The 262,757-nt window shown below is 44.9% G+C and overlaps 2 protein-coding genes across 2 annotated transcripts in view; both read left to right on the top strand.

Annotated features, from left to right (window-relative positions):
* The first annotated feature begins 25,489 nt into the window (after positions 1-25,489).
* LOC141047218 (rod cGMP-specific 3',5'-cyclic phosphodiesterase subunit beta-like) lies at positions 25,490-137,223 on the top strand. The gene is made up of 22 exons (XM_073542172.1): positions 25,490-25,960; positions 30,645-30,797; positions 36,086-36,175; positions 36,337-36,477; positions 63,774-63,848; positions 64,882-64,946; positions 77,595-77,661; positions 87,556-87,603; positions 88,564-88,713; positions 88,927-89,070; positions 89,720-89,785; positions 108,126-108,272; positions 109,249-109,356; positions 109,564-109,673; positions 114,766-114,853; positions 117,408-117,508; positions 118,507-118,614; positions 120,039-120,102; positions 123,769-123,843; positions 127,626-127,709; positions 136,417-136,573; positions 137,130-137,223. The coding sequence occupies exons 1-22, from the start codon at positions 25,490-25,492 to the stop codon at positions 137,189-137,191; spliced, it is 2,574 nt and encodes an 857-aa protein (XP_073398273.1). The 3' UTR covers positions 137,192-137,223.
* A 90,002-nt stretch (positions 137,224-227,225) lies between these two features.
* Positions 227,226-262,757, top strand: part of LOC141047209 (neuronal acetylcholine receptor subunit alpha-7-like) — a 373,011-nt gene continuing 337,479 nt past the window's right edge. The window contains exon 1 of the mRNA XM_073542164.1: positions 227,226-228,375. Within this exon, the coding sequence (XP_073398265.1) occupies positions 228,297-228,375 (79 nt within the window). The 5' untranslated portion in view covers positions 227,226-228,296. The remainder of the gene's footprint in view (positions 228,376-262,757) is intronic.

Here is a 262,757-nt window from a genome sequence, read left to right as displayed (position 1 = left end):
TACTGTTGTTAGCAGCACTTAGGGTGAGATTGTGCTGAAGGGATCGTGCAGGACAGGATATGGTTAATTGCACGTTTTTCTGCTGCAACACATACCAAAAGCCCTCAAGGTTAATAATATTCTTTTTGCTCTTAATCCTGCAAATTGTCCTGAGCAGGGAACTATTATACGCAATTTATACTTCGGCAGTTGTGCATCAAAAGCATACAGCCAGACTTAGTTGGTTGCAATAGCATCACCATATTGCTCCTGCAGTGTAACAAGTCTATCTAAGGTGTGCAAATTTTCTTGAGATACTAGTCCTGCAAAGTTTTTTCAGCAGGGAAATATCATGCCTAGTTTAAAATGGGCAAGGGACAGGGAAGTGGACGTGATGCTGAGGCCCAGGCTGTGGGCAAGGTGAAACTATGCCTGCTGCGGGAGCACAACAAACACACACATCATGTCACCCTAACTTCCTGTCCCACTTTGTAGGGGGGGCGTGGAGCAACACTCTTGAAGTCAGACCAGTGTGAAAAGGTTGTTGGATGGATAGCAGATAATGCTTCCAGTCAGTTGCAAGAACCACCCTGTCTTCCACACGGTCCAGTCTCAGTAGCCAAGATTCTGGATCACGTAATCCTCACCCTGATCCTCCTTCCTCCCACCATGACAAGTGCCTGGAGACAAGTGATCCCACACTTTGACACTCCAAAGAGCTGTTCATATTTCTATTTATAGATTCTGGCCTATTGCCCTGCCCATTTCAAGGGGGACATGAGAAGATTGCAGATAGCGATTCCCAAATATTTGAGCAGCCATGGTGACAAGAAGGCGACGGTGGGGAAATGCAATTACTGTCGCAAGAGTTGGATGATGATGAGACACAATTGCGAACAAGTGATGTTGTTAAGTCAGCAAGGCAGGACCAGGGTGTTCAAGTGAAAGACGAAGTGGTTCCCCAGAGCACCAACACGGGTGAAGTTGCCAGGTAAAGGGTTAGGTGTTCCAGAGTCTGGCGCTTTTTTAAAGACAGCCTAGTTTTCCTAAAACAGGCCATTTGAAGCATCTGCCATGTCAGCATCAGCAGGGGCAGCATAACTACCAGCCTGACCATGACCAGCATGCTCAGGCACTTGACAGCAAAGCACCTGACTAGTTGGGCCAAATGGCAGGGTCCAGAAACAGTGTCTGCGGGTGACACCACTGCCTCTTCCCCTGTTCTACAGGCACACCAATTCCCTGTCCATGACGTAGGCGAAGATGCCTATCACCCTGCACCTATCGTTGCACACTTGCAACTATTGTCAGCAAACATGTCCATATCCACATCCTTGTTCCAGCGCAGCGTTCAGTTGTCCCTACCCCAGTCCCTGGAACACAACTATAAATACACAGCCACTCAATCACAGACCATAATACTAAAAAGCCACATTTCCAGACTCCTTGCTTGTGAAATATTGCATTTTAGGTTTGTGAAGAAGGAAGCTTTCCGCAACCTCATGGTGGTGTTTATCCCTCAGTACTCAGTCGCCAGCTGCCACTATTTCTACCTGTGTGCCAACTCTGCCTTAAGTAAGAACATGTCCCATAACATTAGCAGTGTCCTGACCAACGCTGTTATTGGGACGGTCCAATTAATCACGGACACGTGGACAAGTGCTTGTGGCCAGGGATGCTACATTTCCCTGACAGCACACATGGTGAACATTGTGGAAGCCGAAACCAAGTCGGACCCTGGGATGCAACTTGTGCTACCGACACCGATGATTGCAGGCCCTGGTTCAATCAGAGTTTCCCCCACCTTCTTCAGCAGTTCCTGTAACTCCTCCTCCTCACACTGGTGACCACTGTACAGTTTTTGAAAGGTCTAACAGACCAGACTGATCTGTGGCTCTCACCCTTGAACCTCCAACCAGGCATCGTCATGTGTGACAATGGCCATAACCTGGTGGTGACTCTGAAGATTGACAACCTCGCACACGTACCATGCCTGGCCAGTTCAGCGGTTTCTCGAAACCTACCCGGATCTGCCTTAGCTTGTCTTGTCTGCCTGAACTTGAGAAAATACATCACGCGTGTGCCTATTTCCGCAAGTGGCTAAAGATTCCACTGCCTCAGCAATATCTAGCTCACCAACTGGTGTGCGATGTCACCATGCGTTGAAACTCAATGTTACATATGTTGACAAAGCTTTGTGAGCAGCAGCGGGCAGTAGTTGAATACTGTTATGGAAATATATATGTATTTCATATAGATCTCACTTGCCTGCTATAGGCTATATATTCATGTACTCTTATATGGGCTATATACTGCTATATACTCATATATACTGCACACAGATACATATTCACAGTTTGAACCTTGTAACTAGTTGGTGGAAATAACCTTCTACCCAGTCATCTCATTGTCTTGTGATTTGAGAAATATCTAGCAGACATACCCCCCACGTTGGGGGCCCTCCCGCATGAAAAACAATACCCGCAGCACACGCCCTCCTGACAAGGCTGCTCACAATACCTGCAGCACACGTCCTCCTATTTCAAATACTTCCTCCACCCTTCCCTCTCTCTCTTTACCTCTCCCACCTCTCAGTTCATCGTCACCCGTTGGCCCAGTGCCAGATCCAGACAATGAAGTGTCCCTAGTTCCACAGGACACTCTCTCTAAAGAGACGGTTATAACAGCGGGAGAAGAAAGTGAATCACCCCCCCCCCCACACACATGACAACACAGGTGCCCTCTCAATACAACAGATAGCAGGAGGGAGGAGTGGGCCATCAGACACTGCACTTGCTGAGACTGAAGATCCTATGTGCCACACGGAGCTCCAGTCTCGGGGGGGGGGAAGTACACACACACAGAAAGACAAATCACACAGTGGCACAGTTCCTCCTCTGATGAACATGAAGAGATTATGCTGCATAGTAGGCAGGGGCAGATAGAGCCAGAACTCTTACACTATGTGCCCTTCACCCCTAGTCAGGTGTTCAGTATTCTAAGAAATCTGCCAGACCCAATTATGGACCCCATGCCATTTTACCGAAGAATGCAGCAGAGCTGGCAGACATATGCTGCAACCTGGAGTGATCTCTGGTCCATAATGGAGATTAAAGCAGGTGAAACACTCTGGCCAATCATGAAGGAACATTTCAAGCTTCCATCAGAATTAGATGTGTATTCCTGGGAATCAGGATCAAAGCTAATTGAACAGCTTAGAGAGTGGGCCAACGCCAGACAAGCACTCAGCCTGCATAACATGAGACAAGCCGAGACAGAGTCTCTAGACAGGTTTCATGGCAGAGTGAGGCAAGTATTCCAAGGTTTAGGCTTCACCATTCATGATCAGATACACGGATAGATGTTGGCACAGGCCTTTGTGCATGGACTAAGAGAACCTGTCAAGAGACTGCTGATAGTGGCCAGGCCTGAGTACAGGACAATAGCAGTAGATGTCCTGCTTACAGTAGCCAGAAGAATTGAGTCCCTCCCAGGAGTACGGAGGACAGGCCCTCCCATGATGGCCACTGACGTGGAGGAGCAACCACCTTGCAGAGACAGAATACCTGTCAGGTGTTTCAACTGTGGCAACCTTGGCCATTTCTGGAACCGGTGCACAGCACTGCGGCAACCCAGGTCATCACGCAGAGGAATAGGCCAAGAAAGAAACACAGAAGACAATGAAGAACCCTGTCCATAGGACAGAGGCAAACAAGGTCCGCCAGACGTCACGCCCCTGACATGTGAAACCCCATCAGCGGACCCAATACCTCAAATCACTGGGGGCTGTCATATCTTTCCTTGTGGACACTGGTGCAGTCTGAAGTGAAAATCCCGACACTACCAGTCTATCAGAACACTCTGTGTCTTGTATGGGAATTAAAGGTCAAGACAGACGTTCCCCAGCTCGCAAGCCCCTGAGCATGTGGACACAGCCAAGACACTCCATCCTGTTCCAGTTTACGGTGGAGACCTGCCCACCCCAACTGAGGAGCGCAGACACACTGCAGGAACTGAAGGTGACTAAAGTTTCCCATAAAGATGTGACCTTGACCTCTTCTCCACCTCAGACCCAAGAAGAATCAATCATGCCCATGCTGGAGGTCCTACAAGAGCCTCGCTCGAATAACCGGTGCAAGCCTACCCAAGGAGGTGCTGGACATAGCACCCAGAAGCCTATGGCCCAAGGGAGACTTCAAGTTGCGCCAGTGCGGGTGTCACTCAAGTCTACAACCCCGGACGCTCCGATGGCCCAGCATCCGCAGCTCATCACCCAGAGCTAAACTGCCTCTGACCAACTGGAGGTCTAAGTGGAACTGCTGTTCAAGAAACGGCCTAAGAACTTTGGTATGGGCCAGGAAAACTCTCAACCCAGAGAGACCACACCCGCTCCGTGAAATGGCTGCACTGCTTCCGGCTCCAGCGTCAGAGGATCATCTTGGACAAGATTCTGAAGGTGCTCCCTGAAGTTAATCCAGGCCTTGGACCAGAAAGCAGCCACTCAGCTCCTCAAACTGATTAACAAATGCTGACCTGAGATCAAGCTGGGTGAAAGGAACTGCTGCTGGCTGGTAAAGAAGACGCCCCAGCAAAAAGACCCCCTGTGAGAGCAAGAAAGCTCAGCAAGATGTCATCTCTGATGAGGAAGACCCCAGCAAACGGCTTGCTTCCCTGCTGACCCTGTGCCAGAAGATGGAAGTCCCTCACGGCACTGTGAAGAGCAAGGCCAGATTGAGCCACCTCACCCACGGGAATCATCATGCGGTCCCAGCCTCTCTCGATCAAGAGGAAGACTGTGAAAGGAGAACCAGACCAGATTGAATGGTGCATAACCTGAGGACTGTGAGCAAAGCAACCGTGTTTGATCCGTGTTGGATCCCTGGTGCTCCAGGCTTAATGCAGCCTCTGTACAATTGCATCAACGCATTGCAACCTTCATCTCGTACAGGAAACTGAAAGACTTCATAGTCTCTGCGCCAACTCTAGGCCTCACTGAGTACGAGAAGCCATCCCGTCCTGACCAATCGGAAAAAGAAGGACCAAGATGGAGAAGGTCATGCTACTGGCCAGGCTTGAAAACAGAACCTCTCAGCCGGCCTGGATCCAGTTGCAAGGGGGGGCCCTCCTGCATGAAAAACAATACCCGCAGCACACGCCCTCCTGACAAGGCTGCTCACAATACCCGCAGCACACGCCCTCCTGACAAGCCTGCTCTCCACCACTCTTCAGTGCTCTCAGCCGTTACCTGTCTCTACTCCCACTCCCAAGGGGGATGCGGATACGGACCCTCAGATGAAAAATCTGCAAGATTCCGTAGGTGGCTCCAGTTTTGCAAATGATGAAGGAAGGTTCCACACGGGATGTGCAGCGACCAGCAATCAAGACATTCTATGGTCCAGAAGGTTGTCAGCCGAAGAAGCGGAGCTGATAGAGCAGACGAAAGACCTGTCAGATTGCGAAGAACAAAAACTTCCAGGTACTCGCATGTCATGGCACCCGACTTCGGACCCATCTGGGCTGCAAGAAACTTCATCACAGCAAGCGTATCGACCGTGAAGCACCGTGGAGCTATCAGAGACCTGCTGGACACTCTTCAACTACTAAAAGAGGTGGCAGTGTTGAAGGTCAAGGCACACGGAAAACTGAACACAGTAGAGACACGGGGCATCAACATGGCAGACGTGGCAGCCAAAGAAGCAGCCGGAGGAAGACAATATGGAAAATAGGAGAGGTCGTAGAGCCGGACGGCTACTACATGACGACTGAAGACGAGAAAACCTGGCAAACAGAAGTCAATGGGAAAACCATTGAAGATGCCATCTCTGAATTGGACAGAAGTGCTGCCTCCTCCTCCACCAGCCAACAAGCTGAATCACTTCCAGGATGAAGACTCTGACGTGGATATGAATTCTGAGGCAGAAGAATGGTGCCCACCTTTACCAGAAAGGACGTATTTGATGGAGAACATTTCAGAAGATTGTCCTCCACCACCCTCTCGTGGGGAAGCTTCTTCTCCAGCACAGTCCTACGATTGGCAGTCCACGGCAACACTCTCCGAGACGAGCTGCATGAGTCCGAAGGCATCCCAAGGCTACAACAGTTTGACCTTCCCCCTCATCCCCGGAGAATGACGACTGGATCGGTACCAATGCAGAGTCCCAAGTCCTCCTCTGACACAGTCTAACCTGAGTCTTCATACAGAGGGAGGCGCGGACAGAGACGAAACCTCAGCTAAAATCCCACAATCAGCTCAGAGAATGTCAGTTACCACAACCCAGTCACTAAACCTGACAAAATGACTTCCTGAAACCTGTACAAGAAGTAACAGGATCAGACTCGGAAGGAGGAGAAGGAAAGCTGGATGCGAAGGCCAAAAGCACTGGGCTCCAATAAACCGTCTACATCAAAACGTCTACCTCAAGACAGACCTAGTCTACCTCAAACCGTCTACCTCAAACCGTCTACCTCAAGACAGACCCAGTCTACCTCAAAGTGTGTACTCTACGGTGGTTCAATGGGCACATGGCCCACACACAGAAATGAAGACACAGATAAATGACCTGATTGGACTCAACTCCCACCTTAACAGCAAAGATTCCCTGCAGCTGTTTGGCCTCCGACAAAATTCAACATCGGACAAGCGGGAAAAGTTCCCCCACATCGTCTGGCCTGAAGATTTCCCAGTAAGGAACCGGTTGGCGAAGACTACTGCAAAGAAGCTACTCTCAAAAATAGTGTGCAGATATGGGGTTTCAAGAAGCAATAGCAAGTGATCAGGGACCCGCATACACAGCAAACCTGACACAAAGGATCTGATCAGCAGTAGGGTCAGACTTAGGCCTACACACTACTCACCATCCCACACCATAGACTAGGTGGGACACTTAAGAGCAGCATGCTAAAAAATTTTGCCCAAGAGACAGACAAACCCTGGCATTAGACACTCCCATAGGATCAGAAAAAGCTGTCACCAATATGAAACTTTATTTGTGTCCAAACCCATTTTAGGGGTATTCTTCGCTTAGCAGTTGACTATGCAATATGATACTTTGTCTGCATGTGTAATTGAATTTATCAAGAATTTTGCTAATGTCCATTCTCGAGTTTTTCTCCCTCATTGCCAGGTCCAGATTCGGTGCCTGGTATGCACGCCCTTAAGTCAGGAGACTGCTGAGTGTTGGTGGAAAAAGTCTGTAAAAAGAAACACTCGATCCCAGATCTGATGGCCCTTCACCAAGTGCTGACGCCACCAACCTGGAGGGAGAACCCCCACCTGGATCCACGCATCGCATTGCACGAAAAGGCCTTCATACCAGAAGATACACCTGAGCTGGAATGATGCTGTGGATGACCTCACTGACTGAATAAATTACCTACCTGACGGAGAATACATATGCACTGACTGCATAGACTGCTAACTAAGAGACTTTGATTACATTGCACCACACCCCCAGATCTCCTGACTGCCCATTTGCGAAAAGTATGTACAGAGGAGGATGCATGCACTAGGCATATGTCAGTCCATTGGCAGCATAAAAGAGTTGCAGCGCTTTGGGCCAGGAGCAGGATTTTAGGGCAAGTGTTATCTAAGGGAGGATTGTTATGGAAATATATATGTATTTCATATAGATCTCACTTACCTGCTATAGGCTATATACTCATGTACTCTTATATGGGCTATATACTGTACTGCTATATACTCATATATACTGCACACAGATACATATTCACAGTTTGAACCTTGTAACTAGTTTGTGGAAATAACCTGCTATCCAGTCATCTCATTGTCTTGTGATTTGAGAAAAATCTAGCAGACATAGGGAATGAGGAACTTAGGCCAGGTGGTCCGGCCGATATTGGAGACTTGCTGACAAGTGCAAGACTCCGGACAGTAAATCACGTGGTGTTTAAATAACCCCAGGTCGGACACCCATATATGTTCATGCATTTAAACTGACCAGTTAGCTAAGAAGTAAAGCCTTTATGTTAATGAGTAACCACTCCTTTCTGTACAACTGATAAAACCAAGTATATTCAATAAACTTCCAGAGTTTTTGCTGGAAGGTATTGCTGCTAACCATTGTGTGGCGTCTTTCCTTCTTTGAGCGCTCAATAAGACTCTGTCTAATCAGGATAGGCCACAGTACACACAGGGGTAAATCTACCCAAATCAAAAATAAATCCACATCAATACCAGTTACAACATGCCTGTCGGTATTCCATTCAGCCTCCGCATATGAGAGCTGATGAGTGGGCATGAATGTATGACATCTGTTCAGTTCTACAAAACTTTGAGGACTCGACCAATATGGTGAGTGGCGATGACGCCATAATCAGAGAAACCCTCCTGCTCCTCTGTTTACTGAAACTCTCGCTGCTCACAATTAAAGAGGCGGTTTTACAGTTGAAGCTAGTTAAGATGGAGTAAGAAACTATACAGAGTGATGCTACATAGCCCAGCCTCATTTCATCTTGTAAATGCGGATTAGGTGATAATGAGGAGGAGGAACAGGAACCGGTTGCCTGCGCTACAGACTGTACTATCCACACAACTTTCATCCCATCTGTTCCACGTGGATGGCCTGAAGATGAGGAGGAGAGGGAGGATGAGGAGGAGGATGAGAATATAGACAGTAGTCCTCTTGGTGGGGACAGGGAAGTCTTGGCTTTTGGCAGTCTGACACACTTGGCTGAGTTTATGTTCTGCTGCCTTTCCCGTGACCCTCGCTTTGTATGCATTTTGGCAAATACTAGTTACTGGTTGGTCACCCTTCTAGACCCATGCTACAAGGAGAACTTTCCATCTCTCATTCCCATTGGCAGACAGGTCTAATAAGATGCTGCAGTATCAGAAGGCCCTAGTTGAAGAATTATTTAAAAAAAAAATCACAACTGACAACTCTGGCGGCAGAGGTCACAGTTCCTTGGACAACCAAGGAGTAGAGATGAGGGAGACACACAACAGATGCAGCAGATGCAGGGGAATACTATCAAAGATCTTGGACAGTTTTCACAGATCCTCCCATTGCCCAGGCCCTATGGCGCAGGGTACTCTGACAAGGAGGGAAAAGTTTTCGAAGATGCTGAAGGATTCCTCTGTGCCTTACAACTATTAGGTATTAAAGATAGACATGTGGTGTGGTAGGGGCTGGATTGAGGGGTGGACCACTGCTTACCCTGTCCGGATGACACAGACACCAGGCGATGCAAGGACGAGGCGGAGAAAGATTTCAGTTGTAACAGTTCCGGATTTATTTGTCGTCCTCCTGACGACCACAACCACTCACCGCAGCCTCTTTACAGTTCTCTGTCTCCAGGCCCGGGTACCTGCACCTTTGCTCCAGTCGAAGTAACGTCCCTCACGGATCTTTCGCTGGGGCTGTCCTAGACCAATCTACCACCAGCGCTTCACCTGCCCGAGGTCGTCGTCCAATCGGTACCCCCGGGGCCTCATCTGTCCTGCGGTCCGTCGGGTCAGTGCCACTCCCTTGACTGTCTCTTTCCTGTCAGTCCCCTAGTTGAGCTCTTCACTGGTCTCCGTCTTCTGTCGAGCTCCTCCCGGTACTAACCTGCCTGGAACCCCAACCAGTCCTATTTATCCATTCTCTCACCGGGAATTCCCCTCCTGGGTTCCTATCTACCCGCCCCCCAAGACTAAGCGTTTCTCAAGCCCTAAGCTGCTGATGAGTCCTGAACTACTCCCCCCTGCCATCTTGTGGTCATTTCTAGGTACTGCACTCTCTTGTCTGTCCTTCTCAGCTATCACCCTGCTGTCCTTGCCAATCTCTGTCCCTAGTGCACAAACCGTCCCCTCCTACTACCAGTCATGTCTGTCCGTCAAGTCACCGTCCCCACACTCCCCTTCCCTTTGTACATTGTCACCCCGACAATCGTACTCCCTACCTACGTCGTTCTGAAGCTTGTCCACAGTCTGTTGTCGGACCAGTCGTTGGGCCATACTAAACCGGGAGCACCATGCTACGAGCAGCCTACTGCTACTCGCCAGCGCGCACGCCACGTGACAACTTCTTTAAGGTTGGCGAGGTCCACCCGGACTACTCTACGGCGTGTACCTCCCACTGCTCTCCCCTTCTACTACCTTCAGCTGTCCGGAACGCCAGGACCGAGGCCTGTTGCCTACCAGGTCATCACTGGCGCCCGCCCGTCCTTTTGGGGTGTCCGTGGTGTTGGGGACCTGATTGACGGACCACTCTCTGGTTCGATATCTCTCCTCTCTTCGTCCTTCACTTAAAAGAGTCATGGTCGGCGTCTTCGTCACATCTACCCCATACCCGGAACCTGTTACATACATTTTTTTTGTTATACACACTACTCACAAAATCAACTCTTAACATACTATTACTTTTACTTTAATAACCATAGGAGTTACTCAACCGGAGTAACCCCTTTTTCTCTCTTTTTTTTTTTTTGCTTTTCTCCTTTTTTTTTCAAACACGTTAACATTGTTTCCAACACAATATTTTCCGCACAGCATCTTTAAACAAATACTCCCCCTCCCTTTAGCACTAGTACTCCCTTCCCCGCATCCCCATTACATCAGGAGAAAAAGATCAAACAATATAAAAACATTCTTTGTAACCTGGACGGAAAACTGTCTTCGTGGCCTGCACAATGGTGCAGCGAAGTCCCGACAGTCCGGGCCATCTCCTGATAGCCGGCAACAAGGGGCCCCACAGCCGTGGAGCTCCCGGGATGCAGGGAGTGTCTCTAGGGGTCCTTTTTACAGGGATTCGTGTCCTTCGGGTTTAGTAATTACTGCTACCGCATAGTAGCCGCGGGGACAGTACTCTTTGTAGTACGATACCAAGTCCCCCTCTCGCAACGCCCTGCCATGACGGATGGAGGTCACGTTGATGTACACCTTCTGTCCAGTTGCGAGGTCCCGAATGAACTCGTATCCCATCTCCAGGTTGGTGTACAAAAGCCGCCCCGTAGATCGTGAAGCCGCCATGCCAGGCTCCCCTCCCTCTCACCTGCCCGAGGTCATCGTCCAATCGGTACCCCCGGGGCCTCGTCTGTCCTGCGGTCCGTCGGGTCAGGGCCACGACCCTGACTGTCTCTTTCCTGTCAGTCCCCTAGTCAAGCTCTTCACTGTTCTCCGTCTTCTGCCAAGCTCCTCCCGGGACTAACCTGCCTGGAACCCCAACCAGTCCTATTTATCCCCTCTCTCACCGGGAATTCCCCTCCTGGGTTCCTATCTCCCCGCCCCCCATGACTAAGCATTTCTCAAACCTTAAGCTGCTGTTGAGTCCTGAACTACTCCCCCCTGCCATCTTGTGGTCATTTCTAGGTACTGCACTCTCTTGTCTGTCCATCCCAGCTATCACCCTGCTGTCCTTGTCAATCTCCGTCCCTAGTGCACAAACCGTCCCCTCCTACTACCAGTCACGTCTGTCTGTCAAGTCACCTTCCCCACACTGGCATGAACTGTCTCTCTACACCTTGGAGGTGCTGGCCTGCACTGCTGCTAGCATTTTGTCAGTGCAGGTTTTTAGTGCCGCCAGGGGTATTATAACTGAGACATGCATCCGCCTGTCAACTGAAAATGTTGACAGGCTGACTTTCTCGATTAGCTCAGACTTCTCAACACCACCGAATCACAGCAGCAAAACATAAACTCAAATTCAGTGTTTTTGCTTTTTTTCTGGTCTATTCCCATTCACCCCTTCCTAGCAAAATATGGGTATATGCTTCAGGATTTCATCTTTTTTGTGCTGTCCTCCTCCTCCTCCACCACCATATGAACAGGGTGGTCATTCCACCATCGCTAATCATTTTTTAAGGGTGTTTATGATGCTCGCATTAAGAATTTTTCAGAGGCCTACCTCTAACATTCTTTGATATACGAGAGTCGTTCATTAAAGATTTCCCCTGACGCACTTCTATTTATCACAGGACACAGAAACTGCACTTGTATAATGATATAAATCTCTACAGGTTATGTGCCAATTTGCAACTCAGAAACGATAACGGTCTTGATTTTACAGGTGCTGAAGTGGTGTGAGGTTTGATAATGGACTCAGTGGAATAAAGAGCAGTCATCAAGTTTACTTGAAAGGCCACATCCCAAAGGAGACATTCAAGGAGATGAAAGAGGTTTATGGTGATGATTCCCCATCATATGATGTAGTCAAGAACTTGCATTGTCAATTCAAATGTGGTCGAACTTCGGTGCAAACAGCCCCAATTCCAGAGCAACACCACTCTGCTTTTGATGAATACACCATCCAGCAAGTGGAGGTCGCCATTTTGGAACCATTCGCCACCTAGCCCAAAATGTCAAGACTAGTGTGGGGTCTGTGGAAAAAAATCATCCAAGGCCATATTCACATAGATAAGGTATCCCAGCTGCTCACCTTTCCAGAAGCAGGAATGAGTCAAATGCTCTCAGGCTCTATTGACGATGTGCCATGGAAACCAGGAGGACTTTTTCAATATACTAATCACACAGGATGAAAGCTGGGTCCGTCACTATGATCCTGAGACTAAAGTTCAGTCACTGCAATAGAAGTATCACGACTCACCACCTCCAAAGAAGGCACGTGCCCAACCCTCGGCAGGCAAGGTCTTACTCACAGTATTTTGAGATCAGCACGAAGTAGTATTGATGGATTTCCTAGCAAACAGTACCATGATCACTGGGGCATACTGTGCTTCACTGCTGCGGAAATTGCAGGAGGCCATTAAAACCAAGAGACGTGGCATGCTCACCAAAGGCGTCCGCCTTCTGCAAAACAATGCACCAGTTTACAACTCACATATTGTCCAAATGGAAGCATGCTCCTGTGGCTTTGAAATTCTACTGCATCCCCCTTATTCACCTGACCTCACACCACTGGACTTCCGCCTCTTTCCAACAATGAAGTAATTTTCAAAGGGAAAGCATTTTCTAGATGATAAGACTCTGTTTTCCGAAGTCACAACATGGCTTTTAGAGCAACCTGTCAACTTCTACAAGCAAGGTGTTTACAGTTGCTTAAAGAGATGGGAGAAGTGTGTGTCCCTAGGTGGTAGCTATGTAGAGAAGGACTAATAACTGCCAAGTTTCACTGCTCTCAGTCCACGGGAAGTGGGTCAGGAGAAACCTTTGATGAACGCCCCTCGTATATATTTTTCATCCCATCCAACAGGATGTGTCTGATCATGTCTCACACGCACCATATGGCCAGATAAGGTTGTAAAATGTTAAAATTATGTTTCATGGTGAATGTTTTTTTCACTATTGAAAGCAATGCAAATGTGCAAAACTGCAGCAAAAACAGTAAGAGTAAACATAACCCAAGGTGTGGAGGAGAATTTTTTGTTCTCTTATTTATTTTGCCTTATGTACAAGTTTCTGGAAAGAATGTTTCTTAACTTTTTTCTAGTAAAATTAACTTTCTCTTTGGTTTTGAAAGTTTAGCGTAAGTGGCGTAATACTCTGACAACATTGTTCCCAGCAGCGACCTGGGATTCAGAGATGCTTACAGAGGTCCTCCCATGCTGTTTCCATGCCTTTTTAGTGCTGTTTTAATCGATTTGAGCAATTTTTCGACCCCTCCAGACCTCTTGGTGAGGGGGGGGGGCGCGGCTGGAAAAATGCTTGTTTCCCATTAACTTTCATTATACTCGTTTCTCAGGTCGAGCATCAAAGCATTATGATTTGCATGAGTTGTGTAATGAGTACCTGAGCATTTTAGTGCACACTCATCACTAGTGAAGAAATATGTTTTAACCCATATTGTGCTTGCGATGAGATCTCCTGCTTCATCCTCCTCCTTTGTCAGTCTTTATAGCAATGCAAAAAAACGGACTGGACCCAAGTGGAAAACTGACGTGAAGCTGGAGATAACCCTTGTTGTGCTTAGCAAAGAATAGATATATTTCTTCACACATGACAGCTGTGCTCCCAGCTGCCGACTGAGTTATGTGTGATACAGGTCTTTTCAGCTGAGACGCAGGCCAGGGAAACTGTTGCTATGAATGTAACACACACTCACTCATAAGTGTGAGGGGCCTCGCAATGCTCGGAGTGGCCGGTCCTCACAGCCCCAGTGCTATGAGGGCGAGGAGCTGGGCCACTTCGCACGAGAGTGTCCACGGTGTGGGAGGCACCCACCCTGGCCGCCGTTAAACTAGAGGGCTCCGGGCTGGGGGGGACATCGCTTGGAGCCAGAAGCCATGACATGGCATGGTGGAAGTCCCGAAGATCTGGTCTCAAAGTGTCCGGTGGTATGGGCAGAAGTCGAGGGCCATGCCGTACGGTGCCTAGTGGACTCGGGGTCGCAAGTAATGACCATGCCTGCAACTTACTTTCGGCAGCATATCCCTGAGGCAGTGAGACCCCAGTGGTGACCCATGATAAAACTGGTAGCCGCCAATCAATTACCGGTCCCTGTCGCCGGGGTGGTTTGGGTGCAGATGACGCTGTGTGGCAAATCCCTCGGACACCGGAGAGTGGTCCTGACTAATGGAGAAACCAATGACAAACATCCAGCTATCCTGGGCATGAACATCCTGCAGGAGTTTGGCAATTTACTCCTCAATGACCCCACTCAAGAGACTCTAAACCAGTGGGGTTCCTGCACGGCCCAAGGGCAAGTCTTCCAGCAGTTGTTGTGGGAGGCACGAGTTCTCCAGGACTGCCAGGAGGGTGAGGCACTGGGCAAAGTCATTGCGCCAGTGGCTCAGCCGCTCATACTGCCCCCCGGGCAGACAGTGGAAGCCCTGCCCATCTTGGCCCCGGTGCCTTTGGAGGGCGTGGAGATGCAGGTCGAGCCATGCTTCTCGGAACGTCTGCCTCCTGGCATACTGGTGGCCCGCTCCCTGGCCACTGTGCGGAGAGGGACCGTCCTGGTGCACTGTGTCAACCTAGAAGACCAAGGCATCGTCTTAAGGCCCCGGGTCGAGATGGCCAAGCTGGTGAGGCTGTTGGAAGAGGTGCTGCTAGCCCCTACGGTCCAATTGAAGGTGCAACCCGAGGACCCTTGGGCAGTGACTATTCGAACTCTGCAGGCTGCCGAGTCCTCAACTCAGGAAAAGGGCTGAAACATCCTGGAAAGAATGTGGGCTGAACTCTCTCGCCAGGCTCCCTCCCAACTTCTCCAGGTAGAAACACTACTAGAACAGTATCACGGGGTATTCGCTAGCCACGAGGATGATTTTGGATGCACCACAGCCATCACGCACGGAATTCCCACAGCAGGAATGGCCCCCATACGGGAACGATACAGACAAATTCCCCCACAACTATACCAGGAGGTAAAAACTACTGGCCCAAATGCTGCAGAAGGGGGTCATACTAGAGAGCCAGAGCCCCTGGGCGGCTCCCATCGTGTTGGTCCGCAAAAAGGATGGCACCCTGCAGTTCTGCGTGGACTATAGAAGGCTGAATGCCTGTACCATCAAAGACTCGTACCCATTGCCTCATATAGAAGAATCCCTGTCCGCCTTGGAGAAGGCGAAGTACTTTTCAACGTTATATCTGGCCAGCCAGTATTGGCAGGTGCCCATGTCGGAAGAAGACAGGGCTAAGCTGGCGTTCTCTCTTCCTATGGGACTGTTCGAGTTCAATCGAACGCCGTTCGGGCTGGCCAATGCCCCGGGGACCTTTCCAGCGGCTGATGGAGCAGTGTCTGGGGGATCTCAACTTCGAGGCCACGCTGATATACCTGGACGACATAATCATCTATGCCGCCACGTTTGAGGACCAACTGCGGCGGTTGGGGCAGGTGCTCGGCCGGCTGCAGAAGTATGGGTTGAAGGTGAAGCCCCAGAAATGCCACCTGTTTTGCACCCAGATTGAATATCTGGGGCATGTCGTCTTTGCCGAGGGTGTTAGATCATCCCTGGAAAAGGTTGCTGCCATTCAGGGATGGCCTACGCCTCGATAAAAGACGTGCGGGCCTTCCTGGGGCTGGCTGGATACTATCGTCATTTCGTAAAGAATTTTGCACGCTGGGCCCAAGCCCTGCAGGACCTGCTAAAGGGGGCTCCTGCCGGGGTGAATGGACGGAAAATCCAGTGGCAACAACCGCAAGAAGAGGCCTTCCAAGACCTTAAGGCTGCGCTCTTGGGTGCTCCAGTGTTAGCTTATGCGGATTTATCGCAACCGTTCATACTACACACCGACGGGAGCCTCCATGGGCTAGGGGCTGTATTGTCTTGTCATAAGTTCAGGATGGCCGGGAGAGAGTGATCACGTATGGTAGCCCATGACTCAGAGCGAAACCATGACAATTACAGCTCCTTTAAGCACGAGCTCCTCGCGGTAGTGTGGGCCATGACGGAGCGGTTCGCAGAGTACTTGGCGGGCTCCGATGTGGTGGTGCGGACCGACAACAACCCGCTGGCCCACCTGGAAAATGCCAAATTGGGGGCTCTGGAGCAGCGATGGGTGGCCCAGATGGTAAAGTTCAACTACAAGATCATCTACAAAAGAGGAGCAGAAAATGTGCACGTGGATGCCCTCTCCAGGATCCTGCACACAACGCCAGGGAAAAGTCGAGACCACGAATTGAAAGGAGAAGAGACACCATATGCCCTCACCGCCGCCGTGCTCATGGCTGCCAAGCAAGAAGGACCCCCAAGGGGTGTGCTGGAGCAATCCCGTGACAGATGGATCCAACAGCAGCAAGAAGATGAAGAAATTGGGCACCTACGCAGATGGGTGACCACCGGCAGACTACCCACCGACGCCCAGAGACAGACTTTGTCTCAGGAAATGTTGCTGATCCTACGCCAGTGGGAGAAACTAGTCATCAAGAAAGAACTGTTGTATCTTAAGACAGTATCACGGGCGACGTCTGCAACAACTTGGCAGGTAGTCATGCCCAGAGCCCAACTCAGTGAACTGGCACGGGAAGCCCACGAAAAGGGGACTCAGTTCGGAGTCCAGAAAACCTTGCAATGGCTGCTGCAAATAGTTTACCATCCGCGCTTGCACGCTGCTGTGGAAGAAACTTACCGGGCCTGCCGCCTATGTGAACTAGCTAAACCACCCGCACAACGGGCCCAGGTGCAAACGATAGTGACATCAGCACCCCTCGAGCTCTTGACGGTGGAATATGTGACCATTGGCACTGCATACCAGGGGTATGAGCATTGTCTCGTCATGGTGGATCACTTCACCAAATTTGCCATGGTAACCCCCACCCGAGATCAAACTGCGGAGTCAGCCACCTATGCTATCTGCAAGAACTTTATCCAAGTGTACGGCTGCCCTCAATGGATACATTCAGATCAGGGAGCATGCTTCCTGGGGAAGGTCATGGAGGAGCTACATCATCTCTATGGTATCAATAAATCTCAGACCACACCATACCACCCACAGGGAAACGGGGCCTGCGAGCGCTTTAATCGGACACTAATTCAAATGTTGTGTACCCTGGAGACTGACCGGAAGGCCCGCTGGCCTGAGTATCTCCCTGAACTAGTGTTGGGTCTAAAACAACCGGGTGCACCGAGTTACCGGCTATACCCCCCTATTCACTGCTATTTGGGCGAGAAGGCAAAGGGATCACAGAGGTAGAACTAAACCTGGAGGAACCCCAACCCTGGTCTGGAGTGTCATCATGGGTCCGAAACCACCGACATCGGCTACAGACCCTTCACCGCATCGTCCAGACAAAACTCCAGGACCTAGAGCACCCAGGGGGGACTCTACCTCCACCCACTGACTTTCAGACTGGGGATCGAGTACTCGTACTAGACCAGCGCCCCCAGAACAAGCTAGAACCCCGGTGAGAAGAGAGACCTTACCGAGTATTGCGCCGAATAAGCCCCGATGAGCCTGTGTACGAGATACGACCTGAAAGGGATGGGGCACTTCCCACTCGTACTGTGCACCATAATATGTTGCGGCCCTGTACATCCTTCGATCTTGTGCAACCTGAACCCACTCCTTAGGCCCCGAACCAATGCCCACAGTCTGGGACCTAGATGAGGAAGAAGATAGCCGAACGGTACAAGCGGGCCATCCAAGGAACAATATCTCAACAAGTCATGCCAGCCCACCAGAATTGGCCAGTCCACCATCGGCCACCACCCCAGAAAGCTCCACCACAGTTGAACTAAGACGCTCCGAGCGGTCAACAGCCGGCAAACCCCCCGAAAAAAATGAACAGGATCAGTTCATATGGCAAGAGGAACTTTTGCCTCAAAAGGCCAACCCGAGCCTACCAAGACCCTCGCCCAAGGACTGGCGAGCATACAGGATGGGGGAGTGTAGAAGGAGAGGCCTCCGCCGAGTACCCGGGCCGGAACCGAGGGGACCGTCTTCCAGGTTCCTGGGGTATCTGTTTCCAGGGAGCAGAGCTAGAGGATGGACTGTTGAGACTGACATGGAAGTTGAGGGAGGAGTCCAGAGAAGAGGGGCGGAGAGGGCCAGACTGTGTGAGTCAGCAGAACGAGGGAGGAGGAGGTGGAGACTTGGGGAGGGCCAGAGAGCGAGAGCCACAAGCAGCTTCCGGGGAGGAGGACAGCGACAGGAGGGAGACTCTTGGTGGACCGCAGGGAGACGGCGCCAAGCTTACCGACAAAAGAAGACTGCTGCCTCACTCCAGCTCTCGGCTGCGGCCTACTTGCAGCCGTCCGCAGCCGACACCGCCTCACTTCAGCACGCGGCTGTGGCCTCCTCGCTGCTGCCCGCAGCCACCGCCGCTTCACTCCTGACCACGGCGGTGACTCCTCCTGTGCTGCCCACAGCTGCTACCGCCCTGCTCCAGTCCACGGTAGGGACTGGGCCTGTGCCCGCAGCGGATCCTCCAGTGCGACCTCAGACTGCGCCTGTGGCCTATCAACCGCCACTTATCACCGCCACTGCCAGTCCCTGTCAGGGAGTTGCGGACTCCACTCTCCCACTCCCAGATGGTATCCCGCTACCTCCACTGGGGGACATCCTGCCAAAGAACTCTCCGCGGGCCTGTTGTACCCCTACTCCTCCTGGGTGTCGGAACGCCCGAAGACTACGCCAGATCTTCAGCGGCTGGGTCCAGTGGCCACGACGCAGACACACCGTGGAACAGAAAACAGAACGCCGAGGGACGTCAGGACGGATAAGTGATACATAGTGACTAAGGTCCCGTAGTCTGCCATTCCGCGGCCATATAGTGACCGGTCTTTGCCGGATTAGTCGTGTTCTCCCAATCCTTGCTTATGTGTATTGGCTCCCTGCGAGGACAACTACTGTTATTCTGTTGGTTGCGTAACAATAACCCTAATGGTATTTATCTATAAAAGTTAACGTTTAAAGTCATTTCTGTCTCGCGTCTCGTCACTGCATCCTGCGTACCTGCTATTACCACATTGGTTTACCAAGCTTGACCTCAGGGGGACGTATAATCTTATTCGCATCAAGCACGGGGATGAATGGAAGACGGCATTTAATACTCCGGAGGGACATTTTGAGTACCTGGTGATGCCTGTTGGGCTCACTAATGCCCCTTCTGTCTTCCAGTCTCTTATGAACGATATTTTCCGCGACTTTGTGGATAAGTTTTTGATCATTTATCTGGATGATATTTTGATCTTTTCCAGTGATTGGGATTCTCATGTGGAACATGTCCGGACTGTGTTCCTGATTTTGAGGGAAAATTCTCTGCATGTTAAGGGCTCGAAGTGACTCTTTGGTGTACAGAGGATTTCATTTTTGGGATTCATTTTGTCCCCCGTCTACTATTTGAAGGCTCTCCAGAAGTTTTTGGGTTTTGCTCATTTCTACCGTAAATTTATAAGTAATTTTTCTGGTATTTTTAAACCACTGACTGATTTGACTAAAAAGGGCACTGATGTTTGGAATTGGTCTCCAGAAGCAGTTTTGGCATTTCAGGAGCTTAAGCGGAGATTCACTTCTGCTCCGGTTCTACGGCAACCTGATGCCTCACTCCCATTTCAGGGGGAGGTAGATGCTTCTGAGATTGGCGCAGAAGCCGTTTTGTCTCAAAGAGATCCGGTGACTTCTAAGATGAATCCCTGTGCCTTCTTTTCTCGAACATTCTCCCCATCTGAGCGTAATTATGACGTGGGGAATCAGGAATTGTTGGCCATGAAATGGGCATTTGAAGAGTGGAGACATTGGTTGGAGGGAGCTAGACATCAAGTTGTGGTCCTCACCGACTACAAGAATTTGATTTATCTTGAATCAGCCAAACGCTTGAATCCTAGACAGGCTAGGTAGGCCTTGCCTTTCACACATTTTAAGTTTGTGGTCTCTTTTCTTCCGGGCACTAAGAATGTTAAAGGGGTTGTCCGGACTTTTCACATAATCTCAGTACATATCTGGGCTGCAGAATTATGACAATAAGTAACATAGTTTTGAAGGAATTTACTTTCTGTCACTAGTTTGCACGGTTTTCTAGATATTCTGAACAGAACGTCCAAGGGGGGTGTGCTATGGCATTGAAATGAGAACTAGTCATAACCTCCTACTCTACTCCAAACATGCCCTCTATAGCAACAACCCCACCCTCCATAGCTACAGGCCCTCCCCGTCCACATGAAGAAGCCCTCATCACACAGTAACAAATCCTCCCCCTCTAGCAGCCTCACTGCAGAGAGCAGCTGCTCTTCCCCCAGACACACGCTGAACAGTGTTCTATGGAAAGTGAAACTAGTGAGGAGGGAAAATCGTTTCTTGCGGATTCTCTTGATGTGACCGAGCCTACTACCATTCTAAATGAGGGTGTAGTTCTTTCTGCCATCTCATCCGATTTGAGACGTGCCCTGGAGATATTTCAGGAGGACAAACCTGAACGTTGCCCTATGGGAAAATTGTATGTCCCTGACCAGTGGAGTAAAAGAGTAATGTTTGAAATTCATTGCTCCGTGTTGGCTGGTCATCCAGGTATTTTTGGTACCAGAGATTTGGTGAGTCGGTCTTTTTGGTGGCCTGCCTTATCTCGTGATGTCAGGAATTTTATGCAGTCCTGTGGGACTTGTTCTCGATCCAAGCCCTGTTCTCGATCTAGTGGGTTGTTGATGCCCCTGTCGGTGCCCAGGAGGCCATGGACTCATATCTCAATGGATTTTATTTCTGATCTTCCTGTCCCTCAGAGGATGACTGTTATCTGGGTGATCTGTGATAGATTTTCTAAGATGGTCCATCTTGTAAAACTCCCAAAGTTGCCATCTTCTTCTGAGTTGTTGCCCTTGTTTTTACAACAGGTGGTTCTGTTGCACGGGATTCCTGAGAACATTGTGTCGGACAGAGGAGTCCAGTTTGTTTCCAGATTTAGGAGAGCTTTTTGTTCCAAACTGGGAATTCAGTTATATTTCTCCTCTGCATTTCATTCTCAGACCAATGGGCAGACTGAGAGAACAAACAAGACTTTGGAATCCTATTTCAGATGTTTCATATCTGCTGATCAGGATGACTGGGTCTCATTTTTGCCCTTGGCCGAATTTGCGCTAAACAATAGGGCTAGTTCTGCCTCTTTGATGTCGCTCTTTTTCTGGAACTTTGGGTTTCATCCTTGATTTTCTTCAGGGCAGGTGGAATCTTCAGCCTGCCCAAGTGTGGATTCTGTGGTAGAGAGAATGCAGCAGATTTGGGACCAAGTGGTGGATAAGTTGTCCCACTCTCAGGAAAAAGCCCAATGGTTTTCCAACCGGCATAGGACCATTGGTCCCTGGTTTAAAGTGGGTGATATGGTTTGGTTGTCTTCAAAGATTATTCCTATGAAGGTTGCATCTCCAAAATTCAAGCCAAGATTCATTGGACCTTATAAGATTTTGGAAATCCTTAATCCCGTTTCTTTCCATTTCGCTCTTCCAGTTACGTCTATGATTCATAACGTGTTCCATAAATCCTTGTTGAAGAGGTTTGTAGAGCCAGTAGTTCCCATGGCGGCACCTCCTGACCCTGTATTGGTTAAAGGTAATTTGGAGTATGAGGTAAAGAAAATTTTGGATTCTCGTTTGGCTAGACGGAGACTCCAGTACTTGGTCAAATGGAAGGGATATGGCCAGGAGGATAATTCTTGGGTCTCTGCTTCTGACATTCATGCTGAAAGATTGGTACGTGCTTTTCATCGGGCCCATCCTGACCGGCCTGGTTGCGTGGATGAGGGTTCGGTGACCCCTCCTCAAGGGGGGGTACTGCTGTGAATTCTCTCTCTGGCTTCCCTCTGCTGATTACTTAAGGTAGTGGAGCTGGTCAGATTGACAGAGGGGTTGTGAGTTCTCTTTCTGGGCTCCCTCTGGTGGTTACTGGAGGTAGTGGAGCTGATCTGATTGACAGAGGCTTGCCACCTGATAATGAGGAAGACGATTGGAGATCGGGGGTTTCAGATTGGGATTTAAGACAGCCGACTCCCTCTATCCCTGCTGGTGATTTTCTTCCTGTGCCTCCTGAGGTCTGATGTCTCCTGCTCTGTCCCTGCATGTTCAGCTAAGTGGTTCATTTGCTACTCTGTTTGCATTTGATCTGGTTTTGTCTATCTCTGCTTTGTGCGGGTCAGCCAGCTCCAGCTGGGGCTGTGCTGAATCACCGCCCATATGTTACTGCTTGGGCCAGTTTGTTTTGTCCCCTGTTATATTGGTCTCTTTTTGCTTTGCTTTCAGAATATACCAGAGTGCTGATATAGTGGGGGCAAAGTCGTGCGACTTCAGTGTTTTTTTGTACATCAGACGTATTGGACTTTTGCAGGGTTTTTTGCGTGATTGCAGACAGTGTCTTTCCTTTCCTGTCCTGTCTAGTCAGTGTGGGCCCCATCATTTGCTCAGTCTATTTTTCTGCCTGTGTTTGTGTTTTCATCTTGTCTCACCGACAATATATGTGTAGGGGCTATCTTTTCCTTTGGGGTCTGCTCCGAGGCAGTTTAGATTTCCAAGGCATCTAGGATCATCGTAGGTACGCTCCACGGCTACTGCTAGTTGTGTGGACAGGATCAGGGGTCTGCAATCCGCTTAGTTACCAACCTCTCTGGTTTTCTGTGGCTTAGCCTGGGCCTGTTATCCTCAGTGACCCATTCATAACAGGTATAGCCAGCAAGGAAGTGCAGTGAAGGGGGAACATATAAAACCAAACCCAGAATGTGATAAGGCAGACCAAACAGGAAAATTTAATCAAGATGGGGGAACAAAGACAATTGGAGCCATCAGCATTTGGACAGGTAAGAATAGGTAATAGCTCAGCAGACAGGAGAATCGACCACAGAGCAAGAGGTCAGCGGATCTTATTCCTAAACTGAGCCATGACAGCCACATGTCTTCAGGCTGCAATTATATCAGAGACACCATTTTATCTTATACTTGGAGCTCCTCTTTAAGGTAATCACTGGCCGTAGCAGCTGAGCGGGGATATTCTGTCTATAATGGCTGAGTTGCTGAGCTCAAGATTGGCTGCTTCACTATGGTTATGATATTGACGTTGCAGCCAATGATACACTAATGCTTTTCAGCTTTGCCCGCAGTTTGGCAAAGCATACTGCGCACAGGCGTGAGGCAATTTGAATGCGCAAGCGCGGGACTTGTACGCGAACAACGCTATTCACAGAACGGAATGTGTGCAGCACGCCAATTTTGGGTGGAGAGAGGTACCAGAAACAACGCCCATCGGACCGGACCGAGGATATTTACATACAGCGTGGGAGCAATATAAAAGGTTTTTATGGGGGGTTCATGGGGTGTCAGGGGGTTTCCCAAGTAGTTGGGGAATGTATACCTCACACTCTATTAGATGCTATTTTTAGTTGATAGGCCAAAAAACGTGACAGATTCCCTTTAATTGGGTCCATTGGTCACTTGGTCACATGGGTAGACCACACATCACTGCTAATGATAACTAACTAAAAACCGTCTGGAGCACAGGAGCGATGATGGTGTAATGGCAATATGTATGGCTAGTTGAGTATAGGTTACTTATTTTCTGACTTATTATATTGCCTCCCTTTGGTCAGCATTTTTATAATCTCACAAAAGTCTTTTAAAAGTGTTGTGCCGTTACAGGAAATATTAGTCCGTGTGTACAATTTGGTATAAAAGACAAACTGCACTACACTCACTATCCCTGGGTCTAACTGGTGAGCCTCTGCCTCCGCTAGCCTTGGCTGCAGTGCTGATATCACTTCGACAGCGTGGCGGCCAAACAGGGAGCTTAGCGGTTCTGAGTGGGGGTAGTGTTGATGGTGAGTAAAACATCTTTTTTTTCGCAAACAGCCAGGGGGCAGCCCTTTTAATGTCAAGTTTAGGTGTACACTAAAAAAAATATACAACAATTTGGGTCTTATTAACAGCACAGATTTGCGCAATTTTTATGAGTTTTCAGCCAAAATGAACGAAGTAGGATAATGTATACCTGCATCAAAACTTCATTGTGTGAACATAGCCTTTTGTTTAGAGGTTACTGATATTTCCCTCCCATTCTACAAACTGGTATATTTTATCACGAGAATGCTTAAATGGTGCAGGATATGTTGGCTGAATCATAGCCGACCAGCACTTTCTCTTCAGTAAATGGTGTTTTGTAAAAAGTATGTAAAATTATACATGTATAGATACATTGTATATAATTAGGGTGGTTTCACATTAGCGCTTTTTAAACGCACGCACGGCCGGGGGTAGCTCCGCCCCCGAGCCGGCTCTCTGCCCGGCATGCCTGCCCCTTGCTTGTAGCGCCGCCTCCTAGCGCACAGCGCCGCCTGCGATCGGCGCACCCTATCTTTAGCATAGGGTGCTCAGATCGTGCGCAGGCCGTGCGCTAGTTGCGCTTTGACCTGCGCACTTTTGACGGTGCGCCGTGCGCTCCTAAATCAAACTTTTCAGATTTTGGCGCGCACGGCGCACCGTCAAAAGTGCGCAGCGCAGGTCAAAGCGCAACTAGCGCACGGCCTGCGCACGATCTGCGCACCCTATGCTAAAGATAGGGTGCGCCGATCGCAGGCGGCACTGTGCGCTAGGAGGCGGCGCTACAAGCAAGGGGCGGGCATGCCGGGCAGAGAGCCGGCTCGGGGGCGGAGCTACCCCCGGCCGTGCGTGCGCTTAAAAAGCGCTAATGTGAAACCACCCTAACTGTGATTTTAATACTTGAAACTAGAAATATTAGCAGCATTGAATGCCACAGATAATACCATTTGAGTATCTGTTTAATTAAATCCTAAGTAGCTTGGTTTAAGATGCATAGCACAAACACAGCTAATTAATCCAAGTGTCTGTAGGTACAGTATTCATTGCTGAAACCACACCAAAACCGAAAACTAATCCATACTTTGCTACATTTGGTTACGTTTTGTATCAAAATAAATAAAGGAATTTATAGAATATGGCAGGCGATTGAAAGATTTAGTGTGAGTCACCGGATCTATTTGGCTTGAGCAAATCTGTCCTCCTAAGGTGTCACCTTCAGCATTATTAAGGATATGCTTTCCCGACCACAGTGAGATTAATACAGACCTGACACCTTCCTATGTCACTAACACAGCACCAGTCTGGATCTCATCGCATAAACCACTATATTGGATACAAGAAAAATTACCTTTTAAATTAATATATACGTTCGGAGACATCTTTTAAGATGAGTCTTAAACAGGAGGATGTGGTGGCATTTTTGGAAAACAATCCAGTGTTTACTGAAAAATACTTCAAAAAGAAGCTCAAACCAGAGACAATAGCAAATGCCTTTGGCCGAAAAGATATGACTGTTGACTTTGCTACTTTCCGGGAACTCGCTCAGGTAGAGGAGAGTGAAATTCTCTTTGAACTTATTAAAGACATGCAAGAAAGTATAAATATGGAAAAAGTTGTATTTAAGACCCTTAGGAGAATCAATAGTCTTATTCATGCAGACCGGTGCAGTCTCTTCATGTACAGGCAAAGAAATGGGACTCCTGAATTAGCCACAAGGCTTTTCAATATCCAGGAAAATAGTAAATTGGAGGATTGCCTTGTACCACCCGACAGTGAAATTGTGTTTCCTTTGGATATTGGCATTGTAGGACATGTTGCACACACAAAAAAGACCATCAATGTCACAAACGTTTCGGAGGTAGGTGGAAAGCTGTTCCTGATGACTAGATTCTATTATGTGAATAGATTTGTTCAAATAAAGCATCAAAACTACAAAAAAAGAATTAAAGTTGCTTCAACATAATCCACAGCACCTTACAGACATTGTTATCATCACTATCTCCAGTAGAACTCACAATCTAAATTCCCTATCAGTACTTGACAGCCCATTTTTGTCCAGTTTTTGGTGTTTCTTACTTATTTTCCAGGTGTGCCTTATTCTTCTTTTGATTTGTCCCCTTTGTAATGTCTATTTCATATGCTTGTCTATTTTTTTTTATGTTCACCTTTGTGGGCGAGGTTTTGGGTTTCCAAAGTTCATCAATTATGACTCTTTTTCTACAAATGTACTCAAGTTTCATTTAATGTGCACCTTAATTTTTGCCCCAAATGTGCTGCATTTTTGCGGATCATATAAATTTACACTGTAAAATGATGCAAAAAGGATAAATAAAAACAATAAAGAACATTTTTGATTTTGAACAAATTCATGAGTCATCATGTGCACTGGTATAAAAAAAAAAACATATTACCACAAAAAATAATACAAAGCAAAAAAAAGAAAAAAAAAAGTGACTTAAAAATTACAAATGATGAATCAGGCCCAATGCCTTAGGGGTGTTGTACAAAACCCAAAAAACACAGGGGGAGTATGTAAACTCCTTGCAGGCATGGTCTTTGGTTAGATTTATTTCCATACGTAAAAGTGTTAACCACTGAGCCACTGTTTATATATCTTGGGAACATGTTCTAATTGGTCTAATTGGTTTTATTTGAAGTAATGAGATTGTTGGATATTTAAATCAGATTAGTATACAATTAAAGGGTTACTCCCATCTTCATAAATGGATATTGTTGAACTTTTACATTTTACTACTTAATAAAATTTTGAGTCATTCTTGAGATATTAACAGTTTTCTTTTATTTACCATTTTTATAAAAAATACCATACTTATGTTGTATATTCCTGCCTCAATTCACACACATCCTCGTTACCACAATATCGTGAGGCATTGATGTTTTAATACACTATCTTGATACACTATGCATTTAAACTCGAATGTAATAAACTTGCACACTCATTCATCTCTAATGCCAAGTCAAAAGAACTCGTGTTGTAGATGGCCCAAGGCCTTTGACAAATGGATGGACTAATTAGCTAGATTTTGTTGCTGAATTATACCTTAACAATTATTTATTAACTTTTTAAAGGGGTTTTCCATTATGACACTGTTGGACACTGTTGGACACTCATAACCCCCACCAATCAGCTCCTGCAGTGTCTAGATATAAAATGTGTATGGAGTGGAACATCACCATTCATTTGACTTGGAGCTAATCTGCAGTACCTAGGAGCAGCCACTAGCAGTGCTGTGGAGCTGTGGTTTTCCACTCCATACACTGTTTACATCTGGCTGTTGGCGCAGCTGGTAACAGCTGATTGGTTGAGATGATGGGGTTTGCAACCCTATAATCTTATTACGATGACCCCTCCTATGGACAGGTCATGAATTGTTGTTTCCTGCATGATATCTTTACTTTCAAAAGTAGTAAAACAGTGTGCTAAAATACATTCCTCACACTGGAATTGCAACACCCAGAAGGAAAAGTAGCACAATTAAGGAAGTCACAGGAGGGATAGGCATGTTACTGATAGGAAATTGATGAGATCCAGGGCCTTGTTCACATTGATTTCAATTAGCTTCACTTGGCCCATATCTGCTATTAACTTGCTGTGCTTATTAGGTGAAACATCAATCTCGCTCTCCTCTTTAGTATGTACAGAGCTGAAGGACCCATTCAGTTATTCTGCCTTCTCTTGATCAGACCATTTGAATATTTATGCCATCCTTTGGGGGCCATGCAAATTGCACGCTAACTCCACCCATAAAGTCCATCCTGACACTGGCGCTGGTGTCCGGACGTGATCAATCATTGCACGCGCCTCATCCTTCAGGAGTGAACATTGCAAGAAAAAAATCAAGGGCCGTCAAAATACAGCTCAAGCACTGCGGTCCCCGGGAATTTGCCCAGGGGCAGGATAAAAGGTCATCGAGGTTGGGCCCAAGGTTCTCCACCGCTGATTTAGGGGATCTGCCAATGTAGACTATGTGCTTTGTTTGATTTATATATTTAGAGAATTTGTCACCAGTTTTTGATAACTTACCTGAGAGCAGCACAATGTAGAGAAAGAGACCCTATTTCCAGCAATATACAATATCACTTACTTTACTGGTTGCAGCAGTTATGATACAATCAGAGTTTTATCAGCTTTGGATATAGCAGTGCTCAGAAAGCTGAGCCCTCAGCCCTGATTAGCAGCTTTCTGTATACATTGTACAGTGACATAGACCTGCTTATCAGCACTCGGGGTATGGTTGGACTAGGAGGCACACCGCAGAAAACACCGTGAGCACAACTAATAGATGGTGCTAAGGTTAGGTCCCCAAACCATGTAGTAATAAGCATAAAACCTAGCGCTCAACTTAATGACGTGGAAAGAAAATTTATTGTAGTACAAGAAAGACGTTTCGGTCTGATGCAACGTTCTTCAGTTACGTGCTCTACTGAACATGCAGAGAGTATAGATAGACCTGATAAGTTATATGGTAGATCTTTTAGTATTTACTACAGAAGTCGGTATTCAAGCCTATGGTGCAGATATGAGGCTTTGTTATGCATGTAGATAGGGCATCTGTGCCACTGGACTAGAGGTGTCCAGTGGCACAGATGCCCTATCTACATGCATCAGACCGAAACGTCTTTCTTGTATTACAATAAATTTTCTTTCCACGTCATTAAGTTGAGTGCTAGGTTTTATGCTTATCGCAGCTTGTTCTATAGTGATAATCTCTTGCTGATAAAACACTGATTGTATTAAAACAGGAGCATACAAGCCAGTAAGGAACACATTGCCGAAATCAGTGTCTCTGCCCCTACCTCCTGCTGCCCTCAGTTTAGAAAGCAAAAATGAGAGAGAGAGAGAAAGTTCAAGCTCTCCCATTAACACTTGAAGTTGGACATTTGGCTCGTAACCCAATGTTGTGATAATGCATTCTGTTGGCTTATGTAGAGACTGTTAGGCGGTGTTCACACACAGCATTTTTTTAGCTGTATTTTTAGCGTTTTTTCCAATAAAACCGCTAAAAATAAGCTTCCCATTCATTTCTATGCATTTTGTGCATATTGATGCGTTTTTTATCGTGAAAAAAACGCATCGCGGTAAAAAACGCAGCATGCTCATTAATTTCGCTGATTTTTCCGCGTTTCTGGCTAGTTCTATGTATTTTGAAAACGCACGGAAAAAAAACACATAAAAAGCACGCGTTTTCTGCGCAAAAACCGTGCAGAAAAAAACGCTCGGAAAACGTGCAGAAAAAAAGCGCGGTTTCTGGGAAGAGAGTTAGGTTTTTCAGCAGAAATTTTCTGCTACGTGTGCACTTAGCCTTAGGCTTCAAAAGTGACACCCAATTTCACCTGCAGTATATAATGAATCAATGCTGTAACCGGAGGTACGGCCATTTCTCCAGTGTCCTTGGAGACATTTTTCAATATGCCAATGCCAGGCTGCCTTTCTCTCATGGTAATGTGAGCTATCTGCATGGCCTAAACATACTGCCATGGCCTGCAGAGACTGGGATATCATTGGTCAGCAATTACAAAGGGAGCTGCCAGCATTGGATATTGATCAGTTGGGTACCCAAGGGCATTCAACATGGCGGAACATTCTTCCTACAATCATTAATAGTCTCATTAATAGCAACCAAGGTGTATTTATACTCAATATTGAACCTTTTTTATCATATGCATATCATTATCTTTTACATCCATCCTGTGACTTGGGTAAAAGTCATGACTAATGATGGTCGATGAGCATTGTTGCTCGGGTGTCCTCCGAGTATTTTGGCGTGCTCGGAGATTTAGTTTTGGTCGTCTCAGCTGCATGATTTGCGGCTGCTAGACAGCCCGAATACATGTGGAGATTCCCTAACAAACAGGCATTCCTCTCATGTATTCAGTCTGTCCAGCAGCCGCAAATCACACAGCTGAGACGACGAAAACTAAATCTCAGAGCACGCCAAAATACTCGGAGGACACCTGAGCATGCTCGGGGAAAACCGAGCAACGAGAATACTCGTTCATCACTAGTCATGACATAAGACAGAACATTCGCACAGCAATGTTGTTCTTACATTGCTGTGCACTGTGACCATATTATGGGGCGCTTTTGGACCACTTTTTCAGGGGGACATAGATGTCATGTTGAGTGAGATGTCTTTCCATGAAGTCTTTCCTTTCTCTAGTATTAGCTAAAAAAATCACATAAAAAACGACAAACTGTGCTGTGTAAGGCTTAAAAGTCCTACATATTTGCTACATGAATTTAGATGGCAATTCTTGGCAATTTTATATCAAGATATTATGCATTTCGTAATGTTACGGTTTGTGATTTTTAGCAGAAGAAATGTCCCAACGTTTTCTTTGTAACGCTCTGGCTTCCCGCAACATAATACTGGTTGAAAGTGCAGCTTTGGCATGAACAAGGCGTGAGAATGATTGACTTATACCTTTGTCTGCTATTACCAATCTGGGTAGAACAGCATAGCTGGTGTGGCCTTATTTATTAATGCAGTAAATCATATGTGTATTTCACTTCCACACAGAGTACATTGTACAGCAAATTTGCAGATGAGCTTACAGAATACAAAACAAAGAATATACTCGCTACACCGATTATGAATGGAAAAGATGTGGTGGCGGTTATTATGGCAGTCAACAAAACCGATGGTCCATTCTTTACTAAAAATGACGAAGATGTAAGTATATATTCATTGAAATGTATTCTACTTTCTGTCTTTTGCCCAGGAAGGGTGACACTAGTTACATTTGTAATATGTGGTGTCTAGTGCTTTACCGGCCATATTGTCTGGTTATTCTAGTGCTAGGTGGCTACTCTATCCAAACATTCCACAGCAGTCCAGCTAGAAGTGACTAGTAGTACTATTTCCCACATCTTGATTGCTAAAAATGTTAAAACATCCAATGGTTAAGGGGACTGCATCATAAAAAGCCAATAAATTCATTCTATTGACATTCTAAAGCAAGTTCTACTGAAATGATAATTACAGTTCTCCATACAACTTTATAAGCACCAACTGCCACTGTCATCTCTATCTCAGAAAGGGGGAAAGCTGTATTCACTGAAAACTGATTTTATTTATGGATTGGGAATAATGAGAATGAACGATCAGTCCTGGAGGAGAAAGAAGCAGATTTCTCTAATAAGATATAGTACACAGTCTCCTATTCTCCCATTTACTATTGCTTTATGAAATAAAATGTAACTCTATAAAAGCAGTCTGGTACCCCAAACACTGAAATTGAATTATTTAGACCTTCATATAGTGTACTAACCCTTATAAAAATCATACATGTTCTATAGATTTTTTGAAACCATGTTTTGGTGAAAAAGCTAGCCAATGGCTCAGTGCACCTTCCCGATCCCTCAGTTATAATAATCCGCCCCTCACATCATGGTGAATGATCAAACTCCCCACTCTTGCACATAATTATAATGGAGCAACCAGTTTCTTGCACACATAGTGTGTCAGTGTTTGCAGGGGCAGAGATCTCATACCCCTCTCCTGTGGGATGTTGCCGCTGGGTGATCCTGTGTACAGAGTGCAGGTGTGCGCCAGTACTAACCTGCAGGGAGCAGGAACGTGCACCCAGTGTCCATATGTGCATGTTCTCATCTCCATTTTCTTAGCATAGTAACCTTTCGCTGTACACAGGACTACACAGCAGTGGCTGCAGCTACGCACAGGAGAGATGAGAATGCTCATACACTGACATTGTGTGCCTTCTTGTCCTTCTGTCAGCATCGGCCGCCGCTGCTTTGCATCCTGTGTGTGTATGATGCCCAAGCGAGGAAGTCATGGGCGAGCTCTGGTCCCCACTCGCTCTGGCATCCTACAGACAAGGTATGTCTCAGTCCTGGTGTGCTGCTGTGTATGTGGTGCTTCCCACTTACTTCTGGCCTGCAGGCCTCTTCTGACTCAAGGAATCCTGGAACCAGGGCAGCAAATAATCCAGGAGACACGAGGTTCATAAAAAACAAACTTTTACTTTGCGAATGGCAGTCTGTACAGTATTTACAAGCAGATGCAAAGGATAATGCCCATCGGGTTGTCATCTTTCCCTCAGATACCAGATACAACTTCAGCCCTGGTTCTCGGGCTAGGTTGCATATCCCCCTCTCTGGCTTTCCTAAGTCCTAACCCTTGTGGATCCTCCTCACCTCTAGCAGTATATCTGGATTGCGATACCTTCCACCACATGTAGTCTGAGTCCATCTTTTCCTGTAGCTTCACAAGGTGCGTGTGCCCTTGGCCCCCGACGTCCATCTCGAGGTTTCCCCTGGCCATTAGATGGAAGTATACGGAAGAGTACGGCAATCCACTGCCACAAATACTCGACTCACGTTGTCCCTAGCAGCCCAAGTTCCGCTGCTTAGTCACGGCTGCCATAGCATTAACTGCCTGTCACTTCCTGCCCATGTCACTAGCACTCAGTGCCCCCCTCAACTGGGTTGGCCAATTCAGTTAACCCTGTCCTAGCTAACTGCAGCCCCAGTGGGTGTAATACCTTTATCACATACATGGGGATCAAATATATTTAACCTTTGAGTGTCAGGGAGCAATCTATCAGCTCCCACCACTGTTTCATGTGCAGGGAGCTGCTGCTATAGATTGGAAAGAGGGAGAATTACTCCTGCACATACTGACACTATATGTGAAGGAGCTCGGCCGCACTAGTGTCAGTCTGTGCAGCGCAAGATCAAGCAGCTGCAAATTACCATAAGGGCACAGTTTTGTTATTAAAGGGGCGGAAAGATGCACTGAGCCTTTGGCCATGCCAAACGTGCGCAAAGCCCTTGGCCACGCCAAATGTGCACCGAGCCTTTGGCCACGCCAAGGTTGCACAGAAGCCCACTGATTTATATATGTCATAAAACTGTTTTTCGCTAATAAAATATTTACTAAAACCTACAGTATAATTAGGATTTCGTATAGGGTCTGCATCCCCTATATGAGGTATAAATAGTTTGATTTCAGTTCTAGGAGGTGACAGATTCCCTTTAAGCTTAGTGATAACTTGGTCAGAGGCAACATGTCTCTCTATGTAGTTATCACTTTATGGGTAGGTTCACATGAGCGTATGAAAAAAATCATTGAGCTTTTCAACCAGAAAAGTGGAACAATTTTTTTCTCACTTGCCATCCGTGTGCTGTCCTTGTACAATGTGTTTTTTTTACAGCAGCTATTAATCATTTACAAAACCATTTATAGTTTCCTATATTACAAAACTGCAATGTTTCTGTAAAAGTGACAGGGGGCGGTAGCCGTGGACGAGTTGCTGCTCCATAACGCCCTGGCACGTTACAGGAAAATCGTGTCCCAGTCTCAGTGTGTTACCAGGTATGGGGTTCACGACCCTCACTTGTAGGCTTTCTCCAGGCTTGCATCTTCAGGAGCCACTGCACATAACTCAGGGGACACCCAGTTCATTTCAACAAGCAAAAGTTTATTGGACAGTTCAAGTTCATCAGATTGTAACATGCAATAGTGGGCACAACATTTCTTAGTTCTTGTTTCCGTAGTACGGTATTTCTCCAGCATTACTATCTGTTCCTCTTGGACTATCCCTATATTTACTGGTCCTGTCAGCCCCAGAGAATTCCCATCCAGTCCCGCAGGGCACCCGGGATCCATTAGCTTCCCTTCACATGGTTCCATGTCCATCATCCCCTGTACACCAGATGATAAGGCACTCTTTGTAGTGCCTGACCAAGCCTTGAGCTCTGGATGTTGCAGGAATATCCGCAAAGGTTTCCAGTAAGGCTTCCCATGGCACACAACGATAGTTGCTTGCCCATTGCAACTTGAACGTGACCTTGGTTACAGTACTTCCCTAACTGATCTGCTATGAGGAAGAAGTCCCTTTATACTGGGGCTTGCCTTTCCCACTATGGGCTAGTCCTGAACTTCAACTATGTCTGTCCCTATGTTTGGACCTGACAGATATACGTTTACAAACACTATTCATTGCATTTGTATATACTAAACATATTACATTCCTATGGTCCCTACCTTATGTCCTAAAACCTAATTACTGTATGTATTATGTCAATTATCTTATACTTTACACTTCCTGTATTCCTACTGCACCATATGCCTATTATACCAACAATACTTTTTCACCATGATACATTAACAAGGTTACACTTATAATGCTTATCACACTCTATACATTATACTTTACAGAATATATCTAAAACTGCATGACACTATTCACGCCTGATTAGTGTCTTCAGGGGCAGGAACACAATAGTACAGTCCGTCACTGTTACATATGAGCAAAAAACAGATGCTATACTGTGTCTCTGCATGGCATACAATTTTATTTTGTACATCCATACACTTGAATGGGTGAGTGCCATGATTTATGGAAGAAACTAGTGCATGCTGTGGTTTTTTCCACACTTAGATTTAGTCAATTAAAGGACTTGGTCATTTGTACTGCCTCATTGAATAACATTGGCTCGAGTAATGTGAATGAGCCTTTTAACTTCTTGGTAGACAAGCCATTTACACCAATTACTTAATTAAGACAGAGTCAATTTGCTAGCAGAGTGGTCAAGAACATAGAGGACAGATACAGTATGTATCTGGGTTATACTGATTAGGAAGAATCAGTTATAATTAGGTATACATGAAGTGCACCGGCTGATCAGCTGATCGGCGCCACAGTTGCATGTGGCGCGGCTGTGCGACAGTCACAGCATGTGCAAGGAGAGCATGTGTGTTGGGCTCTCTATGTATGTGTTGTGACCGTCACACAGCCGCGAAGCATGCAACTGTGGCGCCGATCAGCTGATCAGCTGGCATGCTCCATGTATCCGAGTTCCCTCTGCAGCTTACTCGGAATGTGCAATGGCTTGCTGAATAAGCAGGGACCCAATAAAATTCGCTCAACTCTAGTGAAGCATTCACAATGTATCAGGCCACAAGGAGCTAAAAGTTATTAGGCCGCCCTAAGCTGTGATATTGAGGAGGCAGAGGCCCCTCTCAGACAGCAGACAGAAGGTGGACAGGGCTCAGGAATGCCTTCCCTGATGAGCAGAGCATTGAATACATCTTTATTCTGATCTTTATTATCTTGGTGTCCGCGTTTTCACAGTAACATAGTGACAGAGATGATAGTGAGCATTAAGAAATATTGAGTGCTCTCCAGAAGGATGCACTAATATGGGCTAATATGCCCTCCATGTGCGTGAGACATACTCCTCCTTCTTCCCTGCTAGCTACTAAAGATATGCGAATCTAAATTTGAAAAATTATCAGAATTTTTCCCTAAAAATTGATTTTCAGTGAATTGCAAGTACCACAAAGTCATCAATTGCTCTGAAAAGACAAGAATAAGACTCTGAGGTCTCCTAGGAATGTATTTAACCCCTTTCAAACACAGCCTTAGTAATGTCAAAATGATCTCAACAGCTATGGCTATGGGTAAATAGATTTTAACTGTTCTTCACTGCTGTTCTGTAAAACACACTATCTGTACTGTTTCTTCACTGTTTTATGTCTATTTCCCTATCTCTATTTCTAAGCTATGATCTGTGATATCCTCTCACTATCCAGATTCATCACAAAATTGCTACTGCATTCCCTGTTTCTACTTTTATACAGGCTATGATAGTCCTTGCTGATTGGCTGTACTATACCTCATGATGTTATTGCTGCTAGGCATTATGGGGAACACCTGCCTAGCTGTACCCGAGGTCATGTGAGCCTTCTATGGCTGAAGCAATCTTCTGCGTTGTGTAAAATAGCAGCTGTCATTTTTGGTGATTCGCACCAAGAGAATCTCAAATTGTTTGAATTCATGTGGATCCAGTACATTTTCAAAATTTGATACAAATTAGATTTACATGAAATAGATTTGGTCATTTCTACTAGCTGTGCCTTTGATTAGAAGTAAAATGTGTGTACAATTTGCTCTATAGAGATACTCACTTCTTTTTTTATTCATATACTTGCAGGTATTTTTGAAATATTTAAATTTTGCCTCGTTAAATCTGAAAATTTATCACTTGAGCTATCTACATAATTGTGAAACACGACGAGGACAGGTAAATCTTTATATCTCATCTATCTATCTATCTATCTATCTATCTATCTATCTATCTATCTATCTATCTATCTATCTATCTATCTATCTATCTATTATGAAGCCTTAGTGCAAAAATGTGAAGCAATTCCATTATAAGGAACTTATTTCCATATTGTCCAGGTACTGCTGTGGTCAGCGAACAAAGTGTTTGAAGAGCTCACAGATATTGAGAGACAATTCCACAAGGCTTTCTATACTGTGAGAGCATACCTAAACTGTGATAGATATTCAGTTGGCCTTCTGGATATGACAAAAGAAAAGGTACTGTATCAGTCACAAACATTTAGTTGTAATTCCTTCCCAGATTTTAGGATTTCACTCACATGTGTTCACAGGACGTCTTTTAACCCCTTAACCCCCAAGGGTGGTTTGCACGTTCATGACCGGGCCAATTTTTACAATTCTGACCACTGTCCTTTTATTATTTAATAACTCTTAAACGCTTCCATGGATCCCGGTGATTCTGACTTTGTTTTCTCTTCACATATTATACTTCATGACAGTGGTAAAATTTCATTCATATAACTTGCGTTTATTTGTGAAAAAACGGAAATTTGGCGAAAATTTTGAAAATTTTGCAATTTTCCAACTTTGAATTTTTATGCCCTTAAATCACAGAGATACGGCACACAAAAAACTTAATAAGCAACATTTCCCACATGTTTACTTTACATTAGCACAATTTTGGAACCAAAATTTTTTTTGTTAGGAAGTTATAAGGGTTAAAAGTTGACCAGCGATTTCTCATTTTTGCAACACCATTTTATTTTTACGGACCACATCACATTCGAAGCCACTTTGAGGGGTCTATATGATAGAAAATACCCAAAAGTGGCACCATTCTAAAAACTGCACCCCTTAAGGTGCTCAAAACCACATTCAAGAAGTTTATTAACCATTCAGGTGCTTCACAGGAATTTTTTGAATATTTTAAAAAAAATGAACATTTAACTTTTTTTCACAAAAAAAATACTTCAGGTTCAATTTTTTTTATTTTACCAAGGATAAAAGGAGAAATTGGACTGGAAAAGTTATTGTGCAATTTGTCCTGAGTACGCTGATACCTGATATGTGGGGGGGGGCGGGAACCACTGTTTGGGCGCATGGCAGAGCTTGGAAGGGAAGGAGCACCATTTTACTTTTTCTACACAGAATTGGCTGGAATTGAGGTCAGACGCCATGTTGCGTTTAGAGAGCACCTGATGTGCCCAAACAGTGGAAAACACCCCAATTCTAACTCCAACCCTAACCCTAACACACCCCTAACCCTAATCTCAGCCCTAACCCTAGCCCTAGCCCTAACCCTAGCCCTAGCCCTAGCCCTAAGCCTAGCCCTTACCCTAACCCTAACCCTAATGGGAAAATGGAAATAAATACATTTTTTTAAATGTTATTATTTTTCCCTAACAAAGGGGGTGATAACGGGGGGTTTGATTTACTATTTATGGCGGTTTTAATATTTGGCAGCTGTCACACGCTAAAAGACGCTTTTCATTGTAAAAATAGTTTTTGCATCACCATATATTGAGAGCTATAATTTTTTCATATTTTGACCCACTGAGTCATGTGAGGTCTTATTTTTTGCGGAACGAGTTGGCGCTTGTATTGGTTTAATGTTCGGGCATGTGAGATTTTTTGATCGCTTTTTATTCCGATTTTTGGGACGCAGAATGAACAAAAACCAGCGTTTCATGAGTTTCTTTTGGGTGGTGCGTTTACACCGCTCCGCGTGCGGTAAAATTGATAAAGCGGTTTTATTCTTCGGGTCAGTATCGTTACAGCGATACCTCATTTATGTCTTTTTTTATGTTTTGGCGCTTTTATGCAATAAAAACAATTTTATATAAAAAATTATTATTTTTGCATCGCTTTATTGTGCGAGCTATAACTTTTATATTTTTTCTCTGATGATGCTGTGTTGTGGCTCGTTTTTTGCGGGACAAGATGATGTTTTCAGCAGTACCATGGATATTTATATGCGTCCTTTTGATCGCACATTATTGCACTTTTTGTTCAGCGGTATGATAACAAAACATTTTTTGCTTAGTTTTTTATTTTTATTTTTTAAGGGGTTCACTAAAGGGGTTAACTAATGGGACAGTTTTATAGGGCAGGTCGTTACAGATGCGGCGATACCAAATATGTGTACTTTTATTTATTTTTTTTTTATTTCCAAAAGATGAATTTATTAGGGAATATTTTTTTTTTTTAAGCGATTTTTTTAAAAATTATTTTTACACTTTTTTTTAAACTTTATTAGGTTGTCCCAGGGGGGACATCACTGTCCTGTGACAGATCGTTGATCTATCAGCGATCTGTCACAGGCATTGAAGCAGACTTCCTCTTGCCTGCGCTTTGCAGGCACTGAGGAAGTCAGCTCCCTGCAGGCCCCCAAAGGTCCCCGTCGCCATCTTGGATCCGGGGACCTGCAGGGAAGGAGCCCCCTGCAGCGCTGTACATTGCGCTGCTGTGGGGGGCTCAGGGAAGCACGTGTTTGATCGCGGTGTGCAAGGGGTTAACGTGTTGGGGGCGGTCCGTGACCGCCCCTGACACATTGTGCCAGGTGTCAGCTGTGATAATCAGCTGACACCCGGCTGCGATCAGCGGCGCTCACCACATTGGCGCCTCTGATCGCTGTGACGTACTATCCCGTCCCTGGGAATTAAGTCCCAGGGCACATGGACGGGATAGTACGTCACATGGCAGAAAGGGGTTAAAGATCACTTGTCACCACTCCTTAGCATTTCGATAATTAACCACAGCACTTATGGTTGCAATTAGGGTCAATTTATTAAATAGGATGGTAGACACATCTCACTTAAATAATTATGTTAAAACACAGAATACTTGTATGTTTTGATCCTCCTGGTCACTGATCTTGTTCACATTGGTATTCTGCAATAATGGTCTTCCAACAGTCTTGAAGGAGTTCCCAGAGATGCTTAGCACTTGTTGGCCCTTTTGCCTTCACTCTGCGGTCCAGCTCACCCCAAACCATCTCGATTGGGTTCAGGTCTGGTGACTGTGGAGGCCAGGTCATCTGGCGTAGCACCCCATCACTCTCCTTCTTGGTCAAATAGCCCTTACACAGCCTGGAGGTGTGTTTGGGGTCATTGTCCTGTTGAAAAAGAAATTATGGTCCAACTAAATGCAAACCAGATGGAATAGCATGCCGCTGCAAGATGCTGTGGTAGCCATGCTGGTTCAGTATGCCTTCAATTTGGAATAAATCCCCAACAGTGTCACCAGCAAAGCACCCCCACACCATCACACCTCCTCCTCCATGCTTCACGGTGGGAACCAGGCATGTAGAGTCCACCCGTTCACCTTTTCTGCATCGCACAATCAAAGATCTCAAATTTGGACTCATCAGACCAAAGCACAGATTTCCACTGGTATAATGTCCATTGCTTGTGTTCTTTAGCCCAAACAAGTCTCTTCTGCTTGTTGCCTGACCTTAGCAGTGATTTCCTAGCAGCTATTTTACCATGAAGGCCTGCTGCACAAAGTCTCCTCTTAACAGTTGTTGTAGAGATGTGTCTGCTGCTAGAACTTTGTGTGGCATTGACCTGGTCTCTAATCTGAGCTGCTGTTAACCTGCGATTTCTGAGGCTGGTGACCCGTATGAACTTATCCTCCGCAGCAGAGGTGACTCTTGGTCTTCCTTTCCTGGGGCGGTCCTCATGTGAGACGGTTTCTTTGTAGCGCTTGATGGTTTTTGCCACTGCACTAGGGGACACTTTCAAAGTTTTCCCAATTTTTCGGACTGACTGACCTTCATTTCTTAAAGTAATGATGGCCACTCGTTTTTCTTTATTTAGCTGCTTTTTTCTTGCCATAATACAAATTCTAACAGTCTCTTCAGTAGGACTATCAGCTGTGTATCCACCAGACTTCTGCACAACACAACTGATAGTCCCAACCCCATTTGTAAGGCAAGAAATCCCACTTATTGAACCTGACAGGGCACACCTGTGAAGTGAAAACCATTTCCGGTGACTACCTCTTGAAGCTCATCAAGAGAATGCCAAGAGTGTGCAAAGCAGTAATCAAAGCAAAAGGTGGCTACTTTGAAGAACCTAGAATATAAGACATATTTTCAGTTGTTTCACACTTTTTTGTTAATTATATAATTCTACATGTGTTAATTCATAGTTTTGATGCCTTCAGAGTGAATCTACAATTTTCATAGTCATGAAAATAAAGAAAACTCTTTGAGGGTCCTGGGCGAAAGAGTCTCAGTGGGCCCCCCCCTTTAACACATACCACGATTCATGATGCACAGATGCAGCAGAGAAATATAGGTATAGTACAATGCCAGATTTCACTTCTTACATGAGTGATAGCTATTGTAAATTCTATAATACCATACAGCAGAGGGGCTTTATATATGCCATTTTTTTGTGACCTACTGCCTATTCCTCAGTTACCAGTAAGCATTTTATTGTTAGCTGAACTTGCTGCAAAGAAAAAACTGCATACATTGAATATGACAATTTTTTAATGGAAAACTTTAAAGCAAACATTAGAAAGTATTAACGTAGAACATTTGTAAAAGTGCAAAATGGGTTGCAGCATCACAACTAGAGTTGAGTGAAACGGGTCGAAAAAATTCTAAAGTCGGCGACTTTCGCCAAAGTCGGCTTTTATGAAGCAAAACCCGACTTTAGCGTGAGGTCGGCCACGAGGTCGGCGACTTTAGCGCCAAAGTCGCGTTTCAAAAGATGCTTTAGCGCCCTTTTTCAGCCTATCAGGAAGAACGGACACTGTGGGCAACGTGATGACGTAGGCAGCGGTCACCACCATCTTGGAGAAGGGCATGCAAGTGATTAGCTTGCTTTGTGTGGCATCACAGGGGGTATAAAAGGGCGGTGACGCCGACCGCCATGTTACTCATGCTGATCTCAGAGTAGGAAGAGGTGCTGCAGCTGCTGATTCTGTAGGGAGAGCGATAGGAAGGCAAAAAGAGAAAAAAAAAACTGCTTCTGCTGCTAGCGCTTTTCACTGTAGTTACTGTGCAGTGAAAGGTGAAGATTTTTGCTTTTGTGCAGCAGCGCTGGTGGTGATTAGCCTGCCTTTTAAGGCTAGCTGCATTGCTGTGTGCACACTGGTGTTCAAACTGCTTTTTTAAAAGCAATCCAAATTGTATTGTATTGTCCTGGTGAGGTAGTGAGCGTTCATTTTTTCACACACCGTACAGCGGTGTACACTCCTCACACAGTACCGTGTAATGGCTGTTATCACGACCAAATTGAAGCTATCTACGTGTGTGACTCTGTAAGGAAAAGTCGAGGAGTTTGTCCGTTCTTACAGACCTACACCTTATAGTTTTGTCCGTTTTTCAAACAGTTTAGTATATTTGCTGTTTGATTACATTCAAAACTAGAGAGAGAGAGCGTGTGTCAGTCCGTATACAAAAACACGGAGCTTGACAATTTTACATACACCGTACAGCGGTGTACGTGCACGCTCCTCTCTCAGTACCATGTAACGGCTGTTATCACGGCCAAATTGAAGCTATCTACGTGTGTGACTCTGTAAGGAAAAGTCAAGGAGTTTGTCCGTTCTTACAGACCTACACCTTATAGTTTTGTCCATTTTTCAAACAGTTTAGTATATTTGCTGTTTGATTACATTCAAAACTAGAGCGAGACAGCGTGTGTCAGTCCGTATACAAAAACACGAAGCTTGACAATTTTACATACACTGTACAGCGGTGTACGTGCACGCTCCTCTCTCAGTACCGTGTAACGGCTGTTATCATGGCCAAATTGAAGCTAATTAAGTGTGTGTCTCTGTAAGGAAAAGCCGAGGAGTTTGTCCGTTCTTACAGACCTACACTCTAGGGAGATTCCAATTCTGCCCAATTCTATATACACCTTGTAGTTTGTCATACACTAGGCAATTTCTGCCGGTCACATTGCGGTTTTATAGACACAGGGCCTGACAGAATCCAACTGTGTCCTGAAGTGTAGAGAGATTCCAATTCTCCACAGTCCTCTATCCACCTTTCTTACAACATCCAGAATCTGCCTGTCACATTGCGGTGTAAAATAAACAGGGCCTGACAGAATCCAACTGTGTCCTGAAGTCTACAGAGATTCCAATTCTCCACAGTCCTCTATCCACATTTATTACACCATCCAGAATCTGCCTGTCACATTGCGGTGTAAAATAAACAAGGCCTGACAGAATCCAACTGTGTCCTGAAGTCTACAGAGATTCAAATTCTCCCCACTACTATATACACCTTGTACCTTGTTTTACAGTACGATATAGTTGGTGGTTTTTTGGGTACATTTTCCCCAAAAATGAGGAAGTGTGGTGGGAGAGTCCGTGGAAGTGGGCGGGGGTTGTCAGCTGGTAATGATGGTGCTGGTGTTGGTGGTGGATCTGCTGGTAGTGGCAAAAGCAAAATAGCACCTAATGCAGGAGGTGTTGAGCCTGCGTCATCATCTGGCTCCACAAGGCCTCGAAGGCTCCCTTTTCTGGGAGTAGGTAAACCGCTTTTAAAGCCGGAGCTTCAAGAACAAGTTTTGGCTTACATTGCTGACTCAGCCTCCAGCTCTATCACCTCCTCTTCTGAAGTTTTAAAAAATAAAAGCACTGAGTCATCATTGGAGGCTCATGTTCATGAACCACACCTTTCCTTGTGTCCTTCACCCCAACCAAAATTGAAGGATGCGGCAGGCCACACTACAGATTACTCCATGGAGCTGTTTTCACATACCATGCCTGGGTTATCAAGTCAAATCGTGAATTACCCAGGCAAAGATGAATCTGACATGGAGTGCGCTGATGCAGAGCCACTGATAGATGATTCTGCTGGTACATTCACTCAGAGCACTACATTGTCCTCGCAGTGTACTGAGCCAGAATCTGACCCAGATGAAACTCAGGTGCCCCTTCCCGCATACTATACCACCAGACACGGTGACACAGAGGAAGGTGCACATGACATTGAAGAGGAGGTGATGGATGACCCAGTTGTTGACCCAGATTGGCATCCATTGGGGGTAGAGGGTGCTGCTGCCAATAGCTCAGAAGAGGAGGAGGAGCATCCGCAGCGGGCATCGACATCGCAACAGCTGTTATCTGGCAGGCCCGGAGCAGTCCAAAAACGGGTTACAAAAACCAAAAGAGTTGCAGGACAGCTTGGCCAGACGGTCAAAATAGCACAGCGTGCAAGGCCTCAAAATGTCTTCCATAGTAGGAAGAGTGCAGTGTGGCACTTTTTTGAACAAAATCCTAATGATCAGGCAAAGGTTATCTGTAAGAAGTGCGCAAAGACCTTTAGCTGAGGGAAAGATCTGAGAAATTTGAATACCAGTTGCCTGCTGAGACATTTAACCACCATGCACTTGCAAGCATGGACGGACTACCAAAACTCACATACCACATGTGCTACTGCTCCCAAAGAAGGTAGTCAGCAATGCTGCATTGTTTCCCCCACTGTAAGCCCACCGGTTAGCACACCACCAGCAGCAAATGTTGAGTTGTCGTCGCAAGGGCAAATTAGTCAGGGAATCACACTGTTATTGCAACCAAAGACTGAATCTAGGCCATCAGAAAGAACACCAACTCCATCACCATCATCACCCCTCTCTCAGTCCGCCATGTCCACCGCTAGTTCCACCATATGCAGCTCTCAAGTCCAGCTCACCCTACCAGAGACTATGAGTAGGACAAGAAAGTACTCATCCTCTCATCCGCGTACACTCGGTTTGAACGCCCACATTGCCAAACTTATCTTGTTAGAGATGATGCCCTATTGGTTGGTTGAAAGCGCAGCTTTCCGCGAACTCATGGCCTACGCAGTACCACGCTATGACCTACTCAGTTGCCACTTCTTTTCTCGCAAAGCCATCCCAGCCCTCCACCTTCATGTGAAAGACCGCAATCAGTGAGTGGAAAGGTGCACCTCACAACTGATGCATGGTCCAGTAGGCATGGCCAGGGCCGTTACGTGTCCATCACTGAGCACTGGGTTAATGTGGTGGATGCAGGGTCCACAGGGGACAGCTGTGATGGCACAGTGCTGCCTAGCCCACGGTATAGGAAACAGTTGGCTGTAGGCGTTCGACTCTCCTCCTCCTCCTCCAAAAGCGAAAGCTCATCCACAGAGCGCAGTCGCACGAGCACTGCATCCGCAGCTGACAGTGGTGCACACGATATGTCCCACTATCGCTCAGCTAGTGGAAAGCGACAGCAGGCTGTGTTGCAGATGATGTGTTTGGGCGACAGACACAAGGCGGAGGTACTGGCCGACTACTTTCAGCGACAAACTGAGTCATGGCTGGGCAGTCTACATCTTGAGGCAGGCAAGGTAGTTAGTGATAACGGCCGGAATTTTGAGGCAGCCATAGCCCTTTCAAAACTCAGACACATACCTTGCTTGGCTCACACCTTGCACCTGGTGGTGCAGTGCTTCCTCACTAATTATCCGGAGTTAACAGGCCTGCTCCATAAGGTTCGAAGACTGTGCTCACACATCCGCCGGTTGCCGGTACACTCCAGTCGTATGCAGAAGCTGCAGCGATTAGCTCCACCTTCCCAAGCACCCCCTAATTAACGACGTTGCAACAAGGTGGAACTCAACCCAGCACATGGTTGAGCGGCTGTGCGAACAGAGGCAGGCCATAATGCATTTGTGGGTGGATACACGGGCAGGCACTTTGAGGGCAGACATGGAGTTGACAAGTGTGCAGTAGTCGAAGCTGAAAGACCTCTGTAAAGTCCTTCAATGTTTTGAGGAATGCACACGGCTGGTAAGCGCAGACGACGCCATCATAAGCATGAGCATCCCACTTATGAGTCTGCTCATGCAAACTTTGACGCACATCAAGGAGCAGGCGTCTGCAGCCGAGGATGATGAGGAAGAGGAGGAGGGAAGCCTTGATGACAGTCAGCCATTGTCTGTTCAGGGAACTGTTGTGGACGAGGTGGAGGAAGAAAAGGAGGAGGAGGATGATGATGGGGATGATTATTTAGGGGAGGAGGATACTTCTTGTGGGGCAAGAGAAAATGTTGGCGTGGCATGGTCTGGTACTGGGTTTGTGCGTGACTGGAGGGATGTGGATTTGCCTGAAAGTGCTCCTCCACCCAGCACTCGCAGTGCATCATTAACACCGGGAACATTGGCCCACATGTCAGATTGTGCCTTGCAGATCCTAAAAAGGGACCCCGCATTGCCAAAATGATGAACGATGATGACTACTGGTTGGCCAGCATCCTGGATCCACGCTATAAAGGCAAATTCCAAAACATCATGCCACAGGAGAACCTTGACCTAATATTGGCTAACAAACAAGCAACTCTGGTAAACCGGTTGGTTGAGGCATTCCCAGCACACAGCAGCGGTGATGGTTGTCACACAAGCCGTAGGGGCCGGGGGCAACTTGGAAGAGGTGTTGGTGGTGCACACATCAGAAGTGGTGTTGGAGACAGGGGTTTCATGACCATGTTGTGGACTGATTTTTCAAGTCCCGCTCACACGACTGGTAATACTGCATCAATTGAAAGTGACAGGAGACAGCACTTGTCAACTACGGTTACAAACTACTTTTCCTCCCATATCGATGTTCTCCCTCACAGGTCATTCCCATTTGACTATTGGACAGCTAAACTGGACACCTGGCCTGAATTGGCCCAATATGCCTTACAGGAGCTCGCTTGCCCAGCTGCAAGTGTGCTAGCTGAAAAAGTCTTCAGTGCTGCTGGATCAATCCTGACAGAAAAAAGGACCCGTCTGTCGACCCAAAATGTGGATGATCTAACCTTCATTAAAATGAACCATGCATGGGTTTCCAATGATTTTGTCACACCTTACCCTGATGGCACATAGGTTGACAGAAAAATGGCTTTCTTTGGTCCGCCTCTTCCTGGGACTTGACCAATTTCGCCTTTAGCAGCAGGTGAATGTCCCACATCAACATATGCCATTTTGTAAAACTCCCTAACTGGGCTGCCTCCTCCCCCCATGGCCACGGTCACCACCTAGCGCACGCAACCGTGCGAGTGCCGTTGCCCTGGACAGGTGGGTGGGCCGACTCTTGAGTGCGGGCACTGGCACAGGGTCCCTCATAGTGCAATCAAGTGTCTCTGATGGTGGGGGTGCACACCCGCCGTCAGACACACCGCCGTACTATGAGGGCCCCAGTGCCAGTACCGACGCCCACGAGTGGGCCCCCCTTGCTTGGGCAGGGCCCCAGCATTTGCAATGTTTACCTCTCCCTGCTCCTCCGCTGTGTAGTCTGGGCTGTCAAATCCTTCACTGGGACTGCCACTACAAATTTGGTGAACTGATAGAAGATGATGGTTAAGATGTAGCTATGCCCTGTCCCGCTGGTCGGGATCTAGCTTCAGATGATCAATGGCTTCCATTTCTTATGGACGTCGACTCACAATGAGATGCAGTGGTGGTTTCTCATCAGCTTTCACAGTTTTCCTACCCACAGACGTGTGACATTCCAGCGCACATTTTTAAATGTGCCCTCTCATGCCAATCCAAATGAATCGTCTACGGCCTATGGTTTCTGTCTTTTACACTCCAAAGTTACGTGACAGAGCATGATAGGCAATGAGCACCATGTTTACATCTCTCCCTGTGATCAAAATTATATGGATATGAGTAATGGCGATGGGATCAACGGTACTGCGATACAGCAATCCTTTCTTCACAAAGAAAGGTTTTCGCTGTCTCCACACACTAATTAATTGAGGGTCTGCATAGCCTCTGAGAATTGTGACGGAAGTTTATCCTGTGAATAGGAATTCCTAGATTTCTGCAATCACTAGAAATTATTTCAGTAATTGTATGCATCTCATTTCCTATTGCGGAGAGTTTGGACTGTCTTACTGAGACAGAAATATATATGAAGATTTAAAAATACCACCAAAAGTGTATACTGGTGTACACTTCAAATACATTTCCTTTTTTCTACTTTTTAGATTGTTGTCTAATCCATACTGAGAACATGGAGATTTTAAATATTTAAACTATGCTATATATTCCTGCTATCCAGTGATAATGTACCCTTTCTCAACTTTGTACAAGCTGGTCAAATCCATACTGGGCCTGAGACCGTCTGAGCCTGCCTCCTGATCTATAGACATAGGTTTTTAATGTGCAAGCTATGCTATACATACCTGTTATCCTGTGATACGGTACCCTTTCTCACCTTTCTCCAATCACATCTAATCCATACAGGGCCTGAGACCGTCTGAGCCTGCCTCCTGTTATATAGACATAGGTTTTTAATGTGTAAACTATGCTACATATATACGTGTTACCCGGTGAAACTGTACCCTTTATCAACATTCTAGAATCTTATCGAATCCATACTGGGCCTGAGAGCGGCTGCCGAGCTGTTAAGCAAGCTACAGCAACTGTGGTTTGGACACGTAATTTTTTGCATTTTTTCAGGATTGCCGGTTAGGCCTAATTCAGGAATTGCGGTTGACCTGCACTTACTGCGAAATCATCGTTCGCGGGGAATAATTGGAATCACAGATCCCCATCACTAATGGTGTTCTGCTGGTTATCTGCACCTGTAAGCGACAAAAGCTGGTCCTTTCAGTGTAGCGCGCATGCAGCCCTGGACATGTAACGCCATGATAGACCATGATAGTGCCAGAGCCTCACGTATCCCTCTAGTAAGCTTGACGCATACCGCGAGGGCATGCCGGAGACTCGTTCATTAACGGAATAAAGCTGACAAATTGCTAGCACAACTACAAACGGACATACCACACCACACACAATCGACAAAGCTTTCAATATGTACATCTTTTCTTGAGGTGGCATGGTTGTGGTTTCCCGGGTGGAGTCCAATTAAGCCGCAGGCTCCACTCCTGGTGGTGCCCTTTTGGACATTCCTTTAAGGTTCAGCTTTGCAATCATACTGCCCCCGGAAAGCAAACACTTTGCCTTCATGGACGCTGTTTGGAGGTTCTTGGGAATAACGCCGCCCGATCGCCAGTTGGCATAATTTATTGGTGGGAAGTTCGACGGTATATGATCGTGTTCGATTTCAGAATTTTTTTTTTTTGGTTGGTATTTTACATTTTTTTTCCAGCCTTTCTTGACTTCATAAGGGAATGACAAGCCTATATCTGTGTCTCCTCCACCTCCTCCTTTTACTCCTCGACCTCTTTTCTAAATGTAGTTGCTCTTTTCCATATGTAATTTTTGTCTTCTGAGCATTTTCTCTGCTTTGGGACACCTTTTAAGGTGTTTTGTAATTGTTTTCTATGTGTTTGTATGTGTTTGCCTGCCATTGTTTTCAATGGGGTTCGACGAACATTCGACGAACTTGCCTCCTGTGTGACGAACCAAAACACTAGCGTGGTGGCTCAACACTACTCCTGATATATAGACATACATTGTTAATGTTTAAACTATGCTATATATACCTGCTATCTGATGATACTGTACACTTTGTCTACTTTTTATATTCTTGTCTAATCCATACTGAGCCTGTGAGCATCTCTGTGTGACTGATGGAATATATATGGAGATTGACAATTATCCTTTGACTGAATAGAGCTGTACATTTCTGATACAGTGCCATATATCTGATGTTATTTTGTGTCTATTTTGTGCAAAATTTTGAAGTTTGGTGGAAGAGGCCGTGAACGTGGGCGCGGGGGGGGGGGCAGCTGGTGGTGATGGTGGTGGTGCATCTGCTGGTAGTGGCAAAAGCACAATAGCAGCTAAGGCAGGAGGTGTTGAGCCTGCGTCATGGCCTGGCTCCGGAATGCCTGGAATGATACTTTTTCTGGGAGTAGGTTAACCGCTTTTAAAGGCAGAGCATGAGGAACTGGTTTTGGCTTACATTGCCGAAACAGACTCCATCAAATATGCCCGCCTCTTCTGAAGTTTCAAAGATGCATGCACTGAGTGGTCAATTGCTGGCTCCTGGTCAGGAAGAACCCCTTTCCTTGTGTCATGCACCCCCACCCAAACTGAATGAGGCAGCAGGCCACACTTCACATTAGTCCATGTAGCTCTTTCTATCATACCATGCCTGGGTTATCAAGTGATATCGTGAATTCCCCAGTCCAAGATGAATCTGACATGGAATGTGGGTGGCCAGCCAGGGCAGTGGGGTTAATCGGTACTGGGCCAGTGAAACAGGGATGTGTCACGGTGGTGGTGACCCGTTCCGTGGCCCTTGGCGTACATGCAAAGGGGTGAATTACGCTTATAGGTGAATGATACGTGACGCCACCTCTGGTTTCTGAGTAGATTGACCAGCGCTGCAGTGTCGCTTCTGTGGGACAGATGTTGTGGTGCAGCTAAGATGTAGAAGACCTGCACAGGTAGGGCCGTAGTTGCAGGGCAGATGAAAGAGTTGGGAGATGGTGTGCAGTGCAGGATGTAGCTGAGTCATGCACCAGGCGCAGGAGAAAGATGACAGACACAGTAGTGCAGTTCCTTTACCTGTACTTGGTAGGTGCTGTCCAGGAGTAGAGTGGGAAATGTGTTGTGTGTTGGTTTAACTGCTAGAGAGATCCTTCGTTGCTCCCAAGCATGACATCACACTCCCTAGGAGGAAGGTAATGCCACTGTGGCGACCGTACTCCTGGGGACGCCACAAGTGCACTGATGCCCAGCAACTGCTAGATGATTCTGCTGGTACATTGACCCAGACCACTACATTCCTCTCACACTCTACACAGCCAGAATCTGACCCAGAGGAAACTCAGGTTCCCTTTCCCGCATACTATACCACCTTACACGGTGACAAAGAGGAAGGTGCAGATGAAAGTGCAGGTTCCTTGAGCTGGTGGGGGGGCATACTCATGGGCGACGGCACTGGCACAGGGCCCCTCATAGTACGCAAAAGTGTCTCTGCCGGTGGGAGGGGGAGGGCCAACCCACCCCTCCCCCACCCGCCATCAGACACACTGCCACACACCACCGTACTATTAAAGGGGCCCTGTGCCACTGCCGTCGCCAACGAGTGGGCCCCCCTGCTTGCTCAGGATCACAGCACTTGCAAAGTTGAAATACTTACCTCTCCCTGCTCCACCGCCATGACGTCTTCCGCGTTTCCTGACAGTGATAGTCTGATCAGAGAGCACAATGACATCACGTATGTACGCCCTCTGCCTAAACAGCCAAGTGCAGTGAGATGGAAGATGGGGACGACGAGGAGTCCAAACTAGTACAGGGATTCCCTAGCGAGGAGACTTATTTAATTGTTTTCAATGTTGGGACACCAATTTTTGGGGAGCACTATACTCTGGAGAATGATATATGGGGCCCACCATACACTGGAGCATTCCAAAGGTGGACATCAGACACTGGAGCAGCATTTACAGGGCCCATTATACACTAGAGCATTAGAAATGGGGCCCACTATGTATAGAGCATTATTTGGGCCCATAAAACAGTGGAGCTTCATCCATGGGGACCAACATATACTGTAGCATTATATGGAGCTCATCATATACTGTTTCAAACATTATATGGGACCAATGATTCTGTATGGAGAAATATATGGGCCTCATTACCCTGTATAGCGCACTATGCGGTGGCCATAATACTGTATGGAGTAATATACTGTCCGCTTTTGGAGCTATTAAAAACAGATATCAGTCATGAGATGTAAAAAGCGAAGTATTTTTCATTGTACTATGCCGCTATTTCTCTGAGGTATCGGAGCATCATGAGTTGTGGTTTGTGTTAAAGGGGCGCTCTTTGGCCCAGGGCACATGAAAACCTGGAGCCAGCCTTACCCCGCCACAAATTTAGCCAAATAACCCCCATTTTTCAGTGCGTAACTAGTATTATGAAGTAAATTAAGGTTGAAAAGCTTCAGTAATCAGAATTGATGTTTTTGGCATTCAAAAGGGCACTGTAGGTGTGTTTCCTGTCATCCACTCCCTGCCGACTTTGCTTCCCCATTAACTTGCATTGGGTTTCGTGCTTCAGTCGGCCTTCGACTTTTCACAATAATCGGCCGATTTCGTTTGACCCGACTTTTGCGAAAGTCGGGTTTCATGAAACCCGACTCGACCAGAAAAAAGGCAAAGTCACTCATCTCTAATCACAACACATCAGTATTCGTTGTCCCATTGTTTTGAATTCACTGTCGATTTGTAATTCTGATGACTGACCCCAATAATAATAATAATAATAATAATCTTTATTTATATAGCACCAACATATTCCACAGCGCTTTACAGTTTAATAGTTTCAAAACACAAGTCATAAGTAACAACGTTTACAATACAATAATTGAATCAAAATAAGACGACCCTGCTCGTGAGAGCTTACAATCTACAATGAGGTGGGGGAGATACAAAGTACAGGTGTATATCTAACAATGATGTATTTACAATGATGGTCAAGCCATCTTGAGGGAGTGAGGGGTGGATGGAGATAGTGACTCATGCACACTTACACATAGAATCATTTTAATTAGTGAACGTGATAGGCCGCTCTGAACAAATGTGTTTTGAGGGAGCGCCTAAAACTATGCAAATTGTGGATAGTCCTAATTTTCTGGGGTAGAGCATTCCAGACGATTGGCGCAGCGCAGGAGAAATCTTGGAGTCGGGAGTGGGAGGTACGGATTAGTGCAGAGATTAGTCAAAAGTCGTTTGCAGAGCGCAGCGGTCGGTTGGGCCGATAGCCAGAAATGAGGGAGGAGATATAGAGGGGTGCTGCACTGTTGAGAGCTTTGTGGGTGAGAACAAGTACTTTGAATTGGATCCTATAAGTGACATGTGCAAAAATGCAGCTTAAGAGCTATAAAAACAAGAAAACAAAAAAAATAAACCAGTAGTGCAATTCAGTGGCAAACCAAAGATTTGATTTGAAAATTGTTAAAATGCTTTTCTCCTGGTTTTTTCAGCAAAACAACATATAACTTGATTAAAATCTACACATTCTGTTTCTTGTGACTCAATTGAAAGAAATGCCAATGCATTTAACCTTTCTTGAGACATCTGGGACCTGAGGAAGTTTTTAATAAGTTTCAGTTTACTGAAGCTTCTTTCAGCTGACGCAACTGAAACGGGCTCTGTTAGCAGGAGCTTCAATGCCAATACCAGATTTGGGAATGCCAGGTTCAGTGAGTTAGAAAACAGATATTGCAGTGTTTCCTGTGGAATTAGATGATCAGGCAGCATCCTAGCCAGTGTCTTCAATTCCTCCAGCAGAATCTCTCCATCAACTGCTGGATCAGCAAAGTTTAAATATTGCTGTTCTAATGTCGGCAAGTCAGTGGCTGCTTTGTTTATGTCATTGAGAAATCCAAACTTGGCCATGAATTTTTTTAAGAAAACAAGTCTTGTTTTGATTTCATCAAGCACAGTTTTAAGTAAAGGCTTGAAGAATGTTTCTTAAAATTCTTCTCTTGGATTTAAATATATCGTTCCACTTGCTTGCTGGCATGCTGGCTCTTGGCAATCTTTATCATTGCATTGCTGAGTTTTTTTTCCAAATTCTGTTTGCTGGGTATATCAAGCTTCTTACATACTGTATATAGGCAGCTTTACTTTCTGCTTGTTTGAACCCCAATGTGAAATACTCTGTGAATGCAGTAGTTTTATGGGCGCAAAACTGAGCTTACTACAGAGATATGATAGCAGAACTGAGCTTACTACAGCGGCATGGGAGCAGAGCCGAGCTTACTACAGAGATTTGGAGCAGAACTGAGCTTACTCCAGAGACTCTTTCGGCTGGGCCCTACTCTGCTCTAAACTATTAAAAATAAATATATATTTATGTATTTTTCTCGCGACGTGACAGGCGGTGGAAGCTGCGTCCTGCGTGCCCATACCCACGAATCACCAATGTATTACAGGGGCCTTATATATATATATATTAGCACACCAACCTAACATTGGCAGGGACCGGATATATAGCAACAAAGCCTATTCAAGACTGAGGAAGGCCATATAGGCCGAAACGTTGTACAGACTGCATTAATAAAAATTTGTCTTCTGATTAAGGACATCTTAAGTTGAGTGCCAAGTTATTTTCACTATTATACACAGGAGCTCTGTATATAGTGTCAGTGTTCAGGTAATACAGTGATCACCACTGCCAGTGACATTATACACAGGAGCTCTGTATATAGTATACAGTGTATAGTGTCAGTGTACAGGTAACACACTGACTCACCAGTGACATCTCTAGCTGAAGTCCTTCATCTTTGCTTTTCTTTTTCATCCAGCACAGACCACCATCACTTCTTCCAGCCAAGACTGGTCTCTGCATAAAATAACACAGTTAGCAAGAGCACCACTTCCAGAGCACATTCCCCACTTTTTCTCTTTCTTCTACACTACACCTCTGAATACAGAGGTCCACACATAATCAATACATAATTGGTTATTATGCAACCCACCATTCCAAATATAAATTATAATCCACCAACTAAGTACAAATTCCACTTTCCCCATTTAATAAATAAATTAATTAGCACCTGCACTCTTTCCCCCAATTCATTACCAGGCACTTCATTCTCAACGTCCCCCACTATGTACCTCCCGCTCTAACCCTAACCCCGATTCATTATATTTACATGCCCCTCCCACCTCAATTCATTGTCATGTCTTTCTCTCCCACCCTCTATTCATTATCAACTGCTCTACCCCACATTCAATACATCACTTACTCCCCCACACTAAAAATTCTTTATTTGTTCTCCAGATAGATCATTTGCTCTCCCCAGCCCCCACCTTCAATTCATCATTTGCTCTCCTCACTCCCCACCTTTTGCAGTCCCCGTCCTCTCCCCCACTTCATCATTTTCAGTCCCCCCACATTAATTTGAAGTCCCCTTACTTCATTCATTGCAGTCCTCTATCACTCCTCACTTCATCTGCAGTGCCCTTTCATCATTTGCAGCCCCCTATCCCCTTCCATTTCATCATGTGCAGTCCCCCCTCAGACACACTTCATCATGTGCAGTCCCCTTCCCCCCACTTCATCATGTGCAGTCCCCCTTACCCCCCACTTCATCATGTGCAGTCCCCCTTACCCCCCAATTTATCATGTGCAGTTCCCCTTACCCCCCATTTCATCATGTGCAGTCCTACTTACCCCCAATTCATCCTGTGCAGTCCCCTTACCCCCCACTTCATGTGCAGTCCCCCTTACCCCCCACTTCATCATGTGCAGCCCCACTCCTCCCACTTCATCATGTGCAATCCCCCTTACCCCATCATCAAGTGCAGCCCCACGCCATCATGTGCAGCCCCACTCACCCCCCTTCATCATGTGCAGCCCCACTCCCCCCACTCCATCATGTACAGCCCCACTCCCTCCCTTCATCATGCACAGCCCCTCCCCCTTCATCATGTGCAATCCTCCTTACCCCATCATCAAGTGCAGCCCCACTCCATCATGTACAGCCCCATTCACACCCTTCATCATGTGCAGCCCCACTTCCCCCACTCCATCATGTACAGCCCCACTCCCTCCCTTCAGCATGTACAGCCCCACTCCCCCTTCATCATGTGCAGCCCCACTCCCCCCACTCCATCATGTACAGCCCCACTCACCACCTTCATCATGTGCAGCCCTACTCTCCCCCTCCATCATGTACAGCCCCATTCACCCCCTTCATGTGCAGCCCCCGCATCCCTTCCTTCATGTACAGCCCCATTCACCCCCTTCATCATGTGCAGCCCCCACACCCTCCTCCATTATGTGCAGCCCCCACACCCCCTGCATCATGTTCTTCACAAAGAAAGGTTTTCGCTGTCTCCACACACTAATTAATTGAGGGTCTGCATAGCCTCTGAGAATTGTGACGGAAGTTTATCCTGTGAATAGGAATTCCTAGATTTCTGCAATCACTAGAAATTATTTCAGTAATTGTATGCATCTCATTTCCTATTGCGGAGAGTTTGGACTGTCTTACTGAGACAGAAATATATATGAAGATTTAAAAATACCACCAAAAGTGTATACTGGTGTACACTTCAAATACATTTCCTTTTTTCTACTTTTTAGATTGTTGTCTAATCCATACTGAGAACATGGAGATTTTAAATATTTAAACTATGCTATATATTCCTGCTATCCAGTGATAATGTACCCTTTCTCAACTTTGTACAAGCTGGTCAAATCCATACTGGGCCTGAGACCGTCTGAGCCTGCCTCCTGATCTATAGACATAGGTTTTTAATGTGCAAGCTATGCTATACATACCTGTTATCCTGTGATACGGTACCCTTTCTCACCTTTCTCCAATCACATCTAATCCATACAGGGCCTGAGACCGTCTGAGCCTGCCTCCTGTTATATAGACATAGGTTTTTAATGTGTAAACTATGCTACATATATACGTGTTACCCGGTGAAACTGTACCCTTTATCAACATTCTAGAATCTTATCGAATCCATACTGGGCCTGAGAGCGGCTGCCGAGCTGTTAAGCAAGCTACAGCAACTGTGGTTTGGACACGTAATTTTTTGCATTTTTTCAGGATTGCCGGTTAGGCCTAATTCAGGAATTGCGGTTGACCTGCACTTACTGCGAAATCATCGTTCGCGGGGAATAATTGGAATCACAGATCCCCATCACTAATGGTGTTCTGCTGGTTATCTGCACCTGTAAGCGACAAAAGCTGGTCCTTTCAGTGTAGCGCGCATGCAGCCCTGGACATGTAACGCCATGATAGACCATGATAGTGCCAGAGCCTCACGTATCCCTCTAGTAAGCTTGACGCATACCGCGAGGGCATGCCGGAGACTCGTTCATTAACGGAATAAAGCTGACAAATTGCTAGCACAACTACAAACGGACATACCACACCACACACAATCGACAAAGCTTTCAATATGTACATCTTTTCTTGAGGTGGCATGGTTGTGGTTTCCCGGGTGGAGTCCAATTAAGCCGCAGGCTCCACTCCTGGTGGTGCCCTTTTGGACATTCCTTTAAGGTTCAGCTTTGCAATCATACTGCCCCCGGAAAGCAAACACTTTGCCTTCATGGACGCTGTTTGGAGGTTCTTGGGAATAACGCCGCCCGATCGCCAGTTGGCATAATTTATTGGTGGGAAGTTCGACGGTATATGATCGTGTTCGATTTCAGAATTTTTTTTTTTTGGTTGGTATTTTACATTTTTTTTCCAGCCTTTCTTGACTTCATAAGGGAATGACAAGCCTATATCTGTGTCTCCTCCACCTCCTCCTTTTACTCCTCGACCTCTTTTCTAAATGTAGTTGCTCTTTTCCATATGTAATTTTTGTCTTCTGAGCATTTTCTCTGCTTTGGGACACCTTTTAAGGTGTTTTGTAATTGTTTTCTATGTGTTTGTATGTGTTTGCCTGCCATTGTTTTCAATGGGGTTCGACGAACATTCGACGAACTTGCCTCCTGTGTGACGAACCAAAACACTAGCGTGGTGGCTCAACACTACTCCTGATATATAGACATACATTGTTAATGTTTAAACTATGCTATATATACCTGCTATCTGATGATACTGTACACTTTGTCTACTTTTTATATTCTTGTCTAATCCATACTGAGCCTGTGAGCATCTCTGTGTGACTGATGGAATATATATGGAGATTGACAATTATCCTTTGACTGAATAGAGCTGTACATTTCTGATACAGTGCCATATATCTGATGTTATTTTGTGTCTATTTTGTGCAAAATTTTGAAGTTTGGTGGAAGAGGCCGTGAACGTGGGCGCGGGGGGGGGGGGCAGCTGGTGGTGATGGTGGTGGTGCATCTGCTGGTAGTGGCAAAAGCACAATAGCAGCTAAGGCAGGAGGTGTTGAGCCTGCGTCATGGCCTGGCTCCGGAATGCCTGGAATGATACTTTTTCTGGGAGTAGGTTAACCGCTTTTAAAGGCAGAGCATGAGGAACTGGTTTTGGCTTACATTGCCGAAACAGACTCCATCAAATATGCCCGCCTCTTCTGAAGTTTCAAAGATGCATGCACTGAGTGGTCAATTGCTGGCTCCTGGTCAGGAAGAACCCCTTTCCTTGTGTCATGCACCCCCACCCAAACTGAATGAGGCAGCAGGCCACACTTCACATTAGTCCATGTAGCTCTTTCTATCATACCATGCCTGGGTTATCAAGTGATATCGTGAATTCCCCAGTCCAAGATGAATCTGACATGGAATGTGGGTGGCCAGCCAGGGCAGTGGGGTTAATCGGTACTGGGCCAGTGAAACAGGGATGTGTCACGGTGGTGGTGACCCGTTCCGTGGCCCTTGGCGTACATGCAAAGGGGTGAATTACGCTTATAGGTGAATGATACGTGACGCCACCTCTGGTTTCTGAGTAGATTGACCAGCGCTGCAGTGTCGCTTCTGTGGGACAGATGTTGTGGTGCAGCTAAGATGTAGAAGACCTGCACAGGTAGGGCCGTAGTTGCAGGGCAGATGAAAGAGTTGGGAGATGGTGTGCAGTGCAGGATGTAGCTGAGTCATGCACCAGGCGCAGGAGAAAGATGACAGACACAGTAGTGCAGTTCCTTTACCTGTACTTGGTAGGTGCTGTCCAGGAGTAGAGTGGGAAATGTGTTGTGTGTTGGTTTAACTGCTAGAGAGATCCTTCGTTGCTCCCAAGCATGACATCACACTCCCTAGGAGGAAGGTAATGCCACTGTGGCGACCGTACTCCTGGGGACGCCACAAGTGCACTGATGCCCAGCAACTGCTAGATGATTCTGCTGGTACATTGACCCAGACCACTACATTCCTCTCACACTCTACACAGCCAGAATCTGACCCAGAGGAAACTCAGGTTCCCTTTCCCGCATACTATACCACCTTACACGGTGACAAAGAGGAAGGTGCAGATGAAAGTGCAGGTTCCTTGAGCTGGTGGGGGGGCATACTCATGGGCGACGGCACTGGCACAGGGCCCCTCATAGTACGCAAAAGTGTCTCTGCCGGTGGGAGGGGGAGGGCCAACCCACCCCTCCCCCACCCGCCATCAGACACACTGCCACACACCACCGTACTATTAAAGGGGCCCTGTGCCACTGCCGTCGCCAACGAGTGGGCCCCCCTGCTTGCTCAGGATCACAGCACTTGCAAAGTTGAAATACTTACCTCTCCCTGCTCCACCGCCATGACGTCTTCCGCGTTTCCTGACAGTGATAGTCTGATCAGAGAGCACAATGACATCACGTATGTACGCCCTCTGCCTAAACAGCCAAGTGCAGTGAGATGGAAGATGGGGACGACGAGGAGTCCAAACTAGTACAGGGATTCCCTAGCGAGGAGACTTATTTAATTGTTTTCAATGTTGGGACACCAATTTTTGGGGAGCACTATACTCTGGAGAATGATATATGGGGCCCACCATACACTGGAGCATTCCAAAGGTGGACATCAGACACTGGAGCAGCATTTACAGGGCCCATTATACACTAGAGCATTAGAAATGGGGCCCACTATGTATAGAGCATTATTTGGGCCCATAAAACAGTGGAGCTTCATCCATGGGGACCAACATATACTGTAGCATTATATGGAGCTCATCATATACTGTTTCAAACATTATATGGGACCAATGATTCTGTATGGAGAAATATATGGGCCTCATTACCCTGTATAGCGCACTATGCGGTGGCCATAATACTGTATGGAGTAATATACTGTCCGCTTTTGGAGCTATTAAAAACAGATATCAGTCATGAGATGTAAAAAGCGAAGTATTTTTCATTGTACTATGCCGCTATTTCTCTGAGGTATCGGAGCATCATGAGTTGTGGTTTGTGTTAAAGGGGCGCTCTTTGGCCCAGGGCACATGAAAACCTGGAGCCAGCCTTACCCCGCCACAAATTTAGCCAAATAACCCCCATTTTTCAGTGCGTAACTAGTATTATGAAGTAAATTAAGGTTGAAAAGCTTCAGTAATCAGAATTGATGTTTTTGGCATTCAAAAGGGCACTGTAGGTGTGTTTCCTGTCATCCACTCCCTGCCGACTTTGCTTCCCCATTAACTTGCATTGGGTTTCGTGCTTCAGTCGGCCTTCGACTTTTCACAATAATCGGCCGATTTCGTTTGACCCGACTTTTGCGAAAGTCGGGTTTCATGAAACCCGACTCGACCAGAAAAAAGGCAAAGTCACTCATCTCTAATCACAACACATCAGTATTCGTTGTCCCATTGTTTTGAATTCACTGTCGATTTGTAATTCTGATGACTGACCCCAATAATAATAATAATAATAATAATCTTTATTTATATAGCACCAACATATTCCACAGCGCTTTACAGTTTAATAGTTTCAAAACACAAGTCATAAGTAACAACGTTTACAATACAATAATTGAATCAAAATAAGACGACCCTGCTCGTGAGAGCTTACAATCTACAATGAGGTGGGGGAGATACAAAGTACAGGTGTATATCTAACAATGATGTATTTACAATGATGGTCAAGCCATCTTGAGGGAGTGAGGGGTGGATGGAGATAGTGACTCATGCACACTTACACATAGAATCATTTTAATTAGTGAACGTGATAGGCCGCTCTGAACAAATGTGTTTTGAGGGAGCGCCTAAAACTATGCAAATTGTGGATAGTCCTAATTTTCTGGGGTAGAGCATTCCAGACGATTGGCGCAGCGCAGGAGAAATCTTGGAGTCGGGAGTGGGAGGTACGGATTAGTGCAGAGATTAGTCAAAAGTCGTTTGCAGAGCGCAGCGGTCGGTTGGGCCGATAGCCAGAAATGAGGGAGGAGATATAGAGGGGTGCTGCACTGTTGAGAGCTTTGTGGGTGAGAACAAGTACTTTGAATTGGATCCTATAAGTGACATGTGCAAAAATGCAGCTTAAGAGCTATAAAAACAAGAAAACAAAAAAAATAAACCAGTAGTGCAATTCAGTGGCAAACCAAAGATTTGATTTGAAAATTGTTAAAATGCTTTTCTCCTGGTTTTTTCAGCAAAACAACATATAACTTGATTAAAATCTACACATTCTGTTTCTTGTGACTCAATTGAAAGAAATGCCAATGCATTTAACCTTTCTTGAGACATCTGGGACCTGAGGAAGTTTTTAATAAGTTTCAGTTTACTGAAGCTTCTTTCAGCTGACGCAACTGAAACGGGCTCTGTTAGCAGGAGCTTCAATGCCAATACCAGATTTGGGAATGCCAGGTTCAGTGAGTTAGAAAACAGATATTGCAGTGTTTCCTGTGGAATTAGATGATCAGGCAGCATCCTAGCCAGTGTCTTCAATTCCTCCAGCAGAATCTCTCCATCAACTGCTGGATCAGCAAAGTTTAAATATTGCTGTTCTAATGTCGGCAAGTCAGTGGCTGCTTTGTTTATGTCATTGAGAAATCCAAACTTGGCCATGAATTTTTTTAAGAAAACAAGTCTTGTTTTGATTTCATCAAGCACAGTTTTAAGTAAAGGCTTGAAGAATGTTTCTTAAAATTCTTCTCTTGGATTTAAATATATCGTTCCACTTGCTTGCTGGCATGCTGGCTCTTGGCAATCTTTATCATTGCATTGCTGAGTTTTTTTTCCAAATTCTGTTTGCTGGGTATATCAAGCTTCTTACATACTGTATATAGGCAGCTTTACTTTCTGCTTGTTTGAACCCCAATGTGAAATACTCTGTGAATGCAGTAGTTTTATGGGCGCAAAACTGAGCTTACTACAGAGATATGATAGCAGAACTGAGCTTACTACAGCGGCATGGGAGCAGAGCCGAGCTTACTACAGAGATTTGGAGCAGAACTGAGCTTACTCCAGAGACTCTTTCGGCTGGGCCCTACTCTGCTCTAAACTATTAAAAATAAATATATATTTATGTATTTTTCTCGCGACGTGACAGGCGGTGGAAGCTGCGTCCTGCGTGCCCATACCCACGAATCACCAATGTATTACAGGGGCCTTATATATATATATATTAGCACACCAACCTAACATTGGCAGGGACCGGATATATAGCAACAAAGCCTATTCAAGACTGAGGAAGGCCATATAGGCCGAAACGTTGTACAGACTGCATTAATAAAAATTTGTCTTCTGATTAAGGACATCTTAAGTTGAGTGCCAAGTTATTTTCACTATTATACACAGGAGCTCTGTATATAGTGTCAGTGTTCAGGTAATACAGTGATCACCACTGCCAGTGACATTATACACAGGAGCTCTGTATATAGTATACAGTGTATAGTGTCAGTGTACAGGTAACACACTGACTCACCAGTGACATCTCTAGCTGAAGTCCTTCATCTTTGCTTTTCTTTTTCATCCAGCACAGACCACCATCACTTCTTCCAGCCAAGACTGGTCTCTGCATAAAATAACACAGTTAGCAAGAGCACCACTTCCAGAGCACATTCCCCACTTTTTCTCTTTCTTCTACACTACACCTCTGAATACAGAGGTCCACACATAATCAATACATAATTGGTTATTATGCAACCCACCATTCCAAATATAAATTATAATCCACCAACTAAGTACAAATTCCACTTTCCCCATTTAATAAATAAATTAATTAGCACCTGCACTCTTTCCCCCAATTCATTACCAGGCACTTCATTCTCAACGTCCCCCACTATGTACCTCCCGCTCTAACCCTAACCCCGATTCATTATATTTACATGCCCCTCCCACCTCAATTCATTGTCATGTCTTTCTCTCCCACCCTCTATTCATTATCAACTGCTCTACCCCACATTCAATACATCACTTACTCCCCCACACTAAAAATTCTTTATTTGTTCTCCAGATAGATCATTTGCTCTCCCCAGCCCCCACCTTCAATTCATCATTTGCTCTCCTCACTCCCCACCTTTTGCAGTCCCCGTCCTCTCCCCCACTTCATCATTTTCAGTCCCCCCACATTAATTTGAAGTCCCCTTACTTCATTCATTGCAGTCCTCTATCACTCCTCACTTCATCTGCAGTGCCCTTTCATCATTTGCAGCCCCCTATCCCCTTCCATTTCATCATGTGCAGTCCCCCCTCAGACACACTTCATCATGTGCAGTCCCCTTCCCCCCACTTCATCATGTGCAGTCCCCCTTACCCCCCACTTCATCATGTGCAGTCCCCCTTACCCCCCAATTTATCATGTGCAGTTCCCCTTACCCCCCATTTCATCATGTGCAGTCCTACTTACCCCCAATTCATCCTGTGCAGTCCCCTTACCCCCCACTTCATGTGCAGTCCCCCTTACCCCCCACTTCATCATGTGCAGCCCCACTCCTCCCACTTCATCATGTGCAATCCCCCTTACCCCATCATCAAGTGCAGCCCCACGCCATCATGTGCAGCCCCACTCACCCCCCTTCATCATGTGCAGCCCCACTCCCCCCACTCCATCATGTACAGCCCCACTCCCTCCCTTCATCATGCACAGCCCCTCCCCCTTCATCATGTGCAATCCTCCTTACCCCATCATCAAGTGCAGCCCCACTCCATCATGTACAGCCCCATTCACACCCTTCATCATGTGCAGCCCCACTTCCCCCACTCCATCATGTACAGCCCCACTCCCTCCCTTCAGCATGTACAGCCCCACTCCCCCTTCATCATGTGCAGCCCCACTCCCCCCACTCCATCATGTACAGCCCCACTCACCACCTTCATCATGTGCAGCCCTACTCTCCCCCTCCATCATGTACAGCCCCATTCACCCCCTTCATGTGCAGCCCCCGCATCCCTTCCTTCATGTACAGCCCCATTCACCCCCTTCATCATGTGCAGCCCCCACACCCTCCTCCATTATGTGCAGCCCCCACACCCCCTGCATCATGTACAGCCCCATTCACCTCCCTCCATCACGTACAGCCCCATTCACCCCCCCATCATGTGCAGCCCCCAAACACCCCCCTCCGTCATGTGCAGCCCCCTCACCCACTGACTTCATTTTATAAAGAAAAAAAAAAGGTTCCCATACTTACCTCATAACCGCTCTCCAGCAGTGCCTCTCTGCATCCAGCGTCCAGGTACATGTCGGCGCGTGAGCAATGACGCCATCGCGCAGGCCCAACACCTGACCGGGAAGTAGAGAGGGAGGGAGCGGGAGCTGCTCAGCCATCAAGGTGATGGCCGTGCACAGCTCCCTGCCTCGGAGTGATACAATGTGACGCGGGCGGCCATGTCTGCTGCCGGCTGCATCACAGTACAGAGGGCACGGCTGAGCAAAATTTGCTGTGCGGCCGGGCCAGCCCTGTACAAGTGCTGGGGGGGCATCTGCCTCTCCACCACCCGGCTCAGCCCCGGTACTTGCCCGGGTGCACCGGGTGTTATATATATATATATATATATGTATACAGTATATATATAAAATCATGTTACCAAGTCATTTTTGCTTCACAAAGAACAAAGCAAAGTACAATGAATACAAAGCCAAAACTCAAGACAGAGATTGATGGATTACATAGTTTTCACCATTCTAGCTTACATAACATGTTTCCCTTTTTTTCAGTACATTTTCAGTAAAGTAGATGGTGTTAGTTAATACGATTCATCCTTTAGAAACCAAGCCCTCATGACTATGTCGACAGAAAAAAGTGGCTATCAGAAAAAGAGAAGTAAAAACAACTAAAATAATCTAAATTCCACCGTTTTTTCGACTAGGAATTTTTTGACCTTTGGCCTGTTCTGATGGGAGAAGTTCCTCCTTATTCTGGACAACGTACACCAGATGGAAGGGTAAGTTAGCTGTAAGTTAGTGATAAGTTAACATGTGTGTGGGAGCCACTCCACCTGGCCGTATGTAAAACGTCCACATGTGGGGTAAGCAATATATCATGCCCTATAGAGTTATACAATTAAGTAAATCACCTCTGCTGTAAGTATAAAATTCTGTTTTAGGCTATGTGCACACGTAGCGTTTTAAAACGCTCACTAAAAACCGGACTCCTTCCTAGAAATCGCGCGTTTTTTTCCGCGCGATTTCACCGCGATTATGATCGCGATTTTGCCGCGATTTTCGCGTGCGTTATTCAAGCACTTTCCAAGCAATTTGAAGCATCGCTTGGAAAGTGATTGACAGGTTGTTAAAATGCTAAAAAAAAAAATAAAAATCGGGGTATATTTACCTTCCGGCATCCCGCGCTGCATTCCCGGGCCTCAGCGTTCCCCGTAATGCCTTGCGAGACCTGTGATGACGTAGTCTCGCGTTGCTAGAGTCACGCGAGACTACGTCATTACAGGGCCTTGCCGCAAGGCATTACTGGGAACGCTTAGGTCGGGAATGCAGCGCGGGACGTCGGAAGGTAAATATACCCCGATTTTTTATTTTTTATTCTTTTTTTTACAGGGGTATGGTACCCAGGGCCTGGAGGACAGTCTCCTCTCCTCCACACCGTGGGTACCAACCGCACATGAGATGCTTAACTTCCCGCATGGTGGGCATAGCCACATGCGGGAAGTAAGCGATTCTCATGCATTCCTATGGGTGCGGAATCGCGGCAATTCTTTGCGATTCCGCACAAAAGAATGAGCATGTTGCGATTTTTTCCGCGATGCGATTCCGCCGCGGAAAAAAGCGCAGCATTAGCACAGCATGTGCGGAATGCCATAGGAATGCATGGGGGGCGTGCTGTACACGATTTTTAAGCGTTTTCGCGCCGAAAATCGCGGCAAAAACGCTTAAAAATCGCTACGTGTGCACACAGCCTTATCCTTAAAAGACAAATGTATTTATTTTAGTTAAACAACATTTATATTTATGTATTTTTAGGAAATTGTATTCTACAAAGTTATTGATTACATACTGCACGGAAAAGAAGACATCAAAGTTATTCCGTAAGTGTATTTAGAATGTATATTTAGAATATAAAGAATACAGAAAGTACTTACCCCCTTTAAAACAGGTATAATTGTGTGAATTATATGCTTTTATAGCAGATCAGTAGAGATAGGTACAGCGATTTTTACAACGTTTTAAATGACATGTAAAAAGTAGTTCATTTCAAACATTTTTGCAGATTTACTGTATATGGTGAGTGGGGAACAACATCCATAAGGAATTTGTATGTTCTCCCCGTGTTTGCTTGAGTTTCCTCCCGGTACTGTTGTTTCCTCCATAGACATGCCTGTAAAGCACTGTGGAATCAATATAAGCGAGTAAAATAAATAAATAAATAAATAAGTAAAAACATAAATATAGTCATGGTCAAAAATTTTGAGATTGACGTACGAATGCTATACATCTTTGTCACAGATGGCATTCATACTATGAGCGCAATGGGCCCACCAGAGTTGAAGAACAAGGTCGGATTAGAGGTTTTGTGATGAACGAATCGAAAATGCACCCTTTAATTTACAAAAGAGAATACATTTAAAACTATCATACGAAGAAAACAAATAAACAACAGTACTAATGATTGGAAAAGGTAATTGACTATCTGATTTCCTGAAGGGCTAAATCCCATAAAATTATCATACCTGTAAAGTTCAGTAAGTTGACCTATAGATGAAAACAAATGCACTAGCCTATCTTTAACAAAAGCTGCATCTACCAAAGCTTCTTGTAAAGTTAGATTTTGATACTTTATATGAAAATTGTAATCATGTGCTTTCTACTAATATAATCTTATGAAAATCTGCTTCTAAATTCTTAGGAAAAATTAAGTGTTTCATTATACCACCTCAAACAGTTTACACTTGTGGACAGATTTTCTAGACTTCCAACACCATTTGGCCGATGGTTTACCCACACTTGTTTATCAAAAGGATACATAAAAGGATATACGTACTGTATATTCTCATTTTTGAGGGGTTTGTATCTTTTACAGTTATCAAAAAACTGACCATCACATCCAAACATAAATCAGATCTGAACAGGTGCTTACCTAGAGTAGCCAACTCAAATACAACCAAACAAATAAGGCTACTCTAGGAAAGCACCTGTTCAGACCTGATTTATGTTTTGATGTGATGGTTGGTATTTTGATATTTGTATTAGCCTTCTGACTGAGCACTCCGCCCCTTAGCCTTTGGTGTTTTTAATTGCAACAGGATCACTACCCCTCCACAGAGATTTAGACTTTAGTCTAAGAGAGAATTCACATTAGGTTCCCACAGAGATGTAGACTGTCTAAGAGAGATTTGGCATTAGGTCCCTGGTAACGAGAATCACCTTATCGTGGCTGCCAGGTACACATGAATTGGCCAATTTATGCGCTAAGCATTCTTAATTTTTTCATATTTCTAGTGCAGTAATGCAAATCAATTTTCATATTTCATGTTTGCATGTTATAGTGCTACAGAGTGCTGCCCTATTTGCATCTTTTACAGTGACTGGCGTAAATCCAATTGGCTCTTCCTTCTAACTTCACAGTGGATGTGGTCAGCAGGGCTTGGTATGGACCATCGTATCTGGGCTCAAGGCATTTCCCGACGTGTCTTTTTCCCATAGCCAGATCTCTAGGCTTTAGATCGTGAGTCCATATTAGACTGTTTGGGTCTGGAATGGAAGAAAAGATCTGCTTGTGCAGAGATGTTAGCTTATTGTGTAAACTTTGGATGTAACAGAATAAATCATCATACTTCAATGCTGTTGAGTATTGTGTCGGTGAAGTCTGTGCACCTTGTGGTAACACTGTCCAAGCATATTGTTTTCCCTGAAAGGTGAAAGCAAAAAGGTATTGACAATCTGGATGCAATGGTACAGAGAGAAAAGCATTAGCAAAGTCAATGACAGTGTACACTTGAGTGACTGGAGCGATTTGTTCCAAAAGGATGTGGAGGTTCGATACGATGGGAGTGTTGGAAGCTCTGTTCACTTCTCTCAAATCATGGACCATCCTATAAGTGGCAGCTTGGCCAGGGGCGGTCTTTTTCTTGACTGGATAAAGGGGCGTGTTACAGGGAGACGCCATAGTGATCAGAGCTTCAACCTGAAGTAACAGAGTGATATAGACCCGTGCGGCAGTCTCCTGCACTTGAGAAAGAAGATACTGATGGAGGTGTGGTGGTTTGACTCTGTCCCTCAGTTCAACTCTAGCTGGGACCACTGGAAGCCTGCTAATGTCTGCTTTTCCCTTAACCCATAGACTGTCTGGTACTTTTGCCAGTTCCGCTTCATTGTACAAATGCTGAAGTCAATATCTTTTTGATAAAGACGTATGGGTGAACTCCAGGCCAAAAGGTGTTGTAAGCATTGAAGATAATCTGTCGACAAATGTAACCTGTTTTAAGTGGTATAATGAAACATTTAATTTTTTCCTGAGAATTTAGAAGTAGATTTTCAGAAGATTTTGCTAGTAGAAAACACATGATAACAATCTTCATATAAAGAATCAAAGTCTAATTTTACAAGAAAGATTTGGCAGATGCAGCTTTTGTTGGCCCCTTAGCAACCACCGACACGGTTTTTAACGGCGGCAGTAAAGGGGCCTTATTCCTCAGCGCTGCTTTTTAACGGTACTGAGAAATAAGTGTATAGCACCCCCCAGTGTCGGAAAATCTCTGAGGTCTGGGCTACCGGGAGTAGCTGAGATCCTGGAGAACACCATTAGGGTCGGTTTTTACCATCCCCAGAGTAATTTATCGCCTATCACAGTGATCAAAATAAAAAAAATACATCAACCCCCCCTTTGTCACCCTCTTAGTTAGGTAAAAATAATAAAATATATATTTTTTAATTTTTTCCATTTTTTGTAGTTAGGGTTAGGGATGGGGCTGGGGTTAAGTTTGGGGTTAGTGTTGGGGTTAGAGCTAGGGTTAGGGTTGGACTAGGGTTAGAGCTAGGGCTAGGGTTAGAGTTGGGACTAGGGTTAAGGTTTGCGCTAGGGTTAGGGTAACTCTTGGGGTTACTGTTGTGATGGGGTTATAGTTGTGGTGTTGTGGTTAGGATGGTGTTGGGGATAGGGTGGTGTTGGGGACAGGGTGGTGTTGGGGTTAAGGTTAGGGTTAGGGATTACGGTTAGGGGTCTGTTGGGGTTAGGGCCAATTTTGCGTTCAAAAAGTCAAACAGTACTCCCTCCCTTCTGAGCCCTGCCACGCATCCAAAGAGTGGCTTTCCCCCACATACGGGGTATCGGCGTTCTCAGGAGAAATTACACAATAAATTTTGTGGTCCATTTTCTCCTGATACCCTTGTTAAAATAAAAAAAAAAGTTTGGGTCTAAACTAAATTTTTTGTGAAAAAAGTTATATGTTTTTCCTTCCTCATTGAAAAAATAGAAATCGCTGGTCAAGTTTTAACCTTTATAATGTCCTAACAAAAAAAATTATGTTTCCAAAATTGTGCTCATGTAAAGTTAACATGTGTGAAATGTTATTTATTAACTATTTTGTGTGACACAACTCTCTGATTTAAGTGCATGAAAATTAAAATTTTGAAAATTGCTACATTTTAAATTTTTTTGCCAAATTTCAGTTATTTTCATAAATAAATGCAAGTCATATCGAAGAAATTTTACCACTAACATGAAGTACAATATGTCATGAAAAAATAATCTCAGAATCAGTGTGATCCACTGAAGCGTTCCAGACCTCATAAATTGACAGTGAGCAGAATTGTAAAAATTGGCCTTGTCATTAAGATCAAAATTGGCTTGGTCACTAAGAGGTCAAACATAACCTAGTGCATTTGTTTTCATCTATAGGCCACCTTACTGAACAGCACTGATATGATAATTTTATCAGATTTAAGGCCCCGTTACACATAACGATGTCCCAGCGATCCCACCAACGATCCAACATGGATGGGATCGCTGGGACATCGTTAGGCTGATCGCTGGTGAGCTGTCACATAGCCCCTCCAGCGATCAGGACCAATGAGCAAGCTGGTTTCCAATGTAAACAGCGGGTATCTAAGAGCTGCGTGGCTCTTGTATACCCGCTGTTTACCCTAGATTACAGCATGCATGTAGCGTTTTTTGCCAGCAGCGCATGCTGCCGCTAAGCCCCGCCCCCTGCCCGCCCCTCCGGTCATGTCCGCATAGTATCGCACAGAGCTGCATGCGATCTGCACACCCTATCTTTAGCATAGGGTGCACAGACCGTGCGCTAGTAGAATTTTGCATGTGCTGCGCCCTTTTGATGGTGCGCCGATGCGCGCCGAACCCAACATGTTGCATTTTGATGCGCTCGGAGCACCGTCAAAAGGGCGCAGTACACGCAAAATTCTACTAGTGCACGGTCAGCGCACGGTCTGCGCACCCTATGCTAAAAATAGGGTGTGCAGATCGCATGCAGCCATGTGCGATACTAGGCGGAGATGACCGGAGAGGGCGGGGCTTAGCAGCGGCGTGCGCTGCTGGCAAAAAACGCTAGTCTGAAACTAGCCTTAGTTACCCGATGTTTACGTTGGAAACCAGCGTCCAGCGTCGCTGGTCTCTCGCTGCCACACGCAGGAATGCGTGCTGGCCAGCGGGAGACCAATGATCAAAAAATGGCCCAGGACGATCGTGCACGATCAGTGATACCCGGCAGGGGGGCCGGTCGCTGATGGATGTCACACACAGCGAGATCGCTGGAGAGATTGCTGATGCGTCACAAAATCAGCGATCTCGCTGTGTGTGACGGGGCCTTTAGCCCTTCAGGAAATCAGATATTACCTTTTCCAATTATTAGTACTGTTGTTTATTTGTTTTATTCGTATGATAGTTCTAAATATGTTCTCTTTTGTAAATGAAAGGCTGCATTTTCGATAGTTATTCGTGAGTAAAAATAACTGACTTCATTTTTATGGATAGCACTCGTACCTATAATGATCTATACGGCTGTGCACATATCTGACTTTTCTCCAAGTGGTTCATGGAAAATATTAGAGACATGTCCAAGACATAAGAGTGAGGTTTGATTTTCACAGACTGTCAAAAAGGACAAGGTCGAGAATGTTTTTCTTTCCACATACAAGAAAAACAGATGACACTTGGACCACACTCTGATCATATTCTGTTTAATGTAATTAGCCCATTTTTCTAGTACGTGGAAAATGCTGATGTGATGTCTGAATGAGGCTTTAGCAAGATGTTTCTATGGTTACTGAAGTACAATTATAAGCATTTCATAAGATTTAAAACTTTTATCAGTGCTTGTAGTTTTGCAAAATTTCTGTGTTTTTGCTTGTTTAACCACTTTTTAAGGATGTACAAACAAGAAAAATGCAGAAATTGTCATAAACTCCAAGCACTGATTAGATAAGAATGGGTTGCAGTCAGGATTTGGCCCAGAAAGTGATTTCCAGCATGTCAGGGCAAATTGCAGAAGTCTCGAAAAAAAAGTCACCACTGTAAATATTCAGTCGTTACATAAACTTGTTGTATTTGTCAATAATATTTTAGAAACTTATGACATACAGTACTTATAATTGTACTCCAGTAACCATTGCAACATCCGACTAAAAGATCTAAAAACACTGAGGCAGCAAATTTTGTGAAATGCGAAATTTGTGCTATTCTCAAAACTTTTAGCTACGACAGTATGTTTTTTTCTGCCATTTTTGAAGCTTTATGGAGAATCCTTTGGGAAGAAATGACAAAAAATGCCAAACCTACAGTGCTGGTCACCATTATTGGCACGCCTTCATTTTTTTACAGACTGTACAATATCTTCAGAAATAAGTGGAAATGTTCCATAGTTATATCCTCATATTTTTTTAATTAATGGTCCAAAGTAATACAACAATAAAACATTCAACTTATATGTTTCAATTTCAAAGAAGAAACAGAATAAACTGCATTTGCTGCAATAAAGGTACCACTAATTAATACTTGGTTATACAACCTTTGACATGCATGACAGCGTCCAAATGTTTCTTGTAGCCATCTGTAAGCTTCTTGCACTTCTCAGCTGGTATTTTCTCCCACTCTTCCTTTGCAGTTTGTTCAAGCTCTTGAATGTTTGCAGGGTTCTTTTTCCCAATGGCTGATTTCAGCTCACTCAAAAGATTTTCAGTTGGATCGCGGTCAGGACTCATTGCTCGCCATTTTAAAACAGTCCATTTTTTCTTTTTCAACCATTCCTGTGTACTTTTGGATGTTTACTTTGGATCATTGTCTTGCTAGAGGACCCATGATGTTCGACTCAAACCAAGTTTTCTTACACTGGGTAGGACATTTTGCTCTAAATTCTCTTGATAATCTCTGCGCATGCCCAAGAATATATACTACAGCGCAGGTGCCAGGATTTCAAAAGAAGCTGAAGAGGCGGCACCAAATACTGAAGTAAGAAATGACTGATGGATGCGAGGCATCTGTCAGAGGGGGAAAGACCTGCCCCCCTGTCAAAATTCAGGTATTTTTGACCAATTTTTAAAACAATTATTTCTGCAGTGGAAGGGATGCTAAGTAAAAGAGCCACATAGACAGAATGCAGCATTAGTGCTGCACAAGGTGGCTCTTTTACTTAAAAACGCCTGGGGGGGTGACAGGTTCCCTTTAAGCTCACTTGCAACATCTGTAAACAAACTTTGCATTGCCAAAAAGCTCTATTTTTGTTTCATCTGTCCACAGAGCATTTTCCCAGGAGGTTTGTGATTTGTCAAGGTACTCTTTGGCAAAGATCAGGTGTTCCTTTTTATGTCTATTAGTCAGCAATGGTTTCTTCCTTGGCCTTCGCCCATACATCTCTGTTTGGTTTAGTGTGCTGCATACGGTACTTGTTGAAACCATGACCTCTCAGACTGTTCCAGGTTGACCTTCAGGTCTTTGGATGTTTGACGTTGTGTTTTTTCTACCATTCACACCAACCTTCGAATACATCTCTTGACAATTTTCCTCCTTCCCCCACATCCAGGGAGGTTCTTGATGGTTCCATGCTTGGCAAAGTTCTTAATAACATTGCGGACTGTTGAAACTGGGATACCAAGGTCTTTGGAGATGGTCTTATACCCTTTTGAAGTCTATTGTTTGCTAATAATAGCAGTTCTGATGTCCTTAGTCATCTTATTTGTGAACTGGAGAAAAGAAAGACCAACCAAAAAATGGTGTGCATATCCACATAATGGCTAAAAATAGAAATCTTTATTTAGACGCCTTAGACACAGCAAACGATAAAACCACTTAAAAACATGTATAAGAACATGGCAAATAAACCACACCTCTGAAGGTGGAATAGTGTGGGACATAATAAACAATGAACCAAATGGACCAAGCAGTGACAAGCACATATGCTATAAATAAGCCACAAAATATCCACAATATAACATGCAAAGCGAAACATACACATTCACAAATGGGGCATGATGAAGATTAGAAAACATGTAAACAACAAGTATAGTGAATAAACTGAAACATCATGCTCTCAATAATATTAAACCCAAAATTGCAGCACATGCTCTGGGCATATGTTAGATGTAATGTGAACAGTGGATTTAAATCCAGACTACAAGGCGTGTGTATATCTCCAGGTCTGAAAAGCCTGGTTAGATGTACATGGTAAAAAATCCCCAAACTATATGATGTATACAATCTGTGGTGTATAACCTGAGGGTTCAGCATAATGAAAAAGGGAATGGTAGTTGGCTGTCTAGTGATGTTGTGGCAGCCTTTCTCACTGGGGCTTTTTACTTACTTCGGCTCTGTACATGAGCCTCTCTTGAACCGACCAGGCGGCCGCAACAGTTCATGGTTATTATCCATACTAGGTGTTGCACCCCATTAGTAAATTTGCATCTTTTTCTATTACATATGGTAATGTGCCCTCTCCCCTTCTTTGTTCTCAGTCATCTCATTTGTCTTCACCATTGTGATAAAGGAACAAGGCCTACCATGTGGCTTTTTAAAACACTGAAGTTGTCATTCATTGGCTAAATCAGGTCACATGGGAACCGATAATTAATCACAGGTGATTCTCATTTGTGATTAACCAGAGGAAAAATGTTTTTCCATAGTAATTTAATGTAAAGGGTGCCAATACCAGTGTCACAGCAAGCTTTAGGTTTTTCTATTTTTTCTCCCATTGTTTTTTTGCTGTAAATTATTGTTTATCATTTGCTCTTTTGTATTTAACACTAGTGCTCTATACAACAAAATTGTCCAAGAAGAAAGAAGAAAATTCGGCACCACTGCCGCCACCTTGATGTGCACTATAGTGCGGTACAAACTCACACACCTGGACTGCACGCCAGCTACCCACAGAATGGGTGCTCAATCCAAAGAAAAACATGCATAGCTACGTTGTATGAAAAAGAACAAAAGGGATGGCACTCACCGTTCTGAAGAAGTGAATTTATTTTCAAATAAAAAGCATAGGCTCGGGAGAGATGTGTGAACTGTGGAGAACGGCCGTTTCACGCCAATTGCGCTTCAACGGGTCCTTTGAAGCACAGTTGGCGTGAAACGGCCGTTGTCCACAGTTCACACATCTCTCCCGAGCCTATGCTTTTTATTTGAAAATAAATTCACTTCTTCAGAACGGTGAGTGCCATCCCTTTTGTTCTTTTTCATACAACGTAGCTATACAAGAAACTGTGTTACTTGATTCTTGTTTTTGCAGGAGATATTACACATTCATGGGTGCCAATAATGATGAGCAGAACTGTAGAGCATGCTTTGTTTTGAAAAACATGCTACTTGTGCCAAAAATGTGATTGGCTGTAGGTGTCAGAAGACTGAACTGTGCATCATCTGTTGTTTTTCTGCCTATGTATCGTTGCAGCCAATCACAGGCCTAAGTCGTCACGTAATGTCATGCTACTGCAGTGCAGTATAGCGCAACCTCCACCAGGGGGTGCTGGTGAGGGAAGAGAGGTTGCACACACAGCATAGCAACACTGAGCAGCAGCACAAGTGCCACCAGGTGGCGAAAGAGTGGTCAGACAAGCTGAGTCAGAAACAGCCAGGAGCAGAAATACCAGAGGTCATAGCAGTACACGTGGTCAGAAAAAAGCCAGGGGGTCAACATCGGTCAGAAGCGGATAAGACAAAGACAAAAGACAGAAGCAGGTCCGAATGCAAGCCAAGTCAAAACCAGGTAGTCAACAAACTTACAGGGAAACATTGAGTCAGGACAGACAGAGGGAATAAACAGACATGGGGCAAGTCAGGGATCACAGCAGGACTAATCAGGATACACCAGAGTCAGATACACATGTCGAAGGCAGAACTATAGCTGACACCGCCTGCCATATGCAGCGGAGCTAAATAGCAAACCTGAGACCAGACTGAGGCTGAGAAAAATAACCCCTGAAATGACCAGACCGGGAAAATGGAAAGACATGACTCAAAACCTAGTCTGGATCATGACACGTAACTGACAAACAGTGACATCATGGTTTTGTCTCCCGTGCAGACCATTGCAGCATCCTGTGCTGGATCCTCGAGGAGGGTCCCTCACTTTATCAGATCCACATCCATTGAAGTGGCTGGATAAGACGGAAAGCTATAAATATGTTTGGCACATATGCTGAGAGTAGTGATGGGCAAACCTCTGGATGTTCGGATCCGGCAAGTTCGGTAGAACAGTTAAATAAAAGTTTGGTTCGGGTACCAGAACAGTACCCGAACCTGGACCCCATTCACATGAATGGATGGCCCGAACATCCATTGTTTTCCACACTGTCATCTGCATGACAGCACGGCAAACACAGCCTCTGATCGACGGTAAGACCATTATCGCCGGTCAGAGAGCTGCGACTCCCATACTGTCAGATGACAACATGAGCCAGCAGCTGTGATCGGTGGTAAAAAGTTTACCTCCAGTCACAGAGGCGTCGGCTGATGTGAGCACTACTCCCATCAGTCTAAGCCTGTTGCCGCCAATAACAGTGAAAGTAGACGTGGCTGATGGGACTATTCATCAGCCGGCGCCTGCACCATAAATAAATAAATGATAAAATAATGATGTGAGGTGTCTATTTTTCATAACCAACATGGCAAAACTGACAGCTGCGGGCTGCAACCCTCAGCTGTCAGCTTTATCATGGCTGGTTATCAAGAATAGAGGGGTCCCCACACTGTTTTTTTTTTTTTAATTTATTTAATTTTAAATCAGATGTATGGTCCCCCCCTTTTTGACAACCAGCCAAGCTAAAGCAGACAGATGGGGGCTGGTGTTCATAAGCTGGTAAGGGGCATGGATATTGGCCCTCCCAGCCTAAAAATAGCAGCTTGCAGCTGCCCTAGAAGAGACGCATCTATTAGATGCACCAAACTTCACGCTTTGCCCAACTCTTCCCACTTGCTCTGTGGCTGATGTAAGTGGGGTTCATATTGGGGGGATGATGTCACCTTTGCATTTTCAGGTGACATCAAGACCAGATGTTAGTAATGGAGATACATCTATAAGACACCTCTCCCTTACTAACACCACAGTCATATTGTCAGTAAAAAACACCCATTTTACAAATTTTTTTAAATATAACAAACACAGTTATACTCACCTTACACTCGTTTCATTGAAGCCCTGATCCCCTGTCAAAACAGAAAATAATAAATAACAAAAATACTCATCTAATGCTCATTCAATTGCAACACTGGTCTCCTGTAAAAAAATAAAGATAAAAAACAACAATATCCCTCCCCTGTCCGACATATTGTCCCATTCTGTAATCTATGTCTGTGATAATTGGTTTTCAATCTGGACGGTGGAAATATGTGACCGTCTAGGCTGAAAACTAGCTGTTTTAAACGCACTGTCAGCAACTAGCAGTGACGTCATCGAGGCTACCGCAGGTCACTGAGGCAGTGTTCCCAGCTCACTTCAGTGAGAGCCAGGCCGATGAACAGCAGTGACCTCAGTAAGATCACCGCTAGCACTGTGAGAAAAAGTCTCACAGTGCAGTGCTGAGCTCAGTGACTTCACCGTAGTTCACTGTGAGAAATTTGTTTTATTTTATACCTGCTGTTTCCCTGGCTATTATTTTGTATTAAAACGGTTCTGAAGATAAGGGCCTTTTTATTTAGTACAGAATTTCATGGTCTTTAATGAGGAGGCGTAGCTCACAGGATTCTTTAGGGGCATGTCTTTAACTGCTCTACATTGTTACCATGAGCCACACCCCGATGGTGAAGACCATAGAGTTGAACGAAACGGGTCGGTCAAATTCAAAAGTCGACGACTTTCGCTAAAGTCGGGTTTCGCTCGACCGTAGCGTGTGGTCGGGTTTCCCAGAATGCTCGCACGTGACTTTTTTCAGCCACTGAGCAAGGACGTACACTGTGGGCAACGAGATGACATGTGCAGCGTCCGGGTAGAGGGAGAGAGAGTTATCGCGCACTTTAAAAAAGTTGTCCGGCATGTAGGTGTGTTTACTGTCCTCCACTCCCTGCCGACTTTGCTTCCCTATTGACTTGCATTGGGTTTCGTGTTTCAGTCGGACCTTCGACTTTTCCCTATAGTCGGCCGATTTCGTTCAACTCGACTTTCGAGAAAGTCGGGTTTCATGAAACCTGACTCGACCCTAAAAAAGGCAAAGTCGCTCATCTCTAGCGGTAATATAATACGATCAGAAACTGATCATTTTTGACTAGCTGGCAGGTCCTATTTAAAAAGGTTCTCTGTTAATACAAGTTCTGTGAATAGATGAAAAAAATTACCACCTATCTTGTAAATCGGTAATAACTTATTGATGGGAGTCTGACTACCGGGAACCACACCAATCAGCAGAACAGGGAACTCTTACCCCCATCAAGGCACTCTTCTCCCCATTAGAAAGCAGTAGTAGCGTGCTTGACCCACCAAAACTGCAATCATTCTCTATGAGGCTGCCATAAAATGCCAAGCATGTGCAGTATTTGGATAGTATTTTACATCAGTCTTTGTAAGCCAAAATCAGTGGAACAATCAGAGGAAAAGTATAAGGCCGATATCACACATGCGAGAAACACGGCCGAGTCTCGCATGTTAATACCCGGCATTGCCACCGGCACTCAGAAGAGAAACGTTCAGCTCCATGTATACGTAGCTATGCGGCCGCACGCTCCGCTCCCGATTCCCGGCGGCAGTGCCGGGTACTAACATGTGAGACTTGGCCGTGTTTCTCACATGTGTGATCCCGGCCTAACAGCACAGTCTGAAGACCGTACTAATTATTCACGTGAAGGTTGCATCGCAATCCTCGGACTGGTCATCAGCTCACCAGACCTGAGCATGACAGCTGCATTGAAATACATGCTGTCATACTTATGTCAGTAGAGCCGACGGACAGTCAGAGCATTGCGATGTGATCCTCACGTGAGTAATACTGACATCTGACTGCGCTCTTATACTTTTCCTTTGATTGTTGCACTGATTTTGGCTTACAAAGACTGAGCTAAAATACTAACCAACTTCTGAATGTGTGAACGGGGCCTAATACTGAAAAAAGTTTCCCATTCTGCTGATCGGTGCAGGTCCTAGCAGTTTAACACCCACTAGTCAATAAGTTATGATAACTAGGTTTCAATGGAGAACGCTTTTAAGAATAACCTGTCTCCCCCTAAGGGTAAGCAGACAGCAACAAATATGTCCATTAAAAACGCAACATTATATATTATGTTATTTTTTTTTCCTTTAAAGAAACCCTCCTGCTGATCACTGGGCTCTGGTTAGTGGGCTTCCAAGTTTTGTTGCAGAAAGTGGATTTGTAAGTTTGCTTAATATTATTTGGAATAGAATGCTTTAACTAGAAGTCATCCATACATTTCTAATGTAAATATAATTACGGCATACTTTGAATAATATATGTTACATTCTTTACCTACAACTGATCCGCCCATAAAGGACCAAGCGGCACACACTTTAGTAAAACGTCAATGCAGATTGTACCGGAGAAAATAAACAAGGTTTATTTTCAATCAGCTCTGCTATGCAGTCCGAAGGCTAAATTTCCCTTTTCTCTAGGGTTAATACACCAGCCCATTTACAGGGGAAATCAGCAATAAATAGAATGTATTAACATGTTAAAATACCCCATAAAGGTCATTTAAGACTCTATTGTGGGCACAGATGTGTGGAATGAATGAAAACATAGAAAAGTAAGAAAAAAACAACAGGAAAAAAAAATCACTTTTTATAGCCCCACCCCTGAAAAATATGTCCAATATCTAAAAAATTTTTATTCTGAAGGGTAAATTCAATTTAGAATGTTTTTTTATCAATCCTTTGCATCTATAAAAAAAGTTAAACAAAATGCGAACAATAGACATGCAAGTGAAAAAAACTAAGGTAAAAAAAGACACCACCAGTCCAAATCCCTGTTCAGAGCCCCTCCCCTGTAAAAAATTGAAAAATAGACACATAGTTCCTTATTTTTTTACATTTTCCCAGATATCAGGAAGAAAAAGGAATATAAAAATGACATAAAAGTTAAGCCCAATGTATCACAAAAATGAAAAAGGCAAAAAATTTTGAGTAGCCGAATAAGAACATTTTTCTGAACTGTTAAAAATGCATGTATATGGTTAATCTGCAGGTTTAAAGGGAACCTGTCACCAGAAAAAAAATGCTGTTAACCTGCAGATATGGGGTTAATCTCCAGGTTAATAGCATTACTAACCTGCCCAACGCCTAGAGCAATTACAGCCACGGCTCACAGCACTGAAAGCGGCCGCTGTAAGCACATCCCGGCCCTAACTGACTAACTCTATAGTGCATCAGAACAGAGCAAGCTGTCATTCAGTTGTAGCAGTGCCTGAACAACACCACTGCAATCAAACTAAAGGAACAAAAAGCGCAATAGGGTCTTATCCGGGTTATTGTTAGAAGAATAAATTAGAATCTACTCACCCTTTTCAGGAGAGGTTCAGGCATATAAGATCCATAGTCAGCTTGCTGCATGTCCAAAGGTCAGCTCTGTGACCATAAAACTTCAGATTCTTTGGAGTAAATTTATGGACTTCAGTGCGCTGCTAGACAAATTCACTTATCCAGGTTATGAGAAAGATTAACTGTTTATTTCCCAACGAAATTCAAAGTGTATACCACTTCTTCATCAGGGGATGATATGTCATCCCCTGATGAAGAAGTGGTATACACTTTGAAACGCGTTGGGAAATAAACAGTTAATCTTTCTCATAACCTGGATAAGTGAATTTGTCTAGCAGCGCACTGAAGTCCATAAATTTACTCCAAAGAATCTGAACAACACCACTGGCAGAACTCAAATACAGTACAGTAGTTGAGGAGGCAGAAACAAATCACTGGCTTTATTGAATGACAACGGATTACATGCCGGAAGATAGCACTAACAATTATTGAAATTAGATACAAAAAGAGATAGCTGGAGCATGTCTTAGCTGTGCCATTGCCAGCTATGACAATACAAAGTTCAATATAAACAGTATAAACAATTTCTACAGATTACTCTCTTCTAACTTCCTACCTGGCTTCTGATAATCGGGCCATGCTGCTACAGTGCCCTAGTTAAAGAAACCTGCTCTACACCATAACACAGTTGAACACCGGTATACACTCACAATTCTGTAGTACTTTGAAGAAGGTCTGGTAGCTGCTGATCCTGGTCCTGACGTAGTAGAGACAAATTTGTTGTGTTGAGCTCTTCCTTCAGGTTAACTGATCCATCTTCTTCTAGATCCGTGCAAGTCTCGTTCCCACTTTCAATGTTGAGAGATTACTGGTACCACAGCATTGATTTCTCTCTTAGGTTACAGGTGCTCGGACTCTTTACTTCTGATACAGAACTGGTGATCATTCTTGCGGTAGCCGGGCACTATCTTCTTCCTTGAAGCAATTAGTTCATTTACCAGTCTCTCGTTGTTAATACACATTTATAGTCCTGCCTGTCTCTCACAGGCATGAGGCTTCATCGTCTCTTCTTGCACTGATACCTCTGGCCTCTTGTTCAAAGCCAGAACACAGCAAACTGCAGGGGAGAAAGGACTAGTCCAAGAGCACACAAATCAGAGTGGAGCATTGTCTATTAAAGACACAGTGTAATTCAGTTCTTAGCAGGGGCTGTCCCCCTACAAAGTGCCAGGGAGTCCTTACAGCTGCCTCACTGTACTGTGAATGGTGACTGTAAGGCTGGGTTCACATAGCATTCGGGTGCTGCGTTTAACGCATCCGTTACATAGCGGCATTAACACTATGTAACGGATGCGTTAACGCACCCATACACTGCTATAGACGGGCGCATCGCTAACACATGTCATAATCGGCATGCGTTAGCGATGTGCCGTCATTCTGACAGACCCTCAAACGAAGTCTGAAGCATCCGAGGGTCCGTTACTGCTAGCCATGGGTGATTGCATAACACGATCCACAAAAGGCAGTTGCACTAGCGCAGACTGTTTAACGCATACATTGAACGGACTGCCCTAATGTTATCTGACCCTGGCCTCATTGTTCCTGGGACACAAGCATGACTGAAAGCATGCAGCTGCCACGAGGAATAAAGTTAATTTTCTTTTTGTGCCGCACTTCCAGTACTGCGGCTGGACATCTTCATAATACTATTAACCTGCAGATTAAAGGGAACCTGTCACCAGTTTTGTCATATATCTGTAGTACTCGCAGGTACGGGGGATGCAGTGACGAGGCGTGAGACGGTTTGGGCTTTAAGATGTAACTTTTATATCTATAGATGCCTTTGGGGCTGTCTTGAGCAACCAAGAAACAAGCTAACAATAATTGTCCTCGCAGGGACCAATCACAAGAATACACTGATAATGTGAACACGACTAACCCGGCAAAATCCTGTCACTATAGGGCCGCGGTATGGCTGACTACGGGTCCTTAGTTCCAATGTGTCACTTATATTTCTGATGTCTGGCGAAGTGCTGCTCGGCGATACTCTGGTGTTGCAGCCACTGAGCCCAGCCGGCAAGGATCACCCAACCGGCGAGGATCTGGTGAAGTCTTCGGGCGTTCCTACACCCAGGCGAAGTGGGGGCGCAACAGGCCCTAGGCGTGTCCTTTGGCGGAGCAACCCCCCGTGAGGGCAGCGGGGTTCTGCCTGCTAGCAGGATGAAGGAGGCCACAGCCCCTGGGCAGGGATGAGCCTCAGTTATGCTGAGTGGCGGCTGGTAGGCCACGGGCGCAGCCTGGGGCTGTGTGGAGAGTCCCTTGAGGGCGAGGGGCAGGCCCCAGCTGTGGGCTGCAGCGGGGCGGTGGCTGCTGCGGGCAGCAATGGATAGGCTGCAGCCGCGGACTGGAGTGGAGCGGCAACGGCTGCGGGCAGCAGCAGGCAGGCCGCAACCGCGGGCTGGAGTCGGGCGGTGGCCGCGTGCAGCAGCGGACAGGCCGCACCTTCGGGGTGTAGTCGGGCGGCTGCTGCCATGGGCGGGAGTGGACGGGCTGCACCCGTGGGGTGGAGTCGGGCGGCGGCTGCCGCGGGCGGGAGTGGACTGGGTCCGCTGGAGTATCACCTCCTGAAGTGTCCGTTTGCACTGTCTGGGGTTCTTCTTTGTCGTCTTCATCCCAGACTGCTGGTGGGGGTTCTGGGACCTGAGGAGGAGCCTCAGATCGTGCAGGGTCTGCGGACGTACAGGGTCGTAACATATTGCAATGTATGGTACGAGTGGGAAGGTCCTTGTCTTTTTCTGATTGTATCTCGTACACTTGCCCATCGGGGCTTATCCGTCACAATATCCGATAGGGATCCTCTTCCCAGCAGGGTTCTAACTAGTGCTGAGGGTGCTGATCCCACACGAGTACTTGATCTCCGGTCTGGAAGTCAATTAGTTGAGGCAGCGCCCCCCCGGGGTGTTCCAGGTCCTGAAGTTTGGTGTGTACAATTCGGTGCAAGGTTTGCAACCGATGCCGATGGTTCTGGACCCACGAGGGGACCCCTGTCCATGGTTGTTTCTCTTCCAAATTCAACTCTACAGTACCTCCGTAATTCCTTTGCCTTCCCGGCCGAATAGCAGCGAGTAGGGAGTGTACCTGGCGCACCCGGTTGTTATAAACCCATACCAGTTCAGGGACCTATTCGGGCCAGCGGGCCTTACAGTCACTATCCAGGGTGCGCAACATTTGAATCAATGTTCGATTAAATCGCTCACAGGCCCCATTCCTTTGTGGGTGATACGGAGTGGTACGGGATTTGTCGATGCCATACAGTTGATGTAGTTCTTTCATGACTTTTCCCAGAAAGCATGCGCCTTGATCTGAATGGATCCATTGGGGGCAGCCGTAAACTTGGATAAAGTTTTTGCCAATCGCATAGGCGGCTGATTCTGCAGTCTGATCTCGGGTAGGGGTCACCACGGCGAACTTGGTGAAATGGTCCACCATGCCAAGACAGTGCTCATACCCCCTTGGTATGCCAGGCCAATGGTCATGTAGTCCACCATCAAGAGTTCGAGGGGCGCTGCTGTAACAATGGTCTGGACTGGAGCCCGCTGCACAGGTGGTTTAGCTAGTTCACATAGGCGACAGGCACGGCAAACTTCTTCCACGGCGGTCTGCAAGCGAGGGTGGTAGGCCTTTTGCTGCAGCCACTGAAATGTCTTTTGCGTCAGCATGTACATTCTCTGCTACTCTTTTGTAAATGATCTTGTATTTGAATTTGGCCATCTGGGCTACCCATCGTTGCTCCAGGGCACCTAGTTTGGCATCTTCGGGTTGTTGTCGGTCCGTACTACCACCTCGGAGTCTGCCAGGTACTCTGCGAACCGCTCCGTCATGACCCACACTACCGCGAGGAGCTCGAGCTTAAAGGAGCTGTAATTGTCAGTATTACGTTCAGAGTCGTGGAGTGATTGGCTGACATAAATGATCACTTTCTCCCGGCCATCTTGGACTTGCGACAATACAGCTCCTAGCCCGTGAAGACTCCCGTTGGTGTGCAGTATGAACGGCTGCGAGAAATCCGCATAAGCTAACAGCGGGGCATCCGAGAGTGCGGCCTTAAGATCTTGGAAGGCATCTTACTGCGGTTCTCTCCACTGAATCTTCCATCCATTCGCCCCGGCAGGGGCCCCCTTTATCAGGTCTTGCAGGGCTCGGGCTCAACGTGCAAAATTCTTTACGAAACGACGGTAGTACCCTTCCAACCCCAGGAAGGCTCGTGCATCTTTTACCGTCTTAGGAGTAGGTCACCCCTGGATCGTGGTGACCTTTTCCCGGGATGGTCTTACGCCTTCTGCAGAGACGGTATGCCCCAGATATTCGATCTGCATCCAGAATAGGTGGCATTTCTGGGGTTTTACCTTCAATCCGTACTTCTGCAGTTGGCCGAGCACCTGCCCCAACTGCCGCAGGTGGTCCTCAAACATAGCAGCATAGATGATGATGTCATCCACGTATATCAGTGTGGCCTCGAAGTTGAGATCTCCCAGACCGCTCCATCAGCCGTTGAAAAGTCCCGGGGGTGTTGGCCAGCCCAAACAGCATACGATTGAATTCGAACAGTCCCATGGGAAGAATGAATGTAGTCTTGGCCCGTTCTTCTTCCGACATTGGCACCTGCCAGTACCCACTGGCAAGATCTAAGGTCGAGAAATATGTCGCTTTTCTCAAGGCAGATAGGGATTCTTCAATGCTGGGCAGCGGGTACGAGTCTTTGATGGTACAGGCGTTCAACTTCCGATAATCCACACAGAACCGCAAACTGCCATCTTTCTTGCAGACCAACACGATGGGGCTGCCCAAGGGCTCTGGCTTTCTCGAATGACTCCTTTTCGCAGCATGTGGTCCAATAGAGTCTTTACCTCTTGATAGAGCTGTGGGGGAATCTGCCAATATCATTCACTAATAGGAGCCGTTCCTGCAGTGGGAATACCGTGCGTGATGGCCGTGGTACATACGAAATCGTCCTCATGTTTGGCAAATACCTCCTGATGTTGGCCCAGAAGTGTTTTTACCTGGAGTATCTGGGCCGGGGTGAGGCCAGAGAGTTCTGCTCGCATTTTTTCCAGGATAATTTGGCCCTTTTCTTCGGCCAAGGACCTGGAGGTCTGAAGAGATTGGATGGATACTGTCCATGGGTTCCCCATTTGCACTTTTAGCTGGAACACCGGAGCCGGGAGCACTTCCTCCAGGGGTCTCACTAGTTTTGCCATTTCGGCCCGCGGTTTCAGAACGATGTCTTGGTCTTCTAGGTTAACACACCGCACCAGGATGGTCCCTTTCTGCATGGAGGCCAGGGTGCGGGCCACCAGGACTCCAGGGGGCAGGCGCTCCGAGAGGCTCGGCTCTACCTGCATCTCCACTCCTTCCAGTGGCAGAGTGGCCCGGATTGGTAAGGCCACCACCGTCTGTCCTGGTGGCAGAACGAGCGGAGGGGCTGCCGGAGCAATCACCTTCCCCAGCACCTCGCCCTCCCGGCAGTCCTGTCGGACTCACGCTCCCCGCACCAACTGTTGGAAGACCTGCCCTTGGGGCGTGCAGGAGCCCCGCTGGCTCAGAGTCTCTTGGGTGGGCTCGCTCAGGAGTATGCTGCCGAATGCTCGCAATATATTCATACCCAGAGTCACCGGGTGTTTATCGTTAGCTTCTCCCTGGGTCAAGATCACTCCTCGGCGGCTGAGTGGCTTGCCGCATAACGAACTCTGCATCCAGACTACTCTGACAACAGGAACTGGCAGCTGGTTGGCGGCTACCAGCTTTATCACGGACCCCCACTGGGGTCTTAGTGCTTTAGGAAAATGCTGCTGAAAATAAGTCTCTGGCACGGTCGTTACTTGCGACCCTGTATCGACTAGGCATCGTATGGCACGGCCTTCAAGCTCTGCCCATACCACCGGACACCTCGCCACCAGATCCCCGGGACTTCCACCACCCCTTGTCATGGTTTCTGGCTCCGAGCGGCGTCCCCCCTGCTCAGATGGCCACCGGGGTGGGTATTCCACACACCGCCGGTACTATCGGGCGAGGTGGCCAGGCTCTTCGTACTCATAACATTCCTGAGGCCGCAGGGGCCGACTGCCCCTGGGATTGTGGGGGCCCCACGGTCCCGGGCATGCCCCAGGCCATTCACTCCTGGCCTCGGCCCTTCTCTTCACCTCGGCCCCGTCGCCTCTGATATCCTTCAGCTCCCGTTTCATGTCTTCCACCCATTGTGGCTCTTCAATGGCACTCACAAAGGCTTCCGTGCTCCGGACCTTTCCCACGGGGACTGTCAACCCCTGTTCCCGCGCACGCGCCTTACTCCCTACCTCAGAGAAAGCCATATGCGGGTTTCCCGGACCTGCTCCCGCACAGCCTGCTTAGTCAGAGGGTCTCGGAGTCCGGTCACTAAAAGGTCGCGTAGGGTGAGGTCAATGGGTCCCACCCCTACACCGTCCTTCCGCTCTATGGCTGTGTATAATTCCTGAAGAGCATTCATGTACTGGGTCACCATCTCCCCTTCCCCTTGCATACGACTGAACAACCAGGTTCTCAGTTCCCCCACATTTGTCGTATCCCCATGTGTCTCCTCCAATATCTGTAAGACCCTAACAAAGGTGTTACACTGTCCTGGGGGGTCTCAACATTACGGAATCCCGGGCCTCCCCGTCCAATGCCATAAGGGCTACCTCAGCTTCCAAGTCGGTGGTCATCGGATGCATTCTAAACAACCCTCGCATCCGTTCCGTCCAGCTCCACAGCATGGTATTGGTGCCGGAGTACCTAGGCAGATTGCTCAGCATAGCCCCCAAGGAAATGCTGGACCGGGAGCCAGTGTTGCCCACCCTTTGGACTGCGGCATCCCCGCTCATGCTTGGAGACTGCATCCTGCCGACTACGCCAAATGTAGTACTCGCAGGTACGGGGGATGCAGTGATGAGGCGTGAGACGGTTTGGGCTTTAAGGTGTAACTTTTATATCTATAGATGCCTTTGGGGATGTCTTGAGCAACCAAGAAACAAGCTAACAATAATTGTCCTCGCAGGGACCAATCACAAGAATACACTGATAATGCGAACACGACTAACCCGGTAAAGGCCCGTCACTATAGGGCCATGCTATGGCCGACTACGGGTCCTTAGTTTCAATGTGCCACTTATCTTTCTGATGTCCGGCGAAGTGCTGCACGGCGATACTCTGGTGTTGCAGCCGCTGGGCCAAGCCGGCAAGGATCACCCAACCGGCGAGGATCTGGTGAAGTCTTCGGGCGTTCCTACACCCAGGCGAGGTGGGGGCGCAACAGGCCCTAGGCGTGTCCTTTGGTGGAGCAACCCCCCGTGAGGGCAACGGGGTTCCGCCTGCTAGCAGGATGGAGGCCACAGCCCCCAGGCAGGGGCGAGCCTCAGTTATGCTGAGTGGCGGCTGGTAGGCCACGGGCACAGCCAGGGGCTGTGCGGAGAGTCCCACTGAGGGCGAGGGGCAGGCCCCAGCTGCGGGCTGCAGTGGGGCGGTGGCGGCTGCGGGCGGCAATGGATAGGCTGCAGCCACGGGCTGGAGTGGAGCAGCAACGGCTGCAGGCAGCAGCAGGCAGGCCGCAACTGCGGGATGGAGTCGGGCGGGGGCTGCCGTGGGCGGGAGCGGATGGGCCACACCTGCGGGGTGGAGTCGGGCGTCGGCTGCCATGGGCGAGAGCGGACGGGCCACACCCGCGGGGCAGAGTCGGGCATTGTCTCTCTGTTGGATGGCTCAGTGCCGTCTCCCTGCAGTCCACCGTGAGTCTCCCTGCAGTCTCTCTGGTCGCTGCTCTCCCCACTCTGCTCTGGCTCTGGCTCTCTGGCACTTCTTGGCTTCCTTCCTCCTCCTCTCCTGTTCTGCTGACTCACTCCTCCTGGCGTCCTCAGTCCTTTATATACTGGCCTCTCCCCCAACCTCTCTGGAACTCTCTATGTCCTGTCCTCTAATTCTGTCCCCTGGAAACAGTTTCCCTAGGAACCTTGGTGACAGCCCCCTTGGTTCCGGCCCAGGCACACAGCAAGGACGGCTCCTCCTGCATATCAACTAAAACTATCAGCTTATTCAGCACCAACACTGCATTCCATAAATGCTTATACAACCCCTTGACTCCACCAGGGTACACCAAAAAACCTTTTTAAGTTCTCCCACGCTGTATGGTAATCCGTTTGGCCCAGTCCAATAGGCTCTGTTTTTCGCCTCTCCATCCCTCCCCCTGGCTTCTGATCGTCGTCCATCCTGCAAAGGGCAGAGCATAGTGTGCAGACACGAGCCGCAATTTCTGTGCGCAGGAGCAAGATTTTGCTTGGCAATGTGGAGGACTCGAGATGTCATCCACGTCAGTTAGAGAAGGAGGATGGCGAGCAGCAGCCGAGGGGAGGGATGGAGAGGCCCGAAATCACGCAGGAAGCAGGATCATTGCTATTGCTAAAGTATACACCAAATAACTTTATCTAGTGATTTGCAGGAATAACAAGTTTACCGAAGGGCTCAGTCAGACAGCTATATAAGACAGACAAAGTAGGATCACAATGCTTGGTCCGACCAGCGGTTCTCCCCATCTGAGCATGACAATTTCATATCTTTCTATTCAGCTGTGATGCTCGAGTGGAGATAGCCACCGGACAGTCTGAGCATTGTACTTTGATCTCGGTCTGATTTATACATGCATCTGACTGCGCCCTAACACAAAATAGAAATGCATCCTCTTACACTTTATTTTTTTACCCTAATGTAGATTTGCAACATTATGAATGCAGCCGCAGATGAAATGTTCAAATTTCAGGTAAAGATAATATATTGGTATTGTAGATAACATAGACAGCATTTGTGGTTGACATATCTTAAGAACGGCCAATAATTTACTGGACCCATGCCACGACCTGTACTAAAAAAGGGGATGAGGTCATGATATTTGTGATGCAAATAGGTTGCTGTATGCCAATGCATCAGCGCTAGTAGTCCCACACTTGCAGAATGGATTACAGCCCAATTAGTAGTAGCAGACAGTGCTAGTTTTGGCATGTCTTATAGTTCAGATAAAATGATTGTAGTTATACTCCAGAAAGAGTCCACAAAGTCCAATTTATGAAAAAGCTGCCGACAGATATTTCTTCTGGCAGCTTATCTCTGGAAGAGCAAAGCAATTGGCAGTCCGAAATTGGCTATTCCCAATCAATATTTTCTACCATAGACACTAGGCCAGTGCCCCCATACACATACACATGGGGGTGTTAGTCAAACCCATAGATGGGTGGATTCGAATGGCATTAGTCTAATACTTTTATTTAATTGTGCTCTAGAGAGTGCAGTCCAGAGCCATTGCCTCTCATTTGTCTGTAGTTACTCTATTTGATTGCAGACCACTGAATTGTGACTGTGCTATTCACACACTGTCACGATTCCCCTAAAGTGTTTGTGTTTGTTGGCGGTTTTGTGAATGCATGCATGCGATTTGCATTCTTGTGGTCACGTGTCAACTAAACTCATTTGCTTCTCTCATTTCTCTTCTATTGATAGAAAAGAGGTGAGACTAGTCGGCATGTGACTGCAAGTACATGGCCGTGGTTATATAGAGTGATTACAGATGTTTCATTTTCAATTTTAACTCCCAAATTCCATATTTGTAAAAGGAAAAACTCTTTCTAAGAACCTGATTATGCATCTTCAAGTTTCTAAAGCCCCACATTCTATTCCAGCTTACCTACTTGCTTTAATTTCAGTAATTTCTGAATTTATTTTCAAGAAAGAACCATTGGATGAATCTGGCTGGCTTATTAAAAATGTTCTGTCAATGCCTATTGTTAACAAAAAAGAAGAAATTGTTGGTGTGGCCACCTTTTACAACAGGAAGGACGGAAAACCTTTTGATGAAATGGATGAAACATTAATGGAGGTAAATAACTGGTTAGGTTACCCTCATAATTTTACTATTCCTGTTTAAAAGTGACCCCTACGTTTAATCGACAAAAGATGCAATTTAGCAGATGGCTGTATTTTAAACTATTCATCAGATTTATGCCTATAGCTTAAATCTGAAGTCCAATCCTGAATTCATTGTAACTTCAAACTGTACCCTACTAATGATTCAGTGAAATTGTTGTTACAGTCTTTGACACAGTTTCTGGGCTGGTCTGTTCTAAACACTGACACCTATGACAAGATGAATAAGTTGGAAAATCGTAAGGACATTGCACAAGATATGGTTATGTACCATGTAAAGTGTAACAGTGAAGAAATGCAAGATATCCTGGTAATTAATATAGTTTTTATGCATTTTGTACTGCACAAATGGTATTTCTGGAGTTACCACAGTCAGTCTCACCATGTTATCTACTAAAAATGTATGATAATAGTGTCCCCTATATTCATGAGGCTTCATTTAAAATGAGATGTCATGGTGCCTCACTGCTTACTTTTATTAGTATTAATTTTGGACTCCTTGGGCTAACCCAAAGCCACCCTCCGTCCAACTTTAATTCCATCATAAACTTTATGATTCTCATTGCATCACACAGGCCATAACATCAAAATAAACCAACTCAATGGACAATAGTGGTACGTGATTAAACTCAAAGCTCATCTCCAAGTTCGGGTTCCAAATTTCTAGCCCTTTGGATGACATTAAGTTATAGCCAGGAGGATCCTTTTGTGAGCTTTTCTGACCCAAATTTTTGTTCCTGATATTCTTGGATGTGGTGAACATAAACCATTTGAAATATGGGCATAAGTATTTGCAAATTCTACTTTCCTGTCGAGTAAAGAATTTTTTCCATGGTTGTATATTTGGAAGTATTAATGAGTTTCTCCCCAGAGTTTCACTTCAAAAGTTGTTATATTTAACCTCCATGATTAATTAATTGGCTGAGTTACATAACTTTTATCCTGCTGTCCTTTTCTAGCCATCTCGTGAAAAACTTGGAAAGGAGCTTGAACAATGTGACGATGATGAAATTGCCAAACTACTTGTAGGTATTAAATATTCTTAAAACCATAAAATCCTAATTCATAGTACCTAAAATTTGTGACATGTATTCTGACAGAAGGAGCCCAGTATCTGACTGCAAACTATCACTTACCTATATGAGCACATGCTGAGAAAGTAGCAGGTTGTATTCAGTGACTCTAAGCTCCCACTCATGAGAAAATTGAATTTCAAATGGATAAAAACTAACTTATACTTTACTGATATTTTATTCAAGGCTGAAGAAAACATACAGTACTGTGCAAAAGTTTTCAGCATGTGAGGAAAAAGTGGTACAAAGTAAGAATGCTTTAAAAAAGAAGTATTGATATTTTTTACAAATTAACAACATGCAAAATGAATGATTAAAAAATAAATATAAATGAAGTCATTTTTTTTGTGTGACAACCCTTTGCTTTCAAATTAGAACAAAATCTTTAAAAAAAATCAAAAAAAAAAAATCAGGGATTTTGTTGGACTATAGTCAGGTTTCTGAGTAACCATTCTTTGTTTTTTGCTTTAGTCTTCTCATCCTTTTCTTCCAAGAGCCATAACTTTTTTATTTTTTCATCAACATAGCCGGATGAGAGCTGTTTTTTTGTTTTTTGTGGAACGAGTTGTAGTTTTGAATGACACCATTCATTTTACTACATAGTGCACTGGAAAACAGAAAAAGAATTTTAAGTTTGTTGAAATTGCAAAAAAAAGTGCAATTTCACAATTTTTTGAGATTTTAAATTTGCCATGTTCATTATATGGTAAAATTGACCTGACAACATGATTCTCCAAATCAGTATGAGTACGCAGATACCAAATATGTATAGTTTAGTTTTTAATGAAGTGGTGAAAAAAATTTCAAAAATTTGTAAGATTTCTTTTTGTCGCCATTTCCTGAGACCCATAATATTTTCATTTTCTGGAACCGCATCAATACCAAATATGTGTATGTTTTTATTGTTTTATTTTTAATGTGGCAAAAGGGGGGTGATTTGAACTTGTGTTTTATTTTCTTCATATTTTTATCCCTTTCCCTACATGCGCTGTACGGTGCTGCGGGAGCTACGTTCCCACAAATCTCCATATATATATATTGTGGTGTAGTTACCACTATGTCAGCTAGGGGGCGCTGTGTGGGTGTCCCAGGACGAGTGTACAGGCACATTCAGTGTGGTAACAGGAGCAGGGTCCTAAATGACCATTATGGGTCTCAAGGTGGGTGGCCTTGGGATGCAGGCTCCAGGGTGTATTGATCAGTAGAGGTACTGCTGATCTTTCTGTTACACTCTGTCAGGGAAGCCTGTGTGTGTCTATACAACCTTTAGTGATGTCATAGCCATGTGATCACCTGTGGGTGTGGTTACAGGGCTATGTAATTGAGGTGTTTGGCACATGTGAGAGAGAGTGGAGGAAGTCTGTCTGAGTGTGGACAGACTTCCATGTGTCCAGGCGGGACACTACAGAGGTTGTATATGGGGAGGACTACACCTCCCAGCATGTGCTGAGACTCTCGGTCCGAGTCTGAAGCCACGGACGTTTATGTTCTTTTGTGCCTAAGCTAGAGGCTATTTTGGTGATACGCTGATTTATGGTTTATGGAGCAAATAAACCTCATGAACTTTGGGAAGAACCTGCCTCATGATTGTCTCCCGCTGCACCTGAGCGAGTCACATCCCTACAATTGGTGACAGACTGCGGGCAGCGATTCCCAGAAGCACGTGTGGCAATGCTGGCGATTCTGAGCCAGGAGAGCAGACGGTCTGACAACTGTGAGTAATACTGACCGAGGTCAGAGAAAGTGACTGTATTAAAATTTGTGGGATACCTCTGGAGGAGAAGAGGCGTCCAGGAACCTGTGTGGCCGACACAGGTAACAGACAGGAGTCTGTGTTGCACTGACCAGGGTCAGTGAGAGACTGTGTTCCTGGAGGGGTCAGTGAGCAAGGTCCTGGAGGGTCAGTGTTGGGAGGTTCTGGGAGAGGAATCGGATCCCTGGAACACGTGCTATGACCTTGGACCTGGTGAGGCGTGTGTTGGGCAGTCTCAGGCGGAGACGGATGTCCTGAAGAGCACCCGCTGAGCCCCTGGACCTGGTGAGGCTGGTGGGAGGAGGGTCGGCTCCCTGAATAGCACCCGGTGTGCCCTGTGTGTTGGACGGTCTCAGGTGGAGACGGTACGTCCTGAGTGGCACACGAACAGGACATGTGAGAGACTGTGCATGTGTTTTTTTTCTTTTTTTTTTCTTTTCCTCTGCAAAACCTGAAGGTGCTTGCTGTGGCTCAGTGGGGTCACGAAGGTCTCGCAGCACAAGGACCTGGTGTTTTCTTTAAGGGATCTGCCCTGGGAGCATTGGTAGCAGACGCTGTCTGTCTACACCATCCTGCTGCAGCTTTATTGCATGTGACTAAGCGGATACAGTAGTTGTGGCTTTACACAACTATTAAGGGTGAGTACCCTGTATTATTGCTGCGTAACCCATTATACCTGCACTGGTAAGGCCCTATGGGCGCGCTTTTGTGGTTTCTTTTATCTTTGAGGGTGACAAGCGGCTTCCAGTAACCCGGCGGGGTTATGAAGGTGACAAGCGGCTTCCGGTGGATCGGCGGGTCCACGAAGATGGCACAGCAGGAGCTGCAGTGACACCAGCCGCTGTGTATGTGTGTGAACAGCAGCCGGAGGTGCCGGTGATCAGTGACAGCAGGAGCTGTGGTGGTGCCAGCAAAGACTTGTGTGGTATCGTTAAAAGACAAACTGTACTGTGTGAACTGTGGCCTAAGAGGTTCTGCAGGACGGACATGGGGAAATCCCAAAAGGGGGCGGTGACCCAAAAGGGGGCGGTGACCCAAATTGGAGTGGTAACCCAAAAAGGGGTGGAAACCCAAAAGGGGGCGGTGACCCAAATTGGAGTGGTAACCCAAAAAGGGGTGGAGTCCCAAAAGGGGGCGGTGACCCAAATTGGGGTGGCATCCCAAAGCGGGGTGGTGGTCCAGAAAGGGGCCAAGTGTGAAGAAGTGACAGCACTGGGTGTCTCAGTAGGTATGTCTGGAGTACCGCAGTGTATGTGCAGGTCTTTTTCAGAATGTGGAATATCCTTTCCGGGGAGTAATGATGGGCCACAGATGTGTACAGTGATGCTGCACTGGGAAGGAGCCTTTGGTCGGCTGGAATCAGAGAGTCAGGTGACTCTGACAGGAACTCCTCTCGTTTTCTCTCTGACCGAGAAAAACATCAGGGTTCGCTGTAAACACGGGGTCACGGTGAACTACGCAGTAGACAGAGTAGTGTTTGAGGGGACCAAAGGTGGTGAGTGCCAAGGTAGAGGGATACCACGGGACTTAGTCTATGCCTGGGAGAGGGGCCGGGACTTTCTTTTGTTTGATGACATTTGGTCGGATGATGGAGATGCTTCGACTGTGGGGCCAGCGGACACTGAGACAGTGACGGCTCCTGACATGGACAGGTCAGAGGTAGAACTGACCAGAGGAAGAAGTACATCTGCCCAACTGATGGACCTGACGTCTCGTGATAAGACAGATGGTGGGCTGGGGGATGAGACGACTGGACTAGACACATTGGTGCTGGACGGTAACTGGAGGGTTCACTCGACTGGTGTGACTGACCCAGTGGTACCCTTTGATGATATAATTAAAGAGGTAGTGGTGAGACACGTGCTGGCCAAAAGAGAACAAGATCATGAGATACAGCTGATAAAGGAGACTGTAACAGAACATGTTGAACGGGAAAGAGTCCTAAGGCAAGCAGCTGAGCACAGAGTGGATGAGCTGGAGAAGGAAGTCTCTGAGCTCAGAGGTCACCTGTCAGCATGTAAAACCATGAATAAGACCCTGTTGGAAGATATGGAGGTGCTCAGAGAGGCCCAAGAGAAGCATCAACAGGAGATTCTCAGGAGAGAGGATCAGCGTCGCTACCTGGCAGAGGAGCGAGATAAAGTTCTGCAAGAACTCAGTGGAGTAGTAAAAGGTCTTCTACAGGAGAAGAAGTGGATGGGCGAAGACGTACAGCGGCCTTGCCTGACTGATAGCAAGGCAGAACTGCCAAAGCCCATCTTGGAAAAGGATCCTGAAGACTGTAAATCTCAGGAAGATGGTGAGCCAAGAGCTGCACAAGACAGTCACCCGGTCTTGGCAGATACCTTGAGGGAAGTGTCCGTGGGGAACCCAGAGCCATCTGTCCAGGATGAGAGCAAGTCCATGACCTTCAAGTGCGTGATGGAGGTACCCGAAGACGTGCGAGAAGCGTGTGCCAGCGAAGGTGTGCATGAGACCTTTAAAAAGGCAGTAAAGGCCTATAGTGTGAGCTGGGCACCAGAAACAGACCAGTTGGTGATACTGGCAGAAACGGAAGACACAGAGAGAAGGGTGGCTGTCCTGAAGGAGATGCACCTACAATGTCTCCGCACGAAACAGATGCTCGTGGAGCATAATAGGAAAGCCGCTCGACGTCTGGAGCTTGCAAGGGAAGCACAAAGTCGGCTGGGCTTTGTGGAAGACATAATTCCGGTACCCAGAAATCTGGTGGGGGAAGTCGTTGGCAGACTTGGAAAGGTGATGCAGGAGATGGTGAATAGATCCTGTGTGAAGAGAGTGAGGATCCCACCTGCTGGTGAAATCCAAGTCGTTATTGAAGATGACATGGTTCCTGTCATTGTGGTTGGTTCGGTGGAAAGCATTGGGAAGCTTCGCATGCTCCTGGAATATCGGGTAGCGTACCTGAAGGAGATTGAGCAGCTAAGACAGGATCGACTGCAAATGAATGAGCAGATAGAGAACGTCAGGTGGCGTCCCCCTCCAACCCAAGGTGTAAGGACCCGAAGGGATCCTCCAAGGAATGAAAGGACAGGTAGTCGAAGGCAAGAACGTCGAGAGTCCGCAAGTGGCCGTTCTAATCTTAGTAACATAGGCACGAGACTCGGTGGTGGACATAGCGACAGAGGGTCAGACTCAGACCAGCCAGTTGGCCCAGCTGGACGTGGGACTCATGACCGTGCGAACTGGGAGAGCCAGCCAGTGAGAGAAAGGTCGCGTGATGAAGCACACTGCAGACAGGTGGAGACTAAAGAGTGTCTGGTCACACTGACGGACGTTGACGGGAAGGCCAAAGCCCAAGGCCGAGATACTGACCGCTGGGGTCAGGGGAGGCCTAACGTAAATATGCAGTATGACTACCGAAACAGACGGAGATGGTCCTCCCGACTGGTAGGGCAAGGTGACATGGGTGCCAGGTCTCAAGATCCCTGGGTGATGTCATGTGTTCAACCCCACAAGTTTGAACAGAGGGGGGAGGTATGTGGTGTAGTTACCACTATGTCAGCTAGGGGGCGCTGTGTGGGTGTCCCAGGACGAGTGTACAGGCACATTCAGTGTGGTAACAGGAGCAGGGTCCTAAATGACCATTATGGGTCTCAAGGTGGGTGGCCTTGGGATGCAGGCTCCAGGGTGTATTGATCAGCAGAGGTACTGCTGATCTTTCTGTTACACTGTGTCAGGGAAGCCTGTGTGTGTCTATACAACCTTTAGTGATGTCATAGCCATGTGATCACCTGTGGGTGTGGTTACAGGGCTATGTAATTGAGGTGTTTGGCACATGTGAGAGAGAGTGGAGGGAGTCTGTCTGAGTGTGGACAGACTTCCATGTGTCCAGGCGGGACACTACAGAGGTTGTATATGGGGAGGACTACACCTCCCAGCATGTGCTGAGACTCTCGGTCCGAGTCTGAAGCCACGGACGTTTATGTTCTTTTGTGCCTAAGCTAGAGGCTATTTTGGTGATACGCTGATTTATGGTTTATGGAGCAAATAAACCTCATGAACTTTGGGAAGAACCTGCCTCATGATTGTCTCCCGCTGCACCTGAGCGAGTCACATCTCTACAATATATATATATATATATATATATATAGCGCGTGATGATCGCGCAGACTCACGCTGAGTGCAGCTGCAATCAGATGTGGGCATCAGCTCGATATGAGAGCTGACAACCTGCAGCAACACCCACAATTGGTTCTAGCACCGATCGCGGGCGTTTAACCCCATTGATGCCGCTGTCAATAGTGAGAGTGTAAGGTAACAAGCAGGAACACGGGATGCAGTGACGGGATGCAGGCAGAGTAAGGGTTAAACAGATTTATTTACAGGGGAATGTACTCCACACAGGGAGTGAGGAATTGTAGGGTGATGATAAGGAATGGGGCAGAACTGGGAGAGTGACAGGGTAGGTCAGGGATGAACAAAAGTTCAGTAATAAAGAGGTAAACTTATCAGTCTGTAGTCTTCTTGGGTGCAGCTCCTCAAGGTTCCAACGGTGGCACCGACAACAGCGGCATGTGACGTCTTGGTGAGGTCTAACAGGTGGGGATCCCCACTGGTGGCACGACAACAGCGGCATGGGACGTTTCGGTGAAGTCTCTGGGAGGCAGGAAGAATTCCCGTGCTCAAACGTATCTAGTACTGAGTCTAGTGTGGGCAACCGCTGGAATGGGACTTCGCTCCACGGTGTACACAAGTTCTTGATAGCGAGGCTCTGTCCTAGCCATCTGTCTCTCTCTCTCTGTGTGTTGCACTCACAGTGCAGTCTCTTCCTTCACTAGGGTCACCTCCTAGTGTGGAGTCGGTCATCCACAAACAGTGGACCTGTATGCAGGGGTCTGTCAAGTATGCGGTCACTGTTGGGCAGAGCGTGTGCAGTACTCAGTATCACGCCGGGTATGGCACTCGGTTTAGCTCCGCTCTGCTGGCACGGCTCTGCACAGCTCCACTCTGCTGGCATGGCTCCACTCTGTAGGCGACGGGGGCTCCTTCTATACAGTCCGTCGCCAAACCGGTACTTTCTGGTGGGGGAAGCAGAGCTCGCTGTTCTCTGTTCTGCATGCTACTCTCTGCGTTGTCCTCCGCACTGCTCTGCACCGGCGCCAGATTGACCTTTTTGGCGCGCTTCTGCCTTTTATCCCCCTGCTGCAGCACGCGCTTTCCCGACTCTCCTGGGTGAGCAGGAAGCTCTCTCCCTCTCCTCCTTCCCTCCTGCAGTAGGGGAAGGTCTGCCTTCTCAGGCTTCCCCTCGGGAACAAAGGATGCAGCCTTTCTAGTTCCGGACCCAGCATGCAGGTACCTGTGGTCCGGTCTATCTCCTTACAAGATCACAGGGCCTTATTAGGTGTGCATAAAAGCTTGGTCGGCCAAAGTTTTGTGCACTTCTGAAGAGAAGGACAACACTGAACAGAGGCCAGAGTAATGCTGCAGCCTCATTATAGTGAATGGTTCCCATGAGGGTTTCATCTGAATTACATCACTCAGAGATTTAGATGTAAGTGCTTAGCATAGAGTGCCGGATAAATGTGATCCTAAATGTTATGTAAAATGTTCCCAACAAAATCTTCAACTGAATCCCCAAAATAAGCAAGTCCCCACTCAGGTCTGTCATTTGTCAGTGGAAATATAGGAGGCTTCCATGTTACTGATAGTACAAAGGCTCTGTAAAAGTACTGGATCCCCCCAAAAGAAATTCAGCACATTCTGCGCTCCCAAATCCAAATGCACCCTTTCTTCTGAGCCCCAGTGTGCCTAAACCACATTTATCGTCCACATGTTTGGCATTTCTGTAGCGATCACATCCTGCCTAATTTACAGCTGCTTATCTCCAGAAGTATAAGCTGGGCACCATAACGTATTGGGCACTAGAACGTGCTGGTGACATATGGGGTATTTTTCACATTCGTCAGAAATTGTGGGACACATTTTGGTTCCATTTTTACCCATTTGCCAGTGTGAAAATGTAAAATCTGTGGCTAAAACAAAATTCTGGTGATAAAATGTAATTATTTTTTCTTCACTGACCAATGGTATAATATTCTGTGACACACCTGTGGTATCAATATGATCACTGCACCCCTGGAAGAATTAATTGAGAGGTGTAGTTTTTAAAATGGGGTTCTTATGGGTGGTTCTGATGTTCTGGCACCTCAGTGTCTCTACCAAAGTGACATGGCACCCTCAAATAAGTCCAGCAAAATCTGAACTTCAACATAGCGTTTCTTCATTTCTGAGCTTTGCACTGTGCCTCAAAAGTAGTTTTTGACCACATATGGGGTATTGGTGTACTCAGGAGAAATTGTGCAACACATTTTGGGGTACATTTTGTCCTGTTACCCTTGTGTAAAATAAAAATTTGGGTCTGAAAGACCATTTTTATGGGAAAATGTGATTTTTTATTTTTACAGCTCAACGGTATAAAACTATAATTGTATAAACAATTAATTGTACAGACCAATTTTTCCTATTTTGCACGTGAAACTAAAAAAAATTGGTGTCAAAGCAACATTGTTGTTGGAAAAAGTATTTATTTTCACAGCTCAATGTTATAAAATGATGTGAAGCACCGGAGGGTTCAAGGTGCTCACAACACATCTAGATAAGTTCCCTGGGGGATCTAGTTTCCAAAATAGTGTTTTCTACTCTTTGGGCACATCGGGGGCTCTCCAAAGATAGGCAGATTCTTTGTCATCATACAGTGACATCAGGAAGGGAACTGATTGGCTATGAATTTATTCTGCAACAAGTCAGTGAACCCATAATACAGGAAAGTTCACTAAGAACAATAGTTGTGTGAAAGTGTTTGCCCCCTTTCATTTCCTATTATTTAGCATGGTTGTCACACTTAAATGTTTCAGATCATCAAATTTAAATATTAGACAAAGATAACACAAGTAAACACAAAATTCAGTTTTTAAATGACAATAGTAAGGGAAAAAAAACAAAGAAACCTACAGGGCCCTTTATAAAAAAGTGATCTCCCCGTTACCCTTAACACATAAATTAACTGTGGTTTATCACATCTTTGGAAAGCTGAGTTCAAATTCCCTAGCCACACCCAGGCCCGATTACTGCCACACCTGATTTCAATTAAGAAATAACTTTAAATAAGGCCTGCCTGATAAAGCAAAGTTCCAAAAGTTCCTCAAATGCTAGACATCATGCTGCAATCCAAAGAAATTCTGGAACAAATAAGAAAAAAAGTCAGTGAGATCTATCAGTCTGGAAAAAGTTATAATGCCATTTCTAAAGCTTTGGGACTCTAGCGAACCACAGTGAGAGCCATTATCCACAAATCGTAAAAACATGGAACAGTGGAGTGGTCGGTTGACCAAAATTACCCCAAGAGTGCAGCAACGACTCATCCACGTGGTCACAAAAGATCCCTCAACAGCATCCAAAGAACAGCAGGCCTCACTTGCCTCAGATACGGTCTGTGTTTATGACTCCACCATAAGAAAGAGACTGGGCAAAAATGGCCTGCATCGCAGAGTTCCAAGACGAAAACCACTGCTGAGCATTTTCAACATAAAGACTCATCTCAGTTTTGCCAGAAAACATCTTGATGATCTCCAAGACTTTTGGGAAAATACTCTGTAGAGTAACAAGACAAAAGTTTAACTTTTTGAGAGGGTGAATGTACCATAACATCTCGGCATAGAACTAGCACAGCATTCCAGAAAAGAACATCATACCAACAGTAAAATATGGTGGTGGTAGTTTGATGGTCTGGAGCTGTTTTGCTGCTTCAGGACCTGGAAGACTTGCTGTTGTAAATGGAACCATGAATTCTGCTGTCTACTAAAAGTTCCTGAAGGAAAATGTCTGGCCAGGCCAATGATCCAAAACACACCAGCAAGTCCACCTCTGAATGGTATAAGAAAAACAAATCTAAAGATTTTGGAGTGGCCTAGTCAAACATCTGACCTAAATTTGATTGAGATGCTTTGGTATGACCTTAAAATGGCAGTTCATGCTCGAAACCCCTCCAATGTGGCTGAATTACAACAATTCTGCAAAGATGAGGGAGTCAAAATTCCTCCAGATCGTTGTAAAATACTCATTGCCATTTATCGCAAATGCTTGATTGCAGTTATTGCTGCTAAGGGTGGCCCAACCAGTTATTAGGTTTAGGGGCAATCACTTTCACACAGAGCCCTTTAGGTTTGGATTTATTTTTCCCTTATTTTATATATATATATATATATATATATATATTATATATATTTTTTTTAATTTATTTTTCAATTTTTAAAATGACCAATAATATCACATACAAGGGATAAATACCACCGCACCATGAACAGACACCATATTACCACCACATAGTGACAGCGTGAAGTCGGCCATGCGGTCGGCAAAACGAGCGCCAAAGTTGGATTTCCCAGAATTCTTGCACGTGACTTTTTTCAGCCACTGAGCAAGGACGTACTACAGTTTGGGAAACGAGATGACATGTGCAGCGTCCAGGGGGAGAGAGAGAGAGTTTTCGTGCACTTTAAAAAAGCGGTCCGGGTGTAGGTGTGTTTACTGTCCTCCACTCCCTGCCGACTTTTCTTCCCCATTGACTTGCATTGGGTTTCGTGTTTCATTCGGACATTCGACTTTTCACGATAGTTGGCTGATTTCGTTCGACTCGAGTTTTGAGAAAGTCGGGTTTCATGAAACCCGACTCAACCCTAAAAAAGTCAAAGTTGCTCATCTCTACAAGTGACGTCTCAAGGTGAAATCCTTCATCTTCGCTTTTCATTTTCATCCAGCACAGATCGCCATCACTTCTTCTAGCCAGGCTTGTCTCTGCAGGAAATAACAAAGTTATCTAGAGCACCACTTGCAGAACATATTACTTAATTTTTTCCCAACTTCCAAACTACACCAGATGAAAAAAAAAGGTGGCATAGTGTCACTTTGCACAGTAACAGGACCACCTCTCTCATTTAAGACAATATCCTCAAGAAATATAATTAATACATCACTGCAGTAATAATATCCCTTAATTAGCCCCTATAGTAATAATATACCTTATTTTGTATGAAAAAGAACAAAAGGGATGGCACTCACCGTTCTGAAGAAGTTAATTTATTGTCAGATAAAAAGCATAGGCTCGGGAGAGATGTGTGAATTGTGGATAACAGCCGTTTCATGCCAGCTGTGCTTCAACGGGTCCTGGAGTCAGCTGGCGTGAAACGGCCATTGTCCACAATTCACACATCTCTCCCGAGCCTATGCTTTTTATCTGACAATAAATTCACTTCTTCAGAACGGTGAGTGCCATCCCTTTTGTTCTTTTTCATACAATGTAGCATGCATGTTTTTCTTTGGATTGAGCACCTGTTCTGTGGGTAGTTGGCGTTCAGCCCAGGTGTGTGAGTTTGTACCGCACTATAGTGCACATTAAGGTGGTGGCAGTGGTGCCGAATTTTCTTCTTAATTCTTGGACATTTGACAATAATATACCTTACCTAGCCCTTATAGTAATAATGTCCCCCATTCTGGCCCCGTGTGTCTCATTCCTGACTCCAGCCATATGTTATACCATCCTGGCCACATATGTTCTCCCATTCTGCCCTCATGAGTATCCATTCTGCCCCCCATGTGATGTCCCATCCTGCCCCATATGATCTCCCCATCCTGCCCCATCTATCTCCATCCTGCCCTGTTGTGAGTTCATTTTCCCCTTCGTCACTGAGGTCTGGTGAACTCCCTATTCTGGTAAGGGAAGGTAATGAGCCTGATTATCAGGCACCTGAGCCTAATGAGGATGACTGGCTGAGTGGAGTCACAGACTGGATATAAGGCTGCCGACGCTCTTCTGCCCTGCGGGTGATTTCTCTGTGGACTTCTAGGACACCAGTCTGATTCCTGCTCCTCTAAAGCTAAGTTTTCTGCTTTGCCTGTTAGCATTTGTGTTTTGTTTTTGTTTTCCTTGCTTTTCTGGATTCTGCCACTCCCTGCTGGGGTGAGCTGTATCTCCTTTTGCCTGTTGCTCTGTCTTCAGAATATTCCTGAGTACTGACATAGCTTTTTGAAGCCTAGCGTCTTCAGGGCCTTTTTCACTGTCAGTCTGTTGGCTCTTATTTTCATAGGGTTTTTCACGGATTGCAGACAGCAGCCTTCCTGTCCTTTCCTATCTAGTTAGCTTGGGCCCCGTCTTTGCTCAGTCTATCTTTCTGTCTGTGTTAGTGTTTTCATCTTGCTTCACCGTCATTATATGTTGGGGGCTGCCTATTGCTTTGGGGTCTGCTCTGGGGCAGTTTAGATTTCCCCTTTCTTTCTTTAGGCCTATTTAATTCTCCGGCTGTGATCGAGGGGTCTAGGGCATCGTAGGAACCCCCCACGGCTACTGCTAGTTGTGTTGATAGGTTCAGGGGTCTGCAATCCGATAGCTGCCAACCTCTCTGGTTTTCTGGTCTTAGCTAGCATTTCTGTTTTTGCCTCCTACGGTGATTCAATCATAACAGAATCACCCGCCATACCGCAGATCCTAGGGTACTCAATAGCAGGAAAGAATTGTGTTTAAAAAAAAAAAAAGTGTGTGTATATTCTTTCCTCTATATCTCTGAGGCCGTAGGAGGAATTTTTTTTTCTCTCAATGGAGATAAAGCAATTGTCTGATCGTGTGGATTAGCTCGCTGCGGAAGTGCGGGGAATTTCCGCCTACCTTGCTCGTTCGCATGCTGTTGAACCAAAGATCCCTACTCCTGATGTATTTTTTGGGGATCGATCTAAATTTTTGAGTTTCAAAAATAATTGTAAATTATTTTTTGCCTTGAAGCCTAACTCGTCAGGGAGCTCCGCGCAGCAGGTTAAAATTGTCATCTCTTTGCTGCGTGGCGATCCCCAGGATTGGGCGTTTTCTTTGAAACCAGATGATCCTATTCTGACTAATGTGAACGCATTCTTTCAAGCTTTGGGGCTGTTGTATGACGAATCTAATGCTATTGATCAGGCTGAAAAGACCCTGTTGGCATTGAACCAGGGTCGAGATTCTGCAGAGTTGTACTGTCAAAAGTTCCGAAAGTGGGCGGTCCTTACTACCTGGAATGATAATGCCTTGGCTGCTCTCTTTTGGAAGGGTTTGTCAGAAGCCGTAAAAGATACTATGGTGGGATTTCCTGTTCCCTCTGGTCTGGACGATTCTATGTCATTAGCCATTCAGGTTGATCGGCGTTTACGTGAACGCAGGATTGCACGAGAGGTGTTGCCACCGGTTGAACAGACGTCTGAACCTATGCAATGTGATAGAGTTTTGTCTAAGGCGCAACTTCAGGAGTTCAGAAGGCGTACACGTTTTCTGTTGGTGGTGTTCAACCTAAGTTTCTTCTGGCAATTACTCTGATCTGCTCCCTGTCCACATTTTCAGCCAAGGCTTTTGTGGATTCGGGAGCAGCGCTAAACCTAATGGACTTGGATTTTGCTAAACGTTGTGGATTTCTGATGACACCTCTGCAGACGCCTATCCCTTTGAGGGGGATTGATGCTACTCCTTTGGCTAAAAATAAACCTCAGTTTTGGACTCAGGTGGTCATGCGGGTCGCCCCAGACCATCAAGAAAATTGCAGATTTTTGGTGTTGCATGGTCTGCATGATGCCATTGTTCTGGGGTTTCCCTGGTTGCAAATTCATAATCCAGTTTTGGATTGGAAATCTGTGTCTGTGGTGAGCTGGGGTTGTCGGTGTGCCTTTAGTGAGGCTCCGGTTTTTTTCACCTCTCCTCAGTCGCATGATGTTCCTGACTATTTGGCGGACTTTTATGATGTATTTAGTGAGAATGAGTCTGCGTCCTTGCCTCCTCATAGGAGTTATGACTGTGCAATTGAACTAAGCCCGGGGTGTAAATTTCCCAAGGGTCGGCTCTTCAATTTATCTGTACCCGAGCACGAGGCTATGCGGTTCTATATGCGGTCCTATATTAAGGAGGCGTTGGAGAAGGGTCATATTAGACCATCCTCTTCACCCTTAGGTGCCGTTTTTTTTTTGTGGCCAAAAAGGATGGTTCTTTAAGGCCTTGTATTGATTATCGTGCCCTCAATAAAATTACTATTAAATATCAGTATCCGTTACCCCTGATTTCGGATCTATTCTCTAGAGTTAGAGGTGCTTGCTGGTTTACCAAGCTTCATCTCAGGGGGCGTATAATCTTATCCGCATTAAGCAGGGGGATGAATGGAAGACGGCGTTTAATACTCCGGAGGGACATTTTGAGTACCTGGTGATGCCTTTTGGGCTCACTAATGCCCCTTCTGTCTTCCAGTGCTTCATGAACGATATTTTCCGAGACTTTGTCGATAAATTTTTGATTATCTATCTGGATGATATTTTGATCTTCTCCAAGGATTGGGATTCTCATGTGGAACATATTCGGACTGTGTTCCGGATCTTGAGGGAGAATTCCCTGTATGTCAAAGGATCGAAATGCCTTTTTGGAGTACAGAGGATTTCATTTTTAGGATTTATTTTGTCTCCGTCAACTGTTGAAATGGACCCGGCCAAGGTACAGGCCATTTATGATTGGGTTCAGCCCACTTCTTTGAAGGCCCTCCAGAAGTTTTTGGGTTTTGCTAATTTTTATCGGAAATTTATAGCAAAATTTTCTAGTATTGCCAAGCCATTGACTGATCTGACTAAGAAGGGTGCTGATGTGTTGAATTGGTCTCCGGAGGCTGATTCTTCCTTTCAGGAGCTGAAGCGAAGATTTACCTCCGCCCCAGTTTTGCGGCAACCTGATGTCTCACTCCCGTTCCAGGTAGAGGTGGATGCTTCTGAGATTGGTGCAGGAGCTGTTTTGTCCCAAAAGGATCCTGTAACATCTAAAATGAATCACTGTGCTTTCTTTTCCCGAAAGTTCTCTCCATCTGAACGTAACTATGATGTGGGGAATCGGGAACTGTTGGCCATGAAATGGGCATTTGAGGAGTGGAGACATTGGTTGGAGGGAGCTAAACATCAAGTTGTGGTCCTCACTGACCACAAGAATTTGATTTACCTAGAGTCGGCTAAACGCTTGAACCCTAGACAGGCTAGATGGGCCTTGTTTTTTACACGTTTTGATTTTGTGGTCTCTTTTCTTCCTGGCACTAAGAATGTCAAGGCTGACGCTCTTTCTAGGAGCTTCTTTGCTGATTCTCCTGTGGTGACCAAGCCTGCTACCATCTTAGGCGAAGGGGTAGTTCTTTCTGCCATCTCGCCCGATTTGAGACTTGCTCTGCAAGAGTTCCAGGAGGACAAACCTGAGCGTTGTCCCAGTGGAAAGTTGTATGTTCCTGACCAGTGGCAGAAGAGAGTGATGTCTGAAGTTCATTGCTCTGCATTGGCTGGTCATCCAGGTATTTTTGGTACTAGAGATCTGGTGAGTCGCTCTTTTTGGTGGCCCACCTTGTCTCATGATGTCAGGAATTTTGTGCAGTCCTGTGGGACTTGCTCCCGGTCTAAATCTTGTTCTCGCTCTAGTGGGTTGTTGATGCCTTTGCCGGTTCCCAGGAGGCCATGGACCCATATTTCAATGGATTTCATCTCTGATATGCCGGTCTCTCAAAGAATGACTGTTATTTGGGTGATTTGTGATAGGTTCTCTAAGATGGTTCATCTTGTACCACTCCCTAAGTTGCCATCTTCTTCTGAGTTGGTGCCCCTGTTTTTGCAACAGGTGGTTCGCTTACACGGGATTCCTGAGAACATTGTATCTGACAGAGGAGTTCAGTTTGTGTCTAGATTTTGGAGGACCTTCTGTTCCAAGCTGGGAATTCAGTTGTCCTTCTCCTCTGCTTTTCACCCTCAGACCAATGGGCAGACAGAGAGAACAAACCAGACCTTGGAGTCGTATTTGAGATGTTTTATTTCCGCTGATCAGGACGATTGGGTTTCATTTTTGCCCTTGGCCGAATTTGCTTTAAATAATAGAGCTAGTTCTGCCACTTTGATGTCACCTTTTTTTTGTAATTTTGGGTTTCATCCTCGATTTTCTTCAGGGCAGGTGGAGCCTTCTGCCTGCCCAGGTGTTGACACTGTGGTGGAGAGAATGCACCAGATCTGGGACCAAGTGGTGGATAAGTTATCTCTCTCCCAGGAAAAGGCCCAGCGGTTTTCCAATCGACATAGGACCATTGGTCCCCAGTTTAAGATTGGTGATATGGTGTTGTTATCATCAAAAAATATTGCTATGAAGGTGGCTTCTCCTAAGTTTAAGCCTAGATTTATTGGACCTTACAAGATTTTGGAGATTATTAATCCGGTCTCTTTTCGTTTGGCTCTTCCTGTCACATTTAAAATCCATAATGTGTTCCATAAGTCCTTGTTGAAGAGGTTTGTTGAACCAGTTGTTCCTGGGGTGGCACCTCCAGACCCTGTATTGGTTGAAGGTAACATGGAATATGAGGTAGAGAAAATACTGGATTCCCATCTGGCTAGACGGAGACTCCAGTATTTGGTTAAGTGAAAGGGTTTTGGTCAGGAGGATAATTCCTGGGTCTCTGCCTCTGATATTCATGCCAAAAGATTGGTGCGTGCCTTTCATCGGGCTCACCCTGATCGCCCTGGTGGCGTGGTTGAGGGTTCGGTGACCTCTCCTCAAGGGGGAGGTACTGTTGTGAGTTCATTTTCCCCTTCGTCACTGAGGTCTGGTGAACTCCCTATTCTGGTAAGGGAAGGTAATGAGCCTGATTATCAGGCACCTGAGCCTAATGAGGATGGGGTGAGCTGTATCTCCTTTTGCCTGTTGCTCTGTCTTCAGAATATTCCTGAGTACTGACATAGCTTTTTGAAGCCTAGCGTCTTCAGGGCCTTTTTCACTGTCAGTCTGTTGGCTCTTATTTTCATAGGGTTTTTCACGGATTGCAGACAGCAGCCTTCCTGTCCTTTCCTATCTAGTTAGCTTGGGCCCCGTCTTTGCTCAGTCTATCTTTCTGTCTGTGTTAGTGTTTTCATCTTGCTTCACCGTCATTATATGTTGGGGGCTGTCTATTGCTTTTGGGTCTGCTCTGGGGCAGTTTAGATTTCCCCTTTCTTTCTTTAGGCCTATTTAATTCTCCGGCTGTGATCGAGGGGTCTAGGGCATCGTAGGAACCCCCCACGGCTACTGCTAGTTGTGTTGATAGGTTCAGGGGTCTGCAATCCGATAGCTGCCAACCTCTCTGGTTTTCTGGACTTAGCTAGCATTTCTGTTTTTGCCTCCTACGGTGACTCAATCATAACACTGCCCCATCTGTCCCATGAACCTGCCCCATCTATCCCATGATCCTGCCCCATCTGTCTCCATTATACCCATCCTGCCTCATGATCCTGCCCCATGTGTCTCCATCCTGCCCCATGATCCTGCCCCATCTGTCTTCATCCTGCCCCCTGTGTCTCCATCCTGCCCCGTATCTCGATCCTGCCTCCGGTGTCTCCATACTGCCCCCATATCTCCATCCTACCCCTTTGTCTCCATCCTGCTTCCCTTGTCTCCTGCCTGTCCCCGTGTCTTGATTCTGCTCCGTGTCTCCATTTTGCCCCATGTCTCCATTCTGCGCACATTTCTTCATTCTGCCCCATGTCTCTATTCTGCTCCATGTCTCCATCCTGACCTGTGTCTCCAACCTGCCCCATGTCTCCATCCTGCCGTCGAAACATACTGCGACTTGCCGCTTTCAATAAAAATACAAACAAATTTCTCCTTACCTGGCCACATTCCTGCAGCAATACTCCCCCCAGGCATTTCACGCACAGACTCGCCAGTGAATGATAATGATGTAATACGCCAGCAACTTGCGTGCTGATGTCAGCTGCCAGCCTCCGATTGGCAGGCGGCTTTTAACTATTGCCATGCAGGCCCACGCGGCAATAGAGTTTAACTGAACCTGCATTTCAAATGCAGACTCAGTTTCTGCACCGGCAGAATCTTGCCACTGGGGCCCGATGAGCAGAAGAGATAATGCCCTGATGGTGGCCCTGTCTTTGTCTAATATTTAAATTTGTTTGACGATCTGAAACATTTAAGTGTGACAAACATGCAAAAGTATAGGAATCGGGAAGGACAAACAATTTTTCACACAACTGTATCTTCAGTATAAAAAATAACAAGGAGTCTTGAAAATGATAATAAGGCCCCCACAGGGCACTTATCTCAGCATCATCAATTGTGTCTGGAATTTCATAAAATGACAGAAGGATTTGCACAAGTCTTCGTTCACAGATCTGGCATAAGTTCTCCAAGATGTGTGGAACAACCTCCATGCCAAGTTCCATCAAAAGCTATGTGCAAGTGTGGCTAGAAGAAAACAAAGGGCGGTCACACAAAATATTAATCTGATTTTGATTTCTCTTTTATTTATTTGCTTTGCATTTAGCTAATAGTTAGAAATAAACTATTAACACATCTATTTTTTAAAGCATTTTCACTCTGCAGAACTGTATGAATAATATTTTCATAAAAATGCAAGATTTACTAGTATTGCTATGTAAATGTTATACATGCTCTCAAAATATTTGTTACTTATGGTAAAAAAAGTTTTAACATTCACCCAAATGGCTGCTCACATTTTCCAGAAAACACAATTGCCAGGACCTACCAAATTTGAAATTTATGAATTCCGTTTCTCGGATTTTGACTGCACTGAAATAGATCTTGTAAAATGTGGAATCCAAATGTACTATGAACTTGGGGTGGTTAAGAAGTTTCAAATCCCTCCAGAGGTAATAAATCAAAAGTAAAGTTGCAACTTATATGGCTCTAGATTATAATCACTATCCTCATCATTATTTCAGAACATTTATTTTTAATTAAGTAATTCTAATCAGTAGAGATGAATGGATCAACCCATGGAGGTTTGAATTTGAGTTATATGTCTGGAAATTCATGGTTTCAGACAAATTTGATAATTTTGAGATTCAATTTGCAGTAAAAAAAAATCAATTTCCCATAGTGCTGAAAATTCAGAGAGGGGCTTAATATCATGTTGCGTTGCTGTGCGGACCTCCCCATAATGCCCTGCAGCTATGACATTTTATGGATTACCATACCTTGTAAAATGATGGTCAGTACCTGGGTCATCACAGATCACCTGGTCCCAGTGGAGCACAGATTGTATTGCAGAATCATTTTCCATCTCCAGAGTCATTGGGTGAGTCTCTTTCTTCTGTAGAGTGTAAGCTCTTATGGTCAGTGGTGTCCTCTCTAGCTCTCTTCTGTAGTATGTAAGCTCTTATGGTCAGTGGGGTCCTCTCGCTTTTCTATAAAGAATAAGCACTTAGGATCAGCAGACTTCTCTTTCTCTTGCCTGTAGATTGTAAGCTCTTATGGTCAGAAAAGTCCTCTCTCTTTCAGTGTAAGCTCTTTTGATCAACAGGGTCCTCTCTATTGCTTGTAAAGGGTAAACTCTTATGGTCAGCTGGGTGGTCTCACGCCTCACCCCCTCTTGTATTTTCTGAGCAAGTAGAAGTTTTTCAGTATTGAAATTACCGCAAATTTATTCTCCACAAATCAAATCTTTTGTGAAAATTCAGCAAAGTCGGCGAATTTGAATTTCAAAAGATTCTCTCATCTCTACTAATTTCATTGACAATATATTTATATTTTCATAAATCCTAAATCTATGGATATTTTGCTTAGATTAGTTTGACTGCCCAGTTTCATCTATGGGGATTTTAATTACCTGCCTTTATCATTTAGGCACTGGTGAGATTTATGTATGCTATGAAGAAGGGATATAGAAAGGTTACCTATCATAACTGGCGCCATGGATTTAATGTTGCTCAAACCATGTTCACACTTCTGATGGTATGTCACAGTTTGGCCAATAGGTAGCTTACTTCATGTAATTGATAGAGTGGCATTCTTATATTTATCATTAAAACAACTTTTGTGAAGGACAGGAGAACTGTTCCTGCTCCAATTTTAACCAAAGATAACTCATATGTCAGGAAATTTTAGTAGACATATAAGAGAAATCAAAATCTTATTAAATTAATTTTCCCTTGTTTATAGACTGGCAAATTAAAGCGTTATTATACAGATCTAGAAGCCATGGCCATGGTTACTGCAGGATTTTGCCATGATATAGACCACAGAGGAACAAATAATCTCTACCAGATGAAGTAAGTAATGTACATTTTGTCTATTATGAATGCAACTGTTAAGCTTCTTCAGGTGTGTAAGGAGATGGACCAGCTGCCATGTTCACCCCTGAAGACATCAACGCTACTGTGTTATAGAATATCTAGGATGTGAATAATGTTTTGTTCCTGATACGTTTCCGTGTGATGTGTTAATTTCCCTGTGGGCTGCAGTCCTATCTAACAGTCACAAGATGTTACTGTCTAGAATGTAGATGAAAGGTGAAGTCTGTCAAGTGACACAGCAGGCATAGAGACAGTGTGAGGGTTAAGGCCAGCTTTGGGGAGGGTGAGCTGATAGTTAGTGCCAAGTTCAGGAAGTGTCAAATTCTTTTAGAGAATGTGTGGTGAAGTGACAGCAGCGGTCACAGGCAATAGGAAACTAAGGACAGCATAAGTCTGTTACTCAAGGCTGTGGATTGCAAAAGAACCCTTCTGTGCAAATTCATCTGTTGGCCTGGGAACCTCGAGATGGACATCGATGCCCTTGGGCACAGTAAGCCTGCAGAGCTGCAGGAAAGATGGACTCACACTCTCAGAGGCGTAAGGTGTTGGAATCCAGGTCCACTGCATGTGGTGGAGAATTCCTAGTGGTAGGAGAGATAGCAAGAGTGATGGTCTACTCAGACAAAGAACTAAGGTTGAAGTTAAGTCTGGTACCTGTGAGCAAGACTGTAACCCATTGGGCCCTATCCTATATGCCTGATTGTAATCACCGTAAGCTGCCAAGTAAAAGTTTGACTGTTACCGAATTCAGTGTCCACTGGATTGTGTGCTATGAAGGTTCTGGAAGATGAAGACCTGCAGCCAGTGAAGGCCTATGGGCCACAAGTTTGTGTGATGCATCCCCATACAGCAGCAGGCCGGGACTGGGACACATTTTGTCTGTAGGGTGTCAGAGTGAACAAAGCAGCAGCTTGCCCACGAATTTGTCACCCAGACACCTTACAGATGCATTAAACATTCCCTTTATTTACTGAAAGTTAACCACTTAGTGACAGAGCCAATTTGGTACTTAATGACCAAGCTAATTTTTACAATTCTGACCACTGTCACTTTATGAGGTTATAGCTCTAGAATGCTTCAATGTATCCCACTGATTCTGAGACTCTTTTTTCGTGACATATTGTACTTCATGTCAGTGGAAAAATGTCTTGCGTTTATTTAAGAAAAAACAGAAATTTGGCCAAAATTGTGAAAACTTTGCAATTTTCAACTTTTAATATTTGTAGAGTTAAATCAGAGAGCAATGTCACACAAAATAGTTGTGCAAAACCACATGCAAGAAGTTTATTAACCCTTCAAGTGCTTCACGAGAACTAAACCAAAGTGGAAGGAAAAAGTTAACATTTAACTTTTTCAGAAAAAATTTCATTTAGACCCAAACTTTTTTTTTATTTTCACAAGGGTATCAGGAGAAAATGGACCACAAAATTTATTCTGCAATTTCGCCTGAGTACGCCAATACCCCGAATGTGGGGGAAAGCCAATCTTTGGATGCATGGCAGGGTTCAGAAAGGAGGGAGCACTGTTTGACTTTTTGAATGCAAAATTGTTTGGAATCAATGGCGGGTGCAATGTCGCATTTGGAGACCCCCTGATGTACACTACCGTTCAAAAGTTTAGGGTCACCCAGACAATTTTGTGTTTTCCATGAAAACTCATACTTTTATTAATCAAATGAGTTGCCAAATGAATTTAAAATCTAGTCCAGAGATTGACATTGTTCAAAAAAAGATTTTTATTTGAAATAATAATTTTTCCTTCAAACTTTGCTTTCGTCAAAGTATGCTCCCTTTGCAGCAATTACAGCATTGCAGACCTTTGGCATTCTAGCAGTTAATTTGCTGAGGTAATCTGGAGAAATTTTACCCCATGCTTCCAGAAGCCCCTCCCACAAGTTGGTTTGGCTTGATGGGCACTTTTTGCATACCATACGGTCAAGCTGCTCCCACAACAGCTCATTGGGGTTGAGATTTGGTGACTGCGCTGGCCACTCCATTACAGATAGAATACCAGCTGCCTGCTTCTTCCCTAAATAGTTCTTGCATAATTTGGAGGTGTGCTTTGGGTCATTGTCCTGATGAAATTGGCTCCAATCAAGCGCTGTCCACAGGGTATGGCATGGCATTGCAAAATGGAGTGATAGCCTTCCTTATTCAAAATCCATTTTGCCTTGTACAAATCTCCCACTTTATCAGCACTAAAGCAACCCCAGAGCATCACATTACCTCCACCATGCTTGACAGATGGCGTCAGGTACTCTTCCAGCATCTTTTCAGTTGTTCTGCGTCTCACAAATGTGCTTCTGTGTGATCCAAACACCTCAAACTTGGATTAGTCTGTCCATAACACTTTTTTCCAATCTTCCTCTGTCCAATGTCTGTGTTCTTTTGTCCATATTAATCTTTTCCTTTTATTAGCCAGTCTCAGATATGGCTTTTTCTTTGCCGCTCTGCCCTGAAGGCCAGCATCCCGGAGTCGCCTCTTCACTGTAGACATTGACATTTGCATTTTGCATGTACTATTTAATGAAGCTGCCAGTTGATGACCCGTGAAGCGTCGATTTCTCAAACTACAGACTCTAATGTACTTGTCTTGTTGCTTGTTGTCTACTCTGGTTAGAGCCTGTTTGTGCTCTCCTCTGAAGGAAGTAGTAAACACCGTTGTAGGAAATCTTCAGTTTCTTGGCAATTTCTCACATGAAATAGCCTTCATTTCTAAGAACAAGAATAGACTGTTGAGTTTCACATGAAAGTTCTTTTTTTCTGGCCATTTTGAGAGTTTAATGGAACCAACAAATGTAATGCTCCAGATTCTCAACTAGCTCAAAGGAAGGTCAGGTTAATAGCTTCTCTAATCAGCCAAACTGTTTTCAGCTGTGCTACCATACTTGCACAAGGGTTTTCAAGGGTATTCTAACCATCCATTAGCCTTCTTACACAGTTAGCAAACACAAAGTACCATAAGAACACTGGAGTGATGGTTGTTGGAAATGGGCCTCTATACACCTATAAAGATATTGCATCACAAACCAGACGTTTGCAGCTAGAATAGTCATTTACCACATTAACAATGTATAGAGTGTATTTCTGAATCATTTAATGTTAGCTTATTTGAAAAAACTGTGCTTTTCTTTCAAAAATAAGGAAATTTCCAAGTGACCCTAAACTTTTGAACAGTAGTGTACCTAAACAGTGGAAATCCCCCAATTTTAACTCCAACCCTAACACAGCCCTAACCCCAATCCTAACCCCAACACACCCCTAACTGTAATCCCAACCTAACCCTTACCACAACCGTAACCCCAGCACCACCCTATCCCCAACACCACCCAAACAGAAATTTGGGAAAAATTTAGAAAATTTAGCAATTTTCAAAATTTAAATTTTTGTGTACTTAAATCAGAAAGTTGTGTCACACAAAATAGTTAATAAATTAAATTTCAAACGTCAACTTTGCATGAACTTAATTTTGGGAACATAATTTTTTTGTTAGGGCATTATAAGGGTTAAAATTTGACCAGCGATTTCTTATTTTTCCAACAAAATTTACAAAACCATTTTTTTTAGGGACCACGTCACATTTGAAGTGAGATATAATAGAAAATTCCAAAAAGTGACACCATTCTAAAAACTGTACCCCTCAAGGTGCGTGAAACCACTATCAAGAAGTTTATTAACCCTTCAGGTGCTTCACGAGAAATAAAGCGATGTGGAAGTAAAAATGAACATTTAACTTTTTTCATAAAAAATTTACTTTGGAACCAATTTTTTTTTACTTTCGCAAGAGTATCAGGAGAAAATGGACCACAAAATTTGTTGTGCAATTTCTCCTGAGTATGCCGATCCGATGCCCCACATGTGGGGAAAAGCCACTGTTTGGGTGCATGGCAGGGCTCAGAAGGGAGGGAACAACATTTGACTTTTTGAACGCAAAATTGGCTGGAATCAATGGTGGAACCATGTCGCGTTTGGAGACCCTCTGATGTACCTAAACAGTTGAACCCATAACCCTAACACACCCCTAACCCTAATCCCAACCCTAACCGTAATCCCAACCCTAACCGTAATCCCAACCCTAGCCCCAACCTTAACCCTAACCCTAACCCTACCCCTAACTTTAGCCCAACTCACTTTATCCCAACTCACTTTAACCCAACTCTTACCCTAATGGGAAAGTAGAAATAAATACTTTTTTAATTTTATTATTTTTCCCTAAGTGGGTGATAAAGGGGTTTTTACTTTTTTTATTTTGATCATTGTGATAGGGTCTATCACAGTGATCAAAATGAACCAATAGGAAAATTTTCCTATTGTTGCTGGCCGACAGATCTCGGCGGGCACACTACGCATGCGCTCGCCATTTTCTACCAAGAGGACGCTGGCGGCCCGGGGGACTTCACGGGGGGGTTGCAGGGACAATGGAGGTACCAAGGGGAATCGGGGGACTCTATTTCTCCTCCTCTGATGTGCAATCACATCAGAGGAGAGAAATTAAATGGAAAATTGCACTTTTTTTTGCGGTTGCTGATCGCGACACTGGGGTTGGTAAAAACTGTCCCGAATCATGTTCTCTGGGGTCTCGGCTACCCCCGGAGAAATTCTGACTATGGGGGACGCTACACCGTTATTCCTGCAGCTGTTAAAAAGCGTATTGGCGGTCGTTAAGGGGTTAATATCTACTTGGAGTAGACATAACAATATTGTTGCAAAAAGGTCTGACAATGAGCATGTGAAGCAATGATCATGTACTGTATATGGAACCATCTGTTATGCTCCAACTACAGTAAATTAAATATTGTATTAGTTGTAAACATATTAAACACATCGTCATGATCACGATACTATTTGCTTTTACTAATAACTGTTGTCAGGATGATAATGTGTGGGTTGTATCATTATACTATTTTTACTCTCAAAAATTACTAAGATCATAAAAAAGTGATGAAAGCAAGTGCATTTTTAATAAAGTAACATGCAAATCTGTATTTATAATGTGAACTGTCAATGTGAATATACTTTTTTTTCAAGTTAGTAACCCCTTTTAAAGCTTACTTGTTTGTTTTCCTTAGATCTCAACATCCGTTAGCAAAATTACATGGCTCCTCTATTCTGGAAAGACATCACTTGGAGTTTGGCAAGATCTTACTGGCAGATGAGGTGATAAAACTATGCTTCATTTTTTACCTATTACATGTTATATGTTAGCTAGGTTAGTAAAGCATAAGTTATGTTGGAGATCTAGTAAATAAAACTTAAAGAAGCTCTCCTATCATAGTTTTTACTGCCATAATATATTGTGATCATCTTACCAAATAGCATTGTGTACTGTAAGAAGGCCGGAGACAGGTTCTTGAGGGGAGATATGTATCATCGAGGTTGGTAACTTTGGTGATGTGAGCTCGGAAAGCATGCTCCAGCACATATAGTGCTGAGAGAGTTATTAGGTTTTACAAGCAGTCAAAAGCGATGTGTGGGAATGACTGCTAACATATCCCCACCCCAGGGGCATGGTAAGAAAGCTAAAATGCAGACCAAGTGTCGCATTTAGTGTCTATGGCTAGAGGTGTGGACGCCTCCAGGTGTTTGCTAAAGACACTGACCTGAGCGAGTGGACCCGCAGTACGAATGGACAATTGCTTTTCCGCTTGTTTTCAATTTGTGATGGAGAAGGTTATCTCTTGTTTTGCCTATGCTTAAGCAGGTTTATAATGAACAAAAATGGTGGCACAATGAGCTAGAAATGAGTAACATCATATATAAATAATCATAAATAAAGGTAATACAATAAAATACTGTCCCAGCTCATTGTAACATAGTGCAGGACACACTGTAAACATGCAATTTACTCAGAAGAAAGACCAGTGCAAAGACGTCCAATATAAGGTGTGGTAAAAATCACAAATCTTTATTAGGAGACCAGATAAAAATTGACAATTTGTGGTTACAAAAGTGACACAAAGAAAAAAATCACAGGATGATGGTAAATAGTGCACCTCAATAGATATCAGGATAATATAATACAAATATAGCCCAGATATGTCAGTACCAAGTAGTATATACCATATGGTCACAAAGAAGGTGTCAGGGGTTAATAGTAAATGGCCAGCAAAACAGAGTAAAGGAAAAATCCAGAGCTGGTCACCAAGATAGAAAATATCATGACAGCCTTGTGGCCAAACAAAAGGCAATGAGTCGAGCACATACCAGGGAGAGGAGGCACTAAGCACCACACACTGCGAGCCCCAACGTGCGTTTCGGAAAGAGTTCCTTCATCAGACCGAAAGGCTGTCATGGTATTTTCTATCTTGGTTACCAGCTCTGATTTTCACTAGAACCTCTGATGGTGACTATAGGCTGGGGTAGTCACTAAGTACCACTCCATAGCAGTCCCCGGCGGACCTGCATCAGATGACCAATGAGTCAAATGCAAACTACAAGGCCCAGAGGGTGAAGACTACCATATGGTCAGGAAGTCCGAGGATGGGGCAAGCTGCACAGGTTCAAATTACGAAGCCAGGGTCAGGAGTGGAGAGACCAAACAAAAGAAGTAAACAATCTGGGTCGGTGACAAGAGAGTCAAAACAATAAAGCACCTAGACAGGAAACAAGTTACAAACTGCAACTAGGATCAAAGCTCAGGCAAGGTGTGGAGGCAGGAGCTACCTAAACATAAACATTTCAGTGTTGAATTTGGAGAAGCCGCTTGTTATACTTGTTGTGTTGAGATATATACATTTTTCTTGTTTGATTGGTTTATTTCAAGAAATGGGAAAGTTTTTAAATTTTGCTTTTAAAGCAAATTTACAAAGTTAATTGCAATTGAATAGAAATTTTCAGGTTTATATCCGATGCCTTGAAACCAATCCTTGTCATATCTGACTGGCATTGGCGATGTGCTTTTATTGCCCTCTAAAATGTCTGATATCCTTGATGAGCTTTATAATGGTGCTTAAAGGTTCACATCAGTACAGGTTTTCAGCCTTCCAATGTTAAAAAACAGTAAAAATTTCCATTCACTGTCAGTAAATCAATATATTGAAATGGCAAGGAATTGATACATAAACTATGTATAAAGGTTCCAAAACTTTTCAGTATTTAACAATTACATTTTAAAGGTGTTATCAGGGACTATTTATTTTTTTTCTAAAGGGCCTAAGAACTTATAGGCAGGTAGGTGCTAACTACCTGCATGTTGTGCCCAGGGCCGATCTCTGCTGACTCAGATCAGTCATGGACCACTCCCATTGTTGACTCAGCGGTTTCTGATGATGTCACTTTAACAGAGCAGTTGCTTCTTTTCCACTATGGTCTTTTGACAAGGCACAGCTGCAAGTGTGATGTCGATTGACAGCTGTCTCCCCAGAGCAACTGGGAAGCTCAAGAGCTGCTCTGTTGATGTGAAGCAGAAGAATCGCCAGCAGGAGAGGTCAGTGACCACTCGGAACCAGAGCTGGGCAGAACAGGTAGGTACTTAGCATTTACCACCTCTCAATTCTTAGTCCTTTAGATAAAATAAAATGGTCCTGAATAACCCCTTAAAATACCTGAAATTCTATAGCCCATTTCAACTATGACATACTAAAAATACCTATCTGTATGGCTGTGCATCACAATTACATCACTTCAAGCAATGGTTGACCCAGACAAAGCATCATACACAAATATTTGTCTATTATTCTCTAAAATAATCTGATTTGTTTTCTTGTGGCAGTCCATGAACATTTACCAGAATCTTAACAGAAGACAGCACGAACTTGTCATTCACTTGATGGATATTGCAATCATAGCTACAGATTTGGCTCTTTATTTCAAGTGAGTGGATTTAAGAAGTCATGGAAGTACGGTTTATTTCCTATATCATAGTGCATAGGGTACTTTTCATTTTTGATTTAATTTTCTTGGTACATTGCCCAGCTAGTCCAAGAGACTGGTACAAAGCATATTGTTTTAAGGCTGAACTCAGCCTATTAGTAACTTAAATTACCAAGAGTAATTGAGCATATAAGCCTTGATACATAAATGTGTTTACACCAGAAAAAATGGCTTAAAAAAATTGAAAAGTTACAAAATATTTGTGCAACATGAAGTTGCTCAAACGTTTTGCGACTTTTGACATTTTCAAGCCAGTAACTAAGGTAGAATGACCGGAACTGGGGAGAAGCCAGGGCGTGCACCCCCTCATTAAGAACAATGTAGGAAACACCAGCCTTAATGAATAATGTATAACAGAATTCTAAGGCTAGTTTCACACTAGCGTTTAAACGACGCACGCACGGCGCCGCTAAGCCATGCCCCCTGCCGGCTCCCTGCCCGCCCCTTCCTGTTATCGCCTCCTCCGAGCGCAGAGGGCTGCATGCGTTATGCGCACCCTATCTTTAGCATAGGGTGTGCAGGCCGTGCGCAACTATGAATATAGCGTGCGCTGCGCATTTTTGGAGGTGCGCCGTGCGCGCCGAACGCAGCATGTTGCATTTTGGCACGCACGGCGCCCATTCAAAAATGCGCAGCGCACGCTATATTCATAGTTGCGCACGGCCTGCGCACCCTATGCTAAAGATAGGGTGCGCATAACGCATGCAGCCCTCTGCGCTCGGAGGAGGCGATAACAGGAAGGGGCGGGCAGGGAGCCGGCAGGGGGCATGGCTTAGCGGCGCCGTGCGCGCGTCGTTTAAACGCTAGTGTGAAACTAGCCTTAGAAAACAGAACATCATTTGTAGATTTGTGATTACTTTACTTACTGATAATATTGAGTGATGTTAGTGGCAAAAAAATGTTTGTTCCGGAGATAAATGTTTTATTCCCCTTCTCAGGAAGAGAACAATGTTCCAGAAAATTGTTGATCAATGTCAGACTTATGATGACCCTCAGAAGTGGAATGAATACTTATCACTTGAAACAACAAGAAAAGAAATCATTATGTATGTACGCTATGCTTAGCTTCATAGTCTTAAATATAATAAGCAAACTTAAGTCACAGTTCACTTATAATTAGCAGCCCCTACCCTCCTTTTATGCTATCATTATATTGTATATTTCCTACTTCTGCTTTGACATATTTAAATATTTAAATAGTAACTAAACTTCCGTAAAAATGTTTTATATTTTTGCCCCCTTAATTCCCATCTGATTTGCAGGGCCCCCAGTCCTCAGCATCTCCCTGAACATGCGCACAGGATGGAGTATGGATTCAATAAAAAGTGGTTGCGGGTCCCAGTCCTCAAGCCCCACCAATTGTTCAAAAGGCAGCTTAGAAGTGTGCCAACCAAGTGACAGGAGTGCACAAAGCAGATAACAGATTCAATAGAAATTCTGACTGCAATCTGCTCTCCTTTTTCTTGGACTTTGCACTTCTTGGCTGTATTTTGTGCAATCGGTGGAGTCTCAGGACTGGGACTCTCGTTGACTTTCTATTGAATCAATGCTCCACTCTCTATGTGCTCTTGCATCTGGAGCTACGCACTTCTTGTAGGTCTTTTGAGTGGTCAGGGGTGGTTTTAAGACCCTCAAAGATTTAAACGGAGTTATAAAGCAAAAAAAGAAAAACAAATTTGCAAAAACTTAGTTACTCTTTGACCTTTTAAAGAGTCAACCAATTTTTTTTTCTCAACCATTCTTTTCCAATTCACCAAATAAAGTATGGGACAATGGAAAATAAATTTTTGTGGGTTGAAATTAAAATTCTGCAAATTCTGTTTTTATGGGGTACATTGTGCGGTAAAAATAATATCAACATAAATTTCTGGTTTACATCTTTAATGCCTATAACAAAATAGCTATTTATTATGTTTTGCTACTTTCAAAAAATACTTTAAAATTGCTTGTATTGCCATAATCTGAGACTTAACTTTATTTTTTTCATCAATGAAGCTGTCAATGAGCTTGTATTTGTGGGACAAGCTATAGTTCCTTTGGTACCATTTTGGGGTACCCCTGTTTGTAATCACAATTTCTTCCATTATCCAGTAATACTGGCAATTTTTAATTTTTTTTAACGACGTTCAGAATACAAATCAAATTATGGTATAAATAATGATGTAAGAAATTGGTTGTTACATCATTTTTCAAATTATAGATTAAAAAAATCAGTTATCTGCAGAATTGATAGTTGTGCATGAGTCGAAGCTCATTGCTAAGGATATACAGCTTGGCAGACACTGCTTTTCTGAAATGGTTGAATTGTTCAGCTGAAAGCTCCACGTGTGTGAGCACTATGGTGATGGCAGAAAAGACCAGCAATGAAATCATGTCATTTTCCACTCCTAAAAATTAGCCTCAACTTTCTTTCACAAAAGATAGTATTATTACAGCACTACAAATAACTGCCATTATGTTTCTGTTATAGGGCTATGATGATGACCGCATGTGATTTATCTGCTATTACAAAGCCGTGGGAGGTCCAGAGCAAGGTTATATAACTATCATTTTAGATTTTGGACTCTGTTTATAACTACTTGTATATGTTGAAAGAATACATCAGAAGGACTTCCAATGAGAACCTCAAAATGTATGCCAAAGTATACCACACTGCAAATTGTCTGTTTGTCTTTTTTATGCCTTTTTACTCATCTTAGTAAGAAACATTACTCATAACAGTTAGACTGGTTTCACACTAGCATATGGAGGGGCTGCGGAGGGATGCGGACTTCCTCCGTGAAGCTCCGCCCATGGCCGCACCTCCTCCAGTCAGCCCCGCCTTTGTCGGCATGCGTACCCTATCTTTAGCATTAGGTATGCAGGCCGTGCCGATGTATGCGGATGCCTCCGCATGCATCGTTTTGACAGTGCGGCGACCTGCGCCGAACGCAACATGTTGCATTTTGTTGCGGTCGCTGCACCGTCAAAACGACGTATGCGGAGGCATCCGCATACATCGGCACAGCCTGCATACCTAATGCTAAATATAGGGTATGCAGGCCACATGCCGACGGAGGTGGAGCTGACCGGAGGAGGTGCAGCTGTGGGCAGAGCTTCACGGAGGAAGTCTGCATCCCTCGCAAGCTCCTCCATACACTAGTGTGAAACTAGCCTTACTGTCACTAAGTGTTGCACAAGCTTAAAGGGGTATGGACAACTTCTCGATTGCTGCAGGTCTGACTGCTGGGACAACAACTAATTCAGAGAACCTGGGCTCTGTGTGAATAGCTTAATGGTTGATCATGGGCATTGTCAGTCCATTCATCCATTCATCCTTAATGGGCCTGCCAGAGATAGCCCAGCACTGTGCTCGACTGCTGTTCGGCACTGCCATAAGAATGAATGTAGTGGCACTGTGCATGATTGACCAATGACCACCACTCCATTCACATTGGGCTCTTCAGAGCCCTGGTTGCTGGGATAGGTGGGGATCCCAATTGTTTGACCTCCAGCGATTGGCATGTTATGTACTATCACATGGATAGAGGATTTTAAATTTGAGTATACCCCTTTAATGGATTACCCCCAAATATCAGTGGCTAATACTCTTGAACAGATGTACAACAAAGCAATTGCAATAATATTAACAGTCTCATGAAAGGCCGGAAGTACCATGTTCCACACAATCCTCTAGGTTGTCAGACTGTACCCAAAATGGCAGAAAGCCCGTGGCATAACCTGAAGCTTTTGGACACAAATGGAACAATTTTAACAGGGCCTCTTAAGTACACAGGTATTTAATAATATTGCTCTTCTCAAGTCACCTTTTGAGCTCCTCACAGCTCAAGGACCTTGGTTCGACTGCAAACTCTGCATTATTAGTATTATTATTATTATTTATTATTATAGCGCCATTTATTCCATGGCGCTTTAAATGTGAAAAGGGGTATTTATATATATAAAAATGAGTGTATGTATGTATGTATGTGTATATGTGTGTGTATCAAGCCACACCCACTCAACATATCCACACCCACTCCTCATAGCCACAATCACTCCACACGCAAAGCTCCGTATAATAAATATCTAATATATACATAAATATATAATAAATATCTAATCTAATATATATATATATATAATAAATATCTAATATATCTATTTCATAGGCACATCATCTTGACCACAACAGGTTACACTGCCTGTGTTGCCCATAGCAACCAATCACTAAGCATCTTTCATTTCACCAGAGCTATTTAAAAGATGAAAGCTGAGCTGTGATTGGTTGCTATGAGCAACAGTTTTCCTGCTCCACAACACCTCAGCAGACACTGACCAGGTGGGTGAAACCTAGCATCCCCGGGAACCTAAGCTCCCAGCCATTGTCTGCCCCCAAGAAAGGACCAGAGAGCACATGACAGAAATGAATCACCCCCTCCTCTATTACTGCCAGGTTCTTTAGTTACCAGTGTAGAAAATCGCATCATCAGCGGCCACACACAGAGCCACACTGCCAGGTTACATAACAGCACATCTCCAGGAATTTCCTGCTCAGTGCTACCCGGCTCGGGACTATGGGATGGAAGATGTGTGATGGTACATGTGTACTGGACTACGGGATAGAGGATGTGTGATGGGTATATGGGCATTGGACTATTGAATGATGTGTGATGGTATATGGGCACTGGACTATGGGATGTATGATATGTATGATGGGTATATGGACACGGGACTGTGGGATGGAGGATATGTATAATGGGTATATGGGCACTGGACTATGGGATGGAGGATGTGTGATGGATATATGGGCACTGGACTATGGGATGAAGGATGTGTGATGGGTATATGGGCATTGGTTTATAGGATGGAGGATATGTATGATGGGTATATGAAAACGGGACTATGGGATGGAGGATATGTGTGATGGTTATATGGGCACGGGACTATGGGATGGAGGATATGTATGATGAGTATATGGGCACTGGACTATGGGATGGAGGATGTGTGATGGGTATATAGGCACTGGATTATAGGATCGAGGATATGTATGATGGGTATATGGAAGCGGGACTATGGGATGGAGGATATGTGTGATGAGTATATGGGCACAGGACTATGGAAAGGAGGATATGTATGATGGGTATATGGGCACTGGACTATGGGATAGAATCATAGAATCGTAGAGTTGGAAGGGACCTCCTGGGCCATCTGGTCCAACTGCCTGCTCAAAGTAGGATTCGCTAAATCATCCCAGACAGATGTCTGTCCAGCCTCTGTCTGAAGACTTCTATTGAAGGAGAACTCACCACCTCTCGTGGCAGCCTGTTCCACTCATTGATCACTCTAACTGTCAAAAATGTTTTTCTAATATCTAATATGTGTCTCCTCCCATTCAGTTTCATCCCATTGCTTCTAGTCTTTCCTTGTGCAAATGAGAATAAAGATGATCCTTTTACAATGTGACAGCCCTTGAGATATTTGTAGACAGATATTAAGTCTCCTCTCAGTCTTCTCTTCTGCAAGCTAAACATTAACAAATCCTGCAACCTTTCCTCATAAGACAGGGTTTGCAGACCAATCACCATTCTGGTCGCTCTTTTCTGAACTTGCTCCAGTTTGTTGATGTCTTTTTTAAAATGTGGTGCCCAAAACTGGAGGATAATCATTACAATTTGTTATAACTAACCACAGTTAGTTACTACGCCTGGGCAATGCTGGGGCCTCTTCAGCTACTGTAGTACATAATAAAAACAAGTACAATAATCTTAAACAATACAAGTCACGACTGGTACAGGAGGAGTGAGGACCCTGCCCGCGAGGGCTCACAATCTACAAGGGATGGGTGAGGATACAGTAGGTGAGGGTAGGTGAGGCTGCATCTACTTTAGATATGCTAATAACTCTTACCTAAACTAACAGTGTTACTATGGGCCTAAGGGAGACCATACCCTACCATAACTTATACCCCACATAACTGATAATTTACTAAACGCTACAGGTCCTACTGCTGCCACATTATTTAAAGCCTATGGGACTGTTGGAGATAGCCAGGAGCTGTTCTCACCTATCCTCAGCTTTCACTTCTAAGTATTAATTTCCAGGTAACGAACAAGACTTGCATATTCATACAGTGGTTAGTGTAATAACTTATATTCTGTCATCTCCACGTATGGATTATAGAATGATTATTCTTTATTAAATTGTGTCTTATTTACCAGGTAGCTCTGTTAGTTGCGGCTGAATTTTGGGAACAAGGTGACTTGGAAAGAACTGTACTTCAGCAACAGCCTATTGTGAGTGAATGTATTTTATAACAAATGATCATATACTGAAGACACTGCTGTATACAACAACATTATGAAAAGGCCATCTTACTAACTTTATGAAATGGTCCTGTTACTAATGTTGGCAGATATGCAACAGATACAGACTTGTGTGCAGGAGGAGTTTATACTTTTCTGACAGTAGATGGCAATGCTGTTACTGTTATACTGTATATTTAGTTGAATGTAATGCATATACTTGTTGTACTTTGGTTTCATTTTCTCTCTGGTAAAAGGTCCCTTCAGACTTCCTGTTATGCTGTATTAAGAAGCTGATGCATGCACCTCATGTTCTGTGAAGATAAAAGTTGAATTACACCCTATAATCTACTCTCACAAGTTTCTTCTATGACCAAAACTATGCAACAACTAAGAACCTCTACTTCATATAGATAACAGGATGCTGTCATAGGACAGAGAAAATCAAAGTACTAGTAGAAGTAATTAATTCTCCCAGCTGTTCCATGACAATATTCATCTGAGAAATACCCGAGAATAAAATAGGTAGAGACCACTGCTTGAGTCATTTTCAAGACCAAGGTCTGAGGTCACCAAATCTAACCTTTAGTGCCTGAAGAAAAGTAAAAACCAAAAAGTACAAGATGAGGACCAGCCTGCTGTCCAGCAGATCAAGTAGCTTCTCTTTTTTTCCACTAATGATGTTGCGAGAGTACTCATGGAGTGAACCTTTAGGCCCCAGGAGAAAAGAATGCCTGAAGAATGATAAGAAAAAAAATAGCATAATGTGCAAAAATAACCATCTCACCATAACATGAGGTCCAATATACAGGGAACAACGCTTTGACAGTTGGGGAAAACAGAAACATTGGTGGTTCCAGCCTCTGGTAAAATGATAAAACTCCAACTTTATTCAATGATTAAAAATTACCAAAGTATTATGTGGGGGACATGGAAACACAACTCAATGCATTTCGTAGGCAGTTCGATGTTCTTCCTCAAAGTTTCACTGCTTCTATTTTTCACAAAATTGTATAAAGAGATTATTAATTTCTAGTCTTTTGCACAGTCGAAATATATCAAGCACACCTTTTGACATCTAAATTAATTAAATACTTTTCTTTTACATTTTGTTTTTTTGCGACCGACGAAAGTGCAGTTCTATTAGTGGCAAGAACACAGTGCTGGGTTCACATTTAGTTTTGCCATCCTGAGCATGTGGAAGGTTGAATAGAAAGGACTCCATAAACTAATTTCAGCATCAACAGTTTGCTGGTTATGCTACAAGTGAACTTAAATAGCACTTTAGATAAACCTGTGAGAAGAGACAGGAGATATCCTCTAGGCAGCTTTGATAAGCAAGCATTTTGTGGGTTACTGAACTCTTCCGAAACATGTCGCTGAGGGCAGATCCATGGACATTTGATGTGGCAGATTTAAGTCCCTTAATTTATTAAAATTTATATTTTATTGCAATTATGCTATTATTTTCAGAACACACCTTTTCCTCTGACCCCCTCAAATTTATGACTTTTCTAAGTCCCTTTAAATAACCTGGATAAAGTCTTAAATATAAAGCACATCAATCTCAAGAGCAAAAATGTTCTCATTCTCTTTGCATCCCACTCTCCTTTGCAGCTCTTCTCTTCAGGGCTTTTGTGTCTGGAGTCCTGATTGCTGCTATGACCCTATTGCTAATGACACCTCTCCCATGTGTGTCCCTATTGACACTGATTTTTAAAGGACAAGTGCACAACAAAGTACTTTCCTTCAGTCAATGCACATTAACCAGTCTTCTTTAAGGACCCTTACAGCAATCTTCCAGTATTTGCGTAACAAGTCCTTTAAGGTATCAGTACTGTGCTGAAGCTATATTGATTTTGACCAGGACTGTTTTCTCACCTTGTTTTGCCATGGTTAGCCTGCCCTATTGTTCTGCCTGTCACCGAGTTTGCCTGAGCACATCCAGCCCTGACTTCTGTCCTTCTAACAACATTGTAATGCTTGATACTACTTTAGTTCCCAGTTTTCCATCAATTGTTCCTATTGTAGAGTTGGTCATCTGTTCCTAATGGAGTACCATACTCCTAGGGTATCAATCTTGGGATTCTCACTGTAAGGTCCCTGTATATGGGTTAAAGGGTTGATATTGTTGACTTCCCTAGCTTCATCTCTGAGTTTTGCTTTACACCAAATACATTACAAGCCAGCTGGTCCACTCCATTACTGTTAACCCTAGGAAAAACTAGAAAGCGAATCAAAGAGTTTTAAGTTTTTCATTGTCTCGAATATGTCAGTTGGTTTTGGAGCTAGAGAGAGTGTTGGATAGAATCCTGTAGAATGTCTTTGATATAGTCTGTGAACTGGAACCAGAATACCAGGATTGATCATGGATAGTAACAACTCTTGTATTTGAGGAATTAATGTTTCATATTAGAAACCCAATGGCATGATGAGATACAATGTTTGACTTTAAATCTTCTTTCATAATGTACACCTAATTATTGGAAAAGACAGCTCAACCTGGGAAAAATGATATCCTGTCCATATGATAGCATCTTGAGAGATAATAGGTCTCTACTCTCTACTCTTGTTTTGGAAAATTTCTATCTTGCACCCGTTCAAGCTTTCCACCCTCTGGTCTCTGTTCTGACTTTATCTTACAAGGGCTGTTTTTTATGTCGTGATACCCAACCATGATTTTAACTGGAGGGCTCTGCAGTCAGAATTAGAAAGTGCAGCTGCTCTTGATTGATAGTCAGACTACATTTACAACATGTCTTTCTCAGCTAGATACTCTAGATTAAAATTTCTCCATGTGGAGAGTGCCAAGTTGAGATAGGGAGACTTACCGTATTATGCCATGCATTGTTCCTCTGGGAATTTAAAGGTGCAAATAGTCTCTTCAGAGAGGAAGATGACAGGAGCTCTAGTGCCACCTATTGGAAATAGTCATTCCAAAAGTCAATATCGACTCTTTAAATGCATTTCTAGTCGCCTTCCATCAGCTCAGAGTGTATTTAAAGATAGAGCTTAAGAAAATGCAGGATAACAAGTTATATAATGGCCAGAAATAGTGTTATTCTCCATTTACACACAAAGGACAGTTACTTGAAAAGTTACTTAAAGACAGTAATATACTGTACGTGTCTAGATTTTTATTTTTTATTGAGGCCTGGCAACAACAATTGCTTGTGGCTACAGCATTAGTTCTATCATCCATTCATTCTGTAGGATTGTATCTGATACAGAGTCTTTGTGGTAAGCTCTTCTTATTACAAAGGGCTTAGGAGGCTGTATATAGCTAAAAGCCAGAAAATGTGGACTCCAAGTAAGGGGCACTTTATTCTTTCCCTTTATTCCTCTCCTTTGAGACACCCCCAACCAAATTGCTTGCACCAACCTATGGAGGTATAAATATACTGTACAGTATATGTGGCTACACAAGTTTAAACTTTCAATAGAGCTAAGTATCTGTGTTAGAAACTAGGAATATTTACAGCCATAAATTTGTAGCACAAATCTGTCAAACATCATTGATATGCCAGGCATGAATAGGTTGTTGAAAAGTTCAACACAATTGTATATAACTAGCATTCATTAGCGCTACTTAATATCCCTTAGCTGGCATGGGATAGGCTTCAAGTTATATTAGAAGTGTTATGTTGCTTCCATTCTCATAGAGAATTAGTCTACATCTATGAGCAACATTTCACTGACAACTCATTACTTCTAATAATACCTCGATAAATTATAATTATTTCCTAACATAAAATCTGTTCTTCCAATTATAGCCAATGATGGACAGAAATAAGTCTGCAGAACTGCCGAAGCTCCAGTGCGGTTTCATTGACTTTGTCTGCACGTTTGTATATAAAGTGAGTAATTAAAATAGAACAGACATATTTCTGAATGAAGGTCATGCGTGTTTTTGCCTGCTACTAAAAAAATAAATAATCTGTTTGTGTATATCTACAAGTTAATGTTTGCAGTTATGCAGTTTTGACTTTTTTCTGCTCACATAGCCATTTAAGGCTAGTTTTTGAAAGACAAGTTATCTCTTTTAATGGCACTTTTCCATTTCTCATGTGAATAAATCTTTGCAGGGAAAAATAAATTAAAAAAAACCCAAAAAATTTTGCCATTGCTTTTTGCTTTTACAGCATTCACTGTCTGGAAATTATGACATATGAACTTTACTCTATGGGGCAGTGTGATTACAGCAACACCAGATGTCATAACTCTATTGTTGGGATACCCGGGGCCAGGGGTTCCTTCATTGTCCCTAATGCTTAGGGGTACTGTTATGAGTTCATTTTCCCCTTCACCATTGAGGTCTGATGAACTCCCTCTTCTGGTGAAGGAAGGTAGTGAGGCTGATTACCAAGCACCTGAAATGGGAGAGGATGACTGGGCGACGGGGATCTCTGACTGGATATAAGGCAGCCGACGCCCTTCTGCCTCGCTGGTGATTTCTCTGTGGAATTCTAGGAGACCAGTCTGATTCCTGCTCCTCAAAAGCTAAGTTTTCTGCTTTGCCTTTTTGCATTTGTGGTTTGGTTTTAGTTTGCCTTTCTTTTCTGGATTCTGCCATTCCCTGCTGGGGTGAGCTGAATTCCTTTTTGTCAGTTTGCTCTGTCTTCAGAAAATACCTGAGTACTGACATAGTCTTTTTGAAGCCTAGCGTCTTCAGGGCCTTTTTCCCTGTCAGTCTGTTGGCTCTTATTTTGATAGGGTTTTTCGCGGATTGCAGACAGCAGCCTTTCTATCCTGTCCTATCTAGTTAGCTTGGGCCCCATCATTTGCTCAGTCTATCTTTCTATCTGTGTTAGTGTTTTTTCTTCTTGCTTCACTGTCATTATATGTTGGGGGCTGCCTATTGCTTTGGGGTCTGCTCTGGGGCAGTTTAGATTTCCGTTTCTGTCTTTAGGCTAGGCAGTTCTCCGGCTGTGATCGAGGGGTCTAGGGCATCTTAGGAACCCCCCACGGCTACTGTTAGTTGTTGTTGATAGGTTCAGGGGTCTGCAATCTGATAGCTGCCAACTTCTCTGGTTTTCTGGACTTAGCTAGCATTTCTGTTTTTGCCTCCTATGGTGACTCATTCATAACAGAATCACCAGCCTTACGCAGATCCTAGGGTACTCAATAGCAGGAAAGAATTTAAAAAAAAAAAAAGTGTGCATATTTTTTCCTCTATATCTCTGAGGCCGTAGGGGGAATTTTTTTTCTCTCAATGGAGATAAAGCAATTGTCTGATCGTGTGGAGCAGCTCACTGTGGAAGTGCGGGGAATTTCCACCTACCTTGCTCATTCACATGCTGCTGAACCAAAGATCCCTACTCCTGATGTGTTTTTTGGGGATCGGTCTAAATTTTTGAATTTCAAAAATAATTGTAAATTATTTTTTGCCTTGAAGCCTAACTCGTCAGGGAGCTCCGCGCAGCAGGTTAAAATTGTCATCTCTTTGCTGCGTGGCGATCCCCAGGATTTGAAACCTGATGATCCTAGTCTGACTAATGTGAATGCATTTTTTCAAGCCTTGGGGTTGTTGTATGATGAACCTAATGCTATTGATCAGGCTGAAAAGACCCTGTTGGCATTGAGCCAGGGTCGAGATTCTGCAGAATTGTACTGTCAAAAATTCCGAAAGTGGGCGGTCCTTACTGCCTGTAATGATAATGCCTTGGCAGCTCTCTTTCGGAAGGGTTTGTCAGAAGCCGTAAAAGATACTATGGTGGGATTTCCTGTTCACTCTTGTCTGGACGATTCTATGTCATTAGCCATTCAGGTTGATCGGCGTTTACGTGAACGCAGGACTGCACGAGAGGTGTGGCCACCTGTTGAACAAGTGTCTGAACCTATGCAATGTGATAGAGTTTTGTCCAGGGAGCAACGTCAGGAGTTCAGAAAGCGTAATAAGCTGTGTTTTTTTGTGGAGGTGCCTCGCATATTATTTCTGTCTGTCCTAAACGAGAGAAACGTTTTGCACACACGTTTTCTGTGGGTGGTGTTCAACCTAAGTTTCTTCTGGCAATTACTCTGATCTGCTCCCTGTCCACATTTTCCGCCAAGGCTTTTGTGGATTCGGGAGCAGCCCTGAACCTAATGGACTTGGATTTTGCTAAACGTTGTGGATTTCCTATAACACCTCTGCGGACGCCTATCCCTTTGAGGGGGATTGATGCTACTCCTTTGGCAAAAAATAAACCTCAGTTTTGGACCCAGGTGGTAATGCGGGTCGCCCCAAACCATCAAGAAAATTGCAGATTTTTGGTGTTGCATAATTTGCATGATACCATTGTTCTGGGGTTTCCCTGGTCGCAAATTCATAATCCAGTTTTGGACTGGTAATCTGTGTCTGTGGTGAGTTGGGGTTGTCGGTGTGCCCTTAGTGAGGCTCCGGTTTTTTCCACCTCTCCTCAGTCGCATGATGTTCCTGACTATTTGGCGGACTTTTATGATGTATTTAGTGAGAATGAGTCTGCGTCTTTGCCTCCTCATAGGAGTTATGACTGTGCATTTGAACTGAGCCCGGGGTGTAAATTTCCCAAGGGTCGGCTCTTCAATTTATCTGTACCCGAGCACGAGGCTATGCGATCCTATATTAAGGAGGCGTTGGAGAAGGGTCATATTAGACCATCCTCTTCACCATTAGGTGCTGGGTTTTTTTTCGTGGCCAAAAAGGATGGTTCATTAAGGCCTTGTATTGATTATCGTGCCCTCAACAAAATTACTATTAAATATCAGTATCTGTTACCCCTGATTTCGGATCTATTCTCCAGAGTTAAAGGTGCTTGCTGGTTTACCAATTTTGACCTCAGGGGGGCGTATAATCTTATCCACATTAAGCATGGGGATGAATGGAAGACGGTGTTTAATACTCCAGAGGGACATTTTGAGTACCTGGTGATGCCTTTTGGGCTCACTAATGCCCCTTCTGTCTTAAAGTGCTTCATGAACGACATTTTCCGAGACTTTGTGGATAAATTTTTGATTATCTATCTGGATGATATTTTGATCTTCTCCAAGGATTGGGATTCTCATGTGGAACATGTTCGGACTGTGTTCCGGATCTTGAGGGAGAATTCCCTGTATGTCAAAGGATCGAAATGCCTTTTTGGGGTACAGAGGATTTCATTTTTGGGATTTATTTTGTCTCCGTCAACTATTGAAATGGATCCGGCCAAGGTACAGGCCATTTATGATTTGTTTCAGCCCACTTCTTTGAAGGCCCTTCAGAAGTTTTTGGGTTTTGCTAATTTTTATCGGAAATTTATAGCAAAATTTTCTAGTATTGCCAAGCCATTGACAGATCTAACTAAGAAGGGTGCTGATGTGTTGAATTGGTCTCCGGAGGCTGATTCTTCCTTTCAGGAGCTGAAGCGAAGATTCACTTCTGCCCCGGTTTTGCGGCAACCTGATTTCTCACTCCCGTTCCAGGTAGAGGTGGACGCTTCTGAGATTGGTGCAGGAACTGTTTTGTCCCAAAAGGATCCTGTAGCATCTAAAATGAATCCCTGTGCTTTCTCTTCCCGAAAGTTCTCTCCATCTGAACGTAACTATGATGTGGGGAATCGGGAACTGTTGGCCATGAAATGGGCATTTGAGGAGTGGAGACATTGGTTGGAGGGAGCTAAACATCAAGTTGTGGTCCTCACTGACCACAAGAATTTGATTTACCTGGAGTCGGCCAAACGCTTGAACCCTTGACAGGCTAGATGGGCCTTGTTTTTTACACGTTTTGATTTTGTGGTCTCTTTTCTTCCTGGCACTAAGAATGTCAAGGCTGACGCTCTTTCTAGGAGTTTCTTTGCTGATTCTCCTGTGGTGACCAAGCCTGCTACCATCTTAGGCGAAGGGGTAGTTCTTTCTGCCATCTCACCCGATTTGAGACATGCTCTGGAAGAGTTCCAGGAGGACAAACCTGAGCGTTGTCCCAGTGGAAAGTTGTATGTTCCTGACCAGTGGAAGAAGAGAGTGATGTCTGAAGTTCATTGCTCTGCATTGGCTGGTCATCCAGGTATTTTTGGTACTAGAGATCTGGTGAGTCGGTCTTTTTGGTGGCCCGCCTTGTCTCGTGATGTCAGGAATTTTGTGCAGTCCTGTGGGACTTGCTCCCGGTCTAAACCTTGTTCTCGCTCTAGTGGGTTGTTGATGCCTTTGCCGGTCCCCAGGAGGCCATGGACCCATATTTCAATGGATTTCATCTCTGATATGCCTGTCTCTCAGAGAATGACTGTTATTTGGGTGATTTGTGATAGGTTCTCTATGATGGTTCATCTTGTATCACTCCCTAAGTTGCCATCTTCTTCTGAGTTGGTGCCCCTGTTTTTGCAACAGGTGGTTCGCTTGCACGGGATTCCTGAGAACACTGTATCTGACAGAGGAGTTCAGTTTGTGTCTAGATTTTGGAGGACATTCTGTTCCAAGCTGGGAATTCAGTTGTCCTTCTCCTCTGCGTTTCACCCTCAGACCAATGGGCAGACATAGAGAACAAACCACCTCTTGGAGTCGTATTTGAGATGTTTTATTTCCGCTGATCAGGATGATTGGGTTTCATTTTTGCCCTTGGCCGAATTTGCTTTAAATAATAGAGCTAGTTCTGCCACTTTGATGTCACCTTTTTTTGTAACTTTGGGTTTCATCCTCGATTTTCTTCAGGGCAGGTGGAGCCTTCTGCCTGCCCAGGTGTTGACACTGTGGTGGAGAGAATGCACCAGATCTGGGACCAAGTGGTGGATAAGTTATCTCTCTCCCAGGAAAAGGCCCAGCGGTTTTCCAACCGACATAGGACCGTTGGTCCCCAGTTTAAGGTGGGTGATATGGTTTGGTTATCATCAAACAATATCGCTATGAAGGTAGCTTCTCCTAAGTTTAAGCCTAGATTTATTGGGCCTTACAAGATTTTGGAGATCATTAATCCGGTCTCTTTTCGGTTGACTCTTCCTGTCACATTTAAAATCCATAATGTGTTTCAAAGTCCTTGTTGAAGAGGTTTGTTGAACCAGTAGTTCCTGGGGTGGCACCTCCAGACCCTGTATTGGTTGAAGGTAACATGGAATATGAGGTAGAGAAGATACTGGATTCCCGTCTAGCTAGACGGAGACTCCAGTATTTGGTTAAGTGGAAGGGTTATGGTTAGGAGGATAATTCCTGGGTCTCTGCCTCTGATATTCATGCCAAAAGATTGGTGCGTGCCGTTCATCGGGCTCACCCTGATCGCCCTGGTGGCGTGGATGAGGGTTCGGTGACCCCTCTCAAGGGGGAGGTACTGTTATGAGTTCATGTTCCCCTTCACCATTGAGGTCTGATGAACTCCCTCTTCTGGTGAAGGAAGGTAGTGAGGCTGATTACCAAGCACCTGAAATGGGAGAGGATGACTGGGCGACGGGGATCTCTGACTGGATATAAGGCAGCCGACGCCCTTCTGCCTCGCTGGTGATTTCTCTGTGGAATTCTAGGAGACCAGTCTGATTCCTGCTCCTCAAAAGCTAAGTTTTCTGCTTTGCCTTTTTGCATTTGTAGTTTGGTTTTAGTTTGCCTTTCTTTTCTGGATTCTGCCATTCCCTGCTGGGGTGAGCTGAATTCCTTTTTGTCGGTTTGCTCTGTCTTCAGAAAATACCTGAGTACTGACATAGTCTTTTTGAAGCCTAGCATCTTCAGGGCCTTTTTCCCTGTCAGTCTGTTGGCTCTTATTTTGATAGGGTTTTTCGCGGATTGCAGACAGCAGCCTTTCTATCCTGTCCTATCTAGTTAGCTTGGGCCCCATCATTTGCTCAGTCTATCTTTCTATCTGTGTTAGTGTTTTTTCTTCATGCTTCACCGTCATTATATGTTGGGGGCTGCCTATTGCTTTGCGGTCTGCTCTGGGGCAGTTTAGATTTCCGTTTCTGTCTTTAGGCTAGGCAGTTCTCCGGCTGTGATTGAGGGGTCTAGGGCATCGTAGGAACCCCCACGGCTACTGCTAGTTGTTGATAGGTTCAGGGGTCTGCAATCCGATAGCTGCCAACTTCTCTGGTTTTCTGGACTTAGCTAGCATTTCTGTTTTTGCCTCCTACGGTGACTCAGTCATAACAGGGTACCCTATTTATCCGTGTTCCCCGGATTACTTCTGATGGTGAAGACACTAGGGTCATGCACATTGTTGAACTCCTGAATCAGCCCCATATCTGTGTATGCATATACACAAAGGAGACTACCAAGGGGGGACATACAGGGACAAATAAAATACCAAACATACAAATATGCACTCACAGACAACAGAAAGGAACACCGGGGAGAAAAGGTAGGTAAACCAAATAGGAGAGGATGAGGATTTGCACACAGTGGAATCACCAAGCAACAGTTACAGATCAACACTCTATAAACACCTCTACCAACAACCAACGCCTTCACTTAACACCAGTATAAGACTAATACTGGCAATGCAGATTGCCAGAGGTAAGTTTATATAGGAGAAGGGATTGGCCAATACTTAACAGCTGAGAACATCTAAGCAGGAAAGCTTCAGAGACTCTAAGCTGAATAGTTTAACCCCTGTACTGCTAACAGATACCTGTACCATTTCATATGAAGGAGAAGTGCTTCTTATCAGTGCAAGAGTACGTGAAATCAGACTCTGCAGTTTTCTGGCCCCTCTATGTCTTGGTAAACCCATGTCAGCAGACTTATAGAGTGCTTAAAGAGGTTGTCAGGTCCAAACCAATAGGTCTACGGTCACTCTGTGTGACTACAGACTTATGAATCTCTCCTGAGCATGCACTGTGAGGATTTGCCCATTTCTGAGTTGAGACAGTAGGGTATGTATGAGTTATACATACTCTGGCCAGAGGGCGTGGCCTCGCTCCATACAAGTGTATGGAGAGTGAGGCTTCGCCCACTTGCTGGGAAGTATGTATAACTCACACATACCCTCCGGTCCCGGGACAGAAACCGGGGAATCCACGCAGTGCCCTCATCACCTACTTCAGTCCTGATCATGTGGCCACTTATTTCTGAAAAAAAATCAAACATATCTGTCATGACATTTTTGCCTGATCCCCTCAGGTAGTGTCTCTTTCCCTACCTCATGCAGCTGTCACACTACATAGCAATAACTGCTGACAGATTCCTTATAAATGTCTCAATTTAAGAAGCATCATGGCTGTATTCCTTCATCTTAAGAAAGGTAGGGCTGTAGTCCCAGGGCAGTGTAGATGAGGTTGGCAAGTGGGGAGATGATGTAAAGAAGCAGATGTAGCAGAGCCGGGTGTAAGGCACAAGAATAAGTGGAGGACACAAGGACATGTAGTTCCAAAGCATTACTCACAGTCTGTTGCGCATACAGGTGCCCACTTCGGTGCCGTGTCCTCCAGGTCAGGGGCTCAGCCAACTCCCAGGCAAGGTAAAGTACACCTTTCCAGCACTCCTCCAACACGTGCCTTCTCTGAACGTCTCCTCACTAACGCCTAATCTGAAGTACTTGTAGTTGCGTATTAAACTCAAGTTCCTCCTTCTTGATGTTACTTAGAACTCTACTTGTACGGCAGGCAGCTGTAGCCTGCTTCGGGGACTCCTTGCTATCAAGTCCCGGCTCACTCACGTTGCTGTTGTGCCCACAAGTCTTAGGTGGGAATAAAGTGGTGACAACTTCTATTCCTCCGGTGTCTGCTGCAGGAACATCAGTTTCCATACAACCTCGAGGACCGGACCCCGGCCATGCACTTCGAACTTGAGGAAGGGCTCTGCTCTGACCCTAGTCCTTAGTTCTCTTCTTCTCCTTACGTTTCGTACTAAACTACCTTCCTTCTGAAGAATCAGGCTTCCTATGGCTCTTTCCTGTGCCAGCAGCTACAGGTCACAGGAGTCTGCTGCAGCACTTCCTTCACTCCATCCCTCTCAGGGGATCTTCTCTCACAGACTGACCTTTTCCTAATATTCTCCTGCTCTCTTGTGCAGTCTAAGCTCCACCCACCTCCCAGCACTCTTCGTGTTCCAAGCAGGGAGCCACAAAGGTTGCTCTGCTACACTACTGGTGTGCGTGTGGGATGTGAGTGTTGGAGTGTGGTCAGGTGTCTCCACCTTACCTGGATAGTGGGGTATCACACCTCAGGAGGAGGTGCAGTACCTCTGTGGTGACTGAACCCTCAGGGGCACCACAAATGCACAATTCTACCTGCATTGGAAGTGGTTGTAGGCCGCTTATCTCTTGGGCCCCTGTGCGGTTGTGCAGGATACACCAATGGCGTACCCGCCCTTAGGTAGTGTGTACCCTTCACTGCAGTACCAGCTACACTAATGTACATATATAAGTATAGCTGTGTCAGGTACTGTAGCTCAGGTGAATAGGTTTTGTGCGGGTCTGAGCCGTTGTGTTAGGAACAGCAGTAACACATCGGTGCCGAGGACTGCAGTGAGGTTGCCAATGACCTTTCATCCTACTGATCATTGTGAGTTCTGGGGTCCCTCACTATAGACCAATCTTTTTTCAATTCCCAGAAATCCCTTTTAGCGTATATTTGCAACTTAATGTAAAAAATACAAAAGTTCAAATTCAATATTCAAATCATCTCTGATAAATGCTAACAATCATTTCATCATGTGTAGGAGTTTTCTCGCTTCCATGAGGAAATTCAACCAATGTTGGATGGTTTGCTAAATAACAGGAAAGAATGGAAAGCGCTGGCAGATGAGTACGAGGCCAAAATGAAGGCAATCGAGGAGGAAAAGAAGAAAAGAGAAGAAGCAATTGCTGAAAAGAGAGGTCGGTAATAGATAAAAGTCTATTCCACGTTGCTGTCTGACACCACAATGGATACGTCTATCAATGCTGAATGTTAGATCAGTTCCATTGATTATCGCAATGGTAGATTTTATTTTATTCTTTATAGTAATGACATTGTCACTGTTAAACTTTACTCTAAAAATCCACTGGATATTTGTCAATTTATAGTATTTTTTTTCTATTTGTTCATACAAAGATGTTGATTAACCAACCTCGTATCAGTATTACCATTTACATGCTAAATGTTTTGGTTCCCGGTTACACAAAATATATTTAATGATATTAGCCTTAATCCATAATCTTCTAAATCCTCTTTTGCCAAAGTCACTTTAGTTATTTAATCAATTTATTTTCAGTTGGCTGTCCCTGATTGACTGGGCTGACACAGCATATTCTTCTGTAATGTGGTGCATGACCTATATATTACTGCCTGGGCTGTAATTATTAGAGACCTGGTAATACACTAAAAAATGACAATTGGCTAGCATATATTTCTGTATCCTATATCTAATGTCTGTACTTTTTTACTTTATAGCTGCTGCTGACGGAACTGGAGGGAATAGTAATGCCAAATCAGCAACTTGTTCAATCGTTTAATTTACTGTATATTAAAGTTATTTGGAGCCACACTTGGAGTACAAGAAGAATATAGCTTTTGTAAAGTGTGACCCAAGATACTTCTTTAATTCTTTTTTCCGATTCGATTTTTAATAATATCGTATGCTACACGATAGACTACTAGTTGTCATAGGTTGAACAACACATGTTCCAGTTTAAATTCTGTATCCAATTGCTAATTGTGACCCCAGATAATTCTGATTTCTTTAATACTAAAGTTTAGTTTGAGTGATCATCACAGGGAAGCTTTCACTTGTTTGTAAGAGCTTCACTTGCTTTCTAAGAACAGATTACAAGTCTATAGATTTACAAAGAATAGGAAGTCATTTTTGCAACATCTTGTCGAAAAGAGTTTTTTTCCCCAAAATGCTAGTTTCCGCTATCTCTTGAAAAGAGTAGGGTCTGTAACTGGGACCCCACTCTATCCAGTCATCTGTGTCTGCTACTCCAGTTCTGACAAAGCTCAGTCTCATTCACTTGAATAGGGATTAGCTGCAGAATCAACTGCACAACTAGGTTCCTCTTCTTTTGCCATATTCCCCTATGATTGGAGCAAGATGTTAAAGGGAATCTATCACAGGTTTTTTTAATGCAATCTGAGAGCAGCATGATGTAGGGTCAGAGATCCAGATTCCAGTGATGTATCACTTAGTTTACTGAGTTCAGCAGTTGTGATAAACCCACAGAGTTTCTCTTCATCATTGACAGCACACCTGATGTAGGGATCCACCCAGCAAGTACAGGAAACCTACTGAAATAAAAGGGCAGTACCTTTGCCCCCATGTCAGTTGGTTTCCTGTCCTTGAGGGGAACCTGATGCTGAAGCAAGGCAGTTGAAAGCACACTTTACTAGGCCTGTCTTGGCATCTGGAACAGTGACTGCGTGCCTGCAACTCTGGCCTTCAGGTTCTGGAAGGTGACAGATGCTTGATATGTTTCCAGCCACTGTGCCCACTGTTCTGTAAAAGGCGCGCTGGGTGGAGGCAAGCCGAGTGACGTGCATGAAGATCGCAGAGGTGTGTTCCACTGATGTCACAAGCGCAGCGCACACTGGGAATAGGTGTGTAAAGTAATATCAGGGGGAGCATGCCCGAGATGACGGCAAGATCTGCTGGCATCACGGGTCAGTGGGCACTGGAAAAATAGGCACCCTGACTATTTTCACAGAGGGCAGGTGACGGGAAGTCAGGGTCTTGAGGAGGTGGTCCAGTAAGAAGATGCCATGGTGGTTCCTCATGTAAAATGAGGTATGACCACAGGCGCAGCACTTGTGCTCTGGCTCTCCTTCCTGGTTATCATGGAGGATCATCATCATCAGTAGTGGGTGCAGCAGGTCGTGACTGGAGTGGTAGACGACCCAGCCAGAGGAGCAGAGTGACGTGGGACTCCTTGGTGCCCAAAGAGGATAATTTGTGCATCCCAGAACAGTCTCCAAATCCGGTACCCTTGAAGTGACAATGGGTGTGATGAGTAATCTATGTGAATGTCACCTTTTAAGTAGGTCCCCCCTTTTTTGTTTTGTCAATAGGGAAGGCATAAAGAAACCAGCATCAAAAGAAACAACAGAGAATGTACGCTGTATAAAGTCCTTCCAACAGGTGACTAGCAGAAAAGACTTTGTTCAGACTGTATCAGAAAATGATTAGTGAGGACACCCCTGATTTTGCCTCAAACCTTAAGTCTGTCATCGGAGTGGAGGTGAAAGACTCCCTTAAATCTCTATTACAGAAATTGAAGAAAAGGTCTAGGGAAGCTTCTTCCGAGTCTGATATCAGAAGGTCTTCGACATCTTCTTCTTCAGACTGTGACATAGAGGGAATACAGATAGAAGATACAGATAAATTAGTTAAGGTGCTAGGGCAACTATGGGCCTTAAAGAGGAAAAGATTGCTAAATCCCTAGAGGATGTAATGATTGGGGGTTTGGAGCAAAAGAACAAAGTACCTTTCCTATTAGTAGCAAGATACATGCGCTTATTACCAAAGAATGGAAGAAGCCAGAAAAAAACTCGACTCTACACTCATCCTCAAAACCGAGATATCCTTTTCAGGAGAAGGATACAGAGTCTTGGGACAAAGTCCCCAGAATAGATGTTGCAGTCTCAAAATCCTCAAAAAGATGAGCCCTTCTTTTTAAGGATGCTGGTATTCTAATAGACCCTCTGGACAAGAAGGCAGAACAGTGCATGTGGGAAGCTGCAGCGAGGGGTTGGGGGGGTGAAACCAGTAATGATTTGGGTGAATCAGTTGGAAGAACAACTGAAGGATAAAACCCTGAAGGATAGAATTCTGGCTAACCTGCCATTAATGCAAGGAGCTGCATCATTTTTAGTGGATGCATCAGCAAATTCTGGCTGGCTGTCGGCAAGATCTGCAAGCCTCTCAAATGGCGGGCCTTATGGCTTAAAGGCTGCCCAAGAGACTTCCAGTCAAAGAATAAATTATGCTCTATCCCTTGTGATGAGCAATTTTTATTTGGCAAAAAATTGTATGACATATTAGAAAATGCTGGAGATAAAAAGAAGGGCTTTCCCAGCTTTTTTCGCATCAGATCACAAGAGGGGGTTCTTTCGGAGGAGAAAATATAATAGAGGACATCCTCAGGAGAAAGAAGGAAATGGAAGGATAGAAACAGAAAAAGTCCAGGATTTATGTACGGTGGTCCCTCTTCAGGGAGCAAAAACCTTCCCAATGACGCCAATCCACAGGTGGGGAAGGAGACTTTTTCTCATCATTCTGGCCCAGGAAAACATCTCTTCCAGCAACTGTGTTTTGGAAATAATAAGGACAGGCTTGAAGATAGAATTTTGTCACATTCCTCGATGGACGTTCATACTAAACCCCCCCACATGGTCATCAGAGGAACATTTAGCCTTAGAGACGGAAGTCCTAGGTCTAGTAGAAAAACAGGTTCGTGCGAAGTACTAATAGAATAGAAAGGTAGGGGATTTTACTTCCCCTTTTTATAAAAAACACAGATGTGACGTTCAGAACCATCATCAATTTGCAGAAACTAAAAAGATTCATAAAATACCACACCTTCAAGATGGAGTAAATAAACACTGCTTCTATTTCAGAATTGTTACATGGTGGTTGTCGACTTAAAGGATGCTTATTATCAGATCCCAATACATCCAGACTATAAAACATTTCTGAGTCTATTTATACAAGGAGAAATAAGGCATTATCAATTCATAGCCCTACCATTCAGCTTATCTACTAATCTGTGGTGGGTCGTGAGGTTACACAGAACAGTTGACACGGATGTAGAAGGCTGCTGGTCCTGTACTGATAATCTCCTGCTGATAAAACACTGATTTTATTGAAACAGCACTGCACAGCTTAGTAAGAGATACATCACTGGAATCAGGCTCTCAGCCACTACATCATGTTGCACTCAGATTACATAGGAACAACCTTAAATCAAACTTCTTGATTTTCACAGGAGTTATTTATTCTGTTTGTGTCTCTTTGCGGCTACTCAGAGGTAGTGATGTGAATTTCGGCCTGACAATTAATGTCTATTGTGAGAGATTGGAGTCGTAAAAAAAATTTGCAGAAAAATAAGGGTGTGCATGTGTATACAGTGCAGTGATGGCTACAGCAGGGAAAGGACAATTGTGCTCCCTTGTGTGCCATAGTCAATTTATTTACTAGCGGGAAGTCTAAAATATGGTTAGATCTATTTTGTTACTTGAAAATTGGGGCAATGTTTTAGGTGTTAAGCCCCTGAGCGTCAAGAACCTTTTACATGACAGGTCAAGAGCAAGGCCCACCGAGGATACATGAAATTTGAAAGTGGCAACTGAAAGAGATGCATCATCGATCCTTACTAAAAGCAACAAACTATACATATAGAAATGTTCAATTTTATAAGTAAGGTCCATTTGACCCTGGCCTCTATAAGTACAATTAGTGATTAGGTGGGAGAATGAAAATAAGTGTAATAGACAATCTTACAGAAATTACAATGTAAGCCTGTACAGCACAGCATACCTAAGACAGCAGCTTTTCATAGTAGTCGTATATGTATGTCACTACTACACTCCTAGAGTGTGATCTATCGCATTTTTAAAAACCTATGCAATTCGCTATTGATAATTTGTTATGCAATGTAAATAAAGTTGTTGTTTTTTCATAATAATTATTATACATTATTTGCTTGGCTATAAAAGATTTTATTTTCTGAATATAGAAAGAACCTGTTGGAAAAAACGGGCACAAGGCTTCCTTTCTAACATGGTACTGAGCATTAAACAGTCTGCTCACAATTATTTTCAGAATTCAAAGGGAATATTGCCACATTCAGGATTAGCTGCGGTCAAACACACAGCGGCCAGATGTTACAGCAGAGAGGACGGTATTTCTAGTAATCCCATGTCCACTCTGCGTCTATGTGCACCTGCGGATCACCCGCGGACACTGACATGCAGCGTGTCATTCAGATCCGCAGCATGTCAATCTCTCCACAATAGAATGTAATGTAAATCCGTACGGTTCAGTGAACACATGCGGATAACCTGCATGAATAGAACACAGCGAACATAGGTAGCATCCAAAACGCTGCTACTTCCTGATCGTGGGCAAGTAGCCAAACAGATGTTTTGAAGTAGGGAGAAGAAGTTAATTTCCCCACGTTGACTATCGGATCAGGGTCTTCCGGGTTTGCATGAAATTAGAAAACGCTGCATCTGCAGCACCGTTGGTGTCATAGCTTAGCCCTATTCAAGTGAATTTAGGTAAACCTCAATCTCAGGCACATTGTATAGACTAGACTTGCACTGTTTGTGAAAATGGATAGACCCCTTTTATTATTTTCATACAACCCATTTATAGTGTTTACATAGTTACTCTGGATTTTATGTGTGTCTTTAACTGTGACATGTTCAACTTTGGACTTCAAAACAGAGATTTTATTTACTGTCTGCATCAGATCCTTTTGTTCCAGAATCTTCTTTTATAGCAATTTTATACAGGTGCATCTCACAAAATTAGAATATCATCAAAAAGTTAATTTATTTCAGTTCTTCAATACAAAAAGTGAAACTCATATATTACATAGGGTCATTACAGAGTGATCTATTTCAAGTGTTTATTTCTGTTAATGTTGATGATTATGGCTTACAGCCAATGAAAACCCAAAAGTCATTATCTCAGTAAATTAGAATACTTTGTAACACCAGCTTGAAAAAATGGTTTTAAAATCTGAATTGTTGACCTACTGCAAGGTATGTTCAATAAATGCACTTAATACATGGTCAGGGCTCCTTTGGCATCAATTACTGCATCAATGAGGTGTGGCATGGAGGTGATCAGCCTGTGTCACTGCTGAGGTGTTATGGAAGCCCAGGTTGCTTTGATAGCAGCATTCAGCTCTTCTGCATTGCTGGGTCTGGTGTCTCTCATCTTCCTCTTGACAATACCCCATAGATTCTCTATGGGGTTGAGGTTAGGCAAGTTTTCTGGCCAATAAAGCACAGTGATACTGCTGTTCTTAAACCAGGTATTGGCACTTTTGGCAGTGTGGACAGGTGCCAAGTGCTGCTGGAGAATGAAATTTCCATCTCCAAAAAGCTTGTCGGCAGAGTGAAGCATGAAGTGCTCTAAAATTTCCTGTTAGACGGCTGTGCTGACTTTGGTCTTGATAAAACACAGTGTACCTATACCATAAGATGACATGGCTCCCCAAACCATCACTGATTGTGGATACTTCACACTAGACCTTGGAAATTAAGGCCCCTGAGTCTGGAGGAAGAGTGTAGAGACAGATAATCCAAGTTGCTTAAGGTCTAGTGTGACGTTTCCACAATCAGCGATGGTTTTTGGAGCCATGTCATCTGCTGGTACAGGTCCAAAGTAATGATGAAGTTTAACGGTGGTTTATTCAACGTGTTTCAATGTCAATAGGACCCCTTCAGGAAATAACACAAACAAACAATGCTGTCGAGTTCACCTCAGGTCAGGCGGGGAGTCTGCGAAGCCTTAGTGCCATCAGCGGTAGTCACTAAGGCTGCGCAGACTCTCCGCCTGACCCACAGTGAACTGATAGCGTGGGAAAATGTTCAGAAACTTTCCCACACTAATGAGTGCATGTCCGGTCAGGCAGGGAGGGTGCGCAGGCAGCTTTTCCTTCATTCCTCCGTGGTTTACAGCCAGGGCGGTCGCATTAGCACCACTCCTGGTTGTAAACTATTCAACCCCTTGAGATGGATTGCACCATGGGACATGACTGTATGGCGGATAGGTATGGGATATTGTTGCTTTTTTATTTTTGATTTTTTACAAGAGAACAAGGGCTTTAATTCGATTGAGAGTTAAATAAAGATGGCAAAATGTGTGTTTAATTACTTCATTAACCCCTTCCTGACATCCGACGGTATATCCCGTCCATGGGACCTGGGCCCCTATGCCCATGGACGGGATAGTACGTCGGGCGCGATCAGCGGCGCCCACGTGGTGAGCGCCGCTAATCGCGGCCGGGTGTCAGCTGATTATCACAGCTGACACCCGGCACAATGTGTCGGGGTGGTCACGGACCGCCCCCGACACGTTAACCCCTTGCACACCGCGATCAAACATGATCGCGATGTACCGGGAGTTAAAGGGAAGCATCGGCAGGGAGGGGGCTCCCTCCGTGCTTCCCTGAGCCCCCCACGGCAGCGCAATGTGCAGCGCTGCTGCGGGGGACTCCTTTCCTCCAGGCCCCCGAATCCAAGATGGCGACGGGGGCCTTCGGGGGCCTGAGGAAGCTGGCTTCCTCAGTGCCTGCAAAGCGCAGGCATGAGGAAGCCTTCTGCAGTGCCTGTGTCAGATCGCTGATCTGTCACAGTGATCTGTGACGTGACAGATCAGCGATCTGTCACAGGACAGTGATGTCCCACCTGGGACTATTTAATAAAGTAAAAAAAAAAATAAAAAAAAGTGTAAAAATAATTTAAAAAAATAGCCAAATAAATTAGAAAAAAAAAAAAAATATTCCCCCAATAAATCCATTTTTTTGGAAATAATAAAAAAAAACAATAAAAGTACACATATTAGGTATCGCCGCGTCCGTAACGACCCGCCCTATAAAACTGTCCCATTAGTTAACCCTTTTAGCGAACCCCTTAAAAAATAAAAATAAAAAACGAAGCAAAAAATAATGATTTATTATCATACTGCCAAACAAAAAGTGCAATAACGCGCGATCAAAAAGACACATATAAATATCCATGGTACTGCTGAAAACATCATCTTGTCCCGCAAAAAACGAGCCGCCACACAGCATCATCAGCAAAAAAATAAAAAAGTTATAGCTCGCAGAATAAGGCGATGCAAAAATAATTATTTTTTATATAAAATAGTTTTCATTGCATAAAACCGACAAAAACATAAAAAAACGACCTAAATGAGGTATCGCTGTAACCGTACTGACCCGAAGAATAAAATCGCTTTATCAATTTTACTGCACGCAGAACGGTGTAAACGCACCCCCCCAAAAGAAATTCATGAAACGCTGGTTTTTGTTCATTCTGCGTCCCAAAAATAGGAATAAAAAGCAATCAAAAAATGTCACGTGCCCGAAAATGGTACCAATAAAAACGTCAACTCGTCCCGCAAAAAATAAGACCTCACATGACTCGGTGGGTCAAAATACGGAAAAATTATAGCTCTCAAAATGTGGTGATGCAAAAACTATTTTACAATAAAAAGCGTCTTTTAGCGTGCGACAGCCGCCAAACATAAAAACCGCCATAAATAGTAAATCAAACCCCCCGATATCACCCCCTTAGGTAGGGAAAAATAATAAAATTAAAAAAAAAGTATTTATCTCCATTTTCCCGTTAGGGTAAGGCTGTGTGCACACGCTGCGGATTAGGTGCGGATTCATCCGCGCGGATTTTGTAAAATCCGCAGGTGAAACCGCAGGTCAAAAGACCTGCGGTTTTACCTGCGGATTGCTCTGCGGTTTTGTCCTGCGGTTTTTCATCTCCTCAACAGAGGAGATGGCAAACCGCAGGAGAATCCGCAGAAAGAATTGACATGTCAATTCTTTCTGCGGATTGAAAACCGCAGATAATCCGCGCGGAAAATTCCGCACCGTCTGCACTGCGGTTTTTGATTCCCATAGGGAATCATGGTACTGTACACCGCAGCAGAAACTGCTGCGGGTCCGCAGCAGCCAAAACCGCTGCGGAACCGCAGCAAAATCCGCAGCGTGTGCACACAGCCTTAGGGTTAGGGCTAGGGTTAGGGTTAGGGTTAGGGTTAGGGCTAGGGTTAGGGCTAGGGTTAGGATTAGGGCTAGGGTTAGGGCTAGGGTTAGGGCTCAGATTAGGGTTAGGGGTGTGTTGGGGTTAGGGTTGGAGTTATAATTGGGGGTTTCCACTGTTTGGGCACATCAGGGGCTCTCCAAATGCAACATGGCGTCTGATCTCAATTCCAGCCAATTCTGAGTTGAAAAAGTCAAATAGTGCTCCTTCCCTTCCAAGCTCTGCCATGCGCCCAAACAGTGTTTTACCCCCACATGTAGGGTATCAGCCTACTCAGGACAAATTGCAAAACAATTTTTGGGGTCCAATTTCTCCTGTTACCCTTAGGAAAATAAAAAATTGGGGGCAAAAATATCATTTTTGTGGAAAAAATGATTTTTTTATTTTCACGTCCGAGTGTTATAAACTTCTGTGAAGCACTTGGGGGTTCAAAGTGCTCACCACACATCTAGATAAGTTCCGTGGGGGGTCTAGTGTCCAAAATGGGGTCACTTGTGGGGAGTTTCAATAGTTTAGGTACATCAGGGGCTCTCCAAACGCACATGACACCCGCAGACCATTCCATCAAAGTCTGCATTCCAAAACGTCACTACTTCCCTTCCGAGCCCCGACGTGTGTCCATACAGTAGTTTTCTCCCACATATGGGGTGTCAGCATACTCAGGCCAAATTGGACAACAACTTTTGGGGGTCCAATTTCTCCTGTTACCCTTGGGAAAATGAAAAAATTGGGGACTAATTGATCATGTTTCTGGAAAAAATACGATTTTTTTATTTTCATGCCCTGGCATTATAAACTTCAGTGAAGCCCTTGGGGGTTCAAAGTGCTCACCTCACATCTAGATAAGTTCCTTAGTGGGTCTAGTTTTCAAAATGGGGTCATTTGTGGGGGGTTTCCACTGTTTAGGTACATTAGGGGCTCTCCAAAGGCAACATGACACCTGCAGACCATTCCATCAAAGTCTGCATTCCAAAACGTCACTACTTCCCTTCCGAGCCCCGACGTGTGCCCATACAGTAGTTTTCTCCCACATATGGGGTATCAGCATACTCAGGACAAATTGGACAACAACTTTTGGGGTCCAATTTCTCCTGGTACCCTTGGGAAAATAAAAAAAATGGTGACTAAAAGATCATGTTTGTGGAAAAAATACGAATTTTTTATTTTCACGCCTGGGCATTATAAACTTCTGTGAAGCACTGGGGGGTTCAAAGTGCTCACCACACATCTAGATAAGTTCCTTACGGGGTCTAGTTTCCAAAATGGTGTCATTTGTGGGGGGTTTCCACTGTTTTGGTACATCAGGAGTTTTCCAAACGCGACATGGTGTCCGATCTCAATTCCAGCCAAAAACGTCAAATGGCGCTGCTTCCCTTCCGAGCTCTGCCATGCGCCCAAATAGTGGTTTACCCCCACATGTGGGGTATCAGCGTACTCAGAACAAATTGCACAATAACTTTTACGGTCCTGTTACCCTTGGAAAAATAAGAATTGAGGGTGAAAAGATCATTTTTGTGGAAAAAATATGATTTTTTAATTGTATGGCTTTATGTTATAAACTTCTGTGAAGCCCATGGGGGTCCAAAGTTCTCACCACACATCTAGATAAGTTCCTTAGGGGGTCTAGTTTCCAAAATGGTGTCATTTGTGGGGGATTTCCACTGTTTTGGTACATCAGGGGTTTTCCAAACGCGACATGGTGTCCGATCTCAATTCCAGCCAAAAACGTCAAATGGCGCTGCTTCCCTTCCGAGCTCTGCCATGCGCCCAAATAGTGGTTTACCCCCACATGTGGGGTATCAGCGTACTCAGGACAAATTGCACAATAACTTTTAGGGTCCTGTTACCCTTGGGAAAATAAAAATTGGGGTGAAAAGATCATTTTTGTGGAAAAAATATGATTTTTTAATTGTACCGCTGTACGTTATAAACTTCTGTAAAGCCTTTGTGGGTTCAAAGTTCTCACCACATATCTAGATAAGTTCCTTGGGGGGTCTAGTTTCCAAAATGGGGTCACTTGTAGGGGGTTTCCACTGTTTAGGTACATCAGGGACTCTCCAAACGTGACATGGCGTCCAATCTGAATTCCAGCCAATTTTGCATTGAAAAAGTCAAACGGCGCTCCTTCCATTCTGAGCTCTGCCATGCACCGAAACAGTGGTTCCCCCCCACATATCAGGTATCTGCGTACTCAGGACAAATTGCACAATAACTTTTGCAGTCCAATTTCTCCTGTTACCCTTGGTAAAATAAAAAAAATTGAACCTGAAGTAATTTTTTCATGAAAAAAAGTTAGATGTTCATTTTTTTTTAAATATTCAAAAAAATTCCTGTGACGCACCTAAAGGGTTAATAAACTTCTTGAATGTGGTTTTGAGCACTTTAAGGGGTGCAGTTTTTAGAATGGTGTCACTTTTGGGTATTTTCTATCATATAGACCCCTCAAAGTGGCTTCAAATGTGATGTGGTCCTAAAAATAAAATGGTGTTGTAAAAATGAGAAATCGCTGGTCAACTTTTAACCCTTATAACTTCCTAACGAAAAAAAATTTTGGTTCCAAAATTGTGCTGATGTAAACTAAACATGTGGGAAATGTTAGATATCAAGTTTTTTGTGTGCCGTATCTCTGTGATTTAAGGGCATAAAAATTCAAAGTTGGAAAATTGCGAAATTTTCAAAATTTTCGCCAAATTTCCGTTTTTCTCACAAATAAACGCAAGTTATTTGAATGAAATTTTACCACTAACATGAAGTACAATATGTCACGAGAAAACAATGTCAGAATCACCGGGATCCATGGAAGCGTTCCAGAGTTATGACCTCATAAAGGTACAGTGGTCAGAATTGTAAAAATTGGCCCGGTCATGAACGTGCAAACCACCCTTGGGGGTGAAGGGGTTAAAAGACTTTATTCTTAATGTGTGTGTGTTTTTAACCCTTTCAGACTATTCATGGATAGGTGTCCTACTGACACCTCTCCATTATTAACCAGGCTTAATATCATCTTACAATAGCAAGGTGATATTAACCCCTTATTACCTCATAGGCCACCTGCTACAGAGCAATGGGGAGAGAGAGGGTAAGTGCCGGAATTGACACATCTTACAGGTGCGCCTTTTCTGGGGTGGCTGGGGGAAGATTTTTTTTTAGCCGGGGGGCAATAACAATGGTCCCTCTCTAGGCTATTAATATCTGCCCTCAGTCACTGGCATTTCCTCTCTGGCAGAGAAAATTGCGCGGGAGCCCAAGCAAATTTTTGAGTGAATTAATTCTTTATTTTAACACCTACAGCTCCAATATTTTACACACATACACTACTAACATTATTAGTGAGGGACATATATAAATCTAATGGATATGCAATGGTTTACTGTATGTAAACCATGTCTCATATTCTGTCAAGTTCTGTAATGATATTTACAGAAGCCTACAACTGAATTATCATGTCATACGGATGTTCCGTGGAAAAATTGCACGGAAATCGTATTACACTCACATGACACTCGCATAGCACTCATCCGTTTTTTTCGGTCCAATCTGGACCGTTTTTTTTCTCGCAAATGGGTATGAGCCCTTAAAAACATCATCGCGCCCAGAAATATTGGGAAACCCCTCTCCTTTTTAGATACTAAAGAAACCCCTACACAATATCCTTTTGGAGTTTTTAGATGTGGATCAAAAAAGTGTCACTGCTGCAACATCATCAGCCACAAACAAAATTGTATTACATTAAGCAGTACAGGAGAAACCATAAATATAAATTAACACCTCACTTGTGATAGTGACTATGTCATTTATGTGATTACTTGTGATTACTTGTGCTTGCGGCCTTCAATACGTGGGTCGCGCCACACAGATTGCGTATGAACGGTCACAGGCACAACACCAAAAAAGGTTTTTTAAAACATAGTCTGTCCAGACACCTCCTTGTTAAAGGGAATCTGTCACCCATTTTTTGTGATATGATGTAAAGATATCATTCAGCGCAGTGTCACATACGCATTATAGCAGTACTTTTGATACCCCCTGACTCCCCACCTTTGATGCATAACAACCGTTTTTAGCTCTCCTGCGGTGTATGTAAAACTCTGCGGTCCGTTCCGATGGGCGGGGCTTATTCTCCTTCTCTCCCCCCCTCCTCGGCTTGCTTTACTTAATGTGATCTGTGAATAGCTTTACATGATTTCACAAAAAATGGGTGACAGATTCTCTTTAAACATCACCAAAAATTTGACATAAAGGTAACTCCTGTGGAACAAATACCACAGAATGACATAAACAGAATCCAGAAATTAAATAGAAAAGAGTCCTACTGGATTTTCCGGTTCAAAAACTTTATATCATGACGGCCTCAATGAAACAGTGGAAAATGTATAGAGATTTTCAATGCAGAGGGAAGAGAGGAGGGAGAGAGAGAAGAGGTGAATGAAAGATGAAAAAACATTTTTTATTTTCTCCTTTCCGAACTTTTGCTCAGATGATATGTAATTTAATTGTTTTATAAAAACTTGTGGAAAGGACTACAGGATCCACTGTGTAATTTTACAATTTATAATGTTTTGCATATATAATAATCTTTATTTTTATATAGCGCTAACATATTCCGCAGCACTTTACAGTTTGCACACATTTTCATCACTGTCCCCGATGGAGCTCACAATTTAAATTCCCTATCAGTATGTCTTTGGAATGTGGGAGGAAACCGGAGTACCCGGAGGAAACCCACGCAAACACTGGGAGAAGATACAAACTCCTTACAGATGTTGTCCTTGGTGGGATTCAAACCCAGGACTCCAGCGCTGCAAGGCTGCAGTGCTATCCACTGAGCCACCGTGCTACCCATATATATATTTTTTTCTGTTTTTTTCATATACCATTATTCCATTCTGTTATATCAGGATTGGTTTAAGATCACACTGACCCACTTGGGGTGGGGTGTTAATCCCAATTAATTGAGGCACACCCCTGCTATTTGTCAGGAGTCACCAGTCTATAAAGACAACGTTTAAAAAAAAAAAAAATTAAAAGCGCATATTATACCTGATGAAGGCCGTTGTGGGCTGAAGCGCGTTATTTTGTTCCTATTAAAGTGTCCTAACAAATTTGTTACTGAGCAAATCATCTCAACCTCTAAACTGTCCTTGTCCTCCGGAAGCGCCAAGAAAGGATATATATTTTTTATCATTACAGTCTTTCCCTAGAATTGTTTCATGTTCAAAACTGTGTGACCATTACAATTGGCCATGCAGTCTTGCAAGTGAAACATTTGTTTGCCTGCAAGATAAACCGATTTTGCACAGAAAGTCTGCAGAGTCACACAGCTGCATATGAAAATAGCCTCATGCTCTCAAGCCTTATTAAGTTTATAAATACATAATTTAAATATGGGTGTGCCATCCTGGCCAATCCCCTCTCCGTGACATATGCGAAGGTGCCTCCCGACCTGCACCTGTCGTTGCACACTTGCAACCACCATCAGCAACCATGTCCACATCCTTGTCCTAGCGCAGTGTTCAGTTGTCACTATCCCAGTCCTTGGAATGCAAGTGTAAATATGTAACCATCCACCGACAGGCTACAGTACTAAATGGCCACATTTCCAAACTGCTTTCCCTGGAAATGTTGCCGTTTAGGCTTATGGAAACGGAACCTCTCTGTAACCTCATGGCGGCAGCCGTCCCTCGTTACTCGGTCCCCAGCCACCACTATTTCTCCTGGTGCGCTGTCCCAGCCCTACAGAAGCACGTGTCTCATTAACATCAGCCATGCCCTGACCAACGCTATGAATGGGAAGGTCCACTTAACCAAGACATCTGGACAAGTGCTTGTGGCCATGGGAGCTACATTTCCCTTACAGCATACTAGGTGAACATTGTGGAAGCAGGGACCCAGTCAGACCCTGGGACGGAACTGACGATTGCGGCTCTGGTTCAATCAGTTTTGCCCTCAACTTCTGCAGCAGTACCTGCACCTCCTCCTCCTCACCCTTCATCTCACAAATGTCAACATCAGTCGCAAGATGGAAGCAATACACCACTGCCTCAGCTAACCGGCAACAAGCTGTGCTGAAGCTAATTTGCTTAGGTGACAAACCACACAGCACCGCAGAGTTGTTGAAAGGTCTAACAGACCAGACTGATCTGTGGCTGTCACCCCTGAACCTAAAACCAGGAATGGTTGTGTGCCACAATGGCATAACCTGGTGGCAGGTCTGGAACTTGGTAACCTCGCTCACTTACCATGCCTGGTCCATGTTCTCAACTTAGTGGTTCAGCGGTTTCTCAAAACCTACCTAGATCTGCGTGAGCTACTTGTGAAAGTATGCCACATGCGTGCCCATTTGCGCAAGTCGGCTGCAGATGCAGCCATACTGGCAGTGCTGTAGCAAAGTTTGCAACTTCCAGCTCACTGCCTGGTGTGCGATATTACCACGCATTGGAACTCAACGTTACATATGTTGGCAAGGCTTTGTGAGCAGCAGAGGGCAGTAGTTAAATAACAGCTACACCATGCAAGTCAGTATTCCGGTCAGCCTCCACACATAAGAGCTGATTAGTGAGCATGGATGTCTGACATTTGTGCGGTTCTCCAAATTTTTGAGGACTCAATCAAAATAGTGAGAGGCAATTACACCATAATCAGGGTCACCATCCCACTTCTCTGTCTACTGATACGCTCGCTATTCACAATAAAAGAGGCTTTTCAGGAGAAGCTAGTTGAGATGTTGAGATGAAGCAAGAAACCATATTGGGTGCTACACAGCCCAGCCTCATCTCATCTTCTCAACGTATATTGGGTAATAATGAGGAGGAGGAGGAACAGGAGCTGGTTGCCTGCACTACAGACTGTAGTATCCACACCACTTTCATCCCATCTGTTCAGAGTGGATGGCCTGAAGACAAGGAGGAGGATGAGGAGGACAACATGGACAGTCGCCCTCTTGGTGGGGACAGTCTGGCACGCATGGCTTGACCCTCGCATTGTACGCAATTTGGCCAACATTAATTGCTGGTCAGTCACCCTTCTAGACCCACACTACAAGAGAACTTTACATATCTCCTTCCCATGGGAGAAAGGTCTAATAAAATGTTGGAGTACCAGAAGGCGCTAGTTGAAGAATTGTTAAAATAAATTCCCATCTCACAATGCTGGCAGCAGAGTTCACAGTTCTTTGGACAACCAAGGAGTGGAGACTAGGGAGATGCACCCCAGATGCAACAGAGGCAGAGAAACACTCTCAAAGGTCTGGGACAGTTTTCTCAGACCTTACCAGCGTCCAGGCCCTGATGCGCAAGGTACTCTGACAAGGAGGGAAAAGTTTCAGAAGATGCTGAAGGACTACCTTGCTGACCGTGCCAGCGTCCTTCGTGATTCCTCTGTGCCTTACAACTATTGGGTATACAAGCTACACATGTGGCATGAACTGTTTGTCTATGCCTTGGAGGTCCTGACCTGCCCTGCTGCTTGCGTTTTGTCAAAGCAGATTTTTAATGCAGCTGGGGGTATTATAACCAATAGGCGCATCCGATTGTCAACTGAAAATGCTGACATGCTGACTCTTATCTAAATGAACAAGGGCTGTATTGGGCCAGACTTCTGTACATATAAAAACAAAATCTAGAAGAGAGAGTAAAAACAACCCTTCTGTATTATAAGCTTGTGCAAATCTTTCTGTCTCTTTATGTAATCCTAGACAGACTCAATGATGTTGAGATAAGAGCTTTATGGAAACCATATAATCACTTCCAGGACTCCTTGTTCTTCTTTATGCTGAACATAATTCTTAATGACTGTATATTTGGGGTTATTGTCCTGCTGAAGAATACATTTGGAACCAGATGCATCTCTAATGGTATTGCATGTGTGAGATGGATGTCGGCTCACCAGAGTGATATGATTGTGTATACCTGTATCCACACCAGTATAACACTGTACCTGTTGTAAATAAATTTGCTTCTCTATAGTAATGTTGTTATTTGGTCACAAGATGTTTCCGTTGTCTAAGGCTGGTTTCACATTTGCGTTTTTTAGCGCTGGAAAAAAACGCATACCTGCGCATGCGTTTTTTCCCCTATATTTAACATGGGTGCGCATACCTGCGCACTGGTAAGCGCATGTATGCGATTTTCATGCGCTGCGTTTTTTTGGGGTGTGCGTTGGTATTTTCCAGACGCAGCATGTTGCATTTTTTGGCCCTGCAAAAAAGCGCATGCGCACATATGCGCACGTTTTGCGCTAAAAATGGCCATTATAGCCTATGGATGCGCATATGTGCGCACTGGCATGCTCATGTATGCGTTTTTTTGCATATGCGTTTTTTTTTTTAACCATGGAATTTAGGGGTTTGGGTTAGAGTTAGGGTTAGTTAAGGGGGTTTAGGGTTAGGGTTAGGGTCAGGGTCAGGGTTAGGGTTGGGGTTTGGGTCAGGGTTAGGGTTAAGTATGGTTTGGTTAAGGGTTAGGGTCAGGGTTAGGGTCAGGATTAGGGTTAAGTATGGTTTTGTTAAGGGTTAGGGTCAGGGTTAGGGTTAGGGTTAGGGTTAGGGTCAGGGTTAGGGTTAGGGTTGGGGTCAGGGTTAGGGTTAGGGTCAGGGTTAGGGTTAAGTATGGTTTTGTTAAGGGTTAGGGTCAGGGTTAGGGTCAGGATTAGGGTTAAGTATGGTTTTGTTAAGGGTTAGGGTCAGGGTTAGGGTTAGGGTTAGGGTTAGGGTCAGGGTTAGGGTTAGGGTCAGGGTTAGGGTTAGGGTCAGGGTTAGGGTTAAGTATGGTTTTGTTAAGGATTAGGGTCAGGGTTAGGGTCAGGATTAGGGTTAAGTATGGTTTTGTTAAGGGTTAGGGTCAGGGTTAGGGTTAGGGTTAGGGTCAGGGTTAGGGTTAGGGTTAGGGTTAGGGTCAGGGTTAGGGTTAGGGTTAGGGTTAGGGTCAGGGTTAGGGTTAAGTATGGTTTTGTTAAGGGTTAGGGTCAGGGTTAGGGTTAGGGTTAGGGTCAGGGTTAGGGTTAGGGTTAGGGTTAGGGTTAGGGTCAGGGTTAGGGTTAGGGTCAGGGTTAGGGTTAGGGTTAGGGTCAGGGTTAGGGTTAGGGTTAGTTAGGGTTTAGGGTTTGGGTTAGGGTTAAGTATGATTTGGTTAAGGGTTAGGGTCAGGGTTAGGGTTAGGGTTAGGGTCAGGGTTAGGGTTAGGGTTAGGGTCAGGGTTAGGGTTAGTAAAGTCATGGTTTGGGTAGTGTGAGGGGCCACCTAAAAATGTTGGAAAAAAACGCAAACGCGGTAAAAACGCACTAAAAACGCATACAAACGCATAAAAACGCTGCATTTTTTTCATGCATGCTCATAAAAATGCTTGAAAAAAACGCAGCAGTTGTATGCTTATGTATGCGTTTTTTCAATGCGTTTTTTTGCGGGAAAAACGCGCTGCAAAAAAAAGCAAGTGTGAAACTAGCCTAAGCATTGCAGAAAGACTGTGAGAGGCTCATAAATTTCAGAAGTGCGACCATCTTAAGGGCAGTCTGCAGCTAATCCGAACCTGGGGAGGAATTCTCCTGTAAGCATCTCACTGAGACAAGAGCAGCAGCAGAATGGAGCTGATCTTGTCCGTGACCAAAATCATTCCAGATGTGAGGAGCTTTCTGAGCTTTCTGCCAGGAACGCTGCAAAGAGGCGGAAAAGGCCGAGACCTAGCAAGAGAGGTATGGACGCTGCTGAGAAGTTAAGCCACAAGCATCAATGGTGCTGCTCACCTGTAGGAGGGGCCCCGCATCCATCCATATACACCAATTGTTTGTTGGGAGCAGACCTGGGTTGGTAAGAAGAATAAGGCCCACTGCGCCACTGCGCTAGGTAACAGTGCACGCACCACACTACATTCTGGCGCCAAAAGTCTTAAGGCTGAGATAGAGCATGAAGTTAGATAGTTAGGCGTATTAACTGTTCAGGACTCGTTTATTGCCAAAATCAGCGTCCAGAACTTTCGGATATTGCTTCCATGTTTCCTGTTTGTTTCATAACTAAGAATCCTAATCCACACCTGGTTGCCGACAAGGTATGCAAGTAACACAAGTTCAAACTTGAACTTCCTTTGTTTCCGGAGAGAGAATTTCTGTGGAACATTATAGTATAGGACAGTTTTTCAAATTTGATAGACTTTGTTCACGGATGGTTAACATTTGGGGTATTTTCAATATACAGTCATATGTTAAAGTTTGGCAACCCTATTAATGTTAAACTTTTTTCTTTATACCAATTTTGTTTTTTGCAACAGCTATTTCAGTTTCAGATATCTAATAACTGATGGACTCAGTTATATTTCTGGATTCAAATGAGGTTTATTGTACTAACAGAAAATGTGCAATCTGCATTTAAACAAAATTTGACCGGTGCAAAAGTATGGGCACCCTTATCATTTTCTTGATTTGAACACTCCTAACTACTTTTTACTGACTTCCTGAAGCACTAAATTGGTTTTGTAACCTCATTGAGCTTTGAACTTCATAGCCAGGTGTATCAAATCATGAGAAAAGGTATTTAAGGTGGCCACTTGCAAGTAGTTCTCCTATTTGATTCTCCTATGAAGAGTGGCATCATGGGCTCCTCAAAACAACTCTCAAATGATCTGAAAACAAAGATTATTCAACATAGCTTTTCAGGGGAAGGATACAAAAAGTTGTCTCAGAGATTTAACCTGTCAGTTTCCACTGTGAGGAACATAGTAAGGAAATGGAAGAACACAGGTACAGTTCTTGTTAAGCCCAGAAGTGGCAGGCCAAGAAAAATATCAGAAAGGCAGAGAAGAAGAATGGTGAGAACAGTCAAGGACAATCCACAGACCACCTCCAAAGACCTGCAGCATCATCTTGCTGCAGATGGTGTCACTGTGCATCGGTCAACAATACAGCGCACTTTGCACAAGGAGAAGCTGTATGGGAGAGTGATGCGAAAGAAGCCGTTTCTGCAAGCACGCCACAAGCAGAGTCGCCTGAGGTATGCAAAAGCACATTTGGACAAGCCAGTTACGTTTTGGAAGAAGGTCCTGTGGACTGATGAAACAAAGATTGAGTTGTTTGGTCATACTAAAAGGCGTTATGCATGGAGGCTAAAAAACACAGCATTCCAAGAAAAACACTTGCTACCCACAGTAAAATTTGGTGGAGGTTCCATCATGCTCTGGGGCTGTGTGGCCAATGCCGGCATTGGGAATCTTGTTAAAGTTGAGGGTCGCATGGATTCAACTCAGTATCAGCAGATTCTTGACAATAATGTGCAAGAATCAGTGACGAAGTTGAAGTTACGCAGGGGATGGATATTTCAGCAAGACAATGATCCAAAACACCGCTCCAAATCTACTCAGGCATTCATGCAGAGGAACAATTACAATGTTCTGGAATGGCCATCCCAGTCCCCAGACCTGAATATCATTGAACATCTGTGGGATGATTTGAAGCGGGCTGTCCATGCTTGGCGACCATCAAACTTTACTGAACTGGAATTGTTTTGTAAACAGGAATGGTCACAAATATCTTCATCCAGGATCCAGGAACTCATTAATAGCTGTTGGGCTTCTACATGCCGCACATCATTTGAAGATACACGGTAACAGCGGTGCCGACCGCTTTTTATCTTGAGTTTTGTGAACTCATTAATAGCTACAGGAAGCGACTAGAGGCTGTTAATTTTGCAAAAGGAGGATCTACAAAATATTAATGTCACTTTTATGTTGAGGTGCCCATACTTTTGCACCGGTCAAATTTTGTTTAACTGCAGATTGCACATTTTCTGTTAGTACAATAAACCTCATTTGAATCCAGAAATATAACTGAGTCCATCAGTTATTAGATATATGAAACTGAAATAGCTGTTGCTAAACCCAAAATTGTTATAAAGAAAAAAGGTTAACATTAATAGGGGTGCCCAAACTTTAACATATGACTGTAATTTAGGAGGGACTGTTCCTCTGAGTTCATTGAGGTCTCTTGAGGACAGGACAGGGCTATTTGGTTGGGGAATAGGAGTATTTGTTTGCAAGATTGTAAACTGCTGAGATGAACCACAGGTTAGCCCATACGTTACAGTCATGCAGGGCTGGACTGGCCATCTGGCAATTCTGGCAAATGCCAGAAGGGCCTGTCTGGTCATGGGCCACCTTGTCTACAACATTGTTATCAGAATCTGTATCCTCAAGACGCCCATACTATTAACAGTTGTGATGGAGCACAAAGTCGTTTGCTCTGCCACTTGCCCCAGCAGGCCGTGGGCGTCTCTTCTATCTAAGACCTGCTGGAGTCCAGCAACCAACAGGGGACATTGGCTGTACAATGATATCACTGCATCGTGACGCAAACATCCACTGCAAGAATTGATAGAAGAGGAGTCAGACGCTACAGAGTATAAGGTGTCTGGATTAGATGAATATAGGAATATTTCTTTTTTGGGGGGGTTGTATGGAACCATCACACTACATAGGGAGTCACTAACTCCCCCAGGACGAAGCTCATGTGAAACTCGCGTCTGGGATTCACAACGCCATTCAGGTCATATGTTTTAATTTATTTCATGTTACATGGCTCTGGCTGGGTGTATAAGGAGTGGGAGTAGCGTTATGCAAGCAATTCACGGCTTTACTTTAAAATTATTGTGTGCTTATAGCATGATGCGCCCTATGCATTTATTTGTATATCATTTGCTGTGATTGTATCTGCAGTTCTATTTGCCTTTCTTATAAATTTGGATGAAATTAATACTGGGTTGGATACTTTGACTGGCCTTGCTAACTAGTGTATAACTAACTTCTTAATTAGGGTTAATGCTCTGCAGACCAATCTCTCCCTTTTCTCCCTCCTGCCTGGATTATAATATGCATCTGCCTTATGCACATGATGCAAGAGTATCTAAATACCATGTGACATTGTTCCAGCATCATAAACACTAATTTCTGTCCAGTAATATAATACATATGTTCCCTGTGGTGTTATATTGGGTATATCTCTTCTTTTAATTTGTCTATGTGTATTTTTGTAATCGGATTTAATAAAGCAATGATATTTTTCAATGGCTACAAGCTTCCATGATGTTCTTTATGAATTGGACACTACTAGGAAGTTGTGAGATGACCATCATAGTATATAAGGGGCTGTGATGTGGACCATCACACTATAAATGATGCTATGAGGTGAAACATCATAGTATATGAGGGTTGCTGGGGGTACCTTCATACTATATAGGGGGCTGTGATGTGGACCATCATACTATAGAGGGGGCTGTTGGGGGACCATCATACAGTATTGGAGCTATGGGGATCTTCATAGTGTATGGGAGATCTATCATATTGTGTGGGGTGGCTGTGAGGGGGACCATCTTACTGTGTAGGGTGGTTATGGTGGATATCATGCTGTGTGGGGTGGCTATGGTGGATTTTATACTGTCTAGAGGTTTATGGGGTACATTATACTACGTTGGGGGCTATGGTGACTATACTGTACAGGGGGTTTGGTGGACATCACACTATATTTAGGGGCCTGTGGTGGACATCATACTATCTGGGCATCTGTTTTGCACCTCATATTGTATATTGGGGGCTGTTGTGGATACCATACTGTATGGGAGGCTGTGGTGACAATCTTACTGTATGGGGTGCTGTGGGGCATCATACTTTGTGTAAAGTTTGTGGGGTAATCAAACTGCGTGGAGTCATCAAACTCTGTGGGGGCATAATACTCTATGTGAAAGGGGCATAATAGTGAGTGAGACCACTTAGGGGCTTCAGAAGGGGGAAAACTAACTGTCTAAATGCTGCATTACATGTTCTTCTTTCTCGTGACGTGATAGGACTTTTTCTATGGGGTGCCTATTATTTCTATGTACGCCCGTGCTCAGGATCTTATTACAGTAAAGAGGCACTGAGGGTCACAATTGGGAGATTGTTATCATTTCAGGGGAAGCAAGGAGACATTTTTATTGCTATTATTATTATTATTAATATAAGAAAGCATAGGGGATATTTTTATTATTATAAGGAGGTACAGGGTCATTATTATTAGAGATGAGTGAATATTTCAATGTTAGGTTTGGATTATGATCGCCATATTTTCAATATTCGCTGATTAATTAGTTGAATATTCGCCAAACATATCCGAAAGCCATTCATGTCAATGGGGGACAAAAACAAACACATGCACAACACCTTATACACAACACATGCAACAGCTCAACCTACTTTCATGCTCAGCCACACTCAGGTGGCACAAGTATCATATAAATTTTGTAGATTACTATTGTCAGAAAAATCTAAGGATAGTAACACGGGTAGTTGACTCCATGGAAGTAAAGGCCTGACGGTCATGGAGGCCTACTGCTACAGGCAATACACATGAAGGAGACCCAACCAGGAGTCTACACATTTACAAAAATTAGTGTCAGACACCAACAAAGTGCCATCAATTGCAATAGAGTAGAGCTAATATAGTGGGGACCGACAGCTCTTCCACTACAGCCAAGCCAGCAGATGGAGACTGTAACAGGCAAGGTGGTGAAACCACTGTGCCGTATCCCTCTGAAAGCCTGGAGGGGCGTAACTAGGTAGCCTGCCAAATCCCAACTTGGACAAGTGGCAGCAGGTGAAAACTGCATCCCAAGGAGTGACAAAGAGGTGGCACCAGGTGCTACTCCATGGCTGACCTACAGAAGGTAGCAGCTCACCCCTTACAGCTGGTAAGCTGCTACGGCCCAAAGGAGAGATGAAGAATGCAGGCAGGCACTGTAGGGACTCTGGATCTACTGGTGCAGATTGTACCAGCTGAGGAACAGAAAAGCACTGGCAGGTGCGGGCTGGACCGGGTGTTAGACAGATGTGCGCCATCATGTGAGATCTGGACCAGCTGATGGATAGAAGAGCACAGACAGGTACAAGCAGACGGGCACAGACAGGTAAGAATGTATTGAAGGAGAAGCCTTAAATAGAAGGTGTCACCCAGCTATAGGCTGAGAATACCTTTGGTTGATTAGGGTGGTCCCTTTAAGAGGAAGGGAGCGCGCACGTGCCCCTTAAGCATAGTAACTATTCCTACAATGGAACCTTGGTGTTAGGAACGGCGGAACACACTAAATAAAAATATAAATAAAGTGCGTTCGCCACTCGGGGTCCATCGTGCAGTAGGTGAAATAACCGCTGCTAAGTGGTGGCAGGAGCAATATATGGCGGAATTGCACACAGGGTTAAACTCCACCCAGGTGCTCAGAGTAATCTCAGTTAAACTCTCGGAGATGCCAAAAGTACAAACACAAGTAACTGAGCCTGTTGTAGTCACAGCACAGCACTCAGTAAAAAACGCACACACGGTATATGGTCACAGGAGTAGCCCAAGACGGCGGCACTACGTCCGTCTAGACCTACTGTGTGCGCGGCGTTGCAACTGCGAATGCAAAGGAGGCTGCTACTGCAGCGCGGCGTGGACACTGCCGCCAAACGACAAAGGCAAGGCGCAAGCGCAATGTCGGACGCTAGCAGCTGTGCAAGTTGAAGCAGAGGAGCGCTGGCGCTGAAACGAACTCAGTCCCTATTCACATGCGTAGTATCAGATGGAAGGGGTTTCAAATGAGTCAGTCACCAGAATCATGCATCGGTCCTCATACACTCAGCAGAAAATATGACTATACTAGCGCATGGCGGAACAGCCATGCGCACCTTTTATAGCAGCTGGGACCTTCTGCACGCTTCCAGATGTCTGAGATGGACCAATGAGAACTGGAGCGGGACCTGAGCACATGACTCCCGATCTCCAATGGGAGATCGTCCCATGAGCATACCCAGTAAGAGGACAGAAGGACTTAGCCTCAGGAGAGATTTGCTGCAAGGCAATCTCCTCTGCAATCTCCTCTGCAGTGGAAAAATAGGAGGAGAATGCAGAATGTGAGGATCTGCATCCCTGCTGAGTAAACGCAGGAATCCGACTCCTAACACTTGGTGGACACCAACACAAAGGGGGCGAGATGAGAAGGTGGTGTGTCAGTGGGAGACACTGACTGTCCTGTCTGTTAGGTACAAGGAGATCCAACAAAGGGCCAAGTCTGTACTATCAACAGATTAGAAAGTCTGTAGCTAGAGGGAATGGTCCACTATGTCAAAGGCAAATGCCAGGTCCAGGAGAACGAGGAGGACAAACTCGCGTCACTTTCATTTGGCGGTTAGTAGGTCGTTGGTGACTTTAGCCGGTTTGTTTTGTTGCAGTGAGTAATTGAGCAGCATTTTTACAACTTCTGTTACTGGACTGGCTACTCCATTCCCTTTCTTTGGCAGCCATATAGCAGTAAGCTTTGTAGATGAGGGCTAGAAAGAACATGTGCTGCAGTAGATGGCAAGTGCTGCATCAAGTGGCCTCTGCTCCTTTTCCTCCACCTTAACATCACACAGTACAGTCCTCAGTGGTGGGACCCCAATTACTCTTGTTTCCACCCACATTACAACTCACCAGCCACCCAACTGACTGTTGGGAGCCACAGATGGCTGAGGCTGCAGATCTCTTCACACATTATAGCATGAGCATAAAAGTGCACTCTAAAGATTCATAGAGTCAATAGGAGGAAAACATCTGCACCGATGGCCAAATTTTTTCTCCGCTTGATCCATGGCCAGACGAAGTTGGGTCGGAGCATAATCCAAACCCTTGTCAACAGACATTAACCCCGATGGGTGAAGGTGATCCATTCGTGATGAGACTCAGATACTTGAGGCGCCCGCGGACTGTACTGTGATGTCAAGGCATGAAGAGGAGGAGGGTGACTCTCAGGGCGAGGAGTGGCAGAGGCATGCAGCTGAGTAGCACAGCAGAGGAGCAGGAGGAGGAAGATGAGGAGGTTATGTAGACACAGAGTAATGCAACCATGACAACCAATGCATCCTGAGCCCCAACTCTGGCAGTGAACAGCAGCATTTGCGGTTCTGCAGTTGACTATCTTTGGTCTTTTTTTTAGACCGGCAAAAATCTAAAAAAATCACATTAACTGTCAACTTTTTTTAAAAAAAAAGACCTATTAGAGTAAAAAAAATGAAATTATTTCAGTACTACATGCATGAACTGACACATGCGCAATCAACATTCTTTAATATGGGAATGTCACTGTGCTAAAATGCATGCTAGCAGGCCTCGTCAACCACCGTCCACCCCATCAACCGCATCTTTTGATTCTTCCACCTCCCTCACTGTGGCAAGTGTTTTCACACTGGTCTCTGGTCGCAAAACCTCCACTTGTTTACCTTCTACAGTTGGGGTGACTGAGAGCCTGTCAGCTGATATGGAAGTGGACATGTCTGCTGTTTTGGACTGATCTTACATACCAACCACAGCCCATCTTTCTCAATCCACTGTAACATCTCCGCCTGCACCTCTCTCACAGTCCAGCAGCTTGTTGAGTTCACCCTACTCCACCCTATGTCAGCACAGCAGCTGTGCTCACATAAAAGATTCTTTCCTACTACACATGGCAAAGCTAACAGATTGAACTTCATCATCTTCAATCTACTAATAATAATAACCTTTATTTATATATCGCAAACACATTCCACATAGCTTTACAAGTCAGCAGTTCATATAAAACAGTCAAACTTACCAAGTTTAAGATAATCAAACAATTAAAGCAAAAATAATGACGACCCTGCTCTTCAGAGCTTACAATCTGCAATGAGGTCAGGGTGACACAAAATACAGGTGCTTATTTACAATGATGGTATAACCAGCTTGAGGAAATGGAAGTTAGATAAAGGCTGCATGGGTATGGTTGAGTTTGATGGCGAATTATGTTCAGAGAAGTAGAGAATAAGCTATATATATATATAAAAAGGAATTTGATTAGGGAACATGATAGGCCGACCTAAACCGATGTGTTTTTAGGGAGCACTTAAAAATGTCTAAGTTGTGGTTATACCCCTAATTTCATGGGGGACAAAGGGTAAGAGGTAAGTCATCTAGGTAGTAGATGAAACTGAGCCAAAGTCCAGATCAGGGGTGTTACTGTCTTTGTGTGTGTTAGAGTTTGAAAGTTGTGAGAGGCCACGAAAATTGGCTAGAGATAGAAGCTGGGATGCAGTTGGGGAGGTGAGGCTGTTGAAGTCTCCCAGGATAAGGGTTGTCAATTCTGAGGACATGAAGTGTGACAGCAACACATAAAAGTGGTCAAGGAAGTGGGTGAGTGAGCCTGGGGGCCAGTATATGACTGCTACTCTGAGGGAGAGGGAATTGAACACCCTGATGGTGTGAACCTGAAAAGAATGGCGTCTAATGAGCCTGTATTTATTTATTTGGTCAAAAAAAGGATTCCTGTTGGCAGCGAGGAATGTAGACTTATCATGGAGTTATAAGTGATCGTATGGCGGGATATGCACATGTTCCATGTGTTCTAATCTAATCTAAACGCTCACTATTACTTTTTTGAGAACTAATTTTTGAGAACCGGCTGCTGCCTCCTCAGATGATTTGTCGCCCAATCGTGTCATTGTCTGGACAATAGGGGCCAGCTGAGAGCTATTCACTACAAAGATCACAGCGCTTGTTTCGGTTTGACTCATAGCCTGTGATCATCAGGATTATTGCATGGCCACTCCAATCTGTTTGCCAAGGAAATGCAGCCTTTCCACCTTGTAGATACACACGGTTTCTGAAAGCTGATGGCCATCGCAGTCCCCCAGTACCAGTTGCTCAGTCACCATTACTTCTCTAAGAAAGATGTGCCTGCGCTACAGCAACAAGTCGCAGACATCACCCATTCCCTGAAAAATTTTATGTCTGCATTTCAACAATGACACCTGGATGAGCAAGCATGGACAGGGGAGTAGGAGTTACATTTTGATGACTGGGCACTGGGTGACTCTGGTGGCTGTGGGGGGCAGTCAGGGAAGGGGCTGTTAAACAAGTCTTGCAATCCCCTTGGGGATGGAGAAATATACCACTACACACCATAATATGGATAACTAAACTATTAGACAACAGGGGTTGGAGAACTAAACTACTAAACAGCTAAGGTTGTAGAACTAAACCACTACACACCATACGATGGATAACTAAACTAATAGGCAACAGGGGATGGAGAACTAAACTATTAAACAGCTATGATTGCAGAACGAAACAATTTAACACCAGGACATGGAGAACTAAAGTAATAGACAGTAGGGTTTGGAGAACTAAACAGCTATGATTGCAGAAGGAAAGAAATACACACCAAAACATGGAGAATTAAAGTAACAGACAACAGGGGTTGGAGAACTAAATTACTAAACAGCAATGATTGCAGAAAGAAAGAAATACACACCAAAACATGGCAAACTAAAGTAATAGACAACAGGGGTTGGAGAACTAAACTAGTACACACAAGGGGATAGAGAACTATAGCAGTAGACACCAAGGTGTCGCTAGACACCATGTATTGTAATCCCCAGGTCTTGTGGAACAAATATCTGTATGTAACAGTTCCTGCACTGCTTCTGCCTCCTTCAACTCCTCTAGGGCCTCCACCTGCACCCTCAACCTCTGCCTTAATTAAACACACATTCCAACACTGCAAAGAGAATCCCTCCACCTCTGTACTGTGCAGCCAAGGCTCACCATAATCAGGCAGTGTTTACATTAGTATGCCTCTGAGATTGCAGTCATACAGATCAACAGTTGTGGACAGCTATCCATGCCAAGTTTGAGCAATGGCTGTCTACACTCAACCTGGAGCCAGGGAAGGCCTGTGCGATAACGGTGCAAACCTGGTGGGGCCCTACACTGGGCCAACCTTACACATGTACCTTGCATGGCTTGCATCCCAGCCTGGATGCACTGCTGCAGAAACCACTGTCATGCTGACTTCCACCTGTCATGGTTTGAACAGGGTTCTTGCCCTGCACTCACAGGGTTAAGTGTTCGTGGCCTCTTTCTGGATCTGGGAGGGGTATTTATACTAACTCTTTATCAGGGTTCTCTGTCAGCTATACTGTTGTTCTGGTGTGTCTGACCCCTGGTGTGCGTGTATTCTGCGTTGTTTGTTTGCTTCCCGTGTATGATCCGGTCCGTTCCCTCACTCTGTACTCCGTCTCTCGTTTTGGTGCTATTGTCTTTTCTGGTTCTGACCTCCTGGCTTGGCTATCGTTACTCCGTTACAGTTTGTCCCTATTGTACCGTCTATTGCCCGTTCTGGTTTTCTGATCTATTGCTACGTCCTGACTATCCATTCTGTCTAACCCTTTGGTGCTGTATTGCTATCTCATGCTTTGACCCGGCTTGATCTGGTTTCTGTCTCTGTCTCTGCCCCTTGGTAACATTGCCCTGTAGTTACCTTTCTAGGAGTTTCCCTGCAGCTCCTGGCTCTGTGGAGCTGAGGCCACACCCCAGAAGTCACGTGCTTCAGATCCTGTGAGCTTGGAGCATGCATCGTCACCACTGAGACCCCGCTCCGCAGGTATCTTTGTGCACAGTCTTTGTACTCAGGACACGTGCACAGGCTCAGTGAGCAAGTGCAGTGCGGTGTTCCTGACACCACTATTCCACTTCAGTTGTTATAGAGATCTTTCGGACTATCGGTTAACTGTATGATATGTTGTGACGACACGCGTCGGGCATTTCCCCAAGCTCCCCCTGCAATAGATATGCGTAGCTGATTATATTCTGCTTCCACTTGGAGGGATTGGTATTTGTGACATTCATGCGGTTTTCTGTATGTATAGCCCTTGTGATTATTGCATCTCACATTTTGTGGGATGGCTATTCCTTCCCTCCTTGTGATTTCCTATAAGATTTCACATAGTGATTATAGCTATTGAAGCTTTTTTATGGTCGCATATCTATATTTTATATCTATTTGTTGGTGATTAATGAATGGTTACTATCTTTTCCAAAATGGAGTTTACTTACTGTACATATAGCTAATTATTTATAGTTATTGAGCTATTACTATTGATCCTTACATTTATTGTATTGCTCCAAAAACTATGTCTTTTGTGATGTGAACCAATATTAACAATTTGTGTACATCTTTTGTCCTTTTTGGGGGAGCTTTTCTAGCCGTATTTTGGGCTAGCAGGGTTTACTGTCATATCTATGACTTTTTAATTGTTTTTAATGAGTTATGTCCTTTTCTGTATCCAATAAAATGATTTTGTTTATTTAGGTGATCCTGGTTTCAGTCTGAAGCTTTTCTTTTCTTCTTAAGGTACTTTTAAATTACACCATTGGTTTTACCATGTTATGTACTAGAAAACGAGAAAAAAATTCAAAGTGCGGTGAAATTGCAATCGCAATCCCACAATTGTTTTTTGTTTGGCTTTTTTGCTAGGTTCACTAAATGCTAAAACTGACCTGGCATTTTGATTCTCCAGGTCATTACAAGTTCATAGACACCAAACATGTCTAGGTTCTTTTTTACCTAAGTGGTGATAAAAATTCCAAACGTTACTAAAAAAAAAAAACAATTTGCGCCATATTCCGAGATTCGTAGCGTCTCCATTTTTTGTGATCTCGGGTTAAGTGAGGGTTTATTTTTTGCGCGCCAACCTGACGTTTTTAATGATACCATTTTGGTGCAGATACGATCTTTTGATCACCCGTTGTTGCATTTTAATGCAATGTTGTGGTGATCAAAAAAGCATAATTCTGGCGTTTTTGATTTTTTTATTGCGTTTAGCAATCGGGTTAATTTTTTTATTGATAGATCGGGCTATTCTGAACGTGGTGATACCAAATATGTGTATGTTTGATTTTTTTCATTGTATTATTTTGAATGGAGCGAAAGGGGGGTGATTTGAACTTTTATATTTTTATATTTTTTTTATTTTTTCACATTTTTAAAACTATTTTTCTTTAACTTTTGTCATGCTTCAATAGCCTCCATTGGAGGCTAGAAGCTGCCATAGCCTGGTTGGCTCTGCTACATAGAGGCATTGCTCAGATTGCCTCTATTTAGCAGAATTACAGACTTGCTTTGAGCGCCGATCACCGGGTGGTGCTCAAAGCAATCCGACACCAACAACCATAGAGGTCTCAAGGAGACCTCTGGTTGTCATGCCGACACACCAGTGACCTGCGGTCACGTGACACAGGTCACCGGTGGGCGTATTTCTGGCCGGATGGCGAAAGCGCTTGTTAAATGCCGCTTGACCCCATCTTGACTGAAAAAAGGAAAGGGACAGCATTTGACTTAAATATGAGTGTCTGAGCAAAGGGTCTGAATGCTTATGATCATGTGATATTTCATTTCTGTTTTTTCCAGTCAAGATGGGGTGCAGAGTGTAGATTAATGAGAAAAAAAATAACTTTTTTGAATTTACCAAATGTCTGCAATGAAACAAAGAGTGAAAAATTTAAAGGGGTCTGAATACTTTCTGCACCACTGTATATGTACATACTGTATATATATATCAACACCATACTGTTTCCTGCAGACACTCATTCCTGTACTGGTCTCTAACACTTCAGAGAACAAATTTCTCTCTGTTATAGCCCAAAATTTCACATTTTAATTTAATCACATATACACTGTAGTTTTACTTGGTCCTGAATTAAAGATAAAAAATATTCAGGGCTGATTTTAGTATTATATATATATATATATATATATTTTTTTTTTTTAAATGTGCACCTATTTTTGAAGGCTATTTTTGCAAATGATTCTACATTTTAAGACCTGTTGTGTGGACAAAGAACTGTTGTTGGGCGCTGACCAGTCAGTAGATGGCAGCATAACACTTACATAATGTCATAGACACTGAATAGATATGCCCCTATGTGTTTCATGGCATGTGCATCCGGCTAAATTACAACCATTTGTGTATTTCAACAAATAGTAAAGAAAAATGAAAATAAATTAATATTGCAATAAACTTTGTTTCACTCCTGAAAGAGTGCTCATGAAATACTTGGATGTCCTTATTGCCATTATCACAACACTTTCATGTCAGTATACAGCACTTTTCTTGCTTCTCTTACTACATTTCCATGTTTCTACAGCTTTTGCCCTTGCAGTCTGAGTTTTTATATTTTGGAGGAATTGTCTCATCTTATTAACTGGTTAAAATTGCAAAGTTCTTTTAAAAACAAGCAACTTTGTAATTTTCTTTTATTAAAAATTCTCTTAATTCACTAGAATAAAGGAATTTTTAATTGTTTTGTGTAGAGCCTGTTGCCTGGGTTACCAGCCACCCTGCAGTCACTCATGCTGCAGATGCAAAGCTGCCTTTGCTAGCAATCTTGGAGAGCGCTCAGTTCAGACCAGCAGCAAAGTCAGAACTGTCAATTTTCAGGAACACTCCGCCCCCCTGCAAACAGGAAGCCTGAGACAGTCAAGATAAGAAGAGGCTTCATGAGATGTGGGGAAGGTGACTTGAAGGACAGACGTGACTGGTAGAAGGAGGGGACGGTTCGTGCACAAGAGACGGAGATTGACAGGATAGAAGGGTGACAGCTAGGAAAGGTAGATAGGAGAGTGCAGTATCGAGAAATGACCACAAGATGGCAGGGGGAGTAGCTTAGGACTCAACAGCAGCTTACGGCTTGAGAAATGCTTAGTCATGGGGGGCGGCGAGATAGGAACCCAGGAGGGGAATTCCCAGTGAGAGAGGGGATAAATAAAACTGGTTAGGGTTCCAGACAGGTTAGTCCCGGTGTTAGGCGTCGGATTTCTGTTGCTGCACAGCGAGAATCCCGAGCCTTACTTCCAGCGGTCTCCCATTCCTCTCCAGCTGCAGAGGAGGTTGCTCAGCAAACTCATCGGTCCAGGCTCTCTGCCCAGACCATCTCCGTGGGTTTGCTTGCTGCTGCCAACCTGGCGCAGCTATGACAATACATGCTGCTCTGCAGCGAGATTCTCCAGGGACTAAGTCCTCATGTCGGGCCACTGAGCATGCCCGTGGAGTGATCTCCCATTGGAGATCGAAGGTCACGTGCTCAGGTCCTGCTCCTGTTCGGATTGGTCCATCCAAGAAGCCAGGAAGGTCCCGGATGCTCGCGGCTATAAAAGGTTCGCATGGCCGTTCGGCCATGCGCTAGGATAAGACTGTATTTACAGACTATGTGGAGTGAAGTGATGTATGCACGCATGAATGTCTCTGGTGAATGACTCATTAAGAAACCCCTACCCTTGGTACACAGGTGTTGTGCAGCCTAGCCTTAGGTTTAGGCGTAGGTAGGACAGAGATTGAGTCAGGCATCAGTCCTCACCAGGGACTCGGCACGCCTCAATGCACGTGCTCCATAGCTAGCGTCTATAGCGGCGTTCGCGGCAGCGATGCCGCGTGTTCAGTGGGCCTAGAAAGACTCTAACCACGTGTCCTTGTGGTAGAGTTCTGTGGCAGTACACTGTGCGCTCTTTTGGCCGGGCTCTGTGAGCTGAACAGGCTCCGGCATCTACGTTCAGCGGTTGAGTGGCTCTGTGAATTAACAGAGTTCGCCCCTGTTCAAATTGGGTGACATAACCCACGTGTGACTGGTTTCACACCGCTTAATTCTTCCGCCATTACTTAGCAGAAGTGTACCACCTCTGCACGGTGGACCCCGGGCTGCGAACGCACCTACTATTATTTTATAATTTGGTGCGTTCCGCCAGCCCTAACATTATCCTAGCGCCAGGATCTGGCTAGTGATGGCGGACGAACAGCGACTGCTGCAGTACATCCGGCAGCTGCAGGGCAGGTTGGCGGTTCTCGAGCGTCCAGCCTCAGCTGCGGATGTTACTGCAGTCGCTGTTCAGGCAGCTACAGAGGCTGTGTCCCGTGTGACCACTGACATCCCTGCCCCGACTTTGTCCCGCCTCCCACTGCCCGAGAAGTTTCTAGGGTGATAGTGCCTCTTGTAGGGGTTTCGTGAGCCAGTGCTCGATACAGCTGGAGCTGCTGGCAGCACGATTCCCCTCCGATCGGGCCAAAGTGGGATTTATTATTTCCCTCTTGTCGGCAGGGCTTTGGAGTGGGCCACACCGCTGTGGGAGCGTAGTGATCATGTGGTGCAGAGTGCCTCTCGGTTCCTGGACACTCTGAAGCATGTCTTCCTGGGACCGCGAGTCACCCATGACACCGCGCTCCAGCTGCTGGCATTGTCACAGGGTTCATCCATGGTCAGCCACTTTGCCATCCAGTTCTGGACGCTGGCCTCGGAGTTAGAGTGGCCAGATAAGGTCCTCATTCCGGCATTCTGGAGAGGTTTGGCTGGCCATGTGAAGGACACTCTGGCCACCAGGGAGATTCCTGCTACACTGGAGGAGCTTATCACCGTCTCCACCCGTATAGACCTTCGCTTTGCCGAGTGACGGTTGGAGCGGACCCAGTGTAGGCAGAGGTTTAGGTTGGCACCCAGTTTTGCTAAACCTCTGGAATCTTCCGATTGGGCGTCTGAGCTTCAGGGGGCTTACCGTGAGGGACCCAGGCCCCGGCCTGCTCGAGTCCCTGTGATCTGTCATGGTTGCCGGCAGTCCGGTCACTTTGCCAACCAGTGCCCACAGCGGCTGGGAAGAAGCTCGCCCCTAGTGGCCGTAGGAGGTGGCTCACTAGAATCCGCGGTGTTTTCCTCCAAGTTGTCCTTTAAGGGGACACTTGGGTTTGGTTCTTCCACTCTGGCGGTGGAGGTTTCGCTCAACGGCACGCGATACCCCTGGTTATGATGTCTACACCAGTCACCTTCAGAGTGGTGAACGGCGCCACTCTACCCTCACAGATAACCCACCAGACTGCCCCCTTGTTACTCTCAGTGGCTCCATCTCATCAGGAGACGATATCCCACCTCGTCATGCCCGAGGGTATTGACAAGATACTTCTAGGGGTCCTCTGGTTGCGGTAACACTCCCCCCATATAGAGTGGCCCTCAGGGAGGATTATTGGGTGGAGTAAATCATGTGAGGGTAGATGTCTGAGGGAGTGCGTTCAGGTTGCCTCCACCGAGGTTACCGCAGATCTCTCCTCGCTCCCCAAACACTAGCGACAGTATGCGGACGTATTCTCCAAAAAGGCGGCGGAGACCCTTCCACCGCATCGCCCCTATGACTGTCCTATTGACCTCTTGCCTGGTGCTGAGCCTCCCCGGGGTCAAGTCTATCCCATATCTCTCCCGGAGACAGAGGCCATGTCTCAATACATCAGGGAGAATCTGGCAAGAGGATTCATTAGGAAGTCAGTGTCACCAGCAGGGGCAGGATTCTTCTTCATCCAGAAGAAGAGTGGGGAACTACGTCCTTGCATTGATTACAGGGTTCTTAACGCCATCACCATTAAGAATAAGTATCCTCTGCCCCTGATATCAGAGCTGTTTGATAGGCTACGGGGAGCGAGGGTGTTTTCGAAACTTGATCTGCGGGGGGCTTACAACCTGATTCGCATCCGTGATGGGGACGAATGGAAGACGGCATTTAACACCAGGGATGGGCACTATGAATACCTGGTGATGCCCTTCGGCCTCTGTAATGCCCCGGCCGTCTTCCAAGACTTTGTGAATGATATCTTCCGGGATATGCTTACCACCTCGGTTGTAGTCTATCTGGATGATATTCTCATCTACTCACAAGTAGAGTTGAGCGAAACGGGTCGAAAAATTTCAAAAGTCGCCGACTTTTGGCAAAGTCGGGTTTCATGAACCGAAACCCGACCCTAGGATGAGGTCGGCCACGAGGTCGGCGACTTACGCGCCAAAGTCGCGTTTCAAAAGTTTGTTTTGCGCTCTTTTTCAGCCAATCAGGATCCACGGACACTGTGGGCAACGTGATGACATAGGCAGGGGTCACCACCATCTTTCAGAAGGGCATGCAAGTGATTGGCTTGCTTTGGTGGGCGTCACAGGGGTTATAAAAGGGCGTGCACGCCGACCGCCATCTTACTTCTGCCGATCTTAGCATAGGGAGAGGTTGCTGCTGCTGATTCTGTAGGGAGAGCGTTAGGCAGGGAAGAAGAAAAAAAAACTGCTTCTGCTGCTAGCGATTTTGCCTGTACAACACACCAGTCACTGTGTGTGCAGTGCAAGGGGAGGCTATATTGTGGTGGATCAGCGGTGTTGGTTGTTAGGCTGCCTTCTAAGGCTTCCTGACAGCTGCATTGCTGTTTACCCACTGCTCTGCAAACTGCTTTTTTAAAAGCAATCCCAATTTTTTTTTTTGTCCTGCTGAGGTACTGAGCGTGCATTTTTTCACACCATACAGCGGTGTACGCTCCTCACACAGTACCGTGTAACGGCTGTTATCACAGCCACAGTGTAGCTATCTGTGTGTCACTCTGTGAGAATAAGTCGAGGACATGTTCCGTTCTTACAGACCTGCACCTACTAGTTTTGTCTAGCTTTCAAACAGTTAAATATATTTGCTGTTTGATCACATTCAAAACTATAGAGAGACAGCGTGTGTCAGTCCGTATACTTAAAAAACATGGAGCTTGACAATTTTACGTACACCGGACAGCCGTGTACGTGCACGCTCCTCTCAGTACCATGTAACGGCTGTTATCACGGCCACAGTGAAGCTATCTGTGTGTCACTCTGTGAGAATAAGTCGAGGACATGTTCCGTTCTTACAGACCTGCACCTACTAGTTTTGTCTAGCTTTCAAACAGTTAAATATATTTGCTATTTGATCACATTCAAAACTATAGAGAGACAGCGTGTGTCAGTCCGTATACTTAAAAAACACGGAGCTTGACAATTTTACGTACACCGGACAGCCGTGTACGTGCACGCTCCTCTCAGTACCGTGTAACGGCTGTTATCACGGCCACAGTGAAGCTATCTGTGTGTCACTGTGGAAGGATAAGTGGAGGACTTGTTCCGTTCTTACAGACCTACACTCTAGGGAGATTCCTATTCTGCCCAATTCTACATACACCTTGTAGTTTGTGATACACTAGTCAATTTCTGCCTGTGACATAGCGCTCTGATATTCAGTGGGCCTCACACAATCCAAAAGTGTCCAGTGTCCACTAGTGTGTGCAGAAATTCAAAATCTTCCTTATCCTGTAGTCACTTTTTTCACACCTGTGCCATCGAGCCTGTGACATAGCGCTGTGATATTCAGTGGGCCTCACACAATCCATAAGTGTCCAGTGTCCACAAGTGTGTGCAGAAATTCAAAATCTCTGTGATCCTGTAGTCACTTTTTTCACACCTGTGCCATCGAGCCTGTGACATAGCGCTCTGATATTCAGTGGGCCTCACACAATCCAAAAGTGTCCAGTGTCCACTAGTGTGTGCAGAAATTCAAAATCTCCCTTATCCTGTAGTCACTTTTTTCACACCTGTGCCATCGAGCCTGTGACATAGCGCTCTGATATTCAGTGGGCCTCACACAATCCATAAGTGTCCAGTGTCCACAAGTGTGTGCAGAAATTCAAAATCTCCACTGTCCTATAGACACCTTGTACCTTGTTTTACATTACTATATAGTTTGTTGGATTTTGTCTACATTTCTACAAAAAATGAGGAAGGCTGGTGGAAGAGGCCGTGGAATTGGGCGGGGGTTGGCAGCTGGTAATGATGGTGTTGGTGGTGGATCTGATGGTAGTGGCAAGAGCAAAATAGGACCGAATGCAGGAGGTGTTGAGCCTGCGTCATCGTCTGGCTCCATAAGGCTTCGAAGGCTTAGTTTTCTAGGAGTTGGCAAACCGCTTTTAAAGCCAGAGCATCAGGAAAAAGTTTTGTCTTACATTGCTGACTCAGCCTCCAGCTCTATCGCCTCCTCTTCTGAAGTTGTAAAAAGTAAAAGCACTGAGTCGTCATTGGAGGCCATATGACGCAGGCCATACTACTGATTACTCCATGGAGCTGTTTTCACATACCATGCCTGGATTATCAAGTGAAATGGTGAATTACCCAGGCCAAGATGAATCTGACATGGAGTGCACTGATGCACAGCCGCTGATAGATGATTCTGCTGGTACATTCACTCAGAGCACTACATTGTCCTCGCAGTGTACAGAGCCAGATTCTGACCCTGATGAGACTCAGTGTCACCCCACCCGCTGCCTCGTGCCCCGCTGCTTCTGTCGCGCTGCCCGCAGCTGCATCCTCTGCCCCTCCTCCCGAGCACCGGCGCACTCACCTCACCCGGCGCGCTCCCGAGGTGCGCACGCCCCGTCCTGCTTCTTCTCTGCCGCCGCTGCAGCCGGCCTTCCATGCCCGTCGGGTGCGCCTGCGCACTGCACGCCAGTGATCCTGCCACTCATCTGCTGCTGCTCCACCTCCTGGCCGACTCTGACCCGGAAGCGCTGCCTGCAGTCCTATATAAGGTAGCCTCGCCCCCTGCTCAGTGCCTGACTATCAATTGTGTCTAGCACTGCTGATTCAGGTCCACGCGTCCCTGCGCTTTCCCAGCCTAGCACTCTGCCCTGTGCTCTGTGTCCCTGTGTCTTCTTGTAATCTCTCCCTGTGTTCTCTCCTAGTGCCTGCCTCATCCGTCCCCGGCCTCAAGTCCTCTCCTGCAGCACCCACCTTCGTCAGCCTAAATCCGTTCCTGTCTACAAACCCTTCCCCGCTGGTCTTTCCGCAACCCTTGTGGTCACCTCTGGTTTTCCTCCTGCTGTTGTCCCCGGGTATCAGCTTCCACGGCGATAGTCTCCCCGAGGCTTGCCCCAGACGCTCCCTGTATAGGGGGTGGTCCACTTGGCCAGCTCGCCCCGAGGAGGTTCGTCGTCGCGGTCCTGCGGGTTCACTTCTGGTTTTCCTTAGCCCTACACTCAGGTGCCCCTTCCCGCACACTATACCACCATACACGGTGACACAGAGGAAGGTGCACATGACATTGAAGAGGAGGTGATGGATGAGCCAGTTGTTGACCCAGATTGGCATCCATCGGGGGAAGAGGGTGCTGCTTCCAATAGCTCAGATGAGGAGCATCCACAGCAACATCGACATCGCAACAGCTCTGGCAGGCCCGGAGCACTCCAAAGACAGGTTCCAAAAATCAAAAGAGTTGCTGGACAGCTTGTCCAGAGGGTCAAAAGATCACAGCGTGCTAGGCCGCAAAATGTCTGCCAAAGTAGGAAGAGTGCAGTGTGGCACTTTTTTGAACAAAATCCTCATGATCAGGCCAAGGTTATCTGTAAGAAGTGCGCAAAGACCTTTAGCCGAGGGAAAAATCTGAAAAATTTGAATTCCAGTTGCATGCTTAGACATTTAACCACCATGCACTTGCAAGCGTGGACACAACACCAAACCTCAAGTGAAACATGTGCAACTGATCACAACGAAGGTAGTCAGCAACGCTACATTGTTTCCCCCACTGTAAGCCCACCGGTTAGCACAGCAGCAATTGTTGAGGTGTCATTGCAAGGCCACAGCAGTCAGGGAATCCCACTGTTATATCAACGAAATACTGAATCTAGGCCATCAGAAAGAACACCAACTCCATCACCATCATCAACCCTCTCTCAGTCCGCCCTGTCCACCGCTACTTCCACAATATGCAGCTCTCAAGTCCAGCTCACCCTCCCAGACACTATGAGTAGGTCAAGAAAGTACTCAATCTCTCATCCGCGTACACTGGGTTTGAACGCCCACATTGCCAAACTAATCTCGTTTGAGATGATGCCCTATCGGTTGGTGGAAAGCGCAGCTTTCCGCTAACTCATGGCCTATGCAGTACCACGCTATGACCTACCCAGTCGCCACTTCTTCTCTCGCAAAGCCATCCAAGCCCTCCACCATCATGTAAAAGACCGCATTGTCCATGCACTCAAGCAGTCAGTGAGTGGAAAGGTGCACCTCACAACTGATGCATGGTCCAGTCGGCATGGCCAGGGCCGTTACGTGTCCATCACTGCGCACTGGGTTAATGTGGTGGATGCAGGGTCCACAGGAGACAGCGGTGGTGGGACAGTGCTGCCTAGCCCACGGTATAGGAAACAGTTGGCTGTAGGCGTTCGACCCTCCTCCTCCAGAAGCGAAAGCTCGTCCACAGAGCGCAGTCGTACGAGCACTCCATCTGCAGCTGCCACTGTTGCACACGAGGTGTCCCCCTATCGAGCAGCTAGTGGAAAGCGTCAGCAGGCTGTGCTGCAGATGATGTGTTTTGGCGACAGACACACCGCCGAGGTGCTGGCCGAGTACTTGAAGCGACAAACTGAGTCATGGATGGGCAGTGTACATCTTGAGGCAGGCAAGGTAGTTAGTGATAATGGCCGTAATTTTGTGGCAGCCATAGCCCTTTCAAAACTCAGCCACATACCTTGCTTGGCTCACACCTTGAACCTGGTGGTGCAGTGCTTCCTCAAAAATTATCCGGAGTTAACAGCCCTGCTCCAGAAGGTGCGAAGACTGTGCGCGCACATCCTCCGGTCGCCTGTACACTCCGTTCGTATGCAGAAGCTGCAGCGATTGCTCCACCTTCCCAACCACCGCCTTATTATCGACATTGCAACAAGGTGGAACTCCACCCTGCACATGGTGGAGCGGCTGTGCGAGCAGAGGCAGGCCATAATGCATTTGTGGGAGGATACACAGCCAGGCACTTTGAGAGCAGACATGGAGTTGACAGGTGTGCAGTGGTCGAAGCTGAAAGACCTCTGTAAAGTCCTTCAGTGTTTTGAGGAATGCACACGGCTGGTAAGCGCAGATGACGCCATCCTAAGCATGAGCATCCCACTTATGCGTCTGCTCATGCAAACTATGACGCACCTTAAGGAGCAGGCGTCTGCAGCCAATGTTGACGAGGAGGGAATCCTTGATGACATTCAGCCATTGTCTGCTCAGGGACCTCTCCTGGACGAGGTGGAGGAAGAAGAGGAGGAGGAGGATGATGATGGGGATGATTACTTAGGGGAGGAGGATGCATCTCGTGGGGCAAGTGAAAATGTTGGTGTGGCAAGGTCTGGTACAGGGTTTGTGCGTGACTGGAGGGATGTGGATTTGCCAGAAAGTGCTCCTCCACCCAGCACTCGCAGTGCATCATTGACACCGGGAACATTGGCCCACATGTCAGATTATGCCTTGCAGATCCTAAAAAGGGACCCCCACATTGCCAAAATGATGAACTATGACGACTACTGGTTGGCCAGCATCCTGGATCCACGCTATAAAGGCAAATTACAAAACATCATGCCACAGGAGAACCTTGACCTAATATTGGCTAATAAACAAGCAACTCTGGTAAATCGGTTGCTTGAGGCATTCCCAGCACACACAGCAGCGGTGATGGTTCTCACATGAGCCGTACGGGCCGGGGGCAGCTTGGCAGAGGTGTTCATGGTGCACACAGCAGAAGTGGCGTTGGAGACAGGGGTTTCATGACAATGTTGTGGACTGATTTTTCAAGTACCGCTCACACAACTGGTAATACTGCATCGATGGAAAGTGACAGGAGACAGCAGTTGTCAACTATGGTTACAAACTACTTTTCCTCCCATATCGATGTTCTCCCACACAGGTCATTCCCCTTTGACTATTGGGCCGCTAAACTGGACACCTGGCCTGAATTGGCACAATATGCCTTACAGGAGCTCGCATGGCCCAGCTGCAAGTGTGCTATCGGAAAGAGTCTTCAGTGCAGCTGGATCAATCCTGACAGAAAAAAGGACCCGTCTGTCAACCCAAAATGTGGATGATCTAACCTTCATTAAAATGAACCATGCATGGGTTTCCAAGGATTTTGTCCCACCTTCCCCTGATGACACATAGGGTGACAGAAAAATGGCTTGCTTTGGTCCACCTCTTCCTGGGACTTGACCTATTTCGCCTTTTGCATCAGCTGAATGTCCAACATCAACATATGACACTTTCTAAAACTCCCTAACTGTGCTGCCTCCCCCCCCATGGCCGGGGTCACCACCTAGCGCACGACACCGTGTGAGTGCCGTTGCCCTGGACAGGTGGGTAGGCCGACTCTTGGGTGTGGGCACTGGCACAGGGTCCCTCATAGTGCAATCAAGTGTCTCTGACGGTGATGGTGCACACCCGCCGTCAGACACACCGCCGTACTATGAGGGGCCCAGTGCCAGTACCGACGCCCACGAGTGGGCCCCCCTTGCTTGGGCAGGGCCCCAGCATTTGCAATCTTTACCTCTCCCTACTCCTCCGCTGTGTAGTCTGGGCCGTCAAATCCATACTGTGCCTGACACCGTCTGAGCCTGCCTCCTGATGTATAGACATATATTTTGAATGTGTACGCTATCCATACATGTTATCCGGGGATACGGTACCCTTTCTCACCTTTGTGCAATCACGTGTAATCCATACTGGGCGTGAGAACGGCTGGCGAGCTGTTAAGCAAGCTACAGCACCTGTGGTTTGCACACGTAAGTTTTTCATTTTTTCAGGAATGACGGTTAGGCCTATTTCCGGAACTGCGGTTGACCTGCACTTACTGGGAAATCATCGTTCGCGGGTAATAATTGTAATCAGTGATCCCCATCACTAACGTTGTTCAGCGGGTTATCTGCACCTGTAAGCGACAAACGCTGGCCTTTTCAGTGTAGCGCACATGCAGCCACGGACATGTAAGGGCATGACACACCAGTTATTGGCCAATCTCATGTGCCAGAGCCTCACGTGTCCCTCTAGTAAGCCGGACTCGGACCGCGGGGCATGACGGAGTCTCGTTCGTTAACGGAATTAAGCTTGCAATGTGTGCATCTTTTCTGTAGCTGGCATGGTTGAGGTTTCCCAGGTGGAGTCGAATTTAACCGTAGGCTCCACTCCTGGTGGTGCCCTTCTGGACATTCCTTTAAGGTTCAGCTTTGCAACCATACTGCCCACGTAAAACAAACACTTTGCCTTCATGAACGCTGTTTGGAGGGTCATGACTCGTGGGAATAATGCCGCCCAATCAGTTAACCTGCTAGAGAGATCCTTCGTTGCTCCCAAGCATGACATCACACTCCCTAGGAGGAAGGTGTAAGTAACCTGTCTCCTTTCCACAAGACTTGTGTATCTAGACCATAATTGAATTCAGGCTTGGGTCAACACAGCTAGGGGAATCACCATTGTTCTCCTCAGCAGGGGGAGGACTCACAATACACATCCTCGTAGACACCTCGGAGTCATGCGATGGACCAAACCATTGACTAGGAGGTGGGAACTTCTACTCCCCTACACTTGGGCTGATCCCAGGAGCCCAAGACAATGGACTTATGTGTGACCCATCAGATGTGAGTTGGATGCTGAAAGAGAAGGGCGAGGCTGTCTGAGGAAGCCTCGGCCTTAGTGTGATCGTGGCGGATTTCTGGGACTCTAAAAGGACTATGGTTTTGTGATCTGGCACAAGGATTGTCGGGAGGTGCCCCCGAATCAGTTTCCTGTGGACTTATTTTGGGACTCTGCAAATTACCTTCGTGTTGTTCCTGTGTTCTGGTCAATAAATCTGTTGGATCGTTCCCAGGCCTGTTGTCCCTCCTTGCTCTGGAGAATACTCCCGTCACAAACTGGTTGGCAGCGGTGGGATCAGAGCAGAAGGAATGGAGGACAACGGCCCATCAACATCTGGAACCAGCACCGCAGAGTACAAGAACCTTACTGCGGTGCACCTACAAACAAAGGCCCGTGAACTGGGAGTCAGCTACAAGGGACTCTCCAAGGAGCCGCTGATTGAGGCTTTGGAAGGAGTTCACCTGCAAGATGATGCTGAGGAAGGATCCTCACAGCAAAGAGAGAAAAGACGGCAGCCGGAGGTAAATACCCAAAAAAGTCAGTGGGTTGTGTGGTACGAGGAGGAGATGGCCTTGCTGGGAGAAGAGGCTACCATAGAAGATAAGAGGGAGGTCATGCACACAGTCAAGGAGAGGCAGCGCAGGATGGAGGAGAGGGCAATGCTGGAGAGGGAGATCGCTTTGGAGGCAGCGAGAAGCTCCAGACAGACTGTACCCACAGCATCCCCCATGAGGGAACTCCCCAGAGTGTCCCGCAAAGACTTCAAGCCGTTTAATGAGGCTTCCGGTGACATTGAGGGCTTCTTCCTGGACTTTGAGCATCAGTGTCGATTAATGGAAGTCCCGGAAAGGGAGCGCGTCCGACATCTTGTGGGGCTCTTAGAGGGTGGAGCTGCCGCAGCCTATAGAGCTATGGACCCTCGGTGGAACTGTGAGTATGCAGAGATTAAACGGACTGTTCTAGAACATTATGCTGTGACCCCAGACACTTACAGGACCCAGTTTCGTACTTTAGCCTGTAATGAGGAAGTGTCTTTCAAGATGTATGCCCACAGACTCAAACAAATATGTAATCGCTGGCTGGAGGCAGAGGAGGCCTTAACCTGGAACACCTGTCTCCAGGTTATCCTAAAAGAACAATTTTTTGCCCAGTGCCCCGCTGAGATCAGGGAATGGGTGCGTGAGAGGAAACCTGCTACAGTGGAAGAAGCTGCATCTCTCGCTGATGAGGCTCTCACCATCAAGCCTTGGTGGAGAGTTCTGTTGGAGGATGGAGAGAGGCCTACCAGCTCCACAACACCGGTGGCCCCCAGTTCTTCTGTCCCCATTGTTCCCCGTTCCTCTGAGCCACCACCTCGTGTTGATACCTGTGTTAATGTGCCTCCTGTTGCTTCCACTGCGTTTTCTGGAATACGACGAGGAGAGGAAGTAGCAGAGCGCAGGTGTTATGGTTGTGGGCATCCGGGGCATCTGCAGGCCTCATGTCCAGCCAGCTCATGGAGGAATTGTCCTCAAACCCCTACAGCACCTTCAGGTGGGACCCGACCGGCAGGTTCCCTTACTCCTCGCCCAAGAGGACGCATTGGATGGAGTGAGACACAGCACAGATGCTATCGATGTGGGCAGCCGGGGCATCTGCAAGCCTCCTGCCCAGCTGTTCAAATGAGGATTGATCCTGTACCCAATTATATTATTAATTATGTACAGCCAAGTGCCATGGAGGAAGACGTGTCACCACTACGTGAGGACTGGCCTAGTGCCTCACCCACCCATGTTGCACCACTAGGAGTTTATGGTGTGCGACCCGCAGCTATGACGACTTCAGCTCATCGAGGTAAGCACTTGCAGGAGGTCGTGCTGGATGGACAAAGACTTGTTGGATTTTGTGACTCAGGGGCTTTCCTCACGCTGGCTGATCCCCGAGTGGTTCGGCCTGAGGCAATCCATAGAGGACCTGGGATTGTCATTGAACTGGCTGGTGGACAATGGAGTACTATTCCCACAGCCACTGTGGATCTGAACTTTGGTTTTGGGGTCAGGCGATGTTTGGTTGGGGTGATGGGTGGTCTGCCTGCAGCTGTTCTCCTGGGCAATGATGTGGGAAAGCTACGATGCCAATTCGTGGCTGCATGAAGCCACATGTAAGTTACGCCATGCCTGTGTGTACTTAACCAGTGACCTGTAGAGGTCCCTAGTACGTACACAAATTAGGAGGGGAAGGGATTGTCATGATATGTATTTTTCCCCAATACTTTGCAATGTCTTGTGTATACCTGTAACAATATGTTTCCTTTCCCCATTGCCTGTGTCTCTGGGACTATAATGTAATTATGTAAGTAACCTGTCTCCTTTCCACAAGACTTGTGTATCTAGACCATAATTGAATTCAGGCTTGGGTCAACACAGCTAGGGGAATCACCATTGTTCTCCTCAGCAGGGGGAGGACTCACAATACACATCCTCGTAGACACCTCGGAGTCATGCGATGGACCAAACCATTGACTAGGAGGTGGGAACTTCTACTCCCCTACACTTGGGCTGATCCCAGGAGCCCAAGACAATGGACTTATGTGTGACCCATCAGATGTGAGTTGGATGCTGAAAGAGAAGGGCGAGGCTGTCTGAGGAAGCCTCGGCCTTAGTGTGATCGTGGCGGATTTCTGGGACTCTAAAAGGACTATGGTTTTGTGATCTGGCACAAGGATTGTCGGGAGGTGCCCCCGAATCAGTTTCCTGTGGACTTATTTTGGGACTCTGCAAATTACCTTCGTGTTGTTCCTGTGTTCTGGTCAATAAATCTGTTGGATCGTTCCCAGGCCTGTTGTCCCTCCTTGCTCTGGAGAATACTCCCGTCACAGAAGGTAATGCCACTGTGGCGACCGTACTCCTGGGGGCGACACAAGTGCACTGATGCCCAGCCACTGCTCGATGAATCTGCTGGTACATTGACCCAGACCACTACATTCCCCTCGCACGCTACACGGCCTGAATCTGACCCTGATGAAACTCAGGTTACCCTTCCCATATACAGTTCCATCTTACACGGTGACAAAGAGGAAGCTGCAGATGAAAGTGCAGGTTCGGCCCACCCGCCATCAGACACACCACCGTACTATCAGGGGCCCTGTTCCAGTGCCGTCGCCAACGAGTGGGCCCCCCCTGCTTGCTCAGGATCACAGCACTTGCAAGGTTGAAATACTGTGCAGTGAGATGGAAGATGGGGACGACGAGGAGTCCAGACTAGTACAGCGATTCCCTAGCGAGGAGACTTATTTGATTGTTTTCAATGTTGGGACAGCAATTTTTGGGGAGCACTATACTCTGGAGAATGATAGATGGGGCCCACCATACACTGGAACATTCCAAAGGTGGACATCAGACACTGGAGCAGCATTTACAGGGCCCATTATACACTAGAGCATTAGAAATGGGGCCCATTATGTTTGGAGCATTATTTGGGCCCATAAGACAGTGGAGCTTCATCCATGGGGACCAACATATACTGTAGCATTATGTGAAGCTCATCATATACTGTTTCAAACATTATATGGGACCAATGATTCTGTATGGAGAAATAGATGGGCCTCGTCATGAGATGTAAAAAGTGAAGTATTTTTCATTGTACTATACCGCTATTTCTCTGCCATATCAGAGCATGATGAGTTGTGGTATGTGTTAAAGGGGCGCTCTTTCGCCCAGGGCACATGAAAACCTGGAGCCAGCTCTACCCCCCCACAACTTTAGCCAAATAACCCCCATTTTTCAGTGCGTAACTTGTATTATGAAGTTAATTAAGGTTGACAAGCTTAAGTAAGAAGAATTGATGCTTTTGGCATTCAAATGGGCACTGTAGGTGTGTTTCCTGTCCTCCTCTCACTGCCGACTTTTATTCCCCATTGACTTACATTGGGTTTCGTGTTTCGGGACGACCCCGACTTTTCCCTATAATCGGCCGATCTTGCTCGACCCGACTTTTGGAAAAGTCGGGTTTCACGAAACGAAACTCGACCCTAAAAAAACAAAAGTCGCTCAACTCTACTCACAAGATATTGACTCCCACCGGAGAGATGTTTGCAAAGTTTTCAATCACCTGCGGGCAAACTCCCTCTATGCCAAGTTGGAGAAGTGTGTGTTTGAGCAGAAGTCCTTGCCTTTCCTGGGCTATATCATCTCTGCCCGGGGATTGGCCATGGATCCAGCCAAGCTACAGGCGGTGATGGATTGGCAGGAACCTCATTCTCTCAAAGCGGTGCAGCGCTTTATGGGGTTCATAAATTACTATCGCCAATTCATCCCCCACTTCTCGACTTTGGTAGCACCCTTGGTAGCCCTCACCAAGAAGGGTGCAAACCCCAAGTTGTGGTCGGAATCGGTCTCCAAGGCCTTCTCTTCCACTAAGTCCCATTTCGCTAGCGCTCCCATTCTACATCGCCCCGATGTACATAAGCCCTTCATTCTGGAGGTGGGAATTATTCCATCGGGGACAGGGAGTTGCTAGCAATGAAGTTGGCCTTTTCAGAGTGGAGACACCTCCTGGAGGGGGCTCGCCACCCTTTCCAGGTGTTCACCGACCACAAGAATTTGGTCTATTTACAAACAGCCCAGCGGCTGAATTCTCACCAGGCCAGATGGTCCTTGTTCTTCTCCCATTTCCACTTCACCCTGCATTTTCTCTCCGGGGAGAAGAACGTCCGGGCAGATGCTCTCTCCCGCTCCGTGGTGTCATCGGAGGAGCCTCGGCTGATAGTCCCGTCTGAGAGCCTGAGGACTGTGGCTCCGGTCGCCCTCGAGTCTGTACCTCCGGGCAAGACTTTCATCCCTGCCCATCTGCGACCGGAGGTCCTCTCTTGGGCTCATTCGTCCAGGCTGGGTGGACATTTTGGGACCAAACAGACCTTTGAGCTTCTGGCGACGACGTACTGGTGGCCGCATATGGCCCGTGACATCAGGGACTATATACGGGCGTGCGTCTCTTGCGCCCAGAATTGGCCCTCTCGGCAGCGGCCCGCTGGGTTACTCTACCCTCTGCCGGTTGCTGACAGGCCCTGGGAGATGGTCGGTATGGATTTTGTGGTGGGTCTGCCCAAGTCCAGTGGCAGCACCGTCATTTGGGTGGTCACTGATCATTTCTCCAAGATGGTGCATCTGGTACCACTCTCTCTCGGCTGCCTTTGGCACGGGGCCTGGCAGCGTTGTTTATTAAACATGTTTTCCGCCTGCACGGCATGCCGGATAAGATTGTCAGTGACCGGGGTCCTCAGTTTGTGTCTCAGTTCTGGAGAGAGCTCTGTTCTCTGCTCAGCATAGAGCTAAATCTCTCCTCAGCCTATCATTCCGAGATAAAAGGGTTGGTTGAGAGAGCCAACCAGACCCTGGTGACATATCTGCGACATTTTGTCTCGGCCAGGCAGGATGATTGGGCACCCTTGCTGCCGTGGGCGGAGTTCGCCTTGAACAACGCTGTGGCTGACTCCACCGGTCAGACCCCATTCCTCTTAAATTACGGCCAGCATCCACGCGTCCCCGTGCCCATGCCTGTGTCGTCCACCGACTCTTGGGTGGCAGACTGGGCGGTGGAGGCATGTGACATTTGGGATCGCACACAGGATGCTATCCGGGTCTCCAAGGAGAGAATGAGGTCCTCCGCTGACACTCGCTGGCGCCCGGCTCTGACCTTCGCTCCTGGCGACTTAGTGTGGCTCTCCGCTCGAAACATCAGGCTGCGGGTGGAGTCCGCTAAGTTTGCACAGCGCTATATTGGCCCTTTCAAGGTCCTTGAGCAGATCAACCCTGTGGTCTACCGCCTGACTCTTCCAGCACACTTGGCTATCTCGGACACATTTCATGTGTCTCTCCTTAAGCCGGTGCACATGTCCTGGTTTTCTGAGCCATCTGCCAAGGCTGAAAAAATGGCTGCCAAGAAGTAGAAAAACAAACATTTTAAAGGAGACACATCCTATGTCAAGGATCATTGGTGTGTTTTTGATGGATTCATGGTGTTTTGTCTCTGGGTATCCTTAGTGCTGCAGGTATTTGAGATTGAGAAACTGGGTCTGAGTATCATGCTTACCCTTATCTGCAGGAGGGTAGCTTGACCAGTCAGCGGTCCCGGCGTAGGAACTCGGACCACGGGGCTCTCAGCAGCACAGGTTGGAATGTCGCAGGACCTGTGGACGGGGCGGAGCGCTTGCAGAAGCACTCAGAAGCTGTAGGACCTAGCACCACGTGACCTGTGACATCAGAGGGGGTGGAGCTTATCGCAGGGACACTGAAGTGACAGGCAGAGGGCTCAGAAAGCCAGGAGTTTACACAGTAGCGATGGTCGGGCAAGCCAGAAGTCATACACAGGAGAATCAATGCGGTACAGAGTCAGGAAGAACAAGAATGTTCAGGGAAGCAGGAGGTCAGGCACGGGTCGGGCTGCATGGTACAAAATCAGAAAGCCAAGAGACAGAAACCAAAATCCAGACCAGGTCATACACACAACAAACACGGAAAACAGGCGAGAGGCACTTAGCAAAGGCAGGGTCGGACACACTCAGGTATGAAGTATAAACGACAGGGAAGGTTGCTCGCCTGTGGCCATAAATACCCTCCCTGAGACCGAAGAGAGGCTCCAAGCATTAACCCTTCGCTTGTCAGACCAAAATTCCAGATACCATGACATTAACCCTTTGCTTGTCAGACCAAAATTCCAGATACCATGACAGTACCCCTCCCTCAACGGGGGCCTCCGGACCCCCAGGTCTTCCTGGGTATTGAGCATGATATGCCCTGACCAGACAATCTGCGTGTACTGATCTGGCCGGTACCCAGGAACGATCCTCCGGGTCATACCCTTTCCAATGGACGAGGTACTGCAAAGAGCCACGAACCCATCGAGATTGCACAATTTTTTGCACCTCGAACTCCATGTGGCCATCCACCGATATCGGCGGTGGTAGAGGAGTACGTTCCTCTCTTACTGAACCTACAGGCTTAAGCAAGGACCTATGAAAAACGTTGTGCACCTTCAGGGAGGATGGGAGACGTAGCCGATAAGTTACCGGATTAATCACCTCCGTTATGACGTAGGGACCAATAAATTTGGGACCCAACTTTGCTGATGGCAATTTTAACGTTATATTCCGTGTTGAGAGCCACACCTTGTCCCCACACTGCAAGTCCTGACCCGGACCCCTCTTTCTATCAGCAAAACATTTGTACCTTCCCTGAGCCTTTTCAATACTTGCGCGAACCCTTGACCATAGCCCACTGATCTGCCTAACCGAATCCTTGAATGGGTGAGAGGGGAGGAGTCAATTGCCACAATTTTCAACGGGGTCTCTAACCTGACTGTCCCTATCTTGGCCCTGGAGATGGTGCTGGCACTGACCAGGTTTAGAGAGGAACTGCAGTCCACCAAAGCTGTGGAAAAAAAACGACATTTGTCTACCAGCAGTTCAACATCAAGCAACAGCTTGGGGCATGAGGAAAAACGTACCTGCGGGTCTGGGCAGCCTCCTCGATCACTACCCAGACCTAGTAGTTTCCCGACGGCTGGGAAGACGAGGGACAGGATGGACAGTCTCTCCTCCAATGTCCTGCTTCTCCACAATAAAAGCACAGCTGTTTATCGCGCCGGCGTCTCCTCTCTTTCTCTCTGATGGATGTGGCACCAATCTCCATGGGGATTGTACTGGCCCCAACTTCCTTGCTCCCAGTGAACAGAGGGGACTCAGATTGCATCACCCCTCTGGCCCTTAACCGTCGATCCATCCGAACTGCCTGTGTCATGGCATCTTCCAGGGTATCAGGAGGCGAATGCAGAGCTAGGGCGTCCTGAAGGCGCTCTGCTAAGCCCCTGCGGAATAGACCACGGAGAGCCGCATCGTCCCAGGTGACTTCCGCTGCCCACTGCCGAAACTCAGAACAATACCACTCTGCAGAGTGCCGACCCTGACGTGCGCTCATCACCATGTCTTCCGCCAGGCGTACTCTATCAGGCTCATCATAGATACGGCCCAAGGCCTCAAAAAACGCATCCACAGTCATACGTTCTGGTGCTGTGGGTGCCAGCGAAAATGCCCAGGCTTGTGGGGCACCTCGCAACAGGGAGATAACTACCCCCACCCTCTGAAATTCTCCCCCGGATGAGCGAGGTCTCAGGGAGAAAAATAATTTACACCCCTCCCGGAATGCTCTGAACTCCTTTTTGTCTCCAGAAAAGGAGTCAGGCAGTTTAACCGGGGATTCAGGGGACGTAAGGGATCCATCCCTACTCTCGGAAGACATAGCCCCTTGCATAGTATTAACCAGCTGCTGCTGGGTATGAGCCATACTGCGCTGTTCAACACTCATCTTTTGGAACATTTGAGAGAGCTGCTTCACTTGCTCTGACAATGCCTGCATCGGGTCCATGACTGCAGCAGACCCACCACACACTCACACACAGGTAGTAACAGAAGGATGAGTGGGGGGAGGAAAAAGTAATAAGGTCGTTTATAATATCACGCTTACCCTTATCTGCAGGAGGGTAGCGTGACCGGTCAGCGGCCCCGGCGTAGGAACTCGGACCACGGGGCTGTCAGCAGCACAGGCTGGAATGTCGCAGGACCTGTGGAGGGGGCGGAGCGCTTGCAGAAGCACTCAGAATTTGTAGGACCTAGCACGTGACCTGTGATGTCAGAGGGGGCGGAGCTTATCGCAGGGACGCTGAAGTGACAGGCAGAGGGCTCAGAAAGCCAGGAGTTTACACAGTAGCGATGGTCGGGCAAGCCAGAAGTCATACACAGGAGAATCAATGCGGTACAGAGTCAGGAAGAACAAGAATGGTCAGGGAAGCAGGAGGTCAGGCACGGGTCGGGCTGCACGGTTCAAAATCAGAAAGCCAAGAGACAGAAACCAAAATCCAGACCAGGTCATACACACAACAAACACGGAAAACAGGCGAGAGGCACTTAGCAAAGGCAGGGTCGGACACACTCAGGTATGAAGTTTAAACGACAGGGAAGGTTGCTCGCCTGTGGCCATAAATACCCTCCCTGAGACCGAAGAGAGGCTCCAAGCATTAACCCTTCGCTTATCAGACCAAAATTCCAGATACCATGACATTAACCCTTTGCTTGTCAGACCAAAATTCCAGATACCATGACACTGAGCAGAAAAAGTAAATTAATGTGCATGCAAATTGTAATTGCATATGAACACATGACCTTTACACAGAGAAAACCAAAAACAAAACACAAAACAAATATCCTGGAATAAAAAAGTAAAAAATATATTGCAAAAATTGCATGAAGGTAGTAATAATAGTAATAATAAGGGTATTTAGTTAACATAATTTTGATCAAAATAATGTAGAAGTCATTTGAGATTGCAGAAGTAGTTGATCAGATGTCTCCATGGGGAATGTTACGGATTCCTCGTCCTTTGATAATGATTCGTGCTTTTCGCATTTATTTCCGATTTGAACTGCCTTTGAATCCCAACTATTTCAAGAACTCTGCCAATTCCATGGGTGCAAGAAGCTAAGAACCACTGCCTATCATCCACAAGGGAATGGCCTTTGTGAGAAAGTCAACCAGACCTTCATCAACAGCATCTGTTACCAAACAAGCTGAATGGCCTCAACTACTTGATGAGTTAGTGGAAACCTACAACAATACTGCCCATTGTTCTACTCGCCATATTACTTGATGTTTGGAAGATAAGGTCAACTCCCAAAAGATTGTGCTTTGGGAACCCAGGTTCCCGATATGATCAATCCCCTGCCTAAAAATGATTGGGTCTCAGAGCAACAGCGAAGAATACATGAAGCCCAGCAGATCGTTGATCACCACATGGGCGAAACTCACCGTCAATAGGAAGAGAGCTACAATCAAAGAGCTAATGCTTCCCCACTTCACCTTGGAGACAAAGTGTGGATAAAGAAATGCCATCGTACAGGGAAACTCGATTCACTCTGGGAAACAGAGCCCTACACAATTACAGCTATCATATATCCGGAGTCCAATGTATATGAAGTGAAGAAACCCGGAATGGCTTCACAGACAGTGCACAGAAACCGCATGAAGTTATGTACCAAAGAGGATCTACTGGTGATGTCCTCACCTCCTCTACAAGTCATGCCGGTCTACACACCAATTCCTACCTTGGAGCCACCACCCAGACAACCCACAGAGGAAGAGTCTCCTTTCAACTATCAATTTATCCCCCTGTGCTATCAATAAGTCCTCGTTTTGATTCCTGCTCCAGTTGTTGCTCCTTTGCCAATCCCATCTGATCCAGCAGACTGTTTTATTCCTGCTCAAGAGGAAGATGAAAGGTTGAGGCGTTCAGAGCGAAGCACAAAGGGAACACTTCCAGCCCGCTACAGAGACTAAAAAATAATATCCTGTTTCATATGTATATGTGGCGCCCCCAGGAGTATGGTCGCCACAGTGGCATTACCTTCCTCCTAGGGAGTGTGATGTCATGTTTGGAAGCAATAAAGGGTCTCTCTGTCAGGTAAATACAACACACAACACAGTTCCCACTCCAGGTCAGCAAAGGGAGCTCTGAACCAAAACTGGGGGAAGAGCTGCTCTCTGGGGGCCAGGAAGGGGAAAATAGGAGTTTGTGTGAGGAGGGCAACGTGTGTGGACGTGTAGGAGAAGAGCTGGGAGATTGAGCAGAGAATTCAGGCTCATTCCCAGCTATGGCGCATGATCTGGAGCCCAGTCTCCAAGGCTGTACGGACACTGATGGTCCTGCAACAGTAACCGGAGGAATAGGAGGCTGTAAATGCTCTATTCTCACATAAGACTCAGAGGCACAACAGCGACGTGTGAGCAAGAAGAAGAAGGCTACAGCTGTCTGCCATACGAAGGAGTTCTAAAAGAGAACAAGCAAGTGGAACTTCAGTATAACACAGTACTCCAAGTACCTCATATAAGCGCTAGAAAGGAGACTACAGAACCCATCTGCATAGAGAGATTCCTAAGTTGCTTCCAAGCTGGCCAGCCTCTGTTCCATCTGTAATCTGGATCCTGGACTGCACTTGCAAAGCAAAGTAAAGGTAAAGGAAACTGCACCCTGTTGTGTCATTGCATTCTTCCTGCAAACCCTCCAGCACTGCTACATCTCTGTGCCAGACACTACACCCTCTTCCTCAACATCTATTACCACTGCCCTGGGATCACAGCTCCACCTGTGGGGAGCTTTTACATCTTGGTGCCTTATACCATCTGTCCCAGAGGATCTGTCTGCAGCGTCGGCGTAACCAGTTTATTGCCGATCACCACAGGTGGCGTCACGTATCATCCACTTATAAACTTTAACCAGCCACTCTTAACCCCTAACCCCTTTTACATGGACGAAAAGGGCCACGGACCGGGTCACCGCTACTGTGACACTTCCCTCTGAGATACCGGCCTGGTACCGAGTACCCCACCGCTCTGGCGAGCGATCCATATATTTAGTTAGCTAGTCAGTTTAGTAACATTTATGCCTCTGCGCCTATATAATACCATGCACTTTTCTTATTGTTTGCATTACTTTCCTATGCAGCCGTGGACTTATTAAGGACTGGTGGTGGCCACTAAATTGCCTTTCCAGAGCCTTTCATATGGACGATAGTGTATTGCGAAAAGAGACACTATTTCACACTGGCGCTTCCACCTTCATGTTTTGCAGATGTTTATTGCATATTGTTCTCCCATATATCTGAGCATGCTTGCCTTGGTGTTACCTATATATTTCCTTCTTTTGTAGTCCACCACTCGCACAGTCACCGACGACGGCTTATCTTCAGAGGGGAAGTATGTAGTGACCCAGTCCAGTGTGTGTCCGTCCCTTTAAGTAATACTGATTTGTGAGTAGCTTCTGTACACTACTGCTCACTCTCTAACTGGCTCTCTACATTATTTGTGAGCTGTAATTCTCCATTTCTAGTCACCTCCATTTTAGATGCAATGCATTTCTCATTTGCTGTGTTCTGTCGCCATCTAATGGTGAAAGTGTACAATGACTCATAATTATTGTTTTGTAAGGATCTGAGATGTGAATTCGGCCTCCTATTGGCCAGCTCCTAGTCACATAGTCAATAGGAGGAGCTGTTTTCTAGGCAAGTCTAGAATATTCTGGAGTCTGAGGGATGCCTTCAGGGAGAGCAGAACACATGTGGAGGAGGTTTTTACTTCAAGATTTCCTGCAGACCTAAAAGCCTGAATTCCCTTTCTATCCTGTACAGACATCATTCTAAAGTATTTCTGACAGGATTCACCAATCTAAAGTATTTCTGACAGGACTCACCACATCTAAAGTATTTCCAACTGGATTCATCACAGTTTCTACATTCACCTATAAGTACTTGTACACGTGCCATAACACACTGTGGAGATAACCCAAAGTACAGGTCTGTAACCTCTAATTGCTGCACCTACCTCCCTCTGTAAAATACCAAAAGACATTGTCCACTGCTCTTAAAGCTCCAGACCCCAATCACATCTCAGCATCTAAGTGTGAACTGTAATTGCCGTGGACTACCCATGAGAGACTGTTCCTTATTTGTTCCAAGTTATAATTCCCGTTCCTGCTGAAGTAAAAGCAACTGTTATCCCTGAGACCGGTGTGTGTCAAAATTCCTTCGGCTGTGGACACCGTGTGGGGGTGGATAGCAGGGAACGTTCGGCCTGGTCATTACATTAGGATAACCCTTTCTTAAACTAAATGCTCGGCCTTGATTAAATAATAAAGCCTATACTCACCTTCCATGCCAGCACCATTCCTGTGGTGTCAGCACTTGCTCTCCCTGGGACTGTGAGGCGGTGTTGTGTCACGTGACTCCATCACCCAATCAGCTCTGGTGTCATTGTCTCCGCGTTAGGACAAACCAAACATGAAGAGGAAGCCAGAGATCAGCTGCAGCCCGGACTTCCTCTTCATATTCGATTTGTCTGAAGGCTGGGACAGTGGCGCCAGTGCTAACTCAGCGCCAGGGTCACGTGTTACAACATAAAATGAGAGCCCCCCGCAGAGCGAGTGCCGCCACCACAGGAACAGAGCCAGCATGAGAGGTGAGTATAGGCTTTATTATTTTATCGGGGCCAAACATTTTGTTTCAGAAAGTGTTTTCCTAATAGTGAACAACCTCTTTATGTTCCCAGACTTGCTTCAAAATCCACATCAAACAGTATTCAAGCAGTATTTGACGCACTTATTGATGTGGATTTTAATCTAATCTGCTTCAAAATACATGTAAAAAAAACTCAGTGTGAACTCATTGTTAGGCCAAATTCACATGATGTTTTTGCCACACGTCAGTGGCTCTTTCGGGGCTTCCATACCTGAAAGTAGGACACAGGCAGATCTGGCAATGGGGCGACTGACTAAAATGAATCAAATGGAGTTACTTATCTCTTGCCTAACATCTTTTTTAGCAATGTCCGCCTTTTTGATGCAGGCACAAAAGCATGGAAGTATGTACTTTTGTGACCACCTCCAAAAGGCAGACACAGCTGAAAAAACAGTCAGACAGAGCACAAAGTAACGCCGTCTGCTTCTGTAAAGTCAATGGCCTTGTCGGAAGTTCCACTTGATTCCTATTTTCCGAGGCTCAGATGAAATTCTTGATGGAGCCAATGACGTGGCAAAAATGTGATGTGAATCCAGCCTAAGTTTAAGTTGCCATGAAGAGATTTTGATGAGGTTTTGATGCATATTTTCATTGCACAAAAAAACAACGTCTTACAGTTCCAGCAAATTGGCTGGGATTCATAGAAATCTCATGCCCAGTGTGCTTTTCTTACGCTGCATAAACTTACATGCGATGCATTTTTTCTTGCGGGCATGCTGAGTTCTAAGTGCAAGTTTCCTCATAGAATTGCATTAGATGCTTAAAAAACACATGTGTTTTTAATGCATTTCCGCATCAGAAACACACTAAAATAAGTATAATAATCTAATATATAAAGTTCAATGTGTGTGTGTGTATGTATGTATATATGTCCGGGATTGGCATCCGCACCTTTGCAGCTACAGCCACAAAATTTGGCACAGTCACACATCTGGACCCCGAGAGCGTCATAGGCTATGTTGTGAGGTGAAATTTTAACCCCGCGCATTCCAATTCACCAAACAATTTTGCCCCTATCTACATAAATGGGGAAAAAGTGTATGTATGTATTGGCATCTGCACCGTCGTAGCTACAGCCACAAAGTTTTGCACAGTCACATGTCTGGACCCCGAGAGCGTCATAGGCTATGTTGTGAGGTGAAATTTTAACCCTGCGCATTCCAATTCACCAAACAATTTTGCACCTATCTACATAATGGGGAAAAAGTGAAAGGAAACGTGTTGGAGGCAAATTGACAGCTGCCAGATGTGAACAAGGGGGCTTAAAGAATGAGAGCGATGGCGCCAAAGAGTATATACCGTACAGTTGCTAAGGTGGGGCCCTGACACGGGATACTCACCACACACGGGGATATGAACACACACACAAAATGCACCACACACTGCCACGTGCTTCACCACATATACCACCCTCAGCACACATTTCACCACACATACACCAACCTCGTCACATAAAAGTCGAAACACAAAAGTTGCCACTCAAAACTCACCACGCTGTCCCAGAGTAGTTTAAAAGATGAAAAATGAGCTGTGATTGGTTGCTATCAGCAGCAGTTTTCTTTGTAGACAGTTGTGGTAACTGAGGCCTATTATTCTTATCATTTCTATGGTGTTATCGTCCTTCTGTAAAGCTGGAAATAACACAATTTATTACCGTGCTAACACAGACCACCCTCTGACACAGACTGCAGGGGGAGCCCAGTATCACACAGGATAGGATTAGATACACGGCTCAGCAGTCAGTATCACACAGGAGAGGATTAGCCACATGGCTCAGCAGTCAGTATCACACAGGATAGGATTAGATACATGGCTCAGCAGTCAGTATCACAGGATAGGATTAAATACACAGCTCAGCAGTCAGTATCACACAGGATAGGAATAGATACACGACTCAGCAGACAGTATCACACAGGAGAGGATTAGATACACAGCTCAGCAGTCATTATCACACAGGAGAGGATTAGTCACATGGCTCAGCAGTCAGTATCACACAGGATAGGATTAGATATACGACTCAGCAGTCAGTATCACACAGGAGAGGATTAGATACTCAGCTCAGCAGTCAGTATCACACAGGATAGGATTAAATACACAGCTCAGCAGTCAGTATCACACAGGATAGGAATAGATACACGGCTCAGCAGACAGTACCACACAGGATAGGATTAGATACATAGCTCAGCACACAGTATCACACAGAATAGTATTAGATACACGGCTCAGCAGACAGTATCACACAGAATAGGATTAGATACACGGCTCAGCAGTCAGTATCACACAGGATAGGATTAGATGCACGGGTTTTATGTGCAATATAATCATTATAATTTGTTATAACTAACTAACCACAGTTGGTCACTATGCCCAGGCAACGCTGGGCTCTCAGTTAGTATAATATAAAGTTTGAACAAATTATATACCAGGAAATATTAAAACACCGAATCAGCTTTATATGGCATCCCAAAGAAAAACAAAACCTCAAGCGCAAAAACATGATAAAAATGTATGTAAAATAAGTTCACTCAAAATCGCTATAAAAAAATACATACAGATGACTGCAAGAGGGATTCCATCTATGTTTGTTCTCAGTTCACAGTCAGACAGCTTGTGGAAAGTAAGTTTTTTTGCTCCTTTCACTTGGTGTTGGTGCTGTGTATTGGGCATTGTTACTGTGATTTTGTGCCTGTGGGGGGATGTGGAGTCATGGGGACTCAGTCTTGCAGCATGGGTGCGGCAGGGCACTAGGTCACCTGCCCTGCTTGTGCACTGTCACAGTGGCCATGGTTGGTGCACAGCACCACACCTTTATGGCTATGAACCCCTTCATGACATGCCGATTTTCTATTTTTTCATTTTCGATTTTTCCTCCCCTTCTTCCAAAAGCCGTGAATTTTTTTCGCATTACGAGATGTACTTTTCAATGACACCATTCATTCTACCACATAGTGCACTGGAAAATGGTAAAAAAATCCAAATGCTTTGAAATTGCAAAAAAAAGTTCAATTCCACATTTTTTTTTCATTTTTTTATTTTGCTTTGTACACTATACAGTAAACTGGCCTAGCAATATGATTCACCATGTCAGTTTTATGCAGATACCAAACATGTATAATTTTTTATTATTATTTATGTGTTGAAAACAATTCAGAAATATGAAAAAATATATATATATATTTTGCTTTTGTCACTATTTGCAAAGACCCTTAACTAGGGATGAGTGAACCAGAACTGTAAAGTTCGGGGACCATAAGGTACCAAACCCTGAACACAGACTTTTTACCGGAAGTCTGGTAAAGTTTTTTGAAAGGCTGCAGCGCATTGCCCCCATGTCTGTGGGAATAGTGTGCCTTTAAGGCCGGGGCAGACTAGCGTATGGCATCCGATGCGAGAGCATCGGTTGCGATATGCTAATGACCCTTGGCTCCTGCTCTGCTGTGAGCAGGAGCCGAGTGTCATACGTCTGTGCTCCGAGCCTCTCACACAGAGAGGATTGCAGCATAGCTGTGGAGGAGGGGGAGAAATGAATTTCTCCATCTCCTTCATTGCCAGGGTGAGTGTATATTGCACATCACTCAGCAGATTAGAAATTACTGTTCAGAATGTTTGATGAAGAGCAGCACCTTTCAATGTACCTGCAGAAGAAGAGAAATGGAAGTATGTGACCCAAAAAAGCAGGAGGATGAGGAGGCAGTCAGCACCCATGCCACTGAAGATCTGCTCCAGGCTCTCACGCAGGACAAGTATGAAGATGTACATCAAAAAGTGCTTTGCCCACAAAGAACACCCCAGTAACAAATCAGAAGGGTCTTGAAGAGAGAAAAAGAAGTGCTGTGGTGAAGAAGTAGGGAATCTCCCACGACGAGTGGTTATTACATATAATGCAAAAACCTCGGCACACAATCAAATGAAACTCAGATGAATATGGATATAGACCAAAGTTTATTATAAACTTTGGTCTATATCCATATTCATCTGAGTTTCATTTGATTGTGTGCCGAGGTTTTTGCATTATATTTAGTATTGAATTTTACCTCTGAGCACCAAATATAAAACAGTGAGCACCCCGTTTATCTTTATATACCACGACGAGTGGTTGTCATGGGGTATTCCCTACTGTGAGGAATAGAAGCCACTATCTGCCGACATCACCTCACGAGAAGTGTGCCCAAATCAAAGACGTGTCTGATAAGGTATCCAAATTCTTCAGTGCTACAAAAAACTATGCATGTCTATTAATACACATAGGAACAAATGACAGCAAAAAAAGGATCTGGAAACTATATACAGAGACTTTGATGAACTTGGCCAAAAAGTCAAAGAACTGGGATCAGAGGTCTTCTTCTCATCCTTCCTCCCAGTGGATGGACATGGATGAAAGAGATTCAGCAGGATTTTACAGGTGATCAACTGGCTACATCGATGTTGCCGTGAGCAACATTTTGGATTTCTTGACCATGGAATTAATTACTTGCATGATGGACTCCTTGCTAGAAATGGGTTGCATCTTACGAAAACAGGAAAACACATATTTGGTAGTTGCCTTGCTACACTGATCAAGAGAGCTTTAAACTAGAGCCATATGGGATGGGAAAGATATGGCCAGGAAAAAAAAATATGCAGCTAAAAAATTATTTTGAGAACCCTGCTATTAGAATTGGAAATAAAGAACAAAAACAACAAATTCTGAATGAAACAAATGTGTCTATACAAATGCACAGAGCATGGGAAAAAAGCAATGAAAATTGGAGCTGATAACACATGAAGAGAGATGTGATGTCATATGCATCACTGAAACTTGGTAGAATGATACACATGATTGGAATACAAACCTTGAGGTTTACAACTTATTTATTAGAAACAGGATTAACAAGAGGGGAGGATGTCTTGTAATGTTTGTTTCGAAAATGTATATCTTCACAGAGATCCAAGCTTCAGAGACTGGTAGCTCTGTAGAAAATATTTGGGTAAGAATACAAGGAGCAAAGAACAGAAAGAAGGAGGTGTTTACTATAGGCCACCTGGACAGACTGAAATATAGATGAACATTGGATGTCTCTGTTATCAAAAAAAGTATAATATAGTGATCATGAGAGATTTTAACTATCCAGATTTTTTTGGAATCTCTGTCAGGCAAAAGTAGTGGGTCCAGAAAATTCTTATCTTCTCTTGTTGACAACTTTATCTTTCAAAAAGTAGAGGAGAGAACAATAGGATCTGCAATCTTAGACCTAATTCTTACCAACAGGAAGGAAATGGCTGAGTGTTGTGAACACTCTTGACCTGACTTCTGAGTTTGGGCTCCCTCTGGTGGTTGCTGCAGGTAATGGAGCTGGTCGGGTTGACCGAAGTCAATCACCTGAAGAGGATGATTGGAGGTCAGGTATTACAGACTGGGAAGATTTAAGTGAGCAAGATTCCCTCAGTTGTTGCTGGTGATTTAAATTTTTTCATGTGCATTTTGAAGTCCGCTTGCCCCCTGCTTGGTCCTGCATCGCTCAGATAAGTTCTTTGTTTACTGGAATCTTTTTGCATTTGATCCAGTTTTTGCCTTTCTCTGCTTTCTGCTTTGCTGTGTGGGTTCAGCATTGTTCCCTGCTGGGACCAGTGCTGGACTCTGTTCCATTTCCCACAGCTTATGTCAGTCTGTTCAGTATTGCTAGTCCCCTGTTAAATCAATATATTTTGCTTTGCTGCCAGTTCACACCAGAATGCTGATGTAGTGGGGGAGAGGTCGTGTGGCCTCAGTATTTTTGCATATCAGATGTGTTCGATTTTTCTTAGGGTTTTTTGTGTGAATGCAGACAGTATCTTTCCTGTTCTCTTCTATCTCGACAGTTTGGGCCCCATCATTTGCTTACTCTATTTTCTGTCTGTGTTTGTGCCTCATCTTGTCTCACCGGCAATATATGTTTAGGGGCTATCTATTACATTGGGGATCTACTCCGGGCAATTTAGCTTTCCCCTTTCTTGTTTTATTCTTAGTTAACTCTTTGGCTGTGCTGAGGCGTCTAGGGCATCGTAGGTACATCCCATGGCTAATTCTAGTTGTGTCGTTAGTTTTAGGGGTCTGCAATCCGCTTAGTTACCAACTTTTCTTGTTTTCTGGCTGCCTAGCTTATTCCCCGGCTATCCTCCTCGGTGACCTAATCATAACAGTTGAGGAAGTAAAGGTGACTGGGAATTTAGAAGGCCACGATCATGTTAGTCTCGTATTTTGGATTATAGGAGGAGGTAGACCATCAAGGACTCAGACTTTAAGGTTGGATTTCAGAAAGGCAGATTTTAATGGACTCATAAAGAGGTTAGGAAAGGTCCAATGGCTGGATGTTCTAAAGGACAGAAATGTCCAAGAAGGATGGGAGACTTTGTTAAATGAAATTCTGACTGCATAATCCCAAAAAGGAGAAAGAGTTGGAAGCATTTAAAGAGACCAGGATGGATGAACACATAACTTAGTCACTTTTTAAAAAGGAAAAAATAAATTTATATTAATTGGAAAGAAGGCGGAAGAATATAATGCTGTCTGCAGGAAATTTAAGGCAAGCGTTAGAAGAGATATAGCCAGTAATGAAGTGAGGCTTGCAAAAGCAGTAAAATAGTGTTGGAATAAGTTTGGTGCAACAACTCCATTCCTGTATTTGAGTGTATAGATTTGTATGCTGTTCATAAAGTTAGAAAAGAAAAATCCCAGAGGCTTACACATGGAGAGCATATAACTGTATTTCCTGTTTTTCCTGTGTCTGTATATGAGAGAAGCCTGCTGAGGATGCTGCCCAGATAGAGACACCAAAATGATTTATTCCTGATCTATTAAGCTTATCATATATTGTTCCTGTTTGTTCCTGAATAAAGAAGCTCTGTTATTACACGCTTGGACAGTATCCTGAATAATCTGCTGCCAACAGGTTATGGGCCCAGGGTGGCACAGAACCCCAGAGTAACACAGCAACAGAAGCCCAGAGTAGGGATGAGCGACTACTGAAGTATTCGGCCTCGCTATACTCGTACTGAGTATACTGTAATACTTGGGTATTCGGTACGATTAACAAGTCCAATGATAGTCAATGGAAAATGCGAGTAATTGTCTGCTGGACCCTACAAAGAGGTCTGGGGGCTGAGGAAAAGGCTAAAAAATGTGTAAATGTTAAAAAAATGTATGCTGTAAACAATTGTATATAACTTGGGGGCACCTGGCCAGGGGTTTGCATGAGTGGTTTTACACCACTGCTTCACTAGAATGTACAAACACTATTTGAAGTCCTGTGGTTTTTTGCCAGCAGAGCGGGACTCGTACGCCACTTACGCAGTGCCAGTGAATGATATATCAGAAGTGCCATAAGAGCGAGTGATGGTGGAGGCGATCTTCTAAAAGCTAAGTGTGTAAGTGGTGTAAGAAGAGCGATCTGCCCTATGGGCTGTGTGATGGTTAACGCCGGAAGAAGCCACCCATCATCATCATCATCACAAGGGATTCACAATAATAAAGCTTGGACTACTACAGTCTTTGTTGTTCCTCTGCCACTGCTCAAAGTGTAGGCATATACATAGTGTCTTCAAAACATTAGCCCTAGGGGCTGTATCATGGTTAACGCAGGAAGGAGTCCTCAAGAGCCAGACAATTATGAAAGTAGACTACTAGCACGGTAGTTCCAGTGCCCAGTGTCCAGGCATAGCCATAGTGTCTCGAAAAATTAGCCCAAGGGGCTGTATCATAGTTGATGAAGGAAGCAAGGCAGGTCTGAAGGGCCAAACAATTATGATGAAGCAGCTAGGACTACTAGCAAAGTAGTTGCAGTGTCCAGGCATAGCCATCGTGTCTCCAAAAATTAGCCCAATGGGGCTATATCATAGTTGATGAAGGAAGCAAGGCAGGTCTGAAGGGCCAAACAATTATGACGAAGCTAGGACTACTAGCATAGAGGTTGCAGTGCCCAGTGTCCAGGCATAGCCATAGTATCTCCAAAAATTAGCCTAAGGGGCATGATGATACCATGGTTGATGAAGGAAGAAGGGTCTCACTCTCATCACAAGTGCCTCCAATGGGAAATATTAATTAACATAACATTGTTTTTATCTTATTGTTATTGACCATGAGGTACATGTGGCAGAAGCCGGATTTGAAAACATGTGTAAGAAGAAGAATAGGGGCTTGTATGGGAAGGGATGGACGTGATCACCAATTTTAAAAAAAATAATGTTTTGGGTGATGTTAGGTTGGGATACTGTCATCTGGAGGGATTAAGTACTGTTGCAAAATCCAGTCCTTGTTAAATTTTATCAGAGTCAGCCTGAGGAGAGGATTGGTATTGTTCCTCCTTCTGGGGTCACAGAAAATTTGACTCTTTGCAGCTTGGCACCCATGGCACACTTCATATCTGACTGTCTGTGCCAAGACGCTCACATAATCCACATTTTCAATAGCAACCTATACTGGTTGGCCACCTTTCTAGACCCACGGTACAAGGACAAATTTCTTTTGCTAATGTTGCAGTCACCAAGGGGTTTCACAATGGAATCCTTCAAGAAGGCCGTTGTCGACCTTTTGATGGCAACAGCACCCTCAGACACCACTGCTAGCAGAGGTACCAGCTCTGTGCAACAGCATGCATTAACGGGGAGAGACACGCCAAGCAGGTCCTAAAGAGGTGGTGGTAAAATGTCCACAAACTGGGTCATCTTCAATAAACCGGCTCATCACCAAGGACTAGCTGGAACAGTAGCAATGTCAAGGAGGGAGAACGACTATCTAAGTGACCATACCTGCGTCCTTCCTGACGCTTCTGTACCATTTAATTACTGGGTATCCAAGCTGCATAGTTGGCCAGACCTTTCCTTATATGCCTTGGAGATGCTGGCCTGCCCTGCTACTAGTGTGATGTCAGACCGTGTTTTCAGTGCCGCTGGGGCAAACATCACAGATACACGCACACGGTTGACTACAGAGAATGCAGACACACTGACTCTCCTCCTTCACCTCCTCCTTTCCAGCCCACCCATGCTGGACAGACATGAAGCTGGGGCTGGGATTCCTGTTGTGAGTTCATTTTTCCCTTCACCATTGAGGTCTGATGAACTCCCTCCTCTGGTGAAGGAAGGTAGTGAGGCTGATTACCAAACACCTGGGCAGCTAGATGATGATTGGGTGGCTGGAATTGAGGACTGGATATAAGGCAGCCGACACCCTTCTGCCTTGCTGGTGATCCTGCTGGATTCTTGGAGACCAGTCTGATTCCTGCGTCTCAAAGCTAAGTTTTTCTGCTCTGCTTTGTACTCTTCAGTTTTGTTTTTGTTTTGCCTTGTTTTTTGGGAGTTCTGCCATCCCCGGCCGGGGGTGAGCTGAATTCCATTTTTGTCTCTGATCTGTTGATCTTTTGCTCTGTCTTCAGAATATACCTGAGTGCTGATATAGTCTTTTGAAGCCTAGCGACTTCAGGGCCTGTTTTTTCTATCAGTCGGTTGGCTCATTTTTTAGGGTTTTTGCGGATGGCAGACAGCAGCTTTCCTATCCTGTCCTATTTAGTTAACTTGGGCCCCATCATTTGCTCAACCTATCTTTCTATCTGTGTTAGTGTTTTCATCTTGCTTCACCATCATTATATGTTGGGAGCAGCCTATTGCTTTGGGGTCTGCTCTGGGGCAGTTTAGTTTTTCCCCTTTCTGTCTTTAGGCTATGTAGTTCTCCGGCTGTGATTGAGGGGTCTAGGGCACCGTAGGAACCCCCCACGGCTACTGCTAGTTGTTGTGGATAGGTTCAGGGGTCTGCAATCTGATAGTTGCCAACCTCTCTGGTTTTTCTGGACTTAGCTAGTATTTTGTTTTTTCCTCCTTCGGTGACTCATCAAAGCAGATTCCCCTCTGTAGCATGAGGTGTCCCCTCGGTACCACTGAAAAAGAAGTCCTCTCCCTCCTCATTTTCATCATCATCTTCATCCCCCAATGTTACCTGATGATATTGGCAGGGCTGGGTAGGATCACCCATTGTGAAATCTTGCTCCATACCCAGCTGCAGGGAACGCAAAGATTGGTGCAGTACTCAAAGTTATCAAGCACCTCACAAATATCAGCAATCCACACCCACTCCACAGTTGTTATGTGTCTTGGCTGAGTCTCAGTGTGACGTGCATGTTTAAGCTGGTATTCAGCAAGTGCCCTCTGCTGCTCATTTACCCTTGCCAACATATGATATGTTGAGTTCCACCGTGTTGGCAGGTTGCAAATGAGTCTGTGGTTTGGCAAATTAAATTGCTTTTGAAGCGCTGCAAGACTGGCAACAGAGGTTGAGGAATGGCGGAAATGGGCGCAAATACGGCGCACCTTCTCAAGTAGGTACGGCAAGTCAGGGTATGTTTTTATAAATTTCTGCACCACTAGGTTCAGCACGTGAGCCATGCATGGCACATGTACCAGCTTCCCGAGCTTTTATAGCCTCCACCAGGTTACACCCATTGTCGCAGACAACCAGACCGGGTTGGAGTTGCAGTGGGGAGAGCCACTGATCGGTCTGCTGGTTTAGTCCTTGCCACAGCTCTGCTGCAGTGTGTGGTGTTTCACCTAAGCAGATCAGCATCAGCAGAGCGTGTTGCCGCTTTGCCGATGCACTGCTGCACAGCTACCAACTTGGGAGTGATGAGGAGGGTAATTCAGCATAGGATGACAAGGCAGAGGAGGAGGAGGAAGAGGGGAGACTGGACGTATATGATGAGGCGGAAACCCTGATTGAGGTTGGGCCCGCTATTCGTGGCGTGGGTAGGATATGGGTAGGATGGTCCAGTTTGAGACTTTGTACCACCCTCCACCAGGTTGAGCCAGTGTGCCGTGACAGAGATGTATCGTCCCTGGCCACAAGTACTTGTCCAAGTGTCTGTAGTAAGGTGGACCTTCCCAGTTACGGCGTTGGTGAGAGCACGCTTTAGATTGTTTAAGATGTGCTGGTGTAACGCGGGGATGGCACAGCAGGAAAAATAGTGCCGGCTGGGAACCGAGTATCGTGGGGCAGCCAAAGCCAAAGGATCATGGAAAGACTGTGTCCCCACAAGCCTAAGCGGCAACATCTCCAAGGCTAGCAACTTGGCAATGTGCGCATTCAGTATTTGTGCTTGTGGGTGCGTGGCTTGGTATTTACGCCTCCTTTCATACATCTGGGGCACGGACAATTGGACGCTTTCCTGGGACAAACAAATGGATGAGCTTGTTGTGGCCTGTGTCTGTGCAACCGCAGCTTGTGAGCAAGAGGTATGATGATCATCTGCTTCCTGCCCAGCAGATTGGAAAGGACGTATCACAGGCGACATGGCAATGGTTTGACCCGCAGTCGCAGACACTGATTTGGTACCCTATTGTTCAGCCCACTGACTAGGGTACTTTGCTGCCATGTGTTTCCGCATACTGGTGGTGCTTTGGTTGCCTTTGCCCTGGCCTCTGCTCAGCTTCATATGGCAGATGCTACAGATGACAACATTTAGTTCAGAAGGACTATTGGAAAAAAATTTCCTGACAGTGGCTGAACGCACCCTTGCCTTGACTTGGGGCACAGAGGGATTGCTCTTGGCAACAGTTGACACACTCTGCTCAAACCAGTAGCAGTTGGTGCCTTTGTTGGTGCTACGTATCCACCTTCTTTCTCTGTGCTGCTGTGCTGGCTATGCGTGCCAACGGTCCAGGTCGAATCGGTGGTCTCATCATCGACCACCTCGTCGTCCAAGTCATCCTCCTTCTGTGTTGATATTGGCAACTGGCCAGATGGCAACTAACTGTGTGTCATCACCATCAGCCTCCACCTCTTCACCTGGTATATCACGTGGATGAAAGTGGCTTTCTTCTGGCCGTGGGGTTTCAAATATTTGGCCATCATCAACAGATGATACCTCCTCACGTTCCTCTTCAGTGCCATGCGGTGAGAGGCCAGAGGCAACGAAAGGAAATGGATCAAACAGATCCTCGGAGTGACCAAGGTTGGGGTCAAATGTTTCCAGTGACTCCTGACTGGGTGAGACAGGGTGATGAACTAGGAACAGGTTGAGAATAGAATGACCCAGTGTTCTCTGTATGGACAGTAGACTGTTTTATCATGGATGATTGGGTGCTGCTAGAACATTTTGTTGAGGCCTTGTCAGCCATCTAAGACAGTATCTGCTCTTGTTCTTCTGGCTTCCAGGCCTGTTTATGTTCCTGACTGGGAAATTTTGCCAGGAACCTAGATGCATCAACCTTCTTCGGTCTCACAGACTCTGTGCCTTGTTGGGCACCAATAGCAACCCCACGTCCACGTCCCTATCCCTTCACAACAGCCTTTTTAGGAATTTTGTATTTTTCTGCCATAGTTGCAGATGTTCAGATGCAGATATTGGGGAACAAGGAGCAGTTAGAAGGTAGCACTACAGCCTAGTACTGCTTTGTGTTTTACAAACAGCACTGCAACAGCACAAAAAAATTGCCCTGAGGTTTAAGGCGAGATTACGCACCCCAGTCACCACACAAGACAGCGGTGCTGCCACTAAAAAATTGCCCTGAGGTTAAAGGCGAGATTATGCACCCCAGTCACCACGCAAGACAGTGGTGCTGCCACTAAAAAATCACCCTGAGATTTAAGGCGAGATTACGCACCCCAGTCACTACACAAGACAGCGGTGCTGCCACTAAAAAATTGCCCTGAGGTTTAGGGCGAGATTACACACCCCAGTCACCACACAAGACAGCGGTGCTGGCTGCGTGTCAGTTGTGCAGTACCGTGCATGCGTCCTATTCGCTGTGAACACAGCACCGCAACAGCACAAAAAAATTGCCCTGAGTTTTAAGGCGAGATTTTGCACCCCAGTCACCACACAAGACAGCGGTGCTGGCTGCGTGTCAGTTGTGCAATACCGTGCGTGCGTTCTATTCGCTGTGAACACAGCACCACAACAGCACAAAAAAATTGCCCTGAGGTTTAAGGCGAGATTATGCACCCCAGTCACCACACAAGACAGCGGTGCTGGCTGCGTGTCAGTTATGCAGTACTGTGCATGCTTCCTATTCGCTGTGAACACAGCACCACAACAGCACAAAAAAAATTGCCATGAGGTTTAAGGTGCGATTACTCACCCCAGTCACCACACAAGACAGCAGTACTGTCTGCGTGTCAGTTGTGTAGTACCGTGCGTGCATCCTATTTGCTGTGAACACAGCACAGCAACAGCACAAAAAAAACAGCTGGGAAAACTGTCACTACTCAGTCCCTGATATAAAACTTTCAGCTCTAAAAAGAGCTTTTGCGTTTTACAGAGGATTTCTGGATGATTTGAAAAAAAAAACACAACTCTCTCTAGCAGCTGCTCACACTCTCCCTACACTAGCTGTGTTCTGCATGCAATGTGCAGAAAATGGCGGCGGCAGGGCTTAGATAGAGCCAGGCTGTGATGACTCATAGCCTATGACGCTGGGCAGCCAGCCAATCATAGTAATGCTGCCTACAACCAAGAAGGCTGCGGCATTACTGTGATTAGCAAATGCTGGGCGGGAGATCCGAGTAGTGCGAGGCAAGTAGTGAAATACTTGCTATGTTCCGAGTACCGCGAGTACTTCACTACTTGCCGAGTACCGAATACCCACGATTATGCTCGCACATCCCTATAAGTCACCACAATGAAAAGGAAATTGCAAAGCTAGGTGACATTCTCAACCAGCACTTTGAGACTAAGGACCTTGGAAATGTGATATATTATTTTGGAATCCAAATCCAGAGAGAGGAAGATGGGAGTTTTCTTCTCAACCAAAGTTTTAAAATGTCCACAATGCTAAACCAGTTTGGAATGTCAGAAGCCAAAGGTGCGTCAACACCAATGGATCTGTCCTACTTAAAGTTGGAAGGAGAAGATCTTCTACCCAGTAATGAGAGTTACAGACAAGCAGTAGGGGCGCTGTACATAACAACCACAATTTGTCCGGATATCACAGCCATAGTTGGAATTCTCTGCCGACGTGTAAGCAAGCAACGCCAAAGAGACTGGAATGCAAGTAAGAGAATTCTTCAATATCTTAAAGAAACTCAAAGGCTAAATCTTAAGATATCTGCATCAGGATATCTCACTCTCAAAGGTTATGTGGATGCAGATTGGGCTGGAGATTCAAGTGATCGGAAATCATCAAGTGGTTACTTGTTTAAGTTAGGAGAAAATTCAATTTCTTGGTCCAGCAGAAAACAAGTGTCAGTCGCATTATCTTCTACAGAAGCACAATATGTCTGCTGCTTATGCAAGTCAAGAAGTAATTTGGTTGAAACAACTTTTGGAAGATTTCGGCAAGCCATTAGCTCAACCAACAGTTATCTATGAGGACAACCAAGGATGCATTAATCTTGCCAGCAGTGAGAAGATTAGTGCAAGGACTAAGCACATTGATGTAAAACATCACCACTTACTTGACTTAGTGGAACATGGTGTACTCGTTTGTTTAGTGCAAATCTGACAAGATGATAGCTGATGGTATGACAAAGCCATTATCAAGCGCCAAGTTTGTGGACTTCAGGATCACAATGGGACTAAAAGGATAAGTAGTTATTTAGTGGTGGTGTTGGAATATGTTTGATGCAACAACTCCATTCCTGTCTATGAGTGTTTAGTTGCTAGATTTGTATGCTGTTCATAAAGTTAGAACAAAAAAAAACTCCCAGAGTCTCAAATAGGGAGAGCATGTGACTGTATTTCCTGTTTTTCCTGTTTCTGTGTATGAGAGAAGCAGCCTGTTGTAGATGCTGCACAGATAGATACACACAAATGATTTATTCCTGATCTATTAAGCTTATCATATATTGTTCCTGTTTGTTCCTGAATAAAGAAGCTTTGTTGCCACACGCTTGGAGAGTATCTTGAATAATCTGCTGCCAACAAACAGGATTTTGATGGTATGTCAAAAGCAAAAGAGTCAAAGATGCTATAGGATTTTTACAGGATGAAAAGGGTGAAGTGGTAAAAAATAATGTTGAGAAGGCTGAAAGGAACAGTTTGCCATGAGAGGTGGTGGGTTGTCCTTTAATGAAAGTCTTCAGAGACTAGACAGACATCAGTCTGTGATGGTTTAGTGAATCCTGCATTGAGCCAGGGGTTGGTCACAGTGACCCTTGAGGTCCCTTCCAACGCTAACATTCTATGATTCTATAAACACATTTTTCTACTCTGCACCTGTGTCTGTGAGAGTGCTATGCCTAAAAACAAATTGTTTTACTCTGCACCAGTGTCAGTGGGAGTAGTGTACCTTAAAGTCACTTGTTCTACTCAGCACCCATGTCTGTGTGAGTACTGGGCGTAAAAATAAATTTTTTACTCTGCAGCCGTGTCTATGGGAATACTGTGCCTAAAAACCACTTCAAAAAATGAGGAGAGCATAAAATAGGGGATATGGACATAGTGGTGGTGATGTAGCTGCTGGTGATGGTTATGTTGGTGCTGCAGGGAGAGGACATGGTCATTCTGTGCCTGCTACATTTCTAACTTAAACACTTTCCTCTGTTGCATGCAGAAGACAGGACATTCTGCATCATTTTGTAGGGCCGAGTACTGCTACATGAATGGCGAGGCCAGAACGTGCTGAGGTAGTGTTAGATTGGATGACCGAGAGTGCCTCCAATTCCTTCACATTATCTCTCACCCGGTCCTATGCAGAAAGTGCAGAGTTGGCACCAGAGGACCTTGGTCATTCAGCTTCCACCTCACGCCATTGAAAATTAGCTAATCAGTCTGAGCCCCAAATACTCATTATGGAAACATAGCATTAGGCCAAGGTCACATGAGTATAGATTTTCTCATGCGAGAGAAACGGATTAAGTTAATGACACTCTGATAAAACTCAGATCAGCAGTATTGAGCTGGCAACAGGGAGAATTTTCAGACTAAACACACATATAGAATGCGGGCTAAAAAAAGCCCTAGCCAGCTCACCAACCACAGCCGTAGCACGGAACCTCATCTGGATCCAAACGAATGTTGATTGTAGACAAGGAAAGAAGAAAAGTTCCAGCTTCTAGGATAATAGACTTTATTCCAAAAATAGAAATTTAAAATTCCATACACAGCTTTCACCCCATAAGCAAATGGATGTGTGTCGGGCACTGAATCAGCTATGCATTTCGATCCTTTGTGGATCTTTTTCACAGCTGAAAAATTAGTGACATGGCGCAAATCTTATATTTTTCAAGGACCATTAGTGAAAATGTACAAAATCTAAATGTGTATAAAAATCGTGACCATAAAGAACAATTGTCTGTTTTGAATTTACAATATTTAGAGTCTGAAATATGGTATTGAAAATATAGAAAAAATTAATCAGTCTCAGTATCTAAATGTTAAAAATCTGTATTTCTATCCGATACAGAGTAGAGGAGAGTGTATGGATAGGTTTCAAGAAGTCCTAGAGAGAGAGAGAGTTGAAACAATTGAAGAAGGAGATTTCTACTGAAAAAAATGATAAAAATCAAAAGAGAAATGTTTCCAAAAAACAAAAAGCTGCACTATCAGAATTAAAAAACATGACGGATATAGTAATAAAACGCAGCGATAAAGGTGGTATGGTGGTAGTTCTGAATGCTGCTGACTATAAGAATAAAATGGCTGAGTTATTATCAGACAGGGATGTCTATGAAAAATTACAATCAAATCCTACTAAAATTTATAGTCAGAAAGCTGAAGAGATGATTCTGGAGGGTCTAAATTTAGGCATATTAAATAAAAAACAAGTAGAATATTTAGTGGTAAAAAATCCTGTCTCACCAATTTTTTATGGTCTGCCAAAAATCCATAAAACTTAAAATATTCCCCCAATGAGACCCATAGTGTCAGGAATTGGCTCATCAAATGAGCATCTCTGTGAATGGGCAGATTCTCTGCTCCAACCTTTAATACGGAATTTACCAGGTTACATCAAAGATTCCAGAGATGCCATAGCCACTTTTTTGAAAAAAATGTGGCATGAAAATCACATGTGGCTAAGTTGCGATGTTATATTGCTGTATACTTGCATTCCGCATAGTCTAGCCATGGAAGCGTTAAAGTTTTCTTTAGTTCATTTGAGTAATTATTCGGAAGATCTTATCAATTTTCTGTTACAGGTGGTTTATTTTCTTTTGAAACATAATTTTTTTTCATTTGATGGTGCAATTTATTTGCAAAAATCTGGAGTTCCTATGGGAGCGAAATACTCCCCATTGCTCGCCAATTTAACAATGGCGTTTTGGGAAAAACAATTTATATACTCGGTGGAAAATCCGTTTGTGCAGAGCATTAACTGGTATGGTAGATACATTAATGATACCCTGATCATATGGGAGGGGGATGTGTCTACCATACCAGTTTTTATCTAATATCTCAATTCAAACACAAACAACATAAAATTTACTTATAAAACGGATAAAACTCATATATCTTTTTTAGATCTAAAATTATGGGGAATTGAAGGACAGAATGTCATGTCCAACATGTACTGCAAACCCATTTCAGGGAATACGATATTGCATGCACGCAGCGGACATCCTAAACATGTAATTAGGTCTATTCCTACAGGTGAACATATAAGATTAAAAAGAAATTGCACGGATAATCAAACTAAAAATAAAGAATTTGCTGAATTGCATAAAAAATTAAAAAAACGCGGTTATCCTAACTGGATGTTGAAAAGAGCGGAGAGGATTGCAGAGAAAAACAACAGACCAGACTTATTAGAACCAAAAGAAAATCATGAAAATAAACGTGATATAAATAAAAAAACTTTTCTCAGTCTGGAGTATAGTCTTTAATTTAATGAAATCAAAACATTTTTTTCAAACATTTACCAATTCTGTACGAAGATGACATTCTGTCAAAAAGTTTAGAATCGGGTACTGATGTCATTGCTAGACGAGCTCCTTCTATTGGGGATTTGGTTTCTCCGAGTTTTTTCTCATCAGCACTTGTTATAAATAACTGGTTGAAAACTGCAGGTTTTTTAAGTGCGGCTCAGAAAAGTGCAAAAATGTGCAAATATGCACATAAAACAAATAAGTTTAATAATTCAGACAATACTCAAACATTTAGCATCAGTTTATTAACTGCAACACAGAAAATGTGGTATATAAAATACATTGCGATAAATTCAATTTATCATACATAGGTTGCACAACAAGAAAGTTAAAAATTGGTATTTTAGAGCATATTATGGATGTAGAAAACAATAATAATAAAAAATGTTATTTCTATAGCGCCGACATATTCCGCAGCACTTTGCATTTCAGAGGGGATTTGTACAGACAATAGACATTACAGCATAACAATAATCACATAGATTATAACAAATAATAAATGCCCTAAGCAGCTTCCGGTTGTAACAACTTCCGTCCAGTTGTAACCGGTGACGTCACCACACACACACGCACATGTTAACCCTCAACACACCACACCGCCTCAACACACACTCCTCTCACCTTTCACCTCCACTCACGTCCACTCACTCTTTCACTCCACATACGGTCCTTTCTCTCACTCCGTTTGTGGACGTGAGTGGAGGTGAAAGGTGAGAGGAGTGTGTGTTGAGGCAGTGTGGTGTGTTGAGGGTTAACATGTGCGTGTGTGTGTGGTGCTATCGCATCCTCCCGATGCGATAGCATTGGGCCATAATCTAGTAACAAATAACAAGAGGAATGAGGGCCCTGCTCGCAAGCTTACAGTCTATGAGGAAAATAAGGGAGACATGAAAGGTGGGTGGTAACAATTGCCCTGATTGTATGGACCAGCCATAATGTTAAGTGTGTAACAGTACAGACACAGAGGGCTAATGGATGCATAAAGCATGTGGGAACAAGATGCGGGGAACCTGGTTATGGTAAAACTTTTGGCTGTGCCACACAGGGATAGATTAGGTCAGGCTGGTTTCACATTTGCGTTAAAACAACGCTGCGCCCTGCGTCGTTAAGCCCCGCCCCGAGCCGGCTCCCTGCCCGCCCCATCCGGGATCACCGCCTACTTTCGCATTTGCACGCATGCGATCGGCGCACCCTATCTTTAGCATAGGGTGCGCAGATCATGCGCTGCCAGTGTGAAAGTAGCATGTTGCGCACTTTTGACGGTGCACCGTGCGCGCCGAAATGCAACATGCTGCATTTCGGCGCGCACGGCGCACCTTCAAAAGTGCGCAACACGCTACTTTCACACTGGCAGCGCATGATCTGCGCACCCTATGCGAAAGATAGGGTGCGCCGATCGCATGCGTGCAAATGCGAAAGTAGGCGGTGATCCCGGATGGGGCGGGCAGGGAGCCAGCTCGGGGCGGGGCTTAACGACGCAGGGCGCAGCGTTGTTTTAACGCAAATGTGAAACCAGCCTTAATGTGTTGAGGCGATAGGCCAGTCTGAATAAATGCGTTTTCAGGGCACGCTTAAAATTGTGGGGATTGGGGACTAATCGTATTGACCTGGGAAGTGCATTCCAAAGAATTGGCGCAGCACATGTAAAGTCTTGGAGACGGGAGTGGGAGGTTCTGATTATTGAGGATGCTAACCTCAGGTCATCAGCAGAACGGAGGGCACGGGTAGGGTGGTATACAATAACACAAATATGTGCAATATATCCATGGCCTCAAAACATTTCCTGACACAACATAATTGTAATTTAAACTATGTCAATTATTGGAATAGAATGTGTTAAAAGCTCCAAACGTGGAGGAGATAGAAAAAAACGGCTTCTCACAATCCTATATTTAGGCTCAAGATATCCCAGCGGTCAAATAAAAGAAACAAAATTATGTATTATTATTATTAATTATTTCTGTATTTTAATATATGTTAAATTTGTTTCTGTTATGTATTTTAATGAATTAGTAAAACGCAATCTTGCATTATGTAGACAAATGCGTGCAGAACCTGTCAATTTAATCATGTGACAGTGGCTGTCATTTCTATTGGTCCTTGAAAAATATAAGGTTTGCGTCATGTCATTAATTTTTCAGCTGTGAAAAAGATCCACTAAGGGTCGAAACGTGTAGCTGATTCAGTGCCCGACACACATCCATTTGCTTATGGGGTGAAAGCTGTGTATGGAATTTTAAATTTCTATTTTTGGAATAAAGTCTATTATCATAGAAGCTGGAACTTTTCTTCTTTCCTTGTCTAGAATTTTCAGACTACCCAGCCTGCAGAGACCAGTGTAGTCACTTTCGGGGGCAGTGTTTTTCTCTGCATACCAGGTATTCTGACAACGCACTCTGGCTGGCTGGCTTGATACTGCTGATCTGAGCTGGCAACAGAGAGTGTGCTGTCATTGTGCACATTGCACAGTGCACATCGCGCAGTGACTAGCTCCGCCCCTGAAGCGAGCTTAACTGATGGCGCTGCGTTTCAGGGAGGAGGCAGGGGCTACAGTAGTCACTGCAGCTTCTGCCCCCCTGATGACATTTTGTATAAGTATCCTAGCATGTACTGTGACTCTCAAATGAAGTGTCCTCAAAAGGAAGTGGAAAAAAATAGAAAAGCAGTTAGTATATTTAGGGAAGGGTAGGGAATTTTTAATTCAATTATTACATCTAAAATAGTACATTTGACCACTTTTACAGCAACCCAAAAGAAACACATAACCCAGACTCGTCCTCCTACACACATACAGACCACACATCAGATCCTCATGTAAATATAAATGACAAAGTGTAAGACTGAATGTGTGTGGTTTGGCATTGTCTGATTTATAGTTTATCAATAATCCTTTACTAACCTCACCCATGTTCCTGATTTACTTTGACTCCTTTCAGAGAAACTTTGGTGGTGGTGATCACTACATTGTTTGTGTGATCGTTAATCTACCCTTATTTTTGTCCCTTTCCATCCTGTAGCAATGTCCCCCATCCTGGATCCCTTCCTAGTATAATGCTTACCATACTGGACCCTTTCCATTCTTCTCCAGCACATCTTAATAAGAAACAAATGATTAGTCTTACCAACCCCAAGTCCCATGATGCGTGGCATTCTCCTCTTTAGCTGGCAAAGAAGCTGGCAGCTGGCTTTGTTGTGCCAGCATGGGCATTGTATGATGTTATTGTGATGTGCCACCTGTCACAGGAAAGCTGACAACAGTTAATTTCAAATGGCTGTGCAGCTGAGCAGGCACATCCACGTGATATTAACACTGGTGTTGGTGGACCTCACTCCCGCACCCTCTGCTGTGATGTCTAGTAATGTTTCCATGTAGTGAATGTGCTTCTGGTGATGTTTTCCTGTACTGATCAGGGTTCTGGTGATGTATTCCTGTACTGATGGTGGGTTTGATGTTGCATTCTTGCAATGTTATTGATTCTAGTGATGTATTGATGTAGAGATAATGGTTCTAGTGATGTATTCATATACCAATGGTGGTTCTGGTGATGTATTTATTTATCCTTGGTGGTTCTGGTGATGTATTCCTGTGTTGATGATGGTTCTGGTCCTGCATTACAGTACTGTTGGTGTTTTTGGTGATGTATTTTTGTACTGTCTGTGGTTCTGGTGATGTATTCATGTGCTGCTATTGGTTCTGATCCTGTACACATGTAGCAATCCATATCTTTTCAGATAATGTAATACATGGCTAGTGTTAATAGAGTATTGTACACTGTAGCATGCCAAATCCCAACAGCCTGTAATATACTCATTGTCAAGATTCAATGATGCTTTCTGGTTTCAGTGGTCATCACATGAACACTGATGCAATTTTCATACTTACAGTCATGTGGCAATGAGCTTCTCTTTCTGCTTCTCTTAATAAAGCGGGCCTGTACCTTTTCATTAACCAGTGAGAGAATTATGAAGAATAGCTAATTGGCACGTAACCGTAAGAATGCAGTGGTCACATGATGACTAATCATCATGTGATATGTCAAAAGTAAAAGAAAAGTCAAAGATGCTATAGGATTTTTACAGGATGAAAATGATGAAATGGTAAGACAGGATGTTGAGAAGGCTGAACTTTTAAATTCCTATTTTGCATCTGTTTTCTCTCAGAAAGGAAATGCAACATCAACTGTTATTCACTGTCCTATTAAGGGAATAGAAGAATCCAGGATATCTATAAACAGAAAGATAGTGAGGAAACACTTAGCTAACCTAAATGAATTCAAGTCTCCAGGTCCAGATGAATTACACCCCAGAGTACTGAAGGAGATAGCAGAAGAAATTTTTGAACCCCTCTCCATAATCTTTGAAAATTCTTGGAGAACAGGAGAAGTGCCAGAAGACTGGAGAAGAGCAAATGTTGTTCCTATCTTCAAAAAGGGGAAGAAGGTGGACCCAGGCAACTATAGGCCGGTGAGTCTGACTTCTATACCAGGAAAGATCTTTGAACAAATTATTAAACAACATGTATGTCAATACCTGGATAAGAATGAAGTGATTAAACAGAGTCAGCATGGGTTTCTAACTAATAAGTCATGTCAGACTAACTTAATTTCCTTCTATGACGGTATCACTGATTGGGTGGATCAAGGAAATGCTGTAGATATAATATATCTTGACTTCAGCAAAGCATTTGACAAAGTCTCTCATACAATCCTTATTGAAAAAATGACTAAGTATGGAATGGACAAGGCAACTGTTAGGTGGATTCATAACTGGCTTAGTGATCGGACCCAAAGAGTGGTCGTAAATGGCTGCACATCCAGTTGGAAGAATGTCTCAAGTGGGGTACCACAGGGCTCTGTCCTGGGCCCTGTATTGTTCAACATCTTTATCAACGATTTAGATGAAGGAATTGAGGGTAAACTGATTAAATTTGCTGATGACACAAAGCTAGGAGGGATAGCTAATACTAGAGAAGAGAGAGAGAGGATTCAAAAAGATTTAAATAAACTGGAGAAGTGGGCAGCAACTAACAGAATGGTTTTTAACAGGGAGAAATGCAAAGTACTACATCTGGGCAATAAAAATGAAAAAAGCATATATAGAATGGGAGGAATAGGGCTAAGTGACAGCACATGTGAAAAAGACTTGGGTATACTAATAGATCACAGACTGAATATGAGTCAACAGTGTGATGCAGCAGCAAAAAAGGCAAATGCAATTCTAGGATGTATTAACAGAAGCATACAGTCTAGATCACGTGAAGTCATTATTTCCCTCTACTCCTCTTTGGTCAGACCTCATCTGGAATATTGTGTCCAGTTTTGGGCACCACATTTTAAAAAAGACATCAACAAACTGGAGCAAGTTCAGAAAAGAGCGACCAGAATGGTGACCGGTCTGCAAACCCTGTCTTATGAGGAAAGGTTGCAGGATTTGGGAATGTTTAGTTTGCAAAAGAGAAGACTGAGAGGAGACTTAATAGCTGTCTACAAATATCTAAAGGGCTGTCACATTGTAGAAGGATCAACTTTATTCTCATTTGCACAAGGAAAGACTAGAAGCAATGGGATGAAACTGAATGGGAAGAGACACAGATTAGATATTAGAAAAAACTTTTTGACAGTTAGAGTGATCAATGAGTGGAACAGGCTGCCACGAGAAGTGGTGAGTTCTCCTTCAATGGAAGTCTTCAAACAGAGGCTGGACAGACATCTGACTGGGATGATTTAGCGAATCCTGCTTTGAGCAGGGGGTTGGACCAGATGGCCCAGGAGGTCCCTTCCAACTCTACGATTCTATGATTCTATGATTCTATGATTCTAACTGCTTAAGAAGTTAAGTGCAGGAGGAGGTGCCAATCTGAATTTTTACCTGTGTGCAGGAAAACCTAGGTTCGCTTTACCTTAAGCTTTGAAATTTTTAGAATATAAATACCTTGTTTTCTCTTACATTAGTACAGAACATTTTTTACGACAATATTGCAGATATATTCATTAAAAAGGTTTCAAACTAAATTTAATGTACTGTTATAAATAAAGATATTGTTAAGGAATCAGATGACCACACAGTGAAGGTTAATTACAGCCTTGACTTTATCACGGCCATAGGCATAATTCATATCTGTTACTGTTGATGGGACTATGGAAATATTTCATTATTATCCCTATGACCTTAGGACACTTTATTTTCACACATCATAGACTTGGTTCAGACATTTCTACAACTATTATATTAATGTAACTACAGTAAATAAGGTTGGCAGAAAAGCATGTGTTTTCCACTAAAACAACCCCTTTCAGATGAATGGAACTGATTTGCTCTGGCAGAAATTTCTTCTACAAATGTTGCACTATCTATCTATCTATATAAAGTTGAATGTACAGTATGTGTGTATGTATCACCAACCAGTCACTAAGCATCTTTCATTTCACCAGACCTGTTTAAAAGAAGCTGAGCTGTGATTGGTTGCTATGAGCAACAGTTTTCCCACTCGACAACACCTCAGCAGACACTGACATGGTGGGAGAAATCTAGCATCCCCGAGAACATAAGCTCCCAGCCATTGTCTGCCCCCCAGAAAGGAGCAGAGAGCACATGACAGAAATGAATCACACCCTCCCATGCCCATATACCCTTCACACATCCTCCATCCCATAGGCACATCTTTCCTCTTAAAGGGATCTCCGGTATGGAAGTTAGGGTAAATCCTTCAGTGCTCTGGTACTGACCCCAGGCCTCTCTTAAAGAGATCATTGGTATGGAAGTTAGGGCAAATCCATGCTGCACTTTGGTTTTGAACCCAGGCCTCTCTTAAAGGGATCCCCGGTATGGAAGTTAGGACCGTTCCACTCAGTGGTTCTGTCCCCAGGGTCTCTTAAAGGGGTCTCTGCTACAGAAGTGAGGGTAAATCCACGCTGCACTTTGATACTGACCCCAGGCCTCTCTTAAAGGGATCTCCGGTATGGAAGATAGGGCAAATCCCTCAGTGCTCTGATTCTGACCCCAGGCTTCTATTAAAGGGATCATTGGTATGGAAGTCAGAGCACATCCATCCAGCACTTTGGTTCTGACCCTAGGCCTCTCTTAAAGGGATCCCTGGTATGGAAGTTAGTGCAAATCCATCCAGCGCTTTGGTTTTGACCCAAGGCCTCTCTTAAAGGGATACCCTGTATGGAAGTTAGGACCGTTCCACTCAGCGCTGTGGTTCTGACCCCAGGGTCTCTTAAAGGGATCATTGGAATGAAAGTTAGGGCAATTCCACTAAGCACTCTGGTTCTGATCCTAGGGTCTCTTAAAGGGGTCTCTGGTACAGAAGTGAGGGCAAATCCACTCTGCACTTTGGTACTGACCCCAGGCCTCTCTTAAAGGTATTTCCGTTTGGAACTTAGGGTAAATCCCTCAGCGCTCTGGTTCTGATGCCAGGCCTCTCTTAACCCCTTCGTGACAGGACCTATTTTTTAAATTCTGACCAATGTCACTTTATGTGGTCCTAACTCTGGAATGCTTCAACAAATCCCAGTGATTTTGAGACTGTTTTTTCATGACACATTATAATTTATGATAGTGGTAAATTTAGATTGATATATTTTGTGTTTATTTATAAAACAATATCAGAAACTCGACAAAAATGTAAAAAAAATTGCAATTTTGAAACTTTGAATGATTATCCCTTTAATCCAGATAGTCATACCACAAAAAACATTAATAAATAACATTTCCCACATGTCTGCTTTACATCAGCACCATTTTTAAAATGCTAATTTATTTTGTTAGCCTTTTAGGAGGTTTAAAAATGTAGCAATAATTTTTCATTTTTTCAAGGAAATTTACAAAATGTTTTTTTGAGGTACCTATCCAGGTTTGAAGTGACTTTGGGGGTGCTATATATTGGAAAACCCCAAACATGATGCCATTTTAAAAACTGCACCCCCTGACATATTGAAAACTGCTGTCAGGTACTTTATTAACTCTTCAGGTGATTTTCAGGAATTAATGCAAAGTCGTATAGCCGGAATGAAAAAAGTTTGTTTACCACCTAAATGTCACTAACTTCTGAACCAGTCACTATAGCCAGCAGACTCTAAGGCCGCTATTTGGCCATGAACTGCTCTGGCAAGCATCAGGACCACACAATCATGATCTCAGTGGTCAATTAGATTAAAGTGCAAGCCCCCACATTCTATTAACCATTTATTTGATGTAGTCACTTTTGACAGCAGCAACTAACGGGTTAAACAGATATGGATGGTGCCAACACCGATCATTTGTCATACAGCAAGTTGTCAGATATAGTGGACAGCCGACAGCTGCTGGATTGTCACCTTTATGGGGATGATATTCTCTTATATCTCAGGTCAGTAAATATACTTATTGGCTGTGATGAAGGGGTTAAAGGGATCCCCGGTATGGAAGTTAGGACCGGTCCACTCAGCGCTCTGGTTCTGACCCCAGGCTGGTGGGATGATGTGGGATATTAGGGGTAGTAGTCCGGTGGCTCTGGCTGATGGGATGATGTGGGATATTAGGGGTAGTAGTCCGGCGGCTCTGACGGGATGATGTGGGATATTAGGGGTAGTAGTCCGGTGGCTCTGGCTGATGGGATGATTTGTAATATTAGTGGTAGTAGTCCGGCAGCTGTGACGGGATCATGTGGGATATTAGTGGTAGTTGTCCGGTGGCTCTGGCTGACGGGATGATGTGGGATTTTAGGGGTAGTAGTCCAGTGGCTCTGGCTGATGGAAAGATGTGGGATATTAGGGGTAGTAGTCCGGTGGCTCTGGCTGATGGGATGATGTGGGATATTAGGGGTAGTAGTCCGGTATCTCTGGCTAACGGAATGATGTGGGATATTAGGGGTAGTAGTCCGGTATCTCTGGCTGATGGGATGATGTGGGATATTATAGTGAATGTGTCTATGCAGAGTGGGCGGGGCTATACACTCAGCTTTATATATATAGATGTAATCATTATAATTTGTTATAACTAACCGTAGTTAGTTACTATGCCCAGGCAGCGCCGGGTTCTTCAGCTAGTATTATATATTATCCATGTTATACTCTTATTTGTTTTATACAATTTTTGTCTGTAAAAAAGATACAGTATAAAAATGCATGTTCAGTAAGAATCATCTAAAAAAGGCTGATGCATTTTTAAGTAAATTAAAAAAAGCATTCTTTTAATTCAGTCTCTGTCCATTGTAGATGGTGTAAATACATAGAAACCAAAAGGAGCGATTCATCCCACTGACCTAAAATGAAGACGTGTCCTTTTGTTATTTTATCACGTCATAATAACGTGACATGGCACATATACTTTATACCCCGGTGTCTTGTAACCCCACTTTTGAAGTAACTAAGAGGGTTAAGAATCTTGTTGACTATTATTGTCAGTTGGGTACCATTGATTTGAAATTTGGGGAGTTTTTGATTAATCTTAGTCCTTCGGTACCAGTATTTTATACTCTCCCGAAGATCCACAAGGATTTGTGGAAACCACCTGGATGACCCATTGTTGCTTCCACCAATTCGGTGTTATCTCCATTATCCATTGCTTTAGAGAAAATTTTAACTCTGTATATACCTTTAATTAGGTCTTATGTAAAAGACACATCAGATTTTTTGAATAGTATTAGATCTATGGGTCCCATTCCTACCGGCAGCAGATTAGTTACACTTGACGTTAATAGTCTGTATACGAGTATTGTAGATCAGGTTGGGATCGATTCTATGGTTACATTTTTATATAACCATTAGTGTTGAGCTTTCCGATACCGCAAGTATCGGGTATCGGCCGATATTTGCCGTATCGGAATTCCGATACCGAGTACCGATACTTTTTTCGTATCGGATACCGGAATTGGAAGTCCAAAATGCAATGAGCCACTTTTGTGGCTCTGATTGGCTGCCGAAATGACGTCATCATGATGCGCTGTCTGTGCGCATCATGATGCGCCGTCAGTTCGGGCCTTCGGGGGGGCTGTGCCGACTGTCCGGGGGTCTGTACCGGCCTGCCGGTGGTCTGTGCAGGCTCCGGTGGTCTGTGCCGGCCTGCCGGGGGGCTGTGCCGGCCTGCCGGTGGTCTGTGCAGGCTCCGGTGGTCTGTGCCGCCCTTTCCCTTGGGGGCTGTGCCGGCCTGCCGGTGGTCTGTGCAGGCTCCGGGGGTCTGTGCAGGCATCGTTCGATGGGACTACAAGTCCCATCGGGCGATGCCTGCTACCATGACAGTGGTTGACACATTGGCCAATGATGGGACAGTAGTAGTCCCATCATCCGGCTAATGTGTTGAATGTAAAAAAAAAAATAATACATTTCCCACGCAGCAATGGCATAAAGTGAGACTAGGGACTTTTTTTTTTTAAGTGGTGGAGGAATACAGTGCGGAAGGATACCTACCTTCCGTCATTGTATTCCTGGAGCTGGTAGAGAACGGTAGCATCAGCTGATGCTGCTGTTCTCCACGCAAGATGGACGTGGGACCCTCGTGGACTTCTGCGGATCGGGGTAAGTATATTGGTGTTTTTTTTTATTTTGATATTTATTCCTCAGGCGACAATGGCTTCGGGGATCAAAGTGACAAGTGACGGTGAGTATGTACTCTATGTTATATGTACTGTATGTCTATATGTATGTATTGTATGTAGTATATATGTATGTTGCATGCATGTAGTATATATGCAGTATATATGTAGTATGCATGTTGCATGCATGTGGTATATATGTAGTATATATGTTGCATGCATGTAGTGTATGTATGTAGTATGTATGTAGCATGTATGTAGTATGTATGTAGTATGCATGTAGTATATATGTAGTATGTATGTTACATGTCGTATATATAGTATATATGTAGTATGCATGCTGCATGCATGTAGTATATATGTTGTATGTATGTTGCATGCATGTAGTATATATGTATTATGTATGTAGTATGTATGTAGCATGTATGTAGTATGTATGTAGTATGCATGTAGTATATATGTAGTATGTATGTTACATGTAGTATATATAGTATATATATAGTATGCATGTTGCATGCATGTAGTATATATGTTGTATGTATGTTGCATGCATGTAGTATATATGTATTATGTATGTAGTATGTATGTAGTATGCATGTAGTATATATGTAGTATGTATGTTACATGTAGTATATATAGTATATATGTAGTATGCATGTTGCATGCATGTAGTATATATGTTGTATGTATGTTGCATGCATGTAGTATATATGTATTATGTATGTAGCTTGTATGTAGTATGTATGTAGTATGCATGTAGTATATATGTAGTATGTATGTTACATGTAGTATATACAGTATATATATAGTATGCATGTTGCATGCATGTAGTATATATGTTGTATGTATGTTGCATGCATGTAGTATATATGTATTATGTATGTAGTATGTATGTAGCATGTATGTAGTATGTATGTAGTATGCATGTAGTATATATGTAGTATGTATGTTACATGTAGTATATATAGTATATATGTAGTATGCATGTTGCATGCATGTAGTATATATGTTGTATGTATGTTGCATGCATGTAGTATATATGTATTATGTATGTAGTATGTATGTAGCATGTATGTAGTATGTATGTAGTATGCATGTAGTATATATGTAGTATGTATGTTACATGTAGTATATATAGTATATATATAGTATGTATGTTGCATGCATGTAGTATATATGTATTATGTATGTAGTATGTATGTAGCATGTATGTAGTATGTAGCATGCATGTAGTATGTAGCATGTATGTAGTATGTATGTTACATGTAGAATATATGTATTATGCATGTTGTATGTATGTAGCATGTATGTAGTATGTATGTTGCATGTAGTATGCATGTTGTATGTATGTAGCATGTATGTAGCATGTAAATTTTTTTTTTTTTTTTTTATACATTCAACACATTAGCCGGATGATGGGACTACTACTGTCCCATCATTGGCTAATGTGTCAATCACTGTCATGGTAGCAGGCATCACCCGATGGGACTTGAAGTCCCATCGGACGATGCCTGCACAGACTACCGGAGCCTGCACAGACCACCGGCAGGCCCGGCACAGCCCCCTGGCAGGCCGGCACAGACCACCGGAGCCTGCACAGACCACCGGCAGGCCGGCACAGCCCCCCGGCAGGCCGGCACAGACCACCGGAGCCTGCACAGACCCCCCGGCAGGCCGGCACAGCCCCTCGGCAGGCCGGCACAGACCACAGGAGCCTGCACAGACCCCTCGGCAGGCCGGCACAGCCCCCCGGCAGGCCGGCACAGACCACCGAAGCCTGCACAGACCCCCCGGCAGGCCAGCACAGCCCCCCGGCAGGCCGGCACAGACCACCGGAGCCTGCACAGACCCCCCGGCAGGCCGGCACAGCCCCCCGAAAGGCCCGTACAGACCCCAGAGAGGCTGTACAAGGCAAAAATAGGGTTTTTCTTATTCCGATACCGGAAGTCCCATAGACTTGAATGGGACTTCCGGAATCAGAATCGGCGATACCCGATATTTTTTTTAGATCGGCCGATACCATCCGATCCGATACTTTTAAGTATCGGACGGTATCGCTCAACACTACTAACCATATTACTTTTCTGGTGACCAGATCGAGTTTTGTAGAGACCTACTCACGTTAATTTTGACAAAAATTTTTTTGCTTTTTAAGACCAATTTTATATACAAAACAAGGGAACCGCCATGGGTTCTAATTTGGCACCCCCCCATGCCAATATTTTCATGGCACAATTTGAGGACTCTTTTGTATATACCCATTCGCTATTTGCATCATATCCAATATATTGGAAACGTTATATTGACGACATCTTTCTAATCTGGACGGGGGATGAAGAAACACTCTTGAGCTTTTTCAATGATGTGAATAAGTGTATGACAGGACTTACTTTCTCCATACATCACGATTGTCATTCAATCAATTTTCTTGACACACTCGTGATCATCAAACCTGATGGTACCATCGAAACGGACCTGTATATTAAGCCCACTGACAAGAATAGTTTACTTCATTTTGAAAGTAGTCATCCACTGCATGTCAAGCGAGCATTACCAAAATCACAACATGTGAGGATTGACCGGATAGTTTCAGATCCTGTGACTAGAGAACTTAGACATCGAGAGATGGACACATGTTTCCGTAATAGGGGTTATCCGACTCACATATTGAGACAACATAGCAATCCCCCCACGCATATGAAGAACACCAATAGAGTGGCCTTTGTGAGCATGTTTTACCCTTTCAATAACCTCATAAATCATTGTATACTTAAACACTGGGATGTTTCGAGAAATTCGCATCCTTCTATCCCGGAATTTCTCCCCAAACCCTTGATGTGTTTTGGGAGATCTAATAATATTAGGAACCTGGTTGTGAGAGCTGATGTGGGCTCTAGTAAAAGGGAACTTATACAGAAAATGTTGACTACATCTCGAAAAGGACGTTTCCTTGTTTGGGATGTCTACAATGTTCTAATATTACCAAGGGTGACACTTTTTCGCATCCCCATACCGGATGACGATATCCGATCAATGGACATTTCACCTGCGATTCGTCTTTCGTAGTGTATCTTGTTAAGTGTCCGTGCGGTCTCGGATATGTTGGGGAAACTACCCAGCATATCCGGGACCGCATCTCACAACATAGATCAAGTATCAGGTGTGGCCGTACATTATTACCCATTCCAGCACATTTTTTGTCTTGTGGTCATTCAGTGGCACAGTTGAGATATCAGGTAATAGACCAGGTACCGATGGCCAGGAGACGTGGAGATAGAATTAAGAGATTAAAGGAGCGAGAATCGTTTTGGATACACACACTTCAGACTTTGACACCGTTTGGGTTAAATAGAGACTATGATATTTCCAGCTAATTGTATTTCGATCAATAATATGAAATATCCCCTCTAATCATGATGGATCCACATTACTAGTGGTGGGATTCCCCTTTACATAAATAATTATAATAATTATATATGTTCCTTTTGTCTCGGCTTTTTATGTGTACTCTATTAGTGCGTACCTTCGCATAGACATTTTCTATATATAAATTTTATTATTTTGGTTTTGTTCTTTATACATTTATATAAATAATTATCCCATCTTTAGGATGTAATAACATCTTATTTAGTAAGTTTTATTATTTTTTTATTAATATCACAGGTATATTAATATCCTTTTTCTTTTTCTCTCTTCCTCAGTTGCAGTCTGATTACACCTGTGATAAACCAGTCACTTGATTGTTATATGGACCTCTGTGTCCATGCACTTTTTTTCTGTGGGCTACGGTAGTGGTGCACTTCTTTTCTGTGGACAACGGTAGTGGTGTTACTGACTTCAGGACTTTCCAGCTTTCTTCGGGCACATAGCACTTCTCCCTCTGAGAGGGACTCGGTTTTTTACATCATGTTTAGGCCGCTTTCACACTTCAGGCTTTCGGTATCCGGCATGGTGCGGCGAAAAACCGGACTGCCAGATCCGGCGCCTGTTACGACCAGATCCGGCTTTTTCCCCGTGCTGTTTCATTGCTGCCGCATTGCGCCGGATGGCAATGCGGCGCGTCCGGTTTTTGCCGGATCCGGAGAAAATAGCTGGTCCGGCGTCTGGAAAAAACGTTGCATGTAACGTTTTTTCCCAACGCCGGACCGGTTTTTCGCACTACGCATGCCCGGAAACCTTCTCTGCCAGGAATATATCCGGCAGAAAGAAGGATCCGGTGTCTGCGTTTGCGGCCGGATCCGGTAGTCCGGTTTTTCCCCGCATCGTGCCGGGACAAAAAGCCTGAAGTGTGAAAGTGGCCTTAGGCGGCACATGCGGGCTATGTTATCCTGGACGCTGACACAATTCCCAGAAGTGATTATTCACCATGGCATTTAAGAAACGCCGCTGCATTCAGCGTCCACCGCAACTCACATTGGCGCTTGTCGTTATGCTTCTAGGACGAACACTTTGGTGGTATGTTATAACGGGTGTTAACCCCTTGCTTGATTAGTTAATTTTGTGCTTGCTTGTGATATTTATTTTTGTTTTTTTGCCAATAGAAGGATTTTTTCATTGATCACCTATATGAATTGAATGTGGAGGGATTCTTAATCGTGATATACACTCACTGGCCACTTTATTAGGTACACCATGCTAGTAACGGGTTGGACCCCTTTTGCCTTCAGAACTGCCTCAATTCTTCGTGGCAGAGATTCAAGAAGGTGCTGGAAGCATTCCTCAGAGATTTTGGACCATATTGACATGATGGCATCACACAGTTGGCGCAGATTTGTCGGCTGCACATCCCTGATGCGAATCTCCCGTTCCACCACATCCCAAAGATGCTCTATTGGATTGAGATCTGGTGACTGAGGAGGCCATTTGAGTACAGTGAACTCATTGTCATGTTCAAGAAACCAATCTGAGATGATTCGAGCTTTATGACATGGCGCATTATCCTGCTGAAAGTAGCCATCAGATGTTGGGTACATTGTGGTCATAAAGGGATGGACATGGTCAGCAACAATACTCAGGTAGGCTGTGGCGTTGCAACGATGCTCAATTGGTACCAAGGGGCCCAAAGAGTGCCAAGAAAAAATTCCCCACACCATGACACCACCACCACCAGCCTGAACCGTTGATACAAGGATGGATGGATCCATGCTTTCATGTTGTTTACGCCAAATTCTGACCCTACCATCCGAATGTCGCAGCAGAAATCGAGACTCATCAGACCAGGCAACGATTTTCCAATCTTCTACTGTCCAATTTCGATGAGCTTGTGCAAATTGTAGCCTCAGTTTCCTGTTCTTAGCTGAGAGGAGTGGTACCCAGTGTGGTCTTCTGCTGCTGTAGCCCATCTGCCTCAAAGTTCGACGCACTGTGCGTTCAGAGATGCTCTTCTGCCTACCTTGGTTGTAACGGGTGGCAATTTGAGTCACTGTTGCCTTTCTATCAGCTCGAACCAGTCTGCCCATTCTCCTCTGACCTCTGGCATCAACAAGGCATTTCCGGCCACAGAACTGCCGCTCACTGGATTTTTTTTCTTTTTCGGACCATTCTCTGTAAACCCTAGAGATGGTTGTGCGTGAAAATCCCAGTAGATCAGCAGTTTCTGAAATACTCAGACCAGCCCTTCTGGCACCAACAATCATGCCACGTTCAAAGGCACTCAAATCACCTTTCTTCCCCATACTGATGCTCGGTTTGAACTGCAGGAGATTGTCTTGACCATGTCTACATGCCTAAATGCACTGAGTTGCCGCCATGTGATTGGCTGATTAGAAATTAAGTCTTAACACACAGTTGGACAGGTGTACCTAATAAAGTGGCCAGTGAGTGTACATGGACCTTTGCTTATGCAGGTACTTTTCCTTGTTTTTGCGACATCACTGTAGCTCCTATATGATGGTAATAGTTATTTACTACATGAAAAGGTGGTCTCTGAGGGATAGCAGTCTTTTCTTTTGAGTTTTTTTGAAATGTGCGTTTGACACCATATGACATTACCAGGATATGCTCTGTTATATAACGTGACTGAAATATGCTGCAAGGTAGTATATCATTTATATGGAATATATATATATATATATTTTTTTTTTGGAGGACCTCATACTGCATGAGATTCACACGTCTTTTCATTTACTTTGTTTGTTTGTTTTTTTCAATTTTAGTATGTACTGGAAAATTTCTCCCCCCCCTTTTTTTTTTTCTCCTTTATTCATGTGTTATTATTTCTGATTTTCTTGATTTAGATAAAATCTTGAGAAAGGCTGAATAGCCGAAACGTTGTTATTTTTTGTCTGTATTATCTGGGTCCCATGATAGGTTTTTTTCTGGAAGAATAAATATTGGATTCAAACTATACTGTGTGCCAAGGTTTTTTCTATAATATGGCACATATACTGTGCTGAGCATGAATTATAGAAAAGTAACGCAGCACTTGTTAAACCCAGAAATCTCCAGGGCGCTGAGGAGTCTGGTTGTTGCAGTGATGTTATATTCTATATTAAAGTATGGCTGCAACCTTCAAGGTCACCATTACCGATAACCCAGCGATGATACCCAGTGTTCCCTGACTTCAGGGGGGCTAATTTGCCTAGCGATGCAATAAATCAAGCTTAATGTCATTTCACAGAAGTCTGGAAAGCTAGGTGACAGCCCCTATGAAAGCTATAATAAGTGATCTACTGATCGTAGTGCTAATGCTCTTTAATGTTACATGCAGGTTAAATCCTCACAGACATGCATTAAACACATATATCAATAAGTATTGATTATGTCTTTTAAAGCTAGATTCTAAGTGACATTTGCTGCTTGTTATAAAGGAAATGACAGCTATAGATCAGTTACTCCACTTGGCATAATCTGCATTTTTTGTAGGAGGCAAGCATGTAGAGTAGCTCTCCTCTCCTACCTGGGGCTAGTATAATACCACTGCTGATCCACCTGATGGCTACTGCAGCCACACACAGCATTGCCAGAAGAGAGCAGATCCTGGAGGTGTCTGAGCAGCTCTGAGCATCCCTCACTCCTCCTAGTCTTCCTCATCCATGTTCTGTATGCACAGGGCAGAAAATCACACTCCCTCTTTATCCTCTGAGCAATATTTGCTCTCTGGCTTTCTCCTTTCTCCTGTTCTTGGGTGGCAGATATTAGATGTGTAGATTTTAGCACTATCCTGTACTGAGTCTTCCTCCTCAGGATGTAGCCACATCTGGAAGTTTATGTCACCTGTGGGATACAATGTTTTATTGCTGCTATTGCTTTATCAATGAAGATGTGTTATTTGGAAAACAGCTAAGAGTCCATTTCGGATTTGTGTGAAGCCAGTGTGTGATTTTAGTAGGCATCACCTCTCTGGACCAAGTGTATTACTACAATGCTGGCAGAAAAGTGGCTGAGGATCCTAGCTAATGGGTTCTACCTATGGATATTTTGGTCTCTCACCTTCCTTAGAGGTAAGTGGTCATTCTGATTTTCCTTACATGCTGTACTCACTCAATCTGTGATATCCCCTTATATACATTTCTATATATCTGCTGTGTTATGTGATATTTCACTTTATTAAGGTATGTGTGATGGATTACCTGCAATCCTATGGAAACCTGAACACATGTCCAATCAATCATCTATCTATCTTTCCCTTATCTATCTATCTTTATATCTATTATCGATCTATCTATCTATTATCTATCTATCTTTCCCATACCTATCTATCTATCTATCTATCTATCTATCTATCTATCTATCTGTCATCTATCTATCCATCTTTATTCTTCATTTATCAAATCCTTACTGTCTTTCCACAACTCCTATTTGATTATACACATGTAATCTGCCAGACATTTTTAATAAACTTTATAAAAGCCTAAAAGGATTCCTTACATGCAGACCAAATAATTTCATATGCTACTTTGGAATGTACTTAGCAGGAACGTAGCAAGATCACCATGGATCATTTTAAGCATTAGTCTAACATGCCAGTCAGTCACTATCTATATAACAAAATAATATTACAATATTTTATTATTATTATAATAATAATAATAATAATAATAATATAAATGTGTAATTTTTCATTTAGCAGTAACTATCTGAATTCTGTCATTTATATTTGTTTTACATCTTGTTTTCTTAAGGGGTTCTAAAATCATGCTGTATTTAATATCTCCAACCTTAAGTTTTTTTAAGGCTATTTTTTTTTTTTTAGCTATGAGATAGCTAGACAGATAGATAGACAAGAGATATCTAGACAGATTGAGAAAATAGAGGAGAGAGAGAAAAGGCAAAATAAATAGGATAACTAGGCAATCTTTAATGTGATAATGGCATTTTCCTTTCTTCGCTTATATTTATGAATTTTGTGCCATGCTTTTTCTGTGTTTTACTTATGTCCCTGTATTTTATATTCTCTCCAATAATTAATTCACAATTATTTTAATTAATATTATTCTATGAACACATTTGGACATAAGTGTCATTTTAGTTTCCAAGGCTTTAGTCATCAAAAAAATCTATTGACTAGAAGCAGCTGATTTTTCTTTGCCATAAGCTTTATTGGAAGTATTCAGCAGTAAGAAAGGATTGGCCCCTGAGCATCAGTCCTGTATAGCCTTTTCCTGAAATAGTTTAAATGAAGTAGTTAATGATGTTTTGAATATGTGGGATGTGGATGAAATGCTAGTATAATTTTTCAAGGAATGTTTTGTCTTCAAAATTGATGTAATTTATATGTGGCGTGTGCCAAATTTATGAAACTATATGACTGGTCACCAGAGGCGTAGCTAGGGGTGCAGTTCGGCGGGCGAAACATCTGAATGGGCCCCCCGAATAGGCGGAAATATCATTTGGTGCAACCTGTGCGGTTGCATTTGGGCGCAAGAGGTAAGGGGGCCCATTTCTACCTCCAAAGAAGGTGCAACATATATTGTTCTTGCACAGGGCCCTTTTCTGTCTGTGGCCGCCTGTGGCCCCTAACCAGGTAATCATGATTATAACTATGGTGATATAGGGGAACCTCAGGAGATGACCGCACTGTTATTGAAAATAAGTCTCTGTACAAAGACCAGCACTGATATTACCGCCATATGGTAACATACAGGGTCGGACTGAGGCACCGGGATACCGGAGCATCCTCTGATGGGCCCCGCCCCCATCCCCTGCCTCCTTCATTAGTCCCTGCCCTGCATGTCAATAGTGTGTCCCGATTTTAACCCCCCACCCAGTTTCCCGCCCGGGTGGGTCTATTTTTCCTGCACTGCACTAAGAAAAGCCACACACCCCCATGCACCCCATCCTCGCCCTCCTGGAGAGACCCACCGCAGCCCCTCACAGCCAGCAATGACGTCGCTAGTCTTCTGTGCGCACAGGACCTGTGATGAGGTCACAGGAGGGAAGGAGTCAGGGGTCACATGATCAGGGGCCTCAGTGTATTCAGGACTCTGCTGTGCTGGTTGTCATGATGCTGGATAAGGGGAAGTTTATGTGTGGGGTCAGGAGGGGTTTACAGGGTGAATGTAGCAGAGCTATGTGTGTACAAGGTGTACGGAGCGGAGCCGTGAGTGTACCAGGTGTACGGAGTGGCGCCACATCTGTATGGGGTGTACGGAGCAGAGCCGCGTGTGTATGGGGTGTGCGGAGCAGAGCCATGTGTGTACGTGATGTACGGAGCGGAGCCGTGTGTGTACGAGGTGTAAGGAATGGAGCTGCGTGTGTACAAGGTGTACAGAGTAGAGCCACGTGTGTATGGGGTGTGCAGAGCGGAGCCACGTGTGTACAGAGCGGAGCTGTGTGTGCACTTGGTGTATGGAGCAGATCTGTGTGTGTAGGAGGTGTATGGAGTGGAGCCGCGTGTGTACGGAGCAGAGCCGCATGTGTATGGGGTGTGCGGAGCAGAGCTGTGTGTGTACGAGTTGTACGGAGCGGAGCCGCGTGTGTATGGGGTGTGTGGAGCGGAGCTGCATGTGTACTTGGTGTACAGAGTGGAACTGTGTGTGTACTTGGTGTACAGAACGGAGCCGTGTGTATACGAGGTGTACGGAGCGGAGCCGTGTGTGTGTGAGGTGTACTGAGCAGAGCCGTGTGAGTACGAGGTGTACGGAACGGAGCCCTGTGTGTATGAAGTGTACGGAGCCATGTGTGCACGGGGTGTACAGAGCGGAACCGCATGTGTATGGGGTGTACAAAATGGAGCCCTGTGTGTATGAAGTGTACGGAGCTGAGCCGTGTGTGTACAGAGCGGAGCAGAGCTATGAGTGCGAGGTTTACGAGTGGAGCCATGTGTGTACTGAGTGGAGCCGTGTTGTGCGAGGTGTAAGGAGCGGAGCCGTGTGTGTACGAGGCATACAATATGGAACAGTGTGTGTATGAGGTGTGTGGAGCTGTACGTGTACAGGTGTATGATGGGAGCATTCATACCTCCCAGCCGTCCTGGATCCAGCGGGACAATCCTGATTTTGAAAGTCTGCCCTGCTGTCCCGGCTGGGAGCTTACTTTCCCGCAGACACAGGTGTACACAGCGGAGCCCCAAGGAGCACTTTAAAACTCGCACGTGACGTTGCATCGGAAGTGACGTGCTGGAAGCTGATCAGAAATTAGGTAATTTCGGGAGGAGATTGTGACGGAACCATGGAGGCACTTCAGGGAATGCTTCAGATCCATCACCGTGTCCTCCTCCGACAGCGGGATTGCCTTGGAATGGGGAATGTGGCCATGTGAGCGGATCATATTTCCTGCAACGGGAGGCTCAGGTGGGCACTACAATGGGAGCCGGGCTGCTATAGTATCTTTATAGAATCTTTCTTTCTCTCTCTGTTTCTTTCTCTCTCTGTTCTTTCTTTCCCTCTCTAATCTTTCTTTCTCTCTGTTTCTTTCTCTGTTCTTTCCTTTTTTCTCTCTGTTTCTTTCTGTTTTCTTTCCCTCTCTAATCTTTCATTCTTTCTCTCTGTTCTTTCTTTCACTCTCTAATCTTTCTTTCTCTGTTTTTCTTTGTTCTTTCTTTCTTTCTCTCTCTGTTTCTTTCTTTCTCTATGTTTCTTTCTCTCGCTCTGTTCTTTCTTTCCCTCTCTAATCTTTCTTTCTCTGTTTTTTCTTTCTTTCTCTGTTTCTTTCTCTCTCTGTTCTTTCTTTGTCTCGCTAATCTTTTTTTTCTTTTTCTATATCTCTCTGTTCTTTCTTTCTCTCTGTTCTTTCTTCCCTTTGTTTCTCTTTTTCTTTCTCTCTCTGTTCTTTCTTTCCCCTCTTCTCTCTCTCCTTTCTTTCCCCTCTTTTTCTCTCTCTGTTCTTTCTTTCCCCTCTTTCTTTCTTTCTTCCCCCTCTTTCCTTCTCTCTCTCTGTTTTCTTCTTTCTCTCTCTGTTCTTTCTTTCTCTCTCCCTCTCTGTTTTTTCTCTTTCTTTCTTTCTCTCTCAGTTCTTTCTTTCCCCTCTTTCTTTCTCTCTCTCTTCTTTCTCTCTCTCTCTGTTCTTTCTTTCCACTTTCTCTCTCTCTGTTCTTTCTTTCTATCTCTCTCTGTTCTTTCTTTGTTTCCCCTCTTTCTTTCTCTCTCTCTATTCTCTCTCTGTTCATTCTTTCTTTCTCTCTGTTTTTTCTTTGTTTTGCTCTCTGTTCGTTCTTTCTTTCTCTCTCTGTTCTTTCTCTCTCTACTTTCTTTGTTTCTTTCTCTCTCTGTTTTCTTTTTTATCTCTCTCAGTTCTTTCTTTCTTTTCCTCAGTACCAGCCACTGTGCCCATAATGCCAGCCACTGTGCCCTCAGTACCAGTCAGTGTGATCAGCAGTGCTAAATGGGTGTGGTCGGGGCGTGGGCATGGGTGTGGCTAGTTGTGAAATGGGTGTGTTTGGGGCCTGGTCTAAAATTTGCCGTGCTGCAGCCTTTGTCCCTCTTTCCTTTCTTCAAAAGTTGGGATGTATGATGGTGGGCCCCAAGAATGATTTTTCTCTGGTGGGTCCAAGGTACTCCAGTCTGACACTGGTAACATATAGTGATAGATACCAGTCCTGCAGACCATATAAGAGATTATAGCACAGTTATAGATGGTGACTTACAGCTGACATTCTTTCTGATGGAGTCGTTCACTTTTCACGTCTTTTCCATCTGGCCCAGACCGACATGACAACTTCTTACAGTCAGGACTCATCTGCAGAGATTACAACAAAAACACATCTGACTTCTCACATTTCCAGCACTGTCCTCATATAGAATCCTAGAATGGTACAGTTGGAAGAGAGCTCAAACATCATTGTGTCCATCACCCTGCTCAATGCAGCACTCACTAAACCATCTCAGACACATGTCTGTCCAGCCTCTGTCTGAAGACTTCCATTGAAGTAGAACTCACCACCGCTCATGGCAGCCTGTGCCACTCATTCATCACCCCCACTTTCAAAAAGTTTTTTCTAATATCTAATCTGTATCTTCTCCCTTTCAATTTCATCCCATTGCTTTTCGTCTTTCCATGTGTAAATGAATTCCCAACCTGCACAAACTCCTCATCCTGCTGATACCCCAATACTGAGCCACTGTCGCTATTACTGCACACATACATATAATGATACATACAGTCATATGTTAAAGTTTGGGCACCCCTATTAATGTTAACCTTTTTTCTTTATAACAATTTTGGTTTTTGCAACAGCTATTTCAGTTTCATATATCTAATAACTGATGGACTCAGTTATATTTCTGGATTCAAATGAGGTTTATTGTACTAACAGAAAATGTGCAATCTGCATTTAAACAAAATTTGACCGGTGCAAAAGTATGGGCACCTCAACATAAAAGTGACATTAATATTTCATAGATCCTCCTTTTGCAAAAATAACAGCCTCTAGTCGCTTCCTGTAGCTATTAATGAGTTCCTGGATCCTGGATGAAGGTATTTGTGACCACTCCTGTTTACAAAACAATTCCAGTTCAGTTAAGTTTGATGGTCGCCGAGCATAGACAGCCCGCTTCAAATCATCCCACAGATGTTCAATGATATTCAGGTCTGGGGACTGGGATGACCATTCCAGAACATTGTAATTGTTCCTCTGCATGAATGCCTGAGTAGATTTGGAGCGGTGTTTTGGATCATTGTCTTGCTGAAATATCCATCCCCTGCGTAACTTCAACTTCGTCACTAATTCTTGCACATTATTGTCAAGAATCTGCTGATACTGAGTTAAATCCATGCGACCCTCAACTTTAATAAGATTCCCAGTGCCGGCATTGGCCACACAGCCCCAAAGCATGATGGAACCTCCACCAAATTTTATTGTGGGTAGCAAGTGTTTTTCTTGGAATGCTGTGTTTTTTTAGCCTCCATGCATAACGCCTTTTTGTATGACCAAACAACTTAATCTTTGTTTCATCAGTCCACAGGACCTTCTTCCAAAATGTAACTGGCTTGTCCAAATGTGCTTTTGCATACCTCAGGCGACTCTGTTTGTGGCGTGCTTGCAGAAACGGCTTCTTTCGCATCACTCTCCCATACAGCTTCTCCTTGTGCAAAGTGCGCTGTATTGTTGACCGATGCTCAGTGACACCATCTGCAGCAAGATGATACTGCAGGTCTTTGGAGGTGGTCTGTGGATTGTCCTTGACTGTTCTCACCATTCTTCTTCTCTGCTTTTCTGATATTTTTCTTGGCCTGCCACTTCTGGGCTTAACAAGAACTGTACCTGTGTTCTTCCATTTCCTTACTATGTTCCTCACAGTGGAAACTGACAGGTTAAATCTCTGAGACAACTTTTTGTATCCTTCCCCTGAAAAGCTATGTTGAATAATCTTTGTTTTCAGATCATTTGAGAGTTGTTTTGAGGAGCCCATGATGCCACTCTTCATAGGAGAATCAAATAGGAGAACTACTTGCAAGTGGCCACCTTAAATACCTTTTCTCATGATATGATACACCTGGCTATAAAGTTCAAAGCTCAATGAGGTTACAAAACCAAGTTAGTGCTTCAGGAAGTCAGTAAAAAGTAGTTAGGAGTGTTCAAATCAAGAAAATGATAAGGGTGCCCATACTTTTGCACCGGTCAAATTTTGTTTAAAGGCAGATTGCACATTTTCTGTTAATACAATAAACCTCATTTGAATCCAGAAATATAACTGAGTCCATCAGTTATTAGATATCTGAAACTGAAATAGCTGTTGCAAAAACCAAAATTGTTATAAAGAATAAAGGTTAACATTAATAGGGGTGCCCAAACTTTAACATATGACTGTATAATGATGTCCCCACTGCTCCTCCAATACAAAAGCTTCATTCTAGGGACAGCAGCCAGCAACCTTACTATTGTGCTACAAGGTCACTTGTCCTCCAATACAAAGTATAATAGTTAATAGCATTCTGACATGGCGCGGCGCCTGCACTGAGAGTCCCACTGCCTGGAGGAAATTAGCTTTATTCCTCCTGGCAGCCTTGCTCTTTCAGTCACATGGGTGGCGTGACACGGTTTCAGTCACTGCTTTGTGTATAGAGAGTGATGGCTGTAACCTCTCCCCGGCACTGACACCCGACTCAGCACCGCCTGCAACCCAGTAGTTACATTCTGTTTAATAATTTTATAGTAATAAGCAATTTATTATTATAAAGTTATTAGAGGGTTGAGATAAATGTCTGCAGTCACTCCGAGACTACAGACTGCCAAATTATGGTGGCAGATGCTCCCCATCATGATTTTGCACTCTGTAGTCTCGGAGTGATAATAATAAATTGCTTATCATGATATTATTAAATAGAATGCAGCTCGTGGTTACTCTACAGTTAAACTTGTTAGGGGGCAGACAGACGGACATATTTCTTGTGTGAGGATCGCATCGCAATCCTTGGACTCACTGTCAGCTCTCCACACCTAACTGTGACAGCTGCATAGTAATCCATCATGCTCATGTCAGGAGTGGAACCGGCTAGTCCGAGGATTGCGATGCGATCCTCACATGAGTTATACGGCATCAGTCTGTGCCATTATTCTATTACTTATCCTTGTTATACTAATACTGAAATATTACCTTACTAATAATGTATTAAGCTGTATTGTTATACTTCTTAGGCTGGTTTTACACTTGCCGTGTTTTTTGCGGGCCGTTATTACGGGCCGTTTTTGCGGGCCATATTGCCGTGATTTTTGCGGTCTCCCACAAAAATGGGCCGTAAAAAACTTTCTCAGATCGCCATTTTGTCCTATTATAACAAATAGCAGGGGAATAAACGTTGATCTGCAAATATGGTGTACCGCAAAAACAAGCTAACGTTTTTGCGGTACCACTGAAATGCATTATGGTCGTGTCCATAAGCCGTGAAAACTATTGAGCAAGCTCAATATTTTTTCATGGCCCCAAATATGGCCCTCACAGCCATACGGAGCCCTCCTACTAGTTTTTGCGGGCCAATTTTGAGGCCCCATAGAAATCTATTGGGGCCACAAAAACGGCCAGCACAAACACGGCAAGTGTAAAACCAGCCTTATATTAATACTTATAAAAGACCCATCTCACAAGTATAAAAAGCTCCCTATCTCCCCATCTCCAGTATCCACAGACAGCAACTATTACATGTGATGGACTGCATATAATTTCATATCAAAACAGAATAATAATCAGCCCCCCAGTGCCCTGTCCCCTCTCCCACACCCAGGGTCGGACTGGGGTGTCTGGGGCCCACCAGGGGAATTGACTCTAGGGGCCCACCCTACAGCTATATGCAAATATCTGTCAGTCGTTATACCCATTATAGAGAAACATTGGCAGTAAAACACAGGTGGCTCCTGCACATCTACTGTGTGCCCCCATAACTGGGATGTATAATTATGGTAGTTTACATTATTGGGGTTCTTTGGTTGAAAAACCCTAACCATGACATACAAAGCTATCCACAACCTGTCTCCTCCATACATTTGTAACATGGTCTCCCGGTACCTACCCGCACACAACCTTCGATCCTCTCAAGATCTCCTTCTCTACTCCCCCCTCATCTCTTCTTCCCACAACCGCGTACAAGACTTCTCCCTTGCTTCCCCCATACTCTGGAACTCTCTGCCGCAACACATCAGACTCTCACCAACAACGGAAACCTTCAATAAAAACCTGAAGATCCACCTGTTCTGACAAGCCTACAGCCTGCAATGATCCTCGGTCTACTGAACCACTGCACAACCAGCTCTACCCTCTCCTAGTGTATCCTCACCCATCCCTGTAGACTGTGAGCCCTCGCAGGCAGAGTCCTCTCCTTCTGTACTTGTGTGTCCCTTGTCTTGCACATGTTTATTGTACTTGTCTATATTTCCCCTTTTCCCTGTAAAGCGCCATGGAATAAATGGCGCTATATAAATGTATAATAATAATAATAATAATAATCAATACGTTATCACATCCTGTGGAGAGGTGATTACTTTTTTCCACGGGAACCCCTGTAAGTGCATCTCTGGCGCTGTGTACAATGAATTTAATCTTTAATGGAAATAAAGAATCTTCTCTTATTAATAACACAGAGAACAAATGACTGCCATACACAACACAATCCCTTATACCAAGACCAATACCACCACATACAGGAAGAAATACCAAAACACTATGACCAGACTACATAGTAACTGAATAATACTACACATGGGACAAATACTGCCACACCATGACCAGACCACATAGTAACCAAATAATACTACTTACAAGGGACAAACACTGCCACACCATCACCAGGCCACATATTACCACCACATAGTGACCAAATAATATGACATATTACCAGCATATATGGACCAAATAATACCACATACAAGGAGAAATACAGCCACACGTGACCTGACCACAAATTACCACCACATAGTGACCGAATATTATAATACTGATTATGAATATAAACCACAATACTAACAACACTGTTATTACCACCAGTGACATTATACACAGGAGCTCTGTATATAGTGTCAATGTACAGGTAATACAGTGATCACAGGTGACTTTATACACAAGAGCTCTGTATATAGTGTCGGTGTACAGATAATACAGTGATCACTATTGACATTATACACAGGAGCTCAGTATAGACTGTCAGCGTACAGGTAATACAGTGATCACCAGTGACATTAAACACAAGATCTCTGTTTACAATGTCAGTGTACAGATAATACAGTGATCACCAGAGGCATTATACACAGTAGCTCTGTATATAGTGTCAGTGTACAAGTAATACAGTGATCACAGGTGACTTTACACACAAGAGCTCTGTATATAGTGTCAGTGTACAGGTAATACAGTGATCACCAGTAGCATTATACACAGGAGCTCTGTATATAGCATCAGTGTACAGGTAATACAGTGATCAGCAGTAACATAATACAGAGGAGATTTTTATATATTGTCAGTGTACAGGTAATACACTGATTACGCACAGGAGCTCTGTTCCCAGTATATAGTGTGCGTGTACATGTAATACATTGACTCACCAGTGACGTCTGTAGTTGAAGTCCTTCATCTTCGCTTTTTTTCATTAACCAGCACAAACCGCCATCACTTCTTCCAGCCAGGACTCGTCTCTGCAAAAAAATAACACAGTCATCAATAGCTTCCAGAGCACGTTCCCCACTTTTTCCCTGACTTCTACGCTACATCAGATGAAGAAGAAAAGCGACATAGTACCATCCTGCACAGTAGCAGGACCTTCCCTTTGTCCCTCTATGGAAAACCGTTTCCTAAAAAGTAAATTATATTACAGTTGTAATTAGAGTTGAGCGAAACGAGTCGAAAAAATTCAAAAGTCGCCGACTTTTGGCAAAGTCGGGTTTCATGAAACGAAACCCGACCCTAGGATGAGGTCGGCCACGAGGTCGGCGACTTACGCGCCAAAGTCGCGTTTCAAAAGTTTGTTTTGCGCTCTTTTTCAGCCAATCAGGATCCACGGACACTGTGGGCAACGTGATGACATAGGCAGGGGTCACCACCATCTTTCAGAAGGGCATGCAAGTGATTGGCTTGCTTTGGTGGGCGTCACAGGGGGTATAAAAGGGCGTGCACGCCGACCGCCATCTTACTTCTGCCGATCTTAGCATAGGGAGAGGTTGCTGCTGATTCTGTAGGGAGAGCGTTAGGCAGGGAAGAAGACAAAAAAACTGCTTCTGCTTCTAGCGATTTGGCCTGCACAACACACCAGTCACTGTGTGTGCAGTGCAAGGGGAGGCTATATAGTGGTGTATCAGTGGTGTTGGTTGTTGGGCTGCCTTCTAAGGCTTCCTGACATTCCTGCATTGCTGTTTACCCACTGCTCCGCAAACTGCTTTTTTAAAAGCAATCCCAATTTTTTTTTTGTCCTGCTGAGAAGACAAAAAAACTGCTTCTGCTACTTGCAATTTGGCCTGCAAAACACACCAGTCACTGTGTGTGCAGTGCAAGGGGAGGCTATATAGTGGTGTATCAGTGGTGTTGGTTGTTGGGCTGCCTTCTAAGGCTTCCTGACATTCCTGCATTGCTGTTTACCCACTGCTCCGCAAACTGCTTTTTTAAAAGCAATCCAATCTCCCTTATCCTCTAGTCACTTTTGTCACAGCTGTGCCATCGAGCCTGTCACATAGCGCTCAGATATTCATTGGGCCTCACACAATCCAAAAGTGTCCAGTATCCAAAAGTGTGTGCAGAGATTCAAAATCTCCCTTATCCTCTAGTCACTTTGGTAACAGCTGTGCCATCGAGCCTGTCACATAGCGCTCAGATATCAGTGGGCCTCACACAATCCAAAAGTGTCCATCCAGTGTCCAAAAGTGTGTGCAGAGATTCAAAATCTCCCTTATCCTCTAGTCACTTTGGTCACAGCTGTGCCATCGAGCCTGTCACATAGCGCTCAGATATCAGTGGGCCTCACACAATCCAAAAGTGTCCATCCAGTGTCCAAAAGTGTGTGCAGAGATTTAAAATCTCCCTTATCCTCTAGTCCCTTTGGTCACAGCTGTGCCATCGAGCCTGTCACATAGCGCTCAGATATCAGTGGGCCTCACACAATCCAAAAGTGTCCATCCAGTGTCCAAAAGTGTGTGCAGAGATTCAAAATCTCCCTTATCCTCTAGTCACTTTTGTCACAGCTGTGCCATCGAGCCTGTCACATAGCGCTCAGATATTCATTGGGCCTCACACAATCCAAAAGTGTCCAGTGTCCAAAAGTGTGTGCAGAGATTCAAAATCTCCCTTATCCTCTAGTCACTTTGGTCACAGCTGTGCCATCGAGCCTGTCACATAGCGCTCAGATATAAGTGGGCCTCACACAATCCAAAAGTGTCCATCCAGTGTCCAAAAGTGTGTGCAGAGATTCAAAATCTCCCTTATCCTCTAGTCACTTTGGTCACAGCTGTGCCATCGAGCCTGTCACATAGCGCTCAGATATTCATTGGGCCTCACACAATCCAAAAGTGTCCAGTGTCCAAAAGTGTGTGCAGAGATTCAAAATCTCCCTTATCCTCTAGTCACTTTGGTCACAGCTGTGCCATCGAGCCTGTCACATAGTGCTCAGATATCAGTGGGCCTCACACAATCCAAAAGTGTCCATCCAGTGTCCAAAAGTGTGTGCAGAGATTCAAAATCTCCCTTATCCTCTAGTCACTTTGGTCACAGCTGTGCCATCGAGCCTGTCACATAGCGCTCAGATATTCATTGGGCCTCACACAATCCAAAAGTGTCCAGTGTCCAAAAGTGTGTGCAGAGATTCAAAATCTCCCTTATCCTCTAGTCACTTTGGTCACAGCTGTGCCATCGAGCCTGTCACATAGCGCTCAGATATCAGTGGGCCTCACACAATCCAAAAGTGTCCATCCAGTGTCCAAAAGTGTGTGCAGAGATTCAAAATCTCCCTTATCCTCTAGTCACTTTTGTCACAGCTGTGCCATCGAGCCTGTCACATAGTGCTCAGATATTCATTGGGCCTCACACAATCAAAAAGTGTCCAATGTCCAAAAGTGTGTGCAGAGATTCAAAATCTCCCTTATCCTCTAGTCACTTTGGTCACAGCTGTGCCATCGAGCCTGTCACATAGCGCTCAGATATCAGTGGGCCTCACACAATCCAAAAGTGTCCATCCAGTGTCCAAAAGTGTGTGCAGAGATTCAAAATCTCCCTTATCCTCTAGTCACTTTGGTCACAGCGTGCCATCGAGCCTGTCACATAGCGCTCAGATATTCATTGGGCCTCACACAATCCAAAAGTGTCCAGTGTCCAAAAGTGTGTGCAGAGATTCAAAATCTCCCTTATCCTCTAGTCACTTTGGTCACAGCTGTGCCATCGAGCCTGTCACATAGCGCTCAGATATCAGTGGGCCTCACACAATCCAAAAGTGTCCATCCAGTGTCCAAAAGTGTGTGCAGAGATTCAAAATCTCCCTTATCCTCTAGTCACTTTGGTCACAGCTGTGCCATCGAGCCTGTCACATAGCGCTCAGATATCAGTGGGCCTCACACAATCCAAAAGTGTCCAGTGTCCAAAAGTGTGTGCAGAGATTCAAAATCTCCCTTATCCTCTAGTCACTTTGGTCACAGCTGTGCCATCGAGTCTGTCACATAGCGCTCAGATATCAGTGGGCCTCACACAATCCAAAAGTGTCCAGTGTCCACAAGTGTCTGCAGAAATTCAAAATCTCCCCTGTCCTATAGACACCTTGTACCTTGTTTTACATTACTATATAGTTTGTTGGATTTTGTCTACATTTCTACCAAAAATGAGGAAGGCTGGTGGAAGAGGCCGTGGAATTGGGCGGGGGTTGGCAGCTGGTAATGATGGTGTTGGTGGTGGATCTGATGGTAGTGGCAAGAGCAAAATAGGACCGAATGCAGGAGGTGCTGACCCTGCGTCATCGTCTGGCTACATAAGGCCTCGAACGCTTAGTTTTCTAGGAGTTGGCAAACCGCTTTTAAAGCCAGAGCATCAGGAAAAAGTTTTGTCTTACATTGCTGACTCAGCCTCCAGCTCTATCGCCTCCTCTTCTTCAGTTGTAAAAAGTAAAAGCACTGAGTCGTCATTGGAGGCTCATGTTCATGAACCACACCTTTCCTTGTGTCCTTCACCCCAACCAAGATTGAAGGATGACGCAGGCCATACTACTGATTACTCCATGGAGCTGTTTTCACATACCATGCCTGGATTATCAAGTCAAATGGTGAATTACCCAGGCCAAGATGAATCTGACATGGAGTGCACTGATGCACAGCCGCTGATGGATGATTCTGCTGGTACATTCACTCAGAGCACTACATTGTCCTCGCAGTGTACAGAGCCAGATTCTGACCCTGATGAGACTCAGGTGCCCCTTCCCGCACACTATACCACCATACACGGTGACACAGAGGAAGGTGCACATGACATAGAAGAGGAGGTGATGGATGACCCAGTTGTTGACCCAGATTGGCATCCATTGGGGGAAGAGGGTGCTGCTTCCAATAGCTCAGATGAGGAGCATCCACAGCAGACATCGACATCGCAACAGCTGTTATCTGGCAGGCCCGGAGCACTCCAAAGACAGGTTCCAAACATCAAAAGAGTTGCTGGACAGCTTGTCCAGAGGGTCAAAAGATCACAGCGTGCTAGGCCGCAAAATGTCTGCCAAAGTAGGAAGAGTGCAGTGTGGCACTTTTTTGAACAAAATCCTCATGATCAGGCCAAGGTTATCTGTAAGAAGTGCGCAAAGACCTTTAGCCGAGGGAAAAATCTGAAAAATTTCAATACCAGTTGCATGCTTAGACATTTAACCAGCATGCACTTGCAAGCGTGGACACAACACCAAACCTCAAGTGCCACATGTGCAACTGATCACAACGAAGGTAGTCAGCAACGCTACATTGTTTCCCCCACTGTAAGCCCACCGGTTAGCACAGCAGCAAATGTTGAGGTGTCGTTGCAAGACCACAGCAGTCAGGGAATCCCACTGTTATATCAACGAAAGACTGATTCTAGGCCATCAGAAAGAACACCAACTCCATCACCATCATCAATCCTCTCTCAGTCCGCCCTGTCCACCGCTACTTCCACCATATGCAGCTCTCAAGTCCAGCTCACCCTCCCAGACACTATGAGTAGGTCAAGAAAGTACTCAGTCTCTCATCCGCGTACACTGGGTTTGAACGCCCACATTGCCAAACTAATCTCGTTTGAGATGATGCCCTTTCGGTTGGTGGAAAGCACAGCTTTCCGCGAACTCATGGCCTTTGCAGTACCACGCTATGACCTACCCAGTCGCCACTTCTTCTCTCGCAAAGCCATCTCAGCCCTCCACCATCATGTGAAAGACCGCATTGTCCATGCACTCAAGCAGTCAGTGAGCGGAAAGGTGCACCTCACAACTGATGCATGGTCCAGTCGGCATGGCCAGGGCCGTTACGTGTCCATCACTGCGCACTGGGTTAATGTGGTGGATGCAGGGTCCACAGGGGACAGCGGTGGTGGGACAGTGCTGCCTAGCCCACGGTATAGGAAACAGTTGGCTGTAGGCGTTCGACCCTCCTCCTCCTCCTCCTCCTCCAGAAGCGAAAGCTCGTCCACAGAGCGCAGTCGTACGAGCACTCCATCTGCAGCTGCCACTGTTGCACACGATGTGTCCCCCTATCGAGCAGCTAGTGGAAAGCGTCAGCAGGCTGTGTTGCAGATGATGTGTTTGGGCGACAGACACACCGCCGAGGTGCTGGCCGAGTACTTTCAGCGACAAACTGAGTCATGGCTGGGCAGTGTACATCTTGAGGCAGGCAAGGTAGTTAGTTATAACAGCCGTAATTTTGTGGCAGCCATAGCCCTTTCAAAACTCAGCCACATACCTTGCTTGGCTCACACCTTGAACCTGGTGGTGCAGTGCTTCCTCAAAAATTATCCGGAGTTAACAGCCCTGCTCCAGAAGGTGCGAAGACTGTGCGCGCACATCCGCCGGTCGCCTGTACACTCCGTTCGTGTGCAGAAGCTGCAGCGATTGCTCCACCTTCCCAACCACCGCCTCATTATCGACATTGCAACAAGGTGGAACTCCACCCTGCACATGGTGGAGCGGCTGTGGGAGCAGAGGCAGGCCATAATGCATTTGTGGGAGGATACACGGCCAGGCACTTTGAGAGCAGACATGGAGTTGACAGGTGTGCAGTGGTCGAAGCTGAAAGACCTTTGTAAAGTCCTTCAGTGTTTTGAGGAATGCACACGGCTGGTAAGCGCAGATGACGCCATCCTAAGCATGAGCATCCCACTTATGCGTCTGCTCATGCAAACTTTGACGCACCTTAAGGAGCAGGCGTCTGCAGCCAATGTTGATGAGGAGGAAGAGGAGGAGGGAATCCTTGATGACATTCAGCCATTGTCTGCTCAGGGACCTCTCCTGGACGAGGTGGAGGAAGAAGAGGAGGAGGAGGATGATGATGGGGATGATTACTTAGGGGAGGAGGATGCATCTCGTGGGGCAAGTGAAAATGTTGGCGTGGCAAGGTCTGGTACAGGGTTTGTGCGTGACTGGAGGGATGTGGATTTGCCAGAAAGTGCTCCTCCACCCAGCACTCGCAGTCCATCATTGACACCGGGAACATTGGCCCACATGTCAGATTATGCCTTGCGGATCCTAAAAAGGGACCCCCGCATTGCCAAAATGATGAACGATGACGACTACTGGTTGGCCAGCATCCTGGATCCACGCTATAAAGGCAAATTACAAAACATCATGCCACAGGAGAACCTTGACCTAATATTGGCTAATAAACAAGCAACTCTGGTAAATCGGTTGCTTGAGGCATTCCCAGCACACAGCAGCGGTGATGGTTCTGACACGAGCCGTACGGGCCGGGGGCAGCTTGGCAGAGGTGTTCGTGGTGCACACAGCAGAAGTGGCGTTGGAGACAGGGGTTTCATGACAATGTTGTGGACTGATTTTTCAAAGACCGCTCACACAACTGGTAATACTGCATCGATGGAAAGTGACAGGAGACAGCAGTTGTCAACTATGGTTACAAACTACTTTTCCTCCCATATCGATGTTCTCCCACACAGGTCATTCCCCTTTGACTATTGGGCCGCTAAACTGGACACCTGGCCTGAAATGGCCCAATATGCCTTACAGGAGCTCGCTTGCCCAGCTGCAAGTGTGCTATCGGAAAGAGTCTTCAGTGCAGCTGGATCAATCCTGACAGAAAAAAGGACCCGTCTGTCAACCCAAAATGTGGATGATCTAACCTTCATTAAAATGAACCACGCATGGGTTTCCAAGGATTTTGTCCCACCTTCCCCTGATGACACATAGGGTGACAGAAAAATGGCTTGCTTTGGTCCACCTCTTCCTGGTACTTCACCTATTTCGCCTTTTGCATCAGCTGAATGTCCAACATCAACATATGCCACTTTCTAAAACTCCCTAACTGTGCTGCCTCCCCCCCCATGGCCGGGGTCACCACCTAGCGCACGACACCGTGCGAGTGCCGTTGCCCTGGATAGGTGGGTAGGCCGACTCTTGGGCGCGGGCACTGGCACAGGGTCCCTCATAGTGCAATCAAGTGTCTCTGATGGTGGTGGTGCACATCCGCCGTCAGACACACCGCTGTACTATGAGGGGCCCAGTGCCAGTACCGACGCCCACGAGTGGGCCCCCCTTGCTTGGGCAGGGCCCCAGCATTTGCAATATTTACCTCTCCCTGCTCCTCCGCTGTGTAATCTGGCCCGTCAAATCCATACTGTGCCTGACACCGTCTGAGCCTGCCCCCTGATGTATAGACATATATTTTGAATGTGTACGCTATCCATACATGTTATCCGGGGATACGGTACCCTTTCTAACCTTTGTGCAATCACGTGCAATCCATACTGGGCCTAACACCGTCTGAGCCTGCCTCCTGAGACATATATTTTGAATGTGTACGCTATCCATACATGTTATCCGGGGATACGGTACCCTTTCTAACCTTTGTGCAATCACGTGCAATCCATACTGGGCCTAACACCATCTGAGCCTGCCTCCTGAGACATATATTTTGAATGTGTACGCTATCCATACATGTTATCCGGGGAAACGGTACCCTTTCTAACCTTTGTGCAATCACGTGCAATCCATACTGGGCCTAACACCGTCTGAGCCTGCCTCCTGAGACATATATTTTGAATGTGTACGCTATCCATACATGTTATCTGGGGAAACGGTACCCTTTCTAACCTTTGTGCAATCACGTGCAATCCATACTGGGCCTAACACCGTCTGAGCCTGCCTCCTGAGACATATATTTTGAATGTGTACGCTATCCATACATGTTATCCGGGGAAACGGTACCCTTTCTAACCTTTGTGCAATCACGTGCAATCCATACTGGGCCTAACACCGTCTGAGCCTGCCTCCTGAGACATATATTTTGAATGTGTACGCTATCCATACATGTTATCCGGGGAAACGGTACCCTTTCTAACCTTTGTGCAATCACGTGCAATCCATACTGGGCCTAACACCGTCTGAGCCTGCCTCCTGAGACATATATTTTGAATGTGTACGCTATCCATACATGTTATCCGGGGAAACGGTACCCTTTCTAACCTTTGTGCAATCACGTGCAATCCATACTGGGCCTAACACCGTCTGAGCCTGCCTCCTGAGACATATATTTTGAATGTGTACGCTATCCATACATGTTATCTGGGGATACGGTACCCTTTCTAACCTTTGTGCAATCACGTGCAATCCATACTGGGCCTAACACCGTCTGAGCCTGCCTCCTGAGACATATATTTTGAATGTGTACGCTATCCATACATGTTATCCGGGGATACGGTACCCTTTCTAACCTTTGTGCAATCACGTGCAATCCATACTGGGCCTAACACCATCTGAGCCTGCCTCCTGAGACATATATTTTGAATGTGTACGCTATCCATACATGTTATCCGGGGAAACGGTACCCTTTCTAACCTTTGTGCAATCACGTGCAATCCATACTGGGCCTAACACCGTCTGAGCCTGCCTCCTGAGACATATATTTTGAATGTGTACGCTATCCATACATGTTATCTGGGGAAACGGTACCCTTTCTAACCTTTGTGCAATCACGTGCAATCCATACTGGGCCTAACACCGTCTGAGCCTGCCTCCTGAGACATATATTTTGAATGTGTACGCTATCCATACATGTTATCCGGGGAAACGGTACCCTTTCTAACCTTTGTGCAATCACGTGCAATCCATACTGGGCCTAACACCGTCTGAGCCTGCCTCCTGAGACATATATTTTGAATGTGTACGCTATCCATACATGTTATCCGGGGAAACGGTACCCTTTCTAACCTTTGTGCAATCACGTGCAATCCATACTGGGCCTAACACCGTCTGAGCCTGCCTCCTGAGACATATATTTTGAATGTGTACGCTATCCATACATGTTATCCGGGGAAACGGTACCCTTTCTAACCTTTGTGCAATCACGTGCAATCCATACTGGGCCTAACACCGTCTGAGCCTGCCTCCTGAGACATATATTTTGAATGTGTACGCTATCCATACATGTTATCTGGGGATACGGTACCCTTTCTAACCTTTGTGCAATCACGTGCAATCCATACTGGGCCTAACACCGTCTGAGCCTGCCTCCTGAGACATATATTTTGAATGTGTACGCTATCCATACATGTTATCCGGGGATACGGTACCCTTTCTAACCTTTGTGCAATCACATGCAATCCATACTGGGCCTAACACCGTCTGAGCCTGCCTCCTGAGACATATATTTTGAATGTGTACGCTATCCATACATGTTATCCGGGGATACGGTACCCTTTCTAACCTTTGTGCAATCACATGCAATCCATACTGGGCCTAACACCGTCTGAGCCTGCCTCCTGAGACATATATTTTGAATGTGTACGCTATCCATACATGTTATCTGGGGATACGGTACCCTTTCTAACCTTTGTGCAATCACGTGCAATCCATACTGGGCCTAACACCGTCTGAGAATGATAGATGGGGCCCACCATACACTGGAACATTCCAAAGGTGGACATCAGACACTGGAGCAGCATTTACAGGGCCCATTATACACTAGAGCATTAGAAATGGGGCCCATTATGTTTGGAGCATTATTTGGGCCCATAAGACAGTAGAGCTTCATCCATGGGGACCAACATATACTGTAGCATTATGTGGAGCTCATCATATACTGTTTCAAACATTATATGGGACCAATGATTCTGTATGGAGAAATAGATGGGCCTCGTCATGAGATGTAAAAAGTGAGGTATTTTTCATTGTACTATACCGCTATTTCTCTGCCGTATCGGAGCATGATGAGTTGTGGTATGTGTTAAAGGGGCGCTCTTTCGCCCAGGGCACATGAAAACCTGGAGCCAGCCCTCCCCCCCCACAGTCTGTAGCCAAATAACCCCCATTTTTCAGTGCGTAACTTGTATTATGAAGTTAATTAAGGTTGACAAGCTTAAGTAAGAAGAATTGATGCTTTTGGCATTCAAATGGGCACTGTTGGTGTGTTTCCTGTCCTCCTCTCACTGCCGACTTTTATTCCCCATTGACTTACATTGGGTTTTGTGTTTTGGGACGACCCCGACTTTTCCCTATAATCGGACGATCTTGCTCGACCCGACTTTTGGAAAAGTCGGGTTTCACGAAACGAAACGCGACCCTAAAAAACCAAAAGTCGCTCAACTCTAGTTGTAATAATGTCCCTAATTGGACCCTAAAGAAATTATATTCCCCACTTGTCACCATAAACTAATATAGCATGTTCCTCATTCTGGCCATGGAACAGTAATTAAGTCCCTCATCCTGTCCCCCTTTATTTAATAATCTCACCCAGCCTGGCCCCCTTTATTTTATAATATGCCCAGCCTGGCCCCCTTTATTATATAATATGCCCAGCCTGGCCCCCTTTATTTTATAATATTCCCCAGCCTGGCCCCCTTTATTTTGTAATATGCCCCAGCCTGGCCCCCTTTATTTTGCAATATGCCACAGCCTGGCCCCCTTTATTTTATAATATGCCCCAGCCTGGCCCCCTTTATTTTATAATATGCCCCAGCCTGGCCTCCTTTATTTTACAATATGCCCCAGCCTGGCTTCCTACGTCCTTTGTCCTGCCTGGCCCCCAGATATCCATCCTGCTTCCCCAGCTATACATACTGGCCCCCCATATGTGTATCCATCCTGGCCACCCCCGTATGTGTATCCATCCTGACCACCCCCGTATGTGTATCCATCCTGGCCACCACCGTATGTGTATCCATCCTGGCCACCACCGCATGTATATCCAACCTGGCCACTCCAGTATGTGTATCCATCCTGGCCACACCATATGTGTATCCATCCTGGCCACCCCGTATGTATATCCATCCTGGCCCCCTTCCCCCATATGTGTGTCCAGCCTTGCCCCCTTCCCCCATAAATGTATCCATCCTGGCCCTCTTCACCCCGTAAGTGTATCCTGTTATGATTCGGTCACCGAGGAGGAAAGCAAGACCAAGCTAAGCCACAGAAAACCAGAGAGGTTGGTAACTAAGTGGATTGCAGACCCCTGATCCTATCCACACAACTAGCAGTAGCTGTGGAGCGTACCTACGATGATTCTAGACGCTTCGACACAGCCGGAGAACTAAATAAGCCTAAAGCAAGAAAGGGAAAATCTAAACTGCCCCAGAGCAGACCCCAAAGGAATAGACAGCCCCCAAACATATATTGTTGGTGAGACAAGATGAAAACACAAACGCAGGTAGGAAAATAGGCTGAGCAAACGATGGGGCCCACACTAACTAGACAGGACAGGAAAGGAAAGACACTGTCTGCAATCACGCAAAAAACCCTGCAAAAAATGTCCAACACGTCTGATAGAAAAATACTGAAGTCACTCGACTTCGCTCACTATATCAGCACTCTGGCATATTCTGAGAGCAGAGCAAAAAGAGGCCAATCTAATAAGGGACAAAAACTAACTGGCACAAGCAGTAACATAAGGATGGAAATTCAGCACAGCCCCAGCCGGGACTGGCTGACCACACAAAACTGAATAGACAAAACCAAATCAAATGTGAACAATAGCAAAAGAACACTTAGCTTGAGCATGCAGGGACTGAGCTGGAAACTAAGACCTCAGGAGGCAAGAAAAAATCACCAGCAGGGATAGAGGGAGTCGGCTGTCTTAAATCCAGTCAGAAACTCCAGATGTCCAATCGTCCTCCTCATTATCAGGTGGCAGGCCTCTGTTAATTAGATCAGCTCCATTACCTTCTGTAACCTCCAGAGGGAGCCTGGAAAGAGAACCCGCGACCCCTCTGTCAATATAACCAGCTCCACTACCTTCACTAGTAACCAGAGATAGGCTAGAAAGTGAATTCACAACAGTATCCATCCTGGCCCCCTTCCCACTGTATATGTATCCATCCTGGCCCCTTTGCCCCCATATGTGTATCCATCCTGGCCCCCTTCTCCGTATGTGTATCCATCCTGGCCCCCTTCCCCATATATATATCCATCCTGGCCCCCTTCCCCCATATATATATCCAATCTAGGCCTCTTCCCCTTTATATATATCCATCCTGGGCCTCTTCAACCGTATATACAGTATAGAGGCAGGGATGTAGATTTAGATGTAAGCTAAGATAGTTAACTGGTTTTAGCCAGAGTAGTAATAGTTAAATGTTTAACCCAATAGGAAGCTAGCTAGTGGGAGGAGCTAGTTCTGAGGTAACTGGATTGTTCTAGAAAGAGTTGTGAGGTAAAGAGTGAAGTGAACAGAAGCAGTGCCAGAGGGCGAGACACAGGGAAGTGAGGGCTCAGGTTACAGAAAAGATGGAAACTGTCGACAGGAAGCAAGTGGGACTGGGCAGCCTGAGGTGAGGGAACAAATGGCGAAGCTTTTGGCCAACTCCTGAGATGTTCCTGAATGGAAGAGGAACAGGGAGCCCCTGGAACAAGCGAGACTGTCATCTCAGTTAGCTGTGATACTGGGTACCTGGGAACCAGATCTTGAGTCAGAAGACAGTATTATGGAGAATCTAGAGAAGGAAGTTTCTGTGTCATGTGGAAAATACTGAACTGTAACTTAAAGTTTTGCAGAAAATAAATAGAGACTCTGACAATGTTTGTGTGTGTGTGAGAAGAAAAGGAGCTGTGCACTCGGAGAACACTGGCCCACAGGTGGGTGAAGCACTGCACACACACACACAGCACATTATAAAATGGACATTCTGATTTTACAGCAGCGGAGCGTCAGGGTGTGGAAGAGTTAAAGTCCCTTGCCATGACTGACACCCTGGCCCCCATTTCATATACATAAACAGATCTTTAGATCTGGCTTCAGAGGATCAATGATGAGTGGGGAAGAAGACGCACGCACGTGCAAGGGAAGTATGGTGCTTGCTATGTCACCGGCGCTTGTAAGTTATGTTGTCACACCCACAGGGGCATGATAACTTGCTTAGTGTGCCAACTAGTCTGAAGACACTGTTAGGCAGTGTGTCTACATATGCAGACACAACTGCTGGAGGCATGGGGGACCACATGTAGGCTCCTCAGAGTCACTTCACTTTAATTGGTCTATAAAAAATTTTAATTTGAACATTTTGGCAGACAAATAAAAATTGCTACCAAACTTTTAACCCTTCTAACATCCTAACAAAATAAGGCTAGTTTCACACTAGCGTATGGCAGAGCTACGTACTTCCTCTGTGAAGCTCCACCAACTGACGCACCTCCTCCATTCAGCTCCGCCTATGTTGGCATATACATCTTATACATCTTTACATAAATAATTAGGAAGCATTATAAAATATAAATTTTGATGGGACATCTTATATATACTGTATGCAGTGAGCACCATTTTGCAGCTGTGAAAATCTTTCAGAATTTTTGAATGATTTTCCACAAAATTGTTGAGTGAAAGTGAGCACTTGTGCATGAGAAATATGAGGTTGGGAAATGATGTTGGCTCTGAAGGTCAGGCGCACTGTCAGTGATACTGAAGATAGAATGACACCTTAAAGTTACAATTAAGAGTTTAATGCTCAAATGACTAATTAAAACTTATCTGATCATGATGATTATCATAATCTACATTACTATTCAATCTTTTACATGGAGAAAAACATCAATATAGTAAAAATCTGAATTGGGTAAATGGAACATTAACTTCATACCTTATCATAAATTCCATCAAAAGCATAAACTGCTTAATACAACATGTGGTCATCATAGTCCAAATTCCCTGCATCAAGCATATTGCATGCATAATAAGCCTAGTCTATCACATTTCTCTAAACGTTATAAGATGTGACACATCTCATGTTCCAGATTTCTGCTTTAGTCATCTTTATGCATGAACGCATCTGCATGCTATGGATGTTGACTGCTTATATTGATAGTTGTGTAAAAATAATGTGATATCAGGGCCACGTGGTACTTCCTTGCTGTCCCATCATCTTATCATCAGATTCATGCTACAATTATTTAATTAGAGTAGCTTCAAAGATTTATATAAGAAAAGTTTAATGGGATTATCCGGCTTGAAATTGTTTTTTAAAGTGTGTTTAATGCAAACAACCTGAAACTTGCAAATGTGCTTAAAGAGGTTTATTAAAATCTATCTTTAAGCCCTAACCATTGTTATAAATTGCTATATTATAAAATTCCCTATTATTCCTACTACACTGCTAATCCCTAAATCTGTTTTTTATTTTAACTTCACTTTTGGCAACTTTTCTTTGTAGAGGAGTCTCATAACAGGGCGGCACTGGAGGATGGCATTGCAGTAATTTCTCTACAATTTCTATCACATCACCTACCCCATTTGAAACAAGAAATTATCATTTGGTAGCGCTTCAGTTAATTACTACAGCTTCTGTTACTGCTGTCCCCTTATTATGTGCTGTTTTGGTGGCAGAGAAATGACTGCAGCTTCAGTGACATTTTCAGTAGCCGGTGTGCCGGTGTGACAGTTTTTCTGTCCTTGCTTCTGAATTCGCCGCTTCTTTCCCTATAAAAAGACATGACAGGGGTGGTGATTGAAGCGCTTCTGCACTTCTGATCATGTGTGGTGCGCCTCTCTGAAGCTGGAAGGTGGCCAGGGTGGTAGTCATGGTGAGGGTCTGCTGTTCCGGCACACCCTGGAACCAAGCAAATAAAACATAATATCCCATCTGTGTGATATGTGTGTAATGCAAGTCACTTTTAGATTGGAGATCTCAGGTTGCATGGCCCCATTTCCAGATGTCACCGCACACTGATTGACAGAGTGTGAGTCCTTTTTTAACATCTCAACTTTACTCAACAAATTCAGTTCAGTCACAACACCGCAGGTCCAGGCTGCTCCCATGCTATCAGCCCCTGTTTGGGACTTCTGAAAATGCTCTAATTAATCTTTTCCTTGACACTACTTGAGTATGGTTTGAGAAAGACCTCTTAGTAGGTCGAAATGTAACCATAGTATACTCATATCCTGGATTACGATATTATACCCACATTTTGGATACTTCTTTTGTCTGCGGTGTTACACTATTTGATGTGTTTGAAATAAAATAAAAATCCAAAAATTTCACAAAATCTTCAAGATTTTTTGGCAAGATTAATCCACACTTGAGTGCGACTTTTTATCTACTGACACACACCACACAGTAATTCTTACTGATCACACATCCTTCCAGCTGTGCTGTCCCTTGCTCTCTGGCAATCTTTGTTCCTGTAATGTACCATCCGGTACTGCAGCTTCCCAACTAGCCAGACTAGTTCGTTCTTGGGTTTCACAACCCGTTTTCCCCTCCGAGGGTGAAAAAAAGGATGGTTCTTCCATACATTTCCAGACCGTAGGTCTCGGACGTTTCGTGATGTCCCACTGAACCTAGTCGCTGCTGTTCTCATGCTGATCCTACTTCCTCATATCTGTCACGATGACCCGTCCTGTTATGAATGAGTCACCGAAGGAGGAAAAACAAAAATACAAGCTAAGTCCAGAAAACCGGAGAGGTTGGTACCTATCGGATTGCAGACCCCTGATCCTATTCACACAACTAACAGTAGCTGTGGGGGGTTCCTACAGTGCCCTAGACCCCTAGTTCACAGCCGGAGAACTAAATAAGCCTAAAGAAAGAAAGGGGAAATCTAAACTGCCCCAGAGCAGACCCCAAAGCAATAGACAGCCCCCAACATGTATTGTCGGTGAAAAGCAGATGAAAACACAAACACAGACAGAAAGACTGGTTGAGCAAACGATGGGGCCCAACTAACTAAACAGGAAAGGACAGAAAAGATGCTGGCTGCAATCCGCAAAAATACTGCCAAAATAATGTCCAACACGTCTGATAGAAAAAAGGCCCTGAAGTCACTAGACTTCAAAAACACTATATCAGCACTCAGGTATATTCTGAAGACTGAGCAAAAGATCAACTTGACCAGAGACAAAAATGGAGCTCAGCCTGTACCAACAAGGGCAGGCAGAACACAAACACTAAGTAAACAGACAATATCTCATGGAAAAATAAGAGAGCAAATACTTAGCTTTCAGAAGACAGGTACTGAACTGGTTTGCAAGAGCTCAGAGCAGAAAGGATCACCAGCACCCCTGTAGGGCGTTGGCTGCCTTATATCCACTCAGTGATTCCGGGTGTCCAATCAGGCTCCACCTGTTCAGATGACAGGTTATTCCCAACCCAATCAATTTCACTACCTCTCTTCACCAGCAGAGGGAGTTCATCAGACATCAACGGTGAAGGGGAAAATGAACTCACAACACCGTCCTGTGTGACACGACCTGCAGGCCGGTAACTAAAACAACAAGACGCGGCACGTGATAGTCCTGTATGACTTGGCCCGAAGGCTGGTAACTAAAAAAACAAGACATGGGGAAAAGGGAAACAGTTACAACAGTGGGCCTTGCGATAGAGAAAGGGGAAGTGGAGATCTCCTGCACTGCCCTGAGTCAGTGTCCCTAACGCTCCTAACGTTCCCTATGCCGGTTACGCACCGGGCGCCAATCAGGAACCTGTCGCCCTAGCACTCCCTACACCTATTCCTTGCTAGGGAGCTGGGTGGCGCAGGCACTGGCCCCATCTCTGCACTAATACACACTAAGGAAAAACACAAACAGGGAAACACCACTTAGCTTTACTCTGTTGCACTTGCTCCTGGCAACAGAGTCCACCACCAGAATGCAGCTCTCCTCCTGAATCGCTGCCACCGAGCTCTGTCAGGGCTACAAGGAAATCCCCTATGACTCCTTCCACTCCAGCGCTAAGACAATGCTGCAAGGAATGCTCTCCAGCTCCTTCCTCCACCAAGGATGGTTGAAATGAAGACTATCACCAACACTGATTGCAACACCTGTGACTCTTTTATAGCAGCCAGAGCAATCACACCTGCATTATAATCATGTGCACTTAACTAAAGAAACCAGAGTGCAATGACGCTCACCACCACCGGGGGCAAACTTAGAACAAAAGACACCACAGTGCAATAATCCTAATGGCCACCGGGGGCAAAAACCAAACTTAAGCACAGCTTAAGAAAAAAAAAGGTTACCTGTGCTTTTTATCAGTCCTGATCCAGCATGGATCATGACAATATTTGTGTGACTTCCAGCCCTAAAGCCCTGAACTGACGGTCTCTCCTTGAACAAGTTTCCTAATCATCCTCACCAAACTCCATCCAGCTCTCTAACTGACTAATACTAGGCCGTGTCCCAACTACACTTACTCTTGCCCCTCCTAACTTGGAAATTCCCTATTTCCTTTACCGTTTCTATTCTGTTCTTATCTAATTTCCTAATCTACAGTGCCCCCCACTGTACTAAACCCTATACTACCTGTTACTATTGCTCTAACTAAATCCTACACTTGTACTATAATTCCCAAACTCTGTCCCTAGTCCCATAAAGATGCATAACTATTAGAGTTGAGCGATACCGTCCGATACTTCAAAGTATCGGATGGGAATGGATCGGCCGATCTTAAAAAAAAGTATCGGTATCGCCGATTCCGATACCGGAAGTCCCATTCAAGTCTATGGGACTTCCGGTATCGGAATAATAAAAATCCTGTTTTTTCCCTTGTACAGCCTCTCTGGGGTCTGTACGGGCCTTTCGGGGGGCTGTGCCGGCCTGCCAGGGGGTCTGTGCAGGCTCCGGTGGTCTGTGCCGGCCTGCCGGGGGGCTGTGCCGGCCTGCCAGGGGGGCTGTGCAGGCTCCGGTGGGCTGTGCCGGCCTGCCGGGGGGCTGTGCCGGCTCCGGGGGGCTGTGCCGGCCTGCCGGGGGGCTGTGCCGGCCTGCCGGGGGGCTGTGCAGGCTTCGGGGGTCTGTGCAGGCATCGTCCGATGGGACTACAAGTCCCATCGGGCGATGCCTGCTACCATGACAGTGATTGACACATTAGCCAATGATGGGACAGTAGTAGTCCCATCATCCGGCTAATGTGTTGAATGTAAAAAAAAAAAAAAAAAATTACATGCTACATACATACAACATGCATACTACATACATGCTACATTCATACTACATACTACATACATGCTACATTCATACTACATATATACTACATGCAACATACATACTACATATATACTACATGCAACATACATACTACATGCATGCAACATGCATACTACATATATACTACATGCAACATACATACTACATATATACTACATGCATGCAGCATGCATACTACATATATACTACATGCTACATACATACTACATATATGCTACATACATACTACATATATACTACATGCATGCTACATACATACTACATACATACTACATATATGCTACATACATACTACATATATACTACATGCATGCTACATACATACTGCATGCTACATACATACATGCTACATACATACCACATATATACTACATACATACTACATGCATGCTACATGCTACATACATACCACATACATACTACATACATACTACATACATACTACATGCTACATACATACCACATATATACTACATGCATGCTACATACATACTGCATGCTACATGCATGCTACATACATACTACATACATACTACATGCTACATACATACCACATATATACTACATACATACTACATACAATACATTCATACAATACATACATAGACATACAGTACATATAACATAGAGTAACATACTTACCAATACTTGTCACATTGTTCCCCGAAGCCATTGTCTTTTACGGAATAAATATTAACATAACAAACCACAAAAATACTCACCCACGATCCGAAGCAGTCCACGAGTGTGTCCCACGACGATCTTGGGTAGAGAACTGCAGCATCAGCTGTTGCTGCCGTTCTCTACGGGCTGCAGGAATCCAATGACGGAAGGTAGGTATCCTTCCGCACTGTATTCCCACGCAGCAATGGCATAAAGTGAGACTAGGGACTTTTTTTTTTTTTAAGTGGCGGAGGAATACAGTGCGGAAGGATACCTACCTTCCGTCATTGGATTCCTGCAGCCCGTAGAGAACAGCAGCAACAGCTGATGCTGCAGTTCTCTACCCAAGATCGTCGTGGGACACACTCGTGGACTGCTTCGGATCGTGGGTGAGTATTTTTGTGGTTTGTTATGTTAATATTTATTCCGTAAAAGACAATGGCTTCGGGGAACAATGTGACAAGTATTGGTAAGTATGTTACTCTATGTTATATGTACTGTATGTCTATGTATGTATTGTATGAATGTATTGTATGTAGTATGTATGTAGTATATATGTGGTATGTATGTAGCATGTAGTATGTATGTAGTATGTATGTAGCATGCATGTAGCATGCAGTATGTATGTAGCATGCATGTAGTATATATGTAGTATGTATGTAGCATGTAGTATGTATGTAGTATGTATGTAGTATGTATGTGGTATGTATGTAGCATGTAGTATGCATGTAGTATGTATGTAGTATATATGTGGTATGTATGTAGCATGTATGTATGTAGCATGCAGTATGTATGTAGCATGCATGTAGTATATATGTAGTATGTATGTAGCATATATGTAGTATGTATGTAGCATGTAGTATGTATGTAGCATGCAGTATGTATGTAGCATGCATGTAGTATATATGTAGTATGTATGTAGCATATATGTAGTATGTATGTAGTATATATGTAGTATGTATGTAGCATGTAGTATGTATGTAGCATGCATGTAGTATATATGTAGTATGTATGTAGCATGTAGTATGTATGTAGTATGTATGTAGTATGTATGTGGTATGTATGTAGCATGTAGCATGCATGTAGTATGTATGTAGTATATATGTGGTATGTATGTAGCATGTAGTATGTATGTAGCATGCAGTATGTATGTAGCATGCATGTAGTATATATGTAGTATGTAGCATATATGTAGTATGTATGTAGCATGTAGTATGTATGTAGCATGCAGTATGTATGTAGCATGCATGTAGTATATATGTAGTATGTATGTAGCATATATGTAGTATGTATGTAGTATATATGTAGTATGTATGTAGCATGTAGTATGTATGTAGCATGCATGTAGTATATATGTAGTATGTATGTAGCATGTAGTATGTATGTAGCATGCATGTAGTATGTATGTAGTATGTATGTAGTATATATGTAGTATGTATGTAGCATGTAGTATGTATGTAGCATGCATGTCGTATATATGTAGTATGTATGTAGTATGTATGTAGTATGTATGTAGTATGTATGTAGTATATATGTGTTATGTATGTAGTATGTATGTGGTATGTATGTGGTATGTATGTAGTATGTATGTAGTATGTATGTAGCATGTAGTATGTATGTAGCATGCATGTAGTATGTATGTAGTATTTTTTTTTTTTTTTTTTTTTTTTTTTTTAACATTTAACACATTAGCCGGATGATGGGACTACTACTGTCCCATCATTGGCTAATGTGTCAATCACTGTCATGGTAGCAGGCATCGCCAGATGGGACTTGTAGTCCCATCGGACGATGCTTGCACAGACCCCCGGACATCAGCACAGCCCCCCGGCAGGCCGGCACAGCCCCCCGGCAGGCCGGCACAGACCCCCACAGGGTGCACAGACCACCGGCAGGCCGGCACAGCCCCCCGGCAGGCCGGTACAGACCCCCACAGGGTGCACAGACCACCGGCAGGCCGGCACAGCCCCCCGGCAGGCCGGTACAGACCCCGGGCAGTCCACACAGCCCCCCGGCAGGCCGGCACAGCCCCCCGGCAGGCCGGCAGAGACCCCCGGAAGGCCCGAAATGATGGCGCATCATGATGCGCACACACCGCGCATCATGATGACGTCAGGCTGTCAATCAACTTTGAACTTCCGATTCCGATGCCGACTTCCGATATTGAAAAAATATCGGAAGTCGGTATCGGAATTCCGATACAGCAAGTATCGGCCGATACCCGATACTTGCGGTATCGGAATGCTCAACACTAATAACTATACATTACACATACATCATCACATAATAAAGCATCTTACACATAAAACATACCCTTTTTACTAGGAAGGGATGCAGGGCATGACTTGACTCCAACACACCCTTACATGTACTCTTGGCTTTATAGGATGACTGCAGTGAGGGAAAGAAGCTGTGTACATGCCCAAGGCAAGTATAGTGCTAGTGCTGGTGCATATGTGGCGCCCCTGAGGCTCAGTCGCCACTGAGGTACTGCACCTCCTCATGAGGTGTGGTGCCCCACCATCCAGGTAAGTTGGAGGCTCCTGACCACGCTCCAACACTCGCACCCTACACAACAGGGTAGTTCAGCAAAGCCACATTGCGGCTCCTTGCTTAGAGAGTAGCAGAGCACCTTTGGTGGTTCCCTGCTTGGAACACGAAACGTGCTGGGAGGCGGGTGGAATTGAGAATACATAAAAGAGTGGGAAGGTTTAGGATTACAGGTCAGTCTGGGAGAGGAAGCCACTCAGAGAGGAGTGAGGAAAGAAGATCCCTGAGAGAGGGATGGAGGAAGGAGGTGCTGCAGCAGACCTGAGTGACCCGGGTCTGCTGGCACGGGAAAGGAAAGGAAGGGGAAAGACTTTGAACTGAAACCTGATCTTCCATAGGAGAGAAAGATTAGAACGGAACGAAGGAGTAAAAGGGAACAGAGAGGACGTGGGTTAGAGGAAGAACCCTGCCTAGAAGTTCTAAGCGCAAGGCCGGGGACCGGTCCCGAGGTTGTATGGACACTAATGGTTCTGCAGCAGACACCGGTGGAGTAGTGGGCTGTAAATGCACTACTCCCATCTAAGACTTGGGGGCACAACAGCAACATTGTTAGTGAGCCGGGATTCAGGAGTAAGGAGTCCCCGAAGCCAGCAACAGCTGTCTGCCGTACAAGTAGAATTCTTGGGAACATCTGTCAGGAGGCACTCCAGTGTAACTCAGTACTGGGAGTACTTCACACTTAAAGGCGCTATAGAGGAGACATTCAGAAAGGCACATGTTGGCGGAGCGTTGGAAGGGAGCATTCCATCTTGCCTGGAGGTTGACTGAGTCCCTGACCCGGAGAACACGGCACGGAGGCAGGCACCGGTGTATACTACAGACTGTGAGTAAAGCTTTGGAACTGCAAGCCCTGGTGTCCTCCATTCATTCTTGCGCCAATGCATCCAGCCCCGCTACATCTGGGTACCAGCTTCTACACCGTGTGTGCCTCTCCTCTTCCCCCACATCTACACCGCCCTGGGGCTACAGCTCCACCTGTGGGGAGCTTCACCATCTTGGCTGCAACACACCACCAGCCCCAGAGGATCTGCATGCAGCATCGGCCTAACATCTCACTTGCCGAACACCACAGGTGGCGTAACGAACTATTCGCGCCCAGGGCCACGGACCGGGTCATTGCTGCTGTGACACATCCCACTGATACCGGCCCGGTACCAAGTATCCCACAGCCCTGGGAGGGCGACCCACATGTAAGTTATGTTATCATGCCCACAGGGGCAAAACCCTCATTTACATATTGGAAATGGACTTTAGAAATACTTTTTCTAAAGATCTGCATATGTATGTAATGTAATAAAGGGACTGTTAGGCAGGGTATTTACATATGCAGAGACAACTCCTAGTTGTTCTTGGGGCACTGGTTCCTGACAGATTCCCTAATGTTTGTTTTAAAATAAACAACCCTTTTACTCATATAATTTACACACTGACATGTCCAAATACATTTTGTGCTTCAAAATTCTGTGCTATTTTCAAAATTTCTTCTTACTGTTAGTGAAGAGGAAGATTCCTAACTACACTAAATTAGGGATATTTGTCTTTCGGGGAAAATTTATGGAAAGCATAAAAAGTTTACGCTCCAGTGATATTTTATCATGAAAGCAGGGCATTTAAGCAGAATTATGCAGTGGTGATTTCCACATCTCAAAAATGTATTGAAGCAAAAGGCAACAGTGATGGATATACCCCAATAATTAATTTCAAAGTCTCAATAACTTGTCATGTTGCCTTGAGCATCAATTACAGTTTGATAACGATGTCTCATTCTGTTTATAAGTGGAGTTATTGTCTGCTGAGGCATGGCACCTCGCTCTTCTTAAAGGGCGGCCCTAAGGTCATTGAGGTTCTGTGGTACAGAATTACGAGCCTCTACATGATTACTCAGCTGACCCCATAGGTTTTCTATGGGATTCAGGTCTGGAGAAAGTGCAGGTCATGCCATCTGAGGTCACCCAGTTTCAAAAAGCTGTTCCCTAACGCAACTTCGATGAGCTTGAGCATTGTTGCCTATGACGATGAAATTATGACTGAGTTGTTCATGCAGAGGTACAAAACTAGATTAATGATGTTATTCATAGAATCATAAAATGTTAGCGTTGAAAGGGACCTCATGGGTCATCGTGTCCAACCTCCTGCTCAATGCAGGAGTCACTAAACCATCTCAGACAGATGTCTGTCCAGTCTCTGTTTGAAGACTTTCATTGAAGGAGAACCCACCAACTCTCATGGCAGACTGTTCCTCTCATTGATCACCTCACTGTCAAAAAGTTTTTTCTAATATCTAGTCTGTATCTTCTCCCTTTCAGTTCCATCTCATTGCTTCTTGTGTTTCCATGTGCAAATGAGAATAAGGATGATCCCTCTACACTGTGACAAACCTTCAGATATTTGTAGACCGCTATTAAGTCTCCTCTTAGTCTTCTTCTTTGTAAGCTAAACATTCCCAGATCCTTTCACCATTCCCCGTAGGACAAACTTTGCAGTCTGCTCACCATCCTGATAGCTGGCTCCAGTTTTTCAATGTCTTTTTTAAAATGTGGTGCCCAGAACTGGACACAGTATTACAGATGTGTCCTGACCAAGGAAGAGTAGAGGGTATAATTACTTAGACTGTATGCTTCTCTTAATACATCCTAGAGCTGTGCTTGCTGTATTCAAGTAGTAGGTGCTTGTCACTGTACAATTCACAAAGTGTAGGGCAGTTCTGTATTGATTAAACACATCTGCCCACACTGCAACACCACTACCACCAAAGGCTCCTCTGGTGACCACAGTGGCTGCTGCATAGCGCTGTCCTTGACGTTTCCAAAATTGTTGGTGGCCATCAGTTCTGCTCAGTGTGAATAAACTTTCATCAGTGAACAGCACTGAGGCCCACTGGTCCCTCAACCAGCTTAGATGCTCCTTGGTGATGACACCTGTGCATGCTGGTGTGATTAGGTACCCTTGCAGGTCACCTAACGCGCAGAACACACTGATATAATCAGTTTTGAATGGTTTGATGTGATACTTGGGTGCCTCTCACTTCCCTTAAATGTGTCTGGGGTTGTGTGGAATCCATCATTTGATTCCGAAGGGCATTGTTCACAATGAAGTGGTTATCAGTATAGGATGTGGCCAAAAGATGTCAACATCTCTGCTTTTCTCTTAAGGCCCCATCACACTAAGCGAGATTGCTAGTGATATCGCTAAAGCGTCACC

This window comes from Dendrobates tinctorius, unplaced genomic scaffold, assembly GCF_039654945.1.
Source record: "Dendrobates tinctorius isolate UK_male_01 unplaced genomic scaffold, ASM3965494v1 ptg000011l, whole genome shotgun sequence".
Classification (NCBI taxonomy): Eukaryota; Metazoa; Chordata; class Amphibia; order Anura; family Dendrobatidae; genus Dendrobates; species Dendrobates tinctorius.
Note: the sequence above shows the minus strand (reverse complement) of the source record. Positions and strands in the feature narration are given on the sequence as shown.

Excerpts from the sequence above, each read along its gene's own strand:
- LOC141047218 (XM_073542172.1), top strand. The coding sequence starts at position 25,490 with ATGAGTCTTAAACAGGAGGATGTGGTGGCATTTTTGGAAAACAATCCA. Across the intron at positions 36,478-63,773 it reads TGGATATGACAAAAGAAAAG|GAATTTTTTGACCTTTGGCC; the intron begins GTACTGTATCAG and ends TTTTTCGACTAG. Across the intron at positions 117,509-118,506 it reads GATTTGGCTCTTTATTTCAA|GAAGAGAACAATGTTCCAGA; the intron begins GTGAGTGGATTT and ends TCCCCTTCTCAG.